Source organism: Castor canadensis, chromosome X (assembly GCF_047511655.1).
Source record: "Castor canadensis chromosome X, mCasCan1.hap1v2, whole genome shotgun sequence".
Classification (NCBI taxonomy): Eukaryota; Metazoa; Chordata; class Mammalia; order Rodentia; family Castoridae; genus Castor; species Castor canadensis.
The window spans coordinates 35,802,881-36,046,526 of record NC_133405.1 but is presented as its reverse complement, the minus strand read 5'-3'; the positions used below and the strand labels follow the sequence as shown (position 1 = coordinate 36,046,526).

Here is a 243,646-nt window from a genome sequence, read left to right as displayed (position 1 = left end):
CAGTTCCCTTGGCCTGAAACACTGTCCTCCTAATCCACTCATCTTTGAAATTCTACACATTCTTCAAGACCCAGACGCATTCTCAAAGAACCATCCCTGCCCCATGCACTTGGCCCTTTGCATACACTTCTGCCATAGCCAATGTCACCTTGACAGCAGGGACCACATTTGGCTTATCTATCACCATCACATATCATGATACTAAACATACAAGGTGCTCATTGCATGCATTTGTGGAAGGATGGATGCAGAAATAGGTAGGATATTGGAGTGGCAAATAGCAGTCAGTAGTTCCCTTGTTTAAACATGTGGAGACATCTCTGCACGAAGTCCTGTAAAAAAGCTGGTAAGATGAGGAAAGAAAGAAGAAACAAGTTTTTACACACTCCCTGCTTAGAGACCATCAGAGCCACATCCAAAGAGCATAAACAGTCATGCAATAATGATTGCCGGGAATTCTGACCCAGCAGAGACCAACCCCAGATACTTGGACCCCAGACCTTCCCTTTCCTTCTCAGTTGGCTCACTTGAGAGATGAACACAGCCAAAAAAAAAAAAAGAGAGGAAAAACAAGGACAAAAAGCCTGTCATCCAAGGTTTTTGAAATTGTTTAACCACAGCCTGATTTAGGTTCAAGAATTCAGAAGACTTTGCTTGATACCCTTGCTGCCTTCCCACAATGGGGAATGCTAATAGAAAGCTGCTGGCCTCATAGCCTAAACTAATAGGATGAAGTGCTCTTCATGGAGTCTGTGGTAGATAGAATTCTAAGATGGTGCCCAGGATTTTCATCACCAGTATGCATGCCCTGTAAATCCCCTCCCCTGAATGTGGGGGGCCTAACTGAAACAGGTAAGCCTTTTAAAGGGGGAGTCTAGAGGCCAGCTATAGAAATCAAAGGGATTTGAAGCTGCAGCAGATGCTCTCCTGTTGGGCTTGAAAGAACAAACTGCCATGTCATGAAGAGCCATATGGCAGGGAATGGCAAATGGTGTCTAGTAGCTGAGAGCAATCCTTGGTTACCAGCCATCAACCTAGAACCACAGAAAATTGAATTCTGTCAACAACTAGTCATTTGGAAAATGACCCTGAATCTCAGATGAGACCTCAGCCCTGGCTGATACATTGCATACAGCTTGGTGGGACCCCAAGAGAGAGCCTAGTTAAGCCATGCCTGGACTCTTAACTCACGGAAACCGAAAGGTAACAAATTTATGTGATTATAAAAAGACTCAATTCTTTGTCATTCTGTTGCACAGCAACAGAAAAGTAACAGAGTCCTGTAGGCCTGGCTCCAATTAAGGAAAAAGTAAAAAGTGGGGTAGGTTTGGAGCCATGTAAGATGCAAGACAGAACTTTGTACAAAAGCCCAGGAGGGGATTGTTTGTACCCACCACAAATCCTTTATGAAGAACCTAAGTTGACATTCTCTCAAGTAAGTTGTCATCTGGACAGGTTAGCTCCTGCCAAATGTTAGAACATGCAAATGCCCCTTAAAGGCTCACCTTGTTTGAGAGAGATTCCCTACCTTCAAGAGAATGTCTTCAACCCTTTTCCAACTATTGCTACACTTTGTGCCTTCGGCCAGAGGTGTGTGTATTTGCCAAGAGGCAGATGAAGAGCCCTGGGTTGATCATTCTGAGACCTGACGGGGAAGAGAATGGAGGTGACTATTTTCCCCCTTGAAACTACTCCACTAGCTCTAGAGGAATGTCTGATGCCAGGAGGCCAATTCATAAAGGCACCTGGGATCCCCCTGAAATTAAAGTACCAGAAGAAGGCCCGAGACCACTTATTAATTGTAAACTAAGCTACCCTCCAGTGGAGAGGAACCCATGGTCACTCCCCTGCCTCTTTTTCTTGTGTGAGGTAGGCAGGAGGGCATTAGAGGTTCAGCCATGCTTTGAAATGCAGCCCTTAGATGCTCCATAATGAGGACAGCTGCTCTGCAGATTACACAGTGATCTCCAGAAATCTGGCTCCATGAGCCATCTGTAGTCAGGATGGCTCCACTGTGGACAGTCACCCTACCACTTAGCAGACTTCATTTGGTGGAATGGGGAGGTTGATACTAAGTTCCACCCAAGATACAACTACATCCCTGCAAAACTCAGAGATTTCCGCACAGTTAGCACAATTGGCATTTTCCCAGCCGGGACCAAGGGAAACAGCTGTTAGTAGGCTCAAGGCCAAATAATTGGCCTTTGAATTTCCGTTTGCTTATGCTCCTGGAAACAGGAGTGAGCACCTTCATGGGAGCCTGGAAAGAGGAAACAATCTTGAAGGCCATTAATCCTGGCTCTGAGAGCCCTGGGTAGATATCTGCCCAAAGCAGAAACTGCTGTATGGCTTGGGTGGCACATTATTTGACACAATCTCTGCAGCAACTGCTGCAAAGCTAACTCTCAAAATGCCCAGAGGAGTCAATAGTAAGACATAACAGGTAGAGAGGGTCACTTCTGTGCATTCTAAGTCCCTGCCTGTGGGTATTTGACCCCTAGGGACCATCGAACAGATGCTCATCCATGCTCTAGGGGACTCAGGCCTCACATGGATGCCTGCTCTGTTACTCTAGGAAAGAATTGAAGGCCACCCTTTCCACTTCCTGACCACAGAGAAGCTTATTTCAGGAATGCCTCTGAGCACCCTGCTCACCATCCAGGGAGCCTGATTTTGTCCCTGAGACTGAAGGCAGCCACAAAACAATGGGTTGTCTCAGCTGAAAAACAGCTTGTAATTCTCTAGAAACAGTAGTCTACCACTGGGAACACTGAGCAACAGGAAAAATCCATTCTGTTAGAGAGGAAAGATAATTTCTCCTCAGTCAACTAATCCTAAACTTCCTGTTGGAACAAACCCCTGTGACAAAAGACAAATTAACAAGCAAGTTTATTACTGCATGCAATGCACACCTTGTGGGCCAAACATCACTCTGGAAGGTAGCTCAAAGCAACAGCTTAGTGACAAGGAATGATACATTTCTAAAGAAGTCACAAAACAAAGGCAAAGGACTGACTCTCTAAAGGAAGCAACTTGAGGGGAAGGCAAACAAATGGCAGATAAAGATTACTTGTTAATGTAAATTCCTCTAGTTTCATCTCAAGGCTGATGGCTGTCAAGGCTGTCATTAGTGGTAGACCTCTGTCCTGCTGGAGGTGAGGAGTGAGCAGAACACTGTCTTTGCAAATCTATGTCCTACTTTTAGGTAAATAGACAGCAGAGAGCTTTCCTGTGTCTGCTTCTGCTTAATTGTCTTCAGCTCAGCAATCCTTCATATTTTGAGAAGGCATATTCTGGTTACCCACAATCTACTCCCCCTTTAAACTTATTTTCAGGTAGTTTCACATGTTAAAGTAGGACCGGTAGCTATAGAGAAGGTTTGGGTTAGAAGTTTTGATTGTTTTTTGTTGTTGTTTGTTTGTTTGTTTCATTTTGTTGTGTTTTGTGATGAGTGGTCTAGGCTGGTCTCAAATTCATTATCCTCCTACCTCTGCTTCCTGATGCTGGGATTACATACATGTACCACCATGCTCATCAAGAGAAGTTTTGAGATAAGAGATTTGCGAAGGGGGAGAAAAGCAGAGATTGGAATATGCAGAAAAGAACAAATTTGAGTTCACAGTCCCGTATCTTATTGAATCAGTGTCTTAGGCCCAAGAAAGGCCACTTCACTTAAATACTTGCAGCTCATTTCAGGAGGTGGATCTGCAGGTGAGCTCCCATCAAAGTTAAGCCTCTAAATAGTGCAAGCAAATATGTATTTAATAAGAGGCATTGCTATGGAAATGAAACAAAAGCACAGCTGAGGTCCATATCCCAGAGAAGCAGCTGCAACAGCCAGACCAGCTGCAGCTTTTCCTCCATTTCCTCCTCCTGCTCCTCCTTCTTTCTTTTTCCTTCTTGGTGCCTTTTCTTCCTTCAGTACTTCTACGTGAAAGGTCTTAGCATCTCCTCCAGTTCTACCTTCTCTTCCCTCCATCCCCAAAGTAACCCAGTAGAACTCAGGAAGACCCATTCATGCCCCAAATTCCTTAGCTACTGAGGGGAGCTAAAAATGCAAAGAACTTGACCCAAAAGGTTCTTTCTGCCATCTCTCTAGTGGCTTCAAGGCCTGACAGGGAGAGCTACTCTTTCAATCCATATATCCTATGGTTAAAGGCTCTGTTCTTGCCTTTAATCAGGGGTAATTAATACTATACAATTAGGGTTGAAATGTAGCTCAGTGGTAGAGCACTTGCCTAGTGTGCAATAGGCCCTGGGTTCTGTCCCCAGCACTGCCAAATTATACAATTAATTATACAATTAATCCGATTAATGAAATTGCTGTGTTCTCACTCTGTGGCACGCAGGCACTGTGAAAATGATTTTACATGTATTCATTGAATCTTCATAAAAGATCCATGAGGTAGGCATTATTATTTTGTTATTATTTTTACCCCCATTTCCCAGATGAGGAAACCAAGAACGGCTGAAATTAGATCCTCTGTGCAAGGTCACACAGATGGTAAGTAATGGAGCTAGGACTAAAACCCAAGAGTGGCCGATTTCAAAGCCATAAGTTGACCGCTACACTCTTCTTCCTCCTCACTGGGTGAAAGCTGGTAAGGATGAGGTGTCCATTCACTCCTGCCCCAAAGAATCTCTTATACTTATCCATAGGACCTGAAAATAGGGTAGCTCAGCAGGCCATTGTCAGCCCCTAACATCTCTGCAGACATTTGTTGGTCATTTTAACAATGAAGAGTCCTGCCAAAAATTATTATGAGGGGTCTTAACTTAAAAAGTCTGTAGCGTGGGGGTTCTTGGAGTAGTGTATCAGCAGTGCGGCACAGGAAAGCATGAGAACACTGGGGAACTTGCAAGAAGAGCCAGGCTGGGTATGGTGACATATGCCTGTAGCCCCAGCTAGGAGGCTGAAGCCACCTTCAGATCCTCCTTCAGAACTTGAATATGCCATGTACTTGCCAGGAGTTTGGGGTCGGCTTTGGTGTTGTGGTTTAGATATAAAGTGTTCTCCTAAAAGGCTTATGTGCTGAAGACTTGGTCCCCAGCTGGCATATCCAATCATTGGGAGGTATTTGGATCATGAGGGCTTTGACCTAATCAATGGACCGATGGACTCGTGATTGGATGGCATTATTGGGTGGTGGCAGTTGGAAGAAGTAGGTCACTAGGGATGTGCGTGTTTGGTGCCAAGAGCTCTGTCCCCAAACTCTCCACCAGTTCTCAACTCTATCTCAAGCAAGGTGTATAGGAGGTTTTTATTATGATTATTTATTTGTTGTGGTTGCTCTTATTACTGCTCTGAGAAGTCAATAATAAATAAATCAGTTGGAAGAGGTGGTGAAAATCTCCTAAGAGGGGGCAAAAAGCAAACATAGAAGGGAAGTGGGTATTGGTACAGGATGTGAGTTTCACATTGCTCATTCTGTGAGATTTTGTTACAGATGTTTCTTTCCCACCCTTCACATTCCAAGGGCACCAGGAGAGAGGACAATGACAATCTCTCTCCTGGGCCACAGGAAGAAGAAGAGATAAAGGAGGATGAGAAACTAAGCCTGAAGAATGCGCCCTTGCCCAAAGCTGAATTATCCCTGTCCTCCATGAAGGTAACTGAACTTTCTTGTTTGACCTTGAGAGTCTTTAGCCCACAACTCCGGGGGCTGGCGGAAGCAATCTGCATCACCCGTGGCTATGAAAAAGAGCATTTGTTCTCTCAGTTCTGGGGTGAAACAGAGTTGTCTTCCAGCAAACGTCATCTTTTTTTTTTTTTTTTTACTGTCACAGTTAATTTTCTTTTTTTTTATTCATATGTGCATACAATGTTTGGGTCATTTCTCCCCCCTTCCCCCACCCTCTCCCTTACCCCCCACCCCCTCCCTTTCTTCCCCCACCCCCTCCCTCTCCCCCCCAACCCCCTCGATACCCGGCAGATTCTATTTTGCCCTTATCTCTAATTTTATTGAAGACAGAGTATAAGCCATAATAGGAAGGAACAAGGGTTTTTGCTGGTTGAGATAAGGATAGCTATACAAGGAGTTGACTCACATTAATTTCCTGTGCATGTGTGTTACCTTCTAGGTTAATTCTTCTTGATCTAACCTTTTCTCTAGTTCCTGGTCCCCTTTTCCTATTGGCCTCAGTTGCTTTAAAGTATCTGCTTTAGTTTCTCTGTGTTGAGGACAACAAATACTAGCTAAATTTTTAGGTGTCTTACCTATCCTCGTATCTCCCTTGTGTGCACTCGCTTTTATCTTGTGATCAAAGTTCAATTCCCTTGTTGTGTTTGCCCTTGATCTAATGTCCACATAGGAAGGAGAACATACGATTTTTGGTCTTTTGGGCCAGGCTAACCTCACTCAGAATGATGTTCTCCAATTCCATCCATTTACCAGCAAATGATAACATTTCGTTCTTCTTCATGGCTGCATAAAATTCCATTGTGTATAAATACCACATTTTCTCAATCCATTCGTCAGTAGTGGGGCATCTTGGCTGTTTCCATAACTTGGCTATTGTGAATAATGCTGCAATAAACATGGGTGTGCAGGTGCCTCTGGAGTAACCTGTGTCACAGTCTTTTGAGTATATCCCCAAGAGTGGTATCAGCAAACGTCATCTTAACACAGGGAAATGGGCATAAGAAGGGGTGGTGTCATTGACTCCAAAGTCAAATGCCTACAAAAATAAAAAAGCCTCCAAGAATTTGAGTGCCTTTGACATTCTCAGTCAAGGTGATTCCTTCAAGCCTTTAGGACCTCAGATTTGCTTAGCTCTTAACCCCATGGACAGCCCTGCAACTGGGCAAAGAGGCAGCTGCCTTCCTGGAATGTAGAAAGAGTGACCCCAAGATTCTCTGGCCCCAAATCTCTTCTTTTACCCTAGGCATGGTACCACCCTCTTCTTATCTTGTGTAAAATACCCAACATCAGACTCATTCCCTTGAACCAGACAACAAAGTAAGAACCTTATTCCCCAAGGCTTCTCTGCTCAATACTCAGAGTCTTTATGTGCACCCACTAGATGCTCAAATCTATTTTAGGTGCTGTGGAGGCAAGGATAAAATAAAACTGTTCGTGTTTACTGGACATTGTGCAGACACTACTTGAAGCGTTTTTGCATTCATCATCTCGTTTATCCCTCAGAGCATTTCCATGACGTAGGCACAATTCATTCTCACTCCTCTTGCATTTTGAATCTGGGGAAGCTGAAGGCCAAGTAACTGCCTGCTGTCACATGGCAAGTACATGGCACATTCAAGCTTTGAAGGTAGGATTTGAACCTAGCAATCGGACTTCAGAATCCGTAAGTGCCACATAAAATGACCCACTCCCTGACAACAAAGAAAAAGAAAACATATGATACATACTGTAATCCCCACACTTGGGAGGTAGAAGCAGGATAATCAAGAATTTGAGGCCAGGCTGGTCTACACAGCAAGTTCTAGACCAACGTAGACCTCATAGCAAAACCCTGTCTTAAGAAAAACCAAACAAAGCTGGATGCCAGGGTGGTGGCTCACATCTGTAATCCTAGCTACTCTGGAGGCAGAGATAGGAATGATCATGACTTGAGGCCAGCCCAGGCAAACAGCAAGAACCCATCTCAATCAATAGGTAGGTGCAGTGCTGCACACTTGTCATCCCAGCTCTTCGGGAGGCTGAGATCAGGAGGATCACAAGTTCCAAGCCAACATGGGCAAAAAGTTCCCAAGGCTCCATCTCAACAGAAAAAGTTGGGGAAGGAAGGAAGGGAGGGAGGGAGGAAGGAAGGGAGGGAGGGAGGAAGGGAGGGAGGGAGGGAGGAAGGGAGGGAGGGAGGAAGGGAGGGAGGGAGGGAAATCTGAGAGTAATACCACTTTAGAGTCAGAAGGCCTATGTCCTGGTTTTGTCCTTCCATCTAATTATCCTCACAGTCATGCCCAAGTCACATCCCCTCTCTGGGCCTCAGGCCCCACATTTGTAAAATGACAAGGTGAAACAGTATCATCAAGTACCCTCTTACGACATTTTATGACAGGGATCTTAGGGTATGACTATATATATATATAAATATATATATATGGTCGGTATGCTCCAAGATTTGTGGAACAGAAAAGTAAAGGACACCTTATACGTGTGGTACAGAGGGCCAGAGGGCCAGGGTCAAAACTGAAACTGAAGCTGAAGGCCAGAGTTCAGCTGCAGAAGTGTGTCCAAAATACATCACAAAGCTGAGTTTGGCCGACAGTGGCCAAGCAATGCTGAGATTTAGGTACAAATGCAGCCAAAGAACAAGGGACAGTGAGAGTAAAGGGGAACAGCAAGTGAGAGAGAATGGGGAATAGGGGGCTCCACAACCCCAGGAGGGCCTACAGGGTGCTTTTGTGCATGGCTCCATTTAAAGCAGCAGAGAGGACTTAAGGATACCTCAGTGCAGGCTAAAGTAATCGTGAAAGGCCATTTGCCAGGTAGACAAGTCCATGTATAGCATGAGCACTGAGACACTGGGAGTTGGCATAGCTGAGCTAGGGATAAGAACAGAGAGGGAAAATGACAGCCACAATCCCTGGCTGGCCAAGAAGAGCCTGGAATGATGTGCTTGGGGCAGCAAAGCATTGGGGAGGCACCTGTCTCACTCATACCCCTTTTGTCCAATGTCAGGTTTGCTCTTACACTTAACCCTCATACCTCTTTGGTTCAGGGCCTGGAGCAGAATCCAGAAGCTTCTGGAGAAATATTGACAGGCCAAACAAGGAGCCTTCAGAGTAAGAGGCATCAGACAGCAATGGATTGGAAAATGGAGTGCTCCAGGCAGGACCTGGGACTAGACAGGAAACAGAGAAGGGGGAGGAAGAAGGATCACTTGAAAGATGGCCTGGAGCTAGGCCACGCTAAAGGGCAGCTAGTGAAGGAAGACAGAAAGGCCCAGAAAGCCAAGGGCAGAAAAAGAGATTCCTGGTTCCTTCCTCCTTTGCCAAAGCAGAGAGCATCCCAAGGGACAGTGCTCTAAGCATTTTCACACTCATTTTAAAAACTGATTTTAATATTCTCTTGTGAAATATTTTAAAAGAATTTTATTACTGTATATTAATTGTGCAAAGGGGTTTCACTGTGGTATTTCACACATGCATATGTTGTACTTTGATCAGATGAATCCCCTCTATTGCTCTTTGTTTTCCTCATCTCCCGCCTCTCTATTTTTCAATAGATTTCAGTGGGTTTCCTTATGCCATCTTCATACACAGACACAATGCATTTCAATATTGTTCAGCCTCCATCACTCTTTCCCTTTTCTCCCTTCCCCTCACCCCTCCAACCAATCACACAGCATTTTTACACTTATTCATCTTACAGGCAGGAAAATGAATGGAGCTGCCAATTTTAAGAAATAAATGATGTGCCCAACCAACATCAAGGAAATGCAAATCAAAATGACATGAGATTCCATCTCACCCCAGTCAGAATGGCCATCATCAAGAAAACAAGCAACAAATGTTGGTGAGGATGGTGGAGGGTGAGGACTGACCCTTATACACTGTTGGTGGGAATGTAAATCAGTGTAGCCACTATGAAAACCAGTACGAAGCTTCCTCAAAAGGCTAAAAGTGGAATGAGTGCCTGTGGCTCATGCCTGTAATCCTAGCTACTCCGGAGACAGAGATCAGGAGAATCAAGACTCAAGGCCAGCCCATGCAAATAGTTTGTGAGACCCTATCTCAAAAACACCCAACACAAAAAAGGGCTGGTGGAGTGGCTCAAGTGGTAGAGTGCCTGCCTAGCAAGCATAAGGTTCTGAGCTCAAACACCAGTACCACCAACCAAAAAAAAATGCTAAAAGTAGAACTCCCATATGATCTTGCTATACCAGTACTAGGCATATATCTGAAGGAATGTAAGTCAGCACTCAATAGAGATACCTACACACCCATGTGTATTTGTGACATTATTCACAATAGCCAAGTTATGGAAATCAGACTAGGTACCCATCAACACAGGAATGAACAAAGAAAATATAGCATATATGAGCAATTGAGTATTATTCAGACACAAAGAAGAATGAAGTGATGTCATTTTCAGGAAAATGGATGGAACTGGAGATGGTCATATTAAGCAAAGTAAGCAAGACTCAGAAAGACAAATATTGCATATTTTCACACATATGTGGAATCTAGATTTTTAAAAGAGGGACATGAAAGTAGAAGGGGGAGTATTTGAGATGAGGAAGGGGACCAGTGGAGGGCAGAGGGGGACAAGAAAGGATAATGGGGGTGTGTAACTATGATCAGAGTCATTACATACATGTATGAAAATGTCATTAAAATGTACCCCCAAAATGATGTTGCCCAAAGGTCTTCCCATTAGGGAATGCTATTTCAAGGGAAAAGAAGTCTGATGGGCTTCCTTCCACATTAGAACAAGAATCCCTGCTCAGAATGGCCTACGAAGAGAAAAGTCCACATTAGGAGTAATGTCCCCAATGTCCTCACAGTGAATGTGAGGCACTTGAAGGAAGAAAGCAGCTGGCCCCGCCTCTCTGTACACTGCTCTGTTATCCACTGGACAGTGAGAGGGAAGCACTTGAGGAATAAATAAGGTAGTGCCTGAAAATCAGCACACTAGGGCGTTTGAAACTACTATTGCAGATGGGGCAATGGCTTGAGGAAAGGGTTCCATTCAAGGAGAGAGGGTGTAAGACAACAGTACCCACAGCAATCACTGATTCCATGGCCCCAAGTGATTGATTCTTTGGTTGGGAGGGAGGCCAGGGAACATGTGCTTTCCAGAAGCTTCCAGCTGACTGAAGTAGGGGCTGCAACGCCTTGTTGAGTTAGGCAGCCATAAGAAATGGATGGCAGGGCAAGCAAGGGTAGTGAAGAAAAAGCAACTTAAATGACACAAGAGAGAACCGTGATCACAAAAGAAGGTATTTTAATCCTAATCAACATCTAAAACTTGAGCCTCCAATAAGGACTGTAGCAATTCTTGAAGAGTACACCTCCCCCCACTCCTCACTCTGCTATCAGTTAGCTGTAAGGCCTTGAACACATCTAGTCCTTTCTCTGGGTCTCAGTTTCCTCACCTAAGAACTGAGGGGTGAACTAGACTTGCAGCCTAGGGTTCCTTTAAGCCTATGCAGTCTAGGATTCCATGATTCACTGGGACTTTCTTTTACAGTTCCCGGTTCATCCTAGAGAGGCAGAGACGTGGGAGCCCAGCCCTCAAAGCAGGCCCTTCAGAAGCCTGACAATATTTTAAGAACAATCTCCTGCTTTCCAAGTGTTTAAAAACTTAAGCTATTTTGAGGGGTACTGGGGATTGAACCCAAGACATGTTGGGCAAGTCTCTACCACCACTTGAGCCATGTCTACAACCCTAAACTTATCTTTTTTCCATCTGAAAAAATGTAAGGAGTTGCAGTAGATTTGGTTGAAATTTTCCACTCATTCTTTCCTCCACATCTAAACAGATTTTTTAAAAAAAATCTTTTCAAGTTAGGGATTTCTCCCTATCAGAGAACTAATTACCTCAATCCAGAAAATGTTCTCCTTCATCCAACGCATAAACAAACATAAGCCAAGTTTTTCTCCAATGCTTCATGAAACATAAGCCATTTCAGTATGAAATAAGGCCTTTAGGTCACAGATGTTTGGCTTCTGGAGCCACATGTAAAAGTGAAGCTACATCCTTCAAAATATGGGATGGAGGTTTAATGCAGATTTCTCCCCTTCTCTTTCCCTTATAGGCCTACAAGAGACTCACAGTCCAACTATCACAAATGAATAGTGAACTAATGCAGACATTCTTGTTCACAGGCTTCATGGCAGGATCAAAAGAGTAGACTTTTGTGATGGCCACACCTGTAATCCCAGCATTTGAGAGACTGAGGCAAGAAGATTGTAAGTTCTAAGTTCTAGGCTAACCTGGGCTACGTAGTGAGAGAGGGAAAGGTAAAGAGGAAGAGAAAGAGAGAGAGAGAAAGACCCTGCTAGGGGCTCCCAGAACCCTTTCCTTTCTCTCCAACCCCCCATGGGTCTCAGAAGAGTTTCCCTTTGACTTAATTTCCACCTTCCAGGACGGTGGGCTTCTAGAGAGCTACGTGCAATAGCGATAGCACTTGCAAAATGGCTGGTCTTTGGCTCATGACATCCACAGGATGGGAACAAAGAAATAAAGACCTTGCTGATATAAAAATGAAACATGACTTTGTTGATCTCTAGTAGCAATAATTTTCTGAAATACAATGCCTATTGTGGTGTTGTTCTTTCCTTATCTGTAGCTAGACTTTCCCAGGCCTGTATCTCTTCTTTTCATTCCCCTTATTTCCTACTCTCATTTTGAGCATCTCCCTTATATATTAGAGTAGATAACTGAATTATAGTTATACTTTGTTGCATGTCTAACAAAGGACTCAGTTCCAAATGTTCAAATTAGATGAGTAAAATATTTTATATTTCTACTTTTATTTTAAATGTAATTTTATTTTTGAGTTAGCATACATTAATAAGATGAAGGGGTTTCATTGTGGTAATTCTATACATGCACACAGTGTACTTTGAACAAGGTCACACCCTCCATTACATTCCCCTTCCCCTCTATGTTTCTAATTTTAAGAATTCCAGTAAGCTATTTTTAACAATATGAAGCCCTTTGCTAATTTTTTTCCATTTAGATTGGCCCCATTAAATGAAAATCTTCCTCTCTCTATCAGGCCTAGAGTTTCTTGAGGACCAGAGCTCAAATTAATTCAGATCCTGACAAGCTGTGTGGCCTTGGATGAGTTATATAATCTCTTTATGCCTCAGTTTCCTGATCTATAAAATGATTAAAATAAGGAAGTATGGTTCAAGAGGTAGAACACACTGCTTGGCAAGTGTGAAGGCCTGAGTTCAAACTCCAGTACCACCAAAAAATAACTAAAAATTAAATTAAATGACTAAAATAGAACATGTTACCCAATGCTGGTGGCTTGTGCCTATAATCATAGCTACTTGGGAGACTGAGATCAGGAGGATCACAATTCGAGGCCAGCTCAGGTGGCTCAAGTGGTAGAGCACCTGCTTTGCAAGCATGAAGCCCTGAGTTCAAACTCCACTCCAGCTGGAAAAAAAACTAGAATATGTCTGGGGACAGAATTTGGGAGATGGAGGGAGTAGGCAGAATTAAAGAGGCATAGATAACATAAATAATATTGAGTCTTTTAGCAGTGTTCTTGATTGTCTCATCCAAAAGCTTCTGAGCAGATGTGCCTTTATCACAAACAAGGAATTGTGGTATATTGAACTTACTCCTCAAAGAAGTGTAACATACTGGCAAAGGGGTTAGGCAACGGAGTTGGACAAATCAAGGTTTGAATCCTGCCTCTTGTGTATGATTCTAGACAAGACATTTACCTGTCCCAAACCTAAATTTTCTTTTTTTTTTTTGGTGGTACTGGGGTTTGAACTCAGGGTCTCATGCTTACCAGGCAAGTGCTCTAGTACTTGAGCCATTCTGCCAACTCTTTTTTGTGATGGGTGTTTTTTTATGTAATTTTTTATTACTGTTGTACTAGGGATACACTGTGACATTTACAGAAGTTCTTACAATATGTCTTAGTTAGATTTACCCCCTCCATCATTCTCCTTTATCCTCCTTCCCCCATTCCTGGAATAGTTTCAACAGGTCTTATTTTTTCATTTTCATACATGTGTACAGAATATTTCCACCACATTCACCCTCCCACACCCTTTATGTTAGGCGTTTTTGAGATAGAGTCTCACAAACTATTTTCCTGGGCTGGCTTTGAACTACAATCTTCCTAATCTCTGGTTCCTGAGTAGGTAGGATTTCAGGTGTGAGCCGCCATCGTGGCTCGAAATCTAAATTTTCTTATCTGCTAAATGGGGCTAAGTGCAGTACCTCCATCAGAGACTAAGTATGAGGATGCATTCATTTATTAACTGCCTATTGAGCACCTACTGTGTACCAAGAAGTGTTCGGAACAATGCTCAAAAAAGAGAAGGGCCATGCTAGCACAGATAATTTGATGAATTAACTCATACAGAACTCTTGGCATGGGTTACAGCATAGTAATACTCCACAGATGTTAGCTCATATAGTTACTCTCACTTCTCCACTGGAGGACTGCTCTTCCCCTCACTGGTTTCCAAAAGTAAGGTGCAAGACTTCTTGCAGTTCTCCATACTCTCTCCAGCAGCCCCCAGGTGGCTGGCAGTTTGTAAAATCTACATTGAAGGCCAGGGCCGTGACTGTGTGCAGAGGGCAAAGCTCACTGAGTCCCACCAGTGTCCCTGGCTTATAATCTGACACTAAAGGCAGAACAACCACAGATATGTCTGGAGTTTAAGTTCTGGGCTCCTGGGCAGCCCTCTGTCTCCAAAGGCTTTCTTGGGCACACGGAATGGGCTGACTTCTTTGGAGGAAGGTGAGACTGCTTAAGCTCCTCACTAACTGTATTTGTGACTCCCTCTGAGCCCCATGCTTTCTACTTCACCTTGCTCTCGTCCTAAATACTTCAGACTGCTCTTTTGGACATGGTAGTGGAAAAGCAAGGAGACTTTCCCTCTTTTCTTTCCTTTTTTTCTTTTTTTTTTTTAAAGAAAGGCCTAAACAGTTTTCCCACATCAACAGTAGGAACATCCCTTTTTCCATCCCAAAGGAACAGAAATGAGCTCATCACTACTTAATTTGTTAGTGGTTGCTCTTTGTTTATCACCATTAGGTGACAAGGGAACTCACTTTTACTGAGGGCAACCTATATGTGCCTGCTGGTTACCTGATTTAATCCTTGTGATAATTCTGTGAAGTAGGGATCATCTCTGTTTTACAGATGAGAAAAGTAAGACTCAGAAAGGTTAAGACAATTACCCATTGGCACACAGCTAGCAAGTGGCATTGTAAGGATTGAGACCCACGTCTGACTCCAAAGCCTCATGCTCTTCCAACTACAATGGTGCCAAAATATTTTCATTTTGTATAAGTGTGCATCTCTCAGTCCAGACATTCTGCCAGAGTAGCCGAGCCCTTGGGTGGTATGGCTTTTGAGGGGCCTTCTTCTTGCTACTTCATCAGAAGTTGGGGGACAGGCTTGGCCATACACTGCTCTGGTCTCCCAACCTCAAATGGCCGAGCTTTGATGCATCCTTAAGGTAGCGCTTGGACTCTTCTGCTGTATTACTGGCCAGGTAACCGACAGAGCAGGGCCTGACATGATGAGGAGCTCCAGCTTCCTGCTGCTCTCCAGTACAGCCTCCCCCAGTTCAGACACTCCCATTGCAAATTAAGACAATTCCACCAAGGCAGCACTTTTGCACTGACACTGGACGAAAGCAGTGCTGTGTGCAAACTCAGAGCACAGACCTTAAACTTAGAGAGGACTTTGGACTCTGCAAAGCACTTCCACATCCCAACAATTCTGTACTGTGCACAGCTGGGGAGGTGATATTATTCTGATTACCATTTTTCATTTCTTCCACTTTACAGAAGAGGCATGGGGACATGCTTGTAGCAATGCTGTGTGGACTGAGAAGTTGGGACTCTGCCTCTGAAGTGGCCTTTAAGTAATATCCCAGGGGAAATCATGGCTTTTTGGTTGTTTTTGTTTGTTTTGTGGTACCAGGGTTTGAACTCAGGGTCTACACCTTGAGCCACTCCACCAGTCCTTTTTGTGTTGGGTATTTTCGAGATAGGGTCTCTTGCACTATTTCGCCGGGCTGGCTTCGAACCACGATCCTCCTGATCTCTGCCTCCTGAGTAGCTAGGATTATAGGCATGAGCTACTGGTGCTGGCAGAAATCTTGTTTTTAAGCCTTTCAGATGCCCCATTTATATGATGACCACTACTAAACTAATCACAAGTCTCTAGCAGTAATTATTAACATCTCTCAAATGTTTTCTGGTTTAGACATCATGCTACATACTCTATTTCTCACTCATTGTCTCATTTAACCTTCACGATTCTGAAGATTCGGTCCCATTACTACTTCCTGTTTTACAGATAAGGAAACTGAGACTCAGAAGGCTTAGGTGAGACTCAAGGCCATAAAGCTAGGACATGGTAGACTACGGACACAATCCAAGGACTAGACTACATGCCTCTACAGTTGAGTCCAATATGGAAGCCACTAGTCACATGTGGCTATTTAAATTTAAATGCAAGAAAATTAAATCCTCAGTTCCTCAGTCACACTAGTGCAAGTGCTGAACTGTCACGTGTGGCTAGGGCTATTATATCGAATAGCACAGAGCCCATTTCCACCATCACAGAAATTTCTATCGGAGAGTGCTGATCTAAATACTCTTAAGCTTGGTCTTCCTGGGAGTTCTACCTTGGTGAAATTTTCCTAGTTTGAGGCAGGATTTCTTAAAATTGGCACTATCATGATTTGGGACTGGAAAGTTCTTGGGGGGGGTGGGTCTTCCTGTGTATGGTTGGATATTTAACAGCATCTCTGGCCTCTGTCCACTAGATGTCAGTAGCACACCTTGTCCCCAATTTTGACAACCAAAAATGTCTCCAGACTTTGCCAAATGCCCCTTCAGGGAGCAAAATTGCCCCTTTATACCCCAACTCCCAAATTGAGAACCTCTGGGTTTAGGGTACTTGAAGTAATCAAATGCAAATCTTTTCATTGACTTCACTTGGCCTTCTAAAAGTACACCAATTTGTTGACACTCACTTCTAGCAAATTGTAAAGTTTATAGCAATTTGTATTGAATGAGTGGCTTTAATAGCTACTGAAGTTTTCATAAAAGATTGCTTCTCTGCCTTTTGGCTAAGATCAAGTGAAGCTTTCACGTAAAGCAGCCAAACTTCAGTGAAGATGCCAAGAAAGGATTAGCATAATGTATTGCATAATTAGTTCCTCAGATTCGCTATCTGGTAATCATAGCTATGAAATTGTGAAGGAAGAATAAGAAATAGATTGGTTTTAAAAAGCTAAGAAAAATTAAAGTAGAAAATCAAGTAAGAAATGACAGCCACATCGCATACTATATCTTGATTACTAATTTCCAGAAATGACAAACAACAAAAAAAATGCTATTTGAAAAATGGATGAAGGAATCCTCAATTTGCTGAAGCTAGCACAACAGAAAATGTGCTCTGAAAGGATTCAAAAGAAACTAGTGTACAAAAAAATAAATACTTAAGGCAAGGGGTATGTTAGTTAAATTGATTTAATTATATCATGATGTATACATATATCAAAACATCATGTCGTACACTGTAAGTACATACAAATATTCATTCACCAATTAAAAATAAATTAAAAATTAAAAAGAAACCAGTGCACACATTCCCATATAATATGCTAAAATTTTGACCCCTGATGAAATTTTCTTTTCCACACTTTTAATATTTTCCCAAGGAAACCAAACCTCATTACAACAAATGGAACACTCCTTAGAATGCCCAATGAAACCTGTCAACTCTATCACCAGAGAAATCTCTAAAAACTCCTAAATGAATTTTTGTAAAGACAAATATTTTACCTATATTATAAATAGTCAAAAGTCAACAAATTGCCCAAGGGCCAGTCTCCCCCCAGCTTCTCACAGAGGATAAGGCTGGTGGCCTGGGACAGCAACCCCACCCCATCGGCAGCCACCAATTGTCCTACTGTTCTCAAGAATGGAAAGGATGATGGGCAGATAGCACAGGGTGAATGCAATGCAGGTTAATAAAAAATGCAGTACCCAGACTGCCACGGAATTGGAGTTAACAGCCTTTCTTCTAAAACTAAGGTCAGAGAAGGTGATGTAGCTCAGTAGTAGAGTGCTTGCCTAGTGTGCACAAGGCCCTAGGTTCCATTCCCAACAACAAAACAATAAATAAGTGAATAAATACTTAGGAAAAAAGGAAAGAAGGGAGAGGGAAAAGGAATCAATGTCATAGCGACCTCTAGTGGACACATGAAGTACTCTTAATTAGGTCTGAGCTGGCAGGCTGAGAAACCACAGCTATGTATTTCTGGTGCTTTCTAAAAGCCTAAATTTGCCTTTTCACCTGGAAGCTCAGCTACAACCAGACCTCGTGCTCACTACTATTCCCTGGACGCAGCCAGGCCTCACGTTCAGGAGAACTAGTTGCAGATAGGTTGGGGAGATGACTACCAAGACTGTCAACCACTGGAAGGACCTACAGGGTCTAGCACCTGGTTTCCAAGGTGAAGAAAGAATGCATGCAACTAGAGCTCAAAAAGTCAACATGTGTGGCCTCTAATCTCAAACAAATGCCATTCATACTGCTCCTGGCAGCATCAGGCGAGTGTGGCAGCCCAGAGGAACACACTGGCACATAAGTGAAAATAGTTGTTCCCTGGCCAGGGCTCAGGTGCCTGTTACAGAGCTATCAGCCTGGCCTGCCTGAATCCTGTTCTTAGAGTATGGGAAGCTGACTAGCAGGACGTGAGGGCCCACCTACCTAGACTTTTTCCCCAGATAACTACCAGTCCTACTGGAGAAACATGAAAGCATCCAGGGCCTACCAAAATGCACATTGTCAGGAGTTAATCCATTAATGTCTACAAATTTATTAGCACAGGTCCATGTGACCAAGAGTAGCCCTTAGGCCACAGGATGGTAATATGTTAGTCAATGGGAAATCCACAGCCTAGGATGCCAGAGGCCCAGAGAAGACAAGTCTGGACAGAAGGGCAAGATTCAGGCCCAGAATACCTGGAGTGGAAAGGGTGCCAAAATGGGACATGGGTTGTCACAGAGAGATTGGAATTACCAAACCAAAGTTGCACTAGCTCAGTATTTTACCTTTGGCTGAAAAGACCCCTGCAACAGTCCCAGCCAGGCACCATAGTATTATCTGCTGTGTGCTTTTGGTCCACAGCTCAGAAGGTGATCTTTTCTCTATCCTAGGTTGTATAGCCCTATGCTGGGAGTCAGGGCTCTTAGGATTCTCATCTTGGAATTACCAATGACTGTGTGACCCAAAGAAAATCACTTAGCACCTCTGGGGCCCAGTTTCTTCACCCGGAGAGTGGGAGCATGCGTGGTACTGACCTTGAGAAAGAAGCCAAAAGGAGCAGCAGTCCCACACCTCTCTGCCCAAATCGCCTCTCTTTAGCACCCAGGATGGAGTGCCACTAAAAATCCCATGGAAGGCCACTTTGGGCCTGCAGGTCAGCTATTTGGAGACCAGCAATGAGTAAGCTGTATTTCTGTTTGTGGTTCCAGGTTGTAATAGCTGAGGGACAAGAAGAGAGTTCACTTCACTATTGAAAATGGCAATCACATATACTCATTAATTAGCCATATGGCTAAATCTGTTTTGCTTATCTTCTTTCTCTTGGCACTGCTTGAAATATGCACATTTATGTACACATAACATCCAAAAACAACACCGTGGGACATATACTAAGAACGTACTGCTTTGAGATAATGTCCCAACAAATAGATGAGTGACTTCAGATATTGTACAGATTGGAAAAAAATCTAGAAAATTAAGACGAGTCAGAAAATTCATCATGATTTTCTCAAACCCAAATTCTCCTTTCTCTTTCTATCCCTCGCTCCTGCTTCTGCTCTCCTGTCTTCCAATTCTTCTTCCCAGGGTCCCCTGTCCCTTGTATCTCACTGCAATAGTATTTATTGTCAATCATGCTGGCTTCTGACTGATGCCAGAACAACATGCTTCAGTTGTAATTGGAACATAATATTTAATGGAATTGTTACTGTGAAAGTTATTTTTAGTAGTGTTACTACTCAATGAAATTAACCTTGTTAAAATCCAAGTTTGTGGGGTGCTTTATTTTAACGCCATTGGCTAGATTTTGGGACACATGCAAGTTACCACCTGTAAATTTGCCCCAGTCTCTGTCCCTAGGTCATGCGTTACTAGACACTCTCCTTTCTTGTGTGGCTCTTCTGGTGAGCTGCTCTGAGGAGCCGGGTTGGGACTGAGAAGCCTAGGGACTTCCAGATGCCCGGAATTACTCCTCCCCCGGGGGTTGACTTGTCCCTGCCTCGCACCCCCAACCCGACCAGAGCTGGAAATCTGGCTGAGGGCGCGCGCAGCCGCGCTTTCCCACGCACACGCACACCTGCGGGAGCTATCCCAGGAACTCACCGCCCGCCCACGCTGGAGCGACACTGCAAGTTCGAGTCCCGGAGGGGGACGTGCTAACCTCCCAGCCCTCTCCCTCCCGCGGTCTCTTCTTGCTGACCCTTTTCTCCGCAAGCATCTAGCTAAGGCAGATCGAGGCCCCTGCATGGCCTGCTGGCGCTCGACCACCCACCAAGCCGTGGTGTCTAGTGGGAGCAGGTCGGCTGCACCCGTCACTTACTCTGAAGTCTTCAGGAGATGGTAAAAGCCTCGGTGCTTCGAAGGGAGTCTCTAGCGGATTACTCACTGTGGGCGCTGGGGGACTTAGGAGCCCGCGCCGTCCCGTCCGCAGGCGCTTGGCGCTGCCACGTGGGGGCAGCTCTACGCTCCAAGCATCCGCATGCACGAAGGAAGGTGCAAACCCATGGACAGATGCACTAACTAGCTCCATAAAGCTTCTTCTCGAGGACTCTCTGTCTTCTGAACTAGATTCAGAAAGGGCTGAGCTTGTCACTTACAACTTAGGACTGTTAACGCCCCCTTTCCCTCTGCCTCCCACTTCCCGCGCAACCACAGAATCTTTAGTGCAAAACGCCAGCTGCTCTTTCTCAGCCTGTCTGTATGCTGCAGGGCTAATGAGCGGGAGGAGTAATTCGGAGGGAAAGCTCTAAGGAGAGAAGGTCATTGGGAAGGAAATATAAATAATTCTCTTTTTAGGCAATTTAAGACTGTGTGGACTACGAAGGGTGGGCACAGAGGGACAAGAGAAGCGGAGACAAAGGGAATTTAAATAGCAAAGCTGTAAGTATCCCCACTTTAATCTGAATTCTGGTTTTGACTCATCTAAACTGTTCTTGTTCAATCCTAAGAAAAACTATTTACTTCCTAAACCAGTCTGGGGCCACAGACCAACAAATCAAGAATTTGCTTAGTCAGGTAATCCAGTACTTGGGAGGCTGAGACAAAAGGATCTGGAGTTCCAGGCCAGCCTGAGCTACATAGTCTCTTTCTCTCTCTCTCTCTCTCTCTCTCTCTCTCTCTCTCTCTCTCTCTCTCTCTGAATTTACTTAAACTAGTAAAATCTTTCTTGCCCTTAAATGAAAGCCCGTACCAAAGATGACATATATACACAACAGGCTTCAGTTATAACATGGCTTATGTCACATGGATTCAGAGATACTGCTGATCAGAATGTGCCTGCACAAAACCAAAAGAAATGGAAAGAGAGGACCCAAAAATGTGACCTTGCACCTGCCACCTGGAAGATTCAGTAGAGCATCTTCCTCAAGTCCAGTTCAATAAAGGTTTGTCCCTGGCCTGTTATCTAACATACACAGATTTGCAATTTTTCAGGTTTTTTTTTTTTATGATACTGGGGTTTGAACTCAAGGCTTGACTCTTGTACTCTACTTCTTGAGCAACACCTCCCGCCCCTTTGCTCTAGGTATTTTGGATATAGAGTCTTGGTTTTTGCCCAGGCAAGGCCTAGACTGTGATCATCCTATTTTAAGCTTCCTGCCATCACTGGAATGACAGGTACGTACCACCATGCTTAGCTTTTTTTTTTTTTTTTGCCTGGGGTGGACTCAACCCATGATCATCCTGATCTCGGTCTCCCAAGTAGCCAATATTTTGACTTTTGAAGTGTTTAGTTAGAGTGTGAAAAGCAAAGCAAATGCAAATGCAGACTTTTGACTTTTTTAAATGACAGGAATCAAGGGTTTAAAAATATCAAGATTTCTTCTGTGTATGTATTTGTGGGGGGTGTGGGGTCATTAAACACTAACAGGCTAGGTCTAATCTGACAGACTTCATAAACCCAGTTTCCCCATATAAGGATAAGAAGAAAGAAGAAATCCAGAGCAAGGGCCTTTCAGAGAATCTTGGCCAAGCTGATAGTAGAGGGCCTACTTTTTCTCCTTCAGTCTGAAATAGGCAACACTGTGCTTGTGGAATTTCATTGGATGAGTTGCCTGGGCTCTCTAGAGCAAAGCAGTGCATCAGACTCTCTCTCTCTTTTTTTTTAACTTTTTTATTTTATTTATTTATTTATTTATTCAGACTCTCTCTTCTTAACTTTGGAAAGGTGGGACATTGGTAACTGAGCAAGGGCTGTTTCTAGCTATTCATGTCTAGATTCATCTTGTAGAGGCTGAATCCTTAGCTGGACTTTGTGGCTAATTCTCCATTATTCTTATATTGCTAATGGATTTTCTGTAATTATGTTTTCAGAGCACCTGCCCCATTGTCATGTCAGTGAGTGGTTGGGAAGACCAATATTACTACTGGCCAGAGAAGAAGCTAATTCAAAGGCAAATCTGTGTCATTTGCATCCTACCCAAATAGAACACACTCCAAAAAATATGGACTTTGGGATTTTTTTCAATCATATACGCTTTGTGATTTTTTTACCCAACTCCTTCCTTTCATTTCTACATATCAGGAATAGAGACTCTACAGAAAATCTATCCTGGAATTCCCAGACTGCATTGAGACTCCTTTGTTGCAGGCCAGTGGCGAAGGTCCTTGCCTTCACTAGCCAAAGAGTTGGCCAGTGAGGCAGCAAACTGATTCATGAGATGACAAGGTCAGCAATCAAGTAAGTCTCAAGGTCAAATCTCAAGTAAGATTTATTAGAGAGAAAAGAAAAGCTGCCTTTAGAGACAGACAGGGAGCCCAGAAAATCGCTGGCTTACTGTTGTTTACATAGAGGGGTTTTTATTTGGTCCTTTTAGTTGGGGAGGGGAGTTAGGAGTCAGGAGTGGAGTGGTCTTTTGACATATCTCAGTAAGAACACACTCTGTTGGGGAGGGGAGTCAGGAGTCAGGAGTGGAGTGGTCTTTTAACATATCTCTGCAGGAACATATACACAATCTTGTGAAAGCCTCCTGCTCATCAGCCTTGTGGCATTTTGAGGCATCCCCAGGGTGCCATAACTTGTGAAACCACATGTCCCTTTACAGGATGTAGGGCTCACAGTGGTCTCATGGGGGATGGGGGCACTGGCTCATTTTTGTCTTCTGATACCTCAGACCCAACACCTTCTACTGAACTCTCAGAGCACTTGTGACTTGGACTATGGAGTGACAGCTGTGTTCAAATCCTGACACCATGGGGGGAAGGGGGAATAAATGATCCAAACATTGTGTGCACATATGAATAAAATTAAAAATAAAAATAAATAAGTAAAAAAGTCCTGACACCAGTTAAAGTTCCCGTAGTGTGATAATTATAGGGTAATTTTGTAGGAAAATGTTTTTTTGTTCTTAGGAGATGTATGCCAAAATATTTAGAAGAGAAAATGTATGGTGCTAATAGCTCAGAAAATGAGTGATGTATTGAATGATAAAGAAATGATATAAAATGTCAATAGTTGATGAATCTAGAAGAAGCAGGAATGAATCTTCATTATAGTATTCCTTCCACTTGCTTGTTGTTTTTTAAACTTGTTATTAGCATAGAATAATTATATATTTATTTTTATTTATATATTTATTTTTGGTGGTACCACTTGAGCCATGTGCCTGTAGTTTTTGAGTGTGATCAAAATAAAAAGTTGGGAATAAAGTCTTAGCTCTTCCTTCTCTTATCAATTGTGATAAAACAAATTATTTACTCATTGCAAACTTGAGGTCTCTGGGCTCTAAAATGAAGACATTAACAGAACCCACCTTAAAGGGCTGTTATGAGGATTAGAATAAGCTAATAAGTGTGACTTCCCTAACAATGGTGCCTGTCCCTTAGGAAGGTTCAATAGCTGGTAGGAATTGCTATTACCATGTCACTTTCATTTAATTTAAATGCTTACTTTTATTGTTCTCAGGGTATTTTAAATGCATACATCTTGTCTCCTTAACTTAAAATTGAAGCTTCCAGAGGTCAAGGCACATTTGTCACATCTACCATAGTAACTGGCATAGTACAGAGTGAATCATAGATGGTGAATACAGGACCTGTTGAGCAACTTTGACATTATCTTCTGTGGAACCTGTGGTCATAGCATTGACTTACAAAGGATCATATGCACCATAGCCAGTGATTACTGATGGCAGACCAATAGAAGAAAATGTTAACACATCATTGGAAGGAGTTTAACAATAATAACTAATAGCAAAAGAGAGCAATTGTAACTACATACTGTAATGAAAATTATGTAAATGCTCTCTCTCTCTCTCTCTCTGTCTCTCTCTCTCTGAATATTTTGTTGTACTACACTGTATTTTTGGACCGCAGATGCCCATGGGTACCAGAAACCACCAAAAGCAAAACAGTGGATAATGGGCGACTACTGTGTGGACATTTGCTAATGATAATTCCCAGTCCACACTAACATCTTCCTCCTCACCTTCCTCCCCCCCCTTCAGACTGTCTTCAGAGTCACTGGCATATCCTGGACACGTTAGTTAGGGTTAGGAGAAGAGTGGACAACCAGGAAAGTTGCCATTAGCAGTCAGGCTTGTTCTTGTGGTGGAGGACAGCAACCAGATTTTGAGGAAGTCTGTATTAGAGAATGTTTAAAATGCAGTTTTATTGTTTTCAGGCTATATATCCAATAACGTAAATTTGGCTCCTGGTGTGGTCCTAGGGGACCCTCTTGATTGAACAGAGATGAGAAGAGTTTGTAAATAGACACTTTGAGATGTTCTAAACACACATGCATCCATCTGCCTGCTTGCAGGACTTGCCTGTAGTTCAAATTTTCTCTTTCCTATGTGGAAATTGGAGCTCAGATGGGGTCAATGATGTTGGGAGTAAAGGTGCAAGGATATAGCAAGCTCTTGCCAATTTCTTGCCAGATGCCTTCATTTTCTTCCTCCTGGCTGTGTGAAAACTCTGAAATAATTCCCTCCACACTCTCCAGATCCCTGGCCTTCAAGAGTTTGGGGATGGAACAGTGCTCAGGAAGGAAGAGGAATATAATTTTCTTTTCTCTCACCTCTAGCCATGGCCAAAATAACAATATCCAACTTGAAAGTCACCCGGAAAGAGAAAGTACACACACTTATCATTCATGCTTCACTCAGCCCAGAGCTTGGAGCAGTGAGGCAACTGGGGTCCCACTGCTGCCACCTTTGGGGTCAGAAACTAGGCCAAGTTGCACTTCCTCCACAGGCAGCCCTGTCCAAAGCCCACTCCAATCCTCCCTCTACCCAACCTTATTAGACCATGGAGGAAGGGCGCAGCCAGGGATGCTACCCCTATGATGGAGGGAGACTTGCTTGGTGCAGTAAGTAGGATTTCTACCATTTATTCAGGCAAAGAACAGCTGAGAAAAAAGCAACCCCCTGGGTCTGGAATCAATGATTTATACTAGCCTACCCAAACAGCCTCCTGCTGTCACTTAATTTCCTTCCTTCCTTCCTTCCTTAACATCCTAGAGAAAAAAGAGTTCCTGCTTCTTCCCCTGGGCCACCAGCATCATGAATTGAATGACTGGTTAGTGGGAGAAGTAGAAGCATGCAGTCAGTTTAACTGGCTTCCAAGTGCTCCCCAAAAGAAAGAAAAAAAAAAGGCTGGAAAAGTCTAACAGTACACAAAAGTATAATTTTTTTAAGTTTTTGTTTTTTCCTTTGTTTTTTCTCTTTTGATTAAAGTATAATTTTTTTTTGAGATGGTATCTTGCTATATGTAGCCCAGGCTAGCTTCAAACTCGAGATCTTCCTGCCTCAGGCTTCTGAGCACTGGGATTACAGATGTGCATCACCACACACCTGGTTGAAAGTATAAAATGTTGAATCATAAAAGCCCTTCTCTACCCTTCACCTCCACCAAGTCCCTATCCTACTTTTTGGGTTCCCTCCAGAAACAAAGACTTTTATGCATACACACACACACACACACACACACACACACACACACGGTTCTTTGCTTTCTTGGCAATCTGTCCCTCACAGGCCAAGAAAGCACCAAGAGGTCATTCATTGCTTAACAATGGAGACGCATTCTAAGAAATGTTCTGATGTGAACATCATGGAGTATACTTACAGAAACTAAGATGCTTGTGATGTCACGAGAGACCACTATTGTATATGTAGTCCCTCATTGGCTGAAACATTTTTTGTGATGCATGACTGTACATTGCAACAGACTCTCAAATGGTCCTTAAGAATGACAAATTTGAGAACTAATACACTAGCCTCTCCCTTCCACTCAACCCCATTCTCTGTCCTGTTTTCTCAATACCTCAGAGCCCTTCCGGGTGTCTGGCAACAAGAGCTGAAAATAAACATCAAGCCAACAAACCAGTGCTTTACTGTCTTAAACCACAAAGATTGTAGGTCTACCAAAAGTAGGTCTCAAAGAGTGGTGTTAATGGTGAGAGGTTCTGATATCATGGTGGGTCTAGTATGGTTGGGGGAGGAAGGGTGGATTTTCAGACAACCTCTTATATGCTATCTAAGTTACTTAATTGCTGAATTTATGGCTCTGCTGAACTAATACCATCCTCAAGATGACTTAGCTTTTACACAAAGGCTCCAAAGAAGAGATAACAGAGTAACAATTCTTTTTAAATTGAATTCTTTTAAGATAATGACTCACTAGTTTCCCAGGCAGGCTTTGAATTTCTGGGCTTAAATAATTCTCATGCCACAGGTTCTGGAGTAGCTGTAACTACAGGCATGACACATGCTTGGCTCTAATTGAACTTTTCATTTTGAGAAAAGCACGCATGCAGTTGTAGGAAATCATACAGAGAGATCTTATGTACCTTTCACCCAGTTTGTCCCTGTAGTAACATCTTGAAAAACTATAGTATGATATCAAACCAGACTATTGACATTAATATAATCAATATGCAGGATACTTCATTACTACAAGGATCCCTTATGTTGTCTTTTTATAGCCCACCCACTTCCCTTCCACTCCAACTCCTTCCTTAACTGCTGGAAACCACTATTTTTTTCCCATTTTTATAATTTTGTGATTTCAAGAGTGAAATCGCATAATAAAATCATATAGTATGTAACTTTTCCATAATTGGCCTTTTCACTTTGCATAATTTTCTGAAGATTGACTCATTCAGTTTGTTGTATGCACCAATGCCTCATTTTTTGTTGTTACTAAGTTGAGTTTCATGGTATGGACTTACCATGGTTTGTTTAACCATTTACCTGTTGCAGCACAGATGGGCTCTTTACAGCCAGACTCCATCCAAATGGAAGATAAATACCCTTGAAAATTTGTGAAAAAAATGCCTAAGCTCCCAGTTCCATAGGTGGAAGCAGAACCCAAGAACTCACATAACAGTTATGTCCCCAAAGCCTGCTGAGGCTCAAAAACTGACAGTTCACCCAAAGCTCTGGACATTGCCTTGTCTGACAAGACACTGAGGTTACTGGATGTTTTTATATGGGGGTACAAGAGGAAAGTAGGCAGACTTGTTAGAAACTTGAATCTGTATTCCAAACCAACCTAAGAAATGAAATAGCAACCATATCCCAGGGTGGAGGGACTTCTGTCAAATCTGAAACTTTTTGCACATTTTTTTCTGATCTTTTAGGAAAGATGGAAGCAAATTATTTGAAGATAGATGGCTTCTCTCTATTTGAGGATAGTAATTACTTCTAGGTGAACATGAGTAGCATCTTTTCTTTTTGAATTAATGTATTTTTGGATCAGATACTTTTTCCCTCAGTGGAGCATGGCATGGGGGAATGAAAACAACTGGTTGGCTGCAAAGGTATTTTTAATGGAGAGTTACACTTGAAAACTGTTTTGGATCACTTCCTTACTTCCACTCCATTTAAAGTTTGGGAGCAGCCACCCTTGAATACCCTCCTCCAACCTCCACTTTAAGTGGTTGAGTTTGATGGTTAATCCTGAGTCCACTTGATTGGACTGAGAAATGCCTAGATTAGTAAAGCAGACCTGAATGTGTCTATGAAGGTATTTCTAGAATGGTTTAACTTAATGGTTTGATCTGTTGACAGATTCCAAATTTGAATAGAGTATTGGGATGTGGTAGAACTGTGGAATGTGGGGCTTGGTTGGAGGAAGTAGGTTGCTGGGGGCATGTCCTGGGGGATTATATCTTGCTCTCTACTTCCTGTTGTTGTTGCTCCTCTCTGCTTCCTGTCTACCATGAGGTGAAGAATCTCTTTCACCACCCACTCCCACTGCCATGATGTTCTTTCTACCCAAGCACATGGGACCAGCCAAGCCACGATGGACTTAACCCTCTGAAACTGTGAGAAAAATAAATACTTCCTCCTTTTAAGTTGTTCTCTTAGGTATTTTGATCACAACTACACAAAGGTAACTGATACATTGAGCATAGCTTCAGGACTCCAGACACTGTACCCTTATGCCCACAACACAAATTTTTATCTGAACTTTCTTCTCTCACACACAGGAAACTATTTTATGGTGCATGACAATGAAAGGCACATATGGGTCAAGCAGAATTGATCTTATAATGAAAACCCTGTTGGAGTTGATGTTAAAAATCTCCATGCTAAGTGTAGTGGCACACATCTGTAATCCCAGCATTCAAGAGGCTGAGGCAGGAGGATTGCAAATTCAAGGTCAACCTGAGGTACATAGATAGACTTTATCTCAAAAACAAAACAATCTCCAGAATTAAAGTACCATGAACAAATGGGGTAAACATAAGGACCTCAGGAAATTCTTTCATTCTTTTTCATGCTAATAATGGACATTTTAGCCACTGCATTTTTCAGTTAGGACAACTCATCACTTTTTTTTTGGTGGAACTGAGGTTTTGAACTCAGGACTTTGTGCTTGAAAAGGAGACACTCTATTGCTTGAGCCTCACCGCCAACCCATTTTGTTCTGGTTATTTCTGGAGATGGAGTCTCACGAACTATTTGCTCAATCCATTTTGTTCTGGTTATTTCTGGAGATGGGGTCTCACGAACTATTTGCTCAGGCTGGCCTCAAACCTTGATTCTGCCAATCTCAGCCTCTTAAGTAGCTAGGATCTAGGCGTGAGCCACTAGCACCCTGCACTGAGTTGTCACTTCTTATATGGAGAGACTGAATATACAAATGGGCAATGGCCAGATCATATATGACAACAAAAGTCTGTCCCTCTACCTCTACAGCAACCAACCAAACCACAACCTCTCAGCAATTGCCCCAGAACTGTTAAGACATGATCAGTCTCACAAGTCAGATTTGGTATTTTATCCTGCCCTCCTTCCAGTTCAGGAAAAACCAGTGGAAGCCAAATATGTCTCACGAACCAATCATATAGGAAGTCACACTTCTGTTTAACTTGTTTCCATGCCAAAAACCTCCAATCAGGGCATACCTGTAGCCTCCTCAGTTTTTTACTAGAAAGCTTTTTCACGATCATGACTACCTTTGAGTCTCTGCCAATGCAAATGATGGTGGCTGACTTGTTTGCTGTTGTAGCTCTGAATAGATGGTCTCCTTTGTTTCTCGTTAGAGTGGTCTTTGCTTAATCCTCAATGTCATACCACATAGCTGGCTGCCTGCTCCAGCCTGCTCCCTACTATGGCCCACAATGTCCATCCTGACACACTTGAACTGTCCCAACCACTTTATACTTCCATGCTTAAGTACACCACTCCTCACCTACCTTCTGGCAGTTTGGTAGGTTGGTGTTATGATTAAAAATATTTATATTAAAGCCAAAAGCTCCAGCACTTAACTGCATGACCGCAGGCAGAATATTTACCCTCAGTTTCCACATGTGTCCTCTGGTCCTTTTCCATAGAGGTACTGTTGCATCTTCAGAAGGAGGCAATTTGACCCAGACAGTTTTCTAAATCTCAGAGTAATAGTCTTATCCTAAATGCCCACTGATGAGCAGTGGGCTGAGAACAGTTAATGACTCACAAAGCTTTCATGTGGGAACCATGGGTCAGGTTCTGGCCCAGGTCATGGAAATGTTAGCACCCTGGATACTCTTGCCCATCTCCCCATGACCAGGAAAAAAGAATGCTTGTTCCTTTGATTGGTATGTGAAAAGATTTATTGAGCAATGAATGAAAAGGTCCAAGGGTCTTGGTTATCTTCTGAGTTTGTCACATGCTGGGGCTTTTGGATGTCTCAAGCTTCCAGAGGCTCAGTGTTCCCCTGTCTGTAAAACAGCAGTGATAACTTCTACCCCTCCTGGCTCTCTGGATCATTATGAAGATCTGAAAGAATAATGGGTGTGAAGCCATGGTTAATTTTCTAAGTGTTACACAGTTGCAAGTAACTATTCTTAGGAGACATACATTTACAGTGAGAGTCAAGGCAGAGAGAAGCCAAAGGAAAAGAACAATGGTTCTTCAGGTGATTCCTCAAAAAATTAGAAATAGAATTACATTAGGATCCAGCAATTCCACGTCTGGATGTATTCCCCAAAGAACTGAAAGCAGGGACTTGAAAAGATATTTGTAAACCCATGCTTATAGCATTATTCTCAATCGCCATGGCATTAATCACTATAGCAAGCCAAATGTCCATCGATGGATGAGTTGGTAAACAAAATGAGATATGTCCATAAGATTATCATTCAGCCTTCAAAAGGAAAGAAATTCTGACACATGGATGAACCATGACATGTGGATGAACCTTGAGGACATTACGTTAAGTGAAATAAGCCAATCACAGAAAAGTAAACCATGTGAATCTACTTATTTGAGACGCCCAAAGTGGTCAAATGCATAGAGACAGAAAACAGAATCATGGCTCCAGAGGTTGGGGAAGGAGAAGGAATCGATAGTTACTGTTTAATGTGTGTGGAGTTTCTGTTTTACAAGATGAAATTAGTTCTTTTTTTAGGCAGTGCTAGGGATCAAGCTAAGGGCCCCATGCATTCCAGGTAAGTGCTCTATCACTGAGTCACACCCACAGCCCACAAGATGTAATGCGTCCTGTGAATGATTGATGACAGTAGCTCAGCAGTGTGGCTGTAGTTAATGTCACTAACCTATACACTTAAAAATGCTTAAGATGGTAAACATTATGTCACATGTATTTAACCAAAATAAAATAATAACTTAGAGTCTTTACTCCCATTTCCTTCATGGGGAGCAAGGAAATATTTCTCTTTTTCCCATTTCTCTCATTTTTATTTTGTCATACCAAATTTCTTTCCTAATAAACTACCATTTTCACTACCAAAAATAATAATAATTCAAAAATCAGTACAGTGACTGAAAGGGAGATAGAGACACAGGCCAGAATGGACACAAGAAATCAGAACTGGGAAAATGCTCTTAAGGGAAGACTGACAGACCCGCATTTCCCAGCAGACCACCTGTCTTATCATCTTGTTAGGCTCTTCCCAGTCTACAGATTTGTGCTCAATTTCAGAAGGACCCTCTTTCCCCCTTTGGAATACAAGACAGAAGGACAGAAGCAAATAAGATCCACTTACATGTTAATACCCGCATGAATATTTGAAGAAAGAAAACAAACCTTTTCTTTCCTAAGAAGTAAATTCTGTCTCCATCAGGCTGATATTTTCAAAAGGAACTTGACCAAGAATGTTCCATGGTTCTTAAGGTTAAAACTGAGTTCCTTAGCAAGGCCTTCAAGTCCCCTCATGGTCTGGTCTTGAAGGCTCAATTTTCTAGCCTCAACCCCCACCCCCTGCTTTCCTTGATCCTCTGTTCCCTTGATCCTCTGGGCTTCTGACTGCTCTCCACAGGGCCTTCACACATACTGTTCCTTTTGTTTGAAATACCATTCCTTTCACTCTTTGCCTAGTTAAAATCTACTCATTCTTCAGGTCTCAGCAAAGTTCTCAATGCCTTAAAGAAGCTCTCTCTTTGAAGTCAGAATCCCCATATTTATGTTCCTATAACACAGGCCTCTCTTTTCTAGAATTTTCCATAACTTCATTTAAACATTCATTTCTGTGAGTGTGTGATTAATGTCTGTCCCTGAGGGCTGGGACTATCTGTGGTTTTGCTTATCACTCTGGCCCAGCCATAGTAGAGAGCTTAACAAATATTTGTTGAATTAGTAAAAGAATGAATGGCCCCACTACTGATGAATGCAGTTTTAAAAATGTGGTACTTATACACATTGGAATTTTACTCAGCCATGAAGAGGAATGAAATCATCATTTGCAGGTAAATGAATGGAACTGGAGAACATCATTCTGAGCGAGGTCAGCCAGACTCAGAAGATCAAAAATTGTATGTTCTTTCTCCCTTATATGTAGACTTTAGATCTAGGGCAAATGCAGCAATGTGGTTGGACTTGGGTCACATGACAAGGGGAGAGCACTCATGGGAAGTATGGGGATAGGTAGGAAACCCAAAACTTGAAAGTGTTTGATGTCCCCACTGCAGAGGAACTAATACAGGAACCTTAAAGTGACAGAGGTCAATATGGGAAGGGGATCAGGAACTAGTGAAAAGATCAGGTAGAGATGAATTAACTTGGGATGTAACACATTGGTACATGGAAGCAATGCTAGGAATCTCTCTGTATAGCTATCCTTATCTCAACTAGCAAAAATGCTTTGTCTCTCTTATTATTGCTTTTGTTTTCTCTCCAAAAAAATTAGAGATAAGGGCAGAACAGATTCTGCCTAGAAGCAAGGGGGGTGGGGGATAGAGAGAAGGGGTGGGGGGTAGGGAGGAGCAATGACCCAAACAATGTATGTACATGTGAATAAACAAAAAGAAAAGAAAAGAAAAGAATGAATGGCCTAGCAAGGTTAGCTCATGACTGTAATCCTAGCTACTTAGGAGTCTGAGACCAGGAGAATCACAGTTCAAGGCCAGCCCAGGCAAATTGTTTGCAAGACCCCATCTCCAAAATAACCAGAGCAAAATGGACTGGAAGTGTAACTCAAGTGGTAGAGTGACTGCTTTGTAAGTGCAAAGCCCTAAGTTCAAACACCAGTCCCACCTAAATAAAATAATAAAAGAATGAGTAACAAACAAATTAAATCTTTACAGAAAATTAAATTGGTACCGTTTTCTAAAGTATGGATTTCTAATCTTAAGAATCCTTGATAGGCTTAAACAAACAAAAATGTCAGAAAAAAGATTCCAAGATGGCGGCTAGAGGGAGGAAGCAGAAAGCAAGCCTCCTATAGTGAAATCTTGGAGAGATGCTGGAGACACACTTTGCAGGCATAATCACTGAGAAGAGGCATAACTTTGGCCCCTCCACACCTCCAGCCAGCACAAAGAATCTCCACTTCACGTTAAACAGAGAAACAAGGAGGGCCCCCGGGCCGCCAGTCACCCGCGCCCAGACGGCTTGGGAAGACGCAGACCAGGTGAGCTTTGCGGTACTGCAGTACTCCCACAGACAAACCTGGGCCAGAGCAGCATAGCCCCCTGGACAGACTGACCAGGGGAAAAAAGAGAAACTGAGTAATAAGCAATAAGAACAATAAAGACACGCGGGAAAGAGGGAGGGGCGCCCTAAGCACTGAAGATTGGGGGAAGGGAATCCTTCCCGGGACTGTAAATAAACAAGCCAGGTGGGCCGGAGAGGCTCTGGCGGGAGCAGGGGCGTGCGCCCAGCAACCAGGAGCGGGAGTGGCAGAGGGAGGAAAACTCCACAGGAGAGGAGGGAAGACCAACTTCCCACATGAACTGTAAACAAACATGGTGGCTGGCAGGAGCAGCAGCACCGCCCAGTAAGCAGGAGCAGGAAAGCTTGTGAAAGTGGCAGTGGGAGGAAAACTTCACAGGAGAGGGGGGAAGACCCACCTCCCACATGAACTGTAAATAAACACGCAGGCCTGACAACGCAGGTGCAGTGTCACCATTCCCAGTGCTTGGAAAGGGGAAAGCCTGTAGCAGAGGCTCCCGCACGGGAGAACTCTGAAGAAACAAAGCCTGCGGGGGCCAGGTGAGTGCTAAGCTCACCCCAGTGATCTGCATAAACAATGCCTCCAGCAACAGCAGGCTGACAGCAGCAGGCAGGCAAGCCACAGCTGCAGATACCATTCTCAGAACTGTCTCCAGACTCTTTTTTTTTCTCCCTACCTTTGATGAAAGAACAACCGAATTACACCTGCATGCTGAAAAACTTACTGAAACTGTATTGCATTTGAACTTGGACACTTGGTGGGGTTTTTTTTTTTTCTTTGTGTGTGTGTAGTTTTGTTCTACTTTATGCGTCCCCTTTGATGAGACAACTACAGAACAACATCTGAGGCACCATCTCCAGGATTGGAGACTGAGATGGACACCCAAATTATTAAGATGGAAACTTCATTGCATTTGAACTTGGAGGGTTTTTTGTTTTGTTTTGTTTTTAATTTTCTATTTTTCATGTTATTTTAATTCATTTTTAATATATAGCTATTTCTTTCATTTACTTATTTTTTATTTTTATTCCTATCTTAATTTTTTTTATTTTTGATTTTCAATCCTATCTCTGTCCCTCTAATGTCTGTTCAGCTTACTGTCGATTAGTACACCAATGCTCCCTGTTTATACCTTTGAAACTTTCTTGTCTGAAACCTTGTTCTGCTTTCTCCCTCTTGTCTGTGTATTTGTTTTCCCCTTTTCTTTAACTTCTTGCTTTCCATCACAGCTCACCCTCCATTCTAAATATTACCATTGTTATTATTACAAGCTAGAAAATACTTAATTGCACACAGTACAGGGACAGCAACAACACCAAAGACAATGACGGGAAGACAGAAAAAACAGGGAAACCAGTTTCCCCACAGCAAAAAATTAGTACAGGAACCAGAAAGGAATGAAGAAAACAGAAACTCAGATCCAGACTCCAACAAAATGAAGATAAACTATGCCAAAGGACCCAATGAAGCCCACAAGAATAATTTAAAAGAAGACATACTACAGGTACTCAATGAGAATTTTATAGAGATGATACTGGATAGGGTCAACCAAAATGTACAGGAGACACTCAAGAAATTCCAAGACAACAAAAATAGAGAATTTGAAAAAGCAAAAGAAGAAATAAAGGAAACCATAGAAGCACTGTATAAACACGAAAGTGAAAGAGAGAACACGATGAATAAACGGATAAATGAACTCAGGACAAAAATAGACATTAAAGAGGAAAACAGCCAGGATATGGAAAACCTCAGAAAAAAGAACGAAACAGAACTGCAAAACAAAATGGAAGGCCAATCCAGCAGAATAGAACAAACAGAAGACAGAATCTCAGAACTTGAAGATGAAATGGTAATTAAAGGAAAAACTGAAGAACTATTAATTAAACAACTCAAGACCTGTGAAAAGAAAATGCAAGAACTCACTGACTCCATCAAAAGACCAAACTTGAGAATCATGGGCATCGAAGAAGGAGAAGAGGTGTAAGCCAAGGGAATGCGTAATATATTCAACAAAATAATAACGGAAAATTTCCCAAATCTAGAAAAAGATATTCCCATACAGATGCAAGAGGCCTCCAGGACACCAAACAGACCAGATCAAAATAGAACTACCCCACGACATATCATCATTAAAACAACAAGTTCAGAAACTAAGGAAAGAATATTGAAGGCTATTAGAGAGAAAAAACAAGTAACATACAAAGGTAAACCCATCAAAATCACAGCAGACTTCTCAACAGAAACATTAAAGCAAGAAGAGCGTGGGGTGAGATCTTCCAGGCACTAAATGAAAATAACTTCAACCCCAAGATACTCTACCCAGCAAAGCTATCATTCAAAATAGATGGAGCAAAAAAAGTCTTCCATGATAAGCAGAAACTAAAACAATATGTGACCACAAAGCCACCACTACAAAAGATTCTTCAAGGGATTCTGCACACAAAAGTGAAACCCAACTTAACCATGAAAAGACAGGCAGCACCAAACCACAGGAAAAGAAAAAGCAAGACAGTAGAGAGTAACCACAACTTAGGTACACACTATCAAACCTTCAAACAACTTAAGACAACTAAATGACAGGAATCACCACATACCTATCAGTACTAACGCTTAATGTTAACAGACTTAATTCACCCATCAAAAGGCACTGCTTGACAAAATGGATTAAAAAGGAAGATCCAATGACTTGTTGCTTACAGGAGACCCATCTCACTGACAGAAATAAGCATAGGCTTAGGATGAAAAGCTGGAAGAAGATTTATCAAGCCAATGGCCCCCAAAAACAGGCAGGAGTAGCAATACTTATCTCTGACAAAGTAGACTTCAAACCTACATTAATCAAACGAGATAAAGAAGGACATTCCATACTAATAAAAGGGGAAACAGACCAAAAGGAAATAATAATCATCAATCTGTATGCACCCAATGTCAACGCACCCAATTTCATCAAACATACCCTGAAAGACCTAAAAGCATATATAAACGCCAACACAGTGGTTGTGGGAGACTTTAACACCCCATTATCATCAATAGATAGGTCATCCAAACAAAAAATCAATAAAAAAATCCAAGATCTAAAATATGCAATAGATCAAATGGACCTAGTAGATGTCTACAGAACATTTCATCCAACCTCTACACAATATACATTCTTCTCAGCAGCCCATGGAACCTTCTCCAAAATAGATCATATCCTAGGGCACAAAGCAAGCCTCAGCAAATATAAGAAAATAGAATTTATACTGTGCATACTATCTGATCACAATGCAGTAAAAGTAGAACTCAACAACAAAAGTAAAGACAAAAAACATGCAAACAGCTGGAAACTAAATAACTCATTACTTAATGAAGAATGGATCATCAATGAAATAAAAGAGGAAATTAAAAAGTTCCTGGAAGTTAATGAAAATGAAAACACAACCTACCGGAACTTATGGGACACAGCTAAGGCAGTCCTGAGAGGAAAGTTTATAGCCATGAGTGCATGTATTAAAAAGACTGAAAGATCTCAAATAAATGACCTAATGATACATCTCAAACTCCTAGAAAAACAAGAACAAGCAAATCCCAAAACAAATAGAAGGAGAGAAATAATAAAAATAAGAGCTGAAATCAACTAAATAGAAACCAAAACGACCATACAAAGAATTAATGAAACAAAAAGTTGGTTCTTTGAAAAAATAAACAAGATCGATAGACCCCCAGCAAACCTGACTAAAATGAGGAGAGAAAAAACCCAAATTAGTAGAATCAGGAATGCAAAAGGGGATATAACAACAAACACCATGGAAGCCCAGGAAATCACCAGAGACTACTTTGAGAACCAATATTCAAATAAATTTGAAATTTTTAAAGAAATGGACAGATTTCTAGATACATATGAGCATCCAAAACTGAACCAAGAGGAAATTAATCACCTGAATAGACCTATAACACAAAATGAAATTGAAGCAGCAATCAAGAGACTCCCCAAAAAGAAAAGTCCAGGACCTGATGGATTCTCTGCTGAATTCTATCAGACCTTTCAAGTAGAACTGATACCAACCCTCCTTAAACTGTTCCACAAAATAGAAAGGGAAGGAAAACTGCCTAACACATTTTATGAAGCCAGTATTACACTTATCCCAAAACCAGGCAAAGACACCTCCAAAAAGGAGAACTATAGGCCAATCTCCTTAATGAACATTGATGCAAAAATCCTCAACAAAATAATGGCAAACCGAATTCAACAACACATCAAAAAAGATTATTCACCACGACCAAGTAGGCTTCATCCCAGGAATGCAGGGGTGGTTCAACATATGAAAATCAATAAACGTAATAAACCACATTAACAGAAGCAAAGACAAAAACCACTTGATCATCTCAATAGATGCAGAAAAAGCCTTTGATAAGATCCAACATTATTTCATGATAAAAGCTATAAGAAAACTAGGAATAGAAGGAAAGTACCTCAACATTATAAAAGCTATATATGACAGTCCTACAGCTAGCATTATACTTAACGGAGAAAAACTGAAACAATTCCCTCTAAAATCAGGAACCAGACAAGGATGCCCACTATCTCCACTCCTATTCAACATAGTACTGGAATTCCTAGCCAGAGCAATTAGGCAAGAAGAAGGAATAAAAGGAATACAAACAGGTAAAGAAACTGTCAAAATATCCCTATTTGCAGAAGACATGATCCTATACCTTAAAGACCCAAAAAACTCTACTCAGAAGCTTCTAATCATCAATAGGTACAGCAAGATAGCAGGATATGAAATCAACATAGAAAAATCATTAGCGTTTCTATACACTAACAATGAGCAAACAGAAAAAGAATGTATGAAAACAATTCCATTTACAATAGCCTCAAAAAAAATCAAATACCTAGGTGTAAACCTAACAAAAGATGTGAAAGATCTCTACAAGGAAAACTATACACTTCTGAAGAAAGAAATTGAGGAAGACTATAGAAAGTGGAGAGATCTCCCATGCTCACGGATTGGTAGAATCAACATAGTAAAAATGTCAATACTCCCAAAAGTAATCTACATGTTTAATGCAATTCCCATCAAAATTCCAATGACATTCATTAAACAGATTGAAAAATCTGTTAAATTTATATGGAAACACAAGAGGCCACAAATAGCCAAGGCAATACTCAGTCAAAAGGACAGTGATGGACAATGGAATTTTATGCAGCCATGAAGAAGAACAAAATGTTATCATTTGCTGGTAAATGAATGGAATTGGAGAACATCATTCTGAGTGAGGTTAGCCTGGCTCAAAAGACCAAAAATCGTATGTTCTCCCTCATATGTGGACATTAGATCAAGGGCAAACACAACAAGGGGATTGGACTTTGAGCACATGATAAAAGCTTTAGCACACAAGGGAGGGGTGAGGATAGGTAAGACACCTAAAAAACTAGCTAGCATTTGTTGTCCTTAATGCAGAGAAACTAAAGCAGATACCTTAAAGCAACTGAGGCCAATAGGAAAAGGGGACCAGGAACTAGAGAAAAGGTTAGATCAAAAAGAATTAACCTAGAAGGTAACACCCACGCACAGGAAATCAATGTGAGTCAATGCCCTGTATAGCTATCCTTATCTCAACCAGCAAAACCCCTTGTTCCTTCCTATTATTGCTTATACTCTCTCTACAACAAAATTAGAGATAAGGGCAAAATAGTTTCTGCTGGGTATTGAGGGGGGGAGTGGGAGGGGGTGGAGTGGGTGGTAAGGTAGGGGGTGGGGGCAGGGGGGAGAAATGAACCAAGCCTTGTATGCACATATGAATAATAAAAGAAAAATGAAAAAAAAAAAAGAACAGTGATGGAGGTATCACAATTTCTGACTTCAAACTATATTACAAAGCAATAACAATAAAAATAGCATGGTACTGGCACAAAAACAGACATGAAGACCAGTGGGACAGAATAGAGGACCCAGATATGAAGCCACACAACTATAACCAACTTGTCTTTGACAAAGGAGCTAAAAATATACGATGGAGAAATAGCAGCCTCTTCAACAAAAACTGCTGGGAAAACTGGTTAGCAGTCTGCAAAAAACTGAAACTAGATCCATGTATATCACCCTATACCAAGATTAACTCAAAATGGATCAAGGATCTTAATAGCAGACCAGAAACTCTAAAGTTGATACAGGAAAGAGTAGGAAATACTCTGGAATTAGTAGGTATAGGTAAGAACTTTCTCAACAAAACCCCAGCAGCACAGCAACTAAGAGATAGCATAGATAAATGGGACCTCATAAAACTAAAAAGCTTCTGTTCATCAAAAGAAATGGTCTCTAAACTGAAGAGAACACCCACAGAGTGGGAGAAAATATTTGCCAACTATACATCAGACAAAGGACTGATAAGCAGAATATACAGGGAACTTAAAAAACTAAATTCTCCCAAAATTAATGAACCAATAAAGAAATGGGCAAGTGAACTAAACAGAACTTTCTCAAAAGAAGAAATTCAAATGGCCAAAAAACACATGAAAAAATGCCCACCATCTCTAGCAATAAAGGAAATGCAAATTAAAACCACGCTAAGATTCCACCTCACCCCTCTTAGAATAGCCATCATCAGCAACACCACCACCAACAGGTGTTGGCGAGGATGCAGGGAAAAAAGAACCCTCATACACTGTTGGTGGGAATGTAAACTAGTACAACCACTCTGGAAAAAAATTTGTAGGCTACTTAAAAAGTTAGACATTGATCTACCATTTGATCCAGCAATACCACTTTTGGGGATATACCCAAAAGACTGTGACACAGGTTACTCCAGAGGCACCTGCACACACTTGTTTATTGCGGCACTATTCACAATAGCCAAGTTATGGAAACAGCCAAGATGCCCCACCACTGACAAATGGATTAAGAAAATGTGGTATCTATACACAATGGAATTTTATGCAGCCATGAAGAAGAACGAAATGTTATCATTTGCTGGTAAATGGATGGAATTGGAGAACATCATTCTGAGTGAGGTTAGCCTGGCCCAAAAGGCCAAAAATCGTATGTTCTCCCTCTTATGTGGACATTAGATCAAGGGCAAACACAACAAGGGGATTGGACTTTGAGCACATGATAAAAGCTTTAGCACACAAGGGAGGGGTGAGGATAGGTAAGACACCTAAAAAATTAGCTAGCATTTGTTGCCCTTAACGCAGAGAAACTAAAGAAGATACCTTAAAAGCAACTGAGGCCAGTAGGAAAAGGGGACCAGGAACTAGAGAAAAGGTTAGATCAAAAAGAATTAACCTAGAAGGTAACACACATGCACAGGAAATTAATGTGAGTCAACTCCCTGTATAGCTATCCTTATCTCAACCAGCAAAAACCCTTGTTCCTTCCTATTATTGCTTATACTCTCTCTACAACAAAATTAGAAATAAGGGCAAAATAGTTTCTGCTGGGTATTGAGGGGGTGGGGGGGAGAGGGAGGGGCGGAATGGGTGGTAAGGGAGGGGGTGGAGGCAGGGGGGAGAAATGACCCAAGCCTTGTATGCACATATGAATAATAAAAGAAAAAAAAAACAAACAAAAATGTCATTTTTTTACAAAATTGGAGAATAGGAGGGCAGAACAATTTCTGTCTTGGGGGTTGGTACCAGCTGAAAGGGGGAGGATGTTGGGAGAGAGTGTGGGAGAGTGAATAAGGTGTAAATACTGTGTACACATGTATGTAAATGAAAGAATGATACCTGTTGAAACTATTCCAGGAGTGGGGGGAGGGGGAATAAAGGAAAATGGTGGAGGGGGTAAATTCAAGTGTGATATATTGTAAGAACTTTTGTAAATGCCACAATGTACTCACACCCAGCACAACAATAAAAAATAAATAAATATATTTTAGAAAGAAGAAAAAAGAATCCTTGATAGGGCTAGGCATGGTGGTACATATTTGTAATAACAGCACTCTACAGGTGGAAGCAGGGGAATTTCTAGTTCCAGGCCAGCCTAGGCTACACAGTAGCAAGTTCAAAATCAGCCTGAGTTATATAGTGAGACCCTTTCTAAAAAAAAAAAAAGAATCCTTGATAAAAGCATTGGGGTGTTTCCCTAGGTCTTGAAGCTCCTTCTCTTAAATGAAAATATTCTGGTTGGGTGGAACAGGTTCACAGAAACTCTATATTCTTCCCTGTCTCCACATCCCAGCTTGCCTCCCAGTTCTATGGTCCTCTAGTGTCCCCTCCCTAAGCAACAGGGGTACATTCTGCTGATGCTCACCCAGAAGCAGGCCACCCTTTTTCCCAGTGAGCATGACACATGATCCAGAATCAGTGTAGCTACAGCAAGAGAATGGCAGTTCCTTTGAACCCCCCACACAGGGCTGAGAAGCTGAAGTCCAGAAATGAATGGTGAACTCCTGGGTATCAGGAATACTAAAAGCCCAGGACGAGGGCCAAAGCCCCAGAGCTACTGAGGAGGGAAAGAGGCATGCAGAATGCCCCCTCTAGAGACAAGAAACACAGATCCTCTGCCATCCACCTAGCCCCTAAGCTCTGGCTCACTGTCAGCAGATTTCAGATGGGAGTCAGAAAGACATTTTTCCTCCATGACTTGGTACCTCTGTCCATGTACAAAGATCAATACAGAATGCGCAAAAAGGGTTGCTTTTTTTTGTGGTATTGGGGCTTGAACTCAGGGCATTCACCTTGAGCCACTCCACCAATCCAACTGCTTTTTTTTTTTTTTTTGTGGTATTGGGGCTTGAACTCAGGGCATTCACCTCGAGCCACTCCACCAACCCAACTTCTTTGTGATAGGGTTTTTCAAGGTAGGGGCTCGTGAACTATCTGCCAGGCTGGCTTCAAACTGCAATCCTCCTGATCTCTGCCTCCTGAGTAGCTAGGATTACAGGCGTGAGCCACCAGTGCACGGTAAGGGTTGCTTTCTGATTTATAAGGAGTCTATGACAGCATAGACTGGGAGCCAAGAGAGGTGGGATTCCAGCTCCCAGGTCTTTGAGTCTGCAGAGTAACATTTTGTGGGAGAAGGGAAGTCCATTAATGTTTGACACCATGTTAAAAAAAACTGGTATTTCCTGACCACGCACTAGGGTAGCCAGAAGTTTATAAAGGAAGACTGTGGTTCCTTTGTCTAAAAATATGTACATTGTTGGAATGAAACAACTTTAGTTTTTTTAATTGGAAATAGTCCATTCTGCACAAATAAAACCCAGAATGTTCTACTGGAGTACATTCCATTGGCTGCTGATTCACTAGCCGACTAATCAGGCAGGTACTTACTGAGCATGAAAGAAATCTAGAAGACTTTCTTTTCAGAAATGGGACAGAAATTAGAGTTAAATGGCCTTCCTAAATAAGCCAAATATAATTAAGAAGGAGGATTCTAGGATCAGACAGCTGCAGGTGTGAAACTCAGCCTTATTGAATACTAACTATGGATTGTTTTTGTTTTTGTTTTTTTGAGACAAGTTCTCGCTATATAGACCAAACTGGTGGTCTTGAACTCATGATCCTCCTGCCTCAGCTTCCTGAGTGCTGGGATTACAGCCATGCATCACTATGTCCAGCTAAATGTGGGTTCTTGAGCAAATCATGTGCATTCTTTGTGCCTCAGTTTTCTCACCCCTACAAAGAGGGATAATGACAAGGTCACAGTGAGATCATGCATGAAAAGTCTTTAGCAAAATGCCCAGCATATGGAAAATGTCCCAAGCTGTAAGCTCTTTATTAGTGGTGAGAGTGATGTCAACACATCCTAAGAAGGCAAGAATCAAAGAGAATGTCTGTAGGCTTGACCACTCTTACTTCCTTCTCATTCTTTTTTTTTTTCAGTACTGGAGCTTGAACTCAGTCTGGCTTTGAACCTCAATCCTCCTGATCTTTGCCTCCTGAGTATCTAGAATTACAGGCATAAGCCACTGGCGCCCAGCTTCCTTCTCAGTCTTAAAAAGTCAGAGGTGACTTCTAGAATCTTAAGTAAATGCCTGGTTGCCTCCTGGGTTATCCACACTTGACTGCAAGGAGTCAGGAAGCGGAGATCTGAGGTCCTTTTTTAATTGCCCTCGTGAGTTAGAGAAATATCTTAAGGTATTGTGGGAATTCAAAGGGGCACATGTGACACGTTATGAATGGTGGGCATTGGGGTAAGAGAAAATATAGATCCTTCAATGTCACCAAATGCTGTTCTTAGAAGTGTATTAAGTATGCAAAGGATTACATAAGGAGGAAATTCACGTAGTATCCAGAAATCCCTCCTCCAAAACACCTCTAAGTTGAGTCAGGTCTCCTCTCTCTCTCTCTCTCTATCTCTCTCTCTCTCTCAGTCTCTCTTTCAGTGGTGGGAATGGGCCCCCAAGGTCTTGCACATGCAGGCAAGTGCTCTATCACTGAGCCACCCCCTCTCACACCTCTCTCTTGGAATTTCAGAGGCCTATTAAACCCTGTGGACACTTCAAACTCAACCTGTACAAAATTGAGCTTCTTTTCTCCCCTTAATCCACCCACAATCTCCTAAGCCTTGCCCTGCTGCCACCCAATTTTACAAATCAAGAAAGTCATCCTCAGGTTCTCAACACTCCATTGACAGGTAATCAACAGCTTGTGTGGATTTGAACTCCCAAACAGCTCTGTAATCCAGTCACAGCTTGCCCTCTCTGCTGTACTGCCCTAATGCAACTCTCCTTGAATCAGAGCGATATTCTTCTCAATAGCTCCTTTGCTGTTAGTCAATTCATTCCACTCCCACCTCCTACAAAACTGCATTCTAAAAGTCAAATCTTGGGGGCACTGTCTCCTGGGACCCCTCAACTCTGGGGACTCTATTCTCCCACTTTACATTTTTCTATCTCAATAAACTCTCCCGCTTTACTTGCAAAAATAAATAAATAAATAAAGTCAAATCTGCCCAAGTTCATTCCCTGTTTCAAAATACTTCCTTATCTTCCTAGAGCCTTTGGGGTGAAGTGAAACTACTTGGTGAGATACAAACAACAGTCACAGTTAAACTGTGTCCAAAATTTTTTAGGGGCCTCAGATAGTTTGTATCAGCAAGAGAGAGAGATTCTAGACCTATGAATGGCCTTCATTCATTACCCGTATGTCGTATTATTTTTCACATTTCTACCACCTCTGTCTAGAAAGCATTCCCCTCCTCCTCTCCCAACCTGGTGAATCGTAACTACCTTTCAAGACTTACTCAAACCTTGCCTCTTCTGTGAGGTCTTCCCTGTCCTGCCCTCACTGCAGCTTCTCTTTTGTACAGGAATCCCGTGCAATGACCCTGTCATTATAATTCAAACTGAGGCCCGTCCTGGACAAGGACCTTGTTTTATTCATCTGTATTTTTAACACTCAACACAAAACTGAATCCAAGGAAAGAATTCGATAAAGTTTTGCGGAATGAGTTAATGGCCTAAGTCCCTATCACAAATAACAATAGGTCAGTGTATAATGAGTGTTTTCTGACTTTGGAAGGGACAGAATGTGAGAAATTTTAAGGGACTTGAGGCTCAGTCTTGACCTTGACTAGTACTTAATGTAAATGACTACTTATACCCAGCTCAACAATTCCATCTCCAATTTCCAGATAAGACACACAAAGAAAAACAGAGAAACAATACAACTCAGGTCTTGATCTTGCAGTTTTTTTTGGTTTTTTGTTTTTGTTTTTTGCTGGCGCTGGGGTTTGAAAATAGGGCTTCACAGTTGCAAATCAGGCCCTCTACCACTTGAGCAACACTTCCAGTCCATTTTGCTCTGGTTATTTTGGAAATAGGGTCTTATAAGCTATTTGCCCAGGCTGTCCTCAAACCACTAACAATCTCAGGATTGTTAGGATTAAAGTAGCTAGGATTAAAGGCATGAGCCACTGGTGCCCAGCTGGTCACGGGGTTCTTCTACCCTATCCAAGCCCTTCCTCCAGCCCGTTAGGAGTTTCCCCATGAGGAAAGACCATTCTCACCCTAGCCCAGCCAGGAATTTTTTTATTCTTTTAATTTTAGTCTTTTTATCCTCTCTTTTAGTTTTTGAACTCATTTTTTAATTTGATAGAGGCTACATAATTCCTTTTTTATTAGCATACATTAACAGTACAGGGGGGTTTCATTGTGATATTTCCATAGCTGTGTATAGTGTACTTTGATCAAATTCACACCCTCTATTACTTTTTCCTACCCCTCCCCCTCTTTAAAACAGTTTTAAAAAAATTAAAAAAACAGTCTTAACAGGTCTCATCATTCTATTTTCATACACCCATATGAAGTACTTTGATCACATTCAGCCTCTTTTTTCACTGTCTCCCCTCTTGCTACTTTCCTACTCCCAAACAGTCCCCCCTATGTTTCACACTCATGTCATTCATTTTTTAGGTCTAGATTGCACATATGAGACAGGACATGCAGTATTTATCTTGATGAAAGAATGTCATCAAGCCAGCCAGGGATTTACTTTCCTCTGAGAACCTGGACAGCTTGTTGCCTGAGCAAGTCCAGTACCCCCAGTGGGAACACTTTGTTGGCGTAGTTGGCTCTCAAGAGAATCTCAGATTGTCAGAGCAGAAAGAGTCCCAGGAGCTCATCTAGTCTGTCTGTTGTGCCAATGACCTTGAAAAGAAGTGACTTGCCCTAAGTCTCCTGGGGAGCGTTATCAAAATGGATTCCTGGACTGCATCCTGGACCCATGAAATCAGAATGAGGATCTAAGATGTTTCAGCTAAGACCACTGAATTTCCCCAGGCTGAATCTCTTGTATATCCTCAACCGACTCACCAGAGACAGAGCACAGGCTTTCTCCCTAGCTCTGTCTCCCCTATGGTGTTTAGCACTAGTACTCTATACAGGTTTCTTCAGTGATTGGAACCTGGGCTACTTCCTCATGAGAAAATGCAAATGAGTAAAGAAACTCACCTCAGTCCAGTGAGAGCACCAAAGAAGAGTTGGTTTTGGCAGCCCTCACCAACTGCTGTTTTCTGTCTGATTTTCCAAGTGCCAAAATCATCCTTAACCCAAATGATTTCCAGTTGGAAGATTCTATTTATTAGGATGGTAAAGAACTCTCTCAAACATTTTTATTAACTCTCCTTTGGGGAGAAAATGAACATTTCAAAACAGATATCACAAGCACATATACAAATGCATGTCTCTGGACATACACAGAGAGCACAATCTTAGACTTCGTTGGTGTCTATCCCCAGCCTAGGCAGTGATCCTAGATGATCATGGAGATTAGCCACTACAAAAAAGTTGATTGTGTCACAGGCTGAATTCATTAAAGCAGGAACATTTTGGTAAATCTTCTAACAAGGAGGATGACAAAATAGGTTTGCTGCTTGAGCCTTGGCTTCTCAGAAATTCCCACTAAGCTCCTTGCCCAAGATTCTGAGCAGTTAAGGTTCTGCTCTGCTAAGAAGGCCAGAGATATCTAGAACTCCTGCCTAGAGCCCCACTAACTCCACCACCTCTTCAGCCAGAGGCCTCTGGGAAGAAAAGTGACCTACATGCTTGTCAGCCATCAGAGTGCGACACAGGCCCAGGCCCTCAAAGTTCTTTCTGTTACCAAAAGGCCGCTGTCCTGTCCCTGGATCTTTGATGGCAGTTGGACAGGCAGGAGCCCTGGTTAAAGTTAGGAGAATAAAACATTTACTGTGTCACCGGTCATCTCACTTGCAGTGACTTAGGCAGCAAGCGCCCTCTAGAGTCCATTGTTTGTCATTGTTGTTTAAGTTTGGTTTTGTGAGACAGGGTCTGACTATGTAGACCAGGCTGGCCTCAAACTCTTGATTCTCTTGCTTCAGCCTCCCAAGTGCTGGGAATACAGGTATGTACCACCACTCCTAGCCTCCCCCAGAGCCTATTAATACTTATTTGTACCCATAGCTTCAGTCACCCCTCTGAGAGTAGAGGCAATCAGCCAAGCTTGTCTGAGCAGGATGCCTGGGGTCTGGATATACTCAGGCAGGACAATTGCTTGAAGTCCCCCCAAAAGTACAAGCTGTATCCTGGTTCGTTAGAGGACCCATGAGGAGAAGGTCATATTTGGTCATTTTCAAGTGTTAGTGCAAAGCTAGAAAAGAGATAAGATCTGAAAAGTCAAACTGCATGCAGCTTTCTAGGATGAAATCAGAATTGGAAAATAAGGGTAGAAGCAGAAACAGTGCAATTACTTTGGGGGTGGTGGAGAGTGGGGCAGAGTTGAGGCATAGCCATAAACCTCTAGGGGGAATGGAGAGGCTCGTTCTGGGTTACAGCCCAGGGTCCTTCCTTCCTAGATGCTGTAGTTTTCTGGTAGGGCATGGCCAGAGCCTTGCTTTCAGGGAATCCAAAGTCAAGCAGGGCCTTTCCCTCATGGAAGGAAGGGAATCCAAAACTAGCACTAGTGCCTTGAAGCCCTGGGTATCAAAGGCTACCACCATGTTGAAGCTAGAAAAAGTCATTGTATTACAGGGGTCCCTCCTGCATGTAAGAAGGTGGCACTGCTCCCCGCTTCTCCACTGGCTGACAGGAGCTTTGAGTTGTTTTCCTTCATCTGGCCCTGACTTAGTCACATTCATTCATCAAATCCTCAATGTGGCTAAGGAAACATGTTTGCCAAAGTGGGCCAGCTTTTCTATCAAGAGTTTCATGATAGCACACGAACTCCGATGTACAGAGTTTCAAACAACTGGGCTAACTGGACTGCTGACACCCAGAGGCACCTAGAGGATGAAACATTTCAGTTTCATCCGGGCCTGCACAGCTTGGTAGTGATAATCAAAGCTCCTCAGTTTTCTGAGCTTCACTGTTAACTTAAATCAGTGGAGCCCTGAGGGTCTGTGGATCAGATTAACTTTCTGGTACTTTTTTGTTTGCTTGCTTTTTGTTTTTTTGAGACAAGAACTCACTGTGTAGCTCCAGCTGGCCTCGAACCCATGATCCTCCTGCCTCAGCCTCCATGGATTACAGCTATGTACCACCATGCCTGAATTTCTGATACTTTTAAAATCTCTGTAAGTCATGAGAAAGGCAACAAACCCTTATAAGGAAGTTCTGTGACTCTGAGCTATTTTTAACAAGAGTATGAACCACCCTACCTTCTAACTGAATGTTGCTTTTCATGCCGGGCATGATGTGCGTGCTTTACATATATTACCTAGTCTAATTCTTATTACACTCCTAGGGTAAAAGTTCTCTAAATAGGCCTTCTGCACATAAAATTGTAATGACTTGCCCAGATCCAGCCAACTAATAGGAAATAGAACTAAGACTCAAATCCAAGTCTACTGAACTCCAAATGCTATGGTTTTAACCATTGTACCTGTTTTTCTCAAGGTAGGAACTTGGTAAACATAAGCAGATCCCAGGCCCCACCTTAAAACTATTGACTCCAAATCTTGAAGGGTGGGGCCGGGGAACCCATGTTTCACACCACATCAAGGGTTTAGAAACTTAGTGACACCATGTGGTCACCTGAGTTTGGCATACAGTGCAGGCCACAAGAGCTAAAGTGTCCAGGCTGGGCCCAACACTGCTCAGCAACTTTCCCAACAATTCTGCCAGCCAAGACTGATCACTGAAAATCAGGACTGTGTTAGCCAGACCAGGATAGTCAAGCTCCTTCATCTAGACCAAAGCCTCTTAGCCTTATGGGGTCCACATGCCCCTTTGGGAATTTGTTAAAAGTTCAGTCTTTCCTCTTACCCACCCAGGCACATACACACAGAGACCTGCACTCCTTTGGTGGCCTCCCCCAGACCAAAAAATACACATGCAACCCTTCGTATATATTGTCAAGGAATATATAGATCCTCTGAAACCTTTCATGAGCCTCCTCCCTCAGCCCAAGGACCCCACAGAACAGAAACTTCTGATCTAGTAATCTAAACACTGACTGGGTCTGGTTGTTGTATTGTTTTCTAATCCTTTCTGTGTCAGGAATGCTTCCTGGGACATTAGAGTTGAAAGGACATGTTGTTGGAGATTTGTTTGAAAAGACTCCCAGGCAGGTAGGAGTAAGGAACATGGAGAGTGGCAGCGTAGGTAAGATTGGTCATGAGTCCATCATTGTTGAAGCTTGGAGATGAACACCTGGGAATTCACTCTACTGTTCTCTACTTCCATTTTCTTTTTTCTTGTAGGGGTTGAACTCAGGGCTTTGTGCTTGCTAGGCAGGCACTCTATCACTTCAGCCATGCGTCCAGTCCCACCCTACTGTTCTCTACTTCTGCATATTGTTAGAAATATCTATTATCAAAAGTTATGAGAAAATTAAGGTGAGTTGCAGGGTGAGTTGTGAATTGCATCTCAATAAAGTGGCTTTTGAAAAAATAACCTCCTTATGTAGACTCACCTAAACTGGCCAATGGACGTAAACTAAAAGCCAAGAGAACCATTTACTTCTCTGCCTGTTGATCCTTAAAGTCACAACAGCTACTCAAAACTGCTTGGTCTTGCTAAGATGGCAGGAGACATTCCAAGCAGGCCTCAGTAAGGAGTAGACAAAACTAGTTGTGATATATGTGGCCACAAGCGCAAGGGTGGGTTGCTTCTAATAACAAGCATTACTGCTAGTAATGAGCACAATTGTCACTTACTATCCATGTTTAGGGCACTTTACAAAGAGAAACTTAACTGAGAGTTACCAATACCCTGTCAAGAAGGAAAAAAAATAGTAGCAGTATCCCATTGTAGGTCTACTTGCCAGTTTTTTAAAGCTTGGAATAAGAAAGATATATCCTGAGTGGATTTTTTAAAATAATAGCTTTTTTTTAAGCAGAGCTGGGATTTGAACTCAGGACTTCACACTTGCAAAGCAGGTGCTCTGCCTCAAAAGCCCTGCCTCCAGTCCATTATTTTGGAAATGGGATCTCTAGAACTATTTGCCTGGGCTGACTTCAAGCTGTGATCCTCCCAATCTCAGCCTCTCAAGTAGCTAGGATTACAGGCTTGAACTGATAAAGGAATAGTTTTTAAAGCTAGCAATTGGTGATGAAATTTGTTAACAAGACAGATGCTGGAATAATTGCCAGTAAGTTTTCTATATAGAAGGATATGGGAGGGTGGTAAAGAGTAACATCCCTACCTATGTGCAAGCATCTGCAAAGAGGCTCTTCACCTCCCTTCTTGCCCTGAAGAGCTGAAAGTATCTCCTCCCATGAACTCCACTCCTCTCCCCCCCCCAAAAAAAAAACACTGTAACTCTTCCTTGAGATGTGACAAAACATGCCATCTATAGAGTTAGCTTAACCACACTTTCAGGCTTTAAAAATTTGTTTTGTTTATAGCATATGTCTTTCTGCCATTGTAACCTCTTTGTAAAAAAGAGATGGAATAGACCCTGCCTAGAGGGTTGATGTTTGGATTTTGTTTAGTTTGGGCTTTTGTTTTACAGTGCTGGGATTTAACTAGGGCCTCATGGATTCTAAGCAAGTGCTCTACCACTCAGCTATATCCCCAAGCTTGATGTGAATCTTAAACAAGATTCTGCAGGTAAAAACCTCAAACAGGACCTGGACACAGAGCAATTCCCAGTAAATATTAGTTATTTTTGTGTGTGTTTGTGTGACAATACTGGGGTTTGGATTCACGGCCTTACACTTCTGGATAGATGCTCTACCACTTGAGCTACCCCCCCAGTCTTTTTTGCTTTGGTTATTTTTGAGATAAGGTCTCACATTTATGCCTGGGCTGGCTTGGACCATGATCCTTCTATTTATGCTTGCTGTATAGGCTGGGATGATCGGCTCATGCCACCAGGCCCAGCTTTTTATTGACTGGGATGGAATCTCATGAACTTTTTGCCCAGGCTGGCCTCAAACTGCAATCCTCCTCATCTCTGCCTCCTGAGTAGCCAGGATTATAGGCGTGAGCTACTGTGCCCAGTTATTTCTTTAAATAATATTTTATCAGTAAGAGCATGAAGGCTTTTTAACCAGTCTACCCCTCTAAGGGATGCTGTCCAAAGTCCAGCCAATCTGTAGCACCATAATCCCTGTAATCTGCTCCTGAAGCACACATCCTGCTCTTTATTTCAGATTTCAGTATTCTTTAAGTGGTGTTTAATAAAGACTCCAGATGACTAGCAGCTAAACAATCAAGACAAAAAGAAACCTCTACAGCTCCTGGTAAAAAGGCCACATGGAACATTTGTTCTTCCCTAAATAGAATTTTGGATGAATTTTTAAAAATAAAAAGAAATCCTTCTTTAGTAGATGTACCAAAAACCATAAAGGGAGAGTAAGTAACAAGCTAAGGGTGAGTCCGGCTGCATAACAAAACAGACTCCACTGCCATTGGTCATACCTAGAATCCTCTAACACCCTGGAGGCTCCATCTGCAAAGATAAATGATTTGGGGAATCTAGTTCAGGGGGCAACAGATGATAAATTGCATGGGGTTCAGAGCCCAAAGGACCCATTATCTCACCAACAATAGCTCTTCTGGCTGACACTGGCCCTATCAATCTGGTCCCATAGTTACTGCTCAGGACACAGAGTTTTAGGAACAGGCTCTGGCTCCCTTAATGACAAGACCCAGATGTGAGAAGCCACAAATGGAAAATGGCAGCATATGTGCTCTGGCTCACACTTACAGAGGTCAATGCACCAGGGACAATCAGTCCCCAACTATCTGACCTCTGCAGGAGCAGAACAGGACCCTGCTTTTTGAGCAATTTCCCAAGGAGCTCCCCTCTGCCACCAACATTGCAGTCCAATGTCCCCCTTCCTTTTTGTGTCACTACCTGTCCACCCCTACTCTCGTGCCAGATGCCAAAATCAATAGCCACACTTGGGCAAAACCAGGAACCCACCTGTTAGCAAAGCAACTGGTTCCTCTGGGCAATCTGGATCCAGCTATGAATGTGGGAGTTGTGAGGGAGGACACAGAACTTGGTGAGAATTATAGCAAAGTCCATTTTTACTTAGGCATGTGGGAATCATATGATTTGCTGACTGTCGTGATGAATTTTAGAAACAACTCTAGACTGGAATCATTCTGCTTCCAAAATCTGTGTTGTTAATTGCAGAGCACACAGGGGGATCACACTGGGCTTTGTTATGAGTGTGAGCCACAAATGGATTAAAAAGGCATAGATGTGCTGTAATAAACCCTCAGGCTAAAATGTAAAAAAATTTCAATTCTCTTGGAGTTCTAGTTCTTGGTGAACTAGAACTTTCTTGACTAGCAACTTCAAATAGTGAGCAATTTTCTCCTGATTTGTCCCAGCCCCCTATAGGAAAATGAGCCAAATGACTAGAGACAAACATTTGAAATAGAGAACATTTTAAACTCATCACATTCAGAGTAGTCTCTTGCATCCCTGGCTCTGGCTCTTAGTCATTGGTTGTCAAAGTTTATTGGGCACCAGGATCATTTGAGTGCTTTCCCAGGCTCATCTTTAGTCACTTAACTGGACAATTGACTAATATTCAGGGAATACCTACTGTGTGCCTGGCACTATTGTATACACTAGGGATCCAAAAGTGAGGAGGGATCGTAGTCTACAAGAAACTTACAATTTAGTGGACAAGATGAGCAAGAAGGAAATAATGTAATTGCAGGTACCTGTGAGTGCTAAAAAGTAGACTCATTTTTATGTGATATGGGATGTGATATGGGAAGATGAGGGTGGGGTTGTGATTGTAGAAAGGGCGATCAGACCAGGCCCCTCTGAAGAGGTGCTATCCAATGGAGGCCTGAATGAACAGAAGAAGCCAGCCATGGGCAAGGTGCTACATCAGAAGGCAGGGAAATTATAGAGACCCTGCTTATATAAATCCAAAATGACAAGGACAGACATCTCACCAAAGAGGACATGACGTATAGACAGCAAATAAGTATATGAAAATATGCTCGATATCACTAGCCATTGAAGAAATGAAAATTAAAACTACAATGAGATACCTATCAGAAAGATTAAAATGCAAATGATGACAACACCAAATGCTGGCTGGGACATGGAGAAACTGAATCATTCATATGTTGCTGTTGGGAATGCAATATGATATGGCCACTCTGGAAAATGGTTTGGTAATTATTACAAGAGCCAAATATATTTCTTAAAACATACAACTAACATATGACCCAGTTATTCCACTCTTAGGCATCCATTCTGAGGAAGTAAAAATGTATGTTCATATACACACACACTCACAAAACAACAAAAAACACCCACACTGAAATGTTCACAGCAACTTTATCCATAATAGCCAAAAACTGGAATCGATCCATATTTTCTTCAGTAGGCAAATGGCTAGGCAAACTGGTGCCATGGAATACAACAGAAGAGAATTATGCATTAATGCCTGCAATCACCTAGGCAAATCTCTGGGATATTACTTGAGTGAAACAAAATTCAATCCCCAAGGGTTACACGTTGTGTGGAGAACTAATTAGTAGTTTCCAGGTGTTAAGGAGGGTGGGAGGCAAGTGGGAGTGCCTATATAGGCAGCACGAAATGTCCTTGAAGTAATAGCATGTTCTGTATCTTGACTGGATTAATGTCAGTATACTAGTTATGGTAGTGTGCTCTAGTTTTTCAAGATGTTACAATTGGAGGGAAATGGGTAAAAGGCACATGGGGATTTTTTGTATTATTTCTTACAACTGCATGCAAACCTATTCCCAAAATAAAAAAGTTTAATTTTTTAAAAAGGCCTTTCTGCTCCTCTGGGGGTTTTATAGGTTTTTTTTCGTATTATTCTTGCTTACCATCACCCCCTTTGCTTTTTACAATTTTAATGGATTTCATCATGTTATTCTCAGGCATCCTCCGTCTTGGGCCCTGCTATGTAATGCTTGCTGAGGTATTCCTGCATAGTAAAGGCACAGCTCCCATTTATATCCCAGTGGGGGCTTCCTGGGGATCATAGAAGGGCAAAAGCTTTGTAGACAAAACTTCCTTAAATTTAAAATCAGGATACTAGACAGGATACAGTGGCTCAAGCCTGTAATCCTAGCTACTTGGGAGGATTATGAGTCAAGCCCAGCCTGGGCAAAAAGTTCTTGAGACTCCACAGTGGTATGTGCCTGTCTTCCTAGCTATGTGGGGAAGCACAAATAGGAGGATTGTAGTTGAGGCATGAAGAGAGACTCTATCTCAAAATTAACCAAAGCAAAAAGAGCTGGGGGCCTAGCTCAAGTGGTAGAGTGTTTGCCTAGCAAGCATGAGGACCTTAGTTCAACCCCCAGTGCTTCCAAAAAATATCAGGATACTTTTTATTCTTTTTTATTGTATCATTGTTGTACTAGGGGTGCATTGTAACATTTACAAAAGTTCTTACAATATGTCATAGTTGAATTCACTCCCTCCATCATTCTCCTTTACCTCCCTCCCCCATTCCTGGAATAGTTTCAACAGGTCTCATTTTTCCATTTTCATACATGTGTACAGAATATTTCCACTACATTCAGCGTCCTTCACGTTTTAGCATAGAATAGTTGTACAGGGAGATATATTGTGATATTTACATATGCGCTTACAATATATCTTAGTTAGATTCACCCCTCCATCATTCTCCGTCTTCCCACCTCCCTCTTTATTAGAACAATTTCAACAGGTTTCATTCTTCTATTTTCATATATAGATACAAAATACATCCACCATATTCACCCTCCTTCCCCCTTTTCCTTGTGCTCACCCCCTCCCACTAGTACCCGCCCCGAAAAGACCTATTTTCCTTCCTGCCCTTCATGGGTTTTTTTTTTTTTAAGTGTATATTGACAGTCCAAGGAGGTTTTGACTTGGTACTTCAGGTCTGTATGTATCATGCATTAATCAAATTAATCTCCTCACCCCCATCACTTACTCATTCTCTATCACCATGCTCCCCTAATATTCAATAGCCTACTGTACAGTGCATTGTATTATATTCATATATACATGGGTGGTTTCAATATTTTCATTCTCTAACATGTTCTTTACTTCTCCCACCTCCAAAGGTCCCCTCAGACAGACTCACTAGTACAATTTTGTTGTCTCTCACTACATGTGTGTGTATATATATATATGTGTGTGTATATATGTGTGTATATATATATCATATATGTATATGTATGTACATTTAACTTATAGGTCTAGCTTCTACATATGAGGGAAAACATGTGACCTTTGACTTTTTGGGCCTGGCTGACTTCACTTTACATGATGTTTTCCAGTTTCATCCATTTACCTGCAAACTACACAATTTCGTTCTTCTTTATGGCTGAATAAAACTCCATTGTGTATATACACCACATTTTCTTAATCCATTCATCAGTTGTGGGACATTTAGGCTGCTTCCAAAGCTCAGCTATTATAAGTAGTGCTGCAATAAACATGGGCGTGCAGTGGCTCTGCATATCCTAGAGTACGTATCTTTCAGATATATTCCTAAGCGTGGTATCGCGGGATCGTATGGTAGCTCTATTTTCAGTTTTTTGAGGGACCTCCATTATTGCTTTCCATAGCAGTCGCACTAATTGACATTCCCACCAACAGTTGCCACATCCTCGGCAGCATTTGTTGTTTGTGTTATTGATGATGGCCGTTCTGACTGGGATGAGGTGGAATCTCAATCCCTTGTCATATGTATAGGTGGCAAAGATTTTCTCTGATGCTGTGGGCTGTCTCTTCTGTCTGGTGACTGTTTTCTTTGTTGTGCAGAGGCTTTTTAGTTTCATGAAGCCCCATTTTTCAGTCCTTTTTCTTAATTGCTGAGTTATTCGAGTTCCACTCATAAAGTTATTACCTATGCCTATGAGGTTCATTGTATTCCTTATTTTTTTCCTGGATTAAGTTCACTGTTTCAGCTCTTACATTAAGAAAAAAATCAGGATGCTTTGGGACCTAGGCATAATATGCTTTGGGACCTTGGATAAATGGCTTAGTCTCTGTGAGATTACATCTCATCACTCACAGAAAAATTTGAGGGAAGCTGAAAATGTAGCTCAGAAGTAGAGTGCTTGCCTAACATGCACAAGGCCCTGGATTCTATTCCAGCACTGCCAAAAAATATATATATATAAATTTTAAAAAAAACTTTGAGGGGGAAGTGGGAGCACTCGTGTTAGAAAACCAAACCCGAACTCTCAGCTTTCCCCACTATACATTTACTGTTCCCTTGGTCATAGATCCCAGGCTGATTTTCTTTGTGCTTCGTACTGGCTATAAATAAGGGATTCCCACAATCTCCTCCTGAGGGTTGATTTATTTTCTCCATCAGCTCACAGAACTCAGGGAAACACTTCTATTTCCTGGTTTATTATAAAGGATATAACAGGGTACAGATGAAGGGATGCATAGACTAAGTATGCAGGAAGGGTGCAGACCTTCCACACCCTCTCTGGGCATGACACCCTTTAGGAACCTCTGTGTGTTTAGCTACCTGGAAGCTCTCCCAACCCTATGCTTTTAGGGTTTTATGGGGATTTCATTATATAGGCATAAGTGCTAATAGACTAGGTGGGGAAACACAGCAAGATTTGTCTACTCAGATTCTTCTTGGTTTCTCTGGGCACCATTCCTTTCTCCAGGGTACAGGGTATCATCCTTTCTGAATGAGAAGGGTTCATGTAATTTGGATCTGAAATGTCCCCCAAAGGCCCATGTAGTAAAAGCTTGGTGATATTGGGAGGTGGTAGAACCGTTAAGAGGTGAGGTCTAATGGTAGGAAGTTAGGTTACTGGGGTCATGAACTTGAAGGGGATTGTGGAACCCTGGTCCCTCTTCCTCTCTGTCTTTGCTTCATGGCTACTATGGGGTGAACAGCCTTCTCCATCTCATTATCCCTGCCACGATGTAATACCTCATTGCAGGCCCAAAAGCAAGGGGGCCAACTTACTATGAACTGAAACAATGAGCCAAAAAGTAAACATTTTCTTTTTTAAAGATGATTATCTCAAGTATTTTGTTACTGTGATAGAAAGCTGACTGTCATTAAGGGTCTTATGACCTACTATTCGACAAGAGAATTTCATTATGGCCGGCTCCAAGACAAAAAAGGTAGGAGAGATTAAAGTTTCTATGACCTGCCTTAGAGAAGAGAAATCTTAGTCTCTGTGGCCTGCCTTAGAGAGGAAGTTTCTGAGCCAGGAACCATGGATGAAATATATATTTTCCCTACTTGGTAAAATAAACCAGTACACAAAGGAAGATCTTTCTCCCTCCTTTGATGCCTTAATTAGCTCTGCTGGAGGAAAGAACTGTGTCTTAAGCCTTCTTGTATCTCCATGCTTAGCCCAAGTGCCTGCCCTAGGAGGCACCTAGTAAGTTTCTGAGTGCTTAAAGCCACACCTTGGCTCTACTGAGGGACAGAGGACTTCGCAGCGAGACTTTCAAGAGCATTTCACAGCATCCTTTTTAGACAGCTCCCTGCCCTGGGCGGAAGTTCACTGAGAGACATCACAGGACAGCCAGACAGCCTCCCAGAACAGGCCAGCTACCTGTTTGGAAGACCAGAGCGGCACGGTGAGAAGAAAACTCTCACTTTGATCAAGAACTTCCCATCCCGTTGTCTCCTGAGGTAGGCAGAGCATGGATCATCCCTGTTCTCTATTTGTATTTCCTAAAGTGAGACAGGACTGAGACCTGCCCAAAGCTCACATGGCGACGGAATCCATGAAGGTTGGCCTAGATGAGGCTAGATTGATAAGCCAGACATTTTCCATAGCACGGAGAGGATCCACAGGGAGAAGCTAAGACATGGGTAATGCAGGGAGGGAGGTCCTGTCCTGACCTGGAGCCTCGCCTCAGGTTGCTGTGGCCAGGCTTCCCCAGGCCTTTCCATACAACCTCGTATCTGAAGGAGCTGCTGTCACAGAGGACCTGGCCGATTCAGGTAGCTTCCTGAGCCAGCTTCTCTCCCTTCCAACTCTGAGCTTTCAGTGGACTATTTAAACACAGAGAGACCAGTTTAGGGTTTAGGTCTCTCCCTCTCACACACAGGTGACTCCCTGGGGCCTTCTCAGGCACCTCTTCCAGCCTCTACTCAGTGATGTCAGCTGGTGATGGGGTGGGGAGGGGAAAGACTGTCCTCAGCGGTCCCTGAAAGCCCAGATTGCCCTCTGAAGCTCCTCAGACTGAAGAGAACTAAATCAGGGCCTCCCTGGAAGGCCGACTGAGGAGGTAGCAGCCCACTGTGCTGCCTCTTCCCCTCACCCGGCCCCCATCAGGGTCTTGATGCTTTCCCCAAGGACCCTAACTATCCACTGCTGCCCCCACCAGAGCTCCAGGAGAAAACTGGAGCGTGTAAGTGCAAATGCTGCTTAGGAGGGGGACTGGAAGCCATTTGCTTGAATTAGTTCATCATTTGCAGGTTGCCAACTTGGACAGCAGAGTGGAGCGCTGAGGCCAGGAAAGCTTGAAGCTGGGGAGAGGATGGTTGAAGTTGCAGTAATGCTCTTGAACACCCAGCCTTTCAGTCAGGAAGTCACTTGGCAATCACTTACTGGGGGCCTACTCTGTGCTGGCCCCATGCAGTGTCCCAGGGGCCACTGCTCCTGTGCTCCAGTTGTTCTTAGTCTAGGATGAAGGGACAGAGCTCCCAAGAGAAGCCATGAGGCAAGAGATACTAGGACAAGAACATATGCTTAGGCCAGTGAGTTTTGGCTTCCATTCAATTTGAGGGACCATTAGCTTTCGTTTCTTCACCCACTCATTAACCATTCCTTCACTTAATAAATATTTATGCAGCACCTCTTAGGTGCTGGATAAACAGTGTTCCCTCTAGAGCGTACAGTCTAAGGAGGAAGAAGACAAAGGGAAGGGGTGGGGGGCCTCCTTGTGGTAGGGTGTTAAAAGAGGCCTCTCATTACCATGATGTCACACTTTCAGTTACTTCTTGAAACCCGAGGATACTTTCCAGTCAGTGCTGCCAAACCTAAGATCGAACAGCGGCCTGAAGAAACTGCCAGCATTTTGCAGACATATAATCAAAAATGGGTCCCTAGCACCTCATAAAAACCTTCCCCCTTCTGAGGCCTCACACCAGGATACAGGAGGGGCTGACTAGCGAAGGAGGAGAGGGGTTGTAGAGAGGGCTCTTGGACACCCAGCTGCTCAGTCAGCATGCTGATTCATAATCCTTTACTCCCTGGGCTCTATAAATCTCCCTGCCTTAAAGGCACAGTCACTTATGACTAATCGGCTCTACTTTTCTTCATGTACTGGAGAAGAAGCTACTGGGCAGTCACAAAACCCTGACCGTCTCTGGGAGCTAGGGATTCAAGGTGTGCTCCATAGCCATGGCCTCTTGGGAAGTTTACAGTCTAGTCAATGGGAGAAACAGAGACTAATCAATTCATTCAGATTGCGATAATTGCTTTATAAGAGACTACATAATAAGGAGGACCGTGTTCAATGCAGGGGGACATTTAGAGCTGACACCTAAAGGATGAGCAGGATTTGGCCAGGTGAGGAAGAAGGAAAGGAGGTTCTTTACAGGGGACATAGCATGTAGGCCCTCAGAGGCCAGCCAGTATGGTATTTTCAAAAAATTAGTGAGCAGGCAAGGTTTGGAGCTGAGTGTAGTAGGAAGAGAGAGCTCAAGATGAATTCTTCAAAATAGGCAAGAAGGGGCCAGACAGGCAAGGCCTCATGTGCCACGTCAAGGATTTTGGTTGTATGCTAAGAACATTGGGAGGCCTCTGAAGGGCTTTGGACAGGAGGCCAGATCAGGTTTGCATTGGCTTTGGGGGGCAGGCCAGACTGGAAATAAGAAGACGCCTAGAAAGCTGTCACAGGCATTCCAATGGGAGGTGATGATGGAAGCTTTGACTGATGTGGTGATAACAGAGAGCAGTGGACAGAGTCCAGCACATTTAGGAAGGAAATCAACCGGACACTGTGAAGGATGGCCTGTGGAGCTTCAGAGAACCGAGGATTCAGTTCCATTCTCTAGAGGGGTTGAGGACACAGAGGAGAAATCTTCAGACTGAAGGACTTGGTAAAGACTTGGAGAGATGTCAAGCACATTATTCTGAGTGAAAATAAAAGCCAACCTCTGAAAGGTAAATATTATATGATCCTACCTATTTGACATTCTTGAAAGTGGCAAAATTATAGAGCTGGAGAACAGATTAGTGGTTACATGAAGTTAGGGAATTGGGTTTGGGGACGGGGTGGAGTAGCTCAAGGGAAATCTTTGTGGTGATGGAACAGTTGTGTGTGTTGGTTGTGGTGTGGTTAGAAATGCAATAAAATGGCAAAGAACTATGTATGTACATTAAACCAGTGTCAGTGTGCTGATACTGATATTGTAGTGTAGTTATATAACATTTAACCATAGGGACAAACTGAAGGAAGGGTACATGGGAACACTCTGTTCTATCTTCATAACTCCCCATGAATCTATACTTATTGCATTTTTTGACTTAAAAAAAGATAAAACAGTCCTTGGCGTGTAGAAGCATTTGACAAAATGTAGCTGCAATGAAAAGCAGGTACAGCTCCGCGTTTTCAGGGAGCCTCTTGCTCAGTAATGTGGGCGGGAAATAAAAGGGCCTTTTTGAGTCTGAGACACTTACATGTGTCAAATAGAAAAAAAAATTAGTGCATAGCCCAGTGCAGTGGCTGAGGTCTATAATCCCAGTTACTCAGGAGGTGGAGATTGAGATGATTGTGGTTCAACACCAGCGCAGGTAAAAAGTTAGCGAGACCCCATCTCAACAAATAAGTTGGGCGTGGTGGAGGATTGCAGTCTGAGGCCAACCCTGGGCAAAAATGTGAGTCCCCACCTGAAAAATAAGTAAAGCAGAAAAGGCATGGAGATGTGGCTCAAGTGGTAGAGCGATTGCCTAGCCAATCCAAGGCCTTGAGTGCAAACCCCAGTATCACCACACCCAAAAAATTAAGAGCAAAACTAGGCAAATTCTAAATTGGACTTTTAGAAAAACTACCCTTAAAGGTCTTTGAAAGGCTTGCCTGAGTCTATGATTTTTTCTTACATATTATTAACTCTGACTGAAAGTCTGGGGGTGAATGTCAGGGAAACCTAAGCACTGCCAGCGCCGCTTAGTGGCACATCAGTGGAAATGACTGTCATACTAGAGCACTTTTAGGTTCACAGCAAGATTGAGCAGAAGGTAAGAGATTTCTCATATGCCCCCATTCCCCACACTTGCCCCTCACAGTCAATATCCCCCACCACAGTTGTTACAATGGATGAAATTACACATCATTATCACCTGAACTCCATCGTCCACACTGGGTTCAACCTTGGTGTTGTACATTCTATGGGACGGACAGATGTATGACGACATGTCTCCACTATCAGAGTATTATACAGAGTAGTTTCACTGCCCTAAAAATTCCCAGTACCCCTCTGTTCATCCTTCCCTTTCCTCTAGCTCCTGTCAACCACTGATCTTTTTTACTTTCTCCAGTGTTGCTTCTTCCAGAATGTCGTATAGGTAGGACCATACAGTGTGTAGCCTTTTCAGATTGCGTCTTTCACTTCATTATATGCACTTATGTTTCTACCATGCCTTTTCATGGCTTGGTGGCTCATTTCTTGCTAGTGTTGAATATTCCATTGTGTGGATATGGCACAGTTTATTTACCTGTTCACTTACAGAAGAACACCTTGGTGGCTTTAAGGTTTTGGTAATTATGAATAAAATTGCTATAAACATCCATGTGCAGGTTTTTGTGTGGGCATAAGTTTTCAGTTCATTTGCGTAAATACTAAAATGTGAAATTGTTGGATCATATGGTAAGAATGTATTTACTTTTGTATGAAACCGACAAACTAGCTTCCAAAATGGCTAGAGCATTTTGCATTCCCAACAGTAATGAGTAAGAGCTTCTGTTGCTCTGTGTCCTCCCTGGCATCTGGTGTTGTCATGGGTAGATTTTGGCCATTCCGATGGCTGTTGGAGTGTTATCTCATTATTATTTTAATCTTTTGTTTTGTTGTGTTTGACCCTGGGGATAGAACCAGGGCCTTGCATATATTAGGCAAGAGTTAGATCAGTGAGTTACATGCCAGCCCATCATTGTTATTTTAAATTGTAATTCCCTGATGACATATGATTTGAACCTCTTTCCATATTATTTAAATTGTTTTAGTGGCACTAGTGTTTGAACTCAGGGTCTCATGCTTGCTAAACAGGTGCTCTACTACTTGAACCACACTCCAGCCCTGCCTCTTCACATTCTTTTTTCGTTGTCATTTTTAACTTTTTTTGTTTTGTTTTCAACCTTTTATTAGCATATATTAGTTGTAGAGGGGATTCATTGTGATATTTACATATGTGCTTACAATGTATCTTAATTAGATTCATTCCCTCCATCATTCTCCCTCACCCCCCTTCATCCCCTTCTTTGAACAATTTCAACAGGTATCATTGTTCTATCTTCGTACACGAATGAAAAATAAATCCACCATACTCACCCTCCTTCACCTTCTCCATATTCTTACTTGCCATCTGTGTATCTTCTTTTGTGGGGTGTCTGTTAAGACTTTGAGTCATTTTTTATTGAGTTGTTCTTTTTTTTTATTGTTGTGTTATAAGGTCTCTTGGTATATTTTGGATAACAGTGTTTCATCAGATGTGTCATATGCAAACATTTTCTCCCAGTCTGTGGCTTTTCTTCTCCTTTTTCTTCTTTTGGCAGTACTAGGGTTTGAACTCAGGACCTTGTGCTTATTAAGCAAGCGCTCTACCACTTGAGTCCTGCCTCAGCCCTGTTTGCTTTAGTTTGCCTTTCAGATAATGTCTTGTGCTTTTGCACAGGCTGGCCTGAGACTATCATCCCCCTATCTCCGCCTCCTGAGTAGGTGGGAACAGACTTGAGCCTGGCCTCAGTGGCTTGTCTACTTATTCTCTTCATCTTTCACAGACAAGATAATTTTGATAGTAATAAAGTCCAAGTAATCAATTCTTTCTTTCATGGAGCCTGCTTTTGGTGTTGTATCCACACTGAAGCTCATGGAGCTTTTCTCCTGTTATTTTCTAGGAGCTGTATAGTTTTGCATTTTATATTTAGGCCTATGGTCCATTTTGAGTTAATTGTTGTAAAAGGGCATAAGATCTGTGTCTAGATTCTTTTTATTTTTTAGCATACAAACATCCAGTTTTTCTAGCACCAGTTGTTTTTATCTTTGCAACAAGGATTTCTTCTTTAATCTTTTTCCTATTTAATTAGCACATGTTAATTATACAATGTGAGGGGTTGTATTTTGAGATTTCCATGAATACATATAATATACTTTGATCATATCCACCCCACTATTACTACTTCTTATCTCCTTCATCCAAACCCCATTTTTAAATCTTTCTTGCAATTTTAAAAATGGATTTGATTACGATCTTTTCATACAGGCACAATATACTTCAATCATATACTCCCTCACTTCAGCCTCTCTTTTCCCTATCCCACTGCCCATTGCTTCCCCCCCATTTATGTTCATGTTCATTTTTCCCTTTAGGTCTAGCTTCTGCATATGAGAGAAAATATGTGGTATTTGGCTTTCTGAGCCTGGCTTACCTCGCTTAATATTATGATCCCTATTTCCATCCATTTTCCTGCAAACAACAGAATTTCCTTACTATTTAGGGCTGGATAATACTCCACAGTGTATATATACCACATTTTCTTTATGCACTTATCTGTTGATGGGCACCTAGGCTGATTCCATTAACTTGGCTGAAGTGAATACTGCTGCTAAACAGGTGTGCAAGTATCTCTATGGTGTGCTCACTTTTATTCCTTGTGGTATTTGCCCAGGAATGCTATAGCAGGATCACATGACAGTTCTATTTTTAGGTTTTTGAGGAATCTCCATACTGTTTTTCATAGCGGTGGTACAAATTTACCTTCCCATCAGCAGTGTATGAGGATTCTTTTTCCCCTGCATCCTTGCCAACATTTGTCATTTTTTGTTTTCTTGATGAGAGCCATTCTAACAGGAATCTTAACGTGGTTTTGATTTGCATTTCCTTTATGGCCAGGATGGTGAGCATTTCTTCGTGTATTTATTTGTCATTTGTACTTCTTTTAAAAACTTTCTATTCAATTCATTTGCCCATTTATTAATCGGATTATTTGTTCTTTTGATGTTTAAGTTTTGAGCTCTTTATATATTCTCCATATTAGTCATTGTCCAATGAATAGCTGGCAAGGATTTTCTCCCATTCTTTAGGCTGTCTCTTTATTCTGGTTACTGCTTCCTTTGATGTATAGAAGCTTTCTAATTTGATGCAATCATACTTGTTGTTTTTCCTCTTATTCTCTAAGCTATTTTAGGCCTATTCAGAAATTCATTGACTGTACCTCTATCTTCAAGGGTCTTCCCTATGTTTTCCTCTAGTAGTTTTTTTTAAGTTTCAGATCTTACATGGATGTTTTTGATCCATGTCGAATTGATTTTTGTACAGGGTGAGATATGGGGGATAGTTTCAGTCTTCTACATATGGATATCCAGTTTTCTCAATACCATTTGTTGAAGAGGCTGACTTCTCCAACATTTATTTATGGCAACTTGTTGAAAATCAGATGGCTGTAGCTGTGTGAGCACACTTCTGAGTCTTATATTCTAGTTCATTGGTCTATAAATCTGTTTTGTGCCACTATTTTGCTCCTTCAGTTACTATGGCTCTGTAGTACAATTTGAAGTGAGGTATTGTGACACCTCCAGCACTGAACATATTACTTTGGATTACTTTGGCTATTTGAGGTCTTTTATGCTTCCAGATGAAGTTTAGGATGGATTTTTCTATTTCTGTGAAGAAGGACATTGGAATTTTGATGGGGATTACAATGAATCTATAGATTGCTTTCAGTAGTGTAACCATTTCACAATATTAATTCTGTGAGTGTATGGTCATGGAAAGTCTTTCTACCTTCTAGTATCTTCTTCAACTTCTTTCTTTATACTTTTCATCGTAAAGGTCTTTCACCTCCTTAGTAAAGTTTATTTCTAGGTACTAGTATAAATAGGTAGGTTTTTTTTCCTGATTTCTTTCTCAGCATATTTGTTATTTGTATATAGAAAAGCTATTGGTTTGGTATGTTGATTTTGTATATTGCTACTTTGTTGAAAGTGTTTATCAAATCTAAGAGATTTTTTGTGGAATCTTTGTAGCCTTTTAAGTATAAGATCATATCATCTGCAAATAAGGGTAATTTGGTTTCTTCCTTTCTTATTTATATCTCTTGCCTTATTGCTCTGGCTAAGAATTCTAGCACTATTTTGAATAAGAGTGATGAGAGTGTATGCCTTGTCTTATTCCTAATTTCAGAGAAAATGTTTTCAGTCTTTTCCCATTTAGTGTGATGTTGGTTGTAGGTTTATTTTATATAGCCTTTATTATGTTGGGGTACATTTCTTCTCGTCCTAGTTTCTTCAGAACTTTTATCATGAAGGAATGTTGAATTTTGTCAAAGGCTTTTTCTGCATCTATTGAGATGATCATGTGATTTTTGCCCTTGATTCTGTTTATTGCTGTCTTGCATTCATTAATTTGTGTATGCTGAACAATCTTTGCATCCCTGTAATGAAGCCAACTTGATCATGGTGCATGATCTCTTTACTATGTTGTTGAATTCTGTGTGCAAATATTTTATTGAGACTTTTCACATCTATGTCTGGACATTAATGCAATTGGTCTGCAATTTTCTTATTTCATAGTGTCCTTATTGGTTTTAGTATCAGGGTAATACTGGCTTCATGTAATGGGAGTTTGGTAGCATTGGCATTAGTTCTTCTTAAAAGGTCTGGAGACTCTACTGCTGCTTTAATCTCATTACCTATTATAGATCTATTTAAGTGGTTTATATTTTTGCTCAATTTTGCTAGGTTAAATGCATCTAGAAATACACCCATTGATTCTAGATTTTCCAGTTAGAAGTCCCTAATATGGTCCTCTGTAATTCATTGATATTTGTGGTGACATCCCCCTCTTCATCTATAAATTTATTAATTTGGATATTTTCTCTTTCTTTTGGTCAGTTTAGCTAGGAGTTTATCAACCTTATTTATCTTCCAAGTCAGCATATAATGGAGGTACATACACACCAATGTATATAGTAACACTAATCATAATAACCAAACCATGGAATCAAGCCAGGTGTCTGTCAACTGATGAATGTGAAAGAAAATGTACAACAGAATACTTCTCAGCCATAAAGAAGAATGAAGTTATACTGCCGGCATGAAAATGAAGGGAAGTGGAAATCATCATTTTAAGTGAAATAAGCCAGACTGAGAAAGACAAATATCCTATACTCTCTCTCATATGCAGAATCTAGATCTAAATAACAAAATGAATGACATAAGTGTAAAACAGGGGAACTTGTTTGGAGTAGGAGCCACTGGGAGTGGGGAGAGTGAAAGGAGAGAGTGAAGGGGGGATTGAATATGATTGAAGTACTTCATATGCATGTATGCAAATAGAATAATGAAATCCATTAAAATTGTTTTAAAAAGAGGGGGTGGTTAAGAAAGAGTAATAGTGGGACTGAATTTGATCAAAGTATATTATATGGAAATATCACAATGAAACCCCTTCATACAATTAATGTGCCCTAATTTAAAAAGACAGACAGAAAAATTCCAATTTGGTTATGTGCTTGGATTCAAACTTCTTGTTCTACAAAGTTGGGCACCTCAATCCTTAACCCAGAAACCTAGAAGACCTAAAATTGAGCTGGTAGAATTTTAGGATGCCTACTTCTTCCTTCATTTGTTCCACTTGAACTTCCATCCCTCCTTTAGTTCAGGGCCCCCTTATCTCCAGTGTGGGGTAGGGACGTGCTAGGTCCTCTAAGCCACCAAAATGCAAATCTTCCCAGGAGAGGCCACATGCCATGGTGTTCTCACAGTGAACCCCAAGTGTCTTCCAAGTAGGAAAGAAGTTTTTGATGGATGTTAAGATAAAAAGAGGTGGGCGGGTTGCAAGGAGGAAGTCCATGATAGGATAAGAGAACTGCTGAAGCATGGTGTGTGGGGGGTGTAATTGAATGTATTAACTTTGTGAATGTTACCGAGGGAAGTATCAATATCCCCTAAAGTAACTAAATGACACACATAACCTCTTTATGCAAAGAAAACCAATAAATGAAAACTTAGGCCCTGAAGAAGTGACTGGAAGGAAGAGTATTAATTTAATTGACTGAATTATGTGAACATGGATATATACATGCATACATATGTGTATATGTACATATGATTATTTTATAAATAATATATGTGATATATATACATGTATATACATATGTTTGGAAAGAACCAATCTAGGCAGGGAGGCTTATACCTTTAATCCCAACTGCAGGTGAGGCTGAGACAGGAGAATCACAAGTTTGTAGCCAATCTGGGTAACAATGAGAACCTGTCTCAAAAATTTAAAAGGGCTGGGCGTGTTAGCTGAGTGATAGAGTACTTGCCTGGCATGTGTGAGGCCCTGGGTTCAATTCTCAGCACCACAAAAAAGGAAAGAAAGCAAAAAAGAAGCAAGCATCTCCTGACCTGTAGGAGCTAGTCCGGCCTTGGTGCTGCTATGAGGGGTCCCCGCGCTCACAGCTGGGCCATGCTGATCTCCTGTTGAACATGAGCAATTTCACAGAACAGCGACATCAGACAAGGCCACTCTGCAACAGTGATGGACCGAGGCAAAAACGAGACCACGCCGTAATTATGTATTAACAGAGGCTAAACATGAACATTGTCCAAGCCACAGAAATGACTAACATCTCCCTCTCCTGGCTAATATGAGTAACTACTGCTCCTTTTCCAATTAGAGCTTTAGCCTCAGGAGCCTGCCCTTTCTCTAGATAAAAATTTATTGAGGGAATTCCAAGATGGCGGCTAGAGGTAGGAAGCAGAAAGCGAGCCTCCTATAGTGAAATCTTGGAGAGACGCTGGAGACACACTTTGCAGGCATAATCACCGAGAAAAGGCATAACTTTGACTCCTCCACATCTCCAGCCGGCGCAGAGAATCTCCACTTCACGTTAAACGGAGAACCGAGGAGGCCCCCGGGCCGCCAGTGGCCGGCGCCCATACGGCTTGGGAAGACGCGGACCAGGTGAGCTTCGCGGTACCGCGGTTCCCCCACAGACAAGCCTGGGCCAGAGCAGCATAGCCCCCTGGACATACTGACCTCCACCCGGGAAAAAAAGAGAAACTGAGTACTAAGCAATAAGAACAGTTAAGACACGCTGGAAAGAGGGTGGGGCGCCCTGAGCGCTGAAGATTGGGGGAAGGGAACCCTTCCCGGGACTGGAAATAAACGAGCCGGGCGGGCCGGAGAGGCTCTGGCGGGAGCGGGGCGCGCCACCAACCAGGAGCGGGGTTGTCAGAGGAGGGAAGACCCACTTCCCATGTGAACTGTAAATAAACACGCAGGCCTGACAACGCGGGGCAGTGTCGCCTTTCCCAGTGCTTGGAAAGGGAAAAGCCTGTAGCAGAGGCTCCCGCACAGGAGAACTCTGAGCAAACAAAGCCTGTGGGACCAGGTGAGTGCTAGCTCACCCCAGAGATCTGCATAAATAACGCCGCCAGCTACAGGCTGAGAGCAGCAGGCAGGCAAGCCACAGTTGCAGATACCACTCTCAGAACTGCCTCCAGACGCTTTTTTTTTCTTTTTCTCCCTACCTTTGATGAGAGAACAACCGAATTACACCTGCAAACTGAAAAACTTACTGAAACTGTATTGCATTTGAACTGGGGACACTTGGTGGGACTTTTTTTTTTTTTTTATCTTCTGTGTGTGTGTGAGTGTAGTTTTGTTCTACTTTATGCATCCCCTTTGATGAGACAACTACAGAACAACATCTGAGGCACCAACTCCAGGACTGGAGATTGAGACGGACATCCAAATTATTAAGACTGAAATTGCATTGCATATAAACTTGGAAGTTTTTTGGTTTTTTGGTTTTTGTTTTTGTTTTTTTTTTAATTTTCTATTTTCCATTTTATTTTAATTCATTTTTATAAATAGATATTACTTTCATATACTTATTTTTTATTTTTTATCATTGATTTTCAATCCTCTCTCTGTCACTCTATTGTCTGTTCAGCTTACTGTCGATTAGTACACTAACACTCCCTGTTTATACCTTTGAAACTCTCTTGTCTGATACCTTGTTCTGCTTTCTCCCTCTTGTCTGTATATTTGTTTTCCCCTTCTCTTTAACTTCTTGCTTTCCATCTCAGCTCACTCTTCCATTCTCAATATTACCATTGTTATTATTACAAGCTAGAAAATACTTAATTACACACAGTACAGGGACAGTAACAACACCAAGGACAATGACAGGAAGACAGAAAAAAACAAGGAAACCAGTTTCCCCACAGCAAAAAATTAGTACAGGAACCAGAGGGGAATGAAGAGAACAGAAACTCAGAGCCAGACTCCAACAAAATGAAGATAAACTATGCCAAAGGACCCAATGAAGCCTACAAGAATAATTTAAAAGAAGACATACTACAAGTACTCAATGAGAATTTTATAGAGATGATACTGGATAGGGTCAACCAAAATGTACAGGAGACACTCAAGAAATTCCAAGACAATAAAAATAGAGAATTTGAAAAAGCAAAAGAAGAAATAAAGGAAACCATAGAAGCACTGTATAAACACCAAAGTGAAAGAGACAACACAATGAATAAATGGATAAATGAACTCAGGACAAAAATAGAAAACAATAAAGAAGAAAACAGCCAGGATATGGAAAACCTCAGAAAAAAGAACGAAACAGAACTGCAAAACAAAATGGAAGGCCAATCCAGCAGAATAGAACAAACAGAAGACAGAATCTCAGAACTTGAAGATGAAATGGTAATTAAAGGAAAAACCGAAGAACTATTAATTAAACAACTCAAGACCTGTGAAAAGAAAATGCAAGAACTCACCGACTCCATCAAAAGACCAAACTTGAGAATCATGGACATCGAAGAAGGAGAAGAGGTGCAAGCCAAGGGAATGCGTAATATATTCAACAAAATAATAACGGAAAATTTCCCAAATCTAGAGAAAGATATTCCCATACAAATGCAAGAGGCCTCCAGGACACCAAACAGACCAGATCAAAATAGAACTACTCCACGACATATCATCATTAAAACAACAAGTTCAGAAACTAAAGAAAGAATATTGAAGGCTGCAAGAGAGAAAAAACAAGTAACATACAAAGGTAAACCCATCAAAATCACAGCAGACTTCTCAACAGAAACATTAAAAGCAAGAAGAGCGTGGGGTGAGATCTTCCGGGCACTGAATGAAAATAACTTCAACCCCAGGATACTCTACCCAGCAAAGCTATCATTCAAAATAGATGGAGCAATAAAAGTCTTCCATGATAAGCAGAAACTAAAACAATATGTGACCACAAAGCCACCATTACAAAAGATTCTGCAAGGGATCCTGCACACAGAAAGTGACACCCAACTTAACCATGAAAAGGCAGGCAGCACCAAACCACAGGATAAGAAAAAGCAAGACAGTAGAGAGTAACATCAAGTTAGGTACACACAATCAAACCTTCAAACAACTAAGATAACTAAATGGCAGGAATCACCACATACCTATCAGTACTAACACTTAATGTTAATGGACTTAATTCACCCATCAAAAGACACCGTTTGACAAAATGGATTAAAAAAGAAGATCCAACAATTTGTTGCTTACAGGAGACTCATCTCACTGACAGAAATAAGCATATGCTTAGGATGAAAGGCTGGAAGAAGATTTACCAAGCCAATGGTCCCCGAAAACAAGCAGGAGTAGCAATACTTATCTCTGACAAAGTAGACTTCAAACCTACATTGATCAAACGAGATAAAGAAGGACATTCCATACTAATAAAAGGGGAAATAGACCAAAAGGAAATAATAATCATCAATCTGTACGCACCCAATGTCAACGCACCCAATTTCATCAAACATACCCTGAAAGACCTAAAAGCATATATAAACGCCAACACAGTGGTTGTGGGAGACTTTAACACTCCATTATCATCAATAGATAGGTCATCCAAACAAAAACTCAATAAAGAAATCCAAGATCTAAAATATGCAATAGACCAAGTGGACCTAGTAGATGTCTACAGAACATTTCATCCAACCTCTACACAATATACATTCTTCTCAGCAGCCCATGGAACCTTCTCCAAAATAGATCATATCCTAGGGCACAAAGCAAGCCTCAGCAAATATAAGAAAATAGAAATAATACCATGCATACTATCTGACCACAATGCAGTAAAAGTAGAACTCAACAACAAAAGTAAAGACAAAAAACATGCAAACAGCTGGAAACTAAATAACTCATTACTTAATGAAGAATGGATCATCGATGCAATAAAAGAGGAAATTAAAAAGTTCCTAGAAGTCAATGAAAATGAAAACACAACCTACCGGAACCTATGGGACACAGCTAAGGCAGTCTTGAGAGGAAAGTTTATAGCCATGAGTGCATATATTAAAAAGATTGAAAGATCCCAAATCAATGACCTAATGATACATCTCAAACTCCTAGAAAAACAAGAACAAGCAAATCCCAAAACAAATAGAAGGAGAGAAATAATAAAAATAAGAGCTGAAATCAACGAAATAGAAACCAAAAAAACCATACAAAGAATTAATGAAACAAAAAGTTGGTTCTTTGAAAAAATAAACAAGATCGATAGACCCCTGGCAAACCTGACTAAAATGAGGAGAGAAAAAACCCAAATTAGTAGAATCAGGAATGCAAAAGGGGAGATAACAACAAACACCATGGAAGTCCAGGAAATCATCAGAGACTACTTTGAGAACCTATATTCAAATAAATTTGAAAATCTTAAAGAAATGGACAGATTTCTAGATACATATGATCATCCAAAACTGAACCAAGAGGAAATTAATCACCTGAATAGACCTATAACACAAAATGAAATTGAAGCAGCAATCAAGAGTCTCCCCAAAAAGAAAAGTCCAGGACCTGATGGATTCTCTGCTGAATTCTATCAGACCTTTAAAGAAGAACTGATACCAACCCTCCTTAAACTGTTCCATGAAATAGAAAGGGAAGGAAAACTGCCAAACACATTTTATGAAGCCACTATTACACTTATCCCAAAACCAGGCAAAGACAACTCCAAAAAGGAGAACTATAGGCCAATCTCCTTAATGAACATTGATGCAAAAATCCTCAACAAAATAATGGCAAATCGAATTCAGCAACACATCAAAAAGATTATTCACCACGACCAGGTAGGCTTCATCCCAGGGATGCAGGGGTGGTTCAACATACGAAAATCAATAAACATAATAAACCACATTAACAGAAGCAAAGACAAAAACCACTTGATCATCTCAATAGATGCAGAAAAAGCCTTTGATAAGATCCAACATCATTTCATGATAAAAGCTCTAAGAAAACTAGGAATAGAAGGAAAGTTCCTCAACATTATAAAAGCTATATATGACAAACCTACAGCCAGCATTATACTTAACGGAGAAAAATTAAAACCATTCCCTCTAAAATCAGGAACCAGACAAGGATGCCCACTATCTCCACTCCTATTCAACATAGTACTGGAATTCCTAGCCAGAGCAATTAGGCAAGAAGAAGGAATAAAAGGAATACAAATAGGTAAAGAAACTGTCAAAATATCCCTATTTGCAGACGACATGATCCTATACCTTAAAGACCCAAAAAACTCTACTCAGAAGCTTCTAGACATCATCAATAGCTATAGCAAGGTAGCAGGATATAAAATCAACATAGAAAAATCATTAGCATTTCTATACACTAACAATGAGCAAACAGAAAAAGAATGTATGAAAACAATTCCATTTACAATAGCCTCAAAAAAAATCAAATACCTAGGTGTAAACCTAACAAAAGACGTGAAAGACCTCTACAAGGAAAACTATAAACTTCTGAAGAAAGAGATTGAGGAAGACTATAGAAAGTGGAGAGATCTCCCATGCTCATGGATTGGTAGAATCAACATAGTAAAAATGTCTATACTCCCAAAAGTAATCTACATGTTTAATGCAATTCCCATCAAAATTCCAATGACATTCATCAAAGAGATTGAAAAATCTACTGTTAAATTTACATGGAAACACAAGAGGCCACGAATAGCCAAGGCAATACTCAGTCAAAAGAACAATGCAGGAGGTATCACAATACCTGACTTCAAACTATATTACAAAGCAATAACAATAAAAACAGCATGGTACTGGCACAAAAACAGACATGAAGACCAGTGGAACAGAATAGAGGATCCAGATATGAAGCCACACAACTATGAGCAACTTATCTTTAACAAAGGAGCTAAAAATATACGATGGAGAAATAGCAGCCTCTTCAATAAAAACTGCTGGGAAAACTGGTTAGCAGTCTGCAAAAAACTGAAACTAGATCCATGTATATCACCCTATACCAAGATTAACTCAAAATGGATCAAGGATCTTAATATCAGACCCCAAACTCTTAAGTTGATACAAGAAAGAGTAGGAAATACTCTGGAGTTAGTAGGTATAGGTAAGAACTTTCTCAATGAAACCCCAGCAGCACAGCAACTAAGAGATAGCATAGATAAATGGGACCTCATAAAACTAAAAAGCTTCTGTTCATCAAAAGAAATGGTCTCTAAACTGAAGAGAACACCCACAGAGTGGGAGAAAATATTTGCCAATTATACATCAGACAAAGGACTGATAACCAGAATATACAGAGAACTTAAAAAACTAAATTCTCCCAAAACTAATGAACCAATAAAGAAATGGGCATGTGAACTAAACAGAACTTTCTCAAAAGAAGAAATTCAAATGGCCAGAAAACACATGAAAAAATGCTCACCATCTCTAGCAATAAAGGAAATGCAAATTAAAACCACACTAAGATTCCACCTCACCCCTGTTAGAATAGCCATCATCAGCAACACCACCAACAACAGGTGTTGGGGAGGATGCGGGGAAAAAGGAACCCTCTTACACTGTTGGTGGGAATGTAGACTAGTACAACCACTCTGGAAAAAAATTTGGAGGCTACTTAAAAAGCTGGACATCGATCTACCATTTGATCCAGCAATACCACTCTTGGGGATATACCCAAAAGACTGTTACTCCAGAGGCACCTGCACATCCATGTTTATTGCAGCACTATTCACAATAGCCAAGTTATGGAAACAGCCAAGATGCCCCAGCACAGACGAATGGATTAAGAAAATGTGGTATCTATACACAATGGAATTTTATGCAGCCATGAAGAAGAATGAAATGTTATCATTCGCTGGTAAATGGATGGAATTGGAGAACATCATTCTGAGTGAGGTTAGCCTGGCTCAAAAGACCAAAAATCGTATGTTCTCCCTCATATGTGGACATTAGATCAAGGGCAAACACAACAAGGGGATTGGACAATGAGCACATGATAAAAGCTAGAGCACACAAGGAAGGGGTGAGGATAGGTAAGACACCTAAAAAACTAGCTAGCATTTGTTGCCCTTAATGCAGAGAAACTAAAGCAGATACCTTAAAGCAACTGAGGCCAATAGGAAAAGGGGACCAGGAACTAGAGAAAAGGTTAGATTAAAAAGAATTAACCTAGAAGGTAACACCCACGCACAGGAAATCAATGTGAGTCAATGCCCTGTATAGCTATCCTTACCTCAACCAGCAAAACCCCTTGTTCCTTCCTATTATTGCTTATACTCTCTCTACAACAAAATTAGAGATAAGGGCAAAATAGTTTCTGCTGGGTGTTGAGGGGGGGAGCGGGAGGGGGTGGAGTGGGTGGTAAGGGAGGGGGTGGGGGCAGGGGGGAGAAATAAACCAAGCCTTGTATGCACATATGAATAATAAAAGAAAAATGAAAAAAAAAATTTATTGAAATACCCAATCATAGAATTGTCCCATTCCTGATAGAATCCAATCTAGAGCGAACCCCAGCTTCCTTAATCTGTTCCAAAATCACAGAACACAAGCCCAAATCCTATAAGTGCTTTCAAACAACCCTTCTCTGAGAGGGCTGCAGTTCCCCATAGTGTGTATCATATCCTTGAGGCTGAAGAGGAGAGAGAAAGAAAGAGAGAGGTATTTCACGCACATATATATTCTTTCTACATGATTTAGTATTGGTTTTAAACTTGTCACTTAACATTAAAATGGAGCTTTGATTGGACTTCTGAAAAACAGAGTGAAAACTCATTAGTTGAAAGAGCCATAATTCACTATGCCTGACAAGCCAGGCAGCTGAAGTTTGCTTTTGCCCCAACCATTAGAAAAAAAAAAGAGAAAGGAAAAAAATTAATCACCTGAATAAAAATGGATGGGAGACAGTTCAGCTAGTTTGGAAATAGTATTGGTTTGCTTGCTAATATTGTGTTAATTACTTTACCTTATCTATTCATTAACAAAGGTCAAGGAAGCCTCTATTTAGTTACATCATGTTAGGCATTAGTTGAGGTTACTGTTTTACTTGAAAATAACTTATTTGTAAAGTGCTTGTTTATAAATCAGACTTCTTACTATTTTAAGGAGCCTTTACCTACTAATTATTCAGAAACAAGGAGACCAGCTACACAGACCACCAGGGATCTCCAGCTGATTCCTAACTTAAAGAGATGGCTAAGGCAGACAAGTAGAAAGAAGGAAATAATAAAGAGCAGAACTCCATAAAATTGAAAATAGAAAAACAGTAGGAAAAAAGCAGTTGACCGGGGATCTGAGACAGGAAAACCCAAGGAGACAGTGGCATTCCCAAGAAGGGTACCTAGCCCAGCCTGGGCAAGGAAGGAACCCTAGAGGACATGACATTTGAGCCAAGTGATGAAAGAAAAATAGGAACCAGGAAGACAAGTCTGGGCTCAGCTGGGCTGGGCTGAACTACAACCAGGGATGGGTCTACAATACATGGATGAGATGGTATGGTCTGTGCATGGCAAGCAATGATAACTCCAAGCTGTTAGGTATTTCCCCAGCTTCAGGATGGGAGCAATAAGAGATGCATACTGAGTGATAGGCAGAAACCCACTCATGAAAGGTCTTCTAAGCCAAACTAAGGGTGGTGTTCTTTATCCTGAGGTCTGACTGTCGTGAAACGCCCCCGGAAATTCCTGGGGAACTTGTTAACATGAAGATTTCCTGGTCTTACTCCCAGAGGTGCTTGACTGACCTAGCCTGAGCTTAAGTTCCAGGCACCTACATTTTCTTCTTTAGACTGTTAATATGGTGGATGACATTGATTTTTCAAATATAGAATCTGCCTTACATTACCACATAACTCCAGTTGGTCATAGTGTACTATTCTTTTTATATGCTGCTGAATTTTATTTGCCAATATATTGTCAAATATTTTTGAGTCTACATTCATAAAGAATTTTGAATCCTTTATGATTGCCTGAGCGATTGATATTTCGAGCAGTATGCCTTGGCATCAAGGTGATGTTAGCCTCATAAATGAGTTGAGTAGTGTTTCACCCCTTTTATTTTATCAAAGAAATTAGAACGGCGTTTTCTTCTTTGAATGTTCTTAGTAGAATTCACAATGAAGCCATTTGGGCCTGGATTTTTCTGTGTGGAACATTTTAAATTACTAGTTCAATTTTAAAATAATCATGGGACTATTCAGGTTACCTAATTCATGATGGGTTGGTTTGAACAGTTTGTAGTTTTCAAGGAATTGGTCCATTTCATCTACATTGTCAAATTTATGTGGAGAGTCATTGGAAGACTCTTTTACTCTTTCTTCTCCCACGTCCCCCACTTTTAAAATGGTTTTAGTACACTATTTTCATACATGTATATAATGTTCAATCATATTCACCCCATCACCCTTTTCTTTTCCCCTCCCTCTCCCCTTTTATATGCATGTCATGTTATTATATATGAGCAAAAACATGCAGTATTTGTCTTTCTGACCTTGGTTTATCTCAATTTCTGAAATACAGTATTTGAGACTGTCTTCTCATCTTTCTGTTACTGATCTCTAGCTTGATTCCATCATAATCAGAGAATGCACTATGATTTCAGTTCTTTAAAATTTGTTGAGAATTGTTTTGTGATTCAGGATATAGCCATCCAGGTGGATGTGAATTGAATGCGTGTTTTGCTGTAGTGGATGGAGTGTCCTCTACATGTGAGTTAGATCTACTTGGTAGGTGATGTCAAGTTCATGTATAACCCTTGTTGATTTTGTCTCAGGTATCTACATGTTTAACTAGATTTGGAGGAATCAATTGCAGGCTTCATGGAGAGCCTCTGCTTCAGGATGATGAAAAATTGATATAAGGAGCACCAGGAAAAAAGGTCTCCCTGCCGCTCTGTCTCTCTCACAGAACTTGATGGATTTCACTGGCCCACAGCTCGTGTTCTCTGGGAAGGGCCACCTCAGATTACCTACATTTACCTGATATGTCTTATCCACGCATAGAGCCAAATTTTGAGGTAACTTGGCCTGCAACAGAATTTTGATGAGAAGCAAGGGAGAGGGAAAGGCCAAGCAGGCAAGCAGTATGCTGGAGTTTCTAGTACAGCCATTTCCATTACAACTTTGTCCAGGACCAGAATTTGGCTCTGTGGGCTGGGGAGAGCCTGGCTTGAGTGAAGCCCCTCAGCTCTCATAGGACACATGAGAGTGAAGGACACCTTAATGCTCCTTCACTGGTGGGGTCCCAGCCTTTGGGATGGGTAGCTCCTTCCCAGTCCCGTGGTCATACGCATCTGGGCACAGTTCCCTTGGAAGACAGCCTGTGTGAGGGACAGCATCTTCCTTTATTCTCCGGGGCAGCATCAGTAACAGCTGCAATTTCCTCCTAGCATTTACCTTGTTTGCTCAGCCCCAAGAAGCATAGTCACTGCCTCCTCCTACACATACCTTTGCAGGGGTCCCTTACGACCCCACACCTCCAGCTGAAATTTCCCCTCACAGTGGCCAGGTGGGGACACAGGAATTAGGAAAGGGGTATGCATGGAGAACTCCAGGTTCCCTGAGCCAGGTCTCCCCACTCCTCCCAAATTATAGCTGAAGCACTTGGGGCTCCCAAGTGGGCCTGGGGGGGGCAAAATAGAAAGTTGTCAAAGGCATTGGTTCTTTATCATCAATGAGCCCCGGATCCTTTTAGCTCCACATACTGCTTGCCTGCTTTGCCCTTCCCTCTCCCTTGCCTCTCATCTGTTGCAGGCCACCTCGATAGAATAGGGTTGGTCCTTCTTCCCAGGAAGAAAAAAAAGATGCTCTTGGGATGGTCCCAAAATTATTCCTTCAGTTTTAGGGGTGCTTGCAACTCCCCAAGGAGCAGTCAGTCCTTGGGCCCCACTTTAAGAATTTCTGGATTAGAAGTGGCAGCCTATCTGCTCCTCTCCCCTTCAGATAGCAGAGAGATTCCTTTCTCTGTGACCCTCAAAGGGTCCCCTCCATCTTCTCGAGTGTATATCTTACTGTTATACCCATGCAGTAAGGCCATAGCACCAGCTATTCACACTCACCTAGCACTTGAACTAACTTTCATGTCCTTTCACCCACATTTGATCTCATTGATTTGGTTTTATTGTTGTGCTGGGGGTGCATTGTGGCATTTATAAAAGTTCTTACAATATATCAAATATATCATACTTGAATTCACCCCCTCCATCATTCTCCTTTATCGTCCCCCCCAATTCCTAGAACAGTTAAATAGGTCTCACTTTTCCATTTACACACATGTGTACACAATATTCGCATCATATTCACCCTCCCACACCCTTTCCTCACCTCCTCCCCTTCCCACTGGTTCTAAATCCCCAGACAGAACCTGCTCCATCCTCCTGTTCTCCAGTTTTGTAAAAGAAAAAAAATGACATTTTTGTTTGTTTAAGAGAGCTATACAGGGAGTTTCCTTGTGACATTTCCATGTATATATGTATTATAACCCGAATTGGTTCAACTCCTCTGTTTTTCTTCTTTCTACCTTAGTCCCTCTCTTCAACTGGTTTAAAAATTCTATATTCATTCTTGTATAGAGAGTACATCAATCATATTCACCTTCTTAATTCCCTTCTTTTACCCCTCCCTCTTGTATATGACCTCCCCTCAGTGTGACCTGTTTTTCATAATATTTGTATTAAGTCTATATTCCACATATGAGAGAGAACGTGATTTTTGGCCTTCTGAGCCTGGCTAACTTCACTTAAGATGATGTTCTCCAGTTCACTCCATTTACCTGCAAATGACAAAATTTCACTCTTTTTTGTGGCTGAATAAAATTCCATTGTGTATAAATACCACATTTTCTTAATCCATTCGTCAGTGGTGGGGCATCTTGGCTGTTTTCATAACTTGGCTATTGTGAATAGTGCCGCAATAAACATGGGTGTGCAGGTGCCTCTATTGTAAGCTGACTTATATTTCTTCGGGTCTATCCCTAGGAATGGAATTGCTGTGATCTCATTCATTTGTGCTTCCAGTTCCTAGCAATTTGGGCTATTTTGAAATGCAAAAGCCATTGATTTTCTGGGTGTCATTGTGTCTAGAGACAGTGTGATGACCAGGGCATCTTGCGTGACTGCAGGTTTATGCAAAGTAAGCTATAAGGAGGAAGTCACAGAGTGAAGAATGCTACACACTTGAACTTAGAAAACAGAAGTGGAGCCGGGTGCCGGTGGCTCACACCTGTAATCCTAACTACTCACGAGCCAGACATTAGGAGGATCACAGTTCCAAGCCAGCACAGGCAAATAGTTCGAGAGACCCTATCTCTAAAAAAACAGTACAATAAAAGACTGGTGGATTGGCTCAAGGTGAAGCCCTGAGTTCAAACCCTAGTACTGCACAAAAAAAAAGAAGAAAGAAAACAGAAGTATATTGGGTGTGAGAGATGAGGAGAGAGAAAAATGGCTTGGTGGAGGGTCCGAATTCCTGTTAAATCAACTTCTATTTACCCCCGGGACAATGTAGTGGGGCTTGCCAAGATCAAAATAAATCCTGTATCATTTTATGATGTCACTTACTTTGTGCGCTTTAATCAATATGTGTCAGTCTCTCTCACCCCAGAATAGCCTTTGATTATAGCACAGGACTCCTGCTCCATCTCATCTGTCATCCTGGTATTTTCTCAGAGACACTCCAAGGACTGTGCCTAAGTGAGATCAAAGGCCTGTTTTGCCTTTATCTCTTACCACTACTGTGTCCAAGATCATCCAGCAACTGTTGTCCCACACAGGAGGCTGCTGCTTGAGCCCGAGAGCTAGGAGTACTACTGAAGGTAAGAGAAGAATCCACCTTCCTGCAGATTCGTTGACTAATGCTCCAGACTCCTGCCTATTTCCATTGCATGCAGATTTCTTTGCCCCAGTGGCTCTGAAAGACAGTCTATGATCACGTTTTGGGGAAGGCAGTTGGCAACTGTGCTGCCTCGGAATGTTTGAGACACATCCACTGCACCTTCAGGTACTGGCCTCAGACCTGGAGCCAGTGAAGGCACAGCGGGACTCGCCTTATAGAGCACAGAGAATGAGACCGTTCAGGACAAGAGGTGAAAACCATACCGTCCTGTATCTTACCTAAACAGTTTTTCTTTGTAAAAATATTTAAAAAATACTTATTTTCACTTATTTTTCTTGAGTCGTTAAGACATTTCCATAGTTCAAAACTCAAAAAGTACAATAAGGCATCGAGGGGTAAACCTCCCTCCTCTGTCTGTTCCCACCCAGGTTCCCTCACTGGAGACAAGTACAACTATCGGTTCCCTCTCTGTCCTTCCATGAATATTATGCTTCGTTTTCTATTTTATTATATCCTGTCAAAGTTTGGGTTGAGATGTTTTTGCAGCATTCGTGATTTGTTTCTGCAAATACAGAAGTGTTTGCTCTTCACTTGAGATCAGAAGTTAGGCCCTGTGAGCATCCCCAGGATAAACAAAGCCTTTGTCACCACCCTGAGGAAACTTTCTTGTTATGTGGGGAGACAAGATTGCCCGTAGGAAACAGAGGGGTTACATTGGGGATTTGTGGGACTGATTGATGCAAAGGTTTAATGCCAGAAAGAAAGTTTGATTTAGTACCATTAATCTTCAGTAACCTGGTGGTTACGTGTCTTTGGCATTAGAGTAGATCTTCGCTTCAATGCCTCCTCTGCTTCTTGACCAATTCTCTTAACTTCTCTGAACCTCAGTTGTTTTCCTCTAAAATATAAGGATAAGCATTTGCTACCATGGATTGGATGAGATTACGAAGATGCAGTCCCTGAGGCCAGGCAAGGTGGCATAGGCCTGTAATTCCAGCACTCTGGAGGCTGAGGCAGGAGGATCATGAGTTTGAGGCCAGCCTGGGCTGCATAATGAGAGCCTGTCTCGAAAAAAAAGAGAGAGAGAAAGAAAACAAAAGATGTAGTATCTGGTATACAGTAGGTGCTCAATAAGTGTTGATTGTACTTTTGTAAGAGAAACTACATGAAACTTAGGAGCACATGAACGCTGCATAGGCACATGCGTGCATGTGCGCATGTGTGGGCGTGTTAGAAGGGGTATTGACAAGTGCATGAGGTCTAAGGAGTGTGACCAGAGAGAGGGTAGGGAGAGGACCAGATGGCAGCTTTGTGAACATGTGAAAATTGATGCTGAATCTATGACATTGAACTTCCCAGTTGACTGCTAAAGTAGGAAAGGGGGTGAGGGATGCCTGACAGTTGGTGGGCGTGATCTGCTACATTGAAAGTAATGTCTGCCAGGGTGTGCATGGCTGCTGAGTGGGGCTGGTGTGGAAAGAGGCAGGACTAGAGAGGTAGAGAGTCAAGTGTGGACTGTCATCAAGATGACGTATTCTGAGAATTGGTACCTTATTGGACAAGGAGGAAAGGTTGAGTTAGAAGTGGCCATAGGGTTTCCAGCTGGGGGACTTGAGCTATGAGAGACCTTTAAGAGAAAGAACAATAGAGGAGACTCAGTTTGGAGGGGAAAGAAAGGATGGTGCCTGCCATCTGTGTCCTGGAGGCAGCAAGAGGCCTAAATCAAGCGAAAAGCTCCACTGGAGTGGGTAGCTTGAAAGAATTCCTGTAAGGAGAAGTAAGACGACTGGAACAGGGCCAGCTCCCCAGTTCTCAATCTCCAGCATTTTCAACTGAAGATATCTGCCTTAAAGGAGAGAGGGAAAAACAGAGTGTGACTTTAGATGCTGACTTGAAATCAAGGACCCTGCAGATTGCCATGGTGACTAGGACAAAAACATGATGCTTTTACCATCAGCCATATCTTCCAGTTGTATCCTGTACACTGCCTTCTAACAAGAGTTCTGAGTAGTTTTGTTTGCCTAACAGTCTGATCCAAGCAAAGGTGAGAGCTGGGGCTGCACCCTCACTGGCTGTGGAGGTAGGTCCAGAAGGCCTCAGCTGTACCACATTGCCTGGGAAGCACTAGCCCTGGGGTCTGCACCATGACTTCACAATCCCACGTCTCTCTGGAATGACAGCCTACGTCTTCCTGGGCACTGAAGCCTGAATTGGGGGAGAGGGTGATGCCCTGGATACGGATTCATTACTCTGGTACATTCTCAGTTCCCCTGGTATGATGGTCTCTTCTCTTGTGTTTGTTGTCTGGAAGATGGCATGACTAAGACAGGACTGCGCAGATGACAGAGAGGCTCGTTACTGGAGATCAGAGAGGCCACACACTGTTCAATTCCACAAACCTTGAATCCCTAAAACAGGCAAATGCATAAAGATGAAAAGCCTCCCCCTCCCCTCCCCCCGTTAATGGTTGCCAGGGGCTGGGAGAGATAGAAAAGGAGAGGGACTTTTGGAATGATGAAATGCTCTGAAATTAGAGAGTGGTGATAGCCCAGTGAATTTAATTATACATTTTAAAAGCATGAACTCTTTGCTATGTGAATTACATATCAATAAAGCTGCTATTTTTTTTTTAAAAAAGATCATTCATACTCCCTACAAAGCCCATACATTTGTATGCACACTAGAGTGGGGTGCTGCATTTTTATTGTCCAATTGGCCTGTAGTGTATGTAGCAACAGCTTTTCAGTTCTCTAAATCCCCCCTTTCCTAAAATTAAGACACCTTGGGAATGGGCCAAAGGTGGAGAGAAAATACTCTGATGATGACACCATGGTGTGGAAAAAATGCTTAGATGAAATCTGTCAAAACAAAGCCCAAAAGGCACCGGGCATGGTAGCTCATGCATGTAATCCCAGCTACTTGGGAGGCGGAGAACAGAGAATTGCAATTCAAGGCCAGTCCTGAGCAAACAGAGAGGCCTCATCTCAATCAATAAGCCAGGCATAATGTGGTACCTGCTTGTCTCAGCTATGTGGGAGGCTGCAAGTAGGAAGATTACAGTCTAAGACCAGCTCCAGGCAAAAGTGAGAGACCCAACCTGAAAAATAACTAAAACAAAAAGGGCTGGGGGGCATGGCTCAAGTGGTAGAGTGCCTGCCTAAGAAGCATGAAGTCCTGAATTCAAACCCCTGTTCTGCAAAAAAAAAAAAATCCAACAAAACCCATGAAAGCGATCAGTACACACTATTTCAGATAGCCCAAGGTTTCATTGACCTTGGCCATACTTCTGGGGAATCCACCTCATTTCTATGTAATTCTGGCAGGAGCAAGTTTTCCTTAAAGTCTGCCAGGTATTTAATTCATTGCCCCATTTTGAAGAAGCCATCAAGTGTTCTCAATGCATGGCCCAGCATACATCTTCATCCATACTGCAGTGAGTTATTTCCCCTCAGAGCTATGTGAAATTCCATTCAAGAAATGTTCATCGAGCACCTAACAAACCGAGGCACTGTAAGAACTGGACGGCTTCCCAGGCTATCTCCTCCCCTGGCTGTGTAAGTGTTCTACCAAGTGGTGCTTATTGGGTGCCAAAATACTCCAGTGAAAAGGAAAAGGTGCACTGAGCATGCACTGAAGTCCAGCTTCCTTCCTGCCCAAGGCTAGCTCTGCTGCTAGGTCAGGCGGGAGTCTTGAAACGCCTCCCTAGGACAGTCTACATGGAATAGTTCACAGTCAGACTTGACCTGACTTGATGTTAATTTATACCCTCGAGTTGTCCCTCACGATCATTTTAATCCTGATGTCTACAATGGGGGCTATCTGCCTCTTGGACGTAGAGAACTAATGAATGCCCATACTGGGAAAGGCTCCAGGTCCCAGGCATGACTCTGTTACACACTCAATGTGTGACCTTGCCTAAATCAACCCTCCCCTCTTTCTGGGACATTCTTTTTGTAAAAGGAGGAGAAGAATGCGACTGTCATTTAAGACTCTTTCTGATTTAGCTATAGGCCCATGCCTAATGGAGTATACAACTTAGAAGAGCCAATCCAGGAGGGCTGATGCTGACAGCAGCACTGAAAATCAATCCGTGGGACCCTTCAGAGACTAAGACCCGAGGGCATGAAGTGAGAAGGCTTGGCCTTCTTGTTTTAAGTTTATATAGACTGATCTGCATGGAAAGATAATGCCAGTGGTTTGAAAAGTATTTATGCTGGTGCTGGGTTAAGAAGCAGGGGGAGGGCTGTCGTTAGGAACATTTCTTAAGTTCATACTGGTTAAAATAACCCCAGTGGGATTGACCTCAGAAGTTGTCTGTGTTCATTAGCATTGAGGATAGGAAGGTTCCTCCCCTGACCCCAACCCATCAATTACCTATTTTCCAAGCTGAGTATTGCAAAACCTAACCGAAGACATTTACGCTCAGTCAATAAATCTCAATAACCATATTCATATTCATGGTGGGGGGGGGCAGCAGGCTCTGTGTTAAGAACTTCATTTCCATCCAGTATCTCATTTAATCACCCCACAACTCTAGAGGTACCGTCTGTCACTGCCTGTCCTGCAGATGTGGAAGCTGAGCCTCCTGCTCTGTGCTGAGCCTGTCTGTGGTTACTGAAAGGATTTACAGATAAGGAAAAGCCAGCATTTCTAGCATGAGGATAAATTTCCCTTCTTTCTTTATTTTTTTGAGACGGAGTCACCTTACAGTCTCAAACTCCTGGGCTCAAGCGATCTTCCTAACTCAGCCTCCCAGGAAGCTGGGACTATGGGTATGCACCACTGCATCTGGCTACATTTTCCATTTTATGCTGTTCTACAACAGAGTGATGCCTTGCCTCTCATAGTTTATGGAGGGGATTAAGAGCGCCTTTAAGTTTTATCATGCGTCTCACGATTACCTTTTACTCTCTGGAAAATAAAGGGATGGCATCTGACCTGTTTCCAAGCCCGGCCAATGCCAAGCTCTGCCTGCAACGGGAAAAAGTGGACACCTTCCTTGGAGTAAGAGGCTGTATATTCCCACAACTGGAAGGAAGAAGACAAGTCAGAGTGGCCTGGCCCTCCCCTTCTGCTTCCTTCACCCTAAACCCAGACATGGCCGCTGCAAAGTGCCCATTCTCCAAACACACCATGTTCTTTCCATCTCTGTGCCTTCACACAGGCTGTGAGGAAGGCCTCACATTCTCTTCTCCCTTCTCCATCAGATAAGTAGCAATTCAACCCAGATCCAGGGCGAATACTGTCACTACACCTTGTGAACCCCAGTACCGATGCACCCCACCTCTGTCCAGCAGAGTGGGTTTCTTTTCCTTGGCTCTGGTTATTGAGGAGAACACAAGGGTGTGGCATGATATGGTCAGTGCAAGCATGGCAGATTCTCAACTAGGCCGATCTCCTTCCCCTAAATACTCCCCAGCATGCAGATACACGTGTGCACGTGCACACACCATGTGCACACAGCTCACAGAGTACAATAGAGTGTTGTGGTTAGAAGATGAATCTGGAGTCCAGACAATCTGGGATCCAGTCCCAGCTCTGTCACTAACTAAATGAATGACCTTGGGAAAGGTTATTTATAGACTCAGTCTTCTATAAAATGGAGGTAATAGTTTTCTTAGAGTCATTTGAGGGGTTAAAGGAGAAAAACATGTATGAAGGTTACAGTTCCGTGCCTGGCATACAGTGAAGGCTCGATGAGTGACACTAATGTGACCACTGCACAGGGCCTGCCACGTACGTGATGCTGAATACGTATCTGAGTGAGTACCTGAGCCCAGGAAAGCTTTCGGAGCTTAAGTTAGGGCGAAGTCAGGGACAGCTGGGCTATTCAAGGAGGCTGCTTCCCCTGACCTCTCTCTCTTTCTATACCCTCTTCTTTTCTTTCAGTGCATTATCATCATGTGCAATCATTACACAAAATACTGGTTTACTTATTTGGTGTCAGTGTTCTCCAATAAACTAAGTTCCCAAGAGGCCAGGGCCCATTTGTATTTTAAGCACCACTACATTGGTTGTGCCTGAACAGTGCCAGGAAGGGAGTGGGTACTCAAGACTTAGTCATTCAATTGACAAATAAGTGAAAGAGAATTCAGGAGGGGGGGATATGGGAGGATGGTTAAGAGGCAAGGATTGGGGGGAGGAAACCTTTGTACACTGTTGGTGGGAATGTAAATTAGTGAAGCCACTACAGAAATCAGTATGGAGGTTTTTTTAAAAAAACTAAAACTAAACCTACCATATATGGTCCTGCTGTACACTCCTGGGCATATACCCAAAAGAGTGCAAGTCAGCACACAATAGAGACACATGCACATCCATGTTTATAGCAGCACTAGTCACAGTCGCCAAGTTATGGAAACAGCCAAGATGCCCACAAACAAGTGAACAGATAAAGGAAATGTGGTATATATATGTAATGGAGTACTATTCAATCATAAAGAAGAATGAAAGTATCACATTTGCAAGGAAATAGATGAATTTGGAGATGATCAAGCAAAATAAGCCAAACTCACAGACAAGTACCATGTTTTCTGTCATATGCAGAATCTAGATCTGAAAAAGAAAGGACATGAACATAAAGGGGGAGTGTTTAGGGGAACCAACAGACGGTGGGAGGGAAAACAGAATGTGGAGAGAGAATATGATGGATGTGCACACATGAAAAGGTCATAATGATAACCATTTTTAAAAAATTGCAAGAAAGTTTAAAAGGGGGGAATAAAGGCAAAGGAATTAAAAGAGTAATAGAGGGAGAGATTAAATCAAAGTACATTATTAGCATGTATAGGAATATCATAAGGAAACCCCTCACATTGTACAATTAATATGCACTAGAAAACAGGCATGGTGGCACAAGCCTATAATCCCAGCACTCGGTAGGCTGAGGCAAGAAGACCACAAGTTCCAGGCCAGCCTGGGCTACTTAGAGAGATCCATTTGATGGGAAGAGCAAGAGACTGTTTCTGCAGCCTTTGTGTAGGAGAGCAGTGAGACTGATGAATGACCTTGAATGCCAGGCCACATGGACATTCACTCTATTGGCGATGGCTTTGACCTCTATTAACATGCAAATATTCCTAGGAAAAGTATATATTAAGGGTCAAGTACAATTGAGTATAAATTAAGTTTGTTTGCTCATTGCCTTAGAGAAAAAATAATTTGTGTCAAGTGATGCTACCCAGAGACCACTGGAAAGAGAAAATTGGGCCCTTGAGATCATCAAAAGTATATAAAGAAGAAGGTGGTGACAAACTTTATCCATCCCCAACGTCCTGAACTCCAAACTATTTAGAGTTCATTTCATCGCAAAATGAAAGGTAAAGTGGGGGAGGAAGGAGCTTGTATGTGATAAGGGGAGATTTTTTGACCACTGATTAGGTCTCATTACTGTTATAGGTCTGTTCAGCCTTTGTATTTCTTCTTGAGTCAGTCTTAATAATATGTATGTTTGTAAGAACTTTTCCATTTCATCTAGATTATCCAACTTATTATCAAACATTTTCTTGTGTCATTAAAATTTTTGTAAACATAATTTGTCATGGCTACATAACATTCTATTATATGGCTGTCTCATCATTTATTTAATCATTCCCCTAATGGTTCTCCTCTGACTATTCACAGGCTTGAAATGAACAATATCTTTTGTCCTAAAATCTCCATCTGTATCACTGTTTCCTTAAGAAAAGTTCAGAGACATAAAATTTCTGGGACAAAGTTCCTGAACTATTTTTTCCCATGATACTGGAATTTTGAACTCAGGGATTTGTGCTTGCTAAGCAGGTGCTCTGCTGCTTGAGCCATGCCTCCAGCCCTGTGGTGTCATGGAAACTATACTGGTTTTAAAACTTACATTGTCACTATGTATTATTAACATATGACCTCTCCTCAGCTTTAGTCTCCTATAGCATGGAGTGTATCACCTACATTTATCACAGTGCTCAGCACATTGTAACTCCCCAATTTGTGCTATTGAATTGAATCTCAGATCCTTGTAGCTCTATGAGCCCATGAATTTATACTCCAAAATGTTTGCTTTAGTTATTGTGATTGTAAGGATTCTAAAGCAGACCCACAGTTTGCTAAATTCTTCAGTGAAATTTCTATTGATGAGAGTAACTAACATCTAATGTTCACAAACAATGTGAGATACTTTTCTTTCTTTTGGTAGTAGTGGGGGTTGAACTCAAGGTTTCACCCTTGCTAGTCAGGCACTCTATTGCTTGCACCACAACTCCAGCTTTTTAGCTCTTGTCATTTTTGAGATAAGGTCTCACTTTTTGCCTAGGCTGGCCTGGAACCATGATCCTCTGGATCTTAGCCTTCCGTGTAGCTGTGATGACAGGTGCACACCACCTGCTGTTTGAGATGGGGTCTCACAGGCTTGTTGCCTAAGCTAGCCTCAAACCGTAACCTTCCCAATCTCACCCTCTTAGGTAGCTAGGTTCATAGGTGTGAGCCACTGGCATCTGGTTAGGCCTGAACTTTTCTTAAAGCTCCCGTTACATCTTGCCAAAGCAATTTCTGCTTCCAGAAAGGCCAGAACAATTTATCTTCACCAATACATGAAAATTCTTTATATGGCTGGGGGGTTATGATTTAAAAAAATTTTTTTTGCTGCTAGGCACAGAAAAACAAATGCCATATGATCTCACTCATATGTGAAATCTAAAAAAGTTGAACTCAAAATCTTGGAGAGATGCTGGAGACACACCTTGCAGGCAAGGCCACCGAGAAGAGGCAAAACTTTGACCCCTCCACACCTCCAGCCTGTGCAGAGCATCTCCACTTCATGTTAAATGGAGAAACCAGGAGGGCCCCTGGGCCGCCACCAGGTGCCCATGCCCAGACAGCTTGGGAAGACGTGGACCACAAGGAGAGCTAAGCAGTACACAGTACTCCCACAGACAACCCTGGGCCAGATCAGCATAGCCCCCTGGACAGACCAACCCCCACCCAGAGAAAAAAAGAGAAACTGAGTAATAAGCAATAAGAACAATAAAGACACATAGCAAAGAGGACAGGGTGCCCTGAGCACCAAAGGGGGGGGGGAATCCCTCCCGGAACTGTAAATAAACAAGCCGGGCCTGGCTGGAGAGGGCAGGAGCGGGGTTGCACGCCCATCAACCAGGAGTGGGAAAGTTTGTAAAAGCAGTGGTGGGAGGAAAACTCCACAGGAGAGGGGGGAAGACCCACTTCCCATGTGAACTGTAAATAAACACTCAGGCCTGAGAAAGCAGGTGTGGTGTCACCTCCCCCAGTGTGCTTGGAAAGGGGAAAGCTTACAGCAGTGGCTCACACACAGGAGAACTCTGAGAAAACAAAGCCTGCAGGGCCAGGTGAGTGCTAAGCTCATCACAGAGATCTGCATAAATAACGCATACAGCTACAGCAGGCTGACAGCAGCAGCAAGCAAGCCACAGCCGCAGATAGCCACTCACGGAACTGTCTCCAGACTCTTTTTTTTTTCTCTTTCCCTACCTTTGATGAGAAAACAACTGAACTACACCTGCATGCTGAAAAACTTACTGAAACTGTATTGCATTTGAACTTGGGACACTTGGTGGGGTTTTTTTTTCTTGTTTTGAGCAGTTTTGTTCTATTTTATGTTACCCCTTTGATGAGACAACTACAGAACAACATCTGAGGCACCATCTCCAGGATTGGAGGCAGAGGGACGAACACCAAAATTAATAAGACTGAAACTTCATTGCATTTGAACTTGGAGGTTTTTTTTTTAATTTATTTATTATTTTGTTATTTATTATTTTATGTTATTTATACATATATTTTTTCTTTCATTTACTTATTTTTTATTTTCATTCTCATATTTATTCTTTTTATTTTTTATTTTCAATCCTCTCTCTGTCTCTCTAATGCCTTTTCAGCTAATGGTTGATTAGTACACTGTCTCTCCCTGTTTATATCGTTGAAAGTTTTTTGTTTGTTTCTTTGTTTTGTTTTTTCTACTTGATTATTTGTTTTTCCCTTTTCCTTTAACTTCTTTGCTTTCCATCCCCTCTCACCCTTCCATTCTAAATATCACTACTACTGTTATTACAGCCAGAAAATACTTAATTGCACACAATACAGGGACAATAACAACACCAAGGGCAATGACAGGAAGACAGAAAAAACAGACAAACCAGTTTCCCCACAGCAAAAAATTAGTACAGGAACCAGAGGGAAATGAAGAAAACAAATACTCAGATCCAGACCCCAACAAAATGAAGATAAACTATGCCGAAGAACCCAATGAAGCCCACAAGAATAATTTAAAAGAAGACATACTACAGGTACTCAATGAGAATTTTATAGAGATGATACTGGATAGGGTCAACCAAAATGTACAGGAGACACTCATGAAATCCCAAGACAACAAAAATACAGAATTTGAAAAAGCAAAAGAAGAAATAAAGGAAACCACAGAAGCACTGTATAAAAACCAAAGTGAAACAAAGAACATGATTAATAAAGAGATAAATGAACTCAGGACAAAAATAGACAACATTGAAGAGGAAATGACCCAGGATATGGAAAACCTCAGAAAAAAGAACGAAACAGAATTGCAAAACAAAATGGAAGGCCAATCCAGCAGAATAGAACAAACAGAAGACAGAATCTTAGAACGTGAAGATGAAATGGTAATTAAAGGAAAAACTGAAGAACTATTAATCAAACAACTTAAGACCTGTGAAAAGAAATTGCAAGAACTCACTGACTCCATCAAAAGACCAAACTTGAGAATCATGGGCATTGAAGAAGGATAAGAGTTGCAAGCAAAGGGAATGCATAATATATTCAACAAAATAATAACAGAAAATTTCCCAAATCTAGAGAAAGATATTCCCATACAGATGCAAGAGGACTCCAGGACACCAAACAGACCAGATCAAAATAGAACTACCCCACAACATATCATCATTAAAACAACAAGTTCAGAACTAGGGAAAGAACACTGAAGGCTGTAAGAGAGAAAAAACAAATAACATACAAAGGTAAACCCATCAAAATCACAGCAGACTTCTTAATAGAAATATTAAAAGCAAGAAGAGCATGGGGTGAGATCTTCCGGACACTGAATGAAAATAACTTCAACCCCAGGATACTCTACCCAGCAAAATTATCATTCAAAATAGATAGAGCAATAAGTCTTCCATGATGAGCAGAAACTAAAACAATATGTGACCACAAAGCCACCACTACAAAAGATTCTTCAAGGGATTCTGCACACAGAAAGTGAAACCCAACATAACCATGAAAGGGCATGCAGCACCAAACTACAGGAAAAGAACAAGCAAGAATGTAGAGAATAACTTCAACTTAGGTAGACACAATCAAACCTTTAAACAACTAAGACAACTAAATGACAGGAATCACCACATACCTATCAGTACTAACACTTAATGTTAATGGACTTAATTCACCATCAAAAGGCACCGCTTGACGAAATGGATTAAAAAGGAAGATCTAACACTTTGTTGCTTACAGGAGACCCATCTCAACGACAGAAATAAGCATAGGCTTAGGATGAAAGGCTGGAAGAAGATTTACCAAGCCAATGGCCCCCCAAAACAGGAAGGAGTAGCAATACTTATCTCTGACAAAGTAGACTTCAAACCTACATTGACCAAACGAGATAAAGAAGGACATTCCATACTAATAAAAGGGGAAATAGACCAACAGGAAATAATAATTATCAACCTATATGCACCCAATGTCAACACACCCAATTTCATCAAACATATCCTGAAAGACCTAAGCATATATTAACTCCAACACAGTGGTTGTGGGAGACTTTAACAACCCATTATCATCAATAGATAGGTCATCCAAACAAAAAATCAATAAAGAAATCCAAGATCTAAAATATACAATAGATCAAATGGACCTACTTGATGTCTACAGAACATTTCATCCAACTTCTACACAATACACATTCTTCTCAGCAGCCCATGGAACTGAAAGATCCCAAATTAGTAACCTAATGATACATCTCAAACTCTTAGAAAAACAAGAACAAACAAATCCCAAAACAAATAGAAGGAGAGAAATAATAAAAATAAGAGCTGAAATCAATGAACTAGAAACCAAAAAAACCATACAAAGAATTAATGAAACAAAAAGTTGGTTCTTTGAAAAAATAAACAAGATCGACAGACCCCTGGAAAACCTGACTAAAATGAGGAGAGAAAAAACCCAAATTAGTAGAATCAGGAATGCAAAAGGAGAGATAACAACAAACACCGTGGACGTCCAGGAAATCATCAGAGACTACTCCAAGAACCTATATTCAAATAAATTTAAAAATCTTAAAGAAATGGACAGATTTCTAGATACATATGATCATCCAAAACTGAACCAAGAGGAAATTAATCACCTGAAGAGATATATAACACAAAATGAAATTGAAGCAGCAATCAAGAGTCTCCCCAAATCTACTGTTAAATTTATGTGGAAACACAAGAGGCCACAAATAGCCAAGGCAATACTCAGTCAAAAGAACAATGCAGGAGGTATCACAATACCTGACTTCAAGCTATATTACAAAACAATAACAATAAAACAGCATGGTACTGGCACAAAAACAGACATGAAGACCAGTGGAACAGAATAGAGGATCCAGATATGAAGCCACACAACTATAAGCAACTTATCTTTGACAAAGGAGCTAAAAATATACGATGGAGAAATAGCAGCCTCTTCAACAAAAACTGCTGGGAAAACTGGTTAGCAGTCTGCAAAAAACTGAAACTAGATCCATGTATATCACCCTATACCAAGATTAACTCAAAATGGATCAAGGATCTTAATATCAGACCCCAAACTCTTAAGTTGATACAAGAAAGAGTAGGAAATACTCTGGAGTTAGTAGGTATAGGTAAGAACTTTCTCAATGAAACCCCAGCAGCACAGCAACTAAGAGATAGCATAGATAAATGGGACCTCATAAAACTAAAAAGCTTCTGTTCATCAAAAGAAATGGTCTCTAAACTGAAGAGAACACCCATAGAGTGGGAGAAAATATTTGCCAACTATACATCAGACAAAGGACTGATAAGCAGAATATACAGGGAACTTAAAAAACTAAATTCTCCCAAAACTAATGAACCAATAAAGAAATGGGCAAGTGAACTAAACAGAACTTTTCAAAAGAAGAAATTCAAATGGCCAGAAAACACATGAAAAAATGCTCACCATCTCTAGCAATAAAGGAAATGCAAATTAAAACCATGCTAACATTCCACCTCACCCCTGTTAGAATAGCCATCATTAGCAACACCACCAACAACAGGTGTTGGCGAGGATGTGGGGAAAAAGGAACCCTCTTACACTGTTGGTGGGAATGTAGACTAGTACAACCACTCTGGAAAAAAATTTGGAGGCTACTTAGAAAGCTGGACATCAATCTACCATTTGATCCAGCAATACCACTCTTGGGGATATACCCAAAAGACTGTTACTCCAGAGGCACCTGCACACCCATGTTTATTGCGGCACTATTCACAATAGCCAAGTTATGGAAACAGCCAAGATGCCCCAGCACTGACGAATGGATTAAGAAAATGTGGTATCTATACACAATGGAATTTTATGCAGCCATGAAGAAGAATGAAATGTTATCATTCGCTGGTAAATGGATGGAATTGGAGAACATCATTCTGAGTGAGTTTAGCCTGCCTCAAAAAACGAAAAATCGTATGTTCTCCCTCATATGTGGACATTAGATCAAGGGCAAACACAACAAGGGGATTGGACTATGAGCACATGATAAAAGCAAGAGCACACAAGGGAGGGGTGAGGATAGGTAAGACACCTAAAAAACTAGCTAGCATTTATTGCCCTTAACGCAGAGAAACTAAAGCAGATACCTTAAAGCAACTGAGGCCAATAGGAAAAGGGGAACAAGTACTAGAGAAAAGGTGAGATCAAATAGAATTAACCTAGAAGGTAACACCCACACACAGGAAATCAATGTGAGTCAATGCCCTGTATAGCTATCCTTATCTCAACCAGCAAAACCCTTTGTTCCTTCCTATTATTGCTTATACTCTCTCTACAACAAAATTAGAAATAAGGGCAAAATAGTTTCTGCTGGGTATTGAGGGGGGGGAGAGGGAGGGGGCGGAGTGGGTGGTAAGGGAGGGGGTGGGGGCAGTGGGGAGAAATGAACCAAGCCTTGTATGCACATATGAATAATAAAAGAAAAATAAAAAAAAAAAAGAGTCTCCCCGAAAAGAAAAGTCCAGGACCTGATGGATTCTCTGCTGAATTCTATCAGACCTTTAAAGAAGAACTGATACCAACCCTCCTTAAACTGTTCCACAAAATAGAAAGGGAAGGAAAACTTCCAAACACATTTTATGAAGCCAGTATTACACTTATCCCAAAACCAGGCAAAGACACCTCCAAAAAGGAGAACTATGGGCCAATCTCCTTAATGAACATTGATGCAAAAATCATCAATAAAATAATGGCATACCAAATTCAACAACACATCAAAAAGATCATTCACCACGACCAAGTAGGCTTCATCCCAGGAATGCAGGGGTGGTTCAACATAGGAAAATCAATAAACATAATAAACCACATTAACAGAAACAAAGACAAAAACCACTTGATCATCTCAATAGATGCAGAAAAAGACTTTGATAAAATCCAACACCGTTTCATGATAAAAGCTCTAAGAAAACTAGGAATAGAAGGAAAGTTCCTCAACATTATAAAAGCTATATATGACAAACCTACAGCCAGCATTATACTTAATGGAGAAAAACTGAAACCGTTCCCTCTAAAATCAGGAACCAGACAAGGATGCCCACTATCTCCACTCCTATTCAACATAGTACTGGAATTCCTAGCCAGAGCAATTAGGCAAGAAGAAGGAATAAATGGAATACAAATAGGTAAAGAAACTGTCAAAATATCCCTATTTGCAGACGACATGATCCTATACCTTAAAGACCCAAAAAACTCTACTCAGAAGCTTCTAGACATCATCAATAGCTACAGCAAGATTGCAGGATATAAAATCAACATAGAAAAATCATTAGCATTTCTATACACTAGTAATGAACAAACTGAAAAAGAATATATGAAAACAATTCCATTTACAATAGCCTCAAAAAAAGATCAAATACCTAGGTGTAAACCTAACAAAAGATGTGAATGACCTCTACAAGGAAAACTATAAACTTCTGAAGAAAGAGATTGAGGAAGACTATAGAAAGTGGAGAGATCTCCCATGCTCATGGATTGGTAGAATCAACATAGTAAAAATGTCTATACTCCCAAAAGTAATCTACATGTTTAATGCAATTCCCATCAAAATTCCAATGACATTCATTAAAGAGATTGAAAAATCTACTGTTAAATTTATATGGAAACACAAGAGGCCACGAATAGCCAAGGCAATACTTAGTCAAAAGAACAATGCAGGAGGTATCACAATACCTGACTTCAAACTATATTACAAAGCAATAACAATAAAAACAGCATGGTACTGGCACAAAAACAGACATGAAGACCAGTGGAACAGAATAGAGGACCCAGATATGAAGCCACACAACTATAAGCAACTTATCTTTGACAAAGGAGCTAAAAATATACGATGGAGAAATAGCAGCCTCTTCAACAAAAACTGCTGGGAAAACTGGTTAGCAGTCTGCAAAAAACTGAAACTAGATCATGTATATCACCCTATACCAAGATTAACTCAAAATGGATCAAGGATCTTAATATCAGACCACAAACTCTAAAGTTGATACAGGAAAGAGTAGGAAATACTCTGGAATTAGTAGGTATAGGTAAGAACTTTCTCAATGAAACCCCAGCAGCACAGCAACTAAGAGATAGCATAGATAAATGGGACCTCATAAAACTAAAAAGCTTCTGTTCATCAAAAGAAGTGGTCTCTAAACTGAAGAGAACACCCACAGAGTGGGAGAAAATATTTGCCAACTATACATCAGACAAAGGACTGATAAGCAGAATATACAGGGAACTTAAAAAACTAAATTCTCCCAAAACTAATGAACCAATAAAGAAATGGGCAAGTGAACTAAACAGAACTTTCTCAAAAGAAGAAATTCAAATGGCCAAAAAACACATGAAAAAATGCTCACCATCTCTAGCAATGAAGGAAATACAAATTAAAACCACACTAAGATTCCACCTCACCCCTGTTAGAATAGCCATCATTAGCAACACCAACAACAGGTGTTGGCGAGGATGCGGGGAAAAAGGAACCCTCTTACACTGTTGGTGGGAATGTAGACTAGTACAACCACTCTGGAAAAACATTTAGAGGCTACTTAAAAAGCTAGACATTGATCTACCATTTGATCCAGCAATACCACTCTTGGGGATATACCCAAAAGACTGTGACACAGGTTACTCCAGAGGCACCTGCACACCCATGTTAATTGCGGCGCCATTCACAATAGCCAAGTTATGGAAACAGCCAAGATGCCCCAGCACTGACGAATGGATTAAGAAAATGTGGTATCTATACACAATGGAATTTATGCAGCCATGAAGAAGAACGAAATGTTATCATTCGCTGGTAAATGGATGGAATTGGAGAACATCATTCTGAGTGAGTTTAGCCTGCCTCAAAAAACCAAAAATCATATGTTCTCCCTCATATGTGGACATTAGATCAAGGGCAAACACAACAAGGGGATTGGACTATGAGTACATGATAAAAGCGAGAGCACACAAGGGAGGGGTGAGGATAGGAAAGACACCTAAAAAAATTAGCTAGTATTTGTTGCCCTTAACACAGAGAAACTAAAGCAGATACCTTAAAAGCAACTGAGGCCAATAGGAAAAGGGGACCAGGAACTAGAGAAAAGGTGAGATCAAAAAGAATTAACCTAGAAGGTAACACACATGTAAGTCAACTCCCTTTATAGCTATCCTTATCTCAACCAGCAAAAACCCTTGTTCCTTCCTATTATGGCTTATACTCTCTCTTCCACAAAATTAGAGATAAGGTCAAAATAGTTTCTGCCGGGTATCGAGGGGGTGTGAGGTAGAGGGAGGGGGCGGAGTGGGTGGTAAGGGAGGGGGTGGAGGCAGGGGGGAGAAATGACCCAAGCATTGTATGCACATATGAATAATAAAAAAGTAAAAATTTTAAAAAAAAGTTGAACTCATAGAGACAGAGAGGTGACTACCAGAGACTGGAGGTGGGGGAATTAGGGAGATGCTGTCAAATGGTCCAAGGTTGCAGTTAGACAGGAGGAATAAACTACAAGTTTATTCAAGTTGGATTTCAAGTGAAGTTCAACTTTGTCAGTCATTTTGTTACATATTTGTGTTTTTTTCATGTGTGATTCAGCTGTTCAGTTGTTTTGTTTTTTATTTTTATTTTTTGTCTTTTGCTCTTTTAAGATCTTTCCCATTGATTTGCATCATCTCTTACCATGACCTTCACTATTTTTTGTGTGGATTTTCAGGGGCTTTCCCCTTTAATTTTGTTTATGTTATATCTCAATGTCCAGAAGGTTTAATTTTATGTAGGTATGCCAATGACTTTCTTCCTCCACGGTCTTCTCTATCACATGTATATCTTCAAAGCACTTCTGTGTTCAGAAAATGGATGGAAAATCTCACTTACTCCCTTTTAAATTTTTTTGCATGTAGAATTTATTTCAGTGTGTGATGTGAAGATCTTCCCAAATCGAAGATAATTTTAGCACCATTTACCAAAAAAATATCTTTTCCATTGATTTATAATCTTCCATTCACCTTATAAATTCATACATTTGTGTGAATACATATGTTCATACACACACGTTTTTGGTTTTTATTGTTTCTTGGCTGTTCTGTTCCATTGATCTGGCTCTTCTTGCACCACTAGCAAGCACAGTGTTTTAAAGGTGTCATTTCATAATAGCGTGACTCCTTTTTCTCACAGTTTTCTTAGCAATTGGTTAGTTCACTTTTCCAGAAAAATATTACAATCATTTTGTTAGGAGAGCTGCTTTCTCCCCAGAGCTCATCTGAGTTACACTTTTTGGGGGTCTGCCTACTTCCCCTAATATATCCCAAGATGACATCTTCTTGATGAGCAACTTAAGAACCCAAATGAGCCAGGCGCTGGTGGCTTCCGCCTGTAATCCTAGCTACTCATGAGGCAGAGATCAGGAAGATCACAGTTCGAAGCCAGCCCAGGCAAAATAGTTCTCCAGACCCTGTCTCGAAAATACCCAACACAAAACAGGGCTGGTGGAGTGGTTCAAGTGCTAGAGCACCTGCACAGCAAGCTTGAGGACCTGAGTTCAAAAGAAAAAAAACCCAATAAGCAAGGCTCTGATAAGCTTTCAGCTTTCATATCATTTTTAGTTCCTAAAGGGAGGAATCTAAAGAGGGAAACTAGGACTGGGGGCATGACTCAAGTGGCAGAGCATCTGCCTAGCAAGCTCAAGTTCAAACCCAAGTAACACCCAAAATTTGAATAAAATAAAGAGGGAAACTGTTTTGACCATACTGTCTGAAGAACTAAAATGAAACAGCACAGTTTAAGCACCAACCATGTTCAGAGTCTCTTTTTCCTTCTCCAAAGTAAACTTACTCTCTAAAATGACAAATATTATCATTTTTATGTATTTATTTTTGTTTTATCATTGACATCATGGAATTACATTTACAAATGCTTTAAGTTTTATCCCTGTCTGTAGAACATGAACTAATTATTTATTCTCTGAGCCTCAGTTCCCTCATTTGGAAAATGGCAATAATGATTTCATTATGCAAAATGCTGCCTACAAATCTGGTTCACAGCAAATAATCAGCAAATGCCAGCAATATCATAGTTATGGCCAGAGCACAAGCCCTGGGCCACATTTCTTGGGTTTAAATTTTTGTGTTTTCATCACTAAATACTTTTTTTCTTTTTGAGACGGGGGCTCACTAGTATAACCCAGGTTGACCTTGAACTTGAAGTCCCCCTGCCTCCACCTCCTGAATGCTGGGATTACAGCTGTGAATTACTACACCTGGCACTAATTAATTTCCTGATCTTGAAGAAGTTAACCAGAATGTGCCTTGGTTTCCTCTTCTATAAAATGTGTGTAATGAAAGTACCTGCTTTATTGGTTACAAGGAATGAGTTCATGCTCTAAAACACTTAGAACATTGTCAAATATTAGGCACCAATGTTAGTTATTCCTGCCAGTGGTGGTGGTGGTGATGGACAGTGACACAATCAAGAATGTACAAAGTGTATTATATGTATGTAAGAAAATATCACAGTGAGACCCATTGTTCTATATAATCAATATGCACTAATTTTTTTAAAGAATGTATTAACTCATAGTACCATCTAGTACTTTTGGGGGGAAAATTCCAAATGCCTATCACCCCAAAACTTGGTTAGGAGAATATATGCAGTCGGAATTCCACATCTGGGGCTTTTGCATCTTCAAACAGTCATGGATTGAAAATATTCTTCCAAAAAATTACATATAGCCAGGTGCCAGTGGCTCAGGTCTGTAATACTAGCTACTTGTGAGGCTGAGATTGGGAGGATCATGCTTTGAGGCCAGCCAGGGCAAATAGTTTGAGGTCCCATCTGAATGACTAGCTGGGAATGGTGATGTGTACCTGTCATCCTAAGCTATGCTGAGATCCAGTGGATTGTGGCTCCAGGTCAGTGAGACCCCCATCTCAATAGAAAAAAAAGCTGGGTGGCATCTCTGCTGCAGTGGGAAGTGTGAAATGGGAGGACAGTGGTCCAGGCTGGCCTGGGCAAAAAGAGAGACCCTATCTCCAAAAAAATTAAAAACCAGAGCAAAAAGGCCTGGAGGCGTGGCTTAGGCAGTAGAGCTCCTGCCTAGCAAGTGTGAAACCCCGAGTACTGCTCCCCCCAAAAATTGCATATGTACTAAACATGCACAAACTTTTTTCCTTGTCATTATTCCTTCCACAGTGCATATGCCCAACTATTTGCATAGCATCTGTATTGCACTAGTTATTCTATATAATCTAGAGACGATTTAAAGGAGGGTGTGCATAGTGTATACACATATACTAGACCATTCATGTAAGGAACTAGGACATCCGTGGATCTTGATATCTGGGGCGGGGGGTCTTCAAACCAATTCCTCGTGAATACTAAGCAGTGACAATATATGCATGATCCATTTTTATAAATGCACAAATTTTTGGAACTAGGATTTCAATTTTTCTCTAGTCCATGTGACCTTGAATTTATAACCTTCAGGGTTTGGGGCTGCAAACAACAGAAACTGATTCTGCCTCAATTTAGCAATTTATGGGAATTTCACAGAGCCAACAGGAAGGCAAGTGAACTAGCCTAGGGAAATGGCAGGACATTGAGTGGTGAAGATCCTAGTCAAAGTGATTTCGGTTTGGCTACATGTCACCACTGGCAAGAACCACCTCTGCCAGCTCTAGACAACACCACCACAAAACTCTACTGCCTCTGGATTCCACCAATCTGCCATTTGGCTTCTGGGGCCTCTACCACCTGCAGTTTCTATAAATGAATTCAAAACTGCCACTTTTTATACGAACCTTTCAGGATTCAAAGTCTTCAAAAAGAGTCTGGGGTCCCTTTTTGCTACCGCAATCACCCAGAGCTTCTGAAGGAAAATACGTACTTCCTTTGGTTTACAAGGCAGGAGGCTGGCGTCATCCTTGTGTTCCAGACTCACCCTGGGGTATTACTTCAAACGAGAGAAAGTTTGGACATCCACCTCAGGGAAGGTTGCCAAATAAAACATGATAAATGTGAATTTCAGGAAAAACCGTGAATGTGTTTTTATTCATTATGCTAATATTGTGTAGAATGTTCTTTTAGCAAAAGCCTGAAAGGATATGTCCAGTTTAGGTGAGGCGGGTACAGTGACAAGTACTCTACACATTACTGGTTGAGATACCCATTAGTGTACTTAAGTGTGCTAAGAATTTTAACAACTTCTTATTTTATTTCTGATTCTTTGTTTTTACCTATGTGCTTGCAATATGTCTTATTTAGATTTACCCCCTCCATCGTTCTCCCTCCTTCCTCTCCTTCCTTCTTAGAACAATTTCAACAGGTTTCATTCTTCTATTTTCATACATGAATACAAAATATATCCACCATATTTGCCCTCCTTCACTCCCCCCAGCCACACCCCCCTCCCCGGAAAATATGCAACAGCTTACAGTGCATCGCGTCATATTATATTCACACTTTGGACTCAGAAATTCTGGTTTTAGAAATCACCATAGCCTTTGAGCTAGGAGTTGATTTTGGCAGGGGGTGCTGGGGATGAAATCCTGGGTGTCAGGCTTGCTACGCATGTGCTCTACCACTGAGCCACACCCCAGACATCTAGGGGTTGAATTTTAAGTCTATTCAAAGGAAATAATTAGAAACAGGGAAAACAATTCATAAACATAGTGTGTGTTATTCATAAAGAAAAAAGAAATAAGCCTAAATGTGCAAAATAGAGGCATAGTTAAATAGGTTAGAGCAGATAAGTATGGTGCTCTTTTATGCAGTCATTAAAGTTATGCTCATGGGGAATTTTAGTTACAGACTCTGATAAAAGAGTGTTCAGGGATAAAAGCAGGCAAAATAATGCATTTATAACTCACTAGCTGTATTATCTCTACCTCAGTTTACTCATCTGTATAATGGTATAATAGTAAGGATAATATACAAGTAGAATTTGAAATAGTACTTTGAACATAGAAAGTGTTATGTATTACCCAGTGTACATGTTTGAGATGAGATTAGATGAGGGAAAGGGAGAGAGAGAGAGAGAGAGAGAGAGAGAGAGAGAGGCAGTCAAGATACTGATGCAATGATTACAGCAAGCCAACTGAGTGTTCCTGTCTCAGTTATGGTGCAGTGGTAGTATATGTCGCTCAGCATCTCTGGATTGCAGCTACAGTGCTGTATTCTGGCAGTCAGCTGTCTCCTGCTTGCTCACACTCCTGACTGGGAGCAGAGATTGCAGCACCCCAGTGGGAGTATTGGGTCCCAGGAGCTGTTCCTGCAACCCAAGGCTATAGTTTGTTCTTCCTGCCTTTCTGCTGATTTTTTTTTTTTTTTGCAGTGCTGGGATCAAACCCAGAGGTTGAACATACCACTGATTTTTGGGAGCAGTTGTCTCCCTGTGTTACATTCCTTTGCCCTTGAAATAACACAGCTTACCACTGAGGACTAACCAAGAACAGGGTTGAAATAAAATATTCTGTTTGGAACAAAAAGATTGTCAGCCAGACAAAAATGTATACAAGGATATGGAGTTCAGGTTTGAGATCAGGGTAAAAAGTTTAAATGAGTCATAAGTATATGAATAACATTCTAAGCCACACGACTGGATGGAGTCACCTGGGGAGACAGTGAGAACAGTTGCCGGCCCAGGACATATGTGAGACACTCCAACATTTAACAGTCTTGGAGAGGAGGTAGCAATGGTAAAGGTGGCTGTAAAGGAGCCAGTGAAAAAGGAGAAAAGCCATCAGAATGTAAGGAAAGTACCTCGATGTAAAGCAATCAACTCTGTCGCATGTTGAGAGACAAAGTAAAGCAAAGTTACAAAAAAAGTTCAGGGGATTGGAACCTGGACAAGAATGGTGTTAAAGCAGTGATGGAGGCAAAAGCCCAAGGGAATGGGTGAGGAGAGAGTGGGAGGCAAGGTGTGATGGTGCACATAGACAGCCCTTTGGAGAAGTTTGGGTACATAGGGCTCAGAACAATGGGGCAGTATCTAGAAGGGAGATTTAAAATTGTTTCAAGGGGGAGGGGGATAAGAAAGAGTAATAGAAGGGGTGTATTTCACCAAAGTACGTTATATGCATTATGGAAATATCAGAATTTAACCCCTTTGTACAATTAATATATACTAATATAAAATAAAAGAGAAGAAATACTCAAGCATGTTTATCTACATAGAAGTACAATGAAGTAGAGAGGATGAAATTAATATGCAGGAGCGGGGCACCGGTGGCTCACGCCTGTAATCCTAGCTACTTGGGAGGATCGAGGTTGAAGGCCACCTCCAAAATAAGCAAAGCAAAATGGACTGGCAGTGTGGTTTAAGTGGTAGAGCACCTGCTTTGCAAGCAGAAAGCCCTGAGTTCAAACCCCAGTTCCACCAAAAAAGAAAAAAAATAAAATGTAGGAAAGAAAGAGAACAGTGGTGCAAGTCAAGATCTTGAGAATATGTGAGGCAAATGAATGCAGGGTTCAAGGGGAAGGCCCCTGGTTAGGAGAGCGACACTCCCTGCACTGGACCCAGAAGGAAAACAGAAAATGCAAATGCAGACAGGGTCCATGGGTTGGCCGGTGGGAAGATGATGGCATCATCCAATTGCTTCTGTTTTCTTAATGACGTGAAATGTAAGGTCATCGGCTGAGGATGAGAACACAGAGAGCATACTGGAGTCTGGAGGAGGATGGAGATGGTGCAATGGCATCTTCCCAGAGAAGGAAGATGGGACAGACAGTGGACTGTAGCTGTGTAGCATAAATTTTGGACAGCACAACTGTAAATATTTGCAAGTGAGCCCCTCTGCATTCCTTACCCCCAGGTAGCTGCTTTCCATCATCAGAGATGAGACTGCAATCACTGAAAATGTATACAAGTGGAATCGTATGTATTCTTCTATTTTGATGCTATCACAGATGGTATCTCATGTCATTTTTTTATTGGTCATTGCCATTACTAGAAATAAAACTGATCTACATGCCAATCTTGTATCCTTCAACTGTGCTAACTCACTCATTAGTTCCAGTAGCTTATTTGTAGAATCCATTGGGTTTTCTACTTAGATGATCATGTGATCTGTAAATAAAAAGTGTTACTTCCTTTCCAAATTTGTTTCAAGTGAGTAGGGTCCTGTGCTTTCTACTATAGGTTCCATTGTTCATATGCAGTTAGGAAATGGAGGTCGGTTGGGTTTAACCAAGGTTGAGCTTTGGAAAGGTCTAATGAATGACCAAGAGAATGATCAAGAGGAAAAGATGGTTGGGGGTGAAGAAAGTCAAGGAAGTAAAAGGCCAGGGTGTGAGATGGTCAGCCACATGAGTGCTGAAGTCACTGGGAATGAGGAACCTGTTTGGAGAGGACCACCTAGTCTGGAGGGAAAGACTCCCTCAGTATAATTTGACAAGCCTTGCATCGGCTTCACGTGAGTTGGAGGAGGCAGGGCGTAGACCTTGGACATTCTGGAACAGTCTCCACATACGTAACCGGGATCGGGGGATCTAGTTCTGGGGCTGGCTCACACTCCACTTCTCCTACCCCCACAGTCCTCTACCATCAGACAATTCAGCTCCAAGCTCTCAGTAACCTATACTTTTTAAAAACAAAGTCCTAGTATTCTCCTCCTGGCATAAGTCCAAATTTCCTTGATACAAAGCCCTGGCCATCCTTTGTAGCAAAGACTAAGGGAGAGAAAAAGAAATTTTATTTAGTGATGAATCTATTGCAGAGAAAACAGGAGATAGTTAATTTCTCAGTTTGGTTATCCTGCCACAAAAGAAAAAAAAATAATCAAGGAAGGAATAATTCCTTCAGATCTTTCCAGATGATGGGTGTATTGTCAGGTTTTCATTACTGTAACACAATACCTGAGACAGGTGAACTTTATAAAGAAATTTATTTAGCTCACAGTTTTGGAGGTTTGGAGCATGGTTCTGGCATTAGCTCAATTCTGGTGAGAACCCACTCAGCTGTGTCACATTGAGTTGAGAGCACATGTGTATAATATACCTGTCTGGTCTCTCTTTTTACAGAGCCACCAGGATTCAATCATTGGGGCTCCACCCTAATGACTTTATCCTTTTTTTTTTTGGCAGTACTGAGGTTTGAACTCAGGGCTTCACACTTGCTAGGTAGGTTCTCTACCACTTCAGCCATACCTCCAGCTCTTTTTTGTGTTTGGTGTTTTAGAAATAGGGCCTCTAGAACTGTTTGCCATGGCTGGCCTCGAACTATGATCCCCCATCTCTGCCTCCCGAGTGGCTAGGATTACAGGTGTGAGCCCCCAGCACCCGGCTTTATCTTATCTTATTAACTTCCTAAAGGCCCCATTTCCGAACACCATAGTCAGATGAAGTTTCTACCCTCTTAATACCTTACAATGGGGATGAAATTTCTGCACATGAAGCCTTGGGTGGGACACTCAAGCCATAACCAAACCCTAGCAGTGGGACAGTGGATCACGCTTATGCACATGCAGGTGTGTGTGTACACACACAAGGTCCAGGAAACAGGGAAAACTGGTCTTTGACGCCTTACTGCCTGTCATTTCTTTGACGATCTCTCCCATTTGACCCAAGTCTCCTGTCCAGGGTTACTCATAACCCTCTCTGTCCTCAGAGCTCTAGAGGATGCCCACTGTGTGCCCTATGGATCAGGATCCTCTCAACTTCCATTGCTACTCAACACTTCTCTTTTGGATGACAATGGATATGAATAGGTTAATTCAATTCAAAACAACCTGCTATTGCTTTAGCAAACCACTGTGTTTCCTAGGCAACACAATGCCTGTATTTTTCCTATTTCTTCCTGTTCCCAAAAACTTCTATGGAGGGAATGGTGAAAATATTAACATTGGCCAACACTCAAGCCCTTGCTTCTCCCCGTCCTCTCCCCACTCTAGCCCTCCAGCAGTTGACCTTGCCTCCTACTTCATGGAAAACATTGAGGCTGTCATGCGTGAATTCCCCCAAACTTGAGGTCGCCACACCGCTCCCCCTCTCCTTTTAACGGATTAGCTATACTAACAGTTTTGATTCCATTCGTCCCTGTCTCATTTCATGCCACCGGTTGAATAGTTCCCCTCTTTCCTGTATTTTTAATCTCTGAGCATCAACTAGCTATATTGCTGCAGACTAATCTGTTACAGCTTTCAGTAAAACAAAAATCAAACCAAGAAATCCAGCTTCCCTCTGTCCTCTGTCCACCCACTTAGTCAAGTATTTTAGTACATTTGTGCTGCTCTAACATAATACCACAGACTGAATAATATATAAGCAAACAGAAACTTATTGACTCACAATTCTGGAGGCTCAAGAAGCCAAGATGAAAGGATTGCATCTGGCAAGGGCCGAAAGGAAAAGGTGGTGGTCAAACTCATTCTTTTACATGGACTCCACTCCTGTGACAAAAGCATTTATCCATTAATGAGGATTGAACACTCGTGGCCTAATTACCTCCCATTAGACCCCACCTCTCAACATCACTACACTGGGGAGTCAAGTTTCCAACACGTAAACTTTGGGGTATACATTCAAACCACAGCATCAAGCTGCTCAAATTTAATGTTTGAGAAACAGATCTCAACCTAACTCTCCAAGCTACTAGAATCAAGCTTTTGTCCTTTCCATGTCACAGATAACCTGGGACTTCCTTCCTAACTTGTCCAACTTGCTCTGTACAACACACAGATGTGTGTACATCTGGGTAGATGTACACAGCACTGTGAACTTCTCCCCCACTGTTGCTTCTGTGAAACCACTCTCCTGTCATCCTTCTACCACCTGGAGTTTTTCTTCTCTAGATCCTTGGTGGATTCCTCTTCCTGTATCAATCCCTCCAATGTTAATCTTCGCCAACATTCCATCTTGACTTTATTTTTCTCTCTACAACTAGTTAACAACCTAGAGTGGCCATGTAATATGAGTGAATAATTCAAATACAGTAGATTTGTGACAGTGTAGTATGTGCAGGAATTTCACAAAGAACGTGTCCTTGCCCAGTGGTAACCTTGCTCTCTAGGTTTCATTTTCCATTTCAGCAGTCACAAACACAAAAAATTCAAATATCTGCTTGACTTTACTATTAACAAAGCAGAGCATATATGATAAAAGATGAATGCTTGGCCCCAGCCTTGGGAATCAGTATGGAGAAGCAGGGCTCCTTCAGATGTACCCTTCAAAGGAGGCAACTGGTAGCCAGTTCTGGCCAATTGTTACCACATCAGGATATAATCCCAGATACACCTCCCCCCACTTTTGACACAGAGTCTCACTATGTAGCCCAGGCTATCCTGGAACTCACAATCGTCCTGTCTCAGCCACCTGAGTGCTAGGATTACAGGCATGTACCACCAGGCCTGGACAGCTCCATCTTCTTAGAGAAATCAGAAATGCAGGTTTTCTGTAAAGATCTGTTGGTTACACGTTTATGAAAGATTTGAAAACATGCCATTTCAAAATATACCACATTGGTCTATTGATTATTTGAAGCTGAAATCATTTCAGGAGATGGAGCTTCAGAAAGGACCTTTTAGCCTGTGTTTTCCAATATGCGGACAACCACAGAGATTCTTTTGGGAGGGATATTCTTCACCTAGCAAGGCTGAAAAACAGCCTTGATCATTAGAGACTGATCACTAGGGCTGCAGTGGACCTGAATAAACAAACTCTTTGAAGTAACCCTTACTGTCCACTAGCTTCTAGATCCCCCTCACTCTATACCTCCAATGACATCCCTAAAGTTGACTATCCTAGTCTAAGGATTTATTCTTTCACACATTTATTGTCCTTTGTGTAAAAGTGTCATGGTTTGGTCACTTCTCTGGGCTTCCCTCTCTTATGAAGATCCCCACGTACATGGAAAGTTAAAACTTTTGTGCCTTCCCCTTTTTAATTAGCTCTTATATTAATTGGCTTCCTAGATCCAGCCAGCATCTACATAAGAACTAAGAGGTTTGTAGAGAGAATCTCTCTCTCTCTTTCCTCTTCTACATTTACTTCTAAACTTTTTAAAATTAAAATAATGTGAGGATCAAATAAATATTTGTTTTAGTCAGCTCTAGTCACCAGGCCAACAATTCTCACCCTTGGCTTAGCACGCTGTGCAATGAGCTTTTGGCGAGGCCTCTGCCCTTTGTTCTCCCTGGTGATCTAATTCAATGCCAGTGATTTCAACTACCACCCACAGGCCGATAACCTCTGGCTTCCCTCTCCAGTCCAAACCTCTACCTGAGACCTAAACCCAAGTATCTGATGGGACACAGTACTAGATCCCTTCACCAAGATGTCTGTGCTCTCCAAACATTCGTAGTGCACGTGAATCATCTCAAGGTCTTGTTAAAATGGAGGTTCTCATTCAATAGGTCTCATGCATTTCTTTTTCTTGTTTGTTTGTTTTGTTTTTTTGGAAACAGAGTCTCACTATGTAGGCCAGGCTGACCTCCAACTCTCAAAGATCCAGCATTTCTAACAAGCTCCCGGCTGAAGTCAATGAACCACACTTTAAGACATAGTCTCCATTTGAATACAAGGTCCTTTCTGGACGTCTGCTCTTCCCCCTGGATACTTCCTTTTGGTGAATGCTTGTCATTCACCCCCATTGTCCAAGCAAAACTTGGGACATAGATTGGATATAGAAGGAGTGGGAGAAGTAGAGAAAGAATCCTAAGCCCTATCTGTCCAGCTCCTTAAAACAAATCTTGTCTATTTGCAGGGCGTCAGTGGCTCATGCCTGTCATCCTAGCTACTCAGGAGGCAGCGATCAGGAGGATCACTGTTCGAAGCCAGCCTGGCAGATAGTTTGAAAGAATTTATCTTGAAAAATACACTCACAAAAAAGGACCGGAGGAGTGGCTCAAGGTGTAGGCCCTGAGTTCAAACCCCAGTACCACAAAAAAAAAAATCTTGTCTATCCCTGCGTATGTGTCCTCACTATCACAGCCTGGGTGGAAGCCCTCATTTCCTCCTCACTGGTGGCACTGCTCCAGTATCCACTCTTCCCATTGTAGCCTCAATGCTCCTGCCAGCATGATACTTCCAAAAAGAAAAGTGGGCTCTGGGGCCAGACAGACAGATGTTCCAGAGAGATGCTGTAGTGCTGCAGCTGTCCATTTTGGGGTCAAATCTCGGCGCTGCTTCTCACTCACTGTGGGCTTTGGACAAGTAACTTAACCTCACCGTATATAATTTCCCCCCCCTATAAAAAGGGGATGCTAATAAACCCTAACTTGTGAGTGATAAATTAAGATATTTATAGCACTCGATAAATACACATTACCTGGGATGCTGGCCATGTCATCCCTAGCTGCAGTATGGTTGGTGTGGTGGGTGTAAGGAGGAAGTGGAAAGAGAGAAAAGTAAACAGGAGGCTCCAGGAGGATCATAGAAGTCTGGGTTCCCTGGGGAAGATTATTGGGATCAGGCGGAGGAAGAAATTAACCTGCGATATAGTGGCAACACAGCTCCCCTCAGTCCCACAGGGGTTGATGAGCTCAGATGAGGCAAGGCAGGCAAGCTTCATGTCCTTGTATTAGCCATTCATTACCTGAGGCTGCTCTGAAAAGGTGGTGTGACTTTAATAGGTGGCAGCTCCATTCAGCCCAGTGCAATGTGGGTTGCACATTGTCAGCCTTCAGTACTTGCAGTGATTGGGCAACCAGGGAGTGAGCGCTTGGATTGTGAAGTGGGGGTGGGAGGTGAGATCAAGGTAGGGCACTGGTTAGGTAAACTGTGCTTAGGACTTTGAGCTTGCTTTTGCTGACCATGGGGAGTCACTACAGGGTTTTCCCAGAATAGGGCAAGCTGTTTCTGTGCCTTTGCTTGGATCACTTCTTCCACCTTGGCGTTTCTTACCTAGATTAGAATCCCCTGGGGTGCTTGCACACTTGTTGAAATGGAGATGTAAGTTTACCTAAGTTTAATAGTGAACAGCCAAAGCTAAAGCCAGACTGACTGCATTTGAGTTCTGACGTGGCCACTTACTAGCTGTGTGACAATGGCAAGTTCTTTAACTTCTCTGAACCTAAATTTCCCCAGCTGTGAAATGAGGATAACATAACCAACAGCTTCACAGTGTTTTCTGAAAAGTACAGGAGTTAATCCAAGAAAGTGTTTAGAATACTGCCTGGCACACAGTAACTGCTCAAAAAATGTTAGCAGTTATTACAGATGCAGATTCTCAGGCCTGACCTTACACCTACTGGATCAGAATCTTGGGGGCTGGGCCTAGGAATAGGCCTGCCACTTCTCCAGAGTATGCTGATCCTCACTGAAGTTCGAGAACCACTGGTTCCCTAGAAAACTCATCCCCTCCCTTACCTACCTGGTACAAATGGTTAAGACATCACCCAAGTGTCCTTTCCTGCATGAAGCCTCCTAGATCACACCTCTCCAACTCTTTGCTGCCTTCTCACCTGTATATAGCCTTTTGACTGTTTTGACCTTGAGCTCCTTCCTTGCTGAAGAAGAGGCTTTGCATCCCTAGCCTCACCAGAGACTCTCATGAAACAGAGGGTGGCCAGACAGATGGAGATGGACAGATCCGAGGACCAATGCTGCCTACTCTTGCCTCTGTAATTGAAAATGTGGATCCATGTTAAGACCTAGTGGACAACTGTGCAATTTCATTTTCTCTTCTTTACATTTTTAGACTTCTTTTTGGCTTTTTACATCATAAAAATAGTTTATGCTCACTGTATAAAGAAAAAAGCAGGGCTGGTAGAATGTCTCAAATTATACATATATATGTATATATATATATATATACACACACACACATATCTATTGGCGGCACTGGGTTTTGAACTCAGGTCCTCACGCTTGCTAGGGAGGCACTCTTAACACTTGAGCCACTCCACTAGCCCTCAAAGTCTTAAAAGTGAGGGTATGTGGGGTTGTGCCCCACAGGATACTACCGTAAGGACTTTAGCTTTTACTCTGAGTTGGATAAGTATTTTGGGATACATAGGTGGTTTTCAGATTTTTGTGACTAAATATGCTTTGAATTTTTTTTGTTCTGTGCTACTGGGGTTTGAACTCAGGGCCTACACCTTGAGCCACTCCACCAGTCCTTTTTTTGTGAAGGGTTTTTTCAAGATAGAGTCTCACAAACTATTTGCCTGGGCTGGCTTTGAACTTCGATCCTCCTGATCTCTGCCTCCTGAGTAGCTAGGATTACAGATGTGAACCACTGGCACCCAGCATGCTTTGAAATTTTTGTACACAAATCTCTGCCCATATTTCTGAACACTTCCCTAGGGAAAAATCCTAGAAGTTCTAAATTTCTTGGTCACTGGTTAGGAATAATTTGAGCTATTTGTTGCATGTTGCCAATGAGTTTTCTCGAAAGTCTATATTTGCTTACAATATAACTGATACAGTATAACTGAGTTCAACAAATATTATTTGAGTGCCTACTATGTGCCAGTTATAGTCTAGGAGCTTTAAACATACTGGTGAACAAAATGAATCTTGCATTCTAGCAATTTCACTCTTGCCAGCTCATGTTAGAATATTTATCTTGTTATATGTTTGCCAACTCTTAAGTATTACTTTTTTTTTTGGCAGTGTTGAGGATTGAACCAGGATCTTGCCCATGCTAGACAAGAACTCTAATACCAAGCTACATTGTCAGTCTGAAGTATTACCATTCTTAAAAACTCCAAGGAGAAAAAAAAGAACACGCCAATAATTTGAATGATGAGCAGGGTGCAGTGGCTCACATCTATAATCCCAGCTATAGCTGAGGTGGAGGTTCAAACAGTGCAGGGCCTGTTTTGCAAGCAGAAGCCCTGAGTTCAAACCCTGGTCCCACCAAAAAAAAAAAAAAGAATGAGGAGAGGGGCTTCAATTATCTTTTGTATCTTTCCATAGTTTGAATTTTCTAATCTCAAACAAATGTAACTTCAAAAAAAATGCCATCAGGCGTTATCTGAGTGGAGAGCTAATTTTTTTTTTAAAAAACTGTGTTTCTCTTTATTAGATAAAATTTCTCCCAGTACTATAAAAAAAATTTGTGTATGCATGTATATGTGTATGAGTTTCTTTTTTTTTTTCACTTGACACATTTAGGGAGTGTTTAAACTGCTAGAGTGAACTCGTGTAATCGTTCTACACTTTTTTGAGAGAAGAAATGATAAACCATTTTTCCCAGAGCTTAGAATGGCATGTGCCCATTGTGGAAAATGTAGAAAAATATAAAGAAGAAACTAACAAATCCAATTGTTAACATTTTAGCATGCTTCCTTTCAGGCTTCCTTTTATGCATTTTTTGGACATAGTTGAATTCATATGGTATATAGTTTTGCATCCTGTTTGTCTCTGCTAAGATTGATATATCAGCATTTTCCTATGTCATGATATCTGGATGGCCAGTGTATGGTCTTATCAAAATTCAACTCAATTAGCTATTTTATTTGAAGTGGAACATTTGGGGTGTTTCCAGTTTCTCCATATTAAAAATGAATCTGTGCTTGGGGGGAGGGGACAAAGATAGGAGGATTGCAGTTCAAGGCCAGCCAGCTCAAACTCAGTATCCTGGCCTGTTTGTTCAGGTGGGAGATGTTTTGTGTAAATTTAAGATTTAGCTTGAACTCTTAGAATAAAGAGTTAAAAGTTCTTTTTTAGTTCATTCACAATCACTTGTCTTTTAAGTGTTAGTATCTGTCATGAATCTGCTAATTTGTACTTACACAGCTGACCGATCATAAAAAACTAAGATGCACTGGATTGTATGGGATGAGTCTGAAATTAGTGTTAAAGAAAAGTGGTGCCCAACAATACAGCAACAGCCTATTCTTAAATGTGCAGCCAGTGTCAGGTGTACCAAAGTGTTCCTTGGACTGCTCTTAGAGGCATATTGATAGCAGGGAAGCATTTTGGAAACTTTAAGGGAAGTCTGTATTAGAGGCCAGAGCTGGTTACTTGCCTTAGAAACTTGTTACAAGCTTTGTTGATTGTGTTTTTGATCTTTGTAATAACTGATACTCTGTGTAACAGAGTGCCTCTCTGTTTTGGCCTATGTTGGAAATAATCTTATACCTTCCATAGAACTAAGTTTTTGTCCATCTACACAGAAAGTGTTTAGAGTGTAACACTCTTAAGTGCTATATAGACAGTTCCTTGGAGAGGAGGCAGGGGAGCATGTTTGTGGTGTGAAAGCCATGATGGAAGCTTCCCTAGCCATAGACTTTGTGCCGTAGACCTAGTGTGTCCTCTCTTCTCTCCCTGTTGTGTGTGCTTCAGAACTTCTAGCTGGCCTGCCACGAGGCCAATAGCTATTTGAAATGCTGGCTGCAGGATTAAGCTAACTCTTATGCAACTGACTCAGTCCTTAATGGCCAGTTCTTCTAAACATTTGTGGGGGGTGGGTTGTGGGGGAAGGGTTTAGGTGTTGGGATGAGGGTGAATTTGAAGCTTAAAGTTAAAACTAGAAATAAGATGATATGGTCTGTTGCTGTCTGTTTAGACAGGCTGTATGACCAATTAGATTTACATGGAGGCAGATCAGAGAGTAGTAATTCATGACTTGTGTGCAAACAAGCATTTATCCAGGTTGCATTATCCAAATTGGTTTGTTAAAACTCCAGGTCACATTCTTACACTTAGAAAAACATTCAGTAAACATGAGACAAGTTTAGGAAAAACTAATAAAATAAACCTGTCTTAAACTCAAAAAAAAAAAAAAAAAAAAAGAGACTTGGGACGATAGGCCAGCTCTCTACCACTGACCTATACTCCCAGGCCACTACCACGTGAGTTTTAATGGCTATCCCGTATTCTACACTATAGAATATGATACAAAGTATTATTAAGGCCAGTCTAATACAGTAACATTAAGATGCACACACGTTACATATTTATGTACCTTAGGTTACCTGTTTGGTTGTAAATGCTTAAAAAAAGAAACACCAAAGAACCAGCGCTGGTGGCACATGCCTGTAATCCTAGCTACTCAGGAGGCAGAGATCAGGAGACTCCCAGATCTAAGCTAGCCTGGGCAAATAGTTCACAAGACCCTCTCTTGAAAAAAATCTAACACAAAACAGGGTTGGTGGAGTGGCTCAAGTAGTAGAGAACCTACCTTGCAAGCATTCAGAGTTCAAGCCCCAGTACCACCAAATAAAAAGTTAGTGAGACTACAGATATGGTGGTACCATATCTGAAATTCCATCTACTGAGGAGGTGGAGGTAGGAGGATCGAGGTCTAAGGCCAGCTGGGGCCTACCTGAAAAACAAAAAAATAAAAGGACTGGGCTCAAGTGATACAGTACTTAAGGGCAAGGACCCGAGTTCAATTCCCAGTACAATTTTTAAAAAAAGGAATCTATGGTGAGCATTTTACCAATGAAATCTTTGTCACCCCAAGGAAAATTGTGTTTCCTTGTGGTGGGCTCCTAGAAGTGAAAAAGAGCTTTGTAGAAGTGGGATTAATGAATAGGAAACATTTTTTATGGACAGCATAAATTTATAATGGTATCTACTCCCCTAGACAGTACATGAGAGTCTCCCACTCTCTAGCCAGCATTGTACATTATCCCCCCAACTTTAAAATAATCTGTCCTATACGAAGGTGGTAGGTGACAATATCATCACCACGGTGTTTTTCTTTTTTCTTTCTTTTTTTTTTGAGGGGGGTAACTGGGCTTTGAACTTAGGGTTTCACACTTGCAAAGCAGGCATTACTGCTTGAGCCACACCTCCAATGCAATTTGCTCTGGTTATGTTGGAGATGGGGTCTCAGGAACTATTTGCCCAGGCTAGCCTCAAACCTCAATCTTCCTAATCTCAGCCTCCCAAGTAGCTGGATTACAGGCATGAGCCCCCTGCAGCCGGGCTACACGTTTTTCTTTTTTTTTATTATTAGCAAGACTGAACATTTTTCATAGGCTTATTCACCACTGGTATCTCTACTTGGAAACTACCTGTTCCTATTATGTCCATTTTGACTAGACTCACATATTTTCTGATTAACATGAGCCCTTAAATGATATTAATCTTTTGTGATATTAGTTGCAAATGAATTTTTTCAGAAGTTTGTTTGCTTGTAAGAATGTCTTGGCTGTCCATGGTTCTTTTTTTGAAGGAATAATTGGATTCTAGCTACAACCGAATGCCCTCAGTTTGAGCCTGTTTCACCACGACTAAATTGAGGCTTGAGAGAAGATTTGGAGGGGCCGGTTCAGCTAATCCTAAATTTAGCTCTGAAGAAAAAAACGTGTGGGCCCGATATAAAGACTGTTTGGCTCATTACACTTTAAAATGATTTAAGAAGATGGAGGGGGTAGGGGCAGGATGAAGCAGTTTTTGCCAGAAATTTTTAGAATTCTGAAGTAAGAAGCCAATGCTCTTCTCAAGTCTCTTGGGTGATGGGAGGGGGAGTAAAGTATGTGCAAGTGAACAGAACTCCTGATGGAAAAGTACTGCTCTGGGCTGCAGATGTGTGCGCGGCTTGGTTTTAATTATTTTTCCCTTCTCTCTATCCTTTTTTCTGCTCTCCCTCCCCCCGCCCCGGCACAATATAAAGGGCAGCGAGATCAGGCCTCTGAAGGGTAGAGACAACCCTAGCTCCATAGCGGCCTGCTCCTGTGCAGCCTGTTAGCACATCAAAGGCCGGATGAAATAGCTGGGAAAGAAGAACCAGGCTTAAGATCCTTCCAAACTCCTGCCTTTGTGTGTGCTCTGGCCCAGGGTTATTGTGACAGCCAAGGGTAGCTCCTTAGACTTCAAATAGAAGAATGCTGTCAAACAAAGAAACGTTGGACATTATTCTGCAATTAAAAGAAAACTCAAGATGTGTGGCTCAAGGGGAAGAGCGCTGGCCTAGCTAAAGGCCCCGAGTTCAAACTCCAGTAGTGGAGAGAAAGAGAGAGAGAATCACTTGTTGATGCCTGATGCCTGTGACTAAGCAAATCAGTGATTGCAAAAGGGTTCGTTATTTATTTATCACTGTTTTGAGAACAAACTAAAAATAAAGTGGTCGATCTGAGCCCCAGACTCTGAGTTGACCAACCCGAGTGACTGCTTTGCCCCGAGGCATCTGGGGGAGAACTGGGGAAGGGTCGTCCAAGAGCGCGAATGGGGGTTTCCAAAGTGAAAATGAGCAGTTTGGGTCTGTAAGGTGCAAAAGGGAATTCGAGGAATGAGTTTCCTGTCTCTCAAGACAACTTCATGGTCCTGGAAAATAGTGGGGGTTGGGGAATCAGAGAATGAAGGGCTTGGGTATGGGAGACAGGAGAGAAGCTTGAAGAAAAGGAGTTCGGCTTTGGCTCGCAGCAGGTGGCGGAGGGGTCCTGCCACAGAGGCGGGCAAAACCAAGGCTGTCCCAAAGGGGTCGGTCTGTCTGGAGCAACGCGGGTGCCAAGCAGGACTTCGTGCTGTGTCGCGGGTAGCTAGAAGATGGTGTGAGGGCGCTGTGAGGCCGGCGCAGGGGCCCCACAGGTAGAAGGGAGGGGTGGGTTCAGCTCTGTGGCGGGGGAGGCATGAGCCGGCTGGGGGCAGGGAGCCAAGAGCTCGAGGCTACGTGGGGGTCCGAGCCGGGGCCAGTCAGGATTGAACATGACTGGGCGTTTAGGGGGCCGCGGGAGGCGGGGCTTGGAGGCTCCGCCCCTTCTAGCCAGCCTGGCCCCGCCTCCCCGCCTGGCTCGTCCTGGTCGGCGGCGGAGTCCCGAGCGCCACAAGCTCGCTGAGAGGGAGGAGAAAGCTGTGAGTTCCGGAGCCCTGCCTAGCCCGGCCCAACCTTTGCTGGAGATCATGGCTGCCGAGGATGTGGTGGCGACGGGCGCCGACCCGAGCGAGCTGGAAAGCGGCGGGCTGCTGCACGAGATTTTCACGTCGCCGCTCAACCTGCTGCTGCTTGGCCTCTGCATCTTCCTGCTTTACAAGATCGTGCGCGGGGATCAGCCGGGGGCCGGCAGCGACAGCGACGACGATGAGCCGCCTCCGCTGCCCCGCCTCAAGCGGCGCGACTTCACTCCTGCCGAGCTGCGGCGTTTCGATGGTGTCCAGGACCCACGCATACTCATGGCCATCAACGGCAAGGTGTTCGACGTGACCAAAGGCCGCAAGTTCTACGGGCCCGGTAGGGCAGCCGGCGAGGGGATCCTGGAGACAAAAGAGGGAGCCCCAGCATGGGAGATGCGAAGGAGAGCGGGGCGTCCCCAGGGGGAAGAGGGAGTGCCGCGCGCCGGGAAGGGCGGGCTGGCGAAGGAGAGTCGGGCGGTCTTGGCTGGGCGGCTCCCCCCAGCAAAGCAGGGGACAAGAGACTCTCTGGAGGGGTTGCGGGTTAGTGGGGGTCGCAGATCCCCAGCTAGCGCTGGTACGGGGTGCAGGAAGAAGGCTGAGGCGCTGAACCCGGGATGGGTTGGGACCGCGAGGCTAGATGGCCAAGAGTGCAGGGTGTTGGGGGAGTTTCCGAAGGCAGTGGGGTTGGGGGGGTCCTGGAAGGGAGGGGGTTGGTGTTGGGTTTGAGAGAGGAAATGAGGATATCTCGGGGGAGACGGGGGTGGGGAGAGAGGAAGGGTGGGAAGTGAAGGAAGGCCGATGACGCCAGGAGTGGCCATGGTGGAATGTAAGGGTGTGGGAGAAAGAAAGCGGAGACGGGGATTAGCATCAGGTAGAAGCATTGTGCGTGGTGGAGAGTGATGTGTGCGTGCGCAGAGTGCATGCGCCATGTGTGCGTGTTTAGTGTATGTGGCTTGGTATGTGTGTGCGTGCGCCCGCGCGCTTGGAATGTGGCATGTGTCAGGTCTGTGTTGTATGTGTTTGGTATGTGTGTGGCGCGTGTTGTGTGTGGTGGACTGACGGAAAAGGCTACAAGGTGAACAAGGGAGGGAGGTTCGGTAGGGGGAAGGGAACTGGCTGAGAATGCAATAGGGCTGGATCTGGTGGCAAGGAGACAGGTAATATCCTATTTAGTCTGTAGCTGGAGAGAAAGAACTAGAAGGCAAAAACCAAAAATGGAGGGAGGGAAAAGTGGGAGGATCCCAAGAAACAAAAGGGTTAGGGCTGTAAAGGCTGCAGGGTCGGGGCATTTCAGGAAAAGTCAAGTAGAAGGGCAATGAGGGATGGGTGGATGACTGCTGAGCTTGTTGGAAGGGGATCCTTAGAGATGAGGTTCTTCCAAACCTCCTTGACCTATCAGAATCACCTGATGTACTTAAGGAAAAATACAGATCCTGGCCTAACCATAGGTATCTCTGGAGGAGGTCCAGGAATTTGCAATTTGAACATGCCTCCCATGGGCAAATTTGAGCAACAAGACAGATTTGGAAAGTCCTGTTTTCCAGAGTACTTGGAGAGGAGGAAGAAGCGATTTTAGCTCCTTCAATATGGACTCCTCTAAACACAGGGAGCTTAGGGGATGTATTTACACCCTCTCTGGTTTCAGAGCGGGAAGAGTAACCAGCACTAAACCAAACCGGCCATATCCACTCCTTCCTTTAACTCTCTGGAGTCCCGCTAATCAAAATCAGATGTGGGAGTGTTCCTAAGGAACTCTCCCACCTGTTTTTTCTTTTGGACATGTCACATCACCTGTTTTCTGTAGGTGAGTTACTGCAAAATAATTAGAAAACCACATATTATTTGTCACTGTAGTAGCACATTAATAAACATAATTACATAAATACCTGTTATTACTGAGCTAAGCCATAAAGCAGCCAAAGCATGGCATCATCATATGGTTGTAGTTTGCAAAGTCATGGGGAGGAGTGTCAGCCTCTACACAAGGCCCCAAACTGGGAGTTGAGCAACCTGTATTCTCCTCCTGTTTGGGTCACTGACCAGGTGTGTGACCTGGTGCAAAGTATTGTTCTCCGTGAGCCTTAGTTGTCCCTCTGAAAAATAACAAGTCTGTCCCATTGTGAGATTTCTGTCTCTACTCTTCACTGTCATTGAGTGGGCCCATGAACACATGACAACACGATGTAAATGGTATTTCACTTTACAAAGAATTTCTAAAAATTTTTCATTTGAGTGCTTATTACTCTGTGCAAGGCACAGTGAAGAAAACAGACACAGATCTCTGCTCATGGAGTATCTACTAAATATACATTGTGGGGAACAGTATGTGCTTTCCAAAGACTTTTCCTGCATCCCCTAGACCGTGTTTGGGTATTCTGTGAGGTTTGCTAGGTAAACACCCATGCTATCAATCAGATGGCCAAAAACTTGACCATAACAGCTGGGGATACAGTAGTAGAGAACTTGCCTAGCATGTGCCAAGGTCCTTGGTTCAATCCACAGCACTGCAAAAGAAAAAATTCATGTAATTTGTAAAAAAAAAATGGTGGATTGAGGTTTCAGGTGAACAGGCTGAACTTGGTATGGTGGTTAGCTACAAACTTTAATATCAGGGTTGCTATTCAGCCTACTTTTGGGAAAACAAGACATTGTTTAAAGTACACACTGGATTCTTTTCACTTGTGCAATATTTAGATAAGTCTAACCATCCACTTTAAGTGCCTACAGAATGATTCATTGCTGTTTTAGACAACAGTTCATTATACTATCATACATAATAGCAAATGAAATTTTATAAAACTATTTTGGAGCATTGATTAGCCTTCTTTTCAGTGAAAAACTCAGTATTTTCAGAGACTTCAAGCCCACTGAAAACAGAATGATGGAACTGATCTTTTGTGCTAGCTCTTATTTACTGACAGTGAAAGTTATGTAATGTGTGGATAGATTTTTGAACCACTGATACTCATAAAACAATTTCTCCCACAGATGGCATGAGTTAATGTTTAATTGAGTCTTGTAATCAAAGATTCCTATAAGATACCTTTGACTCATTAAAATATCAGAATACATTTATAAGGAAATGTTTTCATTTATACATTAGTGGTTATCATCTTAAGAAATCATAACTCTTGGAATAGGGGTGTGGCACAAGCAATAGGGCCCTTGCCTAGCAAGTGCAAGAGTTCAAACCCCAGTATCACCGCCACCAAAAAAAAAAAAAAAAACAAAATATAATGTTCACTGGCTTGGTCCAAGTGCCTGGAACAGAGCCAAACTATAGGTTCAAAGTCCTCAAGCTGAATTCTAACCCATGGACTGTATTATCTTGAATAATTCCCTACCACCACAGCCACCCCCGAAATAATCATTTATGACTTTTGTGTTAGCTTTTTTGCAAGTCACAGGAGATTTAATGACAGTAGGTCTTTCAGTGTCCCCTATGTAATGATCAAAGTATTGATGTCACTTACAGTTACAGAATGGAATTTGATATTCAACAAGAGGGGCTTTCTGTGTTGATGGGTAAGGAAGCCATCTTGTGTGTGTGAAACAAAAGAGAAATGTATTATTAATAAAGAATCTGTTTTTGTTTTCATTTTGTTTTTAAAGAGGGACCATATGGGGTCTTTGCCGGGAGAGACGCATCCAGGGGCCTTGCCACATTTTGCCTGGATAAAGAAGCACTGAAGGATGAGTATGATGACCTTTCTGACCTCACTCCTGCCCAGCAGGAGACCCTGAATGACTGGGACTCTCAGTTCACTTGTAAGCATTTTTTAAAAATTGTGCCTGGATCAAATTTCTACCAGTAATGGGAATTCATGGTAGGACCATAGTTACTACTAAGCAGCCTGAAACTTGGGTGTGTTTTGATAGGCTCCTGATCAAGTTCATGGCTTAAAGTAATTATAGCAGTGCTGAGTCATTATGATTACATACCAATTTTTAGCTTGTTCTCTATGGAAACCTGGGTTTTCTGTTTTTGATTTTGAAATTTTTGCATCGAGTTTTGAATAGATTGATCACTAGCATTTGGGTGTGTAGGGGAAAGGACAGTGGCCCTCATGGCTAGAAAAGAAGGATTCTCAAAAGACCTCTCTTGTAGAGCTAGCCGTTTAAAAGCAACCCACATCTCTGTTGAAGAATGGGAGACTTGTACTCTACAAAACAGCTTCTCTTTGAATCTAATTGAGCTTGACTGTAGGCCTCAACTAAGATGCTTAAAATCTGCCCAGTAACAATGGTGTCTGCATTTTTAAAAAGCAAGAAAAAAGGAGACATTTGCTCCTGGCTTATGCAATGGGCTGAGGTCTTTGGGGGTGGAGGAAGTAGGAATAAGGGGTTAAATTCAAATGCTGAGAATTTGAGAATTGGCTTCTGTCATAGCTAAGTCTTAAGGGTTTAATTATCACTTCAGCAATATTGTACTGCTACAAATTTGAGTAACAATCTTTCCCAGATTTTATGAAATGTAAAGACCATGACAATTTCTTTGAGGAAGATGTTTCATTTAAAATGTAGCTTTCAGCTGGGCATGATGACTCACTCTTGTAATCCCAGCTACTCAGGAGATAGAGATCAGGAGGATTGTAGTTCGAGGCCAACCCAGGCAAAAAATTAGCGAGACCCTATTTCAACAAACAAGCCTGGTGTGGTGGTGCACTGCTGTGTGCGACGCATAGGTAGGACGCTGGCTGTGAAGGCCATCCCTGAGTAAAAAGAGAGACCTTATCTGAAAAATAACTAAAGCGAAAAGGGTTCGGATGTGGCTGAAGTGATAGAGTGCCTGCCTAGCAATGGCAAGGTCCTGAGTTTAAACCCCAGTACCACGAAAAACATGAAAAAATAAAAGGTAGCCTTCTATTTACTGTTCTTTATAATCAGTTAAATATTACATGCTCTTTTGGCTATATCCAGCCATTTTCTTTGAAAATCATGCTGCCCTTACAGAGAATTCTGGGTTAATAATTAGCCAGATGTGATTCTACCTTTGAGTTTGGAACTCACACAGACCATAGCTTTAAGTCTAGAGGTGAGTCTTTTTACTTTGAAACATTATTCAGCTACCTAACACAGTCACTAATAATTGTATCCCAAGGATGCCTTTGTAATGATAATCTTCTATATGAAACCTAATGAGCTATAATTTATAACTTACAAAGGTCTATGTTCTAGGGCTTGCCTTCATCAGTGGGAGAAAAAGTGTTATTTTTTCCCCCTTCAATTAATACCAGCTCCAAATCCTGTTTTGACACCTCAGCTACACTCAAAGCTCTTGTGGCTTCCTCTTTCTTAAGACAGGTTTCCCAGGCGCCACCCAGCTTTTGTCTTGCACAGTCCCAAGCACCCCCTGGGACCTTTATGCTACCTTCAAATAGGGAAGTTCAAATTGTTCCCAACGATTATTTCACACAAAAGCAGCTCTGGTTACCTGGACAGACAGGTTGGTTTCTACCTATATTCAGAAAGGGGACTTGGTCCTCTTGCCTTCTGACATTGAGGTGATTAACCCTGCATTAGTTTGGCTACGATAATGTTCTTTGCACTTTTCTTTTTGGTGGCACTGGGGTTTGATGGGGCCTCATGCTTGCTAGACAGGCGTTTGAGCCACTCTGCTAGCACTTTTTTGTGAGGGATTTTTTCAAGATAGGGCCTCAAGAACTATTTTCCTGGGCTGGCTTTGAAACACAATCCTCCTGATCTCTGCCTCCTGAGTAGCTAGGAGTACAGGAGTGAGCCACTGGGGCTCTTAAATATCTCCAATATCTTCAGTCCTCTCCTGGCTTCTTTACCACTTCCTTTAGCTACCTCTAGGTTTTTTCCCCCATGTTGGGAAAAATTCTATCTCCTGTTGTCTTCTCCACCTACTTAACCATTATTCCTTCCCTTCCCTGTCAATCAGACTTGTCGTAAGTTGCACCCCTAGGCACTACTTTATTTCCTCCCTCCACCTCTTTCCTCGCTCCCTGTAGCACCTATATCCCCACAATTTGGTTGGATTCTCTCTTGAAGATTTCCAGGGACCTGCTTGCCAGTTATCACTTCACTTCTCTAGTCCATGTTGTGGATTTCCTGTCACGTGTTGCTCCAGAGTGACTCCCTCAACACAGTCCCCGTTTTGGTCCATGGGTTAAGTTAGGTTTCCCGTTTTCTTTCAAAGTATCTCATGTCCTTCCTTCTCTGCCTCTGCATGCTTCCCTCCTGGTGGCCCAGTTCCTACTCTGCTCTCACTGAAACCTGCCCTAAATCTCACCATTGTAATGTTATTGCCAAATCGCTGTTTTGCTGTGTCATTCCTTCACTCATAAATTTTCAGTGCCCTCTGCCATCTGTAGGTTAAGTTCAGTTCCTTAGGCTAGCTTTTTTCAGGTCTTTCCCAGTATTTCCCCACACTGATAAGCCAAACTTACCTGCTATTTACAAATACCGATTTGACTACTGACAACTTGTTCTCTTCATCGCTCTCCAGATATGTTCAGTCTTGCCAGTATGCCTTTGAACACAGTGTTTTCATTTTCTGGAACTCTCCCTCACCAAATCCTTGTACACATTTTCCAACGCCTGTCTTCCATGAAGTGCTCTGCAACCCTTCTAACTCATTCATAATGAGGTATTCTTCTAAACAAGACCCTACAAGCAGGCTCAGTTTGCTTTGATATTATCTTGCATATTCATTGCCAGACACTGCTGCCTGTTTTATATTTCTGTCTTTAGAACAAAACTCTTTAATTCCCTGCTGACAAGGATTGTGGTATAAACCACCTTTGGTTGGAAGACTAACCACAGGTTTGAGAAGACTAACACATTGCTGAGTACATTGTAGGACCCTCATGAATGCCTAAAATAATGTGATTTTTTTTTTTTTACAAAGCATGAGAATGACCATTTGTGTTTTCTTCTCTACCTCCAGTCAAGTATCACCATGTGGGCAAACTGCTGAAGGAAGGGGAGGAACCCACTGTGTACTCAGATGAGGAAGAACCAAAAGATGAGACTGCTCGGAAAAATGATTAAAGCATTCAGTGGGAGCATATCTATTTTTGTATTTTGTAGAATCATTTGTAACATTCCAGTCTGTCTTTAAAAATGGTGATTTGAATACTTAGAAAAGTTTTGAACTTGCTATAATTTTTAAATTAACATCACTAGTGACACCGATAAAATTAACTTCTTAGAATGCATGATGTTTGTGTGTCACAAATCCAGAAAGTGAACTTCAGTGCTGTAATGCAAATATTAATACTGTTTTTATTCTGTCTGTAGTTAGAACAAGCTGAATTTAAATTTGTTTTGCCTGTGAGACAGATAAGACTCGGGTATTTCCCCAAACTAGTAAAAATGTTAAATGTGCACCAAGAGCAAAGAGTCAACATTTAGTCATGTGTTCTCTGAAACCAACAACTCCCTTTTACTCCGTTGACTTAACTGCATGATTTCTGTTTTATCTACCTCTAAAGCAAATCTGCAGTGTTCCAAAGGCTTTGCTATCCATTAAAGAGAGCCACCCAGGAACAAAATGAAAGCTCAAAGCTGGGCTCAGTTGTGGAAAACATATTTACTAGTTTCTGGACTGTTTTGTTGTCCTTGTTTTCATGGGGACACACAAACACCCTCACAGACACAGTAAAGTTAAAAAACAGGATCTGAACATTCAAAATACAGCTTTGGAAGAAAAACCTAAATCCATGATGAAGATCATAGGACTGCTCTCCCAGGGCCTGTGCTCATGGCAGGGCAATGGTTTTATTTGGTTGTTTGACAAAATGTTAAATGAGAGAGAGGCATACAGAACAAAAACAGGTGTGTGCTCTAAGAGCGCACCCCTGGAATGAGGAAATAGTACATGGCACTAGTCAAATGGTTTGTAAGTAAAGAATAAAGAGTAGAGTCATAAGGTAACGGCCATCCTTCTGTTGCTAGAAAACTACAGCCACTGCGAAAGTAGTAGTCAAGTGTGTAGGTCTTGGATAATACACTTGGTTAACACTAAACCTAGCTTAAATAGACTCTACTATTGTATGAATTTGTAAAAGTATTATATGAACAACTAAAAAGCGAGGTTTAATACTCGTAGTTAAATAGTCATTGTATTTTCTTGTGAGCTGTGTTGAATGGTTTTACCTCATATCAGAAAACAAAATGAAGTGCTTTGGTCAGTTAATAAAATGGTTTTACCCAGTATGGTGTGCTTGGGTTGTTTTAATTCCTTTTCTTTCAAAATGTCTTTATCTAAATTTAATTTTATTTACAATATTAGCACATATTAGTTTGCAGTGGGACTTCATTGTGATACTTACATATGTGCTTCCAATGTATCTTAGTAAGATTGACCCCTCCATCATTCTCCCCCCAACCCCCCTCCTGGCTTCTTAGAATAATTTCAACATTTTTTTAAAACCTTATTTTAAGGAATCAGATCCAGTCATTTTACTTTAGCTTGAAATTCAGTTTCCCTTGAGTGCAGCTTTCTATTTTTTTGTATTCCAAAAGAGATGTGCCTGTAATCTCAGTGCTGGAGGCTGATTCAGGAGTATCATGAGGAGTATCGAGGCAAATCTGGGCTCCACAGTAAGACCCTGCCTCAAAGAATAAATAAAGGGAAAAACAAGTTAAGAAATAGCGAATTGAATTGCTTTTTGTGTGTGTGATACCAAACTCTGCTTCAAGTAAACTGAAGTCTATAGTAAGGTTGTCATGTTACAATTACTGAGCTCTAAGAAAGATTGTTGGTTGGTTTAGTTTTTGGTTTTGTTTTTTTGAGACAGGGTCTTAGTATGTAACCCAGGCTGGCCTTGAACTTGGGAACCCTCCTGCCTTAGTCTCCTGAGTGCTATGATTACAGTCGTGCACCACCATACCTGGCTTAAAGAGTTTTGTTTTTGTTTCATTGTATTATCAGGAGAGCACCCAGAATCCTCATAGTAAAATGAATTCACCTCATTAAAAGGAAGATAACAACTGCATATGCAGTAGGTTTTATAAACATGAGCAACCTGCTAATCTATGAATATTACTGTTTTGTCATTTTAATATTGGAATCTGCAGTTTTCTTAAGAGGTGTATTCCCCAAACAAAGAAAGTTTACGGCATGTATTGTTTTTAATGAGCTCTTTTTCCTCCACTAGATTACATTAAAATATTTGAGTGCCTATTTTGTGCCAGGCACTTTGGGAAAACAACAGGGGAGAGAAATTGAGTTACCTTTGCAGTCTGAAGTCTATTTAAATGTGCAGATTAAACTACTTTTACACAGTTAAGCAGGCTTGTCTGATGCCAAAAGGAAAACATCCACACTCATTAAAGCTTCAGTCTCAACACCCTGACTCCTCTCTATTCAGAGCTGAATTAACATTGTGTTGATTATATGTACAGGAAGCCACTTTTAAGGCAGGACTTTAATCCAAAAACTTATAAATCAGGCTGGCATATATGTAAACTGTAGCATGTAAAAGTCACTGTTCAAGAGGAGGGAGTATTTACTGCCACATGTATGCAGCATGGGAAGTCTCAGGTTAACATCTGTTTGCTACCCACCTGCTGTTATCCCACCAGCTGTGGAGGTACTGTGATTCACAAGCAGCACTGGCTACATGTGTTCTATATCTGTCTTCTTTATGTAGCATAACACTCACCTTACCTCAGAGGGCCAAGTTCATGCAAATCCTCAGTCCAGAACAAGCATCCATATAGTCCTTGCTGTTTCAGAAAGAACTCTTTGAAGCTGGGCACCAGTGGCTCACACCTGTAATCCTAGCTGCTCAGGAGGCAGAGATCAGGAGGATCACAGTTTGAAGCCAGCCTGGGCAAATAGTTAGTGAGACCCTATCTCAAAAAAAACCCATCACAAAAAAGGGCTGGTGGGTGGTGTGGCTTAAGTGGCAGAGTGCCTGCCTAGGAAGTGTGAGGCCCTGAGTTCAAACCCTGGTAATGCAAAAAAAGAAAAAAAGAACTCTTTGAACCATTTCAACTATAAAGTACCCAGTGTTTATTCTAAGGTACAGCCTGTCTTTGTTACATAATACTTTAGGCACTTTGGTATATATTTTATGTATAAACAGTTAACTTTTGAATGATCAATGACTGATTTTCAAGATCCTTAGTTTTTCTCACTACATTCCCCACCCCACACCCAAAATTATTTTTGGATCATCAGTAAACGTTAACATTTTTACCCAGTGCTGAGGGATGAGATGGAATTTCATAGAGTCAATTTTGCTACCTTTTAATAGCACTGATAAAATGTACTGAGCCAGGCATGGTGGCACAGACCTGTAATCCCAGTACTTGGGAGGCTGAGGCAAAAGGATGTGGAGTTCTAGACCAGCCGGGACTAAGCGAGACCTTTCTCAAAAGGCAAAACAAAAATGTACTGAAGGCAGGATAATCTTAAATCCAAATATGATTTCACTATAGCCAAAGTGAGACCACAACTCTAGTCTTTGGTTTCATGAACTCTGATAGTCAGTTCCCATGATAAAGGGAAAAGTTGCACTAAAAACTATTAAAATTAAAGCAACGGGGGTTAAATTTGATTAAAGCATGATATATATAGGCCTGAAGTACCAAGGCAAAACCCCTTTGGGAGGGGGAGAGTAAAAGAGGTCTTTTAGAGGGTGGGTATCAGTGGGAGGTGTTAGGCATAAGAAAAGGGGGAATGAGGTGAATGTATTTTGTATCATATATGAAAATAGAAGAATGAAACCTGCTGAGATTGTTCTAAGAAGGGGGAGGGGCAGGAGGGAGAATGATGGAGTAAATCTAAGCTATATTGTAAGCGCTTATCCTGCACAACTATTATATGGTATATTGTAAGAACTTTTTAAAATGTCACAATGTACTCCAGCACAACAATAAAAACATTAAACAATTTTTAAAACTATTAAAATTAGACATCAATAATTTCCATAGAAAATGTTATTATGGATGTAAAACACAATAGGCAATACATGTGACAAATGAACAGACTCAATAGTCACTATAACAATTTTATTTTAATATATATGAAAATTAAATATATTATTTTTCTAACAATGTAAATGAGGAAATAGGGCAACATTAGTGCAATGCAGCATACTACAGGTAGAAACTTCCCCCCCAAAATGGAATTATCAGCATTTATTTAAAAATTAACATTTTTTGTAACCAATAAAACAGTTTTGTAACCAGTAAAAATACACTTAGTTTATTTGGTTCTATTTTCAAAGTTAGCAGTTACATGGCTTTCTACCTGAGAAATTCAAATGAACAAAACCACAATGACAGATTTTAGTTTTCTTACAGCACTATCAGCAGCACATACAAGGATAACATGAAAATACCTATTTAAAAAGACAATGTTTAAAGTTTAGTAAGTTGGAAAAAAGACTTGGGAAAATTCTTTTGAAGCACTTTAAAAAAAACAGCATAACACAGAGTAGCATCATTAATTAAGAGAAAATAGTTCTAATAGTTTCAGTTCTACTTCATTCCTTACTAAGCCATTTGATTGAAAAGCACAGCATAAGTTGTTCTCTTCCTCATTTAAGGCTTACACAAGAAAAAAGTTGATTCAAATCTAGTATGCAGTATCACAAGCCAGATATAAAAATCCAGGGTTGTTCAGAACACCAACATAACATCAATATTTTTACTTTCTTCTAGGTTCCAGGATGCAAACAAATCAAATGACAAAAAAATGTATTTAGAAATGACTTAGCACCCATTCTATTATATAAAAAAATGCACATGCTATATTCTGCAATTTAATTTTTATCTTTACTGGGCAGCAAATTGTTTTCATGCCTAAAAACTATCCAAAAAAAGTGTAAAATGACAGAAGAAATTGAGATTTTTTTTTCAAAACAAGTTTAGCTGCTTTCCATTACAAATGTTCTTTGTTTCAATGGCATAAAATATGACAAAAATAAGAAGGCAGGTTTTTGTTAGAGGACAATACCTAGTTACCAGAAAGTTGTCTGACAAAATATAAACTGTTTGTAATTTAAAAGGCTACTCTGGCCAACAGTACTTTGAACACGAACAGTCATTGCTAGTCCTCTGAGGAGAGAAGACACTCACCTCATGAGCAATCTTTCAGATCTGACTAGCCAAACCTAGTTTTAACAGTGGAATTATTGGCTTGAAAGTGGGATTGAACACAAGAGCCAACATATCATTCATTGGTTTTTATCTTAGTAATAAATATGCTCTGCTGTGGTATATTATTCATTTCTCAATTTTTGTATGTTTTAACATTCCTCTATTCAAATGTGAATAGAGATCAATGAAACAACCTATGGCTCTTACTTCAGGTAAACAAGGTGATTTTGGTGCCTCTTTAGAGATCAGGTTGCTCAAGAGATTGGTTATGGGCACATATTATACAACATTATTAGGGCAACCACACTCACTGGCATCCTTCCTGGCTCTACCAGCTGGTGCTTTTCTACAGAATACCAAATTGGGACTCTTTGCCCTCCACTGCTCCTGTGGATTAAAATCACCTTTTCCTGTTACAGGCAGTCTCTAATCTCACTGATGTCTTCAATTACCAGGTTAGGTATAGCTTTGTTGGAAAATAAACATCATGTACTGCCACTGAGGTCCTAAATCCAGTGTAAGGCAGAATGAGTTGGCCAAGCTTTCTACAGAACATGCACTTCACTAAGATATGTCTAGGAATCTATAAAACGTCTAAATTTTAGAACATATTTAAGAAGGTTAAAACAAGGAGCTAAAAAGGTAAATTGCTTTTGTTAAATAGATTACAAACTCTGCACACACAACTTTCCACAGCTAGAAAACTATGGCCTTTTCCTTTAACTCTTCCTAACTCCATGGCATTACTGAGGACTGAAGAGGCACTTGTTATTGTTTTATAAAAGTCAGTTTAGGGATATTCAGTGACTTCTTACAAACTGATGTCACTCTACCCTGAGTGAAAGGATTACGTAGCCTGAAATGGAATACTGTCACATCTCTTCCCAAGTGTCATTACTGGTGCCCCAAGATCTTCCAACATTTCCTTGTACATAACCCTGGTTATATCACTTCAATTCTGTTGTGTTTCTTACATAGAAAGACATCAGGTTCATAAAACAAATAACAACAAAAACTCTGCTTTATGGCTCCTTTCCACCTAAACCTCAAAGGAGAATGAGCCCCCTTTAGATTCTTCTGAAAATTTGTCTCTGAAAGGACAACCATTTGAGTACTGTGAATATATTAAGATTAATTTCCTTCTGGTAGGTACTCATGAAACTTTAGTTCATGAAGAAGTCTATTATATGTTCTAGATGTTGTTATTACTAAGTAAAAGTCAGGAAGGTTTGTTACGGCACATGGTTTCTGAACAAATCAAAAGATGTTGTTCACTACTGTCCTCTTTGAAGATAAATGATACCAAATAATGATGCTGTAACGCTAAAGAGCCATAGAGTGTTATTCCAACCCTTCTCAATATTAATCTGCTCCTTCACTGGCACTGAAATTAGGCTGTACAAAAAGTCTGTCCTTGGATCACAAAGCTTTGTAAGCACATTGGTTTACCAAGCTTCAGAATCTGGAGGTTTAATATTTCCAAAGCTTGCCAATGTATCTGTAGTCATTTTGATCTATGCTTTAAACTTTGGCAAGAAAAACAAGAGTTTGCATTTGACCCTCCTCAAGCTCTTGCTCTGTAGCTACTAACTACATAGCTATATTTGGTTTTAAATTTTTCTTTTTACAAATTGTTGATTGTAAATAAGGGTGTTCCTGACCAAAGTGGCCATCAAAACATTTGAAAATTTGAAGAACTAGTGTCACTGTTTCCTAAATATCCTTCATAGTTAATGTCTTCCTGACTGATACGTCTAAAATAATAATTATCAGAATCAAACATGAAATCTTTAGAACTGTCATGTACTTTAAGCCTTCTTGTATTCTGGTTATAGTCTGATTTTTGAGGAGTCTCTCTTCTTTGGGGAAAATATCCCAAACGGACATTAGCACTTTTTGATGGTGTTGTTGGCACATGAGAGGGTCTATAGTCCACTTCCTGATCCAATGTACTACTACTAGCCCTCCTCCTCTTTCTTGGGATGTCCTCTAATTGATTGCTGGAACTGGATTCATAGGAGTAGCCTTCATCAAACAAGTATTTGGAGGATAGTTTTCCCCTGTTTTTACTGTTGTTCTTCTCATCTCTCAAGGAACTGTTTTCATCTCCAAGCCATGAACATTTCACTTCATACTTAGACCTTTTGCCTGGTGTCCTAAGATTGTATGTAGAGTATTTTTCCTCATTCTCATGTTTCCACTCTGAATATGAGGTCTGCTGACTTGACCTAGTTTTTTGTTTGCAAGTGACGATTTCATCAGTGTCAAGAGTTCCTTTTTCAGGAGAGCTACGATATGCAGTCACAGATTTCTCTTTCTCCTCTTTGCTTATGCTGAGTGTGTCACTGAAACATTCAGAATCACTACTAATTTCCTCTAAGAAATCTGTCAACTGCAAATCGAAGTCTGCTGAACTGATGGGTGAGGAAACTTGACTTTTCGTAGTGGATTGGGAATATTTGTCCTGGTGTGTGGGAGTCTTTTGTAAGGGATGGTGTTCTTCATCTGTTGGGGAAAGCCAACAAGTTTCTTCTAAGAAGTCTGTCAACTGAAAATCTAAGTCTGTTGAACTGATAGGTGAGGAACCTTGACTTTTCCTTGTAGACTGGGACTGATAAGTGTGAATCTTTTTTAAGAGGTAGTTCTCTCCATCAGCTGGGGACAGCTGATCACCAGCATCACTGGCTATATCCTTGCAATCATTTTTTAATTTCTTAGTATATTCTTTGGTATAGTCCACTTTTCCTCTCTTTTGTGGCTTATGCTTAGGATCCTGAGTACACACCATCAACCAGTAATCATCTTGAATCTGTCCTTTTCTTTCCAAGTTTTCCATTTGGCTCAAGTTGGTTGAGTGATACTCATGTTTTATCAAAGTGATCTGAAATCCATTCCCCTTAGCATGGACATCTCTGTGCCACTCACATGTGCTTGACAGGTGAGTTGGTTCTAAGCAGATACGGGCATATTTTGGAGTTTGAAAATAGTTTAACAGGTAGTTAATAAATTCATCTGTTTCATAGATCTTCTGTTTCCTGCCATAGTCTATCTCAGATAATATGGAAGAATAGGATTTACTTGAACTGTGGTGCTCTTCTTTTTCAAGAGACTGATCTTGAATCATTGTAACATGCAGGGAATTCTGGTCAGAGACCAAATGGTAATTGTATTCATCAGTTAATAATTTTCCAGTTTTCTCTTTTCTACTTGAGTATCTTATTTTTTTTCCTCTAGAGAAGTGGGAAGATTTATGTAGGTGAGCCCTGCTTCTTTTCTTCTTTTTTTGTTTTTGTTTATTGTCTGACTTGGCAACCTGATATTTTGGCATGTCTTCTTGATTTGGAAGAAGCTGAGTGTTTAACTCTTCTTCCTCCATAGTTTTCAATGTGGTCCTTGGAGTGTAATTAGCTTCGTGGTCTATAATGTTAACCTCTCTTGAGTTCAACTGTGTGGATCCCTTCAAAGAAAAATGTTAAGAAATCTCACATAAAAAAACAAAACAAATTAAATTTTTTTTTCAAAGAAAGTTGGGCTCTCTGATACTGTTCTAAAGAGATTTCTAATACCTGGGGTAGATCCAAATTAGGAACAATATCACACTGAGGAAATAGGAAGTACTAAATTAAATGTCTCAGTCTAATATGAGCTATTTTTATTAGGTCTGTGCCCATCCTTATGTCAGAAAGGCACTACACTTTACATGACCTTCAAAGCACACACTTTATTCATTTGTTCAAAATTGATGAGCCTACTATTCTAGGTATTATGATAGGAGATAAAGACACAAAGAGGAATAAGAAATGCTCTATAGTCTTCCTAGAATATCCTAGTACAAGAAAAGACAAATGGATGAAACGTGTGTCTAAAGAGTCAACTGGCTTAAAAGATAAATGGTTTTTCTATTTTATATTAGTCTCTTAGTATGGATTGCAGATGAGGGTGTCTCTGAGTTTCACCACCTTGTGTGCTTCATTAAGAAGGAAGACAAGAAAGACCTCAAGTAGCAAATGTGGCCATGAACATGGTTCTACATGCAGTCAAGTCTGTAATGCTATCTACTCAGCACAACTACAGGGCAGGTGAAAGTTGCCGCCTGTACCACCACTTCCAAGAGGGTCGGTAATGTGCTCCCACTGACACCTGTTACACATCAGGGCACAGTGCCTATCTATTACCTGGAATTAGAACCTGGGGACCACATAATCAGTATAAGTATTAATGGAGTCCAGAATTAAACTCCACACCCATTTAAGAGATAAATTCTTTAAAGGAATCACTCTTGGCTGTCACTAAAATAAACTAAAAAAGATCCAGCTATTATAATAAAAAAGATCCATTCATTATAAATGTGTGAGATTTTTCTAATTCTGATTTCACTAAATTTAATTGTCCACACCAATGAGAAAGAGGCCAAGATGGCAAACAGTCATAAAACTAACTATACAGAATAGCAATGGAATTCATTCTTCATATATAAAAAACTGAATATGGATTTTAAATCAACACTTTGGGAGTTCTTCGAGCTTTTAATCCAGGACATCTGCTGAGTCTGGCTGTCTTTAAAAGTTCAGGAAGGGAAAGAAATACCTTCCAAAAATGAAATTCTGCAAACAAAATAATTACCCTGTGAGATAAGGAATTCCTTACCAAATAATTCAAGATTAGGCTAACATAAACTTAACAACATTCAATGCTCTCCCTTCTCATCTAAACCCAGTACAGATGAATAGGCAAGTAAAGTTAGTAGAAGACTACAGACCTAATACCCACATTCATCCATTCCTTTCCCCTGGCATTTTTCTGTCACATCCATTAGGAAAAAGTAGATAAACTAGCTAAATAGTATGGTATAATAGTTAACAGCATCCTGAAGTTTAGAAATACAAGTACTGTGGGGGGGTGGCAGAATTGAGACACAACTACTTTAGAGAATGTAGAGATCCCTTTTGGACTTCCAAAGTTGGGGTTATCAGAGGTAAATCAATTTAAAAGTAGCCCCAATGAATGCCATGAGGCTTCCATAGAGTTGATTTTCAATAGGCCAGTGCTTATATGCAAAGGTTGGGGCTCAGAAAGATTAGTACCTACCAAAATTGAAGAACCACTGGGAAATAGCCTTACTGAAATGTTCTTCAGAAGTACCCGTAGTAAACGAAGGGCCTCAACCCGCTTCTGAGCCAGCAGGTACTTCCTCTCCTCCCACTCCTCTGAAGAGTCAGGCTCCTGAGATGCCTCAGGTTTGGCTTTCACCTTCTGTTTCCTTTGCCGGTGTCTGTCCCTTTCCTTCAGGACTCGCCTCCTGTCCCTGGCCTTCTTCCTCTTTTCCTGGGCTTTCCTCTCCTCATCTTTTCTTTTTCTGGACAATGATTAAGATTAAACCATTCAAAAGGCATTTATTAGGCATTTGATCTCCATCTCCCTCTTTCTTCCCAACAGGGGAGGACAGATGATTTATGTTTCCAGGAATCTATTACTGATATTCCCAAGGACCTGGCATTGACAACTTGTAATAAAAACCAAACCAAAATAAACAAACAAAAAACATAAGTATCAGTCAAGGGAAAAGGGCACACAGTTTCATTGGCCAAATATAAGAATGTAAAGGAGACTCTGTGCAGAAATGAAAGAATGAAAAAAGAAAAGGAGGGAAGGGAGGGGAAGGGAAAGAAAGGTGAAAGAAGCAAGGGAAAAAAGGAAGAAGAGAAGGAAGGGGAAGGGAGGGAAGGAGGAAGGAAGAGGAAGAAGCAAGCAAGCAATGAAATTCAAAGAAGCAATCCCTGCCCTTCACATTCTCAAACCACAAGCAGGTACTACAGGACCCAGACTTCAAGGTAATTTTACTTTTCTTGAGATCAAATCTTCTGAAGGTTGGTTTCACACAGGCAAATAAAGATGAGTCAAGATACTCAGAAAATCTTCAGGGAGAAAACTGGTCCTTGGCACATATTACTTAACACAGATGCTATCATAAAAACATACTGGCTTAGGAGAATGCAGGGTTTTCTTAACCCTTTTTTTTCTGAAACTTAGAATTAACTCAGTTAGGCCCTTATGGGAACGTGGGGAGGGAAAAGAAGGACTTAGCCAAAAGCCAGAAGATTATCTAAAAGGGATGTTCTCCATTAGAATTTGGAGGAGAAAAGTACTTTGACTGATCTCAAGCTCTGGCCAGGTTTCCTAGATGTAACCTTAAGTAGCTCTTGTCACCCCACCAGCCAAAGTAAGTGGCATCTGAAAGGGTACTCTTATTCCCTTTTTTGAATTTTATAGTTTACATGCAAGAGGAGGGGCCAGGAGGTAAAACTGGTTTTCAGAGCCTATAGTTCTGCCCTGCCTATCTGTACCTGCATAGCAAATATCTGGCCACCCAATAGTCCTTTCTAGTCTCAAGCTCCAAAATTAGGAAACAATGACAAGCCCAAAACAATAAATATGGAAGTTCCTTAACAAGAAAAATGGTACCAACAATCCTTAACTTTCTTCTCCATGGGTTACTTTGATTATTGATCATTTTATAGAAGAAAATCTTTTTCCAGACCTATATTAAACTTTTTAAGTTAGTGCACTAGGTAATTATTGTTAAATCATAGGTAAACTGGCAACATTTCTAACTGGGTAGGTTAGTATTTTCATTATAAAAGCTTCTGGTTCTAACTAGGGATGTAGCTCAATGGTGGAGTAGGTTGCCTAGCATGCACAAGGCTCTGGGTTCCATTTCTCCCAGCACAACAAAAAGAGTTCCTGGTTCTTTTTAAATATTATTTTGCCCCAGACACCTTAACCTGGCTAGTTGCATTGTTCCTCATTACTTGCTCTCCTCTACAGCCATATTTTTTCAAAGGCTCTTGTTTTCAACCATTTTGCCATTTTGTTTAATAACAGCCTTAATGGAGCTTTCCATCTGTACCAATACCTGCCCCTCCACCTCAATGTTATCTATCAAGTCTAGCTATTCAACCAAAGGGATTATATTAGTCCAAAAACCAAAAGAAAAAACCATCTTTGTTAAAATTGGTTTACTCACCTTTCAGCTATTTCCTCTTCTCTTTTCTTTTCTTTCTTCCTTTCTTCCTCCAACTCTTGTAGTTTTAGCCTTTCCTGATTTCTCTTTCTTATAGCTCCTTCACTGAAGTGTTTGGTTCTATCAAACATGACCTGCCCCCAAACAGTTTAAAGTTTTATCAGAAAGATTTTTAGCTCACAGGGTATATCCCAAGCCAGAGAGATAAAAGCGAAACGGTACATGGCAACTCAAACCAAATGCATTAAAAATGTCCTTCCTGCATCCCAGAACTCATACTGCTTGACTGTCTCTCAGCTGCCAGCTGAGCAGTACTTGTGGGCACCAGCAAGTATATCAAATCATCACCTTAACTTTATATAATTTATCAATTGTACCTCAATAAAAATATAAAAGAAAACCTCAAGGGGCTTCACATATGGCCATAGGCAGCTTTATAGTGCCAGTATATAGGCACAGGCCAGATTAAAAAAAATCACCTGAGTTAATTTTTTTTTTTTGGTGGGACTGGGGTTTGAACTCCTGCTTGCAAAGCAGGAGCTCTACAGCTTGAGCCACACTTCCAGTCCATTTTGCTCTGGTTATTTTGGATATGGAGTCTCATGAAGTATTTGCCTGAGTTGGCCTTGAACCATGATCCTCCTGATCTTAGCCTCCCAAGTAGCTAGGAATGCAGGCATGAGCCACCAGCACCCAGCCAAGCTAATGTATTTTTAAAAACCACTAATGACAAAAAGTAGTCAACAAGCATGGTAAGGAATTGGGGAGCAAGGAGACAAAGACGCAAGAAAACTGAACTAATGAGATATAAGATCATACTATCATGATTATTAAACTACTTTTCAAATCCTGAAATAAAGTGAAAGTCATACTACAATAAATGGATTTGTTTAAATACTAAAAGGAGGCAGAGGCTGGGGATATAGCTCAGTGATAGAGCACTTGCCTAGTACGTGCAAGGCCCCGGGTTTGATCCCTAGCATCACAGAAAATAATAAAAGGTAAATAAATGGTTACCTGTGAGGGGAGGGAAAAGGGACTGAGGATAGGTATATGGACAGGGAGTGTACTCTCATTTTACTGGTAATGTTTTATTTTTTAAGCTGGCAGCAGTTATATGGGTAATCATTATACTATTAACTTTTTTCTGATTGAGTAGCTCGTAATTTAAATATACACATTTTAACACAAGTGGCTACACACATGTATACTCATACAATGGAAGCTGAAAGTCCGAATTCATGCTAAAGACTAATTTAGAGAAAAAGGAGGGTTAATCACATCTTTTCCACTGCTGAGTTAAGACTTCAAGAAGTAGTTGACCAAAGCATGCAGACATCAATGAAGTTAGATGATCAGATGGATCCAAGTTCATTTAGGATTATGTTTCAGCAGTTTACCTGATATACATGCTGAAAATATAGTTGTGACCCCAGGAATAATGAGGGAGTGAATGGCTCTCCTCGTGTTTTCAAACTGCATGTATCCCCCTCTCAGAAACTTGTCAAATATAATAAGTATAGGAGATAGTTCCACAGGGGGCACAAACAATCCTTTAATCCCCTCAAGAAGCTGGAGCAGAGCCCCAGATCATAACAAACATTACTTTAAAATCATAGCTGGCAGTATTCCTGATAGAAGAAGACTGGGTGCTCAAATAAGGATTATTTTTCTTCCTAAACATCCATTTATTAATGACAACATGAGTCTTTACAATAGCTATTGATCAGAGCCTGGTGAAATCTAAAGAAACTTATTCTAGATGCTTCCTTCCAGCTTTGACTCAGGATCATCTGAACAGTGGAAAATAAGGTCTGGATACTTCCTACCTTAATGTTACATGCCAGAGCTTTCCCATCATCTCCTTTAAGCATCAGCTTCATTCCTCGAAGGGACTCCATGGCTTTTATAAAGTCAGTTGACTCCTGGTACTGTATAAAGGCCTCAAATGTCTGCAAGCCAAAGCTAAAACCCCCAAAGCTGCCACCAGTCATCACTTCTCTGTAGGGGTCAAGCATGGGGATATCCACATTCTTGATCTTCCCAAAACTTTCAAAGACTACCCGAAGGATCTCTTCACATGGCTTCTCCCCACTGGAACCTTTAGGTGCAAACCACTTACAGGGCAAGCCTTCAAAATATATGGAATCTGGGCTCTTATCATGGTCCTGCTCTTCAGCCTCATCACTCACAGAAGCTTCTTTTTCTTTGGGGAAGTGCTCCCACTCTCCCTGGGCATCTGTAGCCACTACTTTTAAATCTGTTTTCAAACCATTTAGCTTGATGATCTTCCCATGTAACTTTGCCTTCAGGATCTGAACCAAACTTCGAGTTTCAGCCTCACCCTCAAAACGGATGAAGTCTTTTGTACTCTTGGAGAGCCGAACTGTGGTGAACTGGTCAGGGCAAATCAGGCTTTTCAGTTGGTCAAGAACTTCCCAGTTAGAGAAGGGCCTCACAGGTTCTATACACTCTGGGAGCAATACGTTGATCATTAATTTTGCTATAGGCTTGAGGTAGAGGTGTTGAGCTGCACAGAGCTCTGTTGCCTCAGAGTTATCATACACCACCGTGACTGTCATGGTGTCCTCACACAACCTTACAGGACAAAAGAGAAAATTTTAATACAAATGGAGCAAAACACAGATTTGGGCTGTGAAATGGTGCTACCATTGCTGGACTTAGATCCAACTGACAGAGGAAAGTATAATATGGGTAGAATAAAATAATATCTTGTAATTGTTAGAAATAATAAATAATTACAGTAGGGTTGCAGGATACAAGGTTAATACAAAAAGTAAATAGTTTCCTATAGACCAGCGAGGAACAAATAGAATTTAAGCGTTAAAATATGATGACATTTACATTAGAAATATGCACGAGACCTATCGATACAAGAGAAACTACAACCCTCTGATGAAAGATATCAAAGAACTAGATATGTGGTTATGGGGATAAGAAGAGTCCAAATTTGATCTATAGATTCAACATAATCCCAATTAAAAAATCTCAGCAAATTACTCTGAGGATTAAAAACTTGATTCTGAAGTTTATATGGAAAGGAAATAGCTAGTTCAATATTGAAGAACAAAGTTGACTTCAAGACTTACATAAAGCCACAGAAATCAAGACAATTTTGTATTGGCAAAAGAATAGACAAATACATTGATGGAACATAATAGAGTCCAGAAACAGACCAACGCAAATATAGTCAAATGAACTTTGAAAAAAGGAGCAAAGACAATATGATGGAGCAAACCATTTGTCCTTTCAACAAATAAAACTTGAACAACTGGATAACTGTATGACCTTGGGTATCATGAGAATGACTTTTTGGATGTAACACTAAAGGCATGATTAATGAAAGAAATAATTGATAAGCTAAAGTTCATTAAAATTTAAAACATCTGCTCTGCAAAAGATACTGTCAAGAGGATGGAAAAACAAGCCACAGACTGGAAAAAGATTTTCGTAAAAGATCTATCAAACAAGGGACTATCATCCAAAACATACAAAGAACCCCTAAACTTTAACAGTAAAAGTATAAACAATCTGTTTTAAAATGGGCTGAAGAGGGCTAAGGAATGTAGCATGCTTAGCATGCATAATGCCCTGCATTTGTTTCTGGCACTGTTTAAAAAAAGGTGGGGGGAGGAGTGAGCAGACCTTAACAGACACCCCCCACCCCAAAGGAAATATACCAGGTGGCAAAAAGCATTTTAAATATTACCTCTCTTAAAATGATTTCAAAGTCTGTGTTACATTTTTCTAAATAGCCTTAATTGAGGTCAATTCCAAAATTCTTTTATTGTGAATTATTTTTGTGATGCTGGGGATTGAACCTAGGCCTTCACACATACTAGGTAAGTGTTCTACTACTGAGCTACACCTCCAGCCCCTAGATTTGGTATTTAGAAATCATTAAAAATCACATAGAATCAAAATGTTGGATAAATGGATGACTATACAGAACTAGCACTGGAAGTGTGGTTCAAGTGGTAGAGGGTCTACTTTGCAAGCACAAAGCTGAGTTCAAACCCCAGTCCCATCAACTGAAAAAGTTCAGGAAGTTGAAGCATCCCTTTTTGCAGACAATATGATCTTATATGTAGAAAAGCCTAAAAGCTCCACCAAAACAGAAAGTGTTACAACTGATAAATTAAGTTGTGCAGTGGCTCATACCCATAATCTGAGCTACTCAGGAGGATCACAGTTCAAGACCAGCATGAGCAAAAAGTTATCCAGATCCCATCTCAACAAATAAGCAGGGTGAGGTGTTTAATACCTGTAATCCCAGCCACACAGGGGGCATATGTAAGAGGATTATGGTCCCAGGACTGCCCAGGCCAAGAAAAAAAATAAGACCCCATCTAAAAAATAACCTAAAGGGCTGACAGAGTGGCTCAAGTGGTAGAACGCCTGTCTATCAAGTGTGAGGCCCCAAGTTCAAACCCCAGTACTGCCAAAAAAAAAAAGACCTAAAAATTAAAAAGGGCTGGGGATATGGCTCAAGTGGCAAAACAGTTACCTAGCAAGGCAAAGGCCCTCATTTCAAACCTCAGCATTGCCAAAAAGAAGAACTCATAAATTCAGTAAAGTTGCAAAACTCAAGATCAACACACAAAAATCAGTAACATTTCTAAGGAGGGGGAGGGTAAATGAAGAAAGTAAAGATAGTGAATATGGTTGATGTACTTTCTATACAAGTATGACTATGGAACATTCAAACCTGCTGAAATCACAAGAAGGGGATTAAGGTAGAAAGGAGAATAATGGAGGAGATGAACCAATTTAGGGTAAAACACATATGTACATGGAAATGTCACAATGAAATTCCCTGTATAATCATCATAAACAAACAAAAATGTCTTTTTTAAAAAAGTGAAGCACAGGAAGGCAAAACAAGCCCTGTCCAGGGTTGGTTACCAGTGGGAGAAGGGAGAGCATAAGGAAAGAGTGAAGGCCAGAGAATGTCATGGAAATATTATGTACTCCTGTATGAAAATGAAACCTGTTGAAACTATTCTAAGAACAGGGGAAGGGGAGCTGGGCACAAGTGGCTCACGCCTGTAATCCTAGTTACTCAGGAGGCAGAGATCAGGAGGATCATGATTCAAAGCCAGCCCAGGCAAATATTTCTTGAGACCCTATCTTGAAAACACCCACCACAAAAAAGGGCTGGTAGAAAGGTGTAGGCTCTGAGGTCAAGCCTCAGTATGGCAAAAATAAATAAATAAATAAGAATGGGGAGGGGGACAGAGAATGATGGAGGGGGTGAATCTAAGATACATTGTAAGCGTTTTAGCAAATTTCACAATCTATCCCTGGTATAACTATAATATGCCAATAATTTTTTTACAAAACACCTAGGAATAAATTTAACAAGGGAGGTGAAAAAATTCTACAAATGAAAATTATAAAACACTGGTGAAGCCGGATGCTGGTGGCTCTCACACCTGTAATCCTAGCTATTTGGGAGGCCAAGATCAGAAGGGTCTTGTGGCTCAAGGCCAGCCCAGACAAATAGTTTGTGAGACCCCATGTCAACCAAGAGCTGGGTGCAGTGGTTCTTGCCTTTCATTCTAAGCTATGCAGGAAGCTGAGATCAGGAGGATCACAGTTCCAGGCCAACAGCTCCTCCCCAGCTCCACCCCCCAAAAAGTTTGCAAGACCCTATCTCAATAGAAAAAAACTGGGAGTGGTGGTGCATGTCTGTCATCCCACCAATGGCAGGGAAACTTAAAAAAGGACAACTGAGGTCCAGGCTGGCCTGGATAAAAAATGAGACCCTGTCTCCAAAACAACCAGATCAAAAAGGAGGCATGGCTCAAGCAGTACAGTGCCTGCCTAGCAAGCACAAAACCCTGAATTCAAAACCTAGTATCACCAAGCAAGCAAACACACAACAGAAACACTGATGAAAGGTATTAGAGAGGACATACGCACAAATGGAAATATATCCCATGTTCATGGATTGGAAGGACTAATAGTGTTAAAATGTCCATATTACTCAAAGTGATTTGCAGATTCAATGCAGTATCTATCAAAAATACCAAAGACATTCTTCATAAAAACAGAAAATAATGCTCTTAAAATTTATATGGAACTGCAAAAGATCCTGAATAGTGAAAGCCATTCTAGGCAAAAACAACAAAGCTGGAGGCATCACAATACCTGACTTTATAACATGCTACAAAACTGTAGTAACCAAAAAGCATGGCACTGATATAAAAACAGACACATACAACAATGGAACAAAATTAAGAATCCAGAAATAAATCTGTGTATTTAAAGTTAAGTGATTTTTGACAAAGGCTCCAGGAAGAAAGTCTCTTCAATAAATGATCTTGGAAAAACTGGATATCTGTATGCAGAGAAATGAAACTTAGATTCCTGTGACTCACCATATTCAAAAGTCAACTCAAAATGGATCAAAGATTTAAATGTAAGACCTGAAACTATGAAACAACCAGAAGAAAAAATAGGGGAAACACTTCAGCACATTGGTTTGGGCAAACAGTATGGAGGGTCCTCAAAAAACTATAATAGGACTACCATATGATCCAGAAATTCTACTACTGGGTATGTACCCAAAGTAAATGAAATCTGTATGCTGAAGACAGACCTGTACTCCCATGTTTACTGCAGCACCATTAACAACAGCCAAGATACAGAATCAACCTAGGTACCCACTGATAGATAAATGAGTAAAGAAATGTGGAGTACAAACACAAGAATATTATTCCACCTTTAAAAAGGAATGGAATCTTGTGATTTGCCACAACATGGATGCTGCTGTAGAACATTACGTTAAGTAAAATAATATAGGTATACAAAGGCAAATAATGCATGTTCTCACTTAGATGAGGAAATAGATGAGAAGTAGAGTAAAATGGTAGTTATCAAAGGCTGGGAAGGAGAGAGGAGAGAGGATGGGGAAAAGATGGCTTATGGGTACAGGGTACAATTAAATAGGAGGAATAACGCCTATTATTTCAAAGTAGGCAGTAGAGAGTATTTTGAATGTTTCTAACATAAAGAAATAATGTCTGAGGAGATGGATATGTCAATTACCATGATCTGATCACTATATATTGTATACCCCATAAATATATACAATTATTATATGTCAATTTAATTTAATTTAAATTATTAAGTGCCAATTAACAATTTTTAAAAAGTAAATTGCCTCTGTAAAACCTTCATAACTCTAATTCCTATTTCCCAATGACAACAACAACATACTGTGACATTTGTTCTTCTCATACTTTCTCATGCTACAGCAATGCCACTGAAAACTACTATAGTGCCTGGCACACAGATGCACCACAATTAATTGCCATCATGACCCTTCTTCCTTAAGGAGGCCTCAGACCAAAAACTAAAGAAAAGTAAAGGAGGAGGAGGAGGAATTAAAAAAGAGGGGAAGGATGGAGTGGGAGGTAGAGCTGTACTTACTGACAAGGAAGAATGCCCATGATACTTTTTAGAGGAAAACATAAAAAGCAAGTTGCAGAATAATAATGTACAATATAACTATTTTTGTAAAAGCTATACAAATAAATTCATAAAAGAATATAAACAAACATGTATGGCTGTATACATATATAAAGTCTGAAAAGATGTACATCAAATTGTTAACAGTCTTTCCCCTAGGAATACTGGAGGGGCTTTACCTTTTTATTTTACATATTTATTTATTTATTTATTTATTTATGCTGGGGATGGAGTATAGGGCCTCACATATGCTAAACAAGTGCTCTACCACTGAGCTACATCCCTAGCACTTTATGCTTCATATTGCTTCAATTTTTGAATGTTTACAATAAGCATGTGTTAATTTTATACTAAAGATTTTTAATTAAAGAGAGGAAACACATGACAGTAACAAGCTATTAAAAAGAAGCAATTTATAAACTTATCTCAAAAAACATTAAAATAGATGATTATAATAGCAATCTCCTTCCTCCAAAGACACTGCTCTATCTGCTATTGCTATAAATGCCTATAGGCATCTGACCCCACAACTGAAAACTGTGCAAATTACGACTGAAGCCTGAGAGATGAGAATACACTTTGAGTGGGAAAATAACAGTGGCAACAGCAATAACAGCTGCATCACAGGTCAGAGAACTTATTTTTAAAAACTGCTTTATTGATTTGGGCTAGGGTTATCACTCAGTGGTAGAGTGCTTTGCCTAGCATGCGAGAGGCCTTGGATTCCGTCGCCAGAACCACAAAAATGCTTTGTTTAGACATAATTTATATACAATTAGCCACATGCTTTATAACATAAACTGCACATGTATCAAAAGTATACATTCTGATAAGTATTGACATATGTAATCACACATGTGAGACTATCACCATGATCAAGAATTTTCTTGTGCCCTTTGGTAATCCTTCCCCTGCCTTCAGCAACCACTGGTTTAGCTGAAAAATGTTCAAATCATTATAGCATAATAAAAATAGATATTTCTGGAAAATACTCATACAATATTAAACTTTAACATGTGCTTCCCTCTAAATCAGAATACTTTCTCAATTCCAAGGTTAATGTGCCAATTCTTACCTAGTTAAAGCTATTAAAGGAACCTATTTCATTCTTAAATAGGTATGAAAGGTTTGTATTTTTCTCCCCATAGCATCCCTGTTTTAACCCTGGTAAAGCAAAATAAACCTGTTCAAGCATATAATCCATTTAAAATTACATACCATACAGAAAATTATATATTAACCAAAATAGATCTACCAAAACAGGCAGAATCACTGAAATCAAGTTATTAGGCTATGACTGACTTTAGAACAACCTAATTTGCCCTCTCACTTTCCTTTTAGTAAGTCTGCTTTAATTGACAGTGATGGTAGAATTTATTAGTAATATTTCCATCATTTTCACCAGTCATTGTCACATGCACAGATTAATTTATTCAACAAAGGTTTAAGAGCCTAGTATTAACCAGGCCCTCATGACATAGAATGCTATAATTATGACCTCTATAAATTACCAAAAAGTCAATGCAATAAAGATTTTTAAAAACTATTCTCATGTTCTGTTATGTTCCACCCTGGCCTTCCCAACCTCTATGTCTATAAGCACACATCTTTCTTCAAGCCTTGTGATTAAAAGCAGCACTACTGAAATGACTAGGAGCTCCTTTAACCGTTAAAATTATAGTTATTCAATTACACTTACACAACATGCATTCTAGTAGTATCTTGTACATATAACTTTACTACAATATTTCACTCAACATGCTCTCAATGCCAGAATGTTTCTAAGAGATTTTCAGAGAACCTGGTCACTTTCTCTAGTCATCTGGCCACCTTATTTTCCTTGCCTCTACACTTATTAGCAAAGTTAGCTAAATAACAGAGATCAGGGAAAAGGAAACAGCCTGGAGATGTTATCACAAGCCTAAAACAGTTTTTTTAACCTGCAGTGAAAACTCAAATTCTGTGCAGTCTGAATTCAAAGTCACTCCATACCGTCTCTCATTTTAGAACACACTAGAGAGATTCATCTGATACATCTCAGGGCTTTTTTTAAAAATTAATGGTGAAACATTAAAAACACTTGACTCATAAGCAAAATATCCATGCATCCATTGTTCTTTCTCTCAAATATTTGCTGTCAGAGTGTTAACGAGGCCATTTGAATGAGGCACATTTAAAAAGCAATGCAGAAAAAACAGGACTCAATATCCTCTCTTGAAGTAGCTCTTTGTTGCTTTTTTATTCAGGCATTTGAAAACCTTGAAGTTAGTCATTTTGAAAGCATTTTAGACATGCAAAATTATATCAACATACTTATGGAAGTCAACAGGGCAGCCAACATTTATTTAGGTCAAATCAACATAGCCAATTTCCAATTTCCTGGCTATTGTAGAATCCCAGTAAGTCTTGACCAAATAGAAATATTCCATGGCTCTTCAGTCAAGATGCAATAGATGAATGTTCAAGTATTCTGGCACATCTTTAACCCAAACAGCATTTTTAAAACTGAGGCTGACCACATACTCTGATCTTTGAATTATTTCAAAATCACATCATTAAAATGAGCAACACTCGGTTTTGCAATAAGAGGTACGTAGCCAATATAAGACCCTATAAATGGTGAAATTTCCAAATTAAGATGGTCTGAAAGGGGACTTCAGACTCCCTTTTGTGGGGCTTCCTCCACATAAAGGAAGAAACTTTTGAAAATCCACAGCAATTCAGTAATGATAAATTTGCAACAATGAAGTATTAATTCTAAGTAGAGAGAATCTCTTCTATCTCCACTAAAAGAAATTCAGATCTAAAACAGTTTAGTGTGGTGAATTTTGATGTCGAAACACAGAAAACTGAATTCATGTTAGTCATCTCTTTGGGCAACTTAATTTCCTGTTTTCTTCTCCTTATGGCCAAAGATCATCTTGAAGATTCCTTTCTGCAATAATGCTTGTGGAAGCAAAGTGTTTAGAGCACTTCTGAGTCTAACAGAAAATACATTAACTTAGAAAAACGTTTATGTTAGGCCTTTTAGTGCAAATGCATTTATATAACTCTGTATGCTAGTGGGTACAGGTGTTATCTCAGGATAGTAAGGGAGGGAGCTAGTTAAAAAACTATATGCACAAAGCAGTTGGCAGACCTGTCTGACCAGTCTTTTAGTCTTTTGCCCCTTCTTTAGCACTTTGTTGAAAAACACCTCTTTCCAAACACCTCCAGCCAAGAAGGCTGCTTTACACCTTGGATTAATTTACCATAATACTACTAAAGTAGATTCACTGCTTTCTCTTCTTCACATGTAATCCGAGTATTATTTGTGGGGAATGTATATTAAGTACCAGTTTCGCTTTGCAAACCTTCAGTTTAAAAATTACCAGCAAAATTCCTGTCTACCAGTCGCCACCTACTGGGGAAAAGCAGCCTTTACATGGGGTGGTGCTTTTACTACTAAGCAGTTTGCCAGAGCAGCAGTATTTCCCAACCCTTTAAAAATCCCAAGTCCCACAAAACAGGTTATTAACCAGTACCTTGTGCTGAAAATGTGATCAAACCTGAAGAAGCCACAATTCATGGGAACTCTTCATGGTGAGGTGACCACCACGTTGTAGCATCTAATCAGGGAACACTGCCAGAGAGAAGCAGGAACAAAGTCAAAGGTAGATAAAGTGGCTTAAAAATAAAACAACTGTATATTTACTATTTTCATCATAAACATCATGTGAGATTTACATACTTTTACTTACCATCATAATCTGTGTTTTGCATCTGTTTTACAAACAATTCTAGATATTGATATGTGATATGGTTAACACATTTCTCATTTTTCATGTCTATAGAGAGTTTAGATTTGGTTAGATATGCCTCCCCATTGAGGATTTATACTTTCATGGTTTTTTTTGGAGGGGGTTGGTTCATATTTTTTTTTGAGACAGGGTCTCATCATATATCCCAGGAACCTGCTATATAGACCAGGCTGGCTTCAAACTTAAGATTCTCCTTTCTTCACCTCCCAAGTGTTGGTATTACAACTGTGCACCACATGTCCAGCTCCAATTTTTTTTTCTGAACGAGCACTACTGTTTCCAAAAGAGTACTACTGGGACTGATGGAGTGGCTCAGATGGTAGAACACCTGCTTAGCAAGCGTGAGGCCCTGAGCTCAAACCCCAGTACCACCAAAAACAAAAAAAAGAGAAAGAAGTCTAAAAGAGTACCACTAATCTATACTACTACTACAAGAAAGAACACTTACCATGAAAATCATTGTACAAAACTTTTTCTTGGCAGTACTGGGGTTTGAACTCAGTGCCTCATGCTTGCTGGGAAAGTGCTTTACTTCTTGAGCCATGCCTCCAGCCCTGTACATAGCTTTAAAAAATATTTCCTCAAAATATATTACCATGCAAAGGGCAACAATAAGTTTAAATGGCTCTTTACATATTGTTAAATTGGTCTCCTGAAACATTAAGTTAATTAATCAAGACATTAAAATCAACATGCCTGATTCCCCTGCAGCCCTGCCCACATTGGATCACTACCATTTTTGTGCCTGCTATCTTTATTAGTATATAGTGGCATCTCAAAGCACCTTTAATTTTATGCATGATGAAGCTCTAGCCAACCTTATATTCATACTTATATTCATATTCAACTTCCTATTCAATGCTTCCAGTGAACATTTCATTGACATCTCAGCCAAACAAGTGCACCAGAGCTCATAACTGCTATCCAACAAACCTGTCCTTTACCTCAATCTCATTCTGTATGCCCCCCCCCCAAAGTGGTTTCTATCTCCTTAAACAGGGCAACCCCCACCCAGGAGCTCAGACTGAACAGCTAGGAGTCCTCCCTTCCTCCCCAATTCAATCCCTCAGCAAGATCCTTTTTTCCATTATTTAGAAAATACTTTGTTAGTTTTTGTAATCAAGCCCACATAAATAAGACATTAATTAATTAATTGATTGCTGGGACTGGAGTTTGAACTCAGGACTTCGTGCTTGCAAAGCTAGCACTCTAGTGCTTGGGCCACACCTCCAGCCTATTCTGCTCTGGTTGTTTTGGAGATGGGGGTCTCATAAACTATTTGCTCAGGCTGGCCTCAAACCATGATCCTCCCGATCTCAGCCTCCCAAGTAGCTAGGATTATAGGTATGAACCACTAGCACCTGGCAAGACTGTACGTACTTAATACAGTGTGTTACCCCTGTTTAAATGGAAAAAAATAAGTTTAACTTTTCTAGACCAATATGGCTATTTGTACAGAAGCACAATCAACAAGTCCTTTTGTCTCCACCTTTTACCATGCATTCCAAACCCAGTTCCATCTTTATGGCTACTTCCCAGGTTCAAGCCACCATCACCATCTCTCTCTTGTCCCCAGACAATCTATTCTACAATGGAAATGTCAAGTGCTCATGTATGAAAATGGAAAAATGAGTTCTGTTGAAACTATTCTAAGAAGGGAGAGGAGATTGACAAAGGAGAATGATGGAGCAGGTGAATTTAACTAAAATATATTGTAAGCACTTTTGTAAATGTCACAATGCATTACTAGTACAACAATATGCCAATAAATATAAAAATTTTTAAAAATATCAAAGTGATTTTAAAAAATGTTGAATCATATCTCGTCACTCCTCATGTTCATAACCCTCCAGTGGCTTCCCATCATGCTTTGAAGGAAATCTGAACTGCTTACCCTTGAAATATGGCCCCTGCCCATCTTTTTCAACTCAATTTACCCCCTTCTCCCCTCTTGCCTTTCTTCTTTCCATCCCAGCCCTATTGGCCTTTCTACACAGCTGTATCAGAGTCACTCCTTAGGGCCTTTGTACTTGTGTCCCCACTGTCTAAAGTCTCTCCCCCAAGATTTCCTCGTGGCTGGCTCCTATTTTTCAGATTTGACTTGAATGTACCTCATCAGAGAATCTCTCCCTAAACCTTCCGAAAACCAGCTAGGTTCGCCACTGTACCACCAATGCAGATCCCCTGAATACTCTGAAACACCCCCATCACTTGATAGCAAATTGTCCCATTTTATTCTCACTGTAACACTGAAACTATCCAATCATAATAGGTATCTGTCAACCTGTTTTTGTCTCCCAGCTCCTCCCCATCCCCCCTCTATAAGTTCTTTGAAGGCAGGAACTGTATTTATTTGGCTCAACAGCATATCCTCAGAACCTAGAACAATGCCTGGCAGATAGTAGGAACTTAACAAGACTATATCTTGCCTAAAACAAGGACTTTGCTCAAAAACTGTATTTTAAAGGTATTGCTTCCATATTTACAAGCTAAAGGCTACCACCTATATACCAATAGTGAAACAATAATACAGACTTACATTTTCTTTTAGACTCCTAGAGTTACTAACATTAATAAACACTGAGATTAATTCAGAGTTACCTACCAAGCACCTACTCCATTAGATACTTTGGGGACTGCAGTGATGTGTCACTCAAAGAAATGAGTCTTGAAAGAGAAAGAAATTAAGATTGTTAACTGGAATCTGAGGACAAAAATGGTGAATGCAAGGAGAGGTATAGGGTACTTTGGGTCACAGATAAACAATAATGGTCTTAACATTCTTTCACATGAAATGAATGTTAGAATGCCTGGGAAGGTGCTCTGTGGGGCTGAAATAAGCCAATATTGCTCCCTTCAAGAGATCAGGGAGGGCTGGTGGAGTGGCTCAAGCAAGGCTGAGTTCAAACCCTAGTATCATAAAAAGAAAAAAAAGAGTGTAGGGCCATGCATAGGAACAGTTGTAGTTGTCATAATAACTGGCATAGAGAGAGACACCACTGCCATTTGGTAAGCAGGAGACCAGAGATGCTAAATGCTCTGCAGTTCCTCGATAAGCTTGCAAAATGCTAACACAGAAGTGGCTTATACGGCTTATACCTGTCCTTCTAGAACATAAGGAGTGCTTTCAGATTAATATTTTTAGCATGCATTTTTTTTTTAGAATAGTCAGTTCCAAGTTGTTTTTCACTGTAACTCTTTTTTTTATCATTTCGACCTAATCTTATACTCATCAAGTATCTAGCAGAAAGAAAACTAAGTCCAAGTAAACAATGAAGAAGGAAAAAGGTCCACCAGAATGTGAACCCTAGCATAGCAGGATTTCAGTCCTAGGCCAGAGGAAAGGTACCACCTATGGATGATGCTCAGCCCTTTAGCATTCAGACTCTCCACAATGATGTCTGCAGGATCCTTGTGGGTTACCATTATTCTCATTTCACAGAAACAGTTCTAAGGTATATTGGACAATTGCCTAATTACACAGTAAGACAAAAAGCTCATCTTGAATTAGAATCTTTCCAAGTGGGGCTTGTTTTCCTCAAGCAGGATTCCAGGGCCTATCGAAGCAAGTAAGTTCTAGGAATGGGGTCTGGAGACTGGGCAGGAGAAGTAGAGTACTGAGTCCCCAGCTAAAAGAAACTGTTCGGCAAAGCTCAGCCTTTGGCAGGTGAAACATAGTGCAGGTCTTCTAGCATTTCAAGATAAGCTGGAGATCCTGGTTTTTACCAAGATCTTTAGCTTTTTTAGTGTTGGCCCCTAAATCAATTGCTTTTTCAACTAGTATGCAGGCTGCAACACAATCTTTTAGGGCTGAATTTAACCCAGAGCCCCAAGCTTGCCCTTTAAATACACTGAACTCTGGAATCAGTGGGGTTACATGTATCTGGTACAGCACCTGAATGCATGAAGCTCTGAGTTCAAACCCCAGTACCACCAAAATAAATAAATAAATAATCAAAAATTTAAAATCTCAGTACCACCAAATAATAATAATAACAGCAACAGTATTACATATGCATAGTCACTGAAAGGGTTCAGGAAATTAAGAAAAAAAGAGTTAAATATGCTGACAAGTAAGATCCTCAAGAATGGAGAAGAAAGGCACAGGGTCAGAGAACCAGGTAGGTCACACTGGATGATTGGTACTGCTTTTGTCATGTATTTCCTTGCTCAAAAATTCTCAACATCCCCAAGAAGTGCATCAAATTACAAGTTCCCTTCAAGCATTCCAAAACATGAGTCCCATCCCCTTGCTAGCCCTATATTTCATCATATCCTCCATTCTAGTTGGGCCAGTCTTCTTTGAGTTCCTCCAAAGATGCTGATCCTCTCAGCCAAATATCCCTCTCCTCATTTAAATCTTACCCACCGTCCAAAGCCTTCTCTCACCTCACCTGCTGTATGCAACCTTCTCTGTGACAGTAAAGAGTAAAATGCTTTCAAGCCCAAGGTCTGATGTCAAGCAGACCTGGGTTCAAATCCCACCTCTGCCATTGACCAGCCAGGATGTGTTTGGGTTTGTTACCTAAACTCTCTGAGCTACAGAAAATGATACATATTGAGTATCCATTATCCAAAATGTTTGAGACGAACAGTATTTCAGATTTTAGATTTTTATTTTGGAGTATTTGCATCATAGGTAATGAGATATCTTGGGGATGGCACACAAATCTAAATGCAAAACTTATTCATGTTTAATATATGTTATACACATGGCCTGAAGTTAATTTTATACAGTATTTTAGTGCACTTGCATTTTGACTGCAGCTGTCACCTGAGGGCAGGTGTGGAATTTTCCTCTTGTGTCATGTCAGTGATCAAAAAGTTTCAGATTTTGAAGTATTTTGGATTTCAAATTTTTGGATTAGGGATGCTCAAATCTAGAGTACCTAACTTACAGAATTTTTTCCTCTTTTTTCTAACAGAAGTTTTGAAGCATTACATGAAATGATGCAAGTAAATATTTATCCTCTCCTCAATAAATCAATTAATATAAGCCATTATTATTATTACTGCTACTCAATTTTAATTGACCTTCTTCTTCTCCTGTAAGTGCCCCAGCCCTTACACTGCTTCTTCTGAGCAAAGTCCTGCTAGATTTCGTGCAGTCCATATTTGCTCTGACTGTGCCCCAGCCAGCCCACAGCTTTGCTTTCAAGCTTCTTGAAGGGCCAGGACACAACATAAAATCCATAGACCCAAGCAGGCACCGAGTCAGAGTTACACAACTAGCACCACCTCTGAAACAAGTCAGCAAAAGACTTTCTCTCTAGCAAAGGCAGGTGTGCATACTGGGAAGATAAATGCATATGGCAGAGAGCTCCTTCAATGTTTGGAATATTTCTCTCTCTGTTTCTTTCTCTCTCTCTCTCTCTCTCTCTCACGCACACACACCACCACCACCACCATCATACGCTGTATCCAACATGTTCCTCACCTCCAACTTCCCTGACCTTTGAGCCTCATCTATCCTTCTGATACCGGAGATGATACATGAAGCCAGTTAAAGGCTGCACTCTTTACATGAGCGTACGATGGGGAACCTGAACAAAAGGGTCACACTGCAAGTGTGATCTTTAGCTAGGAATAAATGGAAAGCCTCTGATCCACTGTGAAGCCAAGATAGCCCTATATTATTCTACCTCACTGTAAATCCCATTCATCCTCTGATGTGTGTGGTAGCTGGGATCCTCTGGGTACCAGTGCTCACAGGTTTATTTCACTTTTCTCTGTGTTTAACAAGAACTGAAGGAAAAACATTTTCATGGAAGTTATTCCATGCTTCAAGTTACTTCGTGCTTTCAGAAGAACACCCTGCCCCCCCAAAAAGAGCACAAGAGCACAGAAAAATATGGCTACCGGAATGACACATGCTTTATATGGAAAACAAACCAAAAACCAGAACGGTTTTCTGAGCATAAAAACGTAACCTTAAGTGTGCTCCGTACATTTACACCCTTTCAGTAGCATGAGGTTTCAAAGTTAGATCAGAGGCAAACAGAATATAGGGGAAAATGGGCACGATCTTTGAGAGGAAAATGAAAAGGCTGAAAGGATGATGTCCCCATGCTGGAACCCAGTGTTTCAATAGAAGTCACCTCTTGGAGTTAGCAGCATTCAAAAGTGCTGAGGTGCAGGGCGCCGGTGTCTGGAGCCTGTAATCCTAGCTACTCAGGAGACAAACATCAAGAGGATTGTGGTTCAAAGCCAACCCAGGCAAATAGTTCGAGACCCTATCTCAAAAAAAATCTGTCACAAAACATAGGGCAGGCTAAGTGGCTCAAGTGGTAGGGCACCTGCCTGGCAAGCGTGAGACCCTGAGTTCAAACCCCCATGCCACTAAAAACAATAAAACAAAATCACATCAAGCAAGTGGTCAAATAAAAAAAAGAAGGCAGGAGTCCCAAGACTCCCTCACGTGCAAGGATGGCAATTTCCCCTACAGTTAGGGTCTGCCCAACTTGCTTCTTTCCCTCACCCTTCTGCCCACCAACCAGAAACTCATGACTCTGCACTCTGAAAGCCTTGTGCGTGACCCCGCTCTCTGGGTCAAATTCAAAACAGTTTTATTTCACCCGCGCTAGAAACTTCAAGCAGAGACGGGTGTCCTAAGAAGTCCCTGAAGCCAAGGACCTCGTCAGGGGTCGTTGGGGTGGCGGACCCCTGTCAGAGATTAATTGAATGCTCCGGAGCAGGAATAGGGAAAAAGTTGAGCGCTCGAACTTTTGGCTTGAAGACGGAGCGGGTCAGGGCACCCTTCACTTCTCCAAGCCTTGTCACTGCCCATGTACCCTAAGGGGAATGCCTCCAGTGACCTCGGCCTGAGGAGTAGCCAGAGCGCCCCCTACTGCGGCGCCAAGGCCGGAGGAAGCGCAGCAGGCTCTGTGGTGAAGGGACGAGGACCAGGGGAAGAGCCGAGGCGCATCTCTGTAAAACCCGACGCTGCTAGGGGCAAGGCGAAGCGACCCAGGTCTTCTACGCCGCCTCTTTCAAGCCCCACTGAGGGTCCGGTGTGGCCCTGTCTGTCAGACACCCACACAGCCCCTGTAGGCCAGGACGGCCACCCTACCGAGACGCAATGGGACGTGGCTGCCTTCTCGCCTAGCCGAGCAGAGGACATTTACCTGAAGCCCTAGAAGTCGTTGCGTCTAGATTAGCAGGACTGCCACCACCACAGCCGCAGTCGCTGCCGCCGCCACCTCCCTCAAATCGTCTTAGTCTCAATCATCTGCGTTCGCCGTCGCTCCCTGCGACTAATGCCGGTGAAGCCAGCTGTTGAATGGCTCTCTCGTGAAGCACACCGGGAACACAGCGTCTTCGTCGCATCCAAATCTGCGACGCAAGCTCTCGCCCCGATGCCAACGCCCCTGGGAAGCCCTCGCCCCGCTGCGGCTCTGGTGAACCCGCGGCGATTGATTCCTGGCTGCGGGCTGCGGGCTCGCGCGCCCGCCCGCTCGCTCCCTCTTCGCTCTCCCCCCTCACCCCCCCGCCCGGGGCTTTCGCCAAACCAACTGCCTCTCCTCTAGGGCTCCGCCCCCTGGCTGCTTTCCCTCAACTTGCAGGCAGCACCAATGGCAACAATGGACTAGTCCCGCCCCCTCGTTTTCCCCAGGGCCAATCGCCGTCTCCCGAGCAACGACCGAACTAACCCCGCCCCTCTTGTGCCGCAAAGCTGGAGCTAAAGTTTATCTCCTTGCGTGGTCGTTCCTCACGAGTTCAAGGCTTTGCCATGATACCCACCCTCCGGTTCCACAAAGTGACAATAATTTAGTGGCAGCAACTTACCTGCCGACCCCCCCACAACTTATTCCCTTCGAAGAAGCGAGTATTTAAAAAGTTAACAAGGAGAGGTACTGCTGCCCACCTCAGCTCTGATGGGAATGCTGAGAAATGCGCACTTACTTGACCACATCTTACACATCAGTTGGTCAGCAAGTACCTAGAATATCATCCACTGACTTTATCCCAGCACTGGTGGTTGTTCTTTGTTTTTGTTTTCTTGTCGTTGTTTGTCCCATATACAGGAGCCCTGCCCCTGTAATATGCTGGATAACTTCCAGCAACCAGAGCTCACTGGCTCTGCAAATTGTCACTTGGATCTCTGGCCTCCTGGCTTGAGGCTGAGCAAAGCCAGCCTTACCTCTCCTCCACCATGGTGAGCCAAGAATTTGAAGACAATCCTTCTGGGTCACTGTTTCTCCAGGCTTTGTTGCCATACAGACATGAATTCAAACTCTCCTCTAAAGTTAAGCCAATTCCTTTACATCCTTTGAAAGTCGAAGGCAGAAAATGATCTATCCTCCCCCGCTTACCCCCAATTCTAGTGCACAGTACCTTATAAACAGAGCACACAGCGGTGATCACATCCCTGTCTATACGACTTTTCAGTTTGAACTCCCTAAAATGGCATTCACTTTCGTTCTTCACAAAGCTGACATTAAATTTACCCTCAACCCCCACCTCCACCTCTAGGATATTTCTCACTGTGGCTGCTATCACAGGGCTGTTTTCTACTTGAGTACCTGGTATGAACAGTGATGTTAACTTGTCTCTCTTTTGCCAAAACATCTGCTGCTCATTCTGTCACAAATATACCTTCACCTTTGCTTGCTACTACTGCCTCTGCCCAGACCCTAATCCTGCTTGCACTACAACTGCCAAAAAGCACCCCCTATCCCAGAACTGGTCAACTCACTTCTAGGCTTCCACCCTCCTACCTGGCTCCCCAACACTCCTCTACTTGTCCATTTCACACCAGAAGCCAGAATTAGCTCTAAAATAAATACCATCACGGCACCCCATCCCAACTCAAGAGCCCAGCCCAGCTTCCATCTCAATCATTTTCAACTCGCCCTTCACCCCCCAGAGATTTCAGGATAAGTTCCAAAACCCATGACATAGCATGTGAACTCCTTGGTACTCTGGCCTCACCTGCCACCTCATTTCTAGTTGTTCCACCTACATCACAGAAGACTCCATACTTCAGATAAACTGTATTTCCTGTTGTTTCTCAAATGAGCCATGGTCTCAAATACTCTCATGCCTCTTCTAAGTCTAGAATAACCCTCTCCCTACCCTCCTAGATCCAACCTACAACAAATAAATATATTTGCTTATTCATTAAACAAATATGTCATGCACATCTTCTGTATGTCAAATGCTAGGAGTATAAAATGTGTGAGATTTGAAGTTTAATGTTCACATGCTTAAGTCATCTAATAAATTTTGTGTCTTATCTTTCCTGTAAAAAGCAAACAGATAAAAGTGTTTATGATCTGATCCCTCCATCAGGTACTCCTGAGTGTAATGATTGAGTTTCTCTTCACATTGTCACACAGGCATCAAGGCAAATAATTAGTTTTGTTTGTGGAGGGGGCCTGGGAATTGCATCCAGAGCCTCGCACAGCCAAGCTGGCACTCTACCACTGAGCTACACTCCCAAGCCCGAGGCAGCTAATTGGAATGTCGCTTTGCACTTCAGATTCAACCAAATAAATGAAGGACTGGGAAAAATAAAATGGATTTTCTCAATATCATTAAATAATGTTAAACCCATTCCAGCGCTGGGAATGTAGCTCAGTGGTAAAGGACTTGCCTAGCATGTGCAAAGCCCTAGGTTCAAACCCCAGCATCACAAAAAGTTTAAAATAAAAATAAATCCATTCCATTAAGGTCAGCAATTCAAAGACCAGATATTATGGCCCTATTCTTTCATATTTGATTTAACTTGAGAATCAACTTGTTAAAATGCTCTACGTGTGTGTATGTATTTATGCATTAGTGTTTTAGGTTCTTTAAATTTTCGTATTGAAAACCAGAGGAACAATTTAACACACTATAGGTTTTGCTGTTTCTGGGTCTGAAGAGAAAGCACATGAACAGGACTGTATGTTGTAAAAATGAACCAATGGGAATCACACAACTCCAGAACTTTGATGTTAAAATTGATTTTTTTCAGTTAATTTAGTCAAACCCTACCCTAGATGCTTGAACTACTGTGTGGGCAGTTTTTCAGGTTCCTTACAAAGTTCTTAGCTCCCTGGCCTCTGAAAGTATGTTTTGTTGTTACTACTAAAACATGTGGCTCTCCACAGCTGAGTTCATCACATCTGGAGTAATTTGTGCCAAGTTGCAATTTTCAGTTATTTCATCTTATTTGATCCTCATAGTAACCTTAGTAAATATCTTAATCTCTGTTTTACAGGGTAGGAAACTAAAACTTATCTAGGTTAAATCATTCCTCAGGGTATTTGACTTCTACTTATGCTATTAACTTGGACAAATGACCATGCCATTCTAGGACTCAATTTTCCCATCAGTAAGATCAGATGAGATACTTCTTTGAAGGATCCTTTAGGCTTTGTCTATAATCCCTTCACTCTTGTTTGCTGAGATCAGAATACTGGGGAGGGATGATTAGGTGTTTTAATTGTGACAGGAAATCATTTTGGCACGAGCAGTACTTTCTGGAAGGGACAAACTCTGCTGGAATACCAAAGCAGACAGCATGAGAGTAGTGAATACTACAAGGAAGAAAATATGAGAATCTCAGACAAGAAACTCAGAACTCCAAACTCACCTATTCCTTAGATTTGTAAAACCACTTCAATTCAAATTTCGAACTAAAAAACCCACTCATTTGCTTTAATGAGGGAAGAGTCTTCTGTGCAAATCTTGATTAAAGAGGGCTTTGGCAAACTATTTGATCATATTCAGAAAATATTATATCTAAATTTTTATTGTGCATCCCTTGCTTGCTCCATATAGCAAAGAGGGCAGATACAAATTTGCAGCTTAAGGATGTCATTTGGAAGGAACACCAATAGGTGAATGGGTGCATTCTCCTTTTATTTTATTTTATTTTTTTTTTAACTTTTTGAGACAGAATCTTGCTATGTAACCCAGGCTGGTCTTGAACTTGAAATCTTCCTGCCTCCACCTCCTGAGTGCCATGATTACAGGCATGTACCACCATACCCGGCCTGCAGTCTAACAATTTATACAAGTCCCCAGGTGATACGCTTTTCCTCCCTCATTCATTCATTTACTGAGATGACTGGAGGAGCACTGAGACACAGCTAATCTAATGACAATACACTTGCATAATCTTACTTAGAAAATACAGGTTTTATGCCTAATACAAAAGGAATTTAAGATGTCAGGTGAGAAGTGGTGATCTTCAAACTGGTTACACAAGAAACTGAAAGCTAATTCCTAAGATAATAAGCCTACTTAATAGTCTGTTCTTTTTAGAGTGATTTAAAAAAACATGTTTAATTATAGCACAATCAGTTCTGGCTTACACACACTTAATCACTTTTCAGTAAATGACTTTAAAGTCAGAATAAATAACACTAACCTACTTCTGTGAGTTCTTACAAGGATTAATTAATTCATTTTAAAGGGTTTCAGATGTTTTCTAAAACAATGGCCTAGAAATTAGGAGTTCTAAATTTTAGTCCAAATTCTTCCTTCAGTAGCTATGTGACCTACAGTGATTCATTTAAATCCTCTGGGCTCTGTTTCTCCATCTGTAAAACTGGACACATTATCTCTATACTTTGAGCCTAACATCTAATACTTTAGGACTCACCATCATTATGTATTTTTCAGTAGCTTAAAACTACAAAAGCCTACTTTTGATTTTCCTAAAACTGGACTCCTAGAAAATTTTCCAGAATGTCCTCTTAACCCCTGACACAGTCACTTAAGCATACTGACCTCCACAAAACTGTGCTAATGAGAATAGAGCACAATGACAAGCTGGGTGTGGTGGTACATGCCTGTAATACCAGCACTCGGGAAGCTGAGCCAGGAGGATCACGAGTTTGAGGATAGCCTGAGCTACATAGTGAATTTCAGGACAGCCTAGGACACACAGAGAGATCCTTTCTCAAAAAGGTACAAAAAACAATAGAATAGAACACAATGTATAAGATATAGAAAGAAGGGGAAACACTGGGATCCAGACTTTCACATTCATGAAGGAGCAAATGGAAGGCATTTCTTAGTAATTGCTCTTCAATCCCTCTTCAAATCAGTTTTTCTATGCTTTTCTTTTCCAAGTATTTTGTCACTCTGCCTCTTCTCTAAAATGAACCAGAAGCTCTTATTACCAGATCTAGATATCCTGTGACTATTTGTAACAGGACTTAAGAAGAGATGTTTGCAAAGGAAAATGATATTATATGGACAGGAGGAAAAGCAGAAAACAAAATTGTATGTACAATGTATCTCAACTAGGCTAAAAAATAATGTATGAAGACTGTATGGATAGATACCAAAAGGTGATGGTGTCTGAGTGACAGGGTTTCCCCTTCATTTTAACGTCTTAAAAATATACTCAACATTCTGAGTGAGGTTAGCCTGGCCCAAAAGACCAAAAATCGTATGTTCTCCCTCATATGCAGACATTAGATCAAGGGCAAACACAGCAAGGGGATTGGACTTTGATCACATGATAAAAGCGAGAGCACACAGGGAGGTATGAGGATAGGTAAGACACCTAAAAAATTAGATAGCATTTGTTGCCCTCAATGCAGAAAAACTAATGCAGATACTTTAAAGCAACAGAGGCCAATAGGAGAAGGGGACCAGGAACTAGAGAAAAGGTTAGTTCAAGAAGAATTAACTTAGAAGGTAACACACATGCACAGGTAATCAATGCGAGTCAACTCCCTGTATAGCTATCCTTATCTCAGCTAGCAAAAACCCTTGGTCCTTCCTATTATTGCTCATACTCTCTCTTCAACAAAATTGGAGATAAGGCCAGAATAGTTTCTGCAGGGTAGTGAGGGGGTGGGGGGGGAGAGGGAGGGGTTGGGGGGTAAGAGGGGACGGGGGGAAGGGGGGAGAAATGACCCAAACATTGTATACACATATGAATAAAATAAAAATTAAAAAAAAATATATATATATATATTCAAGCTGGGTGCAGTGGTATACACCAGTAGTGTCAGCTACTCAGGAGCCTGAGATGGGAAGATCACTTGAGCATAGGAGTCCAAGGCCAGCCTTTTAGAGACTATGTCTCTAAAAATAAAAATAAATGTAGAGAAAATAAAATAAAAACATACCTAATCAGCATGTGTGCATATATAATCAGAATGTATACACATCATGTTTATATTTTATATACTTATGTATTTTGATTATGAACACAATGTAAATATGTGTATTTGTCTTTAACAAGAGGAAGTAGAGTGACTTTTTTTTCAAAGGTTAATGGCAGGGTTTGGAATCAGATTTCCTGAGTTTGGCTCAAGGTGGACTTACTGTGTGTGATCTTGGCCAAGTTCCTTAAACTGGACTTACCTCATAGAGTTAATGTCCAGACTAAATGAACTATTCCATGAAAGTGCTTAGAACAAAGGCTGGCACACTGTAAGCACTAAATTGATACAGCCATTACTTTAAATGTTAAACATATATTATCAATACAATGTATGCATGTAGTAAAAATATCAAACAGTTCAGAAGACTTAAAATGAAAAGTAGAAGCAGTTTTCCCCCTCTCTAGTTCCCGGCCTCACCCCTACAAGTAACCACTCTTAGCTACTTTTTATGTATCCTTCATGAATCCATAAAACACACACCCTCTTTTAAAACATGCACATGTGAACACAAAGAGAGAATAATAGCATATATTCTCTTTTCCACCTTATTGGTTCCCTAAATGTTTTCTCTTGGAGATCATCTTTTAGGTTAAGGCTAAAGAACATGATAGGATTCCCTTCCTTTATAAGGCTGAATAATATTGGAATGTATGTATATACCACATTTTGCGTATCTATTCACCTGTTCATGGACATTTTGTGCTCTTTCTGTTACTTGGCTGTTGTGAATAATGCTGCAGTGAACATGGGTGGGCAAATATCTTTGCAAGACCTTGCTTTTCATTCTTTTGAATATATGCCCAGACGTAGGACTATTTTTAATTTTTTGAGGAAACTTCATATTATTTTCAGGAGTGGTGGTACCATTTTATAATCCAACCCAAGTACACAACAATTCTAATTTTTAATTTCTCCATGTCTTTGCGAACACTTGTTATCTGGCTTTTCTCTCTTCCTTCCTCCCTCTCCTTCTCTCTTTCGTTCTTCTTTCTTTGGATAGTAGCCATCCTAATGAATGTGAGGTTATTTACTACTTAACAGCCATGGTATGAAAAAATCCCCTATCAACAGATGATTTGGTTGAGCCTGGTCTTCAGCCATGTTAAACAATACTACAATGAACATCTATGTATGAATAGCTTTTTGTATATGCAGGAATCTCCAGGACAAAGGGTATATGCATATTTTGTAACTTGTTACTATAAAATAATTTCAGGCTTACTGAAAAGTTGCATGAACATCAATGTTTCTCCAATTCTTAACAGTTTATCAATTACCTTTATCATTTCTTCTCAATATATATTTATATTTTTCTGAACCACTTAGGAGTAAATTTTAGTCATGATGTTTCTTTAATCCTAAGTACTTCAGCATGCACTGCTTAAAAAACAAAATATTTCTCTTACATTAGCACAGTACAAATAATATCAGGAAGTTAATATTAATAAAACACTATTATCTAATCCATAGGTCTTATTCATAGCTTTCCAATCAAATAATGTAGCGAAAAGAAATTTTGGGAGGAGGATACAATTCAGAACACATACTGTATTTGTCACTTCTATCTAGCCCCCTTTAATCCAAAACAGTTCCACAAACTGTCTTTGTCTTTCAGGAACACGACATTCTTTTAATTAGTTTTTACAGTTATTTTTCTTTTGAAGCAATCACTTCAAACTTACAGAAATGTTGGAAGTACAACACAGAATGTCCTGTTTTGTGTGTTTTTTTCCCGGAACCATCCACAGGTAAGTTAGCCACCTAATGCTCCATTTCCCCTGAATAATTTAAGCATATATATATATATATATTTGTGTGTGTGTGTGTGTATGTGTGTGTGTGTGTGTGTGTGTGTGTGTGTGCCAACAAGGATAACTTTCTTAACTATGAAACCACCACCAAAATCAGGAAATCAACATTAATAGATTACTAACAACCAACCCTCAGGCCCCATTCAGATTTCATCAGTTATAACAAAATTATCTAGTAGAGCAAAAGTATCTAGTCCAGAGTCGTGGTACTTTTTGTTTTCATGTCTTCTTTTCCTTCAGTCTAGAATAATTCCTTGGTTGTTCACTGATTGAAGACTTTCATACTCTTGAAGACTACAGACCAATTATTTTTGAGAATGTCTCTCAATTTGGATTTATCAGGTGTTTCTTTATGATTAGATGCAGGGTATTCATCTTTGGCAGGATTATCACAAAAGTGATACTGTGCTCTGAATGCATCCTGGTTATGATTTCAATGTGTCCTATTATAATGGTGGTTACTTTTATCACTTAACTAAGGTAGTATGTGCCAGGCTTCTCCACTGTGAAGTTGCTCCTTATATTTAATAAGTACACTGAATACGATCAAAGTACATTATAAACATGTATGAAATATCACAATGAAACTCATTTTTTACAATTAATATACATTAATAATAATAAAGTACTTTCAAACTGTGTAAATATTCCATTCCTCATCAAACTTTCAATTTACCCATTTATTTACTTATAAATATAGAGCTAAGGTTTTCATTTGTATTCAATAGATTATAATCTATTACTATCACTGTTTACTTGATGCTCAAATTGTCCTAGATTTGGCCACTGGGAGCCCCTTCAAGCTGGCTTCTCCGTCCCTATCATTCTTTAAACAACACCTTACTTTCTAGCATAAGCTATTCCAGGCTCATCTTGCACTATCTCTCACCCAGTCCCCAAACCAGCCATTTTCCTGAGAAGCTCTGGTTCTTTTTTTAGTAAAGATGTTATTTAGAAGCCAAATCTGAATACCAAGGGTATACATTGCTGTTGGTGTGTTGCAGCTCCCTGGCCCTCTCAGAGGCCTCACTGACACTTTCTCATATGCACATAAACACACACATGCACACATATGAATACACACACACTTTTGTCTATCTATCATCTATCTACCTACTTACCTACCTATCTTATCTACCTATCACCTAACCAGCATCCATCAGTCATCTATCTTATCATGAGTTCATTCTGATCTACCCCACCAAAAGCCACAGAGTTCATTCTATTTTTTTCTCTTTCTTCATTTATAATAATGAGAAAACTAGCTTCTGTCATTCTTAATGTATTTGCTCATTTTACCAATACTCTGTATATAACCTTGCTTGTAGACTTTAAAGATGGCCCTTAGTGATCCCTGTCTCCTAGTATTCATCCACTTGTGTAATCACACCCCTTGAGTATGAGCTGTATCTAGTGACTCCCAATGACAGAATATAGTAAAAAAAGGTATGGACAATTAAACATGAAATTATTATAAGACAATTGACTTCCATTGACCTCCCCTCCCCTCCCCTCCCCTCTTCTCTTCTCTTGAAAGCTAGCTGCCCTACAGAAAGGTCCAAGTGGCAAGCTGCTGAAGGAGGTTTTTGGCCAACAGCTATTAAGGATCTGAAGTCTTCAGTCAATAGCTCCTGAGGAAGTAAGTCCTACTAATAGCCACAGGAATGAGCTTGGAAGCAGAGCCTCCCTCAGTTGAACCTTTAGGTTGTAGATTTATGAAAGACTTTGAGGCAGAAGCACTCAGCTGTGCACAGATTCTGGACACATACAAACGGAGAAGATAAAAGTATGTTGTTTCAAGCCACTAATTTTGGTGAAACTTAGAAACACAGAAATAGATAACTAATACAGCAACCAATTTCCCGTTTCTATTACCACTTGGTTTGTTCTCTCTCCTTGGGGATTCTCATTCCCCATATTTTGCCCCCCTCAATTTAATTCCTTCCCCAACCTGCTCAGGTCCAACTCCCCACATTGTCTCTCCTGCCCATCAATGCCCTCCTCAGCCCTCTCAGGCTCTGTCTTCTCACACTAGGCTGCTCCTATAAGGTGACGTCTTCATCAACCAGCTTGACTCTGATCCCTCAGAGCCACCCTCCACGTGGACACCCTTTTCAACCTGCTAAGTCTCTGACACTCCAGTCTCGGCCCCTCACTCCCTACAATGGATGTCTTCCTTGCTCTGCCTCACCTAAAGGCTTTAGAGCTGAATTACTCAGGAAGGAGAGGGGAAGTGCAGGGTGTGTGCACTTTTAGTTTTGACATATGTATCACACACACACACACATTGCCAAACTACCCTCCAAAAATCTTAAATCACATAACACTCTTGCTTACCCTTTTCTTGTCACTCAGGGTTCTGGTTAGTTTTTCTTTTCCTGTGTTGCTTCTAGGTGTCCTCCCAATGAAATGTCAAACAGTCTAATTTTTTCCAAAAATATTGGCTAAACTTTTCTGTATTGGCAGAATTATCTGCCAAGGATTTACATCCTTTGTCCGTAAGTTGTAATATAGAGAATTGTGAAGGAAAAAAAAAAAAGGAAGGTATTTATTTATAAAGAATCACAATATGCTTTCCAACAGTTTGTGACAAGATGAACATTTTAACTTTTGGCCTGCAGGAAATGTTTCAAAAAGGATAGATTAGCTTACTTTTTGCTAAGTTCTAGATTAATAACTAGCTAAGAAGGGGTAATCTCTTTCTCAGTCCACCTTTTAGCTTTCAGATTACAATCTGTGCTCAAATGCCTAGAGCGCTAGCTATTCTGGCCTATGTCTGTCCCTGAGGGTAATATTTTATAATTAAGATTTATCAAGTACTTTTTGTGACTCTCTTAATTCACCCAGTCCTCAGAACAGCATCATGAGTATTATTTCTGCTCCCATGTAACATAAGGAAAAATTGAACTTCTAAGAATGTGACTTATACTTCTATGTACAGTGATAAAACTGGGGATGAAAGTCTATGTCTCTAACTCCAGGCCCTGAAATCTCTCCACTTTGTTCTACGACATCACTGAGTTCTCCTCCTTCAAATAAGTAGTCTTGAAAGCTTAGCGCTCCTTCCACATTAGAACCTAAATATGTAGAAACCTTTGTCCAGTCTGAAAGACTATATTTGGCCAGGCTGAATCAGCTTTTTAGAAGTGATTTGTACTTGAATTTCCCTATAGTTCTTTATCGCACAATCAAAATATAGTTTTCTTAAAATGTCCTGGAATATTAGGATGGCTATACTTACTAAAAATGGAAATAAAATAAATTAATATATGAAGAAAAATCTAAAACCTCATAACTAACACTACATCAAAAATGATTTTTCTGGTTAGTGGTGAAGTTTAATTTAAGAAGATCAACCAGATGCCACTGAAACAAATTAAAAGTGCTTCAAAGAGGACTTGTCAAATAAATTGCAAGGAAATACTACAAATAATATGTATATGTTAAAAAAAAAAAGAATGAATCAAGTGCCCGTGGCTCACGCCTATAATCCTAGCTACTCAGGAGACATATATCAGGAGGATCACAGTTCAAAGCCAGCCCTAGGCAAAGAGTTCTCAAGACCCTATTTCAAAAAATACCCAACCCAAAAAAGGGCTGGCAGAGTGGCTCAAGTGGTAGAGCACCTGCCTAGCAAACATTTGGCCCTGAGTTCAAACCCTAGTACTGCCAAAAAAAAAAAAAAAAGGAACGAGCTGATAAAGAGTGTTTTCCAGCTAGATTATTAAGAGAAAACAAATACACCATGTTACAGAATAAAGCCTTGAAGTTCAAAGAGAGAGAGAGAGAGAACAAACACAGATTAAAAAAACCAGTGTGGCTGGGTGCCAATGGCTCATGTCTGTAATCCTAGCTACTTGGGAGGCTGAGATAGGGAAGATCATGGTTCGAGGTGAGGCAGGCGAATAGTTCGAGATACTCCATCTCCAAAATAACCAGAGCAAAATGGACTGGAGGCATGGCTCAAGTGGTAGAGCACCTGCGTTGCAAGCATGAAGCCCTGAGTTCAAACCCCAGTCTCACCCCCCCCCAAAAAAAACCAGTGTGGACAGTGAAATACATGCATAGTTACATAGATATTGATATATGTTCAGAATAGTAGAATATCTCTGGAGAATTACACAAAATTCTGAAATAGTGGATACTTCTGGGGAGGGGAAAGTGGATGACAAGGGTGGGCAGGAGACTTACTTTTCACTGTCTATCCCTTTATACAAATTGAATTCTAATCATGTGCTGATATTGTTTGCTAATATTTTAGTTGCATATTACTTTGCAATTTTTAAAGAATTTTTACACATATAATTTTACAGACTATACATGCAACCCAAGGTAATATCATGCCATTGTCATAAAGATCCCTGAAATTTTTCCAATCTCCAGCTTACTTCAGCTTCCCCTGTCTCCACTCCCTTGAGCTCCAGCCACACCTTAGAGAAGATTGAGCTCCACTTTCTCTCCCTGCCAGCAGGGCCTCCAGCTCCACTCTCTCACTCCCTTCTAATTAATGTAACTAGGCATCCTCTTCCATAATTACAGGGTTTGTCAGTGAAATCAATAGTTGCCTCCCTTGTGACAATGACATTTTAGCCCCATCAATCTCCCTGGAGCCTGGAGGCTTCTCTGAGCCAAGAAAACTCCCAAGATTATTAACATATGTATTTTCTCTCACTCATTTTCATGCATGTGTATAAATCAGCCAATTCTTAATTCATGTAATTTCATACAACCTACCTATGATTATTTGGAGATAAATGGCAGCTGAATGTATATTTTAATGGCTTTATTGAGATAATTTACATGCCACAAAGTCCACTATTATACATATATGATTCTATGATTTTTAATAAATGTAAAGTGCTGTGCAACTTCAAATGTATATATTTTTACAATAATCTTCAAAACCTTTAAAATATCCCAGACCATAATAAGCTTCTGATATGACTCAGTTTCTCTCCTCTGACCTCAACACCAAAACCTGTTCCCTGCCTTATTCTTTAATGGAAGACTTATAGTACTATTGTTTCTTTAAAACCGTAGCATGTAAGACTTTAAGACTTGAATGGGCCCTCAGAAATAGAGGTGGGAAACTGAGATTCAGCCAGGACATATGATCTGCCCAAAGTCATATAACAAGTTAATAGTAGAGTAACAGCTAAAATCCAAGATTCTTGTTCAAAGTCCAATCAAATCTGCATGACAGCACTGAGCCTCTTCTTTCAAGCATTGCTAATGCCCTGGAAATCAATGAATCAATGACCATCAATCAATTTTCCCAGCTAAATCTGAAGATTTAATGTTGGAGGATAGGCTTCGTTTAAGGATAGGCCTAGGGAATAGCTAGAAATTTCTTTCTTGGTATTTAGCACAGTTAACCAAGAAGATAAGTTCTTTTCTATCCAGAGAAATACTGATGGCTATTAATCAACAGTATGTATCATTATTACTACCCTAATTATTGTATTTTTCTAGCATATATTAGCAAGATGTGAAGGTGGTATGAAACTGTAGCAGATAAAACCACATAGGCACTGCTTCCTGCTTTTGACAAAAATTGTGCTAAAATTACCCCCTAATCCCCAATGGATTTGAGCCAGGGAAAGCAATTTAGCTTCTCATCTTGTTTTTCTAGCAATCAGTATGTAATAATTAAACAACTGGTGATAAAGAGAGAAGCACATTTTATATATTTGTGTTATGGGAGCTGAAAATGTTCTCTGCCATCAACTATAGTGGTGTTTGGTGTCACAATAGCAGGAAGGAGCAGACCAGTAAGTTTTGAGGTGAATATGGTATTCTGAAATCTTCAAAATGTTCAGTTTGACATAGTTGACACTGTCAACTATTCTCATATTTTTATCAGAAACAATACTTCCTCCTTTAAAAATCATCTTTTCTCCCAGTGATTTTCATTCTAAGAATGTATCCTTTTAAAAAAGCAGAAGCCAAGGCATGGTGGTACACACCTGCAATCCCAGCTATGCACAGGAAGTGTAAGGAGGTGGATCACTTGCTCCAGGCAAAAACATGAGACCCTATTCAAAAAACCACTAAAGCAGAAGGGGCTGGAGAAGTGGCTCAAACAGTAAAGCCCAAGTTTAGCAAGCATGAGGCCCTGAGTTCAAACTCTAGTACTGCCTAAAAATTAAAAATAAAAAAAGAGACTTTGGCAAGTCAAAAACAAATAAAAAATAAAAATAAAAAAGGAGAGACTCATATATAAAGATATCATGCGTTTTGGTAGTAAAAAAGAAAGTATAAAATATATTAGTAAGGAAATTTAGTTTAACAGGATAAAAGTGGGGAGAAATGGGGAAAAAAAAGAAACATTTCCTGCCCTCATGCAGGAAATGGGAGTAGAGTCTCCTCATCACATTTTTTATAAAAGCAAAATTTTGGAAATAATTAGAATCAATTAGGATGATTAAAATATGAAAATCCATAAAAGGGAATTTTATGCAGCCATTAAAATCACTTTTCAATCTTAAAATTTTAAGCTTTTTGAGCTATACTTTATATTCCATAAAGTTTACATTTCATAAAGTTTCATTAAACTGCAAAAATTTACAGAGTTGTGGAACTATCACTATGTATTAATTTGTTTTGAATTACTATTATGAAATGGCTGAGGTAGGCTACATTTGAAGAATAGAGAGAGGTTTATGTAGCTCACAGTTTTGGAGACTGAAAGTTCAAGATTGGGCAGCTCATTGATTTGGTCTCTGGTAAGGGCCTAACAGAGGGTGGTGTCACAATGGTGGGAGTTTTGTGTGTATGGGGCGGGGGAGAAGAGATGACATCTTGACACTGGAAGCCAGAGATTTGGGCCAGGCTCACTGTTTTTGTAACAACCCCCTGGTGAGAACTAACTCAGGATCTCATAAATACAACCTTAATACCTCCCAAGGGCAAAGCCCCAATGAAGCAAGGACCTCACACTAGGCCTCCACCTCTTAAAGTTCCTATCACCTCCCATATCGCCAACTGAGGAACAAGTATCCAAGTGTGTCCCCTTGGGGGGAACACTCAAACCATATCCAAATCATATTATATCACAATCTAATTTAAAAATGTTTTATCACCCAAAAAGAGAACTCATACCCATTAACAGTCAATCCTCAGATTCCAAACTATAAATTGGGAAGAAAAATATAAACGACTCAAAAGATTCAATAAAGGAAAAGTAATTCACAGGAGACATGCAAATGAATATACATATGAAGATGTTCAAATTTTATAAGTAATAAAGGAAATAGAAACCAACACAATGAGGTAACATTTCTCCCCATTAGACTAGCAAAAATGAAAAAGATTGGTAACATCATTGTCTAGCACAGGGTAAAAAGGCATTCTTTATACGTATGTGTTAGGAGTATGAATTGTTACAACCTTTTTGGAAATAATCTGACACCATTTTAACTTTTTAAAGCACATACCATTGGAGCCAGAAACTCACTTTGGGAATCTATCCTATAGAACTTAAAGGACCAGTATGTAAGGGTATACGTACAAAACTGATTTTTGCATGGATAGCCAGTTACAGAATAGTATGTATAATATGATACAATCTTTATACCAGAAAGTGCTCTTGGCACAAGAAATACATGCCTACTTTCAGTACTCCCAGAAACCCTATGACAGCAGATAATACTTTCAATCTCCAGAGAGGAAACTTGGGCGTAAAGAAGTGAAGCAATATGCTTTACATCTTATACACAGTTACCAAGTGGCAAAGCTAGCCTGCCCATTCAGGTCGTTCTGGCCCCCAAACCAACATATCTGCCAAAAAAGGATAACTTTGTGGATAGAATACCTGAAACTCCCTCAGTGGGGAGCGGGCACTCTTTTGGATATCATTTTTGAGAGTGCAGCCAAATGTAGAAGTCTGTGATGAAACTGGGTAAAAGAAGAATTAGCAAGGGGAATGGCTTGAGGGGAACATGCAAAATTCAATAAATAAAATCCATTCATTTATTAATGTGACAAATATTTATTAGCATTTACTATGCAACAATCACTGCTGAAGGCACCAGGGGATATGTCAATGATTAAATCAGACAAAAATCCCTTTCCATAGGGATTTACATGGGGGAAGATAAAATAGACAATTCATAAATTGGATATAGATATAGATATATCATGAGAGATGGTGAATAGTGCTATAAAGGAGTCTCTTTTCAAGCTCACAGGGTTATTAACAGAATTCATTTCCTTGCATCTGTAGAACTCATAACTTGCTTCTTTAGGGCCAAGAAGAGAGCAGATATCTATTCTTTAGACTTCTTTTTAAAAGGGGTCTGATTAGTTCACTTGATTAGGTCAGGCTCACTCTGAATAATTTCCAATGGATTAACTCAAAGTTCACTTCAGATGAGGGACCTTAATTATATCAGAAAATTTTTCTTGAGCTCCAGTTTAGCCACAACTTCCTAGTTGGGGCTGAGGTCTGAGCCACGTGACTTTGTTTCAGTTCGCTAAAGGTGGCAGTGCCCAGAGCAGCAGCTGAGCCATTTCAACAAGAGCTTTATCACATGTCCCAATCACTGTGAGTTGATGGGAATCTAAAATTTCACTCAACACTGCGAGTTGATGGGAATCTAAAATTTCACTCAACACTCAGGTCCTAAAACTGTGCTTCTTCAGACTGTGAGGTCTTTAGCCTACCTGACTACTTCATACATTTTCACGTGCAGAAGGGCCACCGAGAGCTTGTCAACTCTTTCCCAGAATTTCTGATTCAGCATGAGGAAGTAAGGCCCAAAATAGGCCTGTGTAACAAGTTCTCAGGTGGTTTCTGCACTGCCTATCCAAGGATCAAATTTTGAGAACCACAGGTATACATCATTCATTCCCTCACCCATTCAGCAAGCACCCACTCTTTTGCCACAATCTAGACAAAAGTGTGATATCCTGGCCTCTGTCCTCTCAAAGCAAACTGCTTATGGGCAGGCAGAGTGACAATGGACAAGCAAGCCATTTGTATTCAGTATTATCAATGCTATAAAGGAGCAAACACCAAGGACCATGGGAAAAGACAGGAGGCTCTACCTTGGCCAGTCAGAAAGGCTTCCTGGAGGAGGTCCCACACAGGTCATTCATGTACATTTAATGTCATGATAAAACATCTCTACCACTTTATTCAGAAGGCAAAAACTAATGATGAACAAGTATATACCATGTGATCCCATTTATACAGAACCACATCCCTTGATCTGTGCCTGTATGATATCCATAGAGGGCCAAATACTAGAATACTTTTAATTACTGATATTTTAACAAAATATCAATAATTCCCCTCTTTGATAAGAATTAAAGTAATTTTTATACTTTCAAAAGAACTTTTTTCACCTTTGCCATGTGACAACCTAATCACCCGAGTGATCGGATATTCAGAAGTCCCACTCACATTATACTAGGCATGTATACCAGGGGTCAGGCATCACAGGGTCCGTGTTAGAATTCTGTCTAGCTCATGTCAATTAAGCAGTCAGATATATGAGCATGGAGTTCAGAACAAAGGTCTGAATTGGAGATGTCCATTATGGTGTCATCAACACATAGATAGTACCTAAACCTTTGAGACTGGGTAGGGTCTCCAAAGGAGTGATACTGATAGAAAAGAGGTCTGAGGCTTGAGCTCTAGAGGTTGAAGAGATGAAGTGGAAGCAAACATAGAGACTGAGAAGGAGAAGCCAAACCAAAAGAATGTGATGTCATGGAAGTCAAGTGAAGGTGTTTCAACTCCATAAAATGCTTTTGCTAAGTCATGTAAGAGGATGACAGTATTGTCTATTGAATTTAGAAACATGAAGGTAGTTGACAAAAGCAGTTTAGGTACAGTGTTTGGACTGATAACTAGAATCTGTTTAAGACAGAAGGAAAAGAGAGAAAAATAAGAGTTGGTAACTAAAGAAAACTCCTTTAAGGAAATTGGCTATAGATAGGAGCCAAGAAATTAGTGCATTAATTGAAGGGGAAAGAAGGATCAAGAGAATTTTTTACAATGGAAGAAATAACATCATGTTTATATGCTGATGCGAATTGTCCAGTAAGAGGGAAATTTTGATTATGTGTATATTACAGAGGGAGGTTGCTGGAGCAGTGATCTTGAGTAGTAAGAAGGAATAGAAGACAGAATCTTCACATGGGGGAAAGATGGAGAATCAGAAGTGTCCATTGTTTTGACTCCATGAATAAGAAGAGTCAGGTAACACAGGAAAGACTATATTCTGAAGAGAGAAAAAGTGGAAGAGGATTGGAGCATCAGGATTCATGAAACAAGTAGTAGGACAGCAGAAAAGCACAGAGAATTCGACGCATTAGAGAAAAGCAGTAAAGAGCTCCCCGAGAGGGGGATAGGAAGCTGAAGAAGAAATCACAAGGTAAGCCAGATGGCCCTGACAACAGACTGGAAATTGTAGCTGCATGATAATGCACACTTCCCGAAAGCCTTAAATCTAGTATGGGGATCTGGTGACTGCTTCAATATGGAAGGCTAGCCTCTGTGAATAAAGACATTCTCACCCTCCCCTTTATCACAGTGAGGCAGACTAGAAGTAGGAAAATCTGGGGCTGATGTAGGTTGCCTAGGGATGGGCCAAACCACCCTCACCTGGCTGGGAACCACCCATGCCCCTCCCACTCGTTCATTATTGGGTGGGAACTTCCTGAGCCTGCCCTCCCACAGGCAGGTTTTAAAGGCACCTGGAAAAGCATACTCTCTTTCTACCAGTAGACTCAACCTGCGCCCATCGTACCTTCTTCTTCCTTCTTTCTTCCTTCTTCCTTCTTCTTCCTCCCTTTTACCACCTGACAAACGTGTAACTCCCCTTTTCTCAGTAAAGCTATCCTACCTCACCCCATCCATGTGCTCTGCTTGGATGTTCCCATTTGCAGCACAAAAATCAGGATCTTCTGCTTACAGACTGCACAGCACCATTAACAATAGCATCTTGGGATACCATCTTGAGTTTGAGACTGAGACACTCTGGAAGCTTGAAAACAAGGAACAATCATGTTCAGGGAGCCTTGGAACACCCTGTCACAATGCATGGGTAGGAGACAGCCACAAGAGGTGAATGCAGAGAGTGTCTGATGTGATCCCACAGAGAAGTATAAGCAGCAGAGAACTCTGGCAGTGAAGGCACTGTGGCTAGAGGTCCTGCCTCCCTGGTAAGGACAAGGTCCCATTACCTCAGGGCTGCGGTGGACACAAAGCACTGAGCCTGTTTTTGGTATGGTATTTTGCCTCCAGGGCCTGCTTCTTGGCTATGTGTATTGGCTGCTAGGTGGGTCAGAGCCCTGATCCCAGAACTTCTGAATCACATGATATCCACAGCCTCCTCACCCCACAGGGAAGTGAACTGCCAGGCAGCATCTGAAAGCACTGAGACCCACCACCAGGATCTGTATCCTGGCATGTGTTTGCTGCCAGGTAAATCTGAGGGCTGGGAGCCTAGGCCATCTGAATCATGTAATTTCCACAGCCTAATGATACACTTCAAGCTCCTAGAAAAACAAGAACAAGACAAGCCCCAAATTGGCAGATGGAAAGAAATAATAAAGATTAGGGCAAAAAATAATGAAGGACCAAAAAAACTATACAGAGAATCAATGAACCAAAAAATTGGTTCTGGGAAAAGATAAATAAGATTGATAAAACCTTAGTGAATCTGATTAAAAGGAGGAAGGAAAAGACTCAAATGAACAAAATTAGAGATGAAAAAGGGGACATCACAACAAATGCCAAAGAATCCAGAGGAACATAAGGGAATACTTAGAAAATCTGTATACAAATAAGCTGGAAAATCTAGAAGAAATGGACAAATTTCTAGATGCATATGACCTACCAAAATTGAACCAAGAGGATATAAACCACTCAAATAAATTTACAACAAGCAATGAGATTGAAGCACAAATAAAGTCTCCCCAAAAAGAGAAGCCCAGGGACTGGATAGATTCACTGCTAAATTCTACCAGACCTTTAAAGAATAATTAACACCAATATTTCTCAAACTTTTCCATAAATAGAAAGGAAAGAAACACTATCCCACTCATTCTATGAAACCAGTATTATACCCATTCCAAAACTGGGCACAACAAAAAAGAGAATTATAATTCAATCTCTTTAATAAATATAGATGCAAAATTCTCAATAAAATACTTGCAAACCACATTCAACAACACATTTAAAAGACTATGCAGCACGATCAAGTTGGTTTCATTCTAGGGATGCAAGGATGAGTCAATATACAAAAATCAATAAATGTAATATAGCACATAAACAGAATAAAGGACAAAAGTCACATGATCATTTCAAATGGTACAAAAAAGGCCTTTGACAAAATTCAATATCCTTTTATGATAAATACTCTGAACAAACTAGGAATGGAAGGAACATACCTTGACAGGTATATAAAGGCTATATATAACAAACTGACATCCAACATTATGCTAAATGAGGAAAAGCTAATATCATTTCTTCTAAAGTCAGGAATGAGACTCTTCCTATCTTCCTACTCAAAAAATTCAGTACTTGAATTCCTAGCCAGAGCACTAGACAAGAGGAAGAAATAAAAGGGATATAAACTGGAAATAAAGAAATTTAATTATTCCTATTTGCAGATGATATGGTTCCATGCTTAAAAGACTCTGAAGAGTCCACCAAAAACAACTACTGGATCTGATAAACATTTTTGACAACATAGCAGGATATAAAATCAACATATAAAAACCAGTAGCTTTTCTATATACTAACAATGAGCAGGCTGAGAGAGAAATCAGTAAAACAATCTCATTCACAATAGCCTCGAAAAATTTAAACGCTGGGCTCGTGGAGTGGCTCAAGTGGTAGAGCACCTGCTTAGCAAGCATGAGGCCCTGAGTTCAAACCCCAGTACTACCCAAAAAAATTCAAATACCTAGGTATTTAACCAAGGAGATAAAAGATCTCTACAATGAAAACTATAATACCTTGAAGAAAGAAAGTGAAGACACTAGAAGATAGAAAGACTCTCCATGTTCATGAATTGACAGCATTAACATAGCGAAAACGGCTATACTATTGAAAATAATCTACAGATTCAATGCAATGCTTATCAAAATTCCAATGTCCTTCTTCACAAAAATAGAAAAATCAATCCTAAACTTCATAGGGAAGCATAAAAGACCCTGAATAGCTTAAGCAATTCTGACAAAAAAAAAGAGCAACACTGGAGGAATCACAATACTGAACTTCAAATTATACTACAGTCACAGTAACAAAAACAGCATGGTACTGGCACAAAAAGAGACACAAGGACCAACAGAACAGAAGACCCAGAAGTAAAACCACACAGCTATACACATCTCATCTTTGATAAAGGACCAAAAACATGTTGGAGGAAAAATAGCCTCTTCAACAAATGTTGCAGGGAAAACTGGGTATCTATAAGGAGAAGACTGAAACTAGACCCCTTATCTCTCACTCTATACAAAATTTAATTCAAAATATATCAATTATCTAAATGTAAGGACTGAAACTTTGAAACTACCACAGAAAACATAAGAAAGACCTTGACGACGATATAGGCATAAGTAACACCTTCTGAATAGGATTTCAATTGCTCAGTAAATAAGATCAAAAATTAACAAATGGTATTGCATCAAATTTAAAACTTTCTGCACATCAAAAGAAAGAATTACTAGATTCAAACAACAACCCACAGAATGGAAGAAAAATCTTTGCCAGCTATTTATCAGATAAAAGATTATTATTCAGAATATACAAAGTGCTCCCAAAATTAAAAACCAAAGAACAATTCAATTAATAAACAAGCAAACAAATTAAATACACAATTCTCAAAAGGAGAATAGTCAATGAATGCATAAAGAACGTTCAACATCTTTAGACATAAAGGAGATACAAATTAAAATGACACTGAGATACAAATTAAAATGACACTGAGATTCCATCTCACCCCAGTTAGAATGGCAATCATGAAGAACACAAACAACAACAAAGTTGGCAAGGACGCAGGGGAAAAGGAACCATAAATCACTGTTGGTAAGAATGTAAATTAGCGCAGCCACTATGGAACTCAGTATGAAAGTTTCTCAAAAAAAGTGAAAATAGAACTTCCATATGATCCTGCTATACTACTCCTTAACATATATCTGAAAGAATACAAATCTGTGTACAATAGATGCCTGCACATCCATGTTTATATCAACACTTTTCACAATAGCCAAGTTAGGGAATCAGCCTAAGTATCTACTAATTGATGCATGTTCATTTTAATAATTCCATAGGTGCATACAGTTTACTTTGAATAAGTTTATCTCTTTTATAATATTCTTTTAACCATTTCCCCTCCTCCCTCCATTTTTAAACAGTATTCGGTGGATTTCATTATGCTTTCTTCGTGTGTGTTTGTGGGCAACGTCCTTTGATCCTCCTCACATCTAGCACTCCTTCCTTTCCCCCTCACTGCTCCTGCTGTTACTCCCTGACAGTCTCCCTTTTACACTTGTATGCCATTATTGTTAAAAATAAATTTAATTGAAAATGCTAAAAATATACCAGTTAGAAAATGAAGACAAGATATGAATGGGGAAAATATTTTAAAATATGAAAGAATTATATATATTATAATAGTTATACAATTATTTTCACATATATATTTGTATATTTATATGTAAGCCCTAACTATAGAGCACCTAAATTATAACTGATAAAATAAAGTTTTAAAACATGGGGCAAAGATTTGTATGGAAACTTCATAACTATTCAAAAACCTTACAGATTTATATCAACCAATCAATGAGAAAAAAGTTTGAAATTTTAAAAAAATCATACACCCTATGAAAGAAGAAAAGAAAGAAGAAAGGAAGGGAAGGAGGAAGGGAGAGAAGAAGGAAGGGAGGGAGGGAGGGAGGGAGGGAGGGCCATGCTCTTTTCTGGAGTGACTGTACCATTTTACATTCCAAACAACAAGGTATAAGTAATGCAGTTTCTCTGCATCCTTACCAGCATGTGGTATTATCACTGTATTCATTCTAACAACTATGTACTGATATCTCATTGAGGTTTTATTTTGCATTTCCTTGAAAATGTTGAACATCATTTTCTGTGCTTACTTGTCATCTGCATCTCCTTATTCATAGAATTCCTCTTTCACATCTTTTACCTATTTCTACTTGGATTGAGTTTTTTAATTATTAAGTTTTGGGAAGTTCTTTATATATTACATGTATTAAACTTTTGTTGAATATGTGGTTTGCAAATATTTTCCCCAGTCTTTTCATGCTCTTAATAGTCTTTCACAGAGCAAAAGTTTTCATTTTGAAAAAGTCTAATTTATTGGTTTTTCCTAAAATGGATCATTGTTGTGATGCCAAATTTAGTAACTCTTTGTAGGACCTTACATCCTGAAGATTTTCTCCTGTGTCTTTTCTGAAAGCTTTAGCTTTATGTTTTACACTTAACTTTATGATCCATTTTGAGTTAATTTTTTATATAAGATTGATAGAATTGGCATAAATTGCTCATTATATGTTTGATATAATTCTCCAGTGAAGCCATCTGAGCCTGTAGATTTCCTTTTTTGGAAAATTTTGTTATGAATTCAATTTCCTTAACAATTAAAAAGCTATTCAAATAATCAGTTTTATATAGGCTGAGTTGAGGTACTTTGTATTTTTAAAGGAATTGGCCCATTTCACCTAAGTTATCAGATTTATGTGTAGAGTTTATCATTATATTCCTTGGTTATCCTTTCACTACAGCAAGGTCTGTAGTGCTATCCCCTGTTGCCAATTTATGCCTTCTTTTTTTTTCTTTGTCAATCATAATAGAGGTTTTACATGTTATTGATATTTTCAAAGGACCAGCACTTCATTTCATTGCTTTTCTTTATTGTTTTTCTGCTTCCAACTTCACTGATATCTACCTTTTACCATTACTGTTTTATTTCTTCTGATTGCTTTGGGTTTATTTTGCTCTTTATTTCTATAGATTTTTGAGGTGAGCACTTAAGTTTATTGATTTGAATTTTTTTTCTCTTTTCTAGTGTATGCATTTAGTGTTAGAAATTTCCCACAATAGTAATAATAATTATTATTATTATTGTACTGGGGTTTGAACTCAAGGCCTTGTGCTCGCTAAGCAGGTGCTATATCATTTGAGCAACACCTCCAGCCCATTTGCCACTTGAATAAGGTGCATTTTCATTTTCATTCAATTCAATATATTTTTTTTTATTTCTCTTGAGATTTTTGCTTTGACCCATGGATTGTTTACATGTGTATTGTTTAGTTTCTGACTGGGGATTTTGCTATTATAATTCTATTACTGATTTTTACTTTGGTTCTATTGTGGTCAAAGAATACAATTCTTTTAAATTTGTTGTTTTTTTCTTTATGGTCAAAAATATGGTCTATCCTAGTGTATGCTGTGTGCACTTGAAAAGAATGTGTATTCTGCTGTTGTTGGGTGGAGTGTTTAGAAATATCTATTATTAGATCGTGTAGTTAATGCTGTTAATTTCTTTTAAAAAATTTTATTAGCATAAATTAATTGTACAAAGGGGTTTTGTTGTCATATTTATATACATACATGCAATGTATTTTGATCAAATTTGCCCTGTCTGTATTACTCTTTCTTAACCCCCCTCCATCCGCTCTCCTCCTTTTTAACAATTTGTAGTGGGTTTTCTTATGCTATTTTCATATGTATATATGATGTACTTCTATCATTTTTACTATCACACTTCTTCTTGCCCCTTCCCTCCTCCTACTGGTTCCCCCTCCCCAGACAGTACACTTTTACAATCATGTCATATTATTATTATTAAAATTATTATGTCTAGAGTCCACATATAAATGTAAATGTGGTATTTGTCCTTCTGAGTTGGCTATCTCGCTTAACATGACAATCGTCACTTCCATCCATTTTCTTGTAAATGACATAATTTCATTGTTCTCTTGTTGCTGAATAATACTCCATTGTATATATGCACCACATTTTCTTAATCTGTTCACTGGTTGTTGGGCACCTAGGCTGATGCCATAGCTTGACTATTGTGAATAGTGCTGCTATAAACATGGATGTGCAGGTATCTCTATTGTATGCTGATTTATACTCCTTTAGATATATGTTCAAGAGTGGTACAGCAGGGTCATATGGTAGTTCTATTTTTAGTTTCTTCAGAAAACTCCACACCAATTTCCATAGTGGCTGGACTAATTTACATTCCCACCAATGATGTATAAGGGTTTCTTTTTCCCTGCATCCTTGCCAACATTTGTTATTGTTTGTTTTCTTGATGATAGTCATTCTGAGTGGATGAGATGGAATCTTAATGTCATTTTGATTTGCATTTTCTTTATGACTAAGGATGTTGAACATTTCTTCAAGCATCTTTTAGACATTTGTACTTCTTTTGAAAACTGTCCAATTCATTTGCCCATTTATTAATTTGATTGTTATTTTTGTGTTTAATTTTTTGAGTTGTTTATATATTCTGGATATTAACCCCTTTGTCCAGTGAATAGTTTGCAAATATTTTCTCCCACTCTGTATCCTGTCTCTTGATTCTGATAATTTTATTTTGCATTTTGTTTTGTTTTGGAGGGGGTACTGGAATTTGAACTCAGGGCTTTGCACTCTACCACTTGAGCCACATGTCCAGCCCTTTTTGCTCTCTCTGGTAATTTTTGCCTTTGCTGTGTAGAAACTTTTTCATTTGATGCAGTACCATTTGCCAATTCCTGCTCTTATTTCCTGATTGATTGGAGATTTATTCAGAAAGTAATTGCCTATGCTTACAATCTCAAGTGTTTTCTCTGTGTTTTCCTATACGTAGCTTAAAAGTTTCAGGCCTTACATTAAGATCTTTGATTCTTTTTGTACAAGGAAGAGATAGTAATCTAGTTTCAGTCTTTTACATGTGGATAGTCAGTATCCCAACACCAGTTGTTGAAGAGACTGCCATTTCTCCAGCAAATGCTTTTGGTGACTTTATCAAAAATAAAATTGTTTAGCTGGGTGAGTTTATTTCTTATCTTTTATTCTATTCCATTATGGGTCTAAGCATCTGTTTCTGTACCAGTACCATGCTGTTTTTGTTACTATGGCTCTGAAGTATAATTTGAAGGCAGGTATTGTGATACCTCCAGCATTGCTCTTTTGGCTCAGGATTGCTTTGGCTGAATTTTTGAAGTGATTTTTCTATTTCTTTGAAGAATAACATTGGAATTTTCATGGAGTTTGTATAGAATCTTTAGTTTGCTTTTGGTAGTACAGCCATTTTCACAGTATTAATTCTGCCAATCCATGAATATAGGAAGTTTTTCCATTTTCTAGTGTCTTCTTCAATTTACTTCTTCAATGTTTTAGTGTTCTCATTGTAGAATTCTTTCATCTCCTTAGTTAAGTTTATTCCTAAATATTTCTGAGGTTATTGTGAATGGAATTGTTTTCTCTGCCTGTTCAGTTATTTTTATTTTTTGGTTTTTTTACAGCAATTCTTTTATATTAGAAACAAAAATCGTTCCAGTTGCTGTATATGTGAAATTTAGCACAGAAAAGCATGTTAAGTACAATTTTCAAACTATATCCCTAAATTTTATTAGTAAAAATTTCATTTATATAAATGCATCTAAAGTTGAGACATCCATTCAAGGGCGCGCGCGCGCGCGCGCACACACACACACACACACACACACACACACACACACTTCTTTGCATGAAGCTGCCGCACCTCTTCTGTCATGGGACACTGATTTTAGAGTCCACAGAAGCAGCCCTGGGCTGTAGGCTCAGGGCAACATAACCTCCCAGAAATGCTGCCTCTAAGTAAATATCCAAAGTGGCCCAGCAGGATTGAACAGCCACATAATGTCCTAAGGGCCCATTTTAGAGAAGTCTGGGGGTTATATTTCCTTGATGTATGTCACCTAAGCTCTAAATATTGGGAGCAGGAGAGGAAAAACACCCACACTAACACCTTTGGTCTTTTATTATAGACTTGTTTATTCTCAAGCATAGGCCTGTGAGAAGAGAATGAACTTTGCAAGAGTAGCATACAAAAGATCCTCCCCCCACCCCCAGTGCACTGAGTACATTAAAACTCAGAGCCTGTCTTCTCCAGGCATAGATAAAAGTTACTTTCATCAAACTTCTTAATACAGACAAGGAAAGGGAAATTATTATCTGCACCTATGAGCCTGTGTGGCCTTTGCTGAAAAAAGAGCATGCCTGGGGCTTTCTATGTATGACTGAGCTGTGCATCTTGATCTTCTCCTCCCTTCCACAAAGGCAACTGAGTCTCTGCAGAGTGAAGGCAAGTTCAACAACTTCTCTTCTTCATCTGTCCCCCAAAAGAAGTGCTCAGCTTTGGGCACAACAGTCCCTGGACTTCACACAGAAGAAACACTGACAGTCTTTCTCACAATCCCTTGGAGAGGCCCAGTCCTGCTAAGCTCACTTCTGAAGGTGGCAAGTTAGTAAAGGTATGCCAGAAGAGCAAAGGCTTCCTCTTGGGCTTGGCCAGGGCAAAGACCTGCTCCTGGGGGATGCTGGTGAGCACTGTGATGCGACACTGTGCAAAGATGACAGGTTCTAGAGGGGCAGAGCCATGAGGCATTCACTGTAGCCTTTTAGCTTTCTGTGTCCTGCCTTCTGAGAGTTTAACATGCCGAGTTTCTAGAATTTCCATCCCTACATCTTGGTCCTCCTGCACTTGCTGCCTCTCATCTGCATAGGCCAACCACAACCTTACCTTGTCTTTGTGTTTTTCTGGCACAGAATAGATGAACCTCATCCATGGTCCTGTGGACAAGTCTGAAGGCATTTCTCACATTGAAGTTCCAGTCTTAGTCCTGTCCATCCTACATGTCCACGAGCTCCATCTTGTCCTTATGTGTGCAGTCCTTATAGTAGAGTGTGTCCCTGTGCAGCAGGTCCTTCCTGAAGGCCACCAACTGGTAGTCAAATAAGAAGGCTGGCTGCTGGTACTTGCTTTATCTAGTGATTTTGGTCAGTTACCCAGAATGAATCAACTCTGAGCTTCTGTCTATAGAATATCCAGTCCCTTCCAGCCTTCCTCTGATGGACTCCTGCCAGTGAACAATTTTGTTGATGCTCTCCAACTTACGTTTCTGCTCATTGATCAAACAGGCCACGGTCTTCATGGCCTCATTGGCTACCATGTTGTAATCATTGTTGTAATCACTGTGTGCAGTATATTTGAGTAGCTTCACCAGCAGGGGGCATTTACACATCTTCTGCACAGGCGTGAGAAGGAAGCCAAAGGTGGTGTTAATCATCTGCTAGAGCAGGTGACAGGCCTCAAAGAAGTGCCTGTGCTTCCCCTCCTTCGTAAGACTGGAGAGCTCCACATGCCAGAGTGGTTGTTGCAGTACTTGGGTGAGATTCCTCTTTGTTATCCTGATTCTCAAGGTCTTTCAGGAACTTGCTTTGGAATCTGTAAATATCTTCAGTGTTTCCAAAAATAGTGGTGAGCTGTGCAACAGCTAACATTCCCTTGTGCTTGCAACAATATGGTCCTCAGAGATGTCCTTCAGGTATGTGATGTATACCTGCTCAGTATTCATCAACATCATCTCCTGGATGATGTTGGTCCACATCTGGGGCTTGCTCTCAGAGTGCTTGTGGCAGATTTTGCTGGTATCCACTCCTGTTCCTCAACATGGGGACTGCTGGAATTCTATGACAGCTCTTCATAATTGACTTGAAATCTGACAAAGCTGGTGAGAACCAGGTTCCCTTATTCTCATTCCAGCCTCACCACCAGTCCTTATTTGAGGCTTCTAAGACTTGGATGACATTCCTGGCCTTGAAGCCCAATTCCTGGTTGTCCATGGTCACATAGTCTCACAGTGCTTCTGCACAGACCACGCTGACATTGCTCACCAACTCATTGACTACTAGCTGTTCTCTGCCTGGCTGCAGATAAAGGGTAGGCCTGGTAAATCCCTTCATAGCTGAAAATTCTTCCCACTACCGGTGTCATCCACTAAAGGCAGACAACTCAGTACCTCCATCTGAAGAAAACTCTAGCCTGGGTGTTCCTCCCGCCCTCTGATTTTTGTATGTCACTTTTATATCCTGCTATTTTGCCAAAAGTGTTTTGCAGATTTAAGAGTTTTCTGGTGGAGTTTTTAGGGTCTTTTAAGTATAGGATCATATCATCTGCAAATAGGAACGATTTGACTTCTTCCTTTCCTATTTCTATCCCATTTATTTATTTCTCTTCCTTTATAGTTCTTGCTAGGAGTTCAAACACTATACTGAATAAGAGTGGACAGAGTAGACACCCTTGTCTCATTCCTGACTTTAGAGTATATGGTTTCAGTTTTCCCCCACTTAATATGATGTTGATTATAGGTTTGTCATATATGGCTTTTACTATATTGAGTTATGCTCCTTCTAATCCTAGTTTTTTCAGAGCTTTTATCATGAAGGGATGGTGAATTTTGTCAAAGGCTTTTCCTACAGCTATTGAGATAGATCTAATTTTTTAAGTGTAGGTGCTTACAACTATAAACTTTCCTCTTCATACTGTCTCTGCTATATCCCAAAGGTTCTGGTAAGTTGTGTTTTTTCATTTTAATTTGATTCTAGGCATTTTTTATTTCCCTGCTTATTTCTTCAAAGATCCAGGGATCATTCAGCAGTGTATGTTCAGTCTCCACGTGTTCTAATATTTCCTGTGGTTGATTTCTAGTTTTATTTCATTGTGGTCTGATAAAATATAGGTGGTTATTTCTATTTTCTTATATTTGTTAAGACTTGCTTTATATCTTAAAATATAATCTATTTTGGAGAAATTTCTATGGGCTGCTGAGAAGAATGTATATTCTGTGGCTATTCAGTGGAATATTCCATAGATGTCTGTTCAGTCCATTTGATCTACAATGGCATTTAATTCTGATGTTTCTTTGTTGATTTTTTTGTCTGGATGACTTGGCTATGGGGTATTGAAGTAATTTACTATTAATTTGTTGAGGGACAATCTGTGGTTTTCTGTCTATGAAATTGGGTATGCCAATGTTTGGAGAGTACATATTTAGGATTGTTATATCATCTTGATGGATTGTTCCCTTTCTCAAAATGAAGTGACTTTCTTTGTCTCTTCTGACTAATTTTGGTTTGATGTCTGCTTTTTCAGACATCAAACTACTTCCTTTGGGGTTCCATCTGCTTGGAAAATCTTTTTCCATCCTTTTACTCTAAGCCAATTATTTGTCTCTGCCAGTAAGCTATACATCTTGTAAGCAACATATGTTCCAATGCACAAGTTCTGTGTCTTTTGATTGGAGAACTGAGATCATTAACATCAAGACTGTTGTTTTTGTAATGTTTGATTTTTTTCCTAATCCTCATTTGCTTATTGACTTGTCTAGTGTGCTTTATTCTTTCCCATATTTCCATGGTTGTATTATCTTCCTATTCTGTGGAAGGATTCTTTTAAATGTCTTCAGCAGTGCTGGTTTAGTGGTCATGAATTCTATTAGTTTTTGTTTATCATGGATGGTTTTTATTTCTCCTTTAATTATAAAGGATTGCTTTGCTGGGTACAGTAATCTAGGTTGACATTTATTTTCTTTCAGGATTCAAAATTCTTCATTCTATGCCCTCCTTGCTTTTAAGAGTTTCTGTTGAGAAATCTACTGTTATTCTTATGGGTTTGCCTTTATATGTGACTTAGCACATCTCATAGCTTTCAATATTCTTTCATTGGGAGACACCAAGATGGTGGATAGCCAAAAGATCCCAGAACTCTGAGCTTTCACGAGTCTGAAACAAAACTTCAGATCTGCAGTAACAAGGTGTCTTTGCCAACTAAGATACCAACAATTCATAGGCAAACTAATGTACAACTAACGTTTAAAGTAGCTTTTTATAGCACATAACAGCCCCAGAAGTCCAAGTGCTGCAGCTTCCAGCAGCCATGCCAATCTTCCAGAAAGTGCTTTTTCCTTTTTTTATTTTTTCCTCTCTCCAAAGAGCAAAAACTCAATGCAAAGAACTGCAGAATGAGTTCTGAAAGCACCTGGGTTGTCCTGGACCCACCAAAATTCATGGACATGGAACCTCTGACTGCCACCTACCTGTGACTTGGGCTGCCAACTCCAATACCATAAAAGAAACTACAATTCTTTCAGGTGAGCGTGTTACACCATCTGCTCTGGAGAAAACCACATAGTCCAGTGCAGCTTCTGGGCAGATTGCACCTCTCATGGACAGAGCTATTGTCTTAATAAACAGAGGGAAAATTCCAACTTCCCCTGGTGGGGGTAGGGCATTCCAGCCCCTGCTTTCTCTGTAAAGTGCTGGGTTGATCCAGCCTGTGTGGTGGAGGCTCAGCCACACCACAGGGAAAACAACACATTATACCATCTTGAAGAAACTGGTAAGGAGCTGAAACTGACAGCCTTCCCAGAGAAGAACATTCAACCAAACACCTCAATTCCAGCTCCCAGGCTTGCCCTAAGGGTGGAAGGGGCTGGCCACTACTCACAAATCAGCTCGCAGGACCACTTCAGAGAACCCACTTACCCAAACAAACTGACCCTGACTACCCACCCCCTCCCCGGCCAAAAGAAAAGCCTGGGCTTAAACACCCTCAGTGGAACCCCCTCAAACCTGTCTAGTAAAGAGGGGCACCATACTAACCCTAACAAGGGATAGCACCTGGCTTAGAAATCAGAGATAAGCACCCAGTGCAATCAATGAACTCAGAGGAAATCCACTCCTCTCCAAAACAAGGAAGAAATTTGGATAATGTATATTTTTTAATTTTTTTGTTACTTATCTCCTTTTTCCATTCTGATGAAATTTTAATTTGCTTAGCACTCTCTTGTTCCACTTTCTTTTCTCTCCCCCTGCTTTCACTTTTCTTCTTTCCCTCTCATTATCTTCCTCTCTTCCCCCTCCTTTCCACCCATTCTCCCTATCTCCTCCACACTAACCACTCACTGAGTAGTCTTCTATACCAACTTTACACATTACTCCCATTCTTCTTATCTCTCTGCAATCCCTGACAATAGCACCCTCCCCAACAATGACTTAACTATACCTTTACACACTTTAGGGCCTTATTACCCTGTAGCCTGACATCTCATACCTCTTCGACCCCTTGCTCTGTATCTCCTCCCTGTCTCCTCTTCTATCCCCATTATTTTAATTACCTAAGTATCAATCTCTATGCGAACAACTGTTATTTTCTCAATACCCGCTATTTATAGATAATACTATCAAGGGTTTTATATACTATGTAAATAACTGGTTCATCATTGAATTTGTGAATTTGTTATTGCTAAGTTATACCTCCAGGTCAGTGAACAGAAACATTAAAACAACCTAGCTAACAACTAAGCTACCAGACCACAGAAATTAAGTCAAGGGAAAGATAACAGGTGATTAAAAGCCCCAATCAATCAACAATACAAAATAGAATCAACAATCTCAAAATAGAAATATGGGGAATAAAAGAAGGCAGGAGAATATGACTCCTCAAAAGGTTGACAATCACACAAGAGAGGATTTGGTAGATAGTGAAGGGCATGAATCTTCAGGTGCTGAGGTCAAAAGAATGATACTAAGAATGTCTAGTGAGCTTCAAGAGAACATACAAAAACAACTCAATGAATCCCAAGAGAAGACAAAGAACTCAAGAAGGTACAGAAACAACTAAATGAACTCAAAGAGGATTTCAATATTCATTCATTGATCTGAATATTTAATGTTTTAACTACAGTGTGTCTGGGAGAGGTTCTTTCTGGTCTTGTCTGATGGGTGTCCTAAAATCTTCCTGTACCTATATGGCTATCTCTTTCTCAAGATTTGGGAAAATTTCTCCAATTATTTTATTGAATATGCTTTCTACCACTTTAGCTTGCAACTCTTCTCCTTACTCTATACCCACATGCCCATTATTTGTAGGTTTGGTCTTTAATGATGTCTGAGAAGTCTTGACTATTCCATTCATATTTATTTTCCTTCATCTTTATCTGTTTTGTGTTCAAGTCCTGATATTCATTTTTTTGGAGGAGGAGAGTGGTACTGGGGTATGAACTCAGGGTCTTGCACTTGTTAGGCAAGTGGAAGCCCTGATATGTCTTCAGTTTGATCCATCAGTTGGAAAGCCTTTCAGTTGAGTTTTCATTTGGCTTCTTCAGCTTTCCAGAATTTCAATTGATTTTTTTTCAGGATTTTTGCACCTTTATTGAATTCCTATTGCATGTCCTACATTGTCTTTTATTTCATTCAGCCATTTATTTGTATTCTCTTGAAATTCATTCAACTGTTTATTTGTGTGCTCTTTGAATTCATTCAGATTTTCAAACATGTCCTTCTTAATTTCTTTGATCATTCTTATAATCATTCTTTTGAGTTGTTTGTCTGGGTTTTCATCCTCTTCACTATCTTTAGTGTCCATCACTGTGGGTTTGTTTACTTTTAGAGATGTCTTTGCATTGTTTTTCCACATTTCTTTTGTTTCTATGTTGAGAATTGAGCACTTAAGACCAAGTCATTGGTTGAAAGCTTTAATCACCTGTAGTCTTTAGGTTGAAGTGTTCTCAATGCTCAGGCAGGACTGTGTAGTGGTGGGGTTGCAGGGTAATTTCTTACCACTGGACTGGGTGTGAGTAGCTCAGTAGCCAAACTTTCACCTGCATGCTCAGGGCACCAGGCCTGATTCCAGGACCACTAAGACAGAGGAAAACTAGCTGAAGTCTCTTGTAGTTCCTTGTGTATGAGTTGGTGTTATATGTGGGTTGAGGGTGGTGCCCGTCAAAGGTCAGATTCTGTGTCCATTTCTGTGTTGCTTTCTCCTTAGAAGCTTTCCTTCTTTGTGTCCTGAAAGCCACTGCTGCCTGCATGGAGCTTTGTAGTCTAGGAACCCAGTTTGTGCCCCCCAGTGGCATCATGCATGTAAGCCTAGGATTGTCCCCCTTATGTACCTGATGTGGGGGGTCGCAAATAGAGCATTGAGTTCTTCAGTGGTAGTGGAGAACTGAGGGACTCAGGCACTCTGCCCTACAGGTTTCTGTGCTTCAGACCCTACCTGAATTAATCACCCTGTAGGTGGGAAGAGGCTGGACAATGTTGTATGATTCCCAGACTCTGTGCTCAAAATTCTCAGCCCTTCCTGGCAGCAAGCATGTGGAGCCAGCAGATAGCTCCTGGATGCTAAAACACTCCACCAGCCATAGGCTTGGTGCTGTTTTTGCAGTGACCCTCAAGCAATGAGATTTGCTCTCTCCAGGGAGGGCAGGGCCACTGATCACCACACCCTTTAGTGCCCGAGCTCCCAGCTGCTTAAAAGTTCTCAGTCAGTCCACTTCAGACCTTCTCCCTTTCCACAACCATCTCTTAGAGCAATCTACCACCCAGGCACTGTGGCAGGGTGTCCCAAAACTCTTGAAGCCACAGTTGTTCCTTGGTTTTCAAGTTCCCAGAGAAGCTCAGTCTTAAATCCTGCCTGGCAACAAATGTCTGCAGCCAGCAGGCAACTTGTAGAGCTGGAGCATTCCACCAGCCATGAACTTGGTGCTCTGCTTCCTCTGTAATCCTCAGGCAAAAGAGTTTGCTCTAGTCATGGAGGGCAGGGCCACCAACCATCATGCCTTTCACGGTCAAAGCTCTCAGCTGCTTAAACTTCTTAGTGGGTCCATGTCAGACCCTCTTCCTCTCCACAACCATCTTTCATGGCCATCTCCCTCCTTGACAGACACTGTGGCCTGATATCCTAAGATTTTCTGAGTCGCAAATTGTTCATTATTTTCAAGTCCCCTTCCTCCAACAGCTCAGACTGGAGCAGTAGGCCCCCTCTCAAGACGGCATCTTGTCATAGCTCTCTGAGATGTGGGGAGTGAAAGATTGTGCTTCTTGTCTGATGCTAACCTGTCACATCAGGGGAGTCACTGTCCCACCAAATCCATGCACTGAATTTATGGCTTGTGGGAGGGGTGGGCTTGTCCCACAGCTAGAGCTGCCAGTCTGTTGCCAAGGCCACCTAGCTTACCTTGCAGTGGAGGCTTCTGCTTTCCCTCCCCCCAGTGGAGCTAGGGCTGGAACTGTAGACTGTTTCTTCATTTATTCTGTTGCCTTTCTGCTTCTCCGTGCTTTTTAGCTGTGTTGTCCCTCTTTTGTGATTCAAAATGCTCTTCCTCTCTTCTGAATAGTCTTTCCTTTGTTACACTGACTCTTCTCATTCAGAATCAGACAGAAAACTTCTCTACCATCTTGCCCATAAAAACCTAAAAGTCTTGTTGCTGATTTCTCCTATAGTTTTGCTTATTTTCTGTCTAGTTGTTACAATAATTGTTGAGATAGAATTGTTGACATCTCCAGCTATAAATATGGATTTATCTATTTCTCTTTTCCACTTTTTCAGTTTTTGCTTCACATATCTAAATTACCCCTAAGCATTTTTGTAGTTATTATAAATAGGATTTTATTCTTGATATTTTTGGTATGGTCTACTATTAGTTTGTAGAAATTCTACTGATTTTTGTATGTTGATCTTGTGTCTAACAACATTACTGAATTCATTCTCATTGTATTTTGGTGGAAACTTTAGAGTTGAAATGTCCCCCAAACATCCATATGTTAAAGGCTTGGTCAACAGCCTGTGACACTATTGGAAGACTGTGAACCTTTAGGAAGTAGGGCTTAGTGGGAGGCCCTTGGGTTGTTGGGGGCATGACCTCGGAGCAGACTGTGGAATCCCGTTTCTTCTCTCCTTTTGCTTCCTGACAATGAGGTGAGCAGTTTTGTTTTTGCCACATGCACCCAGCCCTTGCCATCTAATACCCCACCACCACAGGTCTAAAAACAATGGGTCCACTCAGTCATGAACTGGAATCTCTAAAGTGATCCCTAAATAATTTCGCCAGATTTATTTTTGAGATAGTGGCTCCATATGTACCCAGCCTGGCCTATCTCAGCCTCACAAGTGCTGAGATTACAGGTATGCATTCTTACACCTAGCTAACCTTTTCTCCTAATAACTTTATTTTATGTATTTTGTTATAGTGATGACACTATACAGCATATTTTCATTGTCTTTTTTCAGTTTGAGATTTCCCCAGTTCTTGGTACAAATAATGATTTTCATTGGAACCTTTATATTTTGGATATAATACTGGCTCTACAACTTTTAAAACTTTCTAGTTTGGCCTACTTCCTGTGACACTACTCTGTCAGGAGAAAGAAGAAATGTTAGCATGTTACTGCCCAGTAGTGGTAAAAATCCCAAGTTACCCTTTTGGCCTCCTTTCATATCTGAAGGTCTACTAAGTGTGAATGGAAGTTCTGGCTCCCCTCAGAGGCTCCACTAATACCTCCCTGATGAGAGGTATGGAAAGACCTGCTACTGTTCTTTACATGGCTTCTACTGACACCATAATGGAAGGTTGCCTCTTCTGGGCAGTAAAGTCCTGGCTCTTTCTTGCTTTCTCTGATATCACCTAGAAGTAGGGTTGGAATGTGTTGTTATAACCTTGTATGAGTAGAAATCTAGGCTCCATACTGAGACATTTTTTGTCGCATTTGACTGGAGTAGAGCAGTTAAATTGTGCAAAACTATGTCTTGCTAGGCTGTCCTTTTCTACTCTTTTGTCTAGAAAGAGCAGGCTTTCCCTTTTTTTTCTACACTCATTGGCAGCTCCAGATTGCTGCCTTCTTCTGCTTCAAGTCTAGGATATATGAGACAAAAAGAAAACCCAAGGAACTCACCATTATATCATTTCTTACGTCCCAAGATCCTCAGATACTTTGCCTCCTCTCCACCTATCAGAGTCTACATATTGTTTTATATACAACCTCAAGAGTTTTTGGTTGTACTTTGTTGGAGAAATGATAAAAAGTGTGTGTACTCCACCTTCTCAAAAGCAGAAGCCCTAGACTTCTTATTAAAATAATTAACTCAGTCTGGGCACCAGTGGCTCATGCCTGTAATCCTAGCTACTCAGAGGATCACAGTTCAAAGCCAGCCCAGGCAAATAGTTCTCAAGAACCTATCTCAAAAAATACCCAACACAAAAAGGGCTGGCAGAGTGGCTCAAGTGGTAGAGAACTTGCCTAATAAGCATGAGGCCCTGAGTTCAAGCACCAGTACCATCACAAAAATAAAAAACAAATCAGAAAACTCCAAATATACACTTAAAAAAAGAATGTTTGTGTTCATTTTTATGCATCGGAATTTTTAAAAATTGAACTTCACAGACCACCTTCCTCAGAATCACCTTGGAATGCACATTACAAATACAGATTATTGGGAGTGTACCTCAGTGGTAGAGCACTTGCTTAGCAAGTGGTTCTGGGTTCCATCTCCAGTAGATACTGTCCTGTCCAGACCTGCTAAATCACAGCCCAGGATCAAAGACTTTGAAACTACGTTTAACAATCATCCCCTGCCCCCCAAGATATTCCTATGTATGCCAACCTTTGAGAGTCACTGATCTAAACTATTGATAAAGTTGTAGAAATACACCAACCTGAGGATGAAGATTTCTACCAGGCCTGGAGACAGTTCTTTGAGAGCTCTTAGACATTAATCACAGCCCTCTGGGCAGACCTGATCAACCAGTTACTAATTCTCCTAATTCTCCTTAGAGCCAGTCCCTACTGTACTGCTTTGCACAAATAACATCATAAAAGTCCTCAGGTAGTGTTTTGCTAAATTCCACTTAGACTATCTACTAGGTCACCCCAACCTGTCATTCTAGCAAACCTATCAAAGATAATAAAACTAGTCTAACAAGTTTTGTTCCCAGTGGACTCACTGAGTTTAAAAAACATACAACATGCTTTTAAAATAATCTATTTTAGAGTATCTGCTTAACGTCAAGCTAATTGATCTTTCCATTAAAACTTCCACACTTACTTCCTTTCTGAAATCCATGATCACATTTGCTTGTCTTCAGGTTTCTAATACCTCTCCTAGTCTCCAAATTTGTGAGATAAAATGACCTCCAATAGTAGTTTGGACATATCATTTGCAAGTTTTCCCAATACTCTGAGAGATGTAATTTGCTCAGACCAGAGAGTTGAACCATGTTAAAGCAATGATATACCTATTTGACAACCATTTTACCTACCCTGGACTTTTCTTCCTTTATCAATATCTGATCTAAACTCTAGGTATTCATATTAGGAGTGAAAACTCTTGGGCCTTTCCAGATCCACCAAATCAGAATCGCTCTCCTTTTTTTTGTTGTTGTTGTTGGTACTGGCGTTTGAACTCAGGACTTTGTACTTTCTAAGCGGGCTCCCTACCACTTCAGCCACATCTCCAGCCCGAATCCCATTTTTAAAAAATCCCCCGGGTGATGATGTATTTTTATGTTAAAGTTTAAAAAGCACTGAGTTAGAGTTTTTAGTATGAAAATTTCTCCTTGACAGAGAATATTGCTACAAAGTGAGAACAGAGGAGTTCAGTTTGCTTTCGTTATCATCCATCAGTATGTCATTGTCAATCATATACCTTCCTTGCTTTTTTCTTGCTTAACATAACTTTTTAAAAGTTCTTTATGCTGCTCTGACCATTCCTTAACGTTCTCAGGCATACATATGATGTTTGGCTTCCTGGGCACCGCTTATGCAGGTCTATACTAGCCTACCTGCATATATCATTTATCTTTGGGGATTCTTTCCAAATTTAACCTGCTAAGAACTGAAGGTAAGGGGACATACTTGATCAAAAATCAGTAAGATAGGGCTGGGCTCAAGTGGTAGAGCACCTGCTTAGCAAGCACAAGGCCTTGAGTTCGAACCCTGATACTGCCAAAAAAAAAGGAATTAATAAAGTAATTCTCCATATAGGTAAATCTGTTGGAGTCCAGACAAGGGACTACTCAAAGGAGTTGCCATCTCTCTCTGTCTCTCTGCACAGACCATCAGACAACTCTAAATTACTGGGAGGGTCCCTGAAGGAGACTGCTCTTTATTTCAGAAAAAAGTCTGTTCCACCATTTGCTGTAAGCAATTTAGTAAAACACCTATGTAATAGTAAAATTGCATACCACTTTAAAGTGCGCCACCCCATCTCATTTATTTCTGAGTCCTACCTTATTTTTCTTGTGCTATTCCAGTTTCTACCTTTCCATGTTTTCTGCTTACATAACTACTTGTAGAAACCTGTTCATTCTCTATCATGAAATGCCAGTGTCCATACTAACAGTGCTTCCTATAGCTCCTCCCAAAATGTGCAATCACAAATTTTCTGAATTCAGAGTATCCTCCCCAACTCTGCCATATTCTGTCACCTGGCTTTGAAACCACTGTGTTTTTGCTCACTCTCTCAATAGTCCCTTAGGGGGGTTGGGATGTAGCTTGGTGGTACAGCACTTGCCTAGCATGTGTGAGGCCCTGGGTTCGATCCCAGCACCAAAAAAAAAAAAAGAAAAGAAGAACAGTCCCTTAGGCAGGTCCAGCAATTTATAGGTTTCATTTGCTTAGCCATAGAAGTTAGAGATCTGGAAAAGGAATTGATGCCATACTTTCCCCTTCGAGCTCCAAGTCTTATCCTTTTTTAGCCCTTCTCACCATCAAAAGCTCTTCTCTTCTTTCATGGTTACAAAGAAAATGACCTCAAATGTATGAATGCATGCAAATAGACACTTATGTGTATGTGTACAGGATAGGAAGGAGAGAGAGAGCTTGAATACTTCAGTAGTGACTGGGCTCCTGTTTACTGAGACAAAAGTCCCCTGTTACTGCATTTGATTAATTTCCAAACATTTAAGGAATTTCCCAGCTATCTTCCTAATTATTGATTTCTACTTTCATTCTATTATGCTCAGTGAACATACTCTTTGTTATTTTCATCCTTTAAAATTTATTGGCATTTCCTTTATGGTCCTGCATATGGTTTCTCATGGTAAATGTTCTTTGTACACTTCAAAAATATGTCTGTATTCTGCTGTTCAGGCAGAGAGTGAGTTTTAAGTATCAATTAGGACAGGTGGTTGATGGTGTTTCAACCACTGTCAATTTGCTCTATTGACAACTGAGAAATCTTCAAATATAATTATAAATCTATCTCCCTCAAATTCTACCAGCTTTTGCTTCATATATTTTGTTTGTTTGTTTGGATTATATTCCTTATTTTGTTTTGGTTTTTCCTTCATATATTTTTCACAACATAGCTCTGCTATTTGGTACAAACACTTTAAGAATTCTTCTTTTATGAATTAACCCTTTAATTAGTATGAAATATTCCTCTGTCTCTGGTAATCCTCCTGGTCTTGAACTCTATTTTGCCTGATGTTAATATTGTCTAGCTTACTTTAACTTAAGTCTTTACATTTTAACTGGGTTTCTTATAGGTAGCCTGAACAACTTCTGTCTTTTATTTTGAGTATTTACTACCTTTAAGTTAATTGTTTATTTGGTTATATCTACATCTCCCATCTTGGTATCTATTTGTCCCATCCATGTTGGGGTTTTTTCTTCCTTTTCTCCTTTCCTTAACATTACTTGAGTGTTTTTAATATTCTATTTTAGCTTTTTAGTCGCATTTCTTACTTTATTTTTTATTAGTTGATAAGCAATTACAATATACATCCATAACTTGTCATAGTCTACTTTGAAATAATAGTTTATCAATTTGCACATACAGTCAGCCCTCTGTTTCTATAGGCTCTGCAAAATCAGATTCAATCAACTATAGATTAATGATATGTTTTTAAAAATTATATCTGTATTGAACATGTAGTCTTGTCATTATTCCCTAAATAAAATAATATAACAGCTATTTTCATTTTATTAGGTATTATAAATAATCTAGAGATGATTTAAAGTATATGCATGATTGTGTAGGTTATTTGTAAATACTACACCATTTTACATAAGTGGCTTGAGCATTGCAGATTTTGGTATCCTGCAGGGAGTGGGGGTGTTCCCGGACCTAATCCTCTATAGATACCTGGCATCAACTGCATTACAAAATCCTTACAATAGCATATTTCTTTCTACTCCTCCCTCTTCTTCCAGTCATAACTATTGTTTTCATACATTTTTACTTCTATATAGATTACAGAATCTACAGAAGTTTGTTAGTGCTTTTTGCTTTCAACAGTCCACTGTTTTTCCAGTACATTAGCAAATGAAAAGGACAAGTCTTTTATATTTACTCAGATATTTACAATTTTCATTCTTTCATGAAGCTCTGAATTTCCAACAGATATAATTTCTATTATCTTGCAGAATTTTCATAAAACTTCTCTGCTAGGAATGAATTTATAATTGATTCTCATTATTTTAGGTCATTATGCCCTATAAAGTCTCCAGACACTGAGTTAAAGAATATTCAGCCTCTACTCCTAGAGGGAATACAGGGTTAAGTTCCTATAAGATTTGTCACATTTTTTATCAACTGATCAATATGTAACCTTGTTTATGTCTGATTTTATTTAAAGATACCAAATATCCATACATATATATATCTCCATATATATTGTTTCTACACATATACAATGTTAATATTTGAGCTCACAGTCAACAGCATTACAACTCACCTTAAACAAAACTTTTATGACATGTGTATTTTCTCCATAAGACACATCACAGCCTTCTTGCACTTAAGAATTCTAGATGTCACATCAGTAGTACACTTGGGACCGTCAATTAAAATGTTTAAAACATGGCACTAAAGAGACCATGAAATTATATTTGTTCTCAGTATGAGAGTTGCAACAAGGCAGAATTTCTTTGGCCTCAGAAGGGAACACGCCCTTTGAGGGATTTAAATTTTTTCTCAACTCTGTGCATGTTCTTGAATGATGGTGAAAGCACCATAAATATTAACTTGGGGCTTACACATAAAATGTAGTAAGTAGATGAATTTGCAAGCATGGAATTAATGAATAATAGAAATTTGACTATATCTTACCTTTGGAGAACTATTTGTCTTCCATGAAAGAGTGTTGAACTTTTGGGGGAGGTTGGATTTTTTTCTGGAAAGCTGTCACTTGTCCACTACCTGAAAAATAATTATGATATGTAGTGTAATTATATTGGGTTACAGTAATAAAGTAAGTCTGATGCTCCCTTATCCATCATTTCTAACCTTTCCCCACATTTGGAAGAGAAGGAATAAACCTAATAGTTAATAGACCTATCAACAGCTACTGTGTGAATATGGATGAAAAGGAATTTGAGGATGCCTTTACAAAATTTAGCCACTGTATACAGGATTATTTCCCAGCACTGTGCTAGGGGTTATGAGAAATAAAAGAAAAAGAAGCCAGCTCTTCTTCCTAATGACTTTATGTTTCAGTTAGAAGACAAGGTACCACACAAGATATGTCAGCATTTCCCTTGCTTCAACCCCACCTCAGACCCTAACTCTACTCTCCTGTGAGTCATTCCAAAAAGCTTTTATAGAATTGTCTTCAGGCTGAAGTGCCAAAGAAAATCTTCAATGTACACAACACTGTCAGATTCCTCTATTATACTTGACTTCTACATTTGCTATTTAGGGTAACCAACTTATTCTGCTTTGACTGGAACTTTCCCAGGAAATTCCCTTTTTCCAGGAGCTCCATCAGTTCTAGGAAATCAAAAGGTGGACCATCTTTGCCCATATTGCTCACAGAATTTCCAATGTTTGAACATTATATCAATCAGCTTTCCTTTACTGTAACAAATACCTGAGATAATCAACTTATAAAGAGAAAAGGTTTACTTTTTACTCAGAGTTTTGGAGGTCTCCGTTCGTGGTTAGTTAGCCCTGCTGCTTTGGGGCCTGTTGCATGGAAGCATATCATGGTGGGGAGCACATGACAGAGCCAAGTCACTCACTTCATGCTCAGAAAGCAGAAGAAAGAGGAAAGGTTTGGGGCCCCACAATCCCCTCCAGAAGCATACCCCCCATAACCAGAATATCTCCTACTAAGCTCCGCTTTTACAAGTTCCACCCCCTTTCAATAGGGCCATGGTAGGGATCAAGCCTTTACTCATGAACATTTGTGGGACACCCAAGATCCAAACTCCAGCTGACATTAATTCTAAAGAAAGTATGGTGTAATATGGAGAATAAAGAGAAATGGTCTCTAGCTCTCAAATGCTTTTTTTTCCACCTGAACTGCTAGTGATCAAATTTCTATTAGAAATAATGAATCTGGGTTTGAGGTATTCTATCTTTTGGAATGTCTTGTTAAGCTGCAAATGTTGCTGACAGACATAATATTAAGTCATTACTAATTATTAATAGCCTATGAAATTTAACAAGCTATGAGAAGGCAAGAGTATCAGAGAATGAGACATAAGAAAGTAAGTTTTTTGTTTTGTTTTAAATTTGATCTTATTTTTTGAATTAGTGAACATGCACTAATAATACAAAGAGATTTCATTGTGATAATTTCATGCATATATACGGTGTGCTCTGAACTAATTCACCCCCTCCATTATAGTTCCATTATTCCTCCCCTCCCTTTTTCAAACAGTGTTTGGTGAGTTTTATTATGCTATCTTCATACATATATATGAAGCATACTTCCATCCCCTACACTCCTCAGTATCTTTCCTTTCCCAATCGCTCCTCCTAATTCCCCTAGATAGTGCCCAATTACATTCATCTTATCATTTTAGGTCTAGGTTCCACAAATGAGCAAGAACATGTGCTATTTGGCCTTTTGAGCTTGCCTCATCTCACTCAGTATGATGACCTTCAGTTCTATACATTTTCCTGCAAATGACATAGTTTCATTTAATTTATAGCTGAGTATTTTCCACTATATATGTATGCATGTATCTATGTACATATATATATATATTCATTCATCTATATGTAGGTACATATATGTATATACATATATGTGTGTGTATGTGTGTGTGATATTTTCTTTATCCATTCATTGGTTATTGGGTACCCTGGCATAGAGAATGAAATGTCAGTGAGAGCCTATTTGGAATTGTTACTATGAATCCCCCCTGTACGTCAGAATACATCTTAATTTTTAAAAAATTATAAATAAAGAAAGAGAATAAAATATGCTTACAAAAGGTTGCCAGGCTTGAGTAGGGCAAAACATCTCTCTTGCCCAAGCATTGGGCAAGACAAACAGTGGTTCTCTGAATGTTACAGACATGGAAGAAGTTAGGCATATATGAAAACACCTCACCTTAGATTTGATTTGTAAAGTCTTAACCCAGGCATGACATTAAAGTTGGATGACCCACAATCAGCTCCAAATACAATGGAGCCTCTGACACCCCACCAGGTGAATAATTTAGATCCTGGATAATTTCTCCTTTTTCTGCTTGATGCTCTGCTTTATAACTATTTGCTTTGTATCTTCTCTAATTCCTTCAGTTCGGAGCTAAGCATCATTCCCTGCTACCAAATTTGCCTCAACTTGTCAGGCACAATTTTCTTTCACTCTTTCAGTCATACTTGCTTTTGGCACCTCCAGAGAGCAGCATCCCTGGCTCCCTAGTTCTGGTTGCTTTGTTCTACAGAAAGGGCTGACCTTTGACATCAGAAAGCAGTAATCCTAGGGCTGATGAAGTGGCTCAAGTGGTAGAGCACCTGGCTAGCAAGCATAAGGCCTTAATTCATACCTCAGTGCTGAGAAAGAAAAGAAAATAAGTGATTCTAGAAGTATCTCTGCTGTTACTCCCAGACCTGGAACATTTAGCAGGTACTACGGCAGTATTCAGCTAGGACCACCTCCTCAAGATGAATCAATAAAATAAATAAAGAAGTCATGGTAACAAGAGCTACACTTTACTGAGTAGAGACTCTAAGCCACAGAATGCTCAAAGATCTTTATGAGATTACCTCATATACTCCTCACCACAACTCTGACATAGAGCATTACTATAAGATGAAGAAACAGAAGCACCAAGAGGTTAAATAACTTATTATAGTTTACAAAGTTACAGAAGAATTCAAATCCAGGTTGTTCTCACTTTTGAGCCCTGTACCTATTTACTTTCAACTTATTATGAAAAGTTTCAAACACATACAAAAGTTGAGAAACAACCTCAAGAAGCCCCATGAACTCACAAACCATCTTAAACAACTAATTCAACTCCAATCCTATTACATCTATATACACACACTCACTTTACTTCTACTGGATATTTTGAAGCAAATCATAGATATTATTATTTCAACCATAAATATTTCAATATATTTCTCTAAGTGGTAAAGACTCTTTTTAAAGTTCAACCACAATGTAGCTGACATAACTTAAAATATCAACAATAATTCTTTAATGCCATCAAAGATCAAATAAGTATTCAAATGTACCTGATAGTTTCATAAATTTTTTAAACAATTCTTTTTTTGGCAGTATTGGGATTTGAACTCAGGGCCTCTTGCTTGCCAGGGAGGCATTATACCACTTGAGTCATGCTCCCAGCCACAGTTTCATAAAGTTTTATAATTTTATGTCAATATCTAAATAAGATCCACGTATTGCAATTGGTTGATAAGTCTTTTAGGTGTTCTTTAATCTCTAGGTTCTTTCTCCATTTCTTTTTTTCCCAAGGGAATTTATTGAAGATGCTAGTTTTTCCTGCAGAGCTTCCCACTGCCTATGGATTTTGCTGATTGCATCCCAACAGTGTCCTTTGAATAATCTTAAAGTTAGATATAGGGGCTTGTTCATATGCAAGCTTAATTTGTGACAAGATAATTTCATAAATGGTACTGTGTACTTTCATCACAGGTACATACTATCTGGTTGCCTCTGTTCTTGTGAATCTACCAGCCAGTGATGACCACTACCTACTAGATGTACTATTTCATCAAAGATTGTCAAATGGCAATATTCTATCATTCCTTCCTCACTCATTAACTGGAATGCTTCTATAGAAAGAAACATTGCATTATCAAGTTTTTGGTTACCCTCAGATAGAATCTGTATAAAAAAGACTAGCTGGAGGTGTGGCTCAAGCAGTAGAGTGCCTGTTTTGCAAGTGTGAAGCCCTGAATTCAAACCCCAGTCCGACCAAAAAAAAAAAAGAAAAAGAAAGTTAAAAAAAAACAGACTGCGGTGACAACCTTGTTGGTACAGATAGATGTATGCACACAGGCATGGGCACCAGTGTTTAAAAATCACAGTTTCAATCTTTCTTTCATGCTTATGTGTCTAGGGAGAAAAGTTTTAAAATATAAAAAGTATCCAGAAGGTCAACATCCATTTACATGGAATTCCAGAAGAAAACAATGAGAGGAGGAAATAATTTAAAAAATAGAAGAAAGGTTCTCATAACTGAAGGTAGATTTCATTTTGTAAAGATCACTGAGTGCTAAGTAGGATGAAAGAAAAAAGACATCTAAATACATGTTTTTAAAAATTCTAAAATATCAAAAGGAAAGGAAAGAAAGTTTCTAGGGAGAAAAAAGATTATCAACAAAGAAGTGAAAATCTCCATTAGCAGCCCTAGATGTAAACAAAACAAAGCAAAACAATGCTAGAATAATGCTTATAAAGTTTGAGGGAAAATGACTTTGAATCTAGAATTCCATATTAGTCAAATATAAGAATAAAATTAAAAAGACATTTTTCAGGCATGAATGAACTGGGGAATTTTACCTCCTAGCTATTTTCTCTGAAAAAAAAATGCCTGAAGGATATACTCCAACAATCATAAAAAGAGATCCAAGAAAGAAAAAGATCTGGGATATGAAAAACAGAGACTACAAAGGTGGATTTTTTTAAAACTGCCAGCATCTTTACACAAATCAAGACAGTGGTACCAACTGTACTGATATCCATTGTGGTCTTCATCCCACACATCCACAGTAAACTAATAAAGTTCTTGATGAAGTAGCAAAAATCAATTTTATCAAACCTCAATCATTGAGTACATTGAAAAATTATTTTCCATGTAATAAACTAGAAAGAATGTATAAAGTATGCCTGTTACATACCAATGTACAATGGTTGTCTCAAGGAAAAGTATTTGTTTGATTTGTGAGCTCAACTAGGCACTATTTAAAGTATTTTCACTTTTATTTTTAATTGCTACATTAGACTTTTTTTATGATACACTATTTTTACTTGAAAAAATTTCTGACAAGTGATGACTATTCATAGTTAGGATTTTGGAGGACATTTCTTTAAAAATGAACAAAGTGAGTCTGTCACTTTACTGACAGTATTTGTGAACACTGAGAACATCAGAGCTTCAAGTAAAAATTCAACATTAGGAAATTTTATGAGTTTGACAGCTCTCCAATGCTTAAATACCTTCCTGGCAGGATCTGTGTTAATACTAACAAATGTGATTTTTTAAATAATGTGTAGTAAAATGTGTCAACATTTGGAAGATCTGTATATCTCAGTAAAACAATGTTGTTTGTAGGTAAATGGATGGAACCGGAAATCATCATGTTAGGTTGAAGAGGAAGATAGCCTTGAAACAGGGCCATAAAACATGGTAAGCTGCCAATTAAAAGCTGTAACCTCAAGCAGGGCTGTAAAGCATGAAAAAATGCTCCTTAAAGCCATGCAAGAAAGTTCAGGACTGAGATAAAGGGTACCATGCAGAGATAAACACTCATTCCTGCCTTCCTTTGTCTCCACCTGTAAATAAATTTTCCAAAGCAGGACTCCCCTGCTGTTCTTATTTAAACAACCTTAGGTCTCTAACTCACTATTAGCCCCTAATTAATCGGAGAGCACATTCCTTGTAACCTGATGCCCTGCACTGCCTTTTAAATATCCTGTGAATCCTTTGTTCACTCCTCAGACACGGTACACCACACACATCTGAGCTCGCTGGCGTAAAATAAAATCTGAGTTCGAGAAGAATTAATTTAGAAGGTAACACACATGTACAGGAAAGCAATGCGAGTCAACTCCCTGTATAGCTATCCTTATCTCAGCTAGGAAAAACCCTTGGTCCTTCCTATTATTGCTTATACTCTCTCTTCAACAAAATTAGAGATAAGGGCAAAACAGTTCCTGCCTGGTAGCAAGGGGGTAGGGGGGGAGCGGGAGGGGGCGGGGGAATAAGGTAGGGGGCAGGGGGGAGAAATGACCCAAACATTGAATGCACATATGAATAAAAAAAAGAAAGAAAAGAAAAAAAAAAGGAACACAGATTGCTGGCCCCCAATCCCAGATCTTTTGCTCTGTGGTGTGCATAATAAATTCTAATAAATTATTAAATAAATAAATAAATAAAGTAAAGTAAAATCTGAGTTCTCCACAATCCCAAGTGTCACTTGGTTTCTCTTCTGTCAATATTTCCACAACATTTGGAGGCCCCAGCAAGATTCCAACAGTCTGGTTCCTTGAGCCACAAGCTAGTGGCTGGGCTGCATCGGAGTAAGGAGGGACAAGGGACCAAATAAGGTGGAGCACCACCCGATGGTATTCCGGGTCCTCCTTCGCCCCAGAGTTCCAACTCTCTGAACAGTCTTGACCCAGCTTGGACCCCAAGGAGAACTGGACCAACTCATATGGCAGTCTCATCCGGACTCAGTAAGCACCACCCCCGGGAAATCAGTCCTAAGTCAGACCCCGTCCCACTCGATGGAAGGGGAGCTTGATCCACTCCCAGGAACCTCCAAGAAGAGTTCCACAGGTCTTCAGTCAGGTCCCGTCCCGCTGGATGGAAGGGGACTTAATCCACTCCTGAGAATCTCTGAAAGGAGTTCCACAGTCAGGGACTTCTCCAAGAGGGGATAAGGAAAACTGTAATAACTTCAGTGTGAATATATGTGTGTGTGTGTGTGTGTGTGTGTGTGTGTGTGTGTGTGTGTGTCAATTTGTTTAAAGCACTGGGCAAAATTTAACCTGCTAGTGGAATTCCAGCTCATCTTATGCATGCTGAAGTTGACATTTTTTCTGGCATGCTTAATTTATATAACCTTTTTTGTGTGTGCATGTAAACATCTTCCAAATGGTTCTTAAATTGCTGCTGTAAGGTTAATATGATATTCAAGGATCTTGTTTTAAAGATCTCTGTTATAAACTGCTTAGGCTTTTACATTTAAATATGTAAACATCTTGAGGATGATTCTTATGGAGTAAATGTAAAAGTTATTACTCTGTTCTACTGCTACCTTAAAAAAAACAGGTTTTCAAACATTTCAATCAGGTCTCACAGGATGCAGATATTTAGGGGTTAATACTCTGGCTTAGCCTGGAGGAGAGAAAAAAAAAGGAGGCTACAGTGTGCAAAAACAATCTCGGAATTTAGGTAGTTAAAATGACCTTAGCCTGTTCCATTCTGTCATAAATAAAATCTGGGATTTAATTCTCTCTTATAATATTGGTTCTATTAACAAATGGGCTTGCTATAAATTGCTTTTATACAAAAAATAATTTCAGGGTTGCTTTCTTTCTTATTTTTTCATGCAAATGTAAGGCCCTAAGTTAAAAGATTTTATGAGTTATTTTCAACAAGTAACAAATATATATAAAAATGTATTAAGGATATGGGTTTTTTTTTTAAAAAAAAAGGTAAAAAGAATACTTTTAGATAAAAAAGGAGGATAAAGACAAGCTCCCCAGAAGATATTAAATAAATTGTCACAAAGATACAGAGTAAATTGTCATAAAAATAGAGCTTGTAGATGCTATATAACTGATGAAGTTAACTAAAATCCAGTTACATTAAAGGTTTTGTAAGGTCAAAATTTAATCCACTGATGTTAAACTAAAACTTAATTCTCTAAGCTCATAACAACAAGGCTACCTTAAAAATATTGTATTGGTCTAGATAACATTTACAAAAAACTTGTCTTAAAATGGTTTTGTTTTGTCAAGATAACTGTCAGGAATTTTTGGTGCTACAGGTTAATCCATAAATTTGTCAAGACAACAAGAGTTTACTAAAACACAGAGAAACAAGAAGCAGCTGAGCACAGGGAATACTGCTGTACTGATGTAAGCATTAAAACAAATTTACTTATGTAAAGCCAAAGTGCACCCTCCAGACAGGATTAAAAAAAGAACTCAAAAAGGAGCACTACACTGGAAGTCAAGACCTCCAGGTTCTATTGGACTCAACAGAGTGGAGACGTTAGTTCTATTCCTTCCACATGGCAGGTGGAGGAAATTTTTGGGCTGGGATGGCCAGATTGGGCCTGTTATTTTAGGGGGGGGCTCCACTGACTACAGGTTGGTGGGATCCTGCTGTATGTCGTGAGCCATATGTTAATGTCAACAATCTGCGATGTGATCCCTTATCAACATCTGAGCCATGATTCTTGGCCACTAGGTTTCCTAACTCCACACCTAGTCCCCATAAATATTTACCTGTGTTCTCTGGTGACTTTTCTCTGACTTTTGACTAATAAGGTAACTGAGTCATGTTCATTTAAAAATTGGTTTACGTAAAACTTTCTAGATGACCTCATGGCAAAACTACTGTTGTCTTGGGTGATTCTAATGCAGTTGGCACCCCATATGCATCTATGACTGGGCTATTTGGGGGTCACTGACACTGTTCTCCTTCCCCAACTGGTGAGAAATCTAAGGTTTTACTTCAAGAGCAACAACTAAACTAACATGTACATTAACCTCTATAGAGCTGTGATGCTGTTGCTGGTTCCTGGGTATTAAATATATTTATGCTCTCAAGTACATCAAGCCTTCTAAAATACAAAATTTATATAAACATGATAACAAAAAGCTAGTGGTACTGATATACTGTTCTGTTAGTTGTTAAATTGTCCATCAGAATTTTAACCATGACTCTTAAGTTTTTGTCATTACAGTTCTTCAAATCCTTCTGGGACATTTACAAGCAAGTCCATAAAAAATAACTCTAATAAGTGCTTATGTGTCAACCAGGTTAGCTTCTTAGACATCTGATTTTGTTTTATATCTTCCTTGTCTAGAAGCCCTCAGCCTAAGAGCCATCCCTTCTAAGCCTCTTTGTTGCTTAAATTTGGCCAAAAGGGTCTAGTTGGCACTGATTGCTAGCTGATCTGCTCGTTATTCCCTCCCAATGTGGGACCCAAAATAAACCAAACAAACAAAATTAGGAAAAAAACAGCCAATCAAGAAAGCTCTTGCATAATCTACATAATTAATGCAATTCCCATCAAAATTCCAATGACATTCATTAAAGAGATCGAAAAATCTACCATGAAATTTATATGGAAACAGAAGAGGCCACGAATAGCCAAGGCAATACTCACTCAAAAGAACAATGCTGGAGGTATCATGATACCCTACTTCAAACTATATTACAAAGCAGTAACGATAAAAACAGCATGGTACTGGCACAAAAACAGACATGAAGACCAGTGGGACAGAGTAGAGGACCCAGATATGAAGCCACACAACTATAACCAACTTGTCTTTGACAAAGGAGCTAAAAATATAAGATGGAGAAATAGCAGCCTCTTCAAAAAAAACTGCAGGAAAACTGGTTAGCAGTCTGCAAAAAACTGAAACTAGATCCATGAATATCACCCTATACCAATATTAACTCAAAATGGATCAAGGATCTTAATATCAGACCACAAACTCTTAAGTTGATACAGGAAAGAGTAGGAAATACTCTGGAATTAGTAGGTATAGGCAAGAACTTTCTCAACGAAACCCAGCAGCACAGCAACTAAGAGATAGCATAGATAAATGGGACCTCATAAAACTAAAAAGCTTCTGTTCATCAAAAGAAATGGTCTCTAAACTGAAGAGAACACCCACAGAGTGGGAGAAAATATTTCCCAAATATACATCAGACAAAGGACTGATAACCAGAATATTTAGGGAACTCAAAAAACTAAATTCTCCCAAAACTAATGAACCAATAAAAAAATGGGCAAGTGAACTAAACAGAACTTTCTCAAAAGAAGAAATTCAAATGACCAAAACACACATGAAAAAATGCTCACCATCTCTATCAATAAAGGAAATGCAAATTAAAACCACACTAAGATTCCACCTCACTCCTGTTAGAATAGCCATCATTAGCAACACCATGAACAACAGGTGTTGGCGAGGATGAGGGGAAAATGGAACCTTCTTACACTGCTGGTGGGAAAAAAAATTTGTACTAAAAAAATTTTAGTACAAAAAAATTTGGAGGCTACTTTAAAATGCTAAACATTGATCTACCATTTGATCCAGCAAAACCACTCTTGGGGATATACCCAAAAGACTGTGACACAGGTTACTCCAGAGGCACCTGCACATCCATGTTTATTGCGGCACTATTCACAATAGCCAAGTTATGGAAACAGCCAAGATACCCCACCACTGACGAATGGATTAAGAAAACGTGGTATTTATACACAATGGAATTTTATGCAGCCATAAAGAAGAATGAAATGTTATCATTTGCTGGTAAATGGATGGAATTGGAGAACATCATTCTGAGAGAGATTAGCCTGGCCAAAAGACCAAAACTCGTATGTTCTCCCTCATATGTGGACATTAGATCAAGGGCAAACACAACAATGGGATTGGACTATGAGCACATGATAAAAGCAAGAGCACACAAGGGAGGGGTGAGGATAGGTAAGACACCTAAAAAATTAGCTAGCATTTGTTGCCCTTAATGCAGAGAAACTAAAGCAGATACCTTAAAAGCAACAGAGGCCAATAGGAGAAGGGGACCAGGAACTAGAGAAAAGGTTAGATCAAAAAGAATTAACCTAGAAGGTAACACATACTCACAGGAAATTAATGTGAGTCAACTCCCTGTATAGCTATCCTTATCTCAACTAGGAACACTTGGTCCTTCCTATTATTGCTTATACTCTCTCTTCAACAAAATTAGAGATAAGGGCAAAATAGTTTCTGCTGGGTATTGGGAGGGGAGAGGGAGGGGGGCAGAGTGGGTGGTAAGGGAGGGGGTGGGGCAGGGGGGAGAAATGACCCAAGCCTTGTATGCACATATGAATAATAAAACAATTAAAAAAAAGAAAGATCTTGCTTCTTTTGGTGCAGATAGCCCTCCTGTAATCATGGTTAACGTTCCTAAAACCCACCAGACATTCTGTAAACAGTGCGGCAAGCACCAGCCTCACAAAGTGACCCAGTACAAGAAGGGCAAGGATTCTCTGTATGCCCAGGGAAAATGGTGTTTTGACAGGAAGCAGAGTGGCTATGGAGGGCAGACCAAGCCCATTTTCCGCAAAAAAAGCTAAAACTACAAAGAAAAGAGTGCTGAGGCTTGAGTGTGTTGAGCCCAACTGCAGATCTAAAAGAATGCTGGCTATTAAGAGATGTAAGCATTTTGAACTTGGAGGAGACAAGAAGAGAAAGGGACAAGTGATCCAGTTCTAAGCTCCATTTTTTGTTTTTTTATGAAGAAAATAAAATCATGAGGTCAATTTCAAAAAAAAAAAAAAGATCTTCAGGGGGATTCCAAGATGGCAGCTATAGGGAGGAAGCAGAAAGCATGCTTCCTAAAGTACAATCTTGGACAGACGCTGGAGATACAGGAAAAACCACTGAGAAGAGGCAAAACTTTGACTCCTCCACACCCCCAGCCCACGCATAGCATCTCCACTTCACGTTAAATGGAGAAACCAGGAGGGCTCCCACACCGCCAGATGGCACTTGCCCAGACTGCTTGGGAAGATGCAGACCACAAGCTGAGCTAAGTGGCATGTGGTACTCCCACAGACAACCCTGCGCCAGATCAGCATAGCCCCCTGGACAGACTGACCCCTACCCAGGGAAAAAAGAAAAAAAAATTGAATAATAAGCAAAAACAACAAAAAAGACACATAGCAAAGAGGGCGGGGCACCCTGAGTGCCAAAGGGGGGGAGGGGCAATCCCTCACAGAACTCTAAATAAGCAAGCTGGCCGGAGAAGGCAGGAGTGGCGGCACATGCCCAGCAACGAGGAGCAGGAAAGCTTGTAAAAGTGGCGGTGAGAGGAAAACTCCACAGGACAGAGGGGAAGGCCCACATCCCACGTGAACTGTAAATAAACAAGCCGACCTGAGAAAGCGGGTACAGTGTCACCTCCCCCAGTGTGCTTGGAAAGGGGAAAGCTTGTAGCAGTGACAGTCGCACCCAGGAGAACTCTAAGTAAACAAAGCCTGAGGAGCTAGGTGAGTGCTAACCTCACTCCTGAGATCTGCAATCAATAAAGCCTCCAGCAACAGCAGGCTGACAGCAGTGCGCAGGTGAGCCCCAGATAGACATTCACAGAACTGTCTCCAGACTCTTTTTTTTCTCTCTTCCTTTGATGCTACAACAACCAAACTACGCCTGCTTGCTGACAAACTTACTGAAACTGTATTGCATTTGAACTTGGGACACCTTGTGGTGTTTTGTTTTCTTTTGTTATGTTTTGTTTTGGTTTTTCTTGGTTTTTTTCCCTTTGATAAGACAACGACAGAACTACTTCTGAGACACCATCTCCAGGATTGTAGGCTGAGGGACTAACACCAAAATTATTCAGAAGGAAATTTTATTGCATTTGAACTTGGAGATTTTTTTAAAATTTTTTTCAATCCTCTCTCTGTGTCTCTACGCCTGTTTAGCTTACTGTTGATAAGTACACTATCTCTCTCTGTTTTTATCTTTGAAACTTTCATTTGTTTGTTTTTTACTTGTTTATTTTTTTTCCTTTTTTCTTTAATTCTTTGCTTTCCCTCTCACCCTTCCATTCTAAAAATCACCATTGTTATTATTACAAGCTAGAAAATACTTAATTGCACACAGTACAGGGACAATAACAACACCAAGGGCAATGATGGGAAGACAGAAAAAACAGGGAAACCAGTTTCCCCACAGCAAAAAATTACCTACAGGAACCAGAGGGAAATGAAGAAAACAGATACTCAGATCCAGACTCCAACAAAATGAAGATAAACTATACCAAAGAACCCAATGAAGCCCACAAGAATAACCTAAAAGAAGAAATCCTACAGGTAATCAATGAGAATTTTATAGAGATGATACTGGATATGGTCAACCAAATTGTACAGGAAACACTCAAGAAATTCCAAGACAACAAAAACAGAGAATTTGAAAAAGCACAAGAAGAAATAAAAGAAACCAAAGAAGCACTGTATAAACACCAAAGTGAAATGAAGAACACGATTAATAAATAGATAAATGAACTCAGGACAAAAATAGACAATATTAAAGAGGAAGGGACTCAGGATATGGAAAACCTCAGAAAAAAGCACGAAAAAGAATTACAACACAAAATGGAAGGCCAATCCAGCAGAATAGAAAAACAGAAGAAAGAATCTCAGAACTTGAAGATGAAATGGTAATTAAAGGAAAAACTGAAGAACTATTAGTTAAACAACTCAAGACCTGTGATAAGAAAGTGCAAGAACTCACCAACTCCATCAAAAGACCAAACATGAGAATCATGGGCATTCAAGAAGGAGAAGAGGTGCAAGCAAAGGGAATGCATAATATATTCAATAAAATAATAACAGAAAATTTCCCAAATCTAGAGAAAGATATTCCCATACAGATGCAAGAGGCCTCCAGAACACCAAACAGACCAAATCAAAATAGAACTACCCCATGGCATATCATCATTAAAACAACAAGTACAGAGACTGAAGAAAGAATATTGAAGGCTGGAAGAGAGAAAAAACAAGTAACATACAAAGGTAAACCCATTAAAATCACAGCAGACTTTTCAAAGAAACATTAAAAGCAAGAAGAGCTTGGGGTGAGATCTTCCGGGCACTGAATGAAAATAACTTCAACCCCAGGATACTCTACCCAGCAAAACTATCATTCAAAATACATGGAGCAATAAAAATCTTCCATGATAAGCAGAAACTAAAACAATATGTGAACACAAAGCCACCACTACAAAAGATTCTTCAAGGGATTCTACACACAGAAAGTGAAACCCAACATAACCATGAAAGGGCAAGCAGCACCAAACTACAGGAAAAGAACAAGTAAGAAAGTAGAGAGTAACCTCAACTTAGGTACACACAATCAAACCTTCAAACAACTAAGACAACTATATGACAGAAATCACTACATACCTATCAGTACTAACACTTAATGTTAATAGACTTAATTCCCCCATCAAAAGGCACAATTTGATGAAATGGATTAAAAAGGAAGATCCAACACTTTGTTGCTTACAGGAGACCCATCTCACCGACAGAAATAAGCATAGGCTTAGGATGAAAGGCTGGAAGAAGATTTACCAAGCCAATGGCCCCCCAAAACAGGCAGAAGTAGCAATACTTATCTCTGACAAAGTAGACTTCAAACCTACATTGATCAAATGAGATAAAGAAGGACATTCCACATTAATAAAAGGGGAAATAGACCAAAAGGAAATAACAATTATCAACCTATATGCACCCAATGTCAAAGCACCCAATTTCATCAAACATATACTGAAGGACCTAAAAGCATATATTAACACAGTGATCGTGGGAGACTTTAACACCCCATTATCGTCAATAGATAGGTCATCCAAACAAAAAATCAATAAAGAAATCCAAGATCTAAAATATACAATAGATCAAATGGACCTACTTGATGTGTACAGAACATTTCACCCAACTTCTACACAATATACAGTCTTCTCAGAAACCCATGGAACCTTCTCCAAAATAGATCATATCCTAGGGCACAAAGCAAGCCTCAGCAAACATAAGAAAATAGAAATTATACCATGCGTTCTATCTGATCACAATGCAATAAAACTAGAACTCAACAAGAAAAGTAAAGACAAAAAACATGCAAACAGCTGGAAACTGAATAACTCATTGCTCAATGAACAATGGGTCACTGATGAAATGAAAGAGGAAGTTAAAATGTTCGTGGAAGTGAAGGAAAATGAAAACACAACCTACCGGAACCTGTGGAACACAGCAAAGGCAGTCCTGAAAGGAAAGTTTATAGCCATGAGTGCATATATTAAAAAGACTGAAAGATCCCAAATCAATGACCTAATGATACATCTCAAACTCCTAGAAAAACAAGAACAAGCAAATCCCAAAACAAATAGAAGGAGAGAAATAATAAAAATAAGAGCTGAAATCAACGAAATAGAAACCAAAAAAACCATACAAAGAATTAATGAAACAAAAAGTTGGTTCTTTGAAAAAATAAACAAGATTGACAGACCCCTGGCAAACCTGACTAAAATGAGGAGAGAAAAAACCCAAATTAGTAGAATCAGGAATGCAAAAGGGGAGATAACAACAAACACCATGGAAGTCCAGAAAGTCATCAGAGACTACTTTGAGAAACTATGTTCAACTAAATTCAAAAATCTTAAAGAAATGGACAGATTTCTAGATACATATGATCATCCAAAACTGAACCAAGAGGATATTAATCACCTGAAGGGATCTATAACACAAAATGAAATTGAAGCAGCAATCAAGAGTCTCCCCAAAAAGGAAAGTCCAGGACCGGATGGATTCTCTGCCGAATTCTACCAGATCTTTAAAGAACTGATACCAACCGTCCTTAAACTGTTCCACGAAATAGAAAGGGAAGGAAAACTGCCTAACACATTTTATGAAGTCAGTATTACACTTATCCTAAAACCAGGCAAAGACACTTGCAAAAAAGAGAACTATAGGCCAATTCCTTAATGAACATTGATGCAAAAATCCTCAATAAAATAATGGCAAACCGAAGTCAGCAACACATCAAAAAGATCATTCACCACGACCAAGTAGGCTTCATCCCAGGAATGCAGGGCTGGTTTAACATACAAAAATCAATAAATATAATAAACCACATTAATAGAAGCATAGACAAAAACCACTTGATCATCTCAATAGATGCAGAGAAAGCCTTTGATAAGATCCAACACCATTTCATGATAAAAGCTCTAAGAAAACTAGGAATAGAAGGAAAGTACCTCAACATTATAAAAGCTATATAAGTCAAACCTACAGCCAGCATTATACTTAATGGAGAAAAACTGAAACCATTCCCTCTAAAATGAGGAGCTAGTCAAGGATGCCCACTATCTCCACTCCTATTCAACATAGTACTGGAATTCCTAACCAGAGCAATTAGGCAAGAAGAAGGAATAAAAGGAATACAAATAGGTAAAGAAACTGTCAAAATATCCCTATTTGCAGACGATATGATCATATACCTTAAAGACCCAAAAAACTCTACTCAAAAGCTCCTAGACACCATCAGTAGCTATAGCAAGGTAGCAGGATATAAAATCAGCATAGAAAAATCATTAGCATTTCTATACACCAATAATGAACAAACTGAGAAAGAAAATATGAAAACAATTTCATTTACAATAGCCTCAAAAAAAATCAAATACCTAGGTGCAAACCTAACAAAGGATGTGAACGACCTCTACAAGGAAAACTATACACTTCTGACGAAAGAGATTGAGGAAGACTATAGAAAGTGGAGAGATCTCCCATGCTCATGGATTGGTAGAATTAACATAGTAAATATGTCTGTACTCCCAAAAGTAATCTACATGTTTAATGCAATTCCCATCAAAATTCCAATGACATTCATTAAAGAAATCGAAAAATCTACCATTAAATTTATATGGAAACACAAAAGGCCATGAATAGCCAAGGCAATACTCAGTCAAAAGAACAATGTTGGAGTTATCACGATACCTGACTTCAAACTATATTACAATGCAATAATGATAAAAACAGCATGGTACTGGCACAAAAACAGACATGAAGACCAGTGGAACAGAACAGAGGACCCAGATATGAAGCCACACAACTATAACCAACTTGTCTTTGACAAAGGAGCTAAAAATATACGATGGAGAAATAGCAGCCTCTTCAACAAAAACTGCTGGGAAAACTGGTTAGCAGTCTGCAAAAAACTGAAACTAGATGTATGTATATCACCCTATAGCAACATTAACTCAAAATGGATCAAGGATCTTAATATCAGACCCCAATCTCTAAAGTTAGTGCAGGAAAGAGTAGGAAATACTCTGGAATTAATAGATATATAGGCAGGTATAGGCAAGAACCTTCTCAATGGAACCCCAGCAGCACAGCAACTAAGAGCATAGATAAATGGCACTTCATGAAACTAAAAAGCTTCTGCTTAACAAAAGAAATGGTCTCTAAACTGAAGAAACACCCACAGAGTGGGAGAAAATATTTGCCATTGATAAATGGCACTTCATGAAACTAAAAAGCTTCTGCTTAACAAAAGAAAAGGTCTCTAAACTGAAGAAACACCCACAGAGTGGGAGAATATATTTGCCAGCTACTCATTAGACAAAAGACTGATAAGCAGAACATATAGGGATCTTAAAAAACTAAATTCTCCCAAAATTAATGAACCAACAAAGAAATGGGCAAGTGAACTAAACAGAACTTTCTCAAAAGAAGAAATTCAAATGGCCAAAAAAACACATGAAAAAATGCTCACCATCTCTAGCAATAAAGGAAATACAAATTAAAACCACGCTAAGATTCCACCTCACCCCTGTTCGAATAGCCATCATTAGCAACATCACTAACAACAGGTGTTGGCGAGGATGCGGGGGAAAAAGGAACCCTCTTACACTGCTGGTGGGAATGTAAACTAGTACAACCACTCTGGAAAAAAATTTGGAGGCTACTTAAAAACCTAAACATTGATCTACCATGTCATCACTCTTGGGGATATACCCAAAAGTCTGTGACACAGGTTACTCCAGAGGCACCTGCACACCCATGTTTATTGCAGCACTATTCACAATAGCCAAGTTATGGAAACAGCCAAGATGCCCCACTACTGATGAATGGATTAAGAAAATGTGGTATCTATACACAATGGAATTTTATGCAGCCATGAAGAAGAATGAAATGTTATCATTTGCTGGTAAATGGACAGAATTGGAGAACATCATTCTGAGTGAGGTTAGCCTGGCTCAAAAGACCAAAAATCGTATGTTCTCCCTCATATGTGGACATTAGATCAAGGGCCAACACAACAAGGGGATTGGACTTTGGTCACATGATAAAGCGAGAGCACACAAGGGAAGTATGATTGTAGGTAAGACACCTAAAAAACTAGATAGCATTTGTTGCCCCCAATGCTGAGAAACTAAAGCAGATACTTTAAAGCAACCGAGGCTAACAGGAGAAGGGGACCAGGAACTACAGAAAAGGTTAGTTCAAGAAGAATTAACCTAGAAGGTAACACACATGCACAGGAAATCAATGCGAGTCAACTCCCTGTATAGCTATCCTTATCTCAACTAGCAAAAACCCTTGTTCCTTCCTATTATTGCTTATACTCTCTTTTCAACAAAATTAGAGATAATGGCAAAATAGTTTCTGCCGGGTAGCAAGGGGGTAGAGGGGGAGATGGAGGGGCCAGGGGGGGTAAGGGAGGAGGCGGGGGGAAGCAGGGAGAAATGACCCAAACACTATATGCACATATGAATAAAATAAATATTAAAAAAAAAGAAAGATCTTCAGTTTACAGACATACCACCCCGAAATCGCCTGATCTCATCTAATCTTGGAAGCTAAGTAGGGTCGGGCCTGGTTAGTAGTTGGATGGAAGACAGATCTTCAGAAGAGACTGCTCAGAGACAAGCAGTTTGGAGACAAAAGTGGTAATGCCATCAAAGTTCAAATGGAGTCACTGGTGCCAGACCTCTCAAAAATAACCAAGGCTGAGAGGATTGAAGAAATGGTTCTTATGCATGTGTGCCTATCTGACATTAAAGATTTTCCAGACACAAACATACTTTTAGAAAGGGTCTTCTACTAAAACAGAGACAAAATAACTATTTTTACTGGCTGTAAACATGTCCTTTAATACTTAAAGATGGTGGTTTTTACTTTTAAAAAACACAACGAGTTTTCTTGGACATATATACTGACATTATATTGTTTCCAAGGTAATTCTACTCAGTTAAAAAAAAGGGATATGATAAATAAAAAAATTTTTTAAAAACCCATTCTAACCCAGGTGGACAGGTCCCTAGTAATATTAGCAACTCTTATGGCTGTTAAAGTTGCAGGTATCACTCCCAGGATTCAGCACTCCTGGATAAAAAGGCAACCCCCCCTGCAGAGCCCAATGACTGACAGGCTGTCCATGATTCAACTAACCCCCTCTGATTAAGGTTCCAGAGGACGTCATAACAGCATGCCATCGCTCGAGAGCTCTCCAGCCCTGCCATAGCCACATCCCGGAAGCTGGTTGGTCAACGCACAGCAGAAGCCTGAGGAGTCATCCACCAGGACATGAATGTATCCTCTCTTCTGTCACCCATATGTTATCCTGCTGATTAGCATTCTTGCAATCTGTTTGCACTAGGACTGGCTGTCACTGCTTGCCAGGATTGAAAGGTAGGCTAGGGATTACTGCTGGCCTTCTGTTATCTCTTCATAGTAGGAAGCCTTACTGCTGTTTGGTGCTATCTGTAGCCCAGACCCCAGTCTCAGGTATGAGGTCTCTAATGTGCTATTGCCTGCATTTTAAGGTTGTTCAATCAAGAGGCCAGGATGACTGCTCAGCCTGTGTAAAGCTGCTTTTCTTCCAGGGAAAATTGTGGTATGCCTTCACCTTTTCTCAATATCTGTCACCTGTGTACAGCATATCAATTTCTAAATGCATCAGGGGAGGGACAATTTACTATAAAGAAAAGCTGACAGGCCTAACCAGGTCCTGCAAGAACAAGGGCCCTATAGGGCAGATGGTTTGCTGGCAGAAACACAGGGACCCCTTAAAGGCATGGAAGGACGAAATGACAGGGGGAGGAAATAAACCTCATTATGTCTGGGCACCCTACCCTTCCACACCCCTGCCCCGTATCAGTTTACTAAGGGGAGAGTCACAAATCTAGATGGGCCACCCAAAGGTAATTACTTAGGTGGACATGAGCCTGCAAAAGACATTGATCTGCCACCACCATGACCCCCATTAAGGCTTCCTTCCGGGACAGGGAACCTTAACTAGGAATCTCAACTGTACAACTTGCTAAATACAACCCACCGCCTCCTTAATCTTACAAACCCACCATTGGCGGGTGATTACTGGCTCTGCCTGCCTACAGTCCCATTACGTAGCAAGCCCTCGTGGGCCCCCTTCAACCAGACTGTGCATTAAACTTCTCTCAACTCTACCAGTACAAAACTCAGAGTAAAAATATACAACTATTTCAGAGGGCCCCTAATTGTATCTACAATTCAAAAGGATACTATCCAGTGGGGGAAATGGCTGCTGGCCAGTGTGTTCAAATCCAAAACCGTACAGCTACCACCATTAGATGTACAGTTGACAGGCTATGGTATAGCAGCCTGGGAATCTTCTTTATCTGTGGGACCCTTGCTTATCAGTGCTTGCCAGCTAACTGGAATGGCATTTGCACATTAGCATTCCTCACCCCCCAGATAAACATGGTGCCTAACAATCAAATCCTCCCCATACCTTTAGTGGCTCATACGTGGTCGAAGAGAGCTATCTAGTTCATACCTTTATTAATCGGACTGGGGATAACAGCTGGGATAGAAACAGGCATAGGAGAGATTGCCTCATCAGCCACCTACTATAATCAACTCTCTGTGGACCTAACAAATGACATAAAACAAGTGGCTAGGTCTATAGTGACCATGCAGGACTAGTTGGACTCCCTAGTATCAGTGGTCCCCCAAAATCAGAGAGGGTTGGACTTTCTGCTGAGAAGGGAGGGTTTTTCCTTTTCTTAAATGAGGAGTGTTGTTTTTATGTAAATCAGATGGGAACAGTCAGAGATCTGGCTCCTTCCGTTATCTGGCCCCCTTCTCATGCTTCTATCGGCACTTGTGTTTGGTATGTGCACTCTGAATGCCAAAACTCACTTCATTAGCTCACAAATGGAGGCAATAAAGTTGCAGCTCTTGGTTACACAATATAGGCCTTTGGGACTAGAGGAACCTTATGGAATTTCTAAAGTCTAGTGTTGATGCTTGTCCACAAGTGAAGAAAGCATCAAGAGGGGGGAATGAAGAGGAAGATAGCCTGGAAACAGGGCCATAAAACATGGTAAGCTGCCAATTAAATGCTGTAACCTCAAACAGGGCTGTAAAACATGAGGAATTGCCCAGTAAAGCCATGCAAAAGTTCAGGACCCAGATAAAGGGCACCATACAGGATTAAACACTCATTTCTGCCTTCCTTTGTCTCCACCTGTAAATAAACTTTCAAAAGCAGGACTTCCTTGCTGTTCTTATCTAAACAACGTTAGGTCTCTAACTCACTATTAGCCCCTAATTAATCGGAGAACTCATTCCTTGTAACCTGATCCCCTGCACTGCCTTTTATTTATTTATTTATTTTTATTATTCATATGTGCATACAATGCTTGGGTCATTTCTCCCCCCTGCCTCCACCCCCTCCCTTACCACCTACCCCACCCCCTCCATCTTCCCCCCACCCCCTCGATACCCGGCAGAAACTATTTTGCCCTTATCTCTAATTTTGTTGAAGAGAGAGTATAAGCAATAATCGGAAGGAACAAGGGTTTTTGCTAGTTGAGATAAGGATAGCTATACAGGGAGTTGACTCACATTGATTTCCTGTGCATGTGTGTTACCTTCTAGGTTAATTCTTTTTGATCTAACCTTTTCTCTAGTTCCTGGTCCCCTTTTCCTATTGGCCTCAGTTGCTTTTAAGGTATCTGCTTTAGTTTCTCTGCGTTAAGGGCAACAAATGCTAGCTAATTTTTTAGGTGTCTTACCCATCCTCATATCTCTCTTGTGGGCTCTCGCTTTTATCTTGTGATCAAAGTTCAATCCCCTTGTTGTGTTCACCCTTGATCTAATGTCCGCATATGAGGGAGAACATATGATTTTTGGTCTTTTGGGCCAGGCTAACCTCACTCAGAATGATGTTCTCCAATTCCATCCATTTACCAGCGAATGATAACATTTCATTCTTCTTCATGGCTGCATAAAATTCCATTGTGTATAGATACCACATTTTCTTAATCCATTCGTCAGTGGTAGGGCATCTTGGCTGTTTCCATAATTTGGCTATTGTGACCTGCACTGCCTTTTAAGTATCCTGTGAATCCTTTGTTCAGTCCTCAGACACGGTACACCATACACGTCTGAGCCCACTGGCGTACAATGAAATCTGAGTTCTCCACAATTCCAAGTGTTGCTTGGTTTCTCGTCTGTCAATATTTGCACAACAAAGTGAGGTAAGCTACGCTCAGAAAACATACACACACACACACACACACACACACATACACACATATGAGAGAGAACATGACTGTATTAGTGAATGTGTCTGAGAGGACAATGGGGAGGTGGAGAGGAAAAGAGAATGATAGATGGTGAAAAATATTGAAATGCAATGCATCTGTATATGAAGATAATATAACATAATGCACTGTAATCTGTTGAATAATATGGAATCAGGGTGATAAAGAGTAAGTAAGAGAGGGGGCTAATGTGATTAAAGTATGATATATACATGTGTGAAATACCAAGGTGAAACCCCCTTAAAGAATAAATATACATTCTAAAAAAGGAAGGTAAAACAGGTCTCTTTCCCCCAAAAAGATAAGTACATATAATATTCAGTTCAATGAAAATTATGCAAGATAAAACAATATTACCTGAGTGATCAGGAAGGGCTCTCTGAAAAAGTAGAATTTGAACTAAAATGCTTTCTATATGAGAAAAGCTATGGGATATTGATTCCTTTCTTCCCAGGAGGTTGCATGGTTCCTATCCAAATATTCCCCAGTAACCAGCTCAACAAACCTAGGAGTTTGGGGAGAGGCAGCCTTTATCAAACCACAAAAAGTTTTGTTACACCCTATCCCAGGGAAATGACTGCTTACCTGCCTTGCATTTGTGGGCCTTCCAAGTGATTGTTTTCAGAACAAGGAAGACCTGCTCCAAAGTAACTTATTAGAAAACTTTTTTCTTTTCTTTCTTTTTTTTTTGTAGTACTGGGGCTTGAACTCAGGGTCTTCACCTTGAGCCACTCCACCAGCCATTTTTTGTGATGGTTTTTTTTTCAAGATAGGGTCTCATAAACTATTTGCCTGGGCTGGCTTCGAACCTCAATCCTCCTGATCTCTGTCTCCTGAGTAGGTAGTATTACAGGCATGAGCCACCAGCACCTGGCTTAGGAAACTTTCAATGGCACTTTCTTTCCCAAATTTTTCCCTAGCCTGCATCCAGCAACACCACAAAGAGACTTCGGCTCATCTCAGGGGATCTCCAGAGAAACGCCATATAGTTCCCATATAAGAACAGCTGCCTTTCGGTTCCTGACAACAAAGCCCATATGTAGGTCCTAAGTCTATGCTATGTCGCTACTGTAGCTGGTAACAAACATGAAGCATCTTGATTTCTGGTGGTACATTATTATAGCTTGAATATGAAATGTCCCTCACAAGCTCATATATCGAAGGCTTGGTCCTCAGCTCATAGTGCTATTTCTGGGGTTACTACAAACTTCAGGAGGAGAGGCTTAGGTGGAGGAACAGGTCACTGGAGGCCTAGGTAACTAGGGGCTCCTTCCTAACTCTGCTTCCTGTCCACCATAAAATAAGCTACTTTGCTCCACCACATGCTCCCCACCATTATGTTCTGCCTCACCATAGCCCAGGATCAACGAAGCCATGGATTGATACCTCTGAAACCATAAGCCAAGTTATATCTTTTCTCCTTTAAGTTGTTTCTCTCAGGTTATTTGTCACAATGACTAAAAATCTAACACACCCATGAGCTACTCAACATCCTGCACTACACAGAGGCATGGCTTTGTCTACATTTTTTCTAAAAAGCAGACAGGTGGTAGCTCAGGCCTGTAATCCCAGCACTCAGGATTCTGAGGCAGGAAATTCACAAGTTTGAGACCAGTCTGGACAACATAGCAAGACTCTGTCTCAATCTCCACCACCATCACCAAAAAAAAATGCTAAAGAAGCTGAGTAAGACCTACTATACTGACTTTTAATCATCAAGTATGCCTAGGAGACATTTCTTGGATTCCTTGCATTCCTGACCAACTCTCTCCGACTAGTCATAGCATGCTGATTAGTGAAGTCAACACTTTCCTGTGAATGGCCCACTTTCTTCAGCTGAACCACTTCTGTCCTATTTATCTCTACTTCATTCTTCAGAGAAATAGTTGAAACATCTCCACAAAGGCCTAATCTTGCCACATCTGACTGGGGAGCCCAATTTGTGCAACAGTTCTAGAGAGCACACTTCCAATGCACTATGCCCAAATCCATGTGTCCCATCACCAGCTAACAGAACAGTCCAATAGAACACACAAACCAGATTTTGGAGGATCCTTCTGATTATCATGCACCTTCTACCAATAAGATAATTAAGCCACACACCTCCCAAATGCTTCCCGTACTCTACACCCATCTGCTAGAGCACCCCTTTTCGCAGGAATTATAGCTTTCTCCTTCATGGTAAGAGATATTGATTACCCACCAAGCACCAAATTCATAAAAGGCACTCTTAATCCGGACTGTCACCTTTTTACCTCAGTGTATGGCTTGGTGAGTTTCAGGACTGGGTTTCAGTCCTGTTACGGTTTGGATCTTAAATCTCCCTCAAAAGTCCATATGCTAAATGGTCACCAGGCTGTGGCACTATTGGGAGGTAATGGAAACTTTAAGAGGTGGGGCCCAGTGGGAGGAAGCTAGATCACCAGGGGCATGCCCTTGAAGGGGATACTGGTACCCTAGTCCCTTCCTCTCTTTGCTTCCTGGCTGCCATGAGGTGAACAGAACTCCTCTCCTGCCATGATATACTGTGCTGCCATAGGCCACCATGGACTGAATCCTCTGAGCCCAAATAAACCTTTTCCTTTATAAATTTATTTTATCAGGTATTTTGTCACATCAATGGAAAGCTGACTAGCAAAGTCCCCACTGGTCCTCTCATCCACATTCCTTTATGCAGTGAACAATTGTACCCAGCAAGCCTGTAGAGATTTAGTGATTAAAAAGAGTTTCATCACTGACTAAAAACGTGATAGGTTCCCCCAGGAAGATCAATGAGACATCTACATTTGCCAAAGATCTTATCTAGCTCTCTACCTACAGTGTCTACTCTACCTGTCCCTAATACATATTTTGGAACCATGCCCTGGGCTGATCACGTGAATTCCCAGAAACTGTGAGCCCTGTCAGCTTTACCTCCATCTTCCCATTTTTCATGAATATCCACCCTGCCCTCCATCACTCCTTACCAGACTCAGCTAATCTCCACCTCACCCTGTACACTATACCCTTAGGATCCAATGTTCCCAAATGAGAAATTCAAAAACACAATAGAGGAGATTTTGGAGCAAGCCACTAACTCCAGTTCTGATCCCACCTCACCTGGTTTAACAAGCAAGAAGTGAAACACAGGAAGGGCAGGCCTAGTCCTGCTTTCTCAGGCTTACCAGATCACCCAAAATAGATGATCAACATCTGGTGACAGTGGCCTCTAGATCCCCCTGCCTTGGCAAAAGACTATATAGTCTTTTCACTTCATCCCCAGATCCGACCAGCTGAAGCAAAACCCAGTAAAGATCACCTTTGCCATTATTAAAGAGAACATATAAAATCCTAGTCCAAAACAACTGCTTTTCCATTTTCACCAGCTTGTCCCAAGAATACCAACTAAAGCATGTATAAGTAAGGGCTGAATGACATGCCCCCCACACAAATGTCACATCCTCTACTTACAATCACAGGAACAAATGCTAAACCAAAGCAAACCAATTAAAAAAAAAACCTGCAGTCTTTCATCTGCTCTACATGTAGAAAGTCTGTATGTCCATCAGAAGAGGATTCCCTAGGGGGTTGCTTAGACTAGCAAAGCATAAACATTTACATTGTCTCTCTTCTGCTGACAGGACAGTGAAAGGGAAGGACCTCATCTGGCAGTTTAAAGCAAAAACATACAGTCATTCCAAAGCCTGTTCTTTGTATAAGTATGTAGCTACCCCTTACAGGGACCTTAAAAGTACTGGGAGCTTGGGTTTCTAAATCAAAGTATAAGGGTTCAAATATAGCCCCAGCACTTACAATTTGATTGACAAGAAAGGCCCTAGGGGTGTGGTGGTGCATACTTATAATCCCAGCACTCTACAGTGAAGGTAGAAGGATCCGGAGTTTGAGGCCAGCCTGAGCTACATAGCAAGATCCTGTCTCAAAAAAACAAGGGATGCAGATATAGCTCAGTGGCAGAGCACCTCCTTAGCATGCGCAAGACTGTAGGGCTTAATCCTCATCACAAGAAAACAAAAATCCCTAAGGTGTCATGGAAAGTACACAGACTCTGAATACTTGACAGCCAAGTTGAAATCTCTGCTCTCCCACTTATCACCTGTATGACCTTCAGCAAGATCCTATGCCTCAGTTTCCTCATCTTGGAGATGAAAATTATAATCATTCTTCTATCACAAGGCTTTTATGAAACCTAAATGAGAATCCCCATGATCTTACCTATAGCAAGTGTTCACTAAATCTTAGTCATTATTATTATTCCATTCTGAATCTATTTCTCATACTGTGAAACAGGAAGGTAAATAAAGGGAAGAGGGCACTGTTCTGAGTAATCGTGGAGGTGCCATTGCCCCTGGGAACTGGGGAAGTTAGGAATAGGCTTCTTTTCTTCCCCATGGATTTAGACTACACTCTCTGAAGTTCCATTTCTTACCTCGAAGAGGGATCTGTTTCAACCAACAGTTACTCCTTGGATACCAGGGAAAACAATGAAACACGTCTCTCTGACTCCCACTGATGGGGAACTCTGGAAGGGATGTCCTGCAAAACGCCATCCCTAACCTGTCCACTTGGAAGGCCTAGCGATATGCCAGGCTGAATAACTAGGGTGGGGCCGATGCTCAGCTAAGGAGAGATATGGGACCTGGGGCAAGCCCAAGCCCTGTGAATAGTGCTGGGCAGAGTTTTGTTTGGTGGGGTGAAAAAAGCAAAGCTCAATTCAAGGAAGCAAGGGTATGAGAGCACTCCCTATGAAAGACATAACTCTGCTGATATTCTCTAATTTTATGTGATGTTGGAAGGTTAAAAAGTCATTTAGAGATGATAAATTAATCTCTCCATTTTCTCGTGGGTTTTTCAACCTTTGCCCATAGTTCCAACCCTTTATTTGTGATGAAAGCTGCACGTATTTGCTTCCAGTTTGTCAGTTGTTTTTGGACTTTGATTATGATGGGGCTTTTGCCCTGCAACTTTTTATGTAGTCAAACTTATCAATTTTTTACTTGTATTGACTCTAAATTCTGAGTAATGGTTAAAGAGCCTTTCCCTACTCCAAGGTAAAAGGAGAATTTGTACATATTTCTTTTAATATTTGCATGATTTTTGTATTTCACATTAGGATTTTTGATCCATCTGGATTTGAATCCTGTGTGTGGCATGGAGGTTGGATCTTGTATTTCTCCAAATAGCTAGATAGAGAGCACATAGCACCACTTTAAAAATCTGTCTTTGTGCCAGTAACATGGTTATTCTCTTAAAATTCTAGTGACAAGTAAAAGTTTTAAAAAGAAAACAAAAGCCCAACAAAAAATTGCCACCACCCAAAGATAACCACAAAGTATATTTTGGTGACCACACCATACTTCCCTATGTGTGCATACACATGCACACACACATACTCTCTCTCTCTCTCTCTCTCTCTCTCTCTCTCTCTCTCTCTTTCTCTCTAAGGATGGGATCTCGTCATTCTATTTTTTTTTGACATGGACATCTTTATTCATACTCTTTTGGCCCCAACCTTAAATATAATTAACAGCCTGATGTTGGAGCTTCAGCGATTTTAGCTGTGTCCAGTTATCCAGCTATAAACCTATCCATACAGGTAATAAGCTGTTTCTGTTACTAGTTTTACAAAATTGAGATCAGGTTAGGTGTATTTCTCAGCATCATTACAATATTTTGAGGAATTCTTCTAAGTTTTCTGATGTGAGTGCTAATTCTTCCTTTTTAATGGCTAATGTAAAGTAATACGGATATAGCACTAAATATTAATGGGCATTAATTTTGTTTCCTTTTTGCCACTGCAAGCTGAACTACTATTAACATTCTTTTACACGTATCCTTGTATAGTAATGTTCTTGTTTTCTGTGGTACTTTTCACTTTAAAATCTATAAAAATTGAATTTTTACCACAACTATCAATTTATTTAAAAGACAAAACAAAACCTACTAGTATATAGAGCATGAGTTTTGCAATCAGACACTATCTGAATTCAAATTGTGTAAGACTCAGACACTGCTGGTGAAAATGTCAAGTAATGCATTCACTTTGGAAAACTATTTGGCATAATTTAGGAAACTTGGACATATATATACCCTATGATCCAGTTACTTTGCTTGTAAACATATCTAACACATATGCATGCACCTGAGTGACACAGAGATATATCCAAAGTTGCTCTTATCTCTTCTTGTAATCAATCAAAACAGAATACTCCAAATATCCAACAATACTAAAGGCAAATAAACTATGGTATATTCCTACAATAAAATACTATATAGTTGCTCTTCTAAAAACATATGGTCTTGGCCAGATGTGTTGGTGCATGCCTGTAATCCCAGCACTGGAGAGTCTGAGGCAAGAAGATTGCAAGTTTGAGGCTATCCTGGGCTACATATTGACACTCTACCTTAAACAAACAAACAAAAAAGCAGAGGTAGATTGTTTTTTAAACTGCCAGCATCTTTACACAAATCAAGACAGCGGTACCAATTGTACTGATATCCATTGTGGTCTTCATCCCACACATCCACAGTAAACTAATAAATTTCTTGATGAAGTAGCAAAAATCAATTTTATCAAACCTCAATCATTGAGTACATTGAAAAACTATTTTCCACGTAATAAACTAGGAAGCATATATAAAGCATGCCTGTTACATACCAATGTAGAATGGTCGTCTCAAGGAAAAGTATTTGTTTGAGTTGTGAGCTGAACTAGGCACTAAAGTATTTTCACTTTTATTTTTAATTGCTACATTAGACACTTTTCTATGAATCACTATTTTTATTTGAAAAAAATGTCTGACAGACAAATGATGGCTATTCATAGTTAGAATTTTGAAGGACATTTCTTTGAAAATGAACAAAATCAGTCTGTCACTTTACTGACAGTATTTGCGAACACTGAGAACATTAGAGCTTCAAGTAAAAATTCAACATTTGGAAATTTTATATGAGCTTGACAGCTTCCCAATACTTAAACACTTTCCTGACTCCTAACAGGAAGTCAGGAACAAATGTGATTTTTAAAAATAATGTGAGGTAAAAATGTGTCAACATTTGGAAGATCTGTATGTCTCAGTAAAACGAGGTTTTCCAAATGACCAATATAATACATGGCGTTACAAAACCAAGTGTAAGTAAAAAAGCAATTCAAAGTGCAAAATAGATTAGTGGATTTTTGTTGTTGTTTTGAGACAAGGTCTTGCTATGGAGCCCAGGCTGGCCTTGAACTCGCCATCCTTCTGCCTCAGACTTCTGAATGCTGGAATTACAGGTGTGAACCACCATGCCCAGCTTGATTAGTGGATTTTTAAAAAACAACTATTTAAAGAATAATAGACATACAATAAATTGTACATATTTAAAGTGTGTGTTCTGATAAGTTTTGATATATTAGACACTAATGAAATGAGGACCACAACCAAGATAATAAATGTATCTAAATCTTAAAATGTTAGCCTTTAAAATTTCTCACACACGTTTTTCTCCTGTTCAATCATCCCAAGCAACTACTGATTTGCTTTCTGTCACTATTTTCTAGAACTTTATATAAATATACTATTTACTGTTTTATTTACCTTTTTTTACTCAGCATAACTATTTTGATTCATTCATATTGTTGCACACACTATTTCACTATATGGATACACCACAATTAATTCATTTATCTATTGATAGATATTTCTTCTAGTTGACTATTGTAAGTAAAGCTGGGGCTGAGAGTGTAGCTCAGCGGTACAGGACATGCTTAGCATATACAAGGCCTAAATTTAATCAGCAGCATGAAGTAATTAAAACTGTCAAACCAGAAGTAGTGGCACAAGTCTGTAATCCAGCTCCTTCAGGTGGGGGAGGCGGGAAGGTCACAAGCTCAAGGGCAGGCTGGGCAAAGTTAGGGAGACCCTATCTCTAAAACAAAATAAAAGCAAAAGGGCTAGGGGGTGTAGCTCAAATGGTAGAGTCTTACCTAGCAAGCCCTGGGTTCAATCTCCAGCACCAAAAAATGAACATTCATGTACAGGTTTCCCACTACTGAGGCAAGACCTTCCTGAGTCCTCTACTCAATACCCTGAGAGTTAGGAGTTTTTCAGTCTATCTGGGAGAACAAGCATTATTTTCAGCCCTATGTACACCATTCCCTTTAATCCTTTCAGATGGTTCTTTCCAAGCCTCAAGTAGTTTTTTCACACACATGTGATGATCAGCTCTCTGATGAAGACTCTGTCTAAGTAGCTTGTTCCTCTCTGCTGTTCTGTCATATGAACTTTATCTTCCTTGGTCTCCCAGCAGTTCAGTTGTTTCCTTAACTCAAGGGAGTCCATTTGGATCCCCCTCAATTTCTCTTCCCATATCATAGTCTGAAATTTTCTCAAGGAAATAGGCTAAGGCAATTGTATGCCTCATCTCATTTGTTTCCCATCTCTGGGATCACTGTTCTCCATTGTCTAATTGTTCAGTACTTTAAATACCATTGCTTCTTTAGTTTGTCTGATTTATTTATTGCTCCACGCAGGAGGGTAAATCTGAAACCTGTTACTCTGTCTTGGTTGGAAACCTAAGTTTTCCATTCTTTTTCAGTCAGGGTATCTGAGGCCCAGAGCATCTAACTAGCCTGCCCATGTTCATGCTAGTTAATGGAGAAGCCAGAGTAAAAACTAAGATTCCCTGACCTCTAGTCTAAAGTTGGGACAAAGCTGTTTCTATCTGTCTAGCTCCAGGGTTAACATGACAACAGAAGGTTTATTAATTAGCCATAGGTAAATTAAATTGGTATGATCTAGGGTCTCTGATCTAGGGTCTGTCCCACCCATCTAGATTGATCAGCAAATACTGCACACCCATAAGCAATGCCTCATATGCGACAAGGCTGAAGTAAAGAAGCCAGTGCCACTATCTCTAGGGAGAAGAGATGAAGTCTAGCTGGGAGAAAGCCTACATGTAAAACATTTCCATCCTTCCACTGTCATATATTGTATTACTCAACTCCACTGTCAAATGCATCAGGAAGCATCATAATTGGTGGGCTTATCTCAGGACAGGCTTCCCAGGGAAGGGAGGACCTGGACTCAAAAGATGGGCAACATGCCCTGACTTAGGATGACAGTAAAGGCAGGATATTGCCTCCACGTGACCCTTGTGAAAATGTACTCAATGACCTCAGAGGGTAATTGGATGTAAGAAAATCCTAACCCTTGGCTTGGGGGAAGAATGGGGATGTTACCACTGGCCAGAAGAGGACTAGGGAACTTTATGGAAGCCCTGTGATGTTAAAAAGGATCCCTATTTCTTACTGCCTGCTGAGGTATGACACTGATTCTCCTATTCCTTAGCAGCATCAAATACTGCCAGGTAGATAGTTTTTTGAAGTATAAAAACAGAGTACTGCTGCCATCTTTATCGCTTTTATGTCTCTTTTCATCCATTCTTAACTTCACAGCTTTGACAGACCATCACTATTCATTTTAGAGAAAAATAGCATGTTTTTTTACAGAAAAAAATTATGTCTTGGCAGGTCATGAAGACCTGGGCTGTCCACTTGAAGTTGCAGGACAAACACTTCATTCCTTAGTCATTCAATCATTCAGTGAGCATGCAATGAACACCTACTATGTGCTTGGAATTATGTTAACCCATAGATGCATAAGATCCATGACTTGCCTGGTTCATGGTCTAGAGGGGAACACAGATGCTTGGATAAAGATGACACAAGACATCAATTTCTAAGACAGGGATGATCACAAGTTGTATGGGAGCATGGGAGAGAGAACAATTAGCTAAGGTGGGGAGGCAAAGAAGTAGGTGGGTGCCTGGGAAGGTGCTCAAGAGGAAGGATTTCAGCTGAGTCCTGCAGGACTCAAGGAATCAGCATGAATAGTGAACAGTGGCAAAGGGTGTGTGTGTAAGTGTGTGTGTGTATGTGTGTGTGCTAAAAAATATATGTACATATATTTAAATTATAAACTATTCAGTCAGACAAAAGATAATACTATACTGACCACCCATGTAACTGCTGCCAGCTTAAAAAATAAAGCATTACTGGTAAAATGAGAGTGTACTCCCTGTCCATATACCTATCCTCAGTCCAGTTCTCCTCCCTCTCCTCATAGGTAACTATGGCCATGGATTTGTCATTCTTATACATATTTAAATAGCTACTTCATCCTGGGCACTGGTGGCTCATACATGCAATCCTAGCTACTCAGGAGGCAGAGATCAGGAGGATAGCAGTTTGAAGCCATCCTGGGCAAATAGGTCCAGAGACCCTATCTGAAAAATATCCAAAATAAAGAAGGGCTGGCAGAGTGGCTCAAGAGCTAGAGTGCCTGCCTAGCAAGTGTGAGGGCCTGAGTTCAAACCTCAGTACTGCAAAAACAAAAAAAAAATTTTGATGATGAAATGAAAGAAAAGGGTATTTTTTAACTGGCACAATGTGATATTTTGATTCACATATACATTTCTTTTTTTAGTGGCACTAGGGTTTGAACTCAGGGTCTTGCACTTGCTAAGCAGGTGCTCTAATCACTTGAGCCACACCTACCACATTTTCTTTATCAAACTAAAAGTGTCTGTACAACAAAACAACAAACCACAGATAAAACCTACAGAACAGGATAAAATTTTTGCAAACTACATTTGACAAGGGGTTAATATCCAGAATACATAAAGAACTCACAAACTAAATATCAAAAAATAATAACTCAATTAAAAATGAGCAAAAGACTTTCGGGGTAAGATGTGGAATAGAAGCTTCCCCCATACGATTCTGTGAATGACAAGAGTCAGGATAACAAAGGACAGACTTTATTCCAAAAACAGAAAGAGAGGAATAACATCAGGAATCACAAAAGAGGCAACAAGACAGCTAAAAAGCCACAGAGAAACAGAAAGGCCACCCAGAGAGAAGTAATACTTCCAGCCCCCAAAACAGAGGCAGGAAACATCTGTATCCAGTTTGTGGTACTGTGTTAAAGCATCCCTAGGAACTAAATTCATCCATTAATTACGCATTGATCTTCTCTACCATATAACTGGAACTAAAAGACCTTAATGGGATTTCTTTCCTTCTCTAATCTACAATTTTTAAATGCTTCTAGTCAATGATAGAGGACAAGAAACTGTTGAAAATACATTTAATTCATTTCTTTACTCAAATATTCATTGAAGAGTTAGTACATGGCACTTACTAGGGATATAAGAGGGAACAGGACAAGCCCCTAAGCTTACTACTAATGGTGGAGACAGGCATGAAACAAACACAAATATAGAAGCACAAACTGTTGAAGTGATATTAAGGAAATACAGGATGCTATGAGAAAGTGTAAAAGTGCTCAGAGAAGCCTGCTCTCGAGATACAATAGTTAAACTGTGAACTGAAGGAAGAGAAGGATCCTCATGCAAAAACAGGGAAGATCATTTCAGGCAGAGAGAACTGTCTGTGCAAAAGTCTTCAAGTAGACAATTGAAGAATGGAGGGATGGCAGAATTTCCTAACACACTGGATACGCATGGGAAATTAGGGGAGGAAACACTTATGATGACTATCTTGAAAAGTTAATGAACAGTGGTAGCTATTTACTGAGAAGACTCTAGGAAGAGCAAGAGTCAGGGTAAGAAGCAAGAGTTCAGTTTGGGACACGCTAAGGTGGGAATCTAATAAATCTTGAGGTGGGAAATTGAATATTTACATTTGGAGCTTAGAGGAAAGGTCAGGGCTAGAGATATAAATGTGAAACCATGGAACGGGAAAGGATTAGAGGGAGTGGGCGTGGCTAGAGAAGGGAACAGGGTCAAGGAAGGAGTCTTGGGTATTCTTACAATCAGGGATTAGACTTTGCTGGACTGCATGTAGTCGGAGACTCTCCATTCCCAATTATGCTTCCTTTATCTCTTCTGTTTGTGTTGGCTCTGTAGCATGATCTGAGGCAGTCCCTGCCCAGTCCTGCATCCTCTCCCTTAAGCTTTTTGCATCCCTAACTCCATTTGAATTTCTGTTTCCCAGAGGACCTGAACTGACACGATTGATACTAGGACTGGTCTGAGAAAGCAAGGGTGCATTGGGACATTGATACTGGATCACATAGTGAAATGAAGACTTCATCCCAGGTGGTGTGTGGGCCATGGATAGTCCCTGGTCCAAGATGTGGCCAAATTGCTAATACTTTCACTGGCAGTGACTTGGAAGGGTGTTCTGGTAAGAAAAAAATGCCCTGGCAGTTGCTAGGAAAACTGGAGGTAGATGTCTTAGCACAGAAGGATGGTCGAATTGGGTGGCTGTTATTGATTTGCATTGATGCCCTATGGAGGGACAAACTGCTGAGGGCAGTAAACAATTGAAAACTGAGCTTGAAAGCCTTAAGACCTCTTTGGTAGCTCACAAAGAGGTCCTTATCTCCTTCAGTGGGAGAACAGAAAAACCTAAGATCAAACTAAGAACTGAGTCACCAACTTTGAAGATGACTAAATGCTCATCCAAGTCAGGTATATTATGCCACAGTGAAGGCTCTACTTGGACAAACCTCAGGTCCTGGCACATGGCATGGGAATGGCTATGTAGAATCCCCCAAAGATTTTTGCTCCCCAGACTTCTCTGGACCTTTAGACCCTACAGAGTTAACTCCATCTCCCTATTAAGGTCCCCCCTTATGGGAAGGCAGTACAAAGTTCTCTCCCCATAAGACAACAAGATTTGTCTCTACACCTCTTCTCCTGGATATAAGACCAATACCTAGGGTTAAGTCAGGACATGACCCAATTAGGGATGTGCTGGGTAAGAAAGGACAGGGTCTATATGCTCAAAGGATCTGCAACATATACTGGAAGGAGTCAGAGAGGTCCCATGGACTGAATTTTGAGGGTGTTTGATCAATGAGGCAAGAGCCTAAGAACAGAAAAGGGAGAGCTGACTGATTTGGGGCACTCTCTTGGAATACAGGACTTATCCTGGCAAGGATCCTAGAGATTGATATGAATTCCTTAGGGTAGTTCCCTTCCAGAATTGCCTATGAAAATTAATTATACACTGAGTGAGGATGAAATGCATGGTTTACAATGGCAGAGGACAAATAAAGGAACTAAACAGCTCAGGTTAGCAAGCATGCTGCAGTGGTTATATTAACTGAAGCTAGAAGAGCCACCAGAGAATTATGCTGCCAGGGGGGTGGTCAAGAGATGCACCATGCACTAAGGCTATTAGGAATGCACTGGTGAGAGAGGCGCCAGCATCACCAAGGAGTTCCTCAGTGGTTTTCCTCTGCAGGATAGGAAGAAGTCTAGAAGTGATGCCTAAATTTCAATGACAGGAGGTACAGAGAGATGGGCATGCTGCAGTGGACATATGAAGCCAGAAGATCCACGGTAGGTTAATGTTGCATAGAAGGGCTCCAAAGACACACATATGTTCATCCAAGTTGGGAGAATGCACTAGTGAGAGGGGCACCAGCATCACTCAAGAAGTTCTGTGTGATTCTCCTCCACAGGCCAGAGAAGATGGTATGTATTGATCACAGAGCTAGGATCATGACTAGCAATGGAAATGATGGCAGCTCTTTCACCCTAGAAGGGCCAGCAATTCATTCTCACAAGAATGGACACTTAATTCTGGGTGTAGTTTTGCCTTTCCTGCCCACAGAACCTCATCCAGTAGCACTATCTAGGGGCTTAAGGAGTACCTCATCCACACCATGAAATCCAACATGGCAGAGCATCTGCCCATGGGACTTCTTTCATAGCAAAGGAAGACTGGAGGGTAGTCATGACCATAGGATCCTCCAGATATGTCATATTCCACACCATTCTGAAGCAACCAGTCCCACAGAGCAATGAAATGACATCACCTAACCTGGCATTTCAATGGTCAGCTTAGAAGTGGTACACTATAAGGATGTGATGTCTTTGCCCCACCACCGATGAATGGATTAAGAAAATGTGGTATCTATACACAATGGAATTTTATGCAGCCATGAAGAAGAATGAAATGTTATCATTCGCTGGTAAATGGATGGAATTGGAGAACATCATTCTGAGTGAGGTTAGCCTGGCCCAAAAGACCAAAAATCGTATGTTCTCCTTCATATGTGGACATTAGATCAAGGACAAACACAACAATGGGACTGGACTTTGAGCCCATGATAAAAGCGAGAGCACACAAGGGAGGGGTGAGGATAGGTAAGACACCTAAAAACTAGCTAGCATTTGTTGCCCTTAACGCAGAGAAACTAAAGCAGATACCTTAAAAGCAACTGAGGCCAATAGGAAAAGGGGACCAAGAACTAGAGAAAAGGTTAGATCAAAAAGAATTAACCTAGAAGGTAACACACACTCACAGGAAATCAATGTGAGTCAATGCCCTGTATAGCTATCCTTATCTCAACCAGCAAAAACTCTTGTTCCTTCCTATTATTGCTTATACTCTCTCTTCAACAAAATTAGAGATAAGGGCAAAATAGTTTCTGCTGGGTATTGAGGGGGTGGGGGGAGAGGGAGGGGGCGGACTGGTTGGTAAGGGAGGGGGTGAGGGCAGGGGGGGAGAAATGACCCAAGCTTTGTATGCACATATAAATAATAAAAGAAAAAAAAAAGATGTGATGTCATCCTTCAGTGTGCAATATAAATACCAATTCAGGAAGTTCTGTATGGCACTATATGTATCTTCTGAACATGAAAAATATGATGACTAAGGGGTCAATTCTCAAGAAGATGATACAATATTAAATGTGTTCACACCTCACAGCAGAACATCACAATAAATGAAGCAAAAATAGATAGGACTACAGAGAAGCAGAAGCATCCACTAGTGTTACAGGAGACATCAACACCACTCTGTCAGTAATTGGGAAATGAAGCAGACAGAAAATGAGTATGAAGACAGAATGGATAGTGGAGAAGGGAGGAGAACCAGTGGCAGCACTGAGATAAATGGCACCAAGGTGGGCTGTAGTCTTTCCCGCTAACTTCTTCTCCTACCTCTCCCCTCAGAGAGGTCCACAGGAATCCTGAACATGTTACAGGAAGTTAATCTACACAACACAAAGGGTGTAGTATGGCAGGCATAGAGGTCCACAGCTCAGTTCTCTCTTCAAGAAACATTCTGCCATGGGGCTGGGGTGTGGCTTAGTGGTACAGCCCTTACCTAGCATGAACAAGGCCCTGGGTTCAGGTTCAAGCCTCACCATGGCGTAAAGAAAAGAAGAAGAAAGGATCTACCACATATGTGAGAAGGGCGGTTGGCTAACAGCCTCAGGCCACAGCACCTTCCCCCAAAAAGCCACAGAGTTCTTGATAAGGCCATATTTTCCTTGGCAGCCTCCAATCGATGACCAAGCATGATGGCACGATGGCAGTGCTAGAGCCTGGCTATTTCTGCCCTACGTGAGACTCTTGTAACGGGCAGTCTTTCCTCCAGAACTCCCCATTTGGCTGGCTAAGACATTGTCACATCTCCTTCACACAGCAATTGTGTCCAATACGCTCTTTCCTTGTACTTTCACACGTGTCATATGTACATTATGGTCTGAAGGCCTTCCCTGCCCTTTTCTCCGTCACAGGCATTATCTCAGTCAGCATCTTGCATTCCTAACTCCATGTTAGCATCTGCTTCCTACAGAACCCAAATTGACACAATTAGCCACTTGCCACTGCCATCCACTTTGGGGAAAATTCTTTAGAAGACACTTAATCAAGCATTTCAAGAGTCTCTTCATTATGATCGAGATGTTTTCAGCAAGTTCTTCAATGCAATGCATAACTAGGTAATTCAGACAATATAAACTATTTAGTACCCCAGCCTCACAACCTCCTTCAAGGCATGTGTGCACAGCTAGTTTTTGCAACCATTGCATCCAGTTTCTCTTGCACAATAGAACACCGATGAAGCTTGCCAGATAAGTCTAACTTTGGGTCGCTCCAGATCAATCCTAATCATGCTTATGATCATTCAGATTAAAGGCTTTGGTTCCATAAAGACACAAGATGTTGCTGGAAACTCAAATAGTCAAGTGAAGACTTTTCCTGATGAAAGTCAGTGACTTCCTTGAATAAAAGCAGCTACAGATGGTCACTGCCATTTTGTCATGAAAGTGAGGAAGAAAATGCTGAACATAATGGACAAGCATTCAGTGTTTCTCATAATCCTCACATGTAGCTCAGGTGGAAAGGGCTTTCTTGGGAGGCAATAATGTGTAGACATGTTAGTCAGTGTAGACTAAACTTTGCTGTGGTAACAAACAAAGCCTGAAATTTCATTGACTTAACCAAAGGTTCATTTCTCATTTGCACAAAGTCCCATGAGATGGTTCCTGTGTGACCAGTTCCCTAGGATGGTTTTCTTCTCCGTGGTGGACTCAGGGATCCAGATTCTTTACATTGTGCTCCAATATTTTAGAATCCTGTGTCTCCAGCTGCACCAATGGCAGAGAGATTTAGCATGAAAAAAAATGGCTATAATATGGGCCAGGTTATCAATCCCACACACATCCTATTGCCACAGCAAACGACCCTACACAAGACCCTACATAGCTAAAAGGAAACCTGGGAAACATAAGGGAGCATGTGGATATTGGTGTTGCCTCTGCCATAATGGACTTTTCTTTTGGTAGAACAGTTCAAATCCATGAAACAAACTAGACCCATAAGTTAAATGTATATATAGAAACATATATGATCATATACACACACACACATACACACAAACACATACATAGTCAGAGAGAGAACAAAACTGTATTAATGGGTTCATCTGAGGGTGCTATGGAAGGCAGGAGAGATAAAGAACATGTTAGAGAATGAAAAATATTGAAACAAGCCATCTACATATGAATATAATAGAAAGCACTGTACAGTAAACTGTTGCATATAAGGAGAGCTTGGTGATAGAGAATGAGTATGTAACCAGGGGAAGGGCTTAATTTAATTAAAGCATGATATATACAGACCTGAAGTACCAAGGTAAAACCCCCTGGATCATCAATATATACTTAATTTAAAAAAATGAAGGGCAAGAGGGGAAAATAAATATTTTCTGGGGGTAGGCAGAAGTGGGAATAGGTGGGCACAAGCAAAGCGGAAATGAGGGTGTATACGGTAGATGTGTTTTGTATCCATATATGAAAATAAAAGAAAGAAACCTGTTGAAATTTTTCTAAGAAGGGGAGAGGCAGGATGATGGAAGGGTAAATATGACTAAGATATATTATAAGCATATATGTAAATATAACAATGTATCCCCCTGTACAACTATTATATGCTAGTAAAATTATTAAAATAACTGTTTTGGGGAAGAAAGGTAGCTACTCTCCTCCCCCAAAACAAAGAAAATATTGACTGTTTTTGTTTTTGTCTTTTTGGGGGGTTATTTGTTTGGGGTATTTTTAGTCTCTCTTTCTTTTTTGTTCCTTTTCTCCCTTTTTTGCAGTCACTATATATAAGCTACAACACCCACAAGCCTGAGCTTGCATCAGAGAGGACTGCTCATCCTCCAGACCTCTCTGCTGAGAGTGGCTGCTGCCAAACAGGACCTAGAGCTCTGTGGCCAGGTCTATTGGACCAAGCTATTTCCCCCACCCCTCAGGTGAAATACTACTGGGTAGGCTCTGAAAGGCTCAGAGACTGGCAGACAGATCATCAGGTTTCCTCTGTTCTCACATTCCATAACAGATATTGGGGCTATGTTGGCTCCCCCCACTCTCCTCCACACTTGGGGAAACCCCTAGGTTTGGACATTTGCCACCTCTCAGTGCACAAACTGGGGAGTCTGGAATAAGAGAGAAGCTGCCCAGCCCGTAGGCTGCTAAGCAGACTGGGGACAGAAGACGATCCAGTTATGCAAAGACAGGAAATCTGTAAAGTGAACAGTAGTCCTGACACCAACAACTGACCCTTGACCAGCCCATACATAGCACTAGCTTGACACAGTTGTTGATATTATAGTGGTTTCTTTTTTCCTCCTTGAGTGTTGCTGGAGAGTGAGCCCTCAAGAGAAGACTGCTCAGTAAGAAATAAATTGAATAAAATTAGAAGCTACATATTCAAACAGATGTGCAAGTGTAAACTTAAAAGCACAAGAAATATGAAAAAGCAAGACAATATGACTCCCCCAAAGGCTAATAACTATAAAGATACTGAAATGGCTGAAATACCAGACAAAGAATTCAAAAGTCTATTCTTAAAAATGATTAATGACCTCAAAGAGTATTCAAACAAACACCTAGATGAAGTAGGAAGACAATTCAAGATCTGGATGAGAAAGCCAGGTACATGAATGAGAAACTCAGCAAGAATATTAAGACCCAGAAGAAAAAAATCCAGACATGCTAGAAATGGAAAACTCACTACATCAAATAAAAAACACATTGGGAAGCATCACCAATGGTCTAGACCAAGCAGAAGAAATAATATCAGGGATGGAAGACAAAATTGAGGAAATAGTACATTCTCAGCCCTAAAGGAAAAAATAAAAAAACATAACCACAACTTTCAAGAACTTTGGCACATGATCAACAGATTAAACCTAAGAACCATGGGGGTAGAAGGCGGCGCTGAAATACAAACTAAAAGCATAGAAAACCTATTCAAGGAGGGCTTGGGGCCAAGATGGTGGATTAGAAGAATTCACCATTTTGACTCCATGAATGAGAAGAGTCAGGTAACATGGGAGAGACTATATTCTGAAGACAGAAAAAGGGGGAAGAGTATGGGAATAACAAAAGAGGTGTCAGGAGAGCAGAAAAGCATGAAGAAACACAAGCAACAGATAAAAGCAGCTAACAGTTCCAAGCCCCATTTCCAGCTCCCTGGGAGAAGAGGAAGCTGAAGATATGATCACAAGGTAAGCCAGATAGCCCTGATGACAGACTAGAAATTCCAGTGGCAAGATAAGCCCAAACTTCCCACAAGCTTTAAATCTAGTGAGGGATTTGGCACAACAGTGACTCCTCCAGTGTAAAAGGCTAGCCTCAGTGAAGAAAGACATTCTGTCATTCATCTTATCATTGGGGGGTTTTAGCAGGATGCCATCTTGAAAGAGAACCTATGGTTTGAGACAGATACTCTGGAGGCTTAAAAAAAGAACATTTATGGCTCAGGGAATCTTGGGATACCCTGCCATAGTATCTGAGTGGGAGATGGCCATGAGAGGTGGTCAAGGAAAAATAGAGAGTCTAATACAGTCCCACAGAGAAGTTTAAGCAGTGGGAAGCTCCAGCAGTGAAGAGAATTGAGGTCAGAGGCCCTGCCCTCCCTGGTAAGGAGCAAGTCCCATCACCTGAGGCTCATAGCAGAAACAAAGCAGTGACAGGTATAACAGTCAGCCTATAGGGCCTGACTCCTGGCTGCAGGTGGCAGATGGTAGGTTGGTCACAGCCCTGAGCCCAGACCTTCCAAATCACTTGATATCCACAGCATACCCCATCACTAGGGAGGAGAATTATCAAGCAGGGCCTGAAAGCACTAAGACCCACCCCTATGATCTGCATCCTGGAATGTGTTTTGATGCCAAACAGATTTAATCCACCCCCCAGCCAGCTAAATCATGTGATTTCCTCAGCCTACTCCCTCAACAGAGAGGTGAACTGCTGGGCAGGGTCTGAAAACACTGAGACCCACCACTAGAAACTGCATCCATGTGCAGAAGAAGACTTGTCTAAGGGCACTGAGCCTAGACTCTCCAAATCAGGGGAATTCCACAGCCACTTCCGTACATAGGAAGCAAACTGTTGAATGGAGTCTGTAAGCATTGAAACCAGCAGGCAAAAAGACTAGGTCATTCAAATCAGTGCTCTGTTTGCTTCTCCCACTCTCTGATGCATTTGGGGGTCACAAAAAGGCTTGCATGTTTGCTGCACCTGGGGATAGAAACTGAGGGTCTGTGGAGCAAGTGACAACTTTCTGGCCCATAGGCTATAAGCTTTCTGAAGCCAGCAGAGCCTCTCAGTACACAAAGAAAGGAAGCTTATATACTGAAAGCAGCCAGAAGCAAACAACTGGCTCTTCTACAAGACAGGTAGTTTACCTTAATGTGAGCAGTGCTGAGGATCAGGCCTGGTGCTCTGATATTCTAGGCAAATGCTGGACCATTGAGCCATACCCCCAGTCCTGTGTGATAAATAGCACCTCAACCTGACCACTACACTGTCCTGCCTGAACATTAATAATATTTCAACTGAAAGACTACAAGACAATCTAGCATATAAGCGCTGAACATCACCACACTCAATTTCATAAAGCAAACACTACTAGACATAAAAACACAGATCCCAACACAATAATAGTGGATGACTTTAATGTCCCACCCTCACCAACAAACAGGCCATCCAGATTAAAAAATCAGTAAGTTAACTTCAAAAATAAGTGATACTATAGATCAAATGACCCAACAGACATCTATCAAAATTTCCAACCAAGAGCCAAAAAATACACATTACTCTCAACAGTCCCTGTAATTTCTCCAAAATACATTATATCTTAGGATATAAAGCAAGTCTTAACAAATAAAAGAAAACTGAAAATAATTTCTTGTATTTTATAAGACCATAATAGAATAAATAGCAAGAAACTATTAAAAACTACTGAAACTACAGAAAATAACCAAAATACATAGAAACTGAAAAATTAATTCACTCTTGAATGATCAGTGGGTCATAAAAGAATAAGGGGGGGGATTGAAAAACTTGTAGAATCAAACAAAAATGAAAACACAACTTACCAGAACCTTTGAGACACAGGAAAGGCAGTATTAAGAGGAAAATTTATAGCTGTAAGTGCCTTCATTAAAAAAATCAGAGAAGCTGCCACAGTAGTTCAGGCCAGTAATCCTAGACACCTGAGATACTGAGATTGAGAGGACCACAGTTTAATCAGCCTTGGCAAAAACTTCATGAGACTGTATCTCAATCAATAGCTGAGCACAGTGGCACATGCCTGTCATCTCAAACTACATAGGAGGCTGAGATTGGAAGGATAGTGGTTCCAGGCCAACCCAGGCCAAAAAAAAAACAGGTTTTGAGTTCTCATCTCAATGGAAAATAATCTTGGCTTAGTGGCACACACCTGTCATTTCAGCAACAGGGGGAAGCTTAAAATAGGAGGTTCACAGTTTAGGCCAACCTGAGCAAAATAAAAGTAGTGAGACTCTACCTCCGAAATAACCATAGCAAAAAAAGGGCTGGAGGTGTGGCTTAAGTGATAGAGGGCCTACCCAGCAAGCATGAAGCCTTGAGTTCAAACCCCACTAGTGCTCAAAAAATTAGAGATCTAAAATAAATAACCTAATGTTGCACCTCGGGCTCTTAAAAAAACAAGAACAAGCCAAACCAAAAGCAGTAGACAGAAAAAATAATAAAACCAGGGCAGAAATTTTTAAAATGGAGACTAAAAGAACAATAGAAAGAATCAATGACATAAATAGTTAGTTCCTAGAAAACTCAAACAAGATTGACAAATACTTAGCCAAACTAACCAACAGAAAGAAGATACAACTTAATAAAATTAGAGATGAGAAAGGGATAGCACTATGAACATCAATGACAGTTAGAGCTTATTACAGGAACTTTGAAAGCATATTCTAATAAACTTGAAAATTAAGAAGAAAGGTATAAATTTCTAGATGCATATGACCTACCAAATTGAACCAAGAAGATATAAACAACCTAAACAAACATATAAAAAGGAAGGAAATTGAAACAGTAGTAATCTCTTACCAAAGAAAAGCCCAGGACTGGATGGATTCATTGCTAAATTCTAAAAAACCTTCAAAAAAGAAAAAACAGAAAAGTTCCTCAAACTATTCCATAAATTAAAAAGGGGAAGAACACTACCAAACTCATTCTATGGAGCCAGTATTACCCTGATACCAAAATCAGATAAGTATATGACAAAAAAGAAAATTATAGACCAATTTCCTTGAGGAACACAACAATTCTCCATCAAATCCTTGCAAACCAAATTGAACAGCACATTAAAAAGATCATACACCATGATCAAGTTGGTTTCACTCAAGGAATACAAGATGGCTCAATATAAACAAATCAATAACATAAACAGAATCATGGACAAAAATCTCATGATTATCTCAATAGAGGCAGAAAAATCCCTTGACAAAATTCAACACCCCTTCATGACAAAAGCCAAGAAGAAATTAGGAATAGAAGGAATGTACCTCAACATAATAAAGGCTACATATGATAAACCTATAGCCAAAATTATTCTCAATGGGGAAAAACTGAAATTATTTCCTCTAAAGTCAGGAATGAGACTAGGATGTCCACTCTCCCTACTCTTATTCAATATGGTGCTTGAATTTTTAACCAGAGCAATAAAGCAAGAAAACAAAATAAAAGGTGTACAAATAGTAAAGAAATCAAATTACCCCTTCATGCAGATGATATGATCCTATACTTAAAAGACCCTAAAGGGGGGAAAAAAAAGACCCTGAAGACTCCACCAGAAAACTCTTAGGAATGGTAAACATTTTCAGAAGAGTAGCAGGATACAAAATCAACATACAAAAATTGGTAGCTTTTCTATATAGTAATAATGAATGGACTGGGAAATGAAACAGGGTAGCAATACCACTCATGGTAGCCTAAAAATTAGTAACTATGAATAAAACAAGAGTTGAAAGACCTCTACAACGAACACTACAACACACTAAAGAAAGACACTGAAATAGACACTAGAAGATAGAAAACCTCCCATGTTCATGGATCAGTAGAATTAATACTGTGAAAATGACTATACTATCAAAAGCAATCTACAGATTCAATTCAATCCCCATCAAAATTGCAATGTCATTCTTCAAACAAATAGGGAAAATCAGTCCTAAAATTCATATGGAAGCACAAAGACTCCAAATACTCAAAGCAATCCTGAGCAAAAAGAGCAATGCTGGAGGTATCACAATACCTGACCTCAAATTATAATACAGAATACACACACACACACACACACACACACACACACACAGAGTAATGAAACCAGCATGTTACTACTATAAAAACATATTCATAGACCAGTGGAACAGACTAGAAGATCCAGAAATAAACCCATACAGCTACAGCCATCTGATTTTTGGCAAAAGTATCAAAAACATGCATTGCAGAAAGGACAGCCCCTTCAAGAAATGATGTTGGGGAAACCGGATATCTACAAGCAGAATACTAAAAGTAGATCTGTATTTCTCACACTGTACAAAAAAATAAATTCAAAAGAGATCAATGATGTAAATGTAGAACCTGAAAGTTTGAATCTACTCAGGAAAATATAGAGAAAACACTGGAAGACATAGGAATAGGTAAAGGTTTTCCAAATAGGACTACAATTGCTCAAGAAGTAAGAACAAAAATTGACAAATGAGTTTGTATCAAATTTAAAAGCTTCTGCATATTAAAAGAAACAATTGCCAGAATCAAGAGACAACTTACAGCTAATATAAAAGATTAATATCCAGAATATATAAAGAGATCCAAAAATAAAAACCAAGTGAACAAGCAATCCAATTAATAAGTGGGCAAATGAATTGGATAGTTCTCAAATGAAGAAGTACAAATGGCCAATAAATGCATGAAGAAATGATCAACATCCTTAGCCATAAAGAAAACACAAATCAAAATGACATCTCACCCCAGCGAGAATGACTATCACAACAAACGCTGGTTAGGATGTGGGGTGGGGGGAGGGAGCCCTATACACTCTTGGATGAATGTAAATTAATGCCATCACTATGGATGTCCTCTAAAAATCTAAAAATAGAACTGCTATGTCACTCCTGGATATCTGAAAGAATGCAAGTCAGCATAGAGATACCTGCACACCCATGTTTACAACAGCACACTATTCACACTAGCCAAACTATGGAATCAGCCTAGAAGTCCATCAATTGGTGAACGAATAAAGAAAATGTGATATATTCAGCCATAAAGAAGATTATGGCATTTGCAAGAAAATAGATGGAACTGGAAATCATCATGTTAAGTGAAATAAACCAGACTAAGAAAGATAAATATTTCATGTTTTCTCTCATATGCTGAATCTAGAGCTAAAGCAAAAAGAAGAATGGCATAATGTAAAAAGGGAAGACTGTTTGGGTGGGAACTAGTGGGCAGGGGTATGGGGAAAGAAGGTAAGGAGGTTGAATACGATCAAAGACTTTCACATGCATGTATGAAATAGAATAATGAAACCTGTGAAAATTGTTTTTAAAAGGTGAAGAGAAGATAAGAAAGAGTAATAGAAGATATGAATTTAAGCAAAGTAAATTATATACATGTAGGGAAATATCACAGTGAAACCCTCTAATATAGCTAATAATGAGAGGAAAAGCTGTTTTTAAAAGAGAGGAAGGAAGACAAGTAAGAGCGATAGAGAGGTGACTGTGATAAAAATATATTACATGGATATATAAATATCACAATGAAACTCCTTTGTACAATTAATATACACTAATAAAAATAATTTTAGAAGTTAAATTATCCCTATTTGCAGATGACATGATACTAAGAAGACCCTCCAAAGACTCTATCATAGCACTCTTAGATCTGGTAAACACTTTCAGAAAAGTAGCAAGATATAAAATCAACATATAAAAATCAGTACCTTTTCTATATACCAATAACAAACAGGCTGAGAAAGAAATCAGAAAAACAATCTCATTTACAACAGCCTCAAAAATACCTCGTAACAAGCTAAAGAGGCGAAAGAACTCTACAATGAAAACTATAAAACGCTGAAGAAAGAAGTTGAAGAAGACAGTAGAAGATGGCAAGACCTCTTATGTTCATGGATCATCAGAACTAATATTGTGAAAATGACTATATTATAGAAAGCAACCTACAGATTCAATGCAATTTCCACAAAAATCTCAATGTCATTCTTCTCAGAAATAGAAAAAAAATCCTAACAATTCATATGGAAGCACAAAAGACCCCTGGTAGCCAAAGCAATCCTGACCAAAAGGAGCAGCACTAGAGATATCACACAATACCTGACTTCAAATTATACTACAAAGCCACAATAACGAAAAAACAGCATGGTACTGTCACAAAAGCAGATACAAAGACCAATAGAATAGAGGACCCAGAAAGAAATCCATGCAGCTACACCCATTTGACTCTCAACAATGGTGCCAAGACATATGTTGGAGAAAAGACAGTCTCTTTGATAAACAGTCCTGGGAAAACTGGGTATCTACATATAGAAGACTGAAACAAGATTACTTCCTCTCACTCTATATAAAAATCACTTCAAGGGCACCATCTCTTGGGACCCCTCCCAGCTCTGGAAGCTCTACTCTATGCTACTTTTCAATTTCAATAAACTCTCTTACATTACACA

General features: G+C 40.4%; 2 protein-coding genes, 1 long non-coding RNA gene and 2 pseudogenes across 6 annotated transcripts; 2 read left to right on the top strand and 3 right to left on the bottom strand.

Annotated features, from left to right (window-relative positions):
- Positions 1–29,991: 29,991 nt before the first annotated feature.
- Positions 29,992–109,826, bottom strand: LOC141419864 (uncharacterized). 2 transcript variants are annotated; one of them, XR_012444574.1, is made up of 3 exons: positions 109,702–109,826; positions 106,458–106,558; positions 29,992–30,167 (listed from the first exon to the last, which is right to left on the bottom strand). It is a non-coding gene; the product is annotated as an uncharacterized lncRNA (long non-coding RNA). The 2 variants fall into 2 exon arrangements; XR_012444573.1 differs by having other exon boundaries at positions 109,597–109,817.
- Positions 109,827–116,800: 6,974 nt separating this feature from the next.
- On the top strand, positions 116,801–125,079 carry Pgrmc1 (progesterone receptor membrane component 1). Its single transcript, XM_020179759.2, has 3 exons — positions 116,801–117,234; positions 120,510–120,665; positions 123,811–125,079. Exons 1-3 carry the CDS (start codon positions 116,907–116,909, stop codon positions 123,912–123,914), a joined length of 588 nt encoding a protein of 195 aa, XP_020035348.1. The 5' UTR covers positions 116,801–116,906; the 3' UTR covers positions 123,915–125,079.
- Positions 125,080–127,877: 2,798 nt separating this feature from the next.
- LOC109696653 (A-kinase anchor protein 17B) lies at positions 127,878–196,188 on the bottom strand. 3 transcript variants are annotated; one of them, XM_074063858.1, is made up of 6 exons: positions 196,131–196,188; positions 147,021–147,118; positions 137,829–138,597; positions 136,003–136,133; positions 134,067–134,334; positions 127,878–132,435 (listed from the first exon to the last, which is right to left on the bottom strand). In XM_074063858.1, the coding sequence occupies exons 2-6, from the start codon at positions 147,062–147,064 to the stop codon at positions 130,651–130,653; spliced, it is 2,997 nt and encodes a 998-aa protein (XP_073919959.1). In that variant the 5' UTR covers positions 147,065–147,118; positions 196,131–196,188; the 3' UTR covers positions 127,878–130,650. The 3 variants fall into 3 exon arrangements, with proteins under 3 accessions (XP_073919959.1, XP_073919958.1, XP_073919960.1); XM_074063857.1 differs by lacking the exon at positions 196,131–196,188 and adding an exon at positions 154,421–154,754; XM_074063859.1 differs by lacking the exons at positions 137,829–138,597; positions 196,131–196,188 and adding an exon at positions 154,421–154,754.
- Positions 181,650–183,205, bottom strand: LOC109696655 (spermatogenesis-associated protein 13 pseudogene; annotated as a pseudogene).
- Positions 196,189–207,103: 10,915 nt separating the features above from the next.
- LOC141419623 (large ribosomal subunit protein eL42-like) lies at positions 207,104–207,506 on the top strand (annotated as a pseudogene).
- The last annotated feature ends 36,140 nt before the right edge of the window (positions 207,507–243,646 follow it).

Excerpts from the sequence above, each read along its gene's own strand:
- LOC109696653 (XM_074063858.1), bottom strand. The coding sequence starts at position 147,064 with ATGAATTGTGGCTTCTTCAGGTTTGATCACATTTTCAGCACAAG. Across the intron at positions 138,598-147,020 it reads GATCACATTTTCAGCACAAG|GTTGTGTGAGGACACCATGA; the intron begins GTACTGGTTAAT and ends TTGTCCTGTAAG. Across the intron at positions 134,335-136,002 it reads GAAGAGGAAATAGCTGAAAG|AAAAAGAAAAGATGAGGAGA; the intron begins GTGAGTAAACCA and ends ATCATTGTCCAG.
- Pgrmc1 (XM_020179759.2), top strand. The coding sequence starts at position 116,907 with ATGGCTGCCGAGGATGTGGTGGCGACGGGCGCCGACCCGAGCGAGCTG. Across the intron at positions 117,235-120,509 it reads CCGCAAGTTCTACGGGCCCG|AGGGACCATATGGGGTCTTT; the intron begins GTAGGGCAGCCG and ends TTGTTTTTAAAG. Across the intron at positions 120,666-123,810 it reads CTGGGACTCTCAGTTCACTT|TCAAGTATCACCATGTGGGC; the intron begins GTAAGCATTTTT and ends CTCTACCTCCAG.